The following is a 283440-nucleotide window of genomic DNA, read 5'->3' on the forward strand; positions in this document are numbered from 1 at the left end:
ACAGGTTCTGAACTTAGGTGGCCTGTGTTGGGATCCTGTTCTATCATTTACTGGCAATGTGACCTTATATGGTGAACTTAAAGTCCCAGGATCACAGTTTTCTCTCCTGAAAATAGGGAGAGCAAGTATGCTTGTTTCAGAGAGTTGTTAAGAAAATTCAACAATAAAAAACAAGAATCATTGAAAAATAACACCGTTCAGGGGTGCCTGGGTGGCTCAGTCGGTTAAGCGTCCGACTTCAGCTCAGGTCACGATCTCACGGTCCATGAGTTCGAGCCCCACGTGGGGCTCTGGGCTGATGGCTCAGAGTCTGGAGCCTGCTTCGGATTCTGTGTCTCCCTTTCTCTCTGCCCCTCCCCCGTTCATGCTCTGTCTCTCTCTGTCGCAAAAATAAACAAAAAAAATAAAAAAAAATAACATCGTTCATTGAGTACCAAATCTCCAGCATCTGGCAAATATGGTAAGTGCTCCATCAATTCATTCAACTAATATTTATTAAGCATCTTCTATGTGCCAGGTATATAGTGCTAGATCTTTCGAACCTCAGTAAGTGCCAGTTATTGCTCTTGCAGTTCTAGCAACAGCCCATGAGGCAGGTACCACTGTTTTCATGCTTCTATAGGCAAGGAAATTGAGGCTCAGAGAGAGGAAATTACATCCCCAAATAAGCCGCCAGTTAAATTGAAGAGCCAGGATTGGACCCCAGTAAGGTCTGGCTCCAAAGCCCGCTGAGTTCTCAGTGAAGTCCATTAGAGATGTTTCCGAGTGTGTTTTTCTCTCTCCCTTGGGACTGCGAGCTTCCAGAGGGCCTGCCCTATGGCTTCCCCCTTGTGTCTGTCAGTCCCAGCAAAGAGCTTCGTTTACAGAGAGTGCTCAATAAATCGCCCACAAAGTAAACTGAATCTTGTCTTGAAGACTTCTTGAGTATGCTTTGTGGTTTGTGCCCTAAGACTTACCCTCATAATGGAGAATGTGCTTCTTCTCTGAATTCCTGGCTCTTCGCAAGAAAAGAGAACCCGGCTGGGATGGTGGAGGTGGTGGTGTCCAAATTGAAACTTATCTTTTGCTGCCACATGCCTGCTCCTTCTTGAGGCTCCTGTCTCAATGAATGTAGCACAGTCGGTTCACATGAGACACTGGTCATCACTCTTCCTCCCTCCTCCTTTCCTGTCCTCTAATAGTCACTCAACTGCCATGTGCTGGGGGATCCCACCTCTTAAATCTATTCCCATCAGGCACCCCTCACCATTCCTCCACCACCTTAGGCCAACCTGCCCCCAGCTTTTGCTCAAATGCCTGACACCACCTCTTCACTGCTACCTCCTTCCAGCCTGGCCCCCCATTCCATTTTATTCCCCTCTCTACAGGGCAATCAGAACTGCTTTTTCAATCACAGATATGACCCAGTCATTGCCTCAAACCCTGCAAAGGCTCAGTTTACCAAAGCTGGTCTCTGATGCGGGACATCCACAAACTGGGGACAATGGATGATCCTCCTGGCCAAGGGAAGAAGGTACAAGAACTTCCATGTCTCTTTATTTTGCACTGTATCTGTTTGGAAGCTATATTTCAAGTCTTCATAATTTAGCAATTTCTTAGTTCAATTTCCCTGGAAGCAGAACTTGCAGCAAGGATTTGGATGCATGTGACTTATTCAGGGAGTGCACTTAGGAGGAACCTATGAGAGAGTAAGGGAAGCAAGATGGAGTCAAAGGAAAACGCTACCTAAACGTGTGGTCTCAGCTCTGGAGTCTAGCTTCAGCTTGATCCAACTTGGAGCTCTAGAAGGTGAAATGCACCACAGGGCCTTGATTTCTGTATACCTCTGTCAATCACCTGACCCTACAGTGATGAACCTTGTCAACTTCAAAATGAGGCAGCTTACTTTGGCCAAGGACAATTCAGAGAAGAGAGCAGCTCTTCCGTGAATGGACATTCCTTGTGGGAAAAGGAAAGGATCAGACACCGAGAGTGTTGACTGTATGTACAGGGTGTGGTAAGAAGGTATTAGACTGTCTATTTGTGTTTATTTTCCAACTCCTCCTTTTATATTTTATGCATTTTCTCCATGTTTTATAATAGACATCTCACCACCCTATATGTACCATAGTAGTACAAGAATATGGACGCAATTTAACAATAACTAGATCAATGATTAGGATACTCATCTATTTTTTGACTCCCTAGGGTTTATAGATAAACTTGAATCTCTATATGATTCCTGAGTCACATGGGCAAAATCAAGTCATACAGAGAAGCCAGGGCTCAGATAAGCAAAAATGCACCTCAAGCAGCTGGAATGTGAACATTAGAGGGCTCCAGACTTATTGGGAATCCAGCATTTGAATGATTTGGTCTAGTCTCCTCTGGTCACTTCATCCCTCACTGGGAATACAAGAAAGGAATGATTCCACCGAGGGGAGGCCTTGCAATGGTTTTCAGAGGCTGTAATTCTGACATCAAAATTTTCACCTTTTTTTGCCTCAACCCTTAATGGACTCTCCAGATGCTGTGAAATCCACAACGTATCTCATCCTTGGCCAAGAATGGCAGCCAGAGTGGAAACTCCCATGGGAATCAACAGTGTGAAGGCAATCTGCTTTGAAACCACCGGGGTTCCTGTCCAGTGCCCACCTGGGCTCTAAATGCAAATTACTCTGATCTGAGCTTCAGGGTTGGTTCTGGGACGTCTAAATTCAGCTCCCAGCTGTAATAGAGTCCAGGGAAGAAGGAAGAACTCGGAAGTCAGATACAGTTGGGACCCAACCTCACCTTGGCCAACTAACAAGCCTTATGAGTTCTGTGGACCTGGACAGCTTACATAATCTGTCTGAAGTCAAGGGGGTTTTTTTGTTTATTTTGAGAGAGACAGAGACAGCATGAGTGGAGAAGGGGCAGAGAGAGAGAGAAAGAGAGAGAGAATCCCAAGCAGACTTTGCACTTCCAGCACAGAACCCAATGCGAAGCTTGAACTCAAGAAACCACAAGATCATGACCTGAGCTGAAACCAAGAGTCAGATGCTTACCCAACTGAGCCACCCAGGTGCCCCTGAAATCAAGGTCTTTACAACATCTATTTCAGTTTCCCAGGGCCAAACCCAGAATAGACAAACCGCAGGACTGTGCTAAAGAAGATGTGTGTATCCACATGTATATGTGCACATATAAAATGTGGGTATACACGCACACCTTTTTAATAATCCTAAAAACCCTGTTGGCTGGGCAGGTTGTCTTAATTCTATAGATGAGAGACCCGATGCTCAGAGAAGTTGAGTAACTTATTATATCTAGTACACGGTGGGGCCGGGCTTCGAACCAGGGCAGCTTACCTCTCCCCCTTCATTGTTTCACAGATCCTCCCTTTATTAAGTTATTATCACCCAAATGCAGGCTCTGAACACTTCTGACACGGTGAAGGCTTCGTTCACAGGCACTTGGAAGTCATAATTACAAAGATGACATCTTTATTAAATCGAGTGGTAGCCAGTTGGGTGTAGAAACTACACAAATCCAATGGTTTGAATGTCTTCTTTATCCCAGTTGGTGCCTACCCTAAATTAAAATGCCCTGAAGGTACTGCTGTCTTAGTTTTCTTGGTTAATGCGGTAAACATTTTCCTTGTTGTGGAGCGCTTCATGCCAATTAAAAACACAGATGATGCTGAGCAAGAGGGCAGTGTGTGCATGTCTGCTGAGAAGCGCAGCATTTTCTGGCCAGCTGTGGTCCCCACATTTCTTCTGGGGGTTCACTGAGACACAGGGCTCTGGAAGGACAGCTATTTCTACCCAGAATGCAGCCATCATCTACCCATGCAGGTTGGAGGTGGGGGGTTGGAGCCATTGAGACACGGGTGTGTGTCTGGCCCACTCCCTGTGTCAGTTTCCTCAGCAGTACCTGCCTAATGGGATGCTTCAGAACTTACCTCATGAGCAGAGGTGAGGCTTGAATGAAGAGATGTGTACACAGGTACTCAGCATGGGGTTTGGCACTCAAGAGTGGAAGCTCTTCTCCCCTCCCACTCCATCTGCTCGAGTGGATATATTTTTATACCTTACAGCCAGTGAGCATCACTATAATGTTCTTCCTTAGTTGAGGCATTTTCCCTTTAGAGTCCTGCTTACTCAAAGATAAAGTGAAAAACTCACTTGTGAGCATGTGGCTCAATCCTGGGACTCCATCTTTGAAGACTTAGATTGGTTTTGTCCTTGTAAATTTTCTATTAAAGAATAACCTGCGGGAGCACCTGTTTGGCTCAGTTGGTTGAGTGTCCAACTCTTGATTTCAGCTCAGGTCGTGATCTCACAGTTGGGTTCCTGAGATGGAGCTTCACATCAGGCTCCATACTAAGAGTACAGAGCCTGCTTAGGATTTTCTCTCTCCCTCTCTCTCTCTCTGCCCCTCCTTTGCTCATGCTCTCTCTCTCAAAATAGAGAAACCTAAAATAAAAGAATAACGTACATAAAGAAAATCACACAAAGCATAATTATGCCCCTTGTTAATTATTTACAAACTGAATAAATTCCTGTATCCACGCATAAAACAGAAAACAGAATGTTGCTAGCTCCCCTGAAGACCCTGCTGAGCTCCCTTCCCATTACTATTCCTCAGGGGTATCTGCTGTCTAGACCTCTCAAAGCACACGCTAGTTTTCCTGATTTTTGAATTTAAGATAAACGGAATTGGCAAAGTTATATATAGAAGGAAATTAATGGAGTTTCTAGTAAGGAAATTAGTGGAAATATAAATGGAATGGATGTAAATATAATAGAATGAAATTACATAAGGAATATATAAAATGTGTCTGTCTTCTTTCATTCAACACTGTGAAATTCATCCATGTTGTTGCATGTAGTTGTAATTCATTCTTATTTCAGTGTAGTACTTCGCCCTGTGACCATTCATTCAACTATTTGTTGACATTTGGATTGTTTATAGTTTTCAGCTAATAGAAGTAAGGCTTCTATGAATATGCTTGCACATGTTTGTTAGTGAACAGATCTGTGCATTTCCTTTGAGTAGAATTGCTGAGTCATAGGGTATGTGCGTGATTTGCCTTACTATAGTGCAATCAATTTATGAAGTGTTTATACCAAGTTACACCACCACCAATAATATATGAGAGTTTGCAATTGCTGAAATGCTTAGTGTTGTCTGTCTTTTTAATTCTAGCCTATTATGGTAAGAGTGAGAGATATTATATTTTTGATTTCTATATATTTCTATATATTTTTGATGTCTAAGAACTTTTACATGTATCTTTTGGCCAGTTGGATATCATTTGTGAACCTCCTGTTCATGACTTTTGCCTATTTTTCTTTTCATCTGTCTTTTCTCTTACTAAGTCATAGAAGTTAACCATTGAACAATGCAGAGATTAGAGGCACTGACTCCCTGCCAAATTGAAAATCTATATATAACTTTTGACTTTCCCAAAACTTAACTACTAATAACTACTGTTAATGGAAGCCTTACCAATGACATAGAGTCAACTAACACATATTGTAAGAATATTACAATAAATCAAGCTAGAGAAAAGAGTTATTAAGAATATCATAAGAAAGAGAAAATACATTTATAATCCTCTACTGTAGTTACTGAAAAAAAATCCACATAGAAGTGGACCCCCATGCTGTCCAACATCTTGTTCAGGGGTCAACTGGTTTTTTATATTTTGGATAAAAGTTTATTTTGAATTTGCAAATATCCATTTTCATTCTACTGGCCTTCTTTTATTCCCTTCATGGCATGTTTTGATTACTATCGAAAGATTTAGTTGTAGTCCAATTTGCTGGTATTTCCCTCAGTTAATTCTGACATGAATTGTTTAAGAAATCTTTGCCTACCCTAAGGTCATAAAGACATTCTCTTGTTTTTCCCTAAATGTTTCACTGTTTTACTTTTCACATTTAGCTGTATAATCCATCTCGAATTAATTTTTGTGTATGGTGTGAGGTAAGATTCAAGAAGAAATTTTCTTTTCTATATCCAGTATTTAAAAACAGAATCTGTTCCCCTTCTTCTTCCAGTGAACCCTTGTTATAGATCAGGTGGTTATATACCTATGAATCTATTTCTGGACTCTCTTTTGTTTCATTGGTCTATAAAGCTAGGGTTTCAGAAACTTTCATATGGAAGAGAGATTTGCAAAGAAAGAGATATCCCAAGGAATCTATTATTGGTAATGGTTGTGGGAGGCAGAAGAAATCCAACCAGTTTCTGGAGGCAGCTATAACAGGGTCCTGAAGCCTCCTTGGTAGTATGAATTACAGTGTCTGGGGCCTCAGTGGCTGTAGAGTCTCCCCTGGAGAAGTCCAGGGGTATGAAATGGGCATCGACCTTGGCCATGTAGACTTGAATCTTAAACCTCTGTTCCTTCCATGAAGTTGGATGCAAAAATTTTGAATCCTCTTGTGCTTGCCTTCCCCTGAAACCAATTTGCCCCTGTGTGCTCCTTCCCCAGTAAGCTGTGAAATACAAGGTCTCCTTGTAATACTTTTATACACTGCTTGCTGCAGTTTAATATATGAGACACTGCATCATAGTCTGGTGGTTCAAAATTACCTCAAAGTAATCATTTCCTAAAGGACTGGTAGTAAACATTCTGTCATACAGGTATAGATTGTCATCTGTAGCCATCAGCCTCCAGGGAGATATTAGGGGAAATGGTATGGGAATGAATTGAGAACTGGTTCATGTGGCTGCCAGGTCTCTGCAGAAGGAAACAGGCTTGGTGGTCCATGGCAGGCTGGCTCTGTGGGGGGTAGGCTGTGTCTGCACTGCAATCTGAAGTTGTGATTTGAGCCCTGGGTGGCCTGTTGGCATAACTCAGCGCCAAGGTCATGGGGTCCTTCAGCCTAATCCTGACCTTGGCATTCTGTTATCTTCTCTACATGCTTCAGAACAAGCCATAATCTGTGTTTGCAAAATAATAAAAATGACCATGAATTCTCACTCTGCACTAAGAAGTCAACTAATCCTTTTCATGCACCATTTGGTTAATCTTCAGAGTGATCCCAGGATGGAATTACATTGGACCCATTTCACAGTCAAAGAGACTGAGGCTCAGAAATGTTGGGAAACCTGCAAAGTCATGCAGCAGGTCAGTGGCAGAGGCAGGATTTGAACCTGGGAGTTCTGCCTCTAGAGGCCAAGTGTTCAATCACTGCATAATGCCTCTGTTAAACATCCAACCCTACACAGAGCTATTGGCTTGTATTCTCACCACCTTTGTATGCACACTGTTCTTGTGTCCATTGTACAGATGAAGAAATCAAGGTTTTCAGAAGTGCAGCCTCATCCGAGGTCAGCATGTAGATAACATGCTCCACTCCAGGGTTCTCTGGCCACACAGCTATAACTTCCTCCTTGGGAAGGCAGGTAGAATGCAGGTTGAAACATCACTTTGTGGAACACATGTAGGTTCATCTGGTGAACCTAATGTCTTGGTGAACTTTAGCCTAACAGGGTCATATCAGAACTTGGAGACTGAAGCTTATACACTTTAGATGAGTTATTTTAAAACCCACAAAATTACTAATATATCTGAGGTATAAAAGTACATATTTATCTGGCAGGTCCATTCGGGTGAGGGGTCCTGAAACTTACATCTCATGAACATCACGGCCAATCTACTTTGGTCCCGATCAGAGATCTAACAATTTTTTGCCCCAGTTGTTTCTGGGTCATCTCAGATCATCTGATCATCTGAGTCAGAATCTCTAAGATGGGGCCAAGAGATTAGATGTTTAAAAGTTTCCCAGGTGCTTGTGAGGCATGTTTGATTTATTGGTAAGCCATGGCTGCAATAATGCTGTGAAACAAATAACTCCCACATCTCAATGACTTAGAATAATTAATATGTATTTTTCTCACTTCTGTGTCTGCAGATATGCCAAAGTTCAGTCAATTTCAGTTGGATGTAACTCTCGGCTGTGTGTCTGCTCTGTGTGTCTCATTCTGGGACCAGCAGCTTTCTGGGGACATGCCCCTATTATAATGGTGATGTCAGGAAGGCAAGAGGTTGTGACACTTCCTGAAGCTTGCTTTAGAACTATCACTACCTCTAGTGGTAACACTATCACTCTCTCTTGCATCTCATTGGCCAACACAAGTCACAAGACCAAAAAACAGTGGGGCAAAGAAGTAGATTCCACCTACAAGTAACATGGGCAAAGAGCATGGATGTACAATTCTGTCAAGGAGGGATGCAGAGGTGGAAACAGAAAATCAATTTATCACAGCTGAGAGCCACAGATACTAGGAAAAACATCACGCCTGGTTAGAGTAGTTGCTAAGTAAACATTGTGTATTCTTCTAGAAAGCACATTCCCACAGCTTCCTCTGAGGCTATTGCATGGGAGCCATTCTTCCTCCATGATGGGTTCCAAGGATGAGTTAACTTCCCATCCTGGCATACAGTTCATCTCCAGGGAGAGAGGGCTGTGCTATAATGCACCAAATTCCTTGAGTTCCTAGGAAGAAAGATCCCAATTGGAGGCTGCAAGAACTGCTTAAGTATCCATTTGCCCATCCACCACTCACAAAGTGTTCTATTTATTTGCACTCTCTGTAATATAGCAGCAGAGGGAGAATTCATTAAGGCCAATTGGGAGGGTAGCTTTCCAAAAAGAATTCATCTCTCTGTTTTATGCACTGCATTGTTCCCTATTTAATGAGGACTCTGCAAGTCCATTTTCCTTAAGGGTTTAATAAAAGTATAATTTAAAAAATCAACATGGGGAAAGTCCCAAGGGAAGCTATTTCTCCCATTAACACACAAAGTAGACCTTCTAGATACTGCGACATCAGTGGGGAGAGGCAAGACCCTAGAAGCTATCAGTTCTTTAAGCTCACATAAAATCCTGGCCTGAGTTTTTGTGGCTTAAGTATTCCTGCCAAACAGATACGTTGACAAATGGGACTCTTACTAGCTGGCAGTTTAATTAATGCTGATATAGGAGCTTTGCTTTTAGAATTTGAACTGCAGAACGCTGGAAAGGAGACATTTACATTGTCGCGACTTGCTCAATAGTCTTGGTTACTTTTAGTGGGGAGAGAAGGATGGAACATTTGAGGGAGACAGAATCTCAGGGTGTTGGTGGCCAGTGTGTGATGCTCAGCTCCCTACGTGTGGTATATTGGGGACAAATTGTTCACTGCAGTTTGGTTTCCTTCCACCCTTGCTGCTGCCACTGGCTTCTTGAAGCAAGGTAGAGCTTGCGATATAATCATTTAATTATATAATAATAAACAACAACAACAATATAATCACATTCATATAATTAAAGAAGCTAAGAATTAGTATGGCTCGCATTTTGAATGCTTTTTTTTTTCTGGTTCATCTTCACTGGGAAGCTGGTGCTGTTATCGTCATCCCTATTTTACAGATCAGGAAGCCAAGCCTCAGTCAGATGTGCCAGTCAGACAGAAAATTCTGTGCTGGGACTTGAACCCCAGATTCATGTCTTAAACCCCATGCTACCATTTTCTATGTGACCCTTGGATCACTGAGGCTCAGAGAAGTGTGGTAAAACCCCAATGGCTGAACAGCAAGTAAATACAGAGTGAGAACTAGGTTTCTCAGCCAGCAACTTTCCCCACTATATCTCTCACATTTAATACAGGGATTCTGACACACACTTTTTTTTTTTTACGTTTATTTATTTTTGAGACAGAGACAGAGCATGAACGGGGGAGGGGCAGAGAGAGAGGGACACACTTTAATATTAATCTGCACAGCACACTCATTAAGAAATAGAAATGGGGTGTCTGGGTGGCTCAGTCGGTTAAGCGTCCGACTTTGGCTCAGGTCATGATCTCGCAGTCTGTGAGTTCAAGCCCTGCATCGGGCTCTGTGCTGACAGCTCAGAGCCTGGAGCCTGTTTCAGATTCTGTGTCCCCCTCTCTCTGACCCTCCCCCATTCATGCTCTGTCTCTCTCTGTCTCAAAAATAAATAAACGTTAAAAAAATTTTTTTAATAAAAATAAATAAAAAAGAAATAGAAATAGAAATATACTCTCTTTCCTCATCTTGAAAACAAGCGCACTCATAGGTACGGGGGGCTCACCAGGTTGCAGGCACTCTGCTGAGTGCTGCATATTTCATTTAATCCATACATGCCAGGGGGAAGGTATGCAACTATCTTTACTGTCAAGGCAAGGAATCTGAGGCTGGGAGAGGGCAAAGGATTTGCCCAAGGTCACGCAGTAGGAAGAGATCCAAACAAGTTTCAGACCAAGTCTGTCAGAAATTCCCAAGCCTTTGCACTGAACCCCAAGGCTAAATAGGAATGATTGCTGGCTTTCCCCCTTCTTCACTTTGCCCGTGTTCCTAGATGCTTCTGTCTGTGGTAATTGAGAGTGGTTGATACAATGCAGCCTGTCACACCTGGGAGTTATTTTTATCAAGTTCCTGTATAAATCCTTCTTCTCTGAAGGTAGAAGGGAGTGTGCTTTCCTTGGTGCATTCCCTGGTTAGTGTACCTTTTTATGGTCTCCTCAGTGCACGATGTTGTAAATCAGGAAACCCTTGCTGAGATGGACAGGTCCCTGAGCCAGCAGTTTGAGGAACGCTCTCTCTTCTCTGCCTTTCTTGGGCTGCCATTCATCAAGTGATCCTCGAGAGAACCAGATTCCTTTTCAACCAAGAAAATACCTTTGGTTTCCTTCTATGTTCAATTCAAAAGTACTAGAAAAGTCTGTTTCTTTACCATGTTGTCAAAGACGTTGGAATCAAAGGAGAAAGGTCAAGAACAAGATAGAGAATGAAAAGGATCATTCAAGTTCACAATGTTGTAAATTCATGTTCACCCCATGAAATTTGGTAGTTGGGGGCACCTGGGTGGCTCAGTTAAGTGTCCAACTTCAGCTCAGGTCATGATCTCGTGGTTTGTGGCTTCGAACCCTGCATCGGGCTCTAAGCTGATAGTGTGGAGCTTGCTTGGGATTCTCTCCCTATCACTGCCCCTCCCCCACTCACACTTTTTTCTCTCTCTCTCTCAAAATAAATAATTTAAAAAGTTGGTAAGTGGCTTCGTCTTGCTTTCTGCCTTGAACAAAGAAAATAAGTGGACAGGTCTTCATTTTTCAAAAACACCTGGATTTCCCATTTAGGACCAACAAAAGTTACTTTTGCATCACACAGACCTCTTCTGTCCATGACTTCATCCATTCCACACATCACTAATCATGGCACTATGGCCCGTTCACGCCAACTTCTATCTTACAATCCTTCCCAGGAGTGTGTGCCAGGAAGCCTCTGCCACCTGGTCCCAATTGGATTAAAGGTGAAATCAATGCAACTTTGTGACTTTAGGCATCCATCTTTTCCTACAAGACTGCCTCAGATCCAGGCCCAACTGGATTGAGTTCAGATGCTAACCAAGCTATCTGATAGAAAAGAAAGGCTCCTCCAGTTCTTAAATAATGAAAAATACAGGTGTGGAGGGGAGATTTGTCAAAGATCACATGGCCAGTGAGTGGGAGGGGGTTAGCAGATTCAAGAGTCAGCTAAGACCCAGGTTCATGTCCTGGCCGTATGACTTCCTCATTAGTAATGACAAACCCCTGAGCCTGCAACTGTCCTCATCTGTAAAACGGGAACAGAATGCTACCTACATCACTGAGCTACAGTGAGGATTACAATAAGCTACTGCACAAAAATACCTACCTATGACTGGGCTTGGGAGGTCGAAGAAGTGTCGAGTAAATGTTAGCCATTATTTGTCTGGTTTTCTTAAAAATATTTTATGCCCTGGGGTGCCTGGGTGGCTCAGCCGGTCAAGCATCTAACTCGATTTTGGCTCAGGTCATGATCCCGCAGTTCATGAGATCGAACCCCAAGTTGGGCTCTGCACTGACAGTTTGGAGCCTGCTTAGAATCCTCCCTCTTCCTCTCTCTCTGCCCCTCCTCCACTTATCCCCTCTCTCTTTCTCTCTCAAAATAAACTCAAAAAAAGTCTATGCCCTAAACAACTTGTTATGAAATTAGACAACTCTGTGAAGTGGGTGTCACTATTCCTATTTACAGATCATGAAACAGAGACTTGAGAAATAAGAAGGCTTTCCCAACATCATACAGAAAGGAAATAGAAAAACCAGATATGGCAGAGAAAAAGGCCTACTTCCATAAAGTCACATTGGACATCCCTATGTCAATGCCAGGTATCATCACCATCATTGTAGAATCCCAGCCTCTCCCTACATGTCTGGGATCATTCATCTCTCCAGAGCACTTTTTACCTTCAACACACTATCTTGCTATATAATTTACTTATTTATTATACATATATTTTATTGTCTGCTCACTCCTACTTGACTCTAAGCGAGGGAATTGTATTTATTTTGTTAGCTGCTGTATTCACTGGTCTGAGCACAGTGCCTGACACACAGTAAGTGCTCAGTAAACATTTTCTGAATAAATACATGAGGTCCGCCTGGCTCAAAAGCTTCCTTTACATATCACACTGCTAATCCCAAACAATTTATAATCAGAGCTATCATTTAATGAATGCCTCCCATGTTCTAGGCATCTTTTTTTTAATTTCAGAGCATAAACAGGGGACGGGCAGTGAGAGGGGGGTAGAGAGGATCTGAAATGGTCTGCACTGACAGAAGCAAGTCCAATGCAGGGCTCTAACTCACAAACCATGAAATCATGACCTGAGCCAAAGTCAGATGCTCAACAGTCTGAGCCACCCAGGCGCCCCTACATTCTAAGCATCTTGAAGGCATCATAAATATATTATTGCTAATTTTTATGTAATATTTCATGGAAGGGATGATTATCCAGGCTTTGCAACTGAGGAGACTGACAAGTTTACTTGGACTTGCCCCATCAGGGGCAGATGGGGAGTCGGATGTAGGTCAGATGGACACCAGGAACTGTTCTCCTTCCCCAGCCAATGCACTGCAGGAGGCATGCTTCATTCACAGAAAAAAGGATTGTAGCCCAATATGTGTAAATGTATCTGTGTACAGTATGTACATACTTAGTATGTACTAAGTATGGATGTACCACTACTACTGTCATATGGACTGTATCCATTTTCTAGGCCTGCCATCACAGAGTATCACAAAAGGGGTGGCTTAAATAGAAATTTATTGTACTTTTCAGGAGGCTAGAAGTCTGGGATCAAGGTATCAGAAAGATGGTTCCCTCTGAAGAAAATCCGTTCCGAGCCTCTCTCCGTGGCTCAGATGGCAGTCTTCCCCTGATATCTCTCCACACTGTCTCCTCTTTATGTGCATTTGTCTTTAAATTTCCTTTCTGTAGACACCAGTTAAAATGGATGTGGGGCCCACCCTACTCCAGTATGCCATCATCTTAACTAATTATATCTGCAATGACTCTATTGCCAAATAAGATCATGTTCTGAGATCTTGGGGACTAGGACTTTAACATATGAATTTGGGGGGAGAGCACAGTTTAACCCATAATATGAAAATTATGAAACATATATGAACATATATAAATTTGAAAATTTAAAGGTATAAGATAAATAGAAATATGTATTCTAATGTTTTCTTCCTAAACCCACAATGTATTGTTTTTTTAAAAAAAACAGCCCTATTGGGACACCTGGGTGGATCAGTCAGTAGACGGGCTCAAGTCATGATCTCACGGTTTATCGGTTCGAGCCCCGCATCAGGCTCTGTGCTGACAGCTTGCTCAAAGCCTGCAGCCTGCTTCAGATTCTGTCTCCTTCTCTCTCTGCCCCTCCCCCACACATGCTCTGTCTCTATCTCTCAAAAATAAATGTTAAAAAATTTTTAAATAAAAAACAGCCTTATTGAGATATAATTCATACACCATACAATTCCCCCATTTAAAACGTACAACTCAGGGGTGCCTGGGTGGCTAAGTCAGTTGAGCATCTGACTCTCGATCTCAGCTCAGGTCTTGATCTCAGAGTCATGAGTTCAAGCCCCACATTGGGCTTTGCACTGGGCATAGAGCCTACTTAAAAAATAAAAACTAGGGGCACCTGGGGGTCTCAGTTGGTTAAGCGGCTGACTTTGGCTCAAGTCATTATCTCACAGTTTGTGATTTAAGCCCCATGTCTGGCTCTGTAATGACAGCTCAGAACCTGGAGCCTGCTTTGGATTCTGTGTCTCCCTCTCTCTCTGACTCTCCCTGACTTACACTCTGTGTGTGTGTGTGTGTGTGTGTGTGTCCCTCTCAAAACTAAATAAACATTAAAATCTTTTAATTAAAAAAATATAAATTAACAAAAAAGTAAGTGTAAAATGCACAGTTCAATAGTTTTTAGTACATTCACAGGGTGGTACAATTAGCATCACCATCAATTTTAGAGTGTCTCCATTACTCCCAAAGGAAACCCCATACCATTAGTAGTGGCTCATTTTCCCTCAATTCCCCCCCCCCAGGCAATCATTATTCTACTTTTAGTGATTATATTTACCTATTCTGTGTATTTTATATAAATGGAATCATATAGTATGTGGTCTTTTGTGACTGGCTTCTTCCAACTTACATCATGCTTTCAAGGTCCATCCACACCATAGCATCTACCAATACTTTGTTCCTTTTTATTGCTAAATAAAATATCATTGCATGAATAGACCACGTTTAGTTATGCTTATCTATTGGTGGGCATTTGAGTTGTTTCCACTTAAGGTTATTACAAATAGTGTTGCTATGAACAGCAGTTCCCAAGTTTTTGTGTGAGCATATTTTTTAAATTCCTCTTGGCCAGGTAACTAAAAGTGGAAGTGCTGAGTCATATAAGTCTACTTATAACCTTTTGAGGAACTGGCCAACTATTTTCCAAAGTGGCTGCCCCATTTTATATTGCCATCAATAAGGTACAAGTGTTCTGACATATTCCCATCCTCTCCAGCTCTTATTATTTTGTGTTTTTAAATTTTAGCCATTCTAGGGTGTGAAGTGGTATCTCACTATGGTTTTGACTTGCATTTCCTTAATGACTAATGATGTTGAGCATCGTTCTGTGTGCTTGTCGGCCATTTGCCTATCTTCTTTGGAAGAATGTCTATTTAGATCCTTTGCCCAATTTCAATTGGCTTGTCTATTCACTGTCGAATCATAAGAGTTCTTCACATATTCTGGATACTAGTCTCTTATCAGATGTATCATTATAAATCTTTTTCTCCCATTCTGTGAGCTGTCTTCTCATCTTCTTGATGGTGTCCTTTGAAGAAAATAGTTTTTAATTTTGATAAAGTCTAATTTATCTACCTTTTTCTTTTGTCACTTCTCCTTTTGGTATAAGATCTAAGAAGGCTTTGCCTAATCCAGTGTCCTGAAGATTTATTCCTATGGTTTCTTCTAAAAATATCATAATTTTAGCCCTTAGATCTAGTCTATTATACTTTTGGAGTACATTTTTGTGTGTGGAATGAGGAAGGGACCCAACTTCATTCTTTTGTTTGTGAAAATCCAGGTATGTCAGCAGTATACTAAATACTAACTGGTATTTGTTGAGAAAGTTTTTTTCCCATTAAATGATCTTGGCACGCTTGTCAAAAATCAGTTGACCAAAAATGTAAGGGCTTATTTCTGGACTCAGTTTTGTTGCATTGGTTTCTATGTCTAGCCTCTGCTACTATCACTCTGTCTTGATTACTTCAGCTTTGTAGTAAGTTTTGAAATAAAAAAGTGAAGGTCCTCCAACTTTGTTCTTTTTAAAGAATGTTTTGGCTATTCTGTGTTCCTCACATTTCCATATTAAATTTAGTATCAGATTGTCAGTTTCTGTAAGGAAAAAAAATCCAGCTGGGATTTTGAGGTATTGCATTGAGTTTATAAATCAATTTGAGGAGGATTTCCATCTTAAAAATCTTAAATCAACATGAAACATCTTTTTATTTATTGAGGTCCTCTTTAATTTCTTTCTACAACATTTGCATTTTATGCATTGTCTTTTGCATCCTGGGTTAGAGGCTCCCCATTCTGGTGATCTCTGGTTCAGAGACTTGGGCACATTTATGAGGCCAATCATCTGGTTATTTGCTGCAGGATATTTTCTTTGGCTTCTTCCTACCAGATAGCAACTAAGATCATTGTGACTCTTGTCAGTAGGAGGGTGAGCTGGGCCCTCTGCTAACTGTGCTATATTATTTATCTGTCACTAGTGATAATAATGAAGAGGAAGAGGAGTGCGAGCTAAGAGTCTTCTTTCTACTACCTTATTTTATCTTCAAAACATCCCTCTAAGGTTAAGAATTATCACTTCTGTTTTGTAGACAGAAATGTTGAGGCCCAGAGAGGCACACATGTAACAAGAGACAAAGCACATATTTAAACCCAAGTATCTCTGACACCAAACACTGACCACTTCCCAGCCCACTCCACCCATGTCATCTCTCAGGTGGGCTCAGAATTTTGCCAATAAGTTGTTCTCACGTTGCCATTCACATTGGCTGCCAATCTTATAGTTCACGAGTAGAGTAGTTACTTATAAGTGGACCCTGATCTGCTAGAGTCTCCTCATCAAATTATGGGAACTGGCTTCATTCTCAGCAGCCACTTATGATTATCATCCTTGGACCAAAATTTTTATTTGAGAAACAGCAAACAAAAAAACAACAACAAAAACCTCATCAGACTTTTGAGAGGACTCTATTGCTCTATTGTATATACATTCCAGGGTTGGAGCCCACTGAAACATACTGCAACATGTCCCAGGGTTAGAGGAGTTGTTGGAGCTCAGGAATGATTTTTAATAAGAACCTAGATTATTTGTATGATTAGGCTAATCTGGGGAATACTGGAGAATAGAGTAATGGAATCCATCAAACCATTCATCCATCCATCCATCCATCCTCCATCCATTTCCTCATCTATAAAATGGGGATAATATCAGCACCCACTTTATACAATTGTAGTAAGGATTAAATGAGTATGTAAGTAGGAAGTTCTTAAAACAGCACCTGCCACGTGACAAAAGCTGATTAAGACTTGTACCTGGGCACCCCCTCTTTTCCGGTTTTCAGGAATAAACTGATAACCTGGGAATAAACTGATAACCTATTGCTGACCATCTAGTTGGAATGAACACAAATTTCAGCATCAAACAAAACTGGATTCAATGTCTGCCTTTGCCACACACAGTTGTGGGCATGAACAAACTACTGAACTTGTCTGCATCCATTTGCTCAAATCTGAAGTAGGGATAATAAATTATTATTAAATAAGAAAAAGTGGAGCACCTGGGTGGTTCAACTGGTTGAGTGTCCAACTCTCGATTTCAACTCAGGTCATGATCTCATGGTTCATGAGCTTGAGCTCTGTGTCAGGCTCTATACTGACAGCATCGAGACTGCTTGGGATTCTCTCTCTCCGTCTCTCTCTGCCCCACCTCTGCATTCTGTCTCTCTCTCTCTCTCTCACTCTCTCTCCCTCAAAATAAATGCATAAACTTAAAAAAAATAAATAACAAAAAATTTATAGCTTTTTGTTATTTTTATCAAATAGGGGAGATTCAGCATCAGGCAGGCAATGCAACTTGCCTAAGGTCACAGAGCTAGTAAGTGGTAGAACTGGGACTTGAACCCATGTCTGTTGGATTTAATGTCTATCTGCTACGTTCTGCAGAGAGAGATAGCTATAAAACTTACAGGGAATTAGTAGGAAGGATGATGAACCCAGGGAAGTCTTCACCCAACTGGTGAACACATACACACAGAAGCACATTATGCTGAGGCCATATGGAAACTCCCCGTAACAAAAAGGTGGCCTGACATCTCTGGTTCCCACCAGCTTCATGCAGAGTCAGCTTTCTCAAGTCTCTGGGCAACACGGGAATTTGGAAAGCCCTTGGAGAGATTCCATTTCTCTAATCTTGCCAGACACAAGGAGAATTTTGGAGACATGAAAGGTAGCGGTTATTTATTTCATAAATAGATAACAGCAAGCCATTTAAAGGGAACAGTGGCAGGAAGATGAAAATGCTATTAATACAGTTGGAAGCTCATTTCTTTCAGAGCAGCCAGCAGTGACCAGGGAGGACAAAAATGAGAAATTGCGGTGGGTGCTCCTGACAACACAAATTATTCAGGAGATATTAAAGTGCATTGTTCACTATCATAAACTTTTTTCTTACATTTATGAGATCTGTTCAAAGGCATCTTGATAGATGAAACCGAATAGCATTTTACATGTGTGTGCACACATGCACACACTCACATGTCTTTTGTTCTCGAATCCTTTGTAAATCATTTCTTTGAGCTGATGTACTCAACAGTGGCTAGGTCCAGCCTACATAATGCATTGTGAAGCCCATGCCCTTGTTCCCTGGGGAACTGTAATGTTCTTGATGTCTGCTGTGCTGCAGATGGGGTTCTGGGAAGCTGGGAGCTGATGTGAGGCAGAACAACGGGGGCCAAGGAAGCACTTCAGTTCTGGGAGGAGAGCAATCAAGAGGGGCACAGGGAGAAAGGAGAAGTATGTAGCAGGGTTTCCCAGTGCATGTTGGGAACTGTCTATTCCTACCCAAAGAGGGGGCCAAGGGAACAGGATTTGGACAATCCTTGCACTTCTGACTGCCATGGGAGGTTCACGGTGTATGGGATCCTGTTCAAGGCTGTTGATTCTTTTTATTTTTTTATTTAAAATTTTTTTAGGTTTATTTATTATAGAAAGAGAGAGCATGAGCTGGGGAGGGGGCAGAGAGAGAGAGAGTGGGAGACACAGAATCCAATGCAGGCTCCAGGTTCTGAGCTGTCAGCACAAAACCCAACACAGGGCTCAAACACATGAACCATGAGATCATGACTTTTTTTTTTTTTTTTAATTTTTTTTTTTCAACGTTTATTTATTTTTGGGACAGAGAGAGACAGAGCATGAACGGGGGAGGGGCAGAGAGAGAAGGAGACACAGAATCGGAAACAGGCTCCAGGCTCTGAGCCATCAGCCCAGAGCCTGACGCGGGGCTCGAACTCCCGGACCGCGAGATCGTGACCTGGCTGAAGTCGGACGCTTAACCGACTGCGCCACCCAGGCGCCCCGAGATCATGACCTTTTAACCCATGAACTGTGAGGTCATGACCTGAGCCAAAGTTGGACATCAACTTACTGAGGCACCCAGGTGCCCCATGGCTGCGTTGATTCTTGAGGTAAAGCAACACCCTCAACATGGCTTACTTCCAGTAACTTCCTAGTTTCTGACCATAGTGGGGCACCTGCAAATCTCCAGTGTCTCAGAGAATACTTTCAGAAATACAACTTGTAAGTGATAAAAATGAGTAAAGCTATTAATCACTGTAACTAAGCCACATATCACCTATATGCATGATTGTTAGCTCAATTATTTTTAATTTTTTTATTACGTTTCTTTATTTTTGAAAGGCAGAGAGACAGAGCATGAGTGGGGGAGGGGCAGTGAGAGGGAGACACAGAATTCGAAGCAGGCTCCAGGCTCTGAGCCGTCAGGACAGAGCTGGATGCGGGGCTCAAACTCATGAACTGTGAGATCGTGACCTGAGACAAAGCCAAACACTCAACTGACTGAGCCACCCAGGCGCCCCATGTTAGCTCAATTATTTTAAAAGAAATCACTTGTCCATTTAGTTAATAACTAATCAATTTAGACAACCTACTGGTCTGATAAAAACTTCCTACTTGAATTATTATTTGATTTAAGACTCGTGGACACAACCAATTTAATTCTAAGGGACAAATTCAGTTTGAATCCATGACCCACTTTTGTAGACTGCTGAAGAACACTAGCTTGGGAGTCAAACACACCAGAGTTCAATCCTGGCACCTCCACTTTCTAGAGACATGACTTTAGGAAAGTTACTGAACCTCTCTATTTAAGTTTCCATTTCCAAAAAAAAAAAAAGTTTCCATTTCCATGTGTATAGTATAGAAGGGGAACAATATTACTTGGACCTATTGTATTGGCTTGTGCTGATTAGTTGATGCACTGCAGAAAAAAGGTTAGCACAGGGCTGGTACATACTGAGTTGTTGTTTTTTGTTTTTTTTTTTTTTTATGCTTCCTATAAGAGACACCTTTTATTTTTTTAATTTTTTTTTTGGTTGGGTTAGTACATTTTATTTTTTTTCAATATATGAAATTTATTGTCAAATTGGTTTCCATACAACCCATGGGGGAGGGGAAGAAAAAAAAAGTTAGAGTGGGAGAGAAAAAGCATAAGAGATTCTTAAAAACTGAGAATAGTGAGTTCTTAATAAGTGTTGTTTACCAGCATTGTCATCATCACCATCACCATCACCATCACCATCACCATCACCATCATCAGAAGGAAGAGGAGTTAACAGGTGAACTGTAAATCTTCCAGCCTCAGGGATTCTTGAAGGAAGCTGGACTCTTAGATGTGATATCAACTGAAGGAATGTATCCACTAGAGATAAATGATCGTCTTGATGGGGTGGCTACCTGCTGATCACTGACCCAACAATGTACCCAAGCACACTGTACTTGGTTGTTGGGTTTATCACATGACCTGTGGTTTATGGAGTGCAACAGCTGGAGGGTGACAGTGTGGCATGCTCCCTTCCAGGCACCGTGTCACTAACAAGGTTCAAACTGAAGGATACAAGTCCCTCAAGCTTCCCTATCCTGATGTGACCCACAGTGCTCATCCTTGGGACCAAAATGGTGATTGGGAAGTTGGACCTTGGCTCTGGGTGTCCAAGGCCTTTATGGTGCTGTTAGCTTAACATGTTGCTCTGCTTCTTATTCTGTATCCCTTCTTTTTTTTAAAGTTTTTTTTTCAACGTTTTTTATTTATTTTTGGGACAGAGAGAGACAGAGCATGAACGGGGGAGGGGCAGAGAGAGAGGGAGACACAGAATCGGAAACAGGCTCCAGGCTCCGAGCCATCAGCCCAGAGCCTGACACGGGGCTCGAACTCACGGACAGCAAGATCGTGACCTGGCTGAAGTCGGATGCTTAACCGACTGCGCCACCCAGGCGCCCCTCCCTTCTTAAGGCAAACTAAACCTTGTGCCTGGTGAGCCTACCATGTGTCTTATGAATTTCAGTGACAACCTGAATCTGAAAGCCACTCCAGTGGTTAAAAATATCTGAACTTGGTTTGGCATCACGACATCTATTCACTGGGTAGCTTCAGGCAAGTTACTGAACCTCATTGAGCCTTGGGTTCCTCTTCTGCAGAATGGGGACAAAATCACACACTTCACAGAGTTGCGACTCTGTGATATATATTAAATTAAAATGAGATATATTATAAATATATTATGTGTATATATATTTATATATTGTATATATTTATTATTTATATATACAGATATATATTAAATTAAATGAGATATTATATGCCAAATGCCTACAACAGTGCCTGGCCCCAAACTGAATGATGATTATGTTAAATGCCCAGTATAATACCCTATACTGGGTTTAGGCAAGGGGATTTTCCACAAACTTCTCTTCTGTCCATCAGGGCATATCCCCACCAGAGCATACTCTGAGGTCAAGAACTAAACCCCCAGTTAGCTGTAAAGTTGCCCTGTATTTAGCTCTCTCTAGACTCTCACTAGGGTGTCTCAATCTGAAGATAGAGCATGTCATAAGGCTAGAGACTGTCTAATTCATGTCTAATTCCCTTCCCAGTCTGCCAGCGTCAGGAGGAGAGGGCCCCCCATATTATGATAGGGAAAGATAGAGTTAAATAGGTAGAGAGGGAAAAGTTGGGACTTGAGGTCTCTGATTGTAAAAAAAAAAAAACAAAAAACAAAAAAAAACAACACATATTTTAAAACAGTGCTGGGTGTGGAGTTTGGTGAGTTCTTTATAGATTTTGGATACTAGCCTTTTATCCGATATGTCATTTGCAAATATCTTTTCCCATTCTGTCGGTTGCCTTTTAGTTTTGCTGGTTGTTTCCTTTGCAGTGCAGAAGCTTTTTATCTTCATGAGGTCCCAATAGTTCATTTTTGCTTTTAAATTCCCTTGCCTTTGGAGATGTGTCGAGTAAGAAATTGCTGCGGCTGAGGTCAGAGAGGTTTTTTCCTACTTTCTCCTCTAGGGTTTTTATAGTTTCCTGTCTCACATTCAGGTGCTTCATCCATTTTGAGTTTATTTTTGTGAATGAAATAGGCATTGGGGAGGACACCCGCTGGGATGAGCACTGGGTGTTGTATGGAAACCAATTGGACAATAAATTATATTAAATAAATAAATACATAAATAAATAAATAAATAAATAAATAAATAAAAACAGTGCTGGGAACGTCTGACCATGAGAGAAACTCCCTCAGACGTAAAGTTTGTCTTAAGAATGTAACAAGCACTACCTACTCCCCCCTCATGTTTCCCACAGGACTGAACAACTCAGCACCAAGAGTTATCAGGCCAATAAAAGGAAAATAAAAGGGGAAATGGACCAAAACCCCATAAAATAAAGTTGCTTTCTCATAGGGGTATTCACTTTCAGATGCCCCCTCTCTGCAAAGAGAGCTTTTGTGCTATTCTTATCTTTGCTATTCTAGCTTTAAAAAAAAATGTTTAAATATTTATTTTTGAGAGAGAGAGAGAGTGGGCAGAGAGACAGAGAGAGAGGGGACACAGAATCCAAAGCAGGCTCCAGGTTCTGAGCTGTTTTCACAGAGCCTGACATGGGGCTCAAACTCATGAACCGTGATATCATGACCTGAGCTGAAGTCGGACACTTAACCTGATGAGTCACCCAGGCACCACGTATTCTAGCTTTTTTATAAACTTTTGCCTGTTGTTCATTTTATTTTGTGTCTACCTCTTCATTCTTCGAAGTGGTGAGACAATAAACCCTAGGTATTGAGGTAAATAATCCTACAAAGTTTCTTTGGGAGCTTATCGGGATCTCAACATCCTCCAACTGTAGGTAAATAGCAGCTAATGCCCTCATTTCTATCCTATATTGATGGGGTTTTGGGGTGATGGTGGGGTTCAGAGCTGACAGCCAACAAAGAATTCTTGACATGTCTTTGGTGCAAAAAGGTGATTTTATTAAAGCATGGGGACAGGGCCTGTGGGCAGAAAAAGCTGCACTGAGGTTGTGAAGAGTGACTGATTATATACCTTCATGTTGGGAGCAAATTAGGGACAGCATAAGTCTCTAAGGAATTTTTGAAGCAAGGTTCCCAGGACTTTGAGGGGCTAGCTGTTGTCAGGAAAATGTCATTTATTACTATTTAGTAAAACCTCAATCACGAGATCCTTCAGATGTATATCAGGGGCCATATGCTTGGAGTATAATTACCAACATATACTTGGGGGTTAAAGATAAAGGAGGTTTGCAAAGGAATTTTTAAGTGTATAAGGAGACTCACAGGATCCTGGGCAGAGGGTGGGGGGGGGGTGGGGGGTGGGGGTCAGGATGTTAAGCCAAGATTCCCTTTTGCCCCTAGCAAAGTGTCATCATCGAAGCAGCTGAGCTCTTAGAAGAAGGTCACTCTGCCTGTTTCAAGGATTTGTCAATGGGCTGTAGGCAGTAAGGGAATTTAATTTTTCATTTGCCTTTTTCCCACATCCCCATGGCAAGCACTGAGCCACCCAGGCGCCCCAGCTTGCCTCCATTTCTGACACTCTGGCACAGTTCACCTCCCAGCTCCCCATTTTTTTACCTTTTATTTTCAAATGTCTCTTGTGGGGCAGGGAGCAGGACTTACTTCAACACCTTCTGGGCTTACTACCCTCTTCCTGCTGCTGATGCCCACAGGGGCATGGGGAGAGAAGACATTTGGCAGGCTCCCACAAGATGAAAATGATAATCAGAGCCAAATGTCTCTGGTTAGTTTACCTCGGGACAGGATGTGGACTTTAAGGAATATTTCCAAGCAGCTGTCAAAACTTTTGTTTCAAAGAAGTTCCCTCTCTGGAGACTCCCCATTTCCACTTGTTGGTGGAAAAAAATCTGCATCCACTCATCTGTCCAAGCTGACAAGTTTTAGGACTGGGAGCCCTCTTTCTCTGACCTCTGGGCTTTTATCTGCCACCAGGCTTCTTGGCAACACCTCACCTCTTCTGCCTTTCCCTCCCCCTCCTCCTGCTTCTCCACCACCTTGGGAGCAGCCTGCACAGCTGTCTCCTACACCATCTTCCATGCCTCTGACACCATGGGCCCCTCCTGTTCCCCTCGTGGTCAAGGAGTGAAGAACACCCCCTTAGACTTATACTGCCCACTTCAGATTTCCTCACTGGTGCCCAGGTAAAAATTGACAATGGTGAACAAATTGATTGACTTTTAAATGGACACAGGTGGAACATATTCGGTGTTTAAGCTAATTTAAGTTTATTGCTTTAATTAAGATAAACATGGCTTTAGAGTTATCAGCATTAAATATAAAACTTTCTATCTAGGTTTACTGAAGGTCAAACAAGCTCATGTTATCTCTCTTGCAATTTGTCAGCAAAAAGGTGACTTAAATGTTGGTTAATTTTGCTGTCTCAAAGTTTTTTTTATAAGTTTATTTATTTATTTTGAGAGAGAGAACAAGTGCATGGGAAGGGCAGAAAGAGAGGGAAATAGAGAACCCCATGTAGGCACTGCACTGACTGCACTGTTAGTGCAGAGCCCCACATGGGGCTCAAACCCACAAACTATGAGATCATGACCTGAGCTGAAATCAAAAGTCTGACGCTTAGCCAACTGAGTCATCCAGGCGCCTCTGTCTCAAAATTTTCATGGGTAATTGGTAAAATAGCTTTGAGGGTCTTTGGTAACCTGAAACTTTAGAGTTTCGCTTGGATGATAAACTGAATTAAATTCATTGGACATTTATTCCTTTTCCAAATCCAATGGAATGCTAGGGCATTGCTTACTAAACATAAGTTTATGCTTTTGGCTTCTTATTTCAGAAAAACTAAACATATTTAAATCTTTTAAAAAACATGCTTTGTACTTAACTGATTGATAAATTTGCCATCTAAAAAAATTCTGATGTAACAGTTCACAATCAGTTACTATTTAGTTTTCACTGGACACTAAAGTTTCTAAGAGTTAAAATTCTACTAAATGTGCTTAAGACAATGGAAATAAGGAAAGCAACTCTGTATATAGAAAAGCAGAAGATAGATAAGAAAGATCTAAAAAAAATGGGAATATATTTTTGTTGAAGGTAAAAGAAAGTAATTTTGTCCTAAATGAGACTGATTGTTTGGAGAAAAAGGGCTTAGGTCAAAACCTAAAAGCAAAAGAAAGTTGTCAAAGGTTTTTAAAGGAAAAGCTCTATGAAAAATTTAATGTGGGGGCACCTGGGTGGCTCACTCAGTTAAGCTTCTGACTTCAGTTCAGGTCATGATCTCACAGTATGTGAGTTCGAGCCCCGCGCGGGCTCTGTGCTAACAGCTCAGATCCTGGAGCCTGCTTCGGATTCTGTGTCTCCCTCTCTCTCTGCCCCTCCCCCACTCAAGCTCTGTCTCTCCAAAAATAAATAACCATTAAAAATTTTTTTCATTAAAAAAATAAATAAATAAATAATTTAATGTGTAGTCAAAACTAAGTTTAAAATAAATTAATTTTATTTATTTATTTTAAAAAGTTTATTTATTTAATTTGAGACAGACAGAGACAGTATGAGTGGGGAAGGTGCAGAGAGAAGGGGAGAGAGAGAATTACAAGCAAGCTCTGTGCTACCAGCACAGCAGAGTCAGATGAGGAGCTCAAACTGATGAACCAAGAGATCAAGATCTCAGCCAAAACCAAGAGTCAGACACTTAACCACCCAAGTGCCTCCAAAATAAATTAATTTTAAAAGTACACTGGTATAAGATTAAAATTCTGCTTTACTCTCTGTAAAAATCAAAAGTTTACTTGGATTGTTGGTTTACTCTTGATAAACAAAATGTAAACAAAGTTGTTGTTTTTTTCTCTTTTGTCTGCCCAGAAAATGGAAAGGACTGTGATTTTAACCAAAAGGGCATGATAGCACACACCCTTTTGAGTTGTTTCGCTCAAGCTCTGATTGAATTGCCCCTCCTTTGATCCAAAGGCTGGGAAAACAGTGTCGATGCCCTTGCTGCCTGCCTCCAAACAACCCACACGAATGTTGTTCCTGTTTAGCAAAGGAATGGGTGCCTATGCCTTATGAGGGATGGTGACCTTGGTATATGATGGGCTTTTTTTTAATGTTTATTTATTTTTGAGGAGGGGTGGCAACATATGGCTGCAACATATCTATATGCACATTACTGAAAAAGGCAGGGGAATAGACCTCGATTTTGGCCCTTTTAACCCCTGCACCAGTGGCCAATTTTATCCTTAAAAGAATGGTTTTCACCAGCCTTTTAAAATATATTTGTAAAGAGGAGTGATTTTATTATTATCTTTATGCTGATGACTGTTAGGCCAAAATAAAATTAGTGATCCTTCTACAACCAGGGGAGTCTTGTTTGGCCACAGTCGATCCCCCCAAAGTCCTGCAGGCAGGAAATTGAGGGGTAGAAGAAATCAGGGAAAACAAGGTCAGCTCTCAGCGGTAGAGCCAAGCCTGGGTAAGAGTGACTACTCCCAGCATCTTAAGAGATCAACAGGGCTTTTGGCTGCCAGTCACATATTCAGCCAAAACACCTGGCCAGGAGATGAAGCTTCTGGCCAACTCTTGGGGCCAGGAAATGAGGCTTCTCCTGGCCAGCTGTAGGAAGTCAAGATAAGGGACACCTTTTCCTCTTTTTCCTATAGATGGATAATTCCCCAGTCAAAGTCAGTGCTCCTTTGGGATGCATTCTGAAAAATTGGGAGGATTTTTAATTTTATTTTTTTTTAGTCCATTTATTTTGAGAAAGAGTATGTAAGCATGAGCGGGAGAAGGGCAGAGAGAGAGGGAGAGGGTGAGAGAGAATCCCAAGCAGGATCTGCACTGTCAGCACAGAGCCCAATGTGGGGCTCAGTCCCATGAACCCCGAGATCATGACCTGAGCCAAAACCGAGAGTCTGACGCTTAACCTACTGAGCCAACCAGATGCCTCAGAAGTTGGGAGGAGTTTGATCTGCAAACCCTGAAGAAAAAACCAATTCATTTTCTTTTCCACCAAGGCTGGGCCCCAATACAAATTGGAGAAGTAAACCTGGAAGCCAGAGGAAAGTGCCAATTGCAATACTACCTTACAATTGGACTTACTCTGTAAATGTGAAGGAAAGTGAGGTGAGGTCCCCTATGTGCAATGTTTCTGGGCCTTAAGAGGAAATCGGCATATGTGTATGCAATGCAAGGTTGACCCTGGCTTATTGGCAGCCCTTTCCAAGGTCCAGCTGCTTGGAATCAGTCAGGAGGGGAAATAATTCAAGGCCCCTTGCCTGTACCCAAAGCAGACCTAGAGAACGAGGAAGGAAAGCCTTCCACCTCAACCCCCTCCTCCTCAGGTTCTCGATCTATATATCCAGACTTAAACACGTGCACTTCTGCTCCCTACTGCCTACCTTATCCAGGCCCTCCTGGAGACATGACAAGCATGTGTCCCCTACAGGAAGCTTGAGCACCAGGAAGGGGAGCACAAAGAGGCATCGCTATGGTGAGAATGCAAATGCCCTTTTCATTGCAAGAGTTAAGACAAATAAAAGGATGTCTAGGTAAATTTTCTCATGATCCAGATAAATATATAGAGACTTTTCAAAATAGTACCTGCGTTTTTGAATTGACCTGGAAAGACTTAATGCTTTTGTTGAATCAGACTCTTAATGAAACAGAAAAATGTAGAGTTCTGGCAGCAGCCGAGAGACATGGGGACAAGCAACTTATTATCATGAGACTGGCGGTCCCCTACTGGGACCCAGGGAGTTCCACCCCAAGATCCTAATTGGGGTATGACCACCCCATTGGGGAGTAGTATGGCTCCATTTGCAAGCCTGTATTTTAGAAGGATTAAAAAGGAAGTCCAAAGTTAAGCCTTTAAATTATACTAAATTAGCCACCATTTTACAAACTCAGAATGAGAGCCTGGTGGCCTTTCCCAGAGAGGTTGAGGGAGGATCTCATTAAATATATGGCTATCTCCCCTGAAACCCCTGAGGCTGAGACGATTTTAAAGGACAAATTGGCCCCAGATATTCAGAGGAAGCTGCAGAAATTGGCTGTTGACCAGGAAGGGACACTGGAGGAGCTCTTACAAGCTGCCAATTGGGTGTATTACAACCGAGATCAAGGGGAGAATAAGAAACAGGAAAGGAAGCTATTTTTTATTTTAAATTAAAAAAAAATTTTAATGTTTATTCATTTTTGAGAAGGAGGGGAGGAGCAGAGAGAGAGAGAAACACAGAATCCGAAGCAGGCTCCAGGACCTGAGCTATCAGCACAGAGCCCAATAAGGGGTTTGAACTCACAAACTGTGAGATCATGACCTGAGCCGAAGTCGGACACTTGACCGACTGAGCCACCCAGGTGCCCCAGGAAGGTAACAATTTTAATAAGGTTTATTTGTACAGAATTCTCTTGGTCTCAATTTATCCATGATAAGAATGTTACTTCCTTCTAACTTAGGGAAGGTATCTTCTGCATGGAATTTCATCTCCTGCTTTTGATAGAGTTAGACAAGAACTGGAGGAAATAAGGCTTCTGATAAATAGGTGACACATTAGACACCTGGAGACTGACAGACCAAGAGCCACTGGTGCAGAATATGAGCCCTCTTCTTCAACTTCTGCCCCAGGGTAACCTATGGCTTCACTATAATATATTTACATTGTGGTTTTGACATCCACCCCCCAATATGGGAGTAATAGTTCCATGACAGTTCCAGCAAGAAACTTGTAGGGCCCAAAACTCCCCCTTCTGACTGGTAGGAAGAGTCCCTTCAATGATTAGAAACAACTTCAGCGGGAGATCACCCTAACTATGACTCATAACTTACACAAACATAAAAAGAAAAGGCAGCCCTAACCCCGGTGCACTGCCATCTCTGGGACTGACCACTCTTCCCTCTTGAGAATGCACTGTCCTTAATAAACTGCTTTCTGCTTGCTACTTTCCTTCTGGCTGTCTTTATCTGAATGCAGATCCTCGTGTAAATCTTTCTGTAAATCTTTTGTGGGGAATCCAAGAACCCAGACTCCATTCACGCAATGCAGACACTCCCCACTGGTAACTTTTTTTTTTTTTTTTGAGAGAGAGAGAGAGAGTGCACAAGAGCAGGGGGTTGGGGAGAGGAGAAAGGGAGAGAGAGGGAGAGAGAGAATCCCTAGCAGGCCCCACACTGTCAGTACAGAGCCAGATGCAGATCTCTCACGTGAGATCATGACCTGACATCAAGAGTAGGAAGCTCACCAACTTAACGACACAGATGCCCCCCTCCAGTAACTTCTAAGAAAAAGGAAAGAGTGGTTTCTGATGAGAAAAAAGGCAAAAGATATGTAGATAAAATTAAATTTCCTTACAGTTTGCAGCCCATCAATAAATATGTGAGACCATGAGACCTGCAAAGTGTGATATTCCTCTAGGAACTCAAAACTGACTTAATGTTAATGCTTTGCTAGAGGCAAAAAGCAACCCCTAGCTTGACAATAGCCAGACCTCTGGGATCCTGCCAAGTTTTAATATATGAATATCTTTTTGGAAACTTCCACTATCTCTACTCACCCCGTCCAACTTAAAAATATCTAATCAATCGCTCCTTACTTTCCCAGTGCATCTCTTTCCGCCCATGGGCCCTGTCAGCTGTGCTTTAATTAAAACACTTTTTTGCACTGAAACCTCTCAAGAATTCTTTCTTGACCATTCCCTCCCCGCCCACATCACATCAACTTTTTTGCGTTTAAATTTTTTGAGTGTCTAATTCAAACTAGTCAACATGTCAGAGTGGCATATTCTGGGGTGGCATGATCTGAACTCCTTCTAGTAAACACATACACAACTATAAATCACCAGATTCCGCAGCATGGTTTCCTCCTTAGAGGCTGAAATGTAAGGGCTGGTGGCGGAGGGGGGCGGGGGGGGAGTTCATTTCAGCCTGACCCAAGCGGGGGCACCCAGCCACCAGCACTTGCACATTATTCTTTATAACATGATGCTAACAAAAAGGTCATTGCAAAGGTAAAAATAAAGCCAGATAAACTTCCTCTTGGATGCATGCCTCATGCCTGGCCCTCGGCGGAGCATTCTATTCCCCCCACCACGTTTGCCCACTGGACGTGGGTTCAGCGGGAACACCCCGCCCGCGGGTCTGATGGGCAAGCGGACGACGCCGGTCCCGTTCGAGCCCCGCCCCCGCGCGGCGCACTCTGGGAGCTACCTGGGCTTGCTCAGTAAACCGGCTGTCGCGGTTCTGGTATGCTGCTTGGTGAGCGGAGCATGCTGGGAGCTTGGGGCGGTAGTGGGTGGGTTGCCTTGGCAACCGGCACCAGAGGCTACAGGCTGCGGGGCGCGCGCATGGTCAGTTATGCCCCGGTGATCGGAGCCACCATTGTTTTCAGGGCCTTCTGAGGGCACCGAGTGGCTCCGTTATTGCCAGGCGGCCACTGAGACTGAAGGGAAAGGGCGGGCAAACCAGCCGGGAGTGAGGAGCTTGCAAAGTGCCGGGGGGTTTCCGAGGCAGGAAGGGAAGGCGGCCCCAGATTGTTTCAGATCCTGGGCAGAAGACAGGGGTAGATGACCCCCGATGTGCCCACTGGGCGAGGGAAGAGAGCCCCTCCAGCCCTTCAGCTGGGAGTCCAGAGTTTCAGATCGAGGGTCTAGTGGAAGGAACTGTGCAGGGTCCAGGAGGGAAGGAAGGAGAAGGGAGGACAGGAAGGCTTGAGGAGAGGGGTACTCAATGAAAAGGTGGAGGGGGAAAGGGAGCGACGGAAGAGACAGAGCTGGGGCAGTCCCCTGGCAAAGATGAGTGTATGGCATCATTCCCTAGCCTTATAAACCCGATCATTGAACAAACCATAATAGACTCCGACTAATTTTTCGAGGGTCCATATTTTTATGTACAAGTTGGGTAGGGAAAGAACGGTCAGGGAAAGGAGGGAGGGGCATATGGGAGAAAATTTTTAAAACCTCTTTTGACCTGAATCAAGAGCCGAGTTCTGGAACAGGAAGAGACCTCATAGGTTGCTTTTACATGTAGTTGAAAGTTGGACCACAGCTCTTTCTGGTGCCTAAAGCTCCCTCTTAACCACCCCAAGACTTACCTTTACCTTTGGGAGACTTCCCTTCCCTTAAGAGAGGAAAGAGGAAGGGTCAGATGAACAGTGGCAAGGTAAGGAAGGGATGTCAGTGGGAGATGAGGGAGAAAACACCATGTGGACCCAGCCTGGTGAGAACTAGACACTGATTTTAAGAGAAATCTGTGTCATGAACACGCCTTCCCATTTCATGGATTCTGAGTGTGGTGGATCAAGTGGACCAAGACTAGGGGGTCAGGAGAAGACCTCTCTTGGTAACTCTTGTCAATAAGACTTCACAGGAGACCCACTTCTTGGGCTTGACCTCCCCCTGTGCCCGTCATTTGTTCATGCTTTGTTCATCCTTTGCCAGGGTGCCTTGGGGCCTCAGCCCACCTCCCTCAGGGAGCATGATGGCAGGTGTTTCCCTATGGAATCAGCTATGATATTAGGTGAATGGCCCCTGTGCCTGTAGGTCACATTACTTCTGAGTACACCAGGGAATATCCTGATGGGGAGGTTATTGAGCTCCCAAAGTTTTCTGAGGCTGCTTTGTCATCTGTAAAATAATCTCAGCTCTGCCCCCTCCTGAGGTTGTTATAGAGACCTAGTGAGATACTGAAAGTGCTTTTAATGGGTCAGGGGGGTCATCAAATGCAAGGGTGTGGTACCAGAAACCTCCATCTACTTGGCTTGGGGAGCCACTGGGAAAAGAAGGGGCTGGAGCCAACCTGCTCAGGCTGTGACCTGCTCCTGCTGTTCTCCTCACTGCCCCCACTTGCTGGGAGCGCCAGGCCAGCTTGATTGACTGCCAGTCTGTTTGCCCTCACTGTTCCTGGCCCTGCTGAGTCCAGAGACCTGGATTTGAAACCTGGATCTGTCACTTACTGGCTGAGTGATCTTGGGCAAGTCATTTCAGCTTTCCTGCTTAAATAGAGCTAAGATGGCCTGTGAATGAAACCACATAAACTAAAGCGTTTCTGGCTCCTGAAGGAGGCCCCTGCTGTGGGGGAGGAGCCCTGGCTAGGAATCTGTTACAGACAGTTATTTTGTCACCAACTGGAATGGCCTTGGGACAAAGCGCTGCAACTCTCTTGACTTCACCACCTGCCAGGACCTCATCCTTCATGTTATTGCTGTCACTTTTTAACACTGTCACCTCCTTCAGCCTTAGCATTGGCCTGGGCCTCAGTTTCCTCATGTGTGACTTGGGGATGATGATCTGTAGGAATCTGTAAGCTTAGGAGAAGGAAGCTATCCTGTCACATTATGGTTTAAATGCATTAAGTGGGATGTTCAGTTCTAGAGAGCAGCAGATGGCATGGCATGAGAACAGAGCCATGGAGAAAGTTTGGGGCCCCATTACTTGCTGATAAAAGAGTAACGAATAAGTACTGGGGGACAGTGAGTCCTAAGTGAAGAGGTGGTTGGAAAAGGAGGCTGAACAGAAAACCGATTGGCAACACACTCAAAATGATAAGCAATTCTTTTTTATATAAAACAATTATTTAGATCGAGAAAAGAAATTACAAATTTTAAAAACAAATGCCACAAACACCACAAAGTCAAGAAAAATACCCTGACATTTTTATTAACTGCTAGACACTCCTTCACCTTTAAAATGTTCCTTACTCCCATACTTTTTGACGGCAGATTACCTTTTTATGCGACAATGATTTTCTAATATTTCCTACAGAGTGAATAGAAAGATAATTCCATCTTTCTTTTGGCAGTTAAGTGCCTCTGGAAGCCATTTATGCATTAAAATAGCTATAATTAAGTAGACCCACAAGTGACTTCAAAGCACATAAATAATCCCACTCACCCCATACATTAGGGACTCCCCCCAATTTTACCTTCCCCCTTAGCCACATCCAAAATATCCACAGGATATGGGTGACAGAATTTGCAGTGGAAACACTGAGTGCTCCTCAACCAACTTGTAAAAATAACTTCTGCAAATTTCCCAACACACAACTGTGGAAGTACTGCTAGGGCCCCTCCCAGCGCAAACAGAGGTCCGGACTGTTGACTACCTCTGCCCTAAATAACTGCAGCATGGCTCAAGGTTAGCCCACGGGAAGCTAGCAAAAGACTCTGAACAATCCCGGTTTAGTCTCAACTTTGACTAATTTTGTTGACATGCAAGCTACCCCTCCCCCACAGGGGCCTCACACACACACCAGGGAGGCTCCTGGGATTTGACCTCCTCCCTCCCCCAACCCCCCCCCTCCAAAGTATCCTCCTCTGGACAGGAAGAGGGTTCTTTGCTCTGAGCAGGGTTCTCCCTGCTGAGCCCATTCTGCCCTGTCTTGCACATGAGGAAATGGTCAAGCTGACCTTTGAACTACAGGTGCTCTTCCTGAAAGGGAAAAGGGTAGGGGCCAGAAAAGCCAATTAGGGTCCCAGACAGTCCTTTCAGAACCCCATGCCAGCTCCTGTCTTCCCTGCCTGTCCTAAAACAGGACTGTTGAATAGAACCATATAAAACCCATGCATAAGACATCCACAAGTATGAAAAATACCAGTAGGGGAGGAGAAACGAGAGAGAAAAAGCATAGAAGAAGAATTGGGAAAAAAAAGGGGGGGGGGATGGGGAAAGGCTTTCGGTGGCTTGCAAGGGAGGGCCGTGGGAGGAGGGTGCAGAGCTGCCGAGGGGAGGGAGGGCTCTCCCTGCTGTTGCTGTGCTGGAGGCCCATATTGCCCACTAACTTGCTGTGTGACACTGAGGGAAGCCTCCTACTTGACCTCTCTGGGCCCCCGTTTCCCCTTTAAAGTAGAGCTGCTAATACCTACCTCACAGGGTTGTTGTGAGGATAACACGAGGTAATGTCTGGGGAAATTGCTTGGGAAATTGGGAAAGGGTACTCACATAGGATCCTCTCGTAATCCTTTGGGCCAAAGGTGGAAAGTAGACTCAGAGGCTCTGGACCCAGGCGTGGGCCTTGCCTCTTTGGGAAAATTGCCCTAGCCTTTACTCAAAGCTGACCCTGCCTTAGGCAGAGTGGCCCTGCTTGACAATTTTCCACACTCTGGTGCAGGTGGGTGCCACCAGAGAGAGCACTGGCTGAGGAGTCAGAAACTCTGAGCTTAGTATGTGGGTGCTCCAGGGCCTGAGCCCCGACTGGCCAAGACCCATTGTTGAAGAAGCCTGGAAAACTGAGGAGTTGCTGTTTTTCTCTAGCCAGACCCCAGCTGCTGGGGGTAGCCCAAATTGCTTCTCCAAGGGGCCGCAGGGAAAGGGACCAGGGGAGGCAGGGGACCAGGATAACAAACCCTCCACCCAAAAAGTGCATGCAGGAGAACTGTCGTCAGCAGAGGCAGTGACAGGGAGGGCCTAGGCAGGGCTGGGCCAGGCATCAAGGAGCCAAGGGGACCAATTCAGCAGAGGACTGCAAAGCTGGAGCTTCACTTCAGGCTCCAAGCCCAGGCCCACAGATTCAGGTGTTGCCACTGCCCAAGGACCCAGCTGCAGGGTGGTTCCAAAGCAGCCTAGGCCCGTGCAGCATTTCCGTGGTTGATTTTCCTCCGGATGATACCTGGGGCTAGCTCTTCTTGTCCCCCTTCCACGTCCCCACTGCCTCCATTATCTGAACATATTCTGCCTCTTCCAGTGTGTTCAGAGTGAGCCCTTTAAAAAAAACAAAAAAGCTTACCTGAAATGATAGTTTGGGATTCATTTCCAGCCAAGAAAATGGGTATTGGGTTCTGGGGATTGGGCTGATAGAGTTTGGGGGAGCAAAGCAGATGCTGACTGCAGCATTGAGGATGAGGAGGAAGCCAGACAGGGAGTGTGGGGATGTATCCAGTCAAGTGGGGGAGCCGCTGCTCAGCAGCCTATTGGGGTTCTGGGGTGATGGAGAGGAACCTTCACAAGCTGGCAGTTTGCTCTGCTTCATCCCCAGTCATAGAGTGGGCACTGCCAGGCACCCACATGGCAAGGCAGGCCAGAACCCAAGAGAGGACCCAAAGAACTTGTCCACTTTCTTTTCCTAAACTCATGGGTCTGTGATATTGCTGCTACTTGCTGAGCAGAGTGGAGGGTGAGGCTAGGCAGGGAGTGAAAAGGTCCCCCAGGGAGGGGGAGGCCATGACCCATTCAGCCAACTCTCAGTTTGGGGGTTTAGATTCACCATCCTAGGCCTTGGGATGGGTGAGAAACCAGTGTTATTGAACTCCCAAGGGCACATTGGACCCCAAACTAAGAATTCTCTCCCTACTCTTTCCCATCCTAAATTAGGTCCAATGTCAAAGTCCAAATTTGGCTCAGAGATTCTGCAAGAAGATAAAATGACAAAGATAGGTCAACATAGAAATGCCCTCTCTCGGGGGCGCCTGGGTGGCTCAGTCAGTTAAGCGTCCAACTTCAGCTCAGGTCATGATCTCACGGTTCACAAGTTCGAACCCCATGACAGGATCTGTGCTGACAGCCTGGAGCCTGCTTCAGATTCTGTGTCTCCCTCTCTCTGCCCCTCCCCTGCTCATCCTCTCTCTCTCAGAAATAAACATTAAAAAAAAAAGAAAGCTGCCCTCTCTCATTATGAATTTCCTAGGGTGAAATTCATTCAAATAAAAACACTAAATTCCCTTGCCCTTTTCAGTTCAAGTTCAAAGAAATAAAAACTGGGGGCACCTGGGTGGCTCAGTCAGTTAAGCGTCCGACTTTGACTCAGGTCATGATCTCGCTGTTCATGAGTTTGAGCCCCCAGTTGGTCTCCGTCCTGACAGCTCAGAGCCTGGAGTCTGCTTTGGATTGTGTCTCTGGCTCTCTCTGCCCCTCCCCCACTCATGCTCTGGCTCTCTCTTTCTCAAAAATAAACATTTAAAAAAATTAAAGGGCACCTGGGTGGCTAAGTCGGTTAAGCAGCAGACTTTGACTCAGGTCATGGGTTCAAGCTCCACCTCGGGCTTTGTGCTGACAACTCAGAGCCTGGAGCCTGCTTCAGATTCTGTGTCTTCCTCTCTCTCTCTCTCTCTCTGCCCCTCTCCTGCTTACACTCTCTCAAAACTTATACTGCTTACACTGCTCTCTCTCTCAAAAATAAATATTAAAAAATATTTTTAAATAATTTAAAGAAAGAAAGAAAGAAAGAAAGAAAGAAAGAAAGAAAGAAAGAAAAACTGAAAGTCTTAATAAGGTAAAAGGATTAAAGCCTGAAGCATTCACTATGAGCCTAGCTGTCGTCAAAGCCCAGTGGTGTTAATTGGCCAAGGCTCCTTGTCCATCCACTCACCCACCCAGCAGGCAAAGGAGGGCTGGGTGGCTCCAGAAGTAGGGTCCTTCTCCACACCTCAGCATTTTAATTAGCCTCTCATGTGCTTTGCTTTTTAAAACTCCTGAGTTAACCAGGATGAAGCAGGAGGTGACATCCTCATAGCCCTGCCTGCCACAGGGAAATCCCTAGGGCAGTCTGCAGGCCACTGGCTGCCCCCAGAATCCAGTGCTCAGCCCTGTGTAGGCACCTCTTCCCACTACCTCAAGATCCTGGTAAAAATGCCCTGGCAGCTAATGGAAAGTGGATAGGAAATAGAGTGATAGCCCAGATGCCATGCCCTGGGAGTTTGACCCATGGAGAGTTAGCTTTAGCCCAGTCAACCATGTTGGGTGGGGCAGGGAACAACTTCCACTCTCCTTCTCTCTGAGCCATCTGTGCCACTCCACTGGGTCTTATTTATATCTTCTTTCTTCCAGAATGCTTGAAACCTTGTCATTTCCATTTTCCTCTGTGGGCCCAGTGCTGGGCTCTGCCTAGTGACATGGTGTCCAAGTCCGGGCTCTGCCCAGTGTTCAGCTCCCAGCCTATGTCAGCAGGTCCTGCCTGGAGCAGGTTCCAGAACTGAGGGCCAGGGAGCAGCCACTCTGTCCCATTGGTTCTCAGGACACAAGCTGTCCTCCATTTGGTATGCTCCTGGCCTTAAGCAGCATTTTTTCTGCCACACAGTGTCCAGTGGGCCAACATCTGTTTCCACTGTGTTGCTTCCTCACACTGTTTCTGGCCGGTGACTCTAGGATGGCTCAGCTGAACCCCTAGCAATTGTGCTGTGTTGGCTCCTGACACTGGTTTAAAATCCCTTTTCTTCACACAGAGGGCTACCTGTTTTTGTTGGCTTCCAGTACCTTCCCTCCTTTTGCTTTTTGCTCTCTGACCCAAAATTTTACTTTTCTGACACATTCCTCTAGATTTTGTCTCTTGGGGTCTCCCATGGCAATAGAAAGAAAAACAAGTCAATCTCAAGTTTGTCACAAGAATCTACTATTGAAACAATCCTATGGCTCTACCTGGGGAATGCTGGCCGGTGGCCACTCTGCCAGCAGGTCGCCTCAGATGCCTGGGTCAGCCTTCCTCTGGTAGGGAGGGTTCGGCAGAGCCTTCCTTGAGCCTACTCCATACATTCTAGAACATTCTCCCTAAGGGAATGGGGGTTGCCCACCCAAAATGGATGCCAAATCTCAGTATTTGATGCTGGTCTTTGGTTCTTGAATTTGCTCAGATCCTCTATGGCCTCTTCAGAGCTGCCAGGCTCATGGGATGGCTTCTGGATCTTCCAGAGTCCTGTCCGTGGTGTGGCCAACCCCTCAAGAGTGTTCTGGGTCACCTGGTTCCCAGGCAGGGTGTGTGTGTGGGGGGGTGTCTTGTGTCTTCCCCAAACCTCTGCCCTCCCTTTCCAGCAGGGAGCTTGCCTATCTCCTGACACCTCATACTCTAAAGACATTCATTCCTCTTCACAGCTGGTCTCTCTCTCTCATTTTCCACTGCTTCTGTTCTGAAAGTAAGATTGTGGCATGGTCTCTGAAAGGCCCTGATTCCTTTGCATGCTATTGTCCGTTAACAAACTACCACCCTTCTGTGGGTGCATCGGGCTTCATTCTCCTCTAATTCCAAGGGACTAAACCTCGAGAGCCTCAGATGTATCTGGAGGGTGCAGGAGCGACTCTCCACAGCCCCTGTCTAGCAGGAACTCATCGGTTATCGCCTCCCTTTGGGTGGCCCAAGATTCCCACCCAGTTGCACTGCAGCCCATTGTGCTTTTGCAGCTGAAAATGCCTACACATGACCTACCCCCACCTCCCCCTCCCTCAGCAAGCCCACTGGAGCCGCCTCTGCCCCACTGTTCGTAATAGGCCAAAGTTCTCTTGAGGCCTACCTCTGCTCACCAATCCCCAACAGCTGAGGCTTGCTAAGGCCTCACTCATTAAAAAGCATAGCTGTGAACCTGTGACTCCCTCACCCCACCCCCCCACAAAGCACTGCCCTGGGCTGCTGAGGCCAAACCCTGACAGATACTGCTTGTGCAGCAGAGACTCTCACCAGGAGTTAAAAGCCACTCCCTGGACTGCTTACAGCACCAAAACACTGTGGGGAACAACCAAGGCCAGAAGCCAGTGTGGTCCTCATGAAGCCCCCACGAACATACCAGGCAACCTCAAAGCCTTCACTGGTGTGGACTCAAAGCTCAAAGCCAGTGAATAAGATGTCAGGTTTGAGGGGACTTAAACGGAACAACACCTTCTTCCAAGTCTGATTTCAAGGCCTCTGCCATGGTTGTGGGGGTTGTGGTATGTGCCGGAGGGCAGGCAGCAACACACTGCAGAGCAGGCCCAGGAGGGTCAAGCCAAGCAGTTCAGGGATGCAGGGGGGGGTCCTGGAGGGTTTCTACAAGAGTATAAACCTCACAGGTAAATGTGAGGAGATGAGGGGGGAAGGGCCTCCCAACCCTAGCAGGAACACCAGTAGTAGGACATTCAGGGAGGCTGGGGGTGGGGCGGGGAGAGGGCAGCGAAGTGGGGACAGCCCTCAGCAAGGCCCTTGGTGAGGGCAAGGTCCCAGAGCGATACGGTTCTTGGGCAGCACCACTGTATGGTCTTCCCTTTGTTCTGCTATGTACATGCAATCATTGAAGTACAACATACACACAGAAAAATGCATAACAGTTTAACAAATATAACACAGACACTTGTGAGAACAGGGAGCAAAAAAATACCACTGCAGGACCCCATCACTTCCCATGAACCTACCTCAGTCTCTGCCCTCCCCCATCACCAGGGAGCCCACTGTCCAGAGTGTGAGGGGAACAGTCTCCCGACCTCCATCACAGTTTTACCAGCTAGGCACAGACCTCTAACAATTCAGTTCGGCATTCTCTGTTTTTGAACTTTAAATAAATGAATATTTATCATCTGTGTATTGCACTTTGTGCTCAACATTCTATGCTGGTGAGATTCATCAATGGAGTATCTACAGCTTTTTCATTTCACTGCTGCATAGTAATCTGCACCATAAATATACCACAATTTATTTATCCATTCTATTCTTGGTGGACATCCAGGTTGTTTTCCAGATAGAAGTTTCTTTAGAGTATAGATACCTAGGAGCGGGATTGTGGTTGTGTTAATTATAGCCAACGTGATGGGTGGTTCGTGGTATCTTGGGGTGGCTTTAATCGCATGTCCCTGTTTTCTACTAAGGTTGAGCACCTTTTGCATTTGAGTCTGCTTTGTGAAGTGACTTCTAAAGTCCTATGGTAATTTTTATTGGGTTGTCTATTGTAGGGGTTTAAAAAATATGTTCTGGATACGAGCCCTTTGTCAAGCATATGAGTTGCAAAAGCTGGTGTGGGTTTCCATTCTGTCTATGGTGTTTTACTAATATAAGGTCAAATGTGTCCATATTTTCCTTAGTCATATGTGCTTTGTGCATCTCATTTAAGAAATCATTAAGATGAAGAGCACCTGAGTGGCTCAGCCAGTTAAGTATCTAACTTTTGCTCAGGTCATGATCTCACAGTTCGTGGGTTCGAGCCCTGTGTTGGGCTCTGTGCTGACAGCTCAGAGCCTGGAGCCTGCTTTGGATTCTGTGTTTCTCTCTCTGCCCCTTCCCTGTTCATGATCTCTCTCTCTCTCTCTCTCTCTCTCTCTCTCTCTCTCTCTCTCTCAAATACATAAACATTAAAAAAAAAGCATTAAGATGATATTCTCTTTTAAGAGCTTTATGGAGAACTGATTTTTGTGTGGATGTGAAATGGGGGCCCAGTTTGATATTTCTGCCCATGTGGTATGGTAGTCATTATGGCCCAGCACCTGTAACTGAACAGTGCTCCCTTTCACATAGATTTCTTTTTTTTTTTAATTTTAATGTTTATTCATTTTTTATATATATATATGAAATTTATTGACAAATTGGTTTCCATACAACACCCAGTGCTCATCCCAAAAGGTGCCCTCCTCAATACCCATCACCCACCCTCCCCTCCCTCCCACCCCCCATCAACCCTCAGTTTGTTCTCAGTTTTTAACAGTCTCTTATGCTTTGGCTCTCTCCCACTCTAACCTCTTTTTTTTTTTTTTCCTTCCCCTCCCCCATGGGTTCCTGTTAAGTTTCTCAGGATCCACATAAGAGTGAAACCATATGGTATCTGTCTTTCTCTGTATGGCTTATTTCACTTAGCATTACACTCTCCAGTTCCATCCATGTTGCTACAAAAGGCCATATTTCATTTTTTCTCATTGCCACATAGTATTCCATTGTGTATATATACCACAATTTCTTTATCCATTCATCAGTTGATGGACATTTAGGCTCTTTCCATAATTTGGCTATTGTTGAGAGTGCTGCTATGAACATTGGGGTACAAGTGCCCCTATGCATCAGCACTCCTGTATCCCTTGGATAAATTCCTAGCAGTGCTATTGCTGGGTCATAGGGTAGGTCTATTTTTAATTTTCTGAGGAACCTCCACACTGCTTTCCAGAGCGGCTGCACCAATTTGCATTCCCACCAACAGTGCAAGAGGGTTCCCGTTTCTCCACATCCTCTCCAGCATCTATAGTCTCCTGATTTGTTCATTTTGGCCACTCTGACTGGCGTGAGGTGATACCTGAGTGTGGTTTTGATTTTATTTCCCTGATAAGGAGCGACGCTGAACATCTTTTCATGTGCCTGTTGGCCATCTGGATGTCTTCTTTAGAGAAGTGTCTATTCATGTTTTCTGCCCATTTCTTCACTGGGTTATTTGTTTTTCGGGTGTGGAGTTTGGTGAGCTCTTTATAGATTTTAGATACTAGCCCTTTGTCCGATATGTCATTTGCAAATATCTTTTCCCATTCCGTTGGTTGCCTTTTAGTTTTGTTGGTTGTTTCCTTTGCTGTGCAGAAGCTTTTTATCTTCATAAGGTCCCAGTCATTCACTTTTGCTTTTAATTCCCTTGCCTTTTTGGGGATGTGTCGAGTAAGAGATTGCTACGGCTGAGGTCAGAGAGGTCTTTTCCTGCTTTCTCCTCTAATATTTTGATGGTTTCCTGTCTCACATTTAGGTCCTTTATCCATTTTGAGTTTATTTTTGTAAGTGGTGTGAGAAAGTGGTCTAGTTTCAACCTTCTGCATGTTGCTGTCCAGTTCTCCCAGCACCATTTGTTAAAGAGGCTGTCTTTTTTCCATTGGATGTTCTTTCCTGCTTTGTCAAAGATGAGTCGGCCATACGTTTGTGGGTCTAGTTCTGGGGTTTCTATTCTATTCCATTGGTCTGTGTGTCTGTTTTTGTGCCAATACCATGCTGTCTTGATGATGACAGCTTTGTAGTAGAGGCTAAAGTCTGGGATTGTGATGCCTCCTGCTTTGGTCTTCTTCTTCAAAATTCCTTTGGCTATTCGGGGCCTTTTGTGGTTCCATATGAATTTTAGGATTGCTTGTTCTAGTTTCGAGAAGAATGCTGGTGCAATTTTGATTGGGATTGCATTGAATGTGTAGATAGCTTTGGGTAGTATTGACATTTTGACAATATTTATTTTTCCAATCCATGAGCAGGGAATGTCTTTCCATTTCTTTAAATCTTCTTCAATTACCTTCATAAGCTTTCTATAGTTTTCAGCATACAGATCCTTTACATCTTTGGTTAGATTTATTCCTAGGTATTTTATGCTTCTTGGTGCAATTGTGAATGGGATCAGTTTCTTTGTCTTTCTGTTGCTTCATTGTTAGTGTATAAGAATGCAACTGATTTCTGTACATTGATTTTGTATCCTGCAACTTTGCTGAATTCATGTATCAGTTCTAGCAGACTTTTGGTGGAGTCTATCGGATTTTCCATGTATAATATCATGTCATCTGCAAAAAGCGAAAGCTTGACTTCATCTTTGCCAATTTTGATGCCTTTGATTTCCTTTTGTTGTCTGGTTGCTGATGCTAGAACTTCCAACACTATGTTAAACAACAGCGGTGAGAGTGGGCATCCCTGTCGTGTTCCTGATCTCAGGGAAAAAGCTCTCAGTTTTTCCCCGTTGAGGATGATGTTAGCTGTGGGCTTTTCATAAATGGCTTTTATGATCTTTAACTATGTTCCTTCTATCCCGACTTTCTCAAGGGTTTTTATTAAGAAAGGGTGCTTCTTTTGGGATGAGCACTGGGTGTTGTATGGAAACCAATTTGTCAATAAATTTCATATATAAAAAAAAAAAGAAAGGGTGCTGGATTTTGTCAAAGGCCTTTTCTGCATCGATTGACAGGATCATATGGTTCTTCTCTTTTTTTCTGTTAATGTGATGTATCACGTTGATTGATTTGCGAATGTTGAACCAGCCCTGCATCCCAGGAATGAATCCCACTTGATCATGGTGAATAATTCTTTTTATATGCTGTTGAATTCGATTTGCTAGTATCTTATTGAGAATTTTTGCATCCATATTCATCAGGGATATTGGCCTGTAGTTCTCTTTTTTTACTGGGTCTCTGTCTGGTTTAGGAATCAAAGTAATACTGGCTTCATAGAATGATTCTGGAAGTTTTCCTTCCCTTTCTATTTCTTGGAATAGCTTGAGAAGGATAGGTATTATCTCTGCTTTAAACGTCTGGTAGAACTCCCCTGGGAAGCCATCTGGTCCTGGACTTATTTGTTGGGAGATTTTTGATAACCGATTCAATTTCTTCGCTGGCAATGGGTCTGTTCAAGCTTTCTATTTCCTCCTGATTGAGTTTTGGAAGAGTGTGGGTGTTCAGGAATTTGTCCATTTCTTCCAGGTTGTCCAATTTGTTGGCATATAATTTTTCATAGTATTCCCTGATAATTGTTTGTATCTCTGAGGGATTGGTTGTAATAATTCCATTTTCATTCATGATTTTATCTATTTGGGTCATCTCCCTTTTCTTTTTGAGAAGCCTGGCTAGAGGTTTGTCAATTTTGTTTATTTTTTCAAAAAACCAACTCTTGGTTTCGTTGATCTGCTCTACAGTTTTTTTAGATTCTATATTGTTTATTTCTGCTCTGATCTTTATTATTTCTCTTCTTCTGCTGGGTTTAGGCTGCCTTTGCTGTTCTGCTTCTATTTCCTTTAGGAAATAGGCGCTGTTAGATTTTGTATTTGGGATTTTTCTTGTTTCTTGAGATAGGCCTGGATTGCAATGTATTTTCCTCTCAGGACTGCCTTTGCTGCGTCCCAAAGCGTTTGGATTGTTGTATTTTCATTTTCGTTTGTTTCCATATATTTTTTGATTTCTTCTCTAATTGCCTGGTTGACCCACTCATTCGTTAGTAGGGTGTTCTTTAACCTCCATGCTTTTGGAGGTTTTCCAGACTTTTTCCTGTGGTTGATTTCAAGCTTCATAGCATTGTGGTCTGAAAGTATGCATGGTATAATTTCAATTCTTGTAAACTTATGAAGGGCTGTTTTGTGACCCAGTATATGATCTATCTTGGAGAATGTTCCATGTGCACTCGAGAAGAAAGTATATTCTGTTGCTTTGGGATGCAGAGTTCTAAATATATCTGTCAAGTCCATCTGATCCAGTGTCTCATTCAGGGCCCTTGTTTCTTTATTGACCGTGTGTCTAGATGATCTATCCATTTCTGTAAGTGGGGTGTTAAAGTCCCCAGCAATTACCACATTCTTATCAATAAGGTTGCTTATGTTTATGAGTAATTGTTTTATATATTTGGGGGCTCCGGTATTCGGCGCATAGACATTTATAATTGTTAGCTCTTCCTGATGGATAGACCCTGTAACTATTATATAATGTCCTTCTTCATCTCTTGTTACAGCCTTTAATTTAAAGTCTAGTTTGTCTGATGTAAGTATGGCTACTCCAGCTTTCTTTTGGCTTCCAGTAGCATGATAAATAGTTCTCCATCCCCTCACTCTGAATCTAAAGGTGTCCTCAGGTCTAAAATGAGTCTCTTGTAGACAGCAAATAGATGGGTCTTGTTTTTTTATCCATTCTGATACCCTATGTCTTTTGGTTGGCGCATTTAATCCATTTACATTCAGTGTTATTATAGAAAGATACGGGTTTAGAGTCATTGTGATGTCTGTATGTTTTATGCTTGTAGGGATGTCTCTGGTACTTTGTCTCACAGGGTCCCCCTTAGGATCTCCTGTAGGGCTGGTTTAGTGGTGACAAATTCCTTCAGTTTTTGTTTGTTTGGGAAGACCTTTATCTCTCCTTCTATTCTAAATGACAGACTTGCTGGATAAAGGATTCTCGGCTGCATATTTTTTCTGTCTAGCACACTGAAAATCTCGTGCCAATTCTTTCTGGCCTGCCAAGTTTCAAAAGAGAGATCAGTCACGAGTCTTATAGGTCTCCCTTTATATGTGAGGGCACGTTTACCCCTTGCTGCTTTCAGAATTTTCTCTTTATCCTTGTATTTTGCCAGTTTCACTATGATATGTCGTGCAGAAGATCGATTCAAGTTACATCTGAAGGGAGTTGTCTGTGCCTCTTGGATTTCAATGCCTTTTTCCTTCCCCAGTTCAGGGAAGTTCTCAGCTATAATTTCTTCAAGTACCCCTTCAGCACCTTTCCCTCTCTCTTCCTCCTCTGGGATACCAATTATGCGTATATTATTTCTTTTTAGTGTATCACTTAGTTCTCTAATTTTCCCCTCATATTCCTGGATTTTTTTATCTCTCTTTTTCTCAGCTTCCTCTTTTTCCATAACTTTATCTTCTAGTTCACCTATTCTCTCCTCTGCCTCTTCCATCTGAGCTGTGGTGGTTTGCATTTTGTTTTGCATTTCATTTAAAGCGTTTTTCAGCTCCTCGTGACTGTTCCTTAGTCCCTTGATCTCTGTAGCAAGAGATTCTCTGCTGTCCTGTATACTGTTTTCCAGCCCAGCGATTAATTTTATGACTATTATTCTAAATTCACTTTCTGTTATATTATTTAAATCCTTTTTGATCAGCTCATTAGCTGTTGTTATTTCCTGGAGATTCTTCTGAGGAGAATTCTTCCGCTTGGTCATTTTGGATAGTCCCTGGTGTGGTGAGGACCTGCAGGGCACTTCCCCTGTGCTGTGGTGTATAACTGGAGTTGGTGGGCGGGGCCGCAGTCAGTCCTGATGTCTGCCCCCAGCCCACCGCTAGGGCCACAGTCAGACTGGTGTGTGCCCTCTCTTCCCCTCTCCTAGGGGCGGGATTCACTGTGGGGTGGCGTGGCCTGTCTGGGCTACTTGCACACTGCCAGGCTTGTGATGCTGGGGATCTGGCGTATTAGCTGGGGTGGGAAGGCAAGGTGCACGGCGGCAGGGGGGGCAGGCTTAGCTCGCTTCTCCTTAGGTGATCCACTTCAGGAGGGGCCCTGTGGCAGCCAGAGGGAGTCAGATCCGCTGCTGGAGGTTTGGCTCCGCAGAAGCACAGAGTTGGGTGTTTGCGAGGAGCGAGCAATTTCCCTGGCCGGAACCGGTTCCCTTTGGGATTTTGGCTGGGGGATGGGCGGGGGAGATGGCGCTGGCGAGCGCCTTTGTTCCCCGCCAAACTGAGCTCTGTCGTCCGGGGGCTCCGCAGCTCACCCTCCCTTTGTCCTCCAGCCTTCCCGCTTTCGGAGCAGAGCTGTTAACTTATGACCTCCCAGACGCTAAGTCACGCTTGCTGTCGGAACACAGTCCGTCAGGCCCCTCCGCTTTTGAAAGCCGGACTCGGGGGCTCTGCTTGGCCGGCGAGCTGCCCCTCCACCCCGGCTCCCTCCCGCCAGTCCGTGGAGCGCGCACAGCCTCGCCGCCCTTCCTACCCTCTTCCGTGGGCCTCTCGTCTGCGCTTGGGTCTGGTGACTCCGTTCTGCTAATCCTCTGGCGGTTTTCTGGGTTATTTAGGCAGGTGTAGGTGGAATCTAAGTGATCAGCAGGACGCGCGGTGAGCCCAGCGTCCTCCTACGCCACCATCTTCCCAATATATCCTTTCACATAGATTTCAATGCTGCCTGGATCACATACCATGTCCGTATGTGTGTGGAGAGCTGTTTCTGGGATTTCTCTTCTTTCCATCCTTCTGTTGTCTACCCCATGCTGCTTTCATTTTGCCTTGATTATGGAACTTAATAACAAATCCTGACATGGGGAAAGCAAGCCCTCCCACCCTGTTTTCTTTAAGAAAATGTTTTGGCTTCTGTTGGTCCTTTGGATTCTCATGTGAGTGGTAGAATTGGGTTCTCAAATTCCATTAAAATGTTGGAATTTCTATTGGGATGGTGTTGAATCATAACCCGGACTGGGGAGAAGTTGCATCATTACAATAAATGGTCTGTCCATTTATTTAGTTCTTTAGTGCCTCCCCTGGCCCCATGTGTTACTTTTCTAGAATTCTGCACATCTTGGATCTATTCCTAGGTACAGGGCAACTTATCTGCTAATTGGTTGCATGTTTCCTTTACCCTGCCCCCAAACCATCTTCTCTTCTTTGTATGTATGAAGTCATATTCTATATGGATGTAAAGTCATATCTTATTCTGAAAAATGTCTGTTTCTGCATTCATACTCAGTGCGTGCATTCTAAATATTCCTTGTCTTGAGATTTGGTAAGTACACTATTACAGCGACTCCCCATGGGCTCAAATGTTAAACTTGTATAAATTCACACCCTTCATGTCCTTCTTTGGCTTTTCATCTAATCATGAGTACCAGCATCCTTAATGTCCACACACAGGTGGTCCTTCTCTACACTTTGAAATGGCAATAGGGAGACTGTAATAACGACTGAACTCTTCTCTGCCTTGTAGCCGTGTTTTGTTTTGACTGGCAGCAACTAAGGAATCACCCCATCACTGAAGGATTCATTCCTTTCCAAGGATCAGGGCTCCTTTCCAGAACCTTTCCTAGCACACAGCCCTCATCCATACTTTGCTGTGAGAGGAGGAGCCCTGTGGATGGATGGGGTTCAAAGGCTCAGAGCCACTCACCTTTTGCTATAAAGCATTATCACCCTGTTTGTGTGTTGTCGGAGAAGGCTAGAGGTTGTCTGTTACAGTCTGAATGGAGAAGGTCGAGGGGAAGATTCTTCTACCTCTTATCTCACTGCTTCGTCTTGTTGTTTTCTCTTCAGTCTGGCTCCCCAAACAGCTCGCTCAGGAGCAATGTCACCTGAGCATCATCAGCCCCACCTTCTGGCTGTGGGATTCATTCACATCCTTCTCCAAAGCTGTGCGGTCACTGGAAGGGGTCTGGCTCCTGGTTCCTTTTCCCTCCAGACCCACTGTTAAAGTCTGGGTATTCACCAGAATTTTAAAAAGAGTCTAAAGGAATTAAACCCAAAGGGTCTTTTCATTTCTCTCTGAACAAAAAGGAAATGGCCTTATTTTATAAACAAGAATATTATCCTCTGAATTATCAGAGAGCAAAAGAGGACACTCACCACCTGAAAAGTCAAGTGTTGTCCTAAAGAAAAACTGGAAGGTTCTGACAGAGTTCCACCCAATTTTATTCTGTGTGGAGGCCCTGATGTCACATTGGTTTTTTTTCGCCCTTTCTTCAAGTTGGTCCAGCATTCCTTGAAATTCATACCATCTTTGAGGATCACATTGTTACAGTTGCAGATGGACATTGCCTCCCCTGCTGGCAGAAGGGAGGAGAAACCTAGCACCAGCAAGAGTTCCTCATTCATAAGCCAAGTTGAAAACTTTGGAATTTGTTGCAGCTTCTTTGTGTATTGCTGACAGCATCAATGTGGTGTGAGAACACTTCGTCCACATGGTCTCTTGACATCTGAGGTCCTGGCACTCTTGCAGGCTGTCTAGTGGACACGATGGACAAAGTCCCGCCAGGACAGCAAGACCAGAAAGGTGGACATTTGGCAGGTGGGAAGGCAGGCTGTGGGGGAAACTGAGGGCAGTAGGGAGCAGCTGGAGGAGGGAGGGCCCTGATAGGGTCAGGACAAGTTTCCCCTTTGTTTGCAGACTGCCCCCAAGTGCCCCCAAGCTCTTGTCTGTTATAAATGAAATCCAGCAGACCCATCAGGGGGACAGAATCGAGAGTTTTTGTACCCAAGTACAAAGGGGATTTCACTGGGAATAAATTGGCATTTATCAGTGGGGTCAGTTGGATAATTTAACAGATGATGATGGGACAGACAGCTGGGTGGTGTCCACAATAAAAATGGATTAGGGGTGCCTGGCTGGCTCAGGGCATGTAACTCTCAATGTCAGGGTCATGAGTTCAAGCCCCACACTGGGCATGGAGCCTACTTTAAAAAAAAATGGATTAAAAAATAGATGGAAACATACCTCAGACCTGACACAGGGGAGATTCCAGAAGAAGCAAAAATGTAAATGTCAAAACAAAATTACATGACATCTCTGAAAGAAACTGGGGGAAACAGTTTGATAATCATGGAGTGGGGAAAACCTAAGAATGACGCAAATCCCACGACGAGGTTGATAAGAAGTGTGTGTCCTGAGTCTATCTACAAAGTCAAAATCCAGATGACAAACTGGGAAAAATATTTGCAACTCATAACAATGGGTTAATTTCTCTAATATATATAAAGAGCTTTAAAACAAGAAAAACATCCAGTGGGAAAATGGGCTTGAGGACTTGACTTAGTTCCCAGGAAAGGAAAAGGGAATGGCCATTGACCCTGTGAAAAGATGCTCAACTTCATAGTAAGAGGCAAATTAAAACCGTTTGGCTGGAGAGAAAAGCATTTTCCCCATCAGACAGCCAAAAATCAAAACTTGGATTGGGAGGGCCTCCCTTGTCCAGCTGGGTAGTGCCATAAACCCCACCTCTAAGCTGGACATCAGACCATATTAAAACATATTAAACCTTTGACCAAATGATTCTACTTCCAGATACCTATCCTACAGATAGATATACTTACACATGTGTGGAATTTAATATAGCAGAGCTAAGAATGGAAGTCTGGAAACAGCCTAAACGTTCAGGACAGGAACTGGTTGAATGGAATTATGGCTGGTCCTAACAAGGGAATACTAGAGATTGTTCAAGTAGTAAGACCAACTTTTAAATGGGGGGAAAAAAAAGGCATAGTGCCAAACTTGTATAGAATATGCTATCATTCGGAGGGATATTATGCATATTTGCTTGTATATGCATAAATTATCTCTGGGGGGATTTGAGAGGATAATCCTGTGGAGGGAGGTGGTGGGAAGGAGCCTTCTCTCTGGGGATCCTTGGAATGCTCTGAATTGGAGCCGTGTGAATATATCACCGATTAAAATGAGAATCAAATCAGGTACACAAGAAACCATGTTGCAGGGGGATGCAGTCATGGGGGGACAAGGGGTATGAGACTTCTCACCTGTAGCTTGGGGATTTGGAGCCCTGTCTGGATGTTTTCAGGGCAGACTTATGGGAATGTGGAGTCCAGATCCCACTGTTCTCAGATGGGAACTGAGGCTCCAGGAGAGAGGGAACAGAGCCAATTTCAAAAAACTGACAACTTTTGTCTCTCTTATGTGGGCTTCAAACACAGCAGAGATGTGCTCACTTAATAAGGAGGAAAAATCTGGGCCAGTGGCTGGTGGGTTTGCATTGTGCCCCCCTCAACTCCCCCTACACCCTAGTTCTGGAATTCTCACTGGAAGGCAGGAGGGCTGGAACCCAGTTTGGCAAATGCTCAGCTGAGAAGGGGAGCTGGGCTGGCAAGATAAAGCTTCACAGAAACAGTTTTGGGGGGCCAACATAGTTGCCTAGTGGGGCAAGGAGTCAAGGAAGATAGTGGCCCAGAAACTTTGGAAACCTCCTCATCTCTGGGGGTCAGATGACCTCCCCCGGAAAATTGCACTATTTCTATCTACTGCTTTAAAGCAGTGGGGTAGCCCTGTGGCACGAGCTCCAGTGGTCGGTGGGCCCTGAGGTGTGGGCCGGGGTCCACAGTGAATGTTTCAGCTGTATTCCTGTAGGGGATGTGTGCCCAGCTTCAGGCCCTCCTCCCTCGTTCACCGCCAGCACCGCCAGGCTCTGGGTGGAGAACTTGCCCACACCCCCTAGTCTTTTCTTTGCCCACCCAGGGAAGGGGCTTCATAATTTTTATCAAGACCAAAGTACAGGCATAGGCTACCTGCTCAGTCCTTCCCCTCCCTTGGCAACGTGATCCACATTAATCATGCCCAAGTCTATGCACTGAGATGCTCCAAGGTTGAAGGAATATGTAGGGACATCAGGTGACTCATTTCACAGATGGGGATGAGGCCTGGAGGGGAGCAGGGAAGGCGCTTGACTGTAACAACCTCTGTGTGATTGTGTGATCGGGCTCCCAGAAGCAGCGGAGGATTGAGGGGAGGCAGGGAGAGGAAGGCCCTGAGGCAGGGGTCTCAGCTGAGGCTGAAGGAGCATTGGGTCCCTGCATGTGAGGGGTGACAAGGTGGGAGGCCTGGGGAAAAGCCTGCGCCACTGGCCTCTCCAGAATAGACCAGCTGTGAGGCTCCTGCATGCAGCCCTGGGCTCAAAGGCCACGGAGCTGGGTGCAGCCACCTCTCAATGCTCACAGGTTGGGAAGAGAAACCCCAGCTCACAAGGCCTGGACCAAAGCAGAGAGGCCTTGGCATAGTCCTACACTGGGTAGCCTCATGGAAGGTTTCCCAGAAGGGCATAGTGTGGGGCTCAAAGTGGGCAGATGGGAGATAAGCATTCCCTGCAGAAGGAACAGCACCCATGAGGTGAGCTGTGAGGACAGTCAGGTCTTTATTGGCAGATGACATGGTAGCACTGGAGGATGATGGAGAGTAGGTGGAAGTCTATGTCCCCTCCCCCATCTGTTTCACACCTCACTTGGAGGCATTATTTGGAAATGAGTTTCTGCAGCTCTTTTCAAGGCTCCCTGGGGCAGCCACTAGGGTTTGTAGGGTTTGAGGAAGGGACAGGCTGCTCAATGGGCAGTAAAGCCCTTGTTTTGGGCTAAATGGGGCTGACCACGGCAGCATTTGGGCGGGGGGGGGGAGACAGGATGCGGCTTGAGTGAGATACAGCAGCAGGCCTCCTTGGTGTACAGGGCATTACACGTTCCAGGGGACTTGGGAGTGGGTCCCTGACTCACAGACACTCCCCTTTCCCAAGGAGCCACCACCTTGATCCCCCAGCTGGCCTCAGAGCCTGACACTTCCAGGTTTCTTGTTGGGGGGGGGGGGGGGGGGGGAAGGGGGCCGGGCGGTGCAGGCCGTACTCTGTTCTCCTGTGGGGCCTCCAGCTTCCCTAGACACAGCAGGAGCCCAGCCTATCTTGTCTCCCTCTCTGGTCTTGGGAGACCCCCATTGTCATGTGAAGCCACAAGGTAAGCCCTAACTGGGAGTGAATGTGTGGCTGACTCCTGGGAGATGGCTGGCCCAGCACTGGCACACCCAAGGAAGCTAGGGTCTGTCCTCATCTGTGAAATGAGGGAGATGGACTAGATGCTCGTGGAGACCTGTGCCCTTGCCCTCTCCTGACCATGTATGGTGTGGGATCTGAAAGCTAGACTCTAAGAGCAGATCTGAGCACACCCAGAAGCAGAAGAGATATTCTGTGCTGGGAACTCAGGGACGGGGGTCACACAGGAGCTGAGGGGTCGTGACAAAGGCCAGGGCCGGGGTGGGAGCAGTAGTTGCTCAGATCCATGAGGGAGGCCCCAGCTCATAAGGGAGGCAGATGAGACCTTCTGGCTTTAGCTGGAGCCACACCACCATCCCCACCCCCAGGACAGACACAGATGTGGGGTTCCACGCCCTTTCATTGAGGGAGCTGGAGCAAGACACTCAAGAGATTTTTGTGGAAGAGGAGCATCTCACTCCCACCAAGATGGGCAACACCCTTCCAGCTTCCCTTTGAGCTGAATACTTCCTCTTTCAAAATGTGACCCCAACCATCATTCCTGTACTTCTGGAAGTAAATCCTTGCTGCCTAGGGCTGAAGGGAACAGTACCCGCCCCTACCCCAGGACCTAGACTAAGATGCAAAGCAGTCCTCAGGTATCTTGATTAGCAAGATGGCAAGCAAGGGTGGGCTGCCCCAGAGGACAAGAGGCCAACCATTCTGTGATGGGAGAGGAAGGGAGGATGCAGATCCATGTGGAAAGTGCCAGCTGCCTGCACTCCATAGCCTTGGGGCCTGGGTTGTTCTGCATTTGCCACAATCAGAGGGCACATGGGACTTGTCCTCGGCTTTAAGCCCGGGCTGGGAACCAGGAGTTTCCTGCCCCTGCCTGCCAGATGTTCACGGTGACACCACAGAGGTACCACATTGGCTGGACCACTGACAGCCATCTCAGGGAAGGAGCTCATGGACACAGCAGACCCCCTCTGTACACACACAGCCCTGTGGCTCAAAGGCAGGATTGTTCCTCACTCCTTCCAAAGGCTTGGTCCAGGTGACAATGCTGTTCCCTATAGCCCCTCAGCTTTCAAAAGCAAATTCACTTAAATTACATGTTTAAAGAAACAAAAAATCTTCCATCTAAGATGATCTTGCCTAGAGAGACTGAACAAGAGCAAGGGGGTCTCAAAGGCACAGAGCCATTAGGCATCCAGTGGAGTCCCCTCCCTGTGCAAGCAGGTAAAATGCACTTGACTTCTCCCACAGGTCAGGCAGTACGGGCTGGCCCTTTGCTTTAGTCAACACACAAGTGCTGGCCCTGGCTGACTAGGGCCAGTTCCAGGCATAGGAATTCCTAATGCTAGTGGCTGGGTCTCACTTAGGTGGAGATGCTGTAGGGGCTATGGAGCCTCTCACACCGTGGGCTAGAAAGGCATTCTAGCCCAAAGGCACCTGCTCTGAGCAAGCAACATAGCAGCTGAGGCCCCTATGGCCCAATATGGGTGCAGAAATTGCCCACTGTCTTATCATCTCCACAAGGGAGCCCCTGCACTTGACGAGAGGGGCCTTGGATCAGTTAGACTCCAGCACACTGGGCCTTGATACTGATTTTATTGTTGACAGTGCCCCGAGGGCCAGGACCTTCAGTGTCCCTGCAGGGTGCACTAAACACCTGAAGGCTTTCCAGAGGCACTATTCCATAAAACATGAATGGCTTCAAAACTACAGGCCCTGTGTTGTGTCCAGAAACTGTTGTGGTGGAGACCTGGGTGCCTAAGGAGAGCAGAGGCTAGACACAGATTTGAGGGACGTCAGGGCAATATAACCAAAAACTCTGCCTCTTGTGTACCTCCCCACTCCCACCTGAAAGCTGTCCAAAAGTTCCAGAACAACAGGACTTTCCAGGTCAAGAAACTAGGGAACTAGGGCAGGGTTTGATCCTGGGGAACAGGGAAGTGAAGGCTTCCTTTTCCCAGGGTACCCTTTGCCCATCTGGTAGATGGAGGAAGGTGGGGCTGGGAGAAAAGCCCAGACCCAGCTGACTCTCCAACCTCTAAAGCAAATCAGATTTTGATCCCGATCTCTCCCTCCCCTTCTCCCCCTGACCCGACCCCAGCCAGCCTGAGCCCAGCCAGCCTTAGCCTACGTGGTGGCCCCGCCCCCGCAGGTGGGAATGGATTCAACTCTGGGTTCCCGCCAAGGGCACAATCGTGAACCTGCCCTGGGAGGGCCAAGCTGCAAACGGCAAACGTTGAATGGGAGGCTCCGATTTGAGTCTGATTCCTGGGTCTGTGGCCCCAGGCAGGATGCCAATCAAGGCTGAGGCTTCTGCTGGGGCACAGGACAGACAAGGCTAGGCAAAAGGACTCTAAGAGTAGGTTCTGGGAGGGCACCCCTCCCGCCCTCGGTTCCCCAGTCACTGTCCCGGCCCTGCACCCACTCCTCCGCAAGCCAAGGAAGCCCGAAGCAGCAGCAGCCTCCAAACCGTTTATTTCTCCGGACCTGGAGGTGGGGGTCGCTGGGGGCGAAGCGGGCACAATACTGCGGGCAGCAGGGCCTTGGTGCAGGCGGGTAGGGCCAGCGCGGCCCTCAAGCGAAGGTGGAGTTGTTCCAGCCCACGTTGGCCGCGTTCATGTCGTAGTAGTTGATGTAGATCCTGCGGGGCGTGGAAGCCAGATTCAGCGGGCTGCGTTGTCACGGGCCTTGGGCTGCGCCCCTCGGCGCCCCCACCGCCCCTCGGCGCCTCCACAGCCCAACGCACCTATCAGGGCTGACGCGCAGGCGCTCGGCCAGCAGGCCACACAGCAGCTTGCTGTAGGAACGGTTCTGCGCGCCGCCGATCTTGCCGATGCTGTGCAGGCTGCAGAGCGCGCACGGCTCGCTGGAGCCGCCGAAGACCATGAGCTGGTCAGGGACCACGTGCACCGCGATATACTATGGGGAGACGGGGTGCGGTCAGCCGGCCCGCGAGCCCTCGCCTGGGCCCGGGCGGCCACCCATTCCATCCCTTCCCTGCCCAGAGCCTCGGCCTGGAGTCGCCCCCTCCTCGCCCCCAAGCCCGGGACCACCTCGTCCGGCCCGCACCCCTTCTCCCTGTTCTCTCCTGGCAAACCTGGGCCGGCTTGCCGGTGGCCTGCGCCAGCTGCTGAGTGAGCTCGGAAAGGAGCCCGTCCGGCACGGAAGCGCGGGGGACATTGGTGTTCACCACGAACATCGGCATGCTGGCGAAAGAACGGCGGGGACGGGTGCACAGAAACCCACGAACGCGCGAAAGGCTGCAGCACGGAGTAACCTGAGCTACGTGACCGCCGCCTGGTGCCGCCCAACAGGAAGCTGAGGCCCCGCCTCCTGTGACGCCACAGCCGGCGGACGCCCCGCCTCCGGACGCCCCGCCTACGTGCGGCTGTGGGGCCCTCCCGGCTGGTGGGGCCCTTCAGTCTTCGGAAGCGGAGGCCCCGCCCCTGTGCGGCCACAGCTCTCTCCTGACTGGTGAAGTCCAGGCTGGCGGAGACCCTGTCTTGGCGGAACTTGGGTTGCTGGCTTCCTGGTCCCACTCACCCTCTCAAAGCCGTTCTTCACGCGGCGGCCAGAAATATTCCTATCCTTCGTTTCTTCGCTAGTCCTTTACTTTAGTCACTGACGTTTATTCAGCGACGTGTGTGTGCCAGGAGTTCGAGATGCAGCAGTTAACTGAGCACGTGGCCCCTTGCCACCCGCCAGGAGCTCACAGCCAGCAAAGTAGATGAAGTCCCAGCCCATTCCACCACATGCACCGAACCTTTGTGTGCCCTGAGTTTCCAGGGCTACATGTTCCCCAAGGCTGTAGTCCTGGGCCTGTGTGTGTGTGTGTGTGTCTGTGTGAGAGTGATGGGGAAAGGTAGGCATTGCTGCAGGTAGAAGGGGGCAGCCAGAGTAGAGTCAGGGGCAGCATCCAGGTGCCTTCCCTGCACCCTTGCTCTTTAACGTAAGTGAGCATGCTGGGAGGTGCCAGGGGGAGGGGCAGGGAATAAGAGATGAGGCTCAGGCAGGGCTCCATAGGTCAAGCAGTTAACAGCTCTGTCTCGGAGCCCCTCCTCCCCTGTGCAACTTCTCTGCAGGTCTGGGAACTTTAGCTCCTGGGGGAAGCCCCACCATAGTTAGGTCCTCTAGGAATGCCCTCCCTGAGAGTCTTGGTGAATTCTTTCCATCCCTTCCACCAATGGTAAGCTCAGGGGGCATCTAGTGGGTAGCAAGCATACAAGAGACACAGACTGAATACTGGTTGAATGAACGAATGGGTGAATGAAGACAGTCATGACACGGCAGGAAGAGGATAGGGCAGTGGCTGGATTGGGACCCTGGCCAGGCCTGCAGGCCTTGCCATCCCTGGGAAGAAGGGCTTGTGGCTACGTGGCCACCCCACTTCCACTCTGAAGAGCCCCCTCTGGTCAGGGTGCTGTGCTGGGGAACAGATCTCTCTCAGGTGCTCTAAGGGGCACACTGTGCTTGGCCAAGTCCTCAGAGCTCTCTAGGAAGGTCCTGTCTTTGGCATCTGGCAGGTGCTATCCAGTTAAGGTGGCACAGCACACACTGGCCTTGATATGCTACAGCAAGGACACTTGTGCCTGTGGGACCAGCCAGTATCCATTCAAGTAGGTCCCATGGCCCAGTTGTGCAATACCCTGCAAGTGTTTGTTCCTCCACCTAGGCCCCAGGCTGCTTCCTCACTCTCACACCCTATGCCCAGGCCTCCTTACCACTGATGGACTGATGCACTCCACACCATGTCAACAGCTACCCCCCCTTCCGAGCTCAGTAGCCAATTCAGCACCTTCTGCTTCCTGTGTCCAAATCCAAGTGCATGACTATTCCTCCCACACCTGTTGGCCTGCCAGTGAAATGTACTTCCCTCCACTGTCACCCTTATCCTTCCCTGTCTCCACCCAGCCCATCACCACCACCACCACCTTAGTTTAAACTAGCTGGCTTCACCTTTGGCCTAGCATGGACCCTGTGATAACGCCATGGTGGACTGTTCTTCCTGGGAGAGGAGTCTATTTCCCTGCCCCCTGCCAGCGGACCTGGCCATATGATTTACCTTGCCCAATGAAATGCAAACAGAAGTTACGTAAGTGACTCCAGGAAGAATATTCAAGAGCCTGCACCTGCACCCGGTTCTCTGAGATGGTGGAAGTGTGACAAGATGGATCCACACCAGCAAACACCAGCAATGCCCCTGTAGGTGAGCCACTGCGATTTTGAGGTTTACTGTAGTATAGGGCAGTCTTCCCTAATCAGGACAGCCTATTTACTAATTACCCTTCCCTTTCCCAGTAGCAGTCAGTGCCATCTTTCTGGAAGGGCATCTGGGGAGGTGATATCATTCACAGGCCCACCCCTTACTAGCTTGGACACTTGACTCACCCCCTCTCTGAGATTCAGTTTGTTCCCCCACCTGTAATTTGAAGATAGTAGTGTCCACCTTACAGAGGAGTGTTCTGAGGACCAAGCAGCCTAAATACTGGCGATAGTCCCTGCTGATATTAGAGATAGTACTATCACAATGCCCTGGCATGTCACAATGCCCTGCCCCACAGTTTGCACCCCTCCCCCTTGGTCCCTGAGTCTGTGCACTGTCCTTAGGGACAATGCTCCTGACTCTTGGCTCTGGCATTGGTCCTGAAATGTGGTTTGCATGCACTTTACCTCATCTACCTCAGTTCCTTGAGAAAGCCCCAGAAACCCTGGCTTTAATGTGGTCCTGTAACATGCCCAGCACCTCTCCTTCCTTTGAGGTCATAACCTTATTCCTATTTGTGCGTTAATGTTTCCTTGCTAGGTGGTAAGCTCCATGAGAGAGGGGACTGGACTGTCTCTTTTTGGCCATCGCTGTTTGCCCACCTCCTTGACCCATTATTACCTCAGTGGTAGGCAGAGGGCCTCCAAAGATGTCCATGATCTAACCCCTGGAATCTGTGAATGTTATGTTACACGGCAGAAGGCACCACACAGATGTGATTAGAATTGCGGACCTTCAAATTGGGGGGTCATTATGGATTATCTGGGTTGGCCCAATGTAATCACACGAGCCCTTAAAAGCAGATAATTTTTTCCAGCTAGACTCAGTGAGATGCGGCAGAAGGGGAAGTCAGACTCAAAAGCAGGAGAAGGACTTGATGCGCCATTACTGGCTCTGAAGATGAAGGAGGCTAGGAGCCTCAGTCATACAACCACAAGGAACTGGATTCTGCTAACAACCTGAATGGACTTGGGAGAAGTGGGTTCTTCTCTAGTTGACCTAGGGACACCTTGACTTTGGCCGTACAAGACCCTAAGCAAAAGACCCAGTCACTTGATGCTGGACTTCTGACCCACAGAAAGTGTGAGATAATAAATCTATGTTGTTTTAAGCTGACAAATGTGTGTTGATTTGTCCTAGGAGCAATAGAAAGGTAATACATTTGGCATTGATAGGGGCTTGATAATTATTTGCTGAACAGCAGGGACACATGCACTGGGAGGTGTCGGCAGGCTGCTGAGCTGCCTGGGATCATCTCCCCTTTCCTCCTCACTGACCGAATCTCAGTTCTGTTTGATTAGAACACTCGCTGCCCCAGAGCCCCTGACAACCAGGCATGGCCACATGAAGCTCATGCCATGTGTGGGGTTTATGGGGAAGCAGGTGATTTGCTAACAGAGGTGCCACCCTTCCCTTTTCCTCCTGCCCACTCCCCAAACTTGGACATGACCCCCAGATATGCAGCAACTGTTAGGCAACCATGAGCTGGAAAAACACAGGCCAAAGAGCCAGGAGTGGCAGCCCAGAGGAGCCTGGGGCTCTGAAAAATAAACCCCTCTCTGCTCAAAGCACTGCTTATCAGGGTTTGTGTCATTTGCAGCCCCAGTGCAAGTCCTGGCTCCTGCAGAGGACTTCTTGAGTGCCATGTCCAGGCATTCTTACTGCAAGTGTTTTTGCTGCAGGCATTTTCATGGCAAACGTTTTTGCCACATCACTGACCGGTCACAAGGCAGTGTTGCCATAAAAGATAAAATCAAGAAAAATAAAAGAGGGACATTCATTAAAAAGGACATAATTAAAAACTGAATAATAAAACTACTTGGCTGAGAAATACAAAATTTTTGGATACATTTATTTTTTTTTAATGTTTACTCATTTTTGAGAGACAGAGATAGAGTATGCACGTGCAGGAGGGGCAAAGATGGGGACAGAGGATCTGAAGTGGGCTCTGAGCGGACAGCAAAGAGCCCTATAAGGGGCTTGAACTCACAAACTGTGAGATCATGACCTGTGCTGGAGTTGGACGTGCAACCAACTGAGCCACCCAGGTGCCCCTAATATATTTGAATACATTTAAAACGTGTGTAGATTCTATGCAAATAACTGATTTTATTTTGTGGATTGTATCTATGTATGCTTTCAAGATCTTTCATTCACAGTATTGCACATTTTTTTTTTATTCACTCATCAGGCATCACAGTTTTTCTTTTTTCACTAAACTTTCGTCCTTCATTAAGAGAGATATCTGTTTCTAAACACTAGGGTGCATTTTGTTTGTTCGTTTTTATTTTGTTTTTACTTTTTTTTTAAATTTTTAATGTTTATTTATTTCTGAGAGAGAGACAGAGAATGAGCTGGGGAGAGGCAGAAGAAAGAGAGATGCAGAATCTGAAACAGGCTCCAGGCTCCAAGCTATCAGCACAGACCTGGATGAGGGGCTCAAACCCACGAACTGGGAGATCATGATCTGAGCCAAAGTCAGATATGCAACTGACTGAGCCACCCAGGCGCCCCTGTTTGTTTGCTTTTACAGGTGTATTTTTGAGAGACAAGGAGAGAGCATGAGTGGGGAGGGGTGGAGAGAGAGGGAGACAGGATCAGTGGCAGGTTCTGTGCTGACAGCAGAGAGCCCTATGCAGGGCTTGAAGAACCATGAGATCGTATATACATATACATAGGGTGTATATCACATCTTTATCCATTATCCATTAATCAATCGATGGACACTGAGGCTGCTTCCATAATTTGGTATTGTAGATAATGCTGCTATAAACATAGGGGTGTATGTGTCCCTTTGAATGAATGTTTTTGTATTTGGGGGGTAAGTATCCAATAGTGTGACTACTGGATAGTTCTATTTTTATTTTAGTTCAGTTTTAGTGGGTTTTTTTCTTTGTGAAAACTTCTACATTGTTATTTGTTCTTGGTATTTTGTCACATATCCATTCATAGACCTTCCATAGTTCTATGGGAAATGCAGTCAATACTCTGCACCCCTGTATAGACCATTATGAAGGCTAAGATTCATATAATATACAAATGGGAACACTGTGTCAATGGAGAAACGAAACCAAACCGTCAACCAGTTGATGAAACCAAAGAGCCCAACCAGTTTTTGGTTTTGTTTTGTTTTTTTTTTTTTGTATCTTTTACAGCAAAATTGTTTCACAGCCAATTAGTTATGTGGTGAATTGCTTACGGCGAAGATGCTTACAGGAAAACGACCTAGAACCGTCTGGTGGGTAAGGACTGCCAGGCACGAAGCAGCAGGGAAGAAAACCTCCCAATGTAGGGACACGCCAGCTGGGTAAGGGGGAATATGGCCCACGCAAGCACTCAGCAGACTCTAAAAGCAGGGAGCATTTCTGTGGGCAGGATCTGAGTTACCTGAGCTGGAAAGAGGGCATAGGGAGGACAGAGGCCTACTGGCACCCCACTGTGGGGCTACCTGCTCTTCCCCTTGCTGCCTCTCCCCTGCCAGCAGCCCATGTCCCGGGGCAGTCCACCCTTCCACAGCCTCCCACGAGCCTCATTTCCCTCAGCATCTCTCTCCTGGTCACGCAAGGCTCATCACCCCTACAGCAAAAACCCAGCCAGCCCTGAGCCCTCGACAGTCCCTGAACTCATCAGTCCCCTGCCCTTCCTAGTTCACTGAACACATTGTGGTTCACATGTGGTGAACACATTCAGTGAACAAAGACAAGCGAAGATGATTCCTCCCCACCTCATTCCTGCTTCTGGTCACAGTGGAAAGAGACATGGGGGTCAGCTGTACCTGAAGGTATGGGATTGCAGGGGGGGGTGTCTGCCAGGAGACTACCACATGGCAAAGAAAGGGTCTAGGTGTGGTGGGGAGCCAGCAGTCACAACCAGTTCTCCCCACAGTACCCTGAGACACGGTCCAGAGAAGGTGATCTGGGTGAAGTCACTTCAACTCTCTGAGCCTCAGTGTCAGAATGGAGGGTGAGGTGGTGACTCCTTTCCCATAGGCTTGTGTGAAGATTAAAGGGGCTAAAAGGACAAAGTGCAAAGTCCCTGGCTTATAGTAGGTGCTCAGTGAATGCCTGAACTTACCATATTGTACCCAAGTGTCCTGGAGCAGGAAATGAGCTAATAGACCTCAACCCCAATGGTGGACATGCAAGCCAAGAGGGTGACTGTGCTCTCCTTCCCTGGTGTCCAAGTCCTGTCCCAACCCACCCCTGTCCTCACAGGATCCTTCAAAGCCAAGGCCAGGCTGCTCAGAAGGCCCCTAGGCACTGTTCTGCTCCTGCTGCTGCATAGTCCCGCTCAGACTCACATCCACGAGAGCTCACAGCAGCCTGTCCCAAAGGTAGTGTCCTGGACTTCTTGGAAATCCTTATTTCCCAGAGGACACATAAGCATGCACCCTGGTGGCAGGGCACCTTAGAGAGTATGAGGTCACTGGTCATTGGAGTGTCATGGGAAGAGACCATGGGAAGGTCTCGCTCCCTATAATTACAGGATAAATTCCCCACCTGGCCTTCAGGCCCCCCCCACTTCACCTTAGAGCTCTTCTGCCCCATGAATGCTGGGCTTCCCCACCCACACATCCGCTCTGTCCCAGGGCTTTCCCATCTCCATTCAGTAGCATCTATGGCCCTCATGAAGTCTTCCTGACACCTCTAGCTGGAAACCTACCCATCCCTAGGCCTCATCACCCTGGGACACCATGGACACATTTCCATGGTCTGCCTCCAAAGAAAGCCGAGTATGTGTGTGTGTGCGCACACATGCACAAAAAGTTGGCATCCACCCCTGGAATGTGGCTCCACTGCTAGAGCCACAGGGATGAGACCTGGGCTCCCCCTCAGCATCCTTGTCCTTCTTTGAGTGTCTGGTTCTCCCTAACCTTTGATTTCCTGCTGCCTGTAGAATGGAGCCAGGGAACCAGCAGCACAGGGACTCTGACCTCCTGCAGGGTCTGTAGGAAGGGCCAAACTGTGGACTCTCTTCCCTCCTGCCTCTGCAGAGCCTTAGCTGTGGCCCTTTGGCCTTGGCCTCCATGCCCTTCCACCAGCCCTGGATCTACCCTCAGCACTGGCTCAAGCCCCAGGTCCACCACTAACCCATAGTGTCACCGTGGACCCTTCAGATGGCCTTTGGACCTCCCCCAGAGAATGGGATCAGATAGCAGAAGAGCCAGGGCCTGGAGGCAGTGTACTGCAGTGGTCATGACCACCCAGGTTCAGTCCTCGCCTACCACCTGGTGGTGTGACCTTGCTCCTTGGATAAGCCACTGCCTTCATGTGCCTCTCCTGCTCCTGTGTAAAACAGGGATAATAAAAGCACTTATTTCTGGGGGCATTTGCTCAGGTTAGAGGTGCCAATGCTTGTGAAGCACTCAAAATAGTCTCAATAAGTGGAAAAGCCTCCAAAGATGTTGGCTCAGAATGGTGTTGTTGATGCTGTGGTTGTGAGACTGTTTGACTTTCTTCAAGGTGAAGGTCACCGCTTCCTCCCAACCCTGGTGCAGCCTGAGGACAGGGACAGTGGTGGACACCTCGGGATAAAACAGGCCCTAAGAGAATAAACTGGATAAACTGAAGGAATCAATGTAATCAATGGATGATTCAGCTGAGGCATGGAGAGGACAACCTGTATCCCAATAAGAGGGAACCAGAGTGTCAGGGTCCAGAGAGGAGTGGATGAGGACGAAGGCAGGAGAATCAACTGCAGCCCTTTGGAAGCCATGCGGCCCTGACCCTTGAGAGCAGGGCATGAAAACTGGTAGCCAGGTTTGCTGGCCCAGCAGGGAGAGGCTGGGCCCCGGAAGCTGAGACTCAAAGCCCGGGTAACTAGCAAGCCAGGGAGAAGGTGTGTGAGTCAGGAGAGGGAGCTAAGCTGGTGCTCTGGAAGATGGGAGAAGCCACACTGTCTGGGGTCTGGGCAGGTGAGTCAGAGCTGGGGGGCCTTTGTCTATGGAGGAGAGCATTTCAGGGGGGTTGGGGGACTGATAGATATCAGTAGACAGGGATGGGAAGGGGCTGGCTGGTGGGACCCCTCCATCAAGGGTGGTCTGAGGGCCCAAGGTCAGGGACTCACCCACCAGGCAGGCCTCCCCGTCTCTGCAGTCAGGGAGGAGGTAGCACAGGCTCTCAGGGAACAGGGACAGGGAGACAAGCTGGAGCAGCCCAGGCACCAGGCAGCTGGCAGGCAGCAAGGCCCAGGCCTGCGTGGGTTTCCCAGGAGCTCCCTGGGGAGGCAGAGGAGAGTCCAGGTCAGATGCATCCTTGCTAGAACCCTTCCCTTACCCCTTGTTCTCTTGCCTGCAGGCCTACAGAGGGTCCGCATTGTCCTGTGCTTCTTCCTAACCAGCTCTGGATCAGGATGTCAGCCCAGAAGAGGAGCAGGAAGTTTCTCCTGTCTCATAATGCCCTCACTGTTTCCCCAGGGGCCTAGGCCCTGCCCCTCCCTGTCTTGAGAAAAACAAGGCTCTGAGGCTGACACCCTCCCACAATCCCTCCATCACCATCACCCCCTACTCTGTGCAGCCTTCGCTCTGCCCCCTGCCCTACGGAGTCTCACCAGGCAGTTCACACTCAAATGGGAAGGCTAATAATAGCCTTGGCCCAAACTGGCAGATTTCAGGCCACGGGATTTGAAAAATCATTTGAGGACAGAAAGACTTACTGGTGTCCCCAAACCCTCCATGCAGGTTGGCATCCAAGTTGTCCAAGTCTGACCCGTCCCATCAGGATCCCCAGGGTTGGGAAGATGGCTGAGGCCACAGATTCAACCCTTATCTCATACCATAAACAAAAATTAACTCAAAATTGATCATCAATGGGGCGCCTAGGTGGCTCAGTTGCTTGAGTGTCCAACTTTGGCTCAGGTCATGATCTCATGGTTCAGTTAGTGGGTTCCAGCCCAGCGTGGGGCTTTGCACTGACAGCATGGATCCTGCTTTGGGATTCCCTGTTTCCCCCCTCTCTCTGCCCCTCCCTACTCCCTCAAAAATAGATAAACATTAAAAAAATTTTTTTAACTGTTAAAAAAAAAGATCAACATAAATATAAAAGTAAAAGTTAAAACTACCAAACATTTAGAGGAAAATCTTTGCAATGATAGACAAAGACGTCTTAGGACACAAACTGCGTTAATCATATGAGATAAAACTGATAAATTGGACTTTATAAAAATAAAAATTTCTGCTCCTAGGCACTATTAAGAAATTAAAAATGTGGGGTGCCTGGGTGGCTCAGCCGGTTGGGCGTCTAACTCGTGGTTTCAGCGTGGGTTCTGATCTGGCGGTTCATGAGTTCTCGCTATCAGTGCGGCCTATCTGTGCTATCAGGGCAGAGCCTGATTGGGATTTCTCTCTCCCTCTCTCTCTCTGCTCCTCCCGGCGCTCTCTCTCTCTCTCTCTCTCTCTCTCTCTGAAAAAAAAAAATAAACATAAACATTTTATTAAAAATATCATTGAAAAGGTAAGTTACAGACTGCAAGAAAATATTGGCAATACATATATCTGATAAAGTAATTGCATCTAGAATGTATGAAGAATGTCCTCAACTCAAAACTAATGCAAATAACCCAATAAAAAATGGTGAACACTAGGGGAAAATCTAGATGATCAACCATGGGTTTGGTGATGCCTCTTCAGATATGACACCAAAGGCACGATCCATGGAAGAAAGAACTGATAAGCTGGACTTCCTTAAAAGTAAAAATTTCTGGGGCGCCTGGGTGGCGCAGTCGGTTAAGCGTCCGACTTCAGCCAGGTCACGATCTCGCGGTCCGTGAGTTCGAGCCCCGCGTCGGGCTCTGGGCTGATGGCTCGGAGCCTGGAGCCTGTTTCCGGTTCTGTGTCTCCCTCTCTCTCTGCCCCTCCCCCATTCATGCTCTGTCTCTCTCTGTCCCAAAAATAAATAAACGTTGAAAAAAAAATTTTTTTTTAAATAAAAAAAATAAAAAAAAAAAAGTAAAAATTTCTGCTCTGAGAAAGACACTGTCAAGAGAATGAAAAAACAAACCACAGACTGGGAGGAAATATTTGCAAAAGACATATTTGATAAAGGGCTGTTAACCAAAATATACACAGAACTCTTAAAACTCAGTAATAAGAAAATGAACAACTTGATTTTTAAAATGGGCCAAAGACCTTAACAGACACCTCACCAGAAGATCTACACATGTCAAATAAGCATATGAAGAGATGCTCCACATCATATGTCATCCGAGAAATGCAAATTAAAACAACAATGACATATTGGGAGCCTGGGTGGCTCAGTCAGTTGAACATCCGACTTCGGCTCAGGTCATGATCTCACAGTTTGTGGGTTTGAGCCCTGAGTCAGGCTCTGTGCTGGCAGCTCAGGGCCTGGAACCTGCTTCAGATTCCATGTCTCCCTCTCCCTCTGCCCCTCTCCTGCTCGCGCTCTGTCTCTCTCTGTCTCTCAAAAATAAATGAACATTAAAAAATAAAATAAAATAAAACAACAATGAGATATCACTAGCAGTTGCCAACATCCAAAACACTGACAACACCAAATGCTGGAGAGGATGTAGAGCAATAGAAACACTCATTCACTGCTACTGAGAATGCAAAATGCTACAGGCAATTTGGAAGATAGTTTGGCAGTTTCTTACAAAACAAAGCATACTCTTTTTTTTTAATTTTTTTAATGTTTATTTTATTTTTGAGACAGGGAGAGACAGCATGAACAGGGGAGGGTCAGAGAGAAAGGGAGACACAGAATCTGAAACAGGCTCCGGGCTCTGAGCTGTCAGCACAGAGCCCGACGCGGGGCTTGAACTCACGGACCGCGAGATCATGACCTGAGCCGAAGTCGGATGCTTAACCGACTGAGCCACCCAGGCACCCCTAAAACAAAGCATACTCTTATCCTGTCGTTGAGCAATCATGCTTCTTGGTATTTGCCCAAAGGGGTTGAAAATGTATTTTGACACAAAAACCTGCACGTGGATGTGTATACTAGCTTTATTCATAATTACCAAAACTTAGAAGCCACCAAGATGTCCTTCGGGAGGTGAATGGATAAATAGACTGTGGTTCATCCAATGAAATATTATTCTGTGCTAAAAAGAAATGGGCTATAAAGCCACGCAAAGACTTGGGGGAAATTTAAATGCATATTACTAAGTGAAAGAAGCCAATCTGAAAAGGCTACATACTGTGCAATTCCAACTATAGGACGTTCTGGAAAAGGTAAAATTATGAAGACAGTAAAACCTCCCTCATTGGTTGCTAAGGATCAGCGGAAAGGGAGGGATGACTAGGTAGAGAAGAGCACTTTTAGGATGGTGAAAATACTCTGTATATACTACAGTGATGGGTGCGTGTCACTATACATTTGTCCAAACCTATAAAATGTAGCACACAACGTGGCTGCTGGGTGCTAATGATGTGTCCACGTAGGTTCATGGATTATAACACATGTACCACTCTGGTGGGGGATGTTGATAATAAATGAGGCTATGCATATGTGGGGGTAGGGGGTATTTGGGAAGTGTCTATATTTTTCTCTAAATTTCGCTGTGAAATGAAAACTTCTCTAAGAAAAATAAACTATTTTTTAAAATCTTTTTAAAGATGTTTTAAGTTTATTTATTGTTGAGAGAGAGGTGCCTCTAGTATTTTTTAATATTTAAAAAAAAAAAGTAAGGGGCGCCTGGGTGGCTCAGTCAGTTGAGTGTCTGACTTCAGCTCAGGTCATGATCTCGCAGTTTGTGAGTTCGAGCCCCGCGTTGGGCTCTGTGCTGCCACCTCAAAGCCTGGAACCTGCTTCAGATTCTGTGTCTCCTTCTCTCTGCCCCTCCCCTGCTCATGTTCTCTCTCTCTCTCTCTCTCTCTCTCTCTCTCTCTCTCTCTCTCGGTCTCTCAATAATAAATAAACGCTAAAAAAATTAAAAAAAAAAAAGTAAGTAATTTCCATACCCAGTGTGGGGCTCAAACCCACAGCCCCAAGATTAAGAGTTGCATGCTCTACTGACTGTGCCACCCAGGCACCCCCTAAAAACAATAAAGTCTTTGGGGCACCTGGGTGGCTCAGTCCAGTAAGCATCTGACTTGGGCTCAGGTCATGATTTCATGGTTGGTGAGTTCAAGCCCCCCATCAAGCCCCGCATGGGGCCCCTCATGGAGCTCCATACTGTCAGTGTGGGATTCTGTGTCTCCCTCTCTCTCTGCTCCCCCCTACTTGCATTCTCTCCCTCCCTCTCTCAAAATAAATAAACTTTAAAAAATAATAAAATAAAACCTTTATTAAAAAATCAGTGGACAGGCTTTCCCTCTGCTCTGGGAACATGGTGGCAGCCTCAGGGAGAGCTCTGCTGTGAAGGGGCAGTGGGGAGCAACCGCCAGCAGGAGTGTGACTTCAGCCTCTGTCACAGAACACCGTCATCATGGAGTGCTGGTGGAAGGTGCCACGGGAGGGAGAGGGCCAGAAGCTGTGCCTGCACTGGTGACACTGCATCTATGAGCTGGTAGAGAGAACACCCTGGAGCTAATCCTCACACAGTCAGTGGGAGGACTTGGAGTACTAGTGACCTGGACTTGGTGAAGAAATCTTTGGGCGGGAATTGACTACTGTCTCCAGGTCTGGCGGTAAATGCATCCCCTGAGACCAAGAAATTGGCCGAGGAGGAGAAATTGCTGAGACAAGAAGGAAAGTTAGAGAAGATCCAGAGCAGGGCAGGTGAGATGACAATGACATTTCTAAGAAGCTGTCACCTAGAGGCAGGAATGAAGAATATCCTCAAATGGGAACTAAACCCTGAAATAGTTGCCCACAATTTCTTTCTTTTTTTTAATTAATATTTTTAATGTTTATTTATTTTTGAGAGAGAGCGTGAGCAGGGGAGTGGTGGAGAGAAGGGAACAGAGGATCTGAAGCAGACTCTGCTGACAGCAGAGAGCCCGATGTGGGGTTGGAACTCACGAACCATGAGACCATGACCTGAGCCGAAGTTGAACACTTAACCCACTGAGCCACCCAACTGCCCCTGCCCTCCATATCTTAAAGAATCCTGGTTGCTGTGGGCTCACATGTATTAAAGTTACCAGAGGACTCATCACTAGGTGGGGTGGACACTGGTGTGAGGGGTTGGTAAATGGGCTTGATGCTGTGAGGTTACCTATGTCTGTGGTGAACTCTGAAAGGCCCAAGACCGAAAGGTACAAGTACTGGATGATCCGAACCTACTCTCCTTCAACAGCATCAGAGCAAAATCAGAGGAGCGGTGGAGCAAAGATGGGTCATCACCCTGAAACCACTCCCCCCTCTGACCAAGTAATGGAATTTTATTGTTTTATTATTTTATTTTATTTTATTTATTTATTTTGGGAGAGAGAGCATGAGCAGGGGGGAGGGGCAGAAAGGGATAGAAAATCCCAAGCAGCCTCTGCACTGATAGCGCAGTCAGACATGGGATTCGAACTCACAAACTGTGAGATCATGACCTGAGCCGAAACCCAGACTCGGTGGTTTAATCAACTGAGCCACCCAGATGCCCCTATTTTTTATATATATTTTTAAAAGTTTATTTATTTTGAGAGAGAGAGAGAGAGGGTGAGCAAGAGGAGGGGCAGAGAGAGAGAGAGAATCCCAAACAGTCTCCATGCTCTCGGTGCAGAGCCTGACATGGGCGTGAACTCACAAACCGTGAGATCATGACCTGAGCAGAAACCAAGAGTTGGATGTTTAACCAACTGAGCCACCCAGGTGCCTTCAAATAGTGGAATTTTAAAGAGCATATGGGGACATTGGCCTAAACTGCATGTACACGTTGAATCCTCCATATTTCCCACCTCCGTCTTTGACTGTTACACATCCAGCCTTATTGGGGCAGTCCTGCTCAAGGAGTACTAGGCTGTAGATTTGATAAGCTGAATACTAACAGATGGAAACAGTCTAGATCCTATTTAGCCTCCTCCTCCCTTGGAATTTAGTGGAACAAATAGGAGAGCTAAACACCATCTCCAGTACTGGGCTCATCTTCATACACACTGGACATTTGTATCTCAAGAGGAGATAAAGAGGTTGTGCTCTTTTTATTTTTTAGGTTTTTTTCATTACAGTGATACAGTTAATGTTATGCAGTTATGATTTAATACTGCACCTTTATGTTTATTTACATATCTCTCTACTGCAAATGGCACCATGTATGGTCTTTAAGTGTTTGCATGCATAAGTTTTGATAAATTTTAACTTTTTTTTTTTAGAGAGAGAGAAAGAGCACGAGTGGATGAGGGGTAGAGACGGGGTGGGGGGGGAGGAGAGAGAGAATTCTAAGCACACTCCACGCTCAGCAAAGAGCCTGACTCAGGGCTGTATCCCACCACCCTGGGATCACGAGTCAGATGCTCAACCGACTGAGCCATCCAGATGCCCCTAACTTTGTTTTGTTGTTGTTATTGTTGTTAATAGTGGACAAAAGATTTGAACAGATTCTTCACAAGGGAAGATACATGAATGGCTATATTGAGTACATGAAAAGGTACTCAACATTATTATGATGAGCATTATAATCATTAGTCATCAGGGAAATGCCACCATTAAACCACAAGGAGACACCATTGTACCACCTGCAGCATGCCTAAATTAAGAAGACAGACAATACCAAGTGTTGGTGAGGGTCTGGAGCATCCACAACTCTTCTACATCACTAGTGAGGATGTAAAACAATACAATCACTTTGGACAATTTCTTCTATAGTTTTTGTTTTGTTTTGTTTGTTTTCCTCCCATAGTTAAACATACATTTACTATGGTTTTTTTTTTTTAAAAAAATTTTTTTTTTAACGTTTATTTATTTTTGAGACAGAGAGAGACACAGCATGAACGGGGGAGGGGCAGGGAGAGAGGGAGACACAGAATCGGAAGCAGGCTCCAGGCTCTGAGCCATCAGCCCAGAGCCCGACGCGGGGCTCGAACTCGCGGACCGCGAGATCGCGACCTGAGCTGAAGTCGGACGCTTAACCGACTGAGCCACCCAGGCGCCCCGGTTTTTTTTTTTTAAGTAACCTCTACACCCAATATGGGGCTCAAACTCACAACCCTGAGATCATGCTGTAACGACTGAGCCAGCCAGGGGCCCCTAAACATACATTTGCTACTAAACTCAGTAATTCACTTACCCAAAAGAAATGAAACATTTGTCTACACAACTTGTGCAGGAATGTTAATAGAAGTTTTATTCATGAATGGCCAAGAATCAAAAACAACCCAAAATGTCCATCGACAGGTAAATGGTAAACAAATTATGATACATCCATACAGTAGAATATTGCTCAGCAACACAAAAGAATATGTACTAATGATGTGACAACATGTGTGAATCCCCAAAACTTTATTTGGAGCAAAACCGGACACAAATGCATACATATGGTGTGGAATTATATCAAACTCCAAAAAAGGCAATGTGACCTATCATGGCCTGGGCCTGCAGGTGGGATGGCTTACTGGTTGCAAAGGGGCATGAGGGAGACTTTGGGATGATGTAAATGTTCTACTTTGATTGTGGTGGTGGTTTCTTGGGCACATACATCTGCCAAAACTCATTAAGTGTATACTCAATATAGATTCATTTTACTGCATGTAAATTACACCTTAAGGTTGATTTTTTTTTAACATGTATTCATTTTTGAGAGACAGAGACAAAGCATGAGTGGGGGAAGGGCAGAGAGACTGGGAGACACAGAATCCGAAGCAGGCTCCAGGCTCTGAGCTGTCAGCACAGAGCCCAACACAGGGCTCAAACCCACAAAATGTGAGATCATGACCTGAGCCGAAGTCGGACGCTTAACTGACGGAGCCACCCAGGTGCCCCGTCAACGTTGATTTTTTTTTAAAAATCAGTTCCTCAGAAAAAAAAATTTTTTTTTTTAGATTTTATTTTTAAGTAATCTCTACACCTGACATGGGGCTCAAACTTCCAACCCCAAGATTAAGAATTGCATGCTCTACTGACCAAGTCAGCCAAGTACCCCCAGAAAATTCTTTTCTGACCACCCTCCTCAGATAGGCCAGGCTCCCTAGTATGCACTCACTTCATAATCTGTATTTTCTCCTACTGCATTTCTCCAAGTTTGCAATAATGTTTTGATTGGTTGCCTGTTAGTTAACTGCCTCTAGATGGGGAGCACCAGTAGGTCCTGATCCCATCTCTCTGGCTCACCACGGATTGCTAAGCACCTAGCACCAAGCCTGCATGCAGTAGGTGCTACATGGGCACTCATTAAACAAATGAATGCAGGAAGGAGGGAACGCAGAGGGCTGGGACCCTGGGCAGGAAGCAAAGAAGAGAGCTGCCGCTGGATCTGGGGCCCACCACACCTACAGAACTACAGCTCTGTGGCCTGGATGACTTCCGGGCCCAGCCACTCAGGGCCCTGGCTCTGCCTAGGGAAGTTGAGTCTGTGAAGTTCCTCAGAGATCTCCAGGAAGGTCTTGCCTTTGGTCTTGGGAAGGAAGAAGCCAGTACAGATGGTCCCACAGACACAAACACCCAGGAAAGGCACATAAAGAAAGTGGGACAAGCCCTCCTGTGAGTGAAAAGAGTCTCTGAGACCTGGTGTGTGCCCTGTTCAGGACCAGACATAAGGCCACATGACAGGTCATGATGAGGGATTTGTCCCTCTTTTTGAGTCCCATCCCCTCCAGCCTCAGGCTCCCAGGATGGAGACTTCCCACTGGGGCTCTTCTGCAGACACAGGGGAAAACCTAAGGCAAGGGAAGGGTGGGGAGGGTGCCTACCATGATGAAGGGAAACCCCAGCCCGACCAGGAAGAGCATGGTCCACATGAGCACCCGGCAGACCATAGAGGCAGCAGGCTGGGCCTTCTGGTCAAAGAGCTCCATGGCCAGAATCCCTGTCACTCCGGCTAGAAGGAAGAGCAGGGACAGGGGCTGCCAGCCAGGGCTGACACCTTGTCCCCAACATAGGAGTGGGGGCCCCTTGTCCTCTTCTCCAGCCACTCCCTCCCAGAAGCCCCAGTACAGGGGGGCTGGGTGGCAGGGCATGCGGGTGACATTGCATTTATAGCCACTTGTCATTCGTGAAGACATTCGTGTTCCTTTGGCAAAGCCCAAAGTGCAGAGCTCCTTGGGCCCACTCACCAGGGCCAAGGCCAAAGCTGAGGATGAGGGCAAAGACGCAGAACATGGTCAGGTAGGGCATCCAGGGGAGGGGGCTCTGCAGCAAAGGGGCAGAGGGGGTGGAGTGAGGTGGAGACCAGGCTGCCCCAAGCCACAACCCTCATGCCCAGCCCCACTATCTGCAGGCACAGGGCCACTGTAAAGATACTTCCACAGCAGGACCTGTGCGCTGGAAGCATGCTTCCTTTGGTTTAAAGGCCAGCAGTGGGCAGCTCCAGGTGTGTGTGAGGGAGCAATTAGGAGCAGTTGATTGCTTCAGGAGATTAAGACATTATTAGGGGGGGCCTGAGTGGGTTAAGCACCCACTCTTGGTTTCGGCTCAGGTCATGATCTCAAGGTTTGCAGGTTCCAGCCCCACATTGAGCTCTGTGCTGACAGCTCTGTGATGCTTGGGATTCTCTCTCACCCTCTCTCTCTCCTCTCTCTCTCTGCCCCTCCCTTATTCGTGCTCTCTCTCTCTCTCAAAATAAATAAATAAATAAATAAATAAATAAATAAATAAATAAATAAATAAACTTCAAATGCTGCTGACTCGCCCCATTTGAGCATAGTGAACTGGAGTGGAAAAGGGCCCAAGGTAGAGGACTTGATAGAAGACACTCCTCCAGGTGTCAGCACCCGATGCACCCCCACCCCCACAGGGCTGGTGGAGGGTCAACCCCTGAGCCCACGACAAACTCAGATAAACTCACACTGACGCAGGCCACGAGCAGCTCGCAGCTCCCAGTCCCCACGATAGCATACTGGACTTTCCCCTCGGGGATCCCGGCCTGCCGGAACACGGAGGAGGCGTAGGCGTACACCTGGACAGGGGGGCAGAGGGGTGGGCTGCCAGCTGCCTGTGGTCTGCAGCCCTCCCACCCCCAACCAGTTGAAGGACGCAGCGGGGAGCCTCACCGAGTTGGTTCCGCAAAGCTCCAAGGCACTGCCCAGGACCATGAGGCTTGTCACCTGTCTCCGCAGCCCGCGATCCTGGAACAACTCCCATGGGCGCAGGGCGCGCCGGCCCTGGCAGAAGATACGCTCCTCTTCCAGCTCAGCCAACTCCTCCGCCACCTCCGTGGTGCCCCGCAGCCGCTGCAGCGCTAGAGCAGGATGCAAGGGCAGAGGGCGCTGGGCCTCATTTCCCCCAACCTCTGCTTGGTGCCCTGCAGTGAGCTCCCACCCCAGCTCCGTTCACTCTCTCTCTGGGTCCCCCTGATCAGATGGGGATGATCTTCCTGTCCCTGTCATTTCAGGGCATCAAGAACCAGAAAAGGCTTTAGGAGCTGGGGGTTCTGTGGATACATCAGAGGGGACACAATTGTGGCAGATGACAATTATGCAATGTCCCCAGTTCTCCACCCTTCCCTGTATCTATGCTCTCTGCTAGGTGATTTTTGTAGCTGCCCCCACAAAAGGGGCAAGTATGCATCCTGCTCCTTGGCACTGCGCTGTGCCATGTGACTCACTCTGGCCAATAGAATGAGGTTGTAAGGAGGATATGCAAATTTCTGCCCAAGCCTTAAGAGACCTTGCTCATTTCTACTTGCTTTTCTCCCATCACCATAAAGACATGAGATGGGGCTAGCCCACTGGTCCCAGGAGGAGCAGAAATGGCCCAGCTGAGACTGTCCTAACTTTGCCAGTGCCCAGCTGACCTGAATGAGTGACGAAGACCAGCAGAGCCACCAGCTAGGCACAGCCTATATCAGCCAACCCCAGAGAACTCACAGACACTTGAGCTAAGTAATTGCTTCTTTGGTTTGCCATGAGATGTGATTATTAGGCAGCAATACAAAACTAATGAATTAACTGGTACCAGGAGTAGGTGCTACCATACTAGACCTGTGATCTATGGCATTGATTCCAAGACCAGGCAGAAGATGGTGAGGAGGCTGGAAAAATGGAAGCCTAGGTATTCAGGGCAGTAGTGTGGAAGAAAATAAAGAAACACAAACAAACAGACCTAATGAACTGGACTCCAGAGGACTGGAGTGAAGAAACCTCTATATGTTGAAAACATGAACTGGTTGCTATTAGCTGAGTATTCCAAGCTTACTATATTGAAACATGAGCTCAAAAAACCTTCAGAGGGAAAAAGATTTAGTTCCAGAACTCACTAGGTTGGTTTAATAAAAAAACAAACAAACAAACAAAATAAACCTGTTGCTTATCTCCAGCCTCTCCAGTTAGCAAAAAGAGGCTCACATTAAGTGACAGCCTGAAAGCAAAGATCAAATCCAGAGCACTGCCAGTGAGTCATGGACGCAGGGCAACAATCAAATTAAGGGTGTGGCTTAATGCAGTGACTCAATGCAATGGAAAAAGAGGCATTTAGAAGGCTTAAGGATGTTGGTCCCCAGCCTGCCGACATGCCCCAAATTCCAGTAAGTGAGTCTCAAGAGAGAAGCATGCCTCAGAAAGACTTGTGGGTATGGCTTTTTGGCACACCAATCAAATACATAGAAAAATCACATCGGTTTCAAGAAAATTATATTTACAAACGCTCTGCCAGCCTGGAGAGAAAGGGACCAAGACAAATTGAATGTGTCCAACTTTCTGTGGGTACATTTGCAATGCCCTCTTCAGAAGGTGACTAGGAAGTATATCTCAGAGGGAAGAAGCAAGAACCTGGGGAAACCATAACCTGGGGAGCCCCTCCTAGGGGCCAGAGCCAGGACTTGATCATGAAACATTCCCTACCCCCAAGGCAGGGAGATCTGGCAGCGTTTTCTTAAGAGCGCATTGGCATTAAGGATTGGTGACTGCATCCTGCTTCCTTGACTTCTTGTCTTTGGAATGAGGGTTAGTTCTGGTTACACTGTCCTACTTTCACATTGTGTGCTGAGTTCAGAGGGGCAGACTTGTGTTTTTAGTGCCTAGGTGTCTGGATCAAGAGAAGGCACGTATAGATTTGATGTGATCTTAAGATCCTGGACTTCAAGACTGACACCATGATTGGATGAGACTGTGGGGTCCTGGATGACATTGAGCATGTTTTGCACAGGGTAGGGATATCAATAATAGCTGTGGCCACAATGGCAAGCTGAGAGGGTGCCTGAGTGGGCCCTGGTCTTCACCCTTCTCCAAATCTATACCCCTTGCCATGGGAGAGGATATGCCATTGATTTTCTCATCCCTTGACTTTGGGTTCAGGGACAGGACTCTCTTTGGCCAACGGGATGTTAATGCGCATGGGGGTGGGGTGGACCATGGGTTTGAAAAGTGTTTGTGCAATTGGATCTGCTTTCTTGTGCCTCTGCTGTCGCTGTAATAAGAACATTCCTGGGCTAGCTTGTTGGTACTAAGAGTGAGAGGAAAGTCATGTGCAGCAGAGCTAAACTACTCCAGCCCAGACCAGCCTGGACTGGCTGACCTCCAGCTGATTCCCAGACACCATGAGCTGGCCCAGCTGAGATCAGCAGTAATGCAGCCAGCCCAGCAAGTAAGTGGGTGGAGGATGCAGTAAATGATTATTGTTTTAAGCCAGAGATTTGGTATTGTTCCTTGGGCATCACTATCATGGCCATAGCTAATGAATAAGCCCATCAGCACCCAGTTGGCCTTGGGTCTGTGAGGTCTTAACATGTTTCACCTTACATATATGGCGGGGGGGGGGGCTCTTTATTGGCACCATCCTACAGTTCCTGGATGGCAGGGTTCAGGTCTGCTCTATCCCACTGCCTTGGCACTCAGGACAACCCCTTGGTAAATAGTTTTGAAGAGATGAATGGTTGTCAAAAAAGGAGGGACAGCTTTTTCCTGATAAATGAAACCCAAGAAATGGGGACTCACATGCTCTGGACAGATGTGCCCATTTGTCAAGGGTGGTCTGGGAACACAAGGACTCACCTGCCAGGCAGGCCTCCATGTCTCCACGGTCAATGAGGAGGTAGCGCGGGCTCTCAGGGAGCAGAGGGAGGAAGGCAAGCTGGAGCACCCCAGGCACCAGGCAGCTGGCCAGCAGCAGGTGCCAGGCCTGTGGGTCCCCCAGGAGTTCCCTGGGGAGGCAAAAGAGAGGCTGGGCCAGGTACTTTCTTGCCAGAGCCCTGCCCACTTGCCCCCTACTCCCCTGACCCACCCACCTGGCCCCTGCCTGCCCTCCTGAAGGCAGAGGATCTGCATTGCTCTCTGTTTCCTCAAACCAGTTCTGGGTCTGGACACCAAGATCCCTCCCTCCAGGTGTTGGCTCCACCTTATCTGTAGCAACTCCTCTTCCCAGGGCTCTGGGATCTGCCCTCTCCCCTCTTTTCTGGGATGACCAGGACACGTTCCCCTTTAAAAGCCCAAATCTTCACCCTCTCCCTTTTTAAGATCTGTTCTTTGCTCCCTGATCTGGAGAGGATGCAAAATGGTGATTTACACTGAAGTGTGGTTGACTAACACCTGTTTTATGTATTGGCCAGATAGGTGTAGACAGGATTTCAATACAAAGATTTCTTAATACAAAGAAGCAATGCCTTAATACTTAATGGATAGAGGAGAAAGTTAGGCGAAGGGCTTTTACTGGCACCCCTCAGACCACTCAGTGCACATAGAGGCAGGTTGCTTACCTGAGTCCAACCACCTGGCCTATCACAATCCCTAGGGCAGTGAAGATGACTGAGGTCATGGCCACAGCTCCTCGGAGCTCCTTGGGGGCGCTTTCCCCTAGGTACATGGGCTGGACATTCATGCTCACACCTAGATGTGTGCACAACCAGTAAGTTTCAGAGTATTTTCTTTCATAGGAATAGATAACTAATATAGACATAGACACCTGGCCATATAAACAGTATTGAGTCAAGAGGGGATTTGTTGATGGGTATCCCTAAACACCCAGGTGGATGTGCTCAAAACTCTGCTTCCTCACATGACAAACCCCAGAAACTGAGGAGTCCCTAACACCCTACTCTGCCTCTGTAATGAAAACCCAAGAATGCATCCTTTGTACCTTGGCTGCCAGGAAGCTCATGGCTTAGAGTATGGCTCAAATATGGGAACTCTGTCAGCATAGGTTTGGGTATGTTTGTACTCACACCCTGTGTGAGTTTTAGAAACTTTTTCATGTTTCTATATCCACTTTAAGTGTCTACTTATATGAGCCTTTTTAAGAGAAACCATATTTAATCATTTTGCAAAAGAAGAGGTGGGCATGAATGAAAAATGTGAATGGGGAGCCTGGGTGGCTCAGTCAGTTAAGCATCTAACTTCGACTCAGGTCATGATCTCATAGCTCGTGAGTTTGAGCCCCACATTGGGCTCTGTACTGACAGCTCAGAGCCTGGAGCCTGCTTCGGATTCGGTGTCTCCCTCTCTCTCTGCTCCTCCCCTGCTTGCGCTCTGTCTCTCTGTTTCTCTCTCTCTCAAAAATAAATAAACATTTAAAAAAATGTGAAGAAAGAGAATACATGAATGGATGAAAGAAATAAAGAGAACAGATGAATGAATAAATGGAATACACGAATGAGCAGGAAGAGAGAGGCAGGATGGGCTGCCCTCCCCCCATACCTGCACTGACTCCCAAGAGCAGCCTTCCCAGCATGACCATCTCAAAGGAGCCTGGTCTGTGGCTGAAGCCAAACAGGGTCACTGTGGCCACCACAAAGATATTATTCAACAGGAGGGACTTCTTCCTGGGGGGAAAGTAGAATACAGGTAAGAGAGGCTCATGTGCAGTCTAGCAGAACTCTCCCTGGGGATCCCTCTTTGCAGCCCCAGCCAGCCCTGATCAGACTTGTGTGTGAACATGTGTGAGCCATGTCAAGGAGTCTAAGCTACATGAAGGGAAATGTCCATTAGCCATTGTGCCTACAGACTACTTGGGGCATATTGTCACACCCATCTCCCAAGATACCTGAAGTCCCTCTCCTTTCTGCCTGCACCACAGTGTGCAAAATTTGCATCTTACGACTTTATCTCTTCAGATTAAGCATTGCTTTCTTCCTACTCCTTTGTAAAATGAGGGGCCTAACATCTGATTTCTTAGACACAATTAAACCATAGAGAAGAAGAGCAGGGACTTTCAGAGTAAGGGAAGGGATGCATGGAAAGCCAAGTACAGTCCCCTCACATTTTCTTCCATGTATTATAGAGTCACTTCTCAGAACTTTTAGGATGGCTTGATGGCCCAGGCCTCACTCAGTGGGACAGACTGCAAACCAGAGAGCAGGCAATAGAAATGTCAGTGAGGAGGCATCGGCTCTGAGATTCCTGATATTGAACATGGAAGTGCTGTCACACAGTGACTTGAGCTCACTGTAGATCATACAGCTTACTATACCGACAGGGAAACTGGAACCTAGTGGAGGCCAGTATTCTGCCCAAAGTCAACAGCACACTGGTGACAGAATGTGAATGTTAAAGCATAGATCTGCTGAGTCAAGAGAATGGAGAATGACATCCATTATAACAAACCTGATCCAGCAGTAACTCCAGTTGAAAACCATATATGAAAAAAAAGAAAAGAAAAGAAAACCATATATGGTGGCTTCTTCGGTGGTGTGAATTAATAAAGTACTTCAACTGTGGGGTACTTACTTGGTAAATGCATTTTGCTCCATTTCAATACACAGACAGCACCAGAAACATGGGGTTTGATTCCCCTACCATGAGATCATGACCTGAGCCAATATCAAGAGTCAAACACTCCACTGACTGAGTCACCCAGGTGCCCCTCTTGTCTTCAGTTTGAAACAAAGAAAACAAAGCTTAACCCTGGTTTGTAGATGGCTCTGCGCATTAGTTCTAGCCAGAAATGTAGGGCTATGGCATTAAAGCACTCTCAGATGTGGCCCTAAAAGATACTGGAAAAGTGAAGCCCTTCCTGTAGACAGAATCTTGAGCACGGAATTTTGTCCCCTTTTCCAAAGCATTTGGTCAGATAGTCAAAGTCTTAGATGAAGCAGGATTTGAGGACTGGTTTCAAGAAGGTGTTGGAAGGTTAAACAGATGGATCTCTCAGAATTAGCCCAAAACTTGAACCTATACATGTCCCTGTTTCCACTCACCAGAATCTCCCTTCCACTGAAGAAAAGGCTCTTAAAAACCAAGCAGACAGAATGAACCCCTCTGGGATAGCATGCAGCAGCCTTCCTCAGCCCACCCAGTGGTCACTCCATTGCCTCATAAATCAGGTAGAGTCACAAGGATAGAAAATGCACATGGTGGACACCTAGGTGGCTGAGTTGGTTAAGCATCCAACTCTCGATTTCGGCTCAGGTTATGATCTCACGTTTCATGGATTCAAGCCCCGTGTCAGGCTCTGCACAGAGAGCATGAAGCCTGCTTGGGATTCTCTCTCTCCCCCTTTCTCTCTCTCTGCCCCTCCATGCTCATTCTCTCTCTCTCTTTCTCTCTCTCTCTCTCTCTCTCTCTCTCTCTCAAAATAAATGAATAAACTTTAAAAAAAAAAGGAAATGCATATGGACTCAAGGATAGGTGTCTCCTATCTCCAGACTAACCACCTTGCCACCCTACACACCCAACCCTGACTCCCAGAAATGGCAACACATGTCAGGACTTCAGTCTGCCACTGGGTGGAAGATGAACTGCACTGGATCCTTGCCCTGGGGATAGGACAGCAAGTTGTTATAAATGAAACAGGTACGTGTGCTGAATTTGAATTTTTAATTCCTTCCCTTCAAGCTTCTGCCAGTGCCATCACATAAGGACACTGTACCAAGTATCATTAGATATTTGGGCAACAATGATCAGATAATAGCTAATTTCTTCTATTTTGCAGGAAGAGCCTAAATTTGTTTGGGAATGTGCCCCTACCCTTTAAGGTTCAGGTGTGAACCCAACAATCTAACCTAGCCTTGGTGATCTTGTTCTCGGTGCTAGTGGCCTGGTACTGGGCAATGAGACATGGCACCTTTTTTGAAAAGTTTTTTCTGGGGCACCTGGGTGACTCAGTCAGTTAAGCATCCAACTTTGGCTCAGGTCATGATCTCATGGCTCGTGGGCTCAAGCCCCATGTCAGGCTCTGTGCTGCCAGCTTGGGGCCTGGAACCTGCTTTGGATTCTGTGTCTCCCTCTCTCTCTGTCCTTCCCCTGCTCGTGCTCGCTCTCTCTCTCTCTCTCTCTCCCTCTCTCTCTCTCTCAAAAATAAAAACACTTAAAATTTTTTTTAAAAAAAAGAAAAGCTTTTTCTCTTCTGGATTTAAAACATCAGCTAGACAGGGGCGCCTGGGTGGCTCAGTCGGTTAAGCGGCCGACTTCAGCTCAGGTCATGATCTCGCGGTCCGTGAGTTCAAGCCCTGCGTCGGGCTCTGTGCTGACAGCTCAGAGCCTGGAGCCTGTTTCAGATTCTGTGTCCCCCTCTCTCTGACCCTCCCCTGTTCATGCTCTGTCTCTCTCTGTCTCAAAAATAAAATAAATGTTAAAAAAAAATTAAAAAAAAAACCCTTCAGCTAGGCAGAAATCCCCTTTCTGCTAGATAATGTTGCCTCTGAGTGAGGCACTTGTAGTTTTCTAGCTGTAAGCCCGAGGACAAAGCCAACACACAGTGGAGCCGGCAGACAAAGTGCTCTCAGAGGAGCACATCCAGGGCACTGAGGTAGTTTTGAAGTCACCCACCTACACACTTCTTGTGTGAGACAAAGGACCTCCTATTGTTTCAGCCAACTAAGTCCTGATTTTCTGTTACTTGCAGTTGAAGGCATCCTAACAGATACACCTGTTAAATACACAAACATGGATGTAATCTGCATCCAAGAAAGGTAGTTACATCAATGAAAGAAGAAGGGCTGGTGCCATGGAACTCATTACTGCATTGTGAGTCCCACCATCCAGAAGCAGATGACCTCTTAGGGTAATAACCTGCTGGACATTCCACGCTGTTAGGACCACCAAGCCCACTCAAGAATAAAGATTTGGGTCACCCTGACAGGCAAAGAGCCTCAACCAGTGGATGTACTGGCTCAAGACAAGAGTAGAAAACTGGAGGATGAAGTCACCAATGCAAGCAAAGCCTGGAACCAGTTCCAAAACCACAGAGTAGAACTCTACCTGCACTACCAGGCTTTCTGCATCATGTGCTTCAAAATAAATTCACCCACTACTTTTTTGTTCCTTAATAAGTGTTTCCCCTACTCTTTATCCTTTCCTCCTTCTGTGGGATATCTTGATGACAGGTTAATTTGCCATGAATTGTGTAGATTGCAGAACATTGAGAAGTAATGGCAGGGCTGGCAGAATGGTCATTACGTGGAAATCCTGGACTCAGAAAGAATGCTTTCCTGATACTGGCCCTTGTGGTGTGACAAGACAAGGCTCTAAGTGGTCTCACTCAGGGAGAGGTGAATACATTTGCTGGTGTACATGATGAGATGGGTGAGGAACATTAGGAGGGCACGCATGGAGCTGAATACAGGGGACAAAGGGGTCTACACATGCGGGGCGGCCAGCAAACTGGTGGACTCTGGTAGCCATTTGTTTTTTTCTGCCCCACAATGCTTCTCTCCCACTGCTTCACTGGTGTAGATATGTGACCCACGGTGGGTCAATAATAATCTGTCTTTCTGGATTTGAATCTTGAATGAAGACAGTGGAGACAGAATGTGTATGTCGTTGGAGCTAACGCACTGAAGGCATCTTTCCCAGAAGGATGGTCCAATGCTCTGGCTGTTGAGATCCTCAGCACCATCTCAGGTCCTGTTCTTCTTAAGACCTGGCTTCTGAGTGTTTCCTTTCATTCTATGAGCTACTCCAGTATCTTTCCAGTTATTACAATTTTTCATCAAGTCAGTCCAAGCCTGTCTCTCTCTCTCTCTCAAGTAGACTTCTAAAAATTTTCATTTATTTTTATTTTATTTAAATCCAAGTTAGTTAATATATAGTTATATAGTTAATATATATAGTTATATATATAGTTATATACATATAGTTAATATATATATTATATATACAGTTACTATATATATAATAGTTAATAACTATATATATATAGTTAATATATACAGTTATATATGTAGTTAATATATAGTTATATAGTGTAAATAATGGTTTCAGGAGAGGCTCGTGGTGGCTCAATCGGTTAAGCATCTGACTTTAGCTCAGGTCATGATCTCGCTGTTTGTGAGTTCAAGCCCCACACCCGGCTTTGTGCCGACAGCTCAGAGCCTGGAGCCTGCTTCGGATTCTATGTCTCCCTCTCCCTCTGCCCCTTCCCTGCTCATGTTCTCTCTCTCTCTCCCTCTAAAATGAATAAACATTTAAAAAAGATTAATAAAATAAAATAAAAATAATGGTTTCAGGAGTAGAATTTAGTGATTCATCACTTATGTATAACACCCAGTGCTCATCCCAACAAGTGTCCTCCTTAATGCCCATCACCCATTTAGCCCATCCCCCTACCCTACCCTCCAGCAATGCTCAGTTTGTTCTTTGTATTTGAGAGTCTCTTATGGTTTGTCTCCCTCTAAAAATTTTTTTATTCAAGGGGCACCTGGCTGGCTCAGTCAGAAAAGCGTGTAACTCTTGATCTCAGGGTCGTGAGTTCAAGCCCCACACTGGGTATAAAGATTGCTTAAATAAATAAAAACTTAAAAAAAATTTTTTTAATGTTTATTTATTTTTGAGTGAGAGGGAGAGAATGAGAGAGAAAGTGCAAGCAGGGGAGGGGCAGAGAGAGGGAGACAGAGGATCCAAAGTGGGCTCTGCACTGATGGCAGAGAAGCCTGATGTAGGGCTCAAACTCACAAACCGTGAGATCATGACCTGAGCTGAAGTCAGACTCTTGACTGACTGAGCCACCCAGGGAGCCCTAAACAAATTTTTTTAAGTAGGCTCCACACCCAATGTGGGGCTCAAACTCACAACCCTGAGATCAAGAGTCGCATACTCTACCAACTGAGTCAGCCAGGCACCTCTTTTTTTTCTTTCTTTCTTTCTTTCTTTCTTTCTTTCTTTCTTTCTTTCTTCCATTAATTTATTCATTCATTATGAGCCCATCTTGTTTGCACCCCAAGACTGCATCAGTTGGATACAGAGAGGGGAATGAGGCCTGAAGAGGAAATACTTGTTTACAGTCCAATATCACTTGCTGGAGAAATGGAACTGGAAACAAGGAGTCCTCCCTCCCTCAGGACACAGGGCTCTTCCCTCTACCAAATCCACTTGGAAATGTGACTCTTGTGGTGAAACTACAGGTAGGGTAGGAGGCTGGGGAGCTGACCTAGGCCTGGGCCTACAGGGCATCTTCCTTCTCCCACATTCCTCAGCTTACAGACTGGGGTACCAATCATCAAAGGGCATTTGGGGTGTACCCAGAAAGCCCTTACCTTCCCAATATGATGGCCAGGGGCCCAGCAAGCAGTGCTCCAAAGAGGCCCCCCAGGGGGTACAGAGACACGATGAGGGACCACACAAGCAGAACTAGGTGGTCGGGCAGTGGCTGGCCAGTACGCACCTGCCATGTCTCATTGATGAATTCCTGGATGGGCTGTGGACAGAGATACCGGTCAACTTCCCAGGGACAGGCTGGATACAATAGGCCTTCCCCTCCACAGGCCTCTGCCTCTGCAGAGCAGGCACCAAGTCCTGAGCAATACTGCTCCCCAGCCAGGGGGCAGGAACAGTCTCTGTTTGCCCTTCAGAGTCCACTTCACCCCTTGTCCTCCTGCTTTTGGTCCAAGAATCCACCTGTATCAGTGGGCTCCTTGCTGACTGGCTTTCTGTTGGACTTGGACTTGGCCAATGGTGAGCACCAGCAGGGCATCAGAGAGAGGCAGAAGGGGTGTTTGTTCCCAGGTTACCCCAGGCTGGCTGTGACACTCAACCAAAGGTCACTGCTCCTCTCAAGGGGTCCTACTCCATATGGCTCTTTCTTTCCAGTTTCCAGACTCCTTCCACGAGTCCCTTTGGGGGTAGGAGTAGTAATGACTCTGGCATTACTGGGCTCTCGCTGGTCTTGTGTGTTGTCTCTGCCCCACTCAACCTTTGTAAATCATCCCTTGTGGTATCTAAACCTGCTTGGTTTATCTGGAGTGTGCCACTCATTTCCTTGGGACCCCAATTTTCACAGCCCTTAGAAGTACTCTGTTAGATACACATTACTGTGTTCACTGTTTAGACTGGCACTAGGCCTGGGGAAGTGGAAGGACTTGCCCACGGCCTCAGCCACAGGTCAGGGCTGAAGCCAGGTAGTTAGGACACCCCAGGGCCCCACCCCCAGAGCTGCAGTTTCAGGGAAGTGAATGGAGGCCAAATGGTTAGGAAGGATTGCACTTGGGCAAGACCCGGGCATACTTCACTTGCTTAGAGATGAAATGTCAGTGTCTGGCTGATCTCAGGCCTCCCAACAGGATGTGAGGGAGGACCTGAGGAGGACAGTGAGTTTAAGAGTCGGGCCAGCTCTCCTCTGCTGAGGCCAGCTCAGGGTAATGGCTGTCAAGCCTAGCACCCGCCAGCTCCCTCTGGGGGAAAGACTGTCCAGGGGAGCTAGGACCAGGGCAAGCCTCCCTGTCCCTTGGCGGAAACTCCTCAAGAATGACCATCCAGGGGATTAGGAGGAGCCTCTGAGGCCAAGAAAGTCCTATTTTAGGAGGCTGGGGATGGCCCATGGGAGATAAAGCCCAAGAGTGCCTGTGGCAGGTGGATCCTTCTCCAGCCTGTAAGTGTACTGTGAAGTGGGCACTCACATATGTGTTGAATGAACAAATAAACAAGCAAATACAGCTAGCTCAGACCTCCCTTTCTAAGCCCTGCATTTCATCCTTTCTTTAAGGCATTGGGCTGCTATCACTGTTTCTGCCCAGAATGTGGTCCCACCCTGGCTTCTGCTAGGCTATCCTCTCTTCCTTTGGGGACTTCTCTCCCATCCCCAGTTACAGCCTGTCCTGTCCAAAGGTGGTCACCTGACTCAGACTGGCCAATGGGAGGGCTCCACCTCTTGATCACATGATTGGCTGGCCTGAATATGATCCAAATCAGCCAATCGGACTCTTCCCAGACCTTTCAGCTGGAACTACTAGGGAGGACTTTCCTTTGGGGGTTTCCAACTGGCAGGAAGTCAGTCTGGTACAGTTGCCCTCTTGTCACTGAATGAGGAGGGTAGAGGGAACAGGACAGGCAGGGAGAAGACAGCTGCACTTCTGTCCTGGGACCTGCTTCCTGCAGCTCTTTCCCCTGCACCTACAGTGTGCAGCCCCAGAACCTTCCCAGCTATGGGACAGGACACTCACCCTTCTGATTTAAGTTACAGGCCAGTTTTTATCAATGGGCTGGAAGATTCACCTTTTCCATGGGCACCACTGAACATCAACATGGGTCAGGTCAGCATCAGGTGCTGGGGGCACAAAGATGATTCAGACACTCAGAGCAAACCAGCAGGAGGTTGCAAACAGCCGACATGCAACCTGAGTGGTGACAGTCAGCACAAAGGGCTGGGGATGGAGGGGTGACTTCCAGCCAGAGAATATTGAAGGAAGGCAGGATGTTTGGATGGTTCTTGTGGGGCTTCTGCAGATGCAGTGGAGAGGGCTTCCCAAACAAAGGAGGCTTAAAGAGAGGGCTGTGTGCATTTGAGGAACTGCATTTAGCCTGCTTTGCTAGTGGGGTTCAGGGAATAAAGGTGGAAGACAGGCGGGCAGGTTCTGATCAAGGAGGCCTTGAACTTCAGGTGGATGAGTCTGTCCTGATTCCTATAGGCACAGAATGTTTCTGGGCAGGGAAGTGGCTTGATCAAACTTGAGAGGCTGAAGGCAGAGATGCCAATGAGGAGGCTAAGCCAGCAATCCAGGCAGGAAAGATGGGATCTGAACTGGAGTCATGGCAGAGACACGGGGAGAAATGGCTAGCTAGAGGTAATGAGCAAGGACTCAGTGTTTGAGGGGGAGGGGGCCAGAGTCAAGGCTGACCCCCAGTCACTGGGCAGACAGTAGAGTTATCTGCTGACATCAGGGACCCAGGAGGACGTGCAGGCTCAAGAGAGGATGTAGAGGTGGGTTTGAATTTGAATCCACAGGGCCAATGGGACATCCCAGTGAAAGTGGACACATGGGAGAAAGTGCCACCAAGTGGATGCTGGCCCGAAGCCCCACAGTGGGCAGCTGTTAGCCCTCACCCAGCACCCACTGGGACGGTGACGGTGAGCACAGAGGATACATACCAACATCGGGGCACTGATGATGGAGAGGTTGTAGCCAAATTGAAAAGTCCCACCAATGCCAGCCGCACAGATGGTCAGGAGCAGGACACTGCCCTGAATCTGAGGAGAGAGGGGAGGACACAGAGTGACCTTTGGCAGCCTCCATCTCCTCCCAGGACTGGAACCTACCAATCACAGCATTGCAATCTATTTGAACCAGGCAGCAATGCTTCCACTTTACAGATGAGGCAACTGAGGCACAGAGGAGGAGAGGAGTTACCTAGGTCACATTGCTGGCAGGCAGCACAGGAAGCCCAGCCTTCTGTTCTGAGTCCAGGTCTTTGCTGGCACCTCACCCTCCACCCTCTCCCCCATGAGCATTTTCCCCAAATGGACAACATTTCTCTGGTCCTCCCTGCCAGGCTGTCCCTGGGCAGGCCTGCTGTGGTTCAGGAGCACAGTGCCCTGAGCTGGGGCCTCAGGACAGTGAAGCTCTGCACCAAACAGGACTGGAGCCCCTGAGCCCCAGCAAAACTCCAACAGAGTGGCTGGGCCTTCTTCTCTTACCTGCCAGCCAGTTCCACAATAAAGCTAACAGAAGGGGTCACATGGACCTACACATGTGGGGACTTGGGAGGCACAGGAAGAAGCAGAGAGTGGCTGCAGCCAGTGACAGTGCTTGGGTCCCAATGCCAGTTCTGCCCTTACTCCCTTGTCCTGAGTCACTTCTTTGCTGGACCTGGAGATGATAATGCCTACCTCCAGGTTGGGGGACAGCCAGGGTATATGTGCGCCACACATACTTGGTACAATAAAGAACAGTTTTCATCCCTGTGCAATACCCTTAGAGATGGAGAGAGAACTCTCCAAAGTACCCAGCCACAAGAACTCAGTGCCCTGAGGTCCCATCACATTAGGTCAGTATATTTTTTAGGGACTCATAATCTTAATATTTTCCCTGTTATAATTTTTAATTACAAAATAACATGCTTGTTAAATTTTTTGAAAATTCAGTATATGCTGAATGTTCTCCACTGACCCAAAGGCAGAGCATTGAATTGCTCCTCTCAGATACTTCCCTGGGTGTTCACGAAGTAGCTGACTACACAAAAATCAAAGTGTTGGTCTTTTCTCAGTAACTATCATACTGCCTTTCTTGTTCTAGCAAATCATCCTGCAAATCTGAAGTCCTATGAGTCAAATTTATGGTTTTTAAAATACTTACACACAAGTTCATAGTGGAAGGATGTTTGGCTGAAGATTTTATGAAGAATTTCCTGAACCTGAAGACTATTTATTCATTTTGTCAAATACCAAGTGCCTGTCCCAGCTAGAAATTATGCTGGGGGGGCAGATACAGCTGGGCAAAAGACTGATGTGCATTCTCCATTTGGTGAGATATTGTGCTGGCACTGGGCAGGCTGAGAAAGAGGCTCTGGGGGGCAGGATCCTGCCAAGGATCTCGCCACAGTTCTGCAGACAGGTCCATCACAGGACCTGCCAAAAGTTCCTATAATAAGTCCTAAGTAACTTCCTTCCAAGCTGAAAGCCACAGGAGGAAACCAGGTAAGGACCCAGGACTCTGGTATCATTGGAGTCACATTAAAGCTCCATGTGGGCTGCATGGAGGTGAGCGTTCCACTGAGACAGAAGATCTGCAGAAAGCAGCAAGAGACCCAGAGCCTGGAGCCCCTGGCTGGCTCAGTCAGAAGAGTATGTGACTCTTGATCTTGGGGTCATGGGTTTGATCCCCTTGTTGAGTGCAGAGATTACTTAAAAAAAAAAAAAAAAGAGGTTGGGCGGGGGCACCTGGGTGGCTCAATTGGTTGAGCATGCAACTCTTGATTTCAGCTCAGGTTGTGATCCCAGGACTGTGGGATCAAGCCCTGCACCAGGTTCTGTGCTGGGTGTGGAGCCTACTTGGGATTTTCTCTCTCTCTCTCTCTCTCTCTCTCTCTCTTTTTCCCTCTGCCCCTCTCCCTGGCTCACACTCTCTCTCTAAAATTAAATAAACAAACAAACAAATAAATAAATGAGACACAGAGCCTGATAACAATTGAGTCCATGTGGCAGGCAGGATATGCTGGCAAGTCTCCAAGATAGCAGGAAATTATTTAATTCACTAAGATCATGCATGGAGATTGCGTAGTCCTGTGCCTGATCATGAAAAACATTCAGACATTAGCTATGGTGGTGATTATCAATTCAGTGAACAAACATCTCTTGCCTCCCTACTGTGGGCAATAAATCAACTCTTCTAGTTGCTATGGATATAACCAGCAGAACAGGAGACAAAAATCTGTGACCTCACAGAGCTGTCCTTGCAGCTGGGGAAGATGGGCAATAACCAAATGAACAAGGAAAATACATAGTCTGTCAGCTGGTGTGATGGAGACATGAAGCAAGGAAGGGTGAGAGGGAGTGTTTGGAGAGGGTGGTCAGGAAATAGGCCCTGAGAAGGTGACATCTGCACAAAGACTTGAAAGAGACAGGGGAATGTGCCATGCAGATATCTGAAGGAAATCAGCGCAGGCTGGCAGAGGGATTGGGGGAAGGGGAAGAGGCACTCAGAGATGGGAGGTTGAATGGTATAGTCATTCTCTTCTGGCTGCTCCCATTTCTCTGTGAAGGACATCAGGACAGGGTTTAGAGGGAGCATGGAGGATGTGAAGGCTGGGGAATGAGGCGAGAATGGTAAACAGTCGCAGAAGCCGGCAAAGCGGCCAGGGCTGCAATACTCAAGAGCTGACCCGCCCAAAGACTCCAGAACAGCACGGGCATGGGGAGGGCTGCTAGGGTAGGATCCTGCGGGGCCACAGGTCCTGTAGACACATGACCCCATGCAACCTTGCACTGACCCCCAGGCCATCCCTGCGAGCGACCTCCTGTTCGTCTGAGCCCAGCACCTAACTCCACTGACAAATAAGCACCAGCTATTTTTGTACACTGACACCTCCGTTAAGCCTTCCAGAGTGGCTGCGTCTGTGCATTCACGCAGGTCTGCAATCCCTGGTCTGAAATACCTGGGCCGGGCGTGTTTCGGAATTCAGATCTTTCCCAATCTCAGGCGGGCATCAAGCACGTACACATCTCTCCAGCATTCGCAGCAACAGGGGCCTGAGCTAGCCAGCTTCTCGGCTCAGGACGGCCGCTGCCACAGGCGAGCGGAGTGGAAGCGCACGCCCGCCGAGAGGAGGGCGGTGCAGTCATTTCAGCAGGCTCTCAGGAGAGCACAAAGCCATGGCGCATGCGCCGTAGGCGTTGAAGCTGCGTGTGCTACCTTCGAGGCAGAAGCGGATGCGCAAGCGCAGTGGGCGTTGAGGGCGCCCTGGTAAGCGTAAGGCTGGCGCAAAGTGTACCTCTGTCCGAGGCGCGCGCCCGAGACACCTGCGTAGGCGCACAGGGAGGTTAAGGAGTGTGAGGTGTTTCCTGCGGGTCACCTGGCTCTGAGGCCGTAAGCGCCGCTCCGGTTCATACTCCCTCCCTCCCTTTCCGTAGCTTTGAGGCGGAAAAGCCACACACTCCTTGGTCCGCCAAGCCTGGGGCTCATCTCCACAAACCAGAAGGGAGCTCTGGTCCGAGGTCACCGGAGCGCTCCAGATTCTCTCGCGATCCTGGCCCTGGCCTCTCGTCCTCTCGCCCGCGGCCTCCCGCGGAGTGAATCTCTGCCGGTTCCTGCCTCGTTCCCCCTCCGACCTTCGCCGCTGGCCCGCTTGGCCCCTCTGTCACGCTTCCTTTTACCCCTTTCAGGCCCCCCTGCCCACCCACCGGGGCCCTCCTTCCTTTTGCCCCTTTCGGGCCCCCCTGCCCACCACCGTGGCCGGGGAGCCCCCAGTCCCGGGGAGGCCCGTGTCACCACTCACAACCTTTGATTCCACACCGACGTCCCCACTCTTTCCCTAGAGGAGGGGCAGAATTAGGAGGGACCGAAGGGCAGACCCAACCAGTCTCTGGAGCGATCTCATCTGTCAATCTTGGCAGAGTCAGTGATTCGGGGTGAGAAGAGAACCGGTCTCCGGTTGATTGCGTGAGAGGCTGGCCCTTTTGGAGGTGGAGAACCACAGGGTCCACCGGGCCTGATTAATTTTTTATTTCTCAGGGCTTCTCAGGCCCTGCATGGAATCCAGGAGTTGGATAAAGGCCAAACCGAAACCCGACTTGCCAAAGATGCTATTTGTGGTCATAGAAACACATACCTGAAAGTGGCCTTAGGAAGCCATCAGAGCAAAGGCTGTGATAGGACTTACACCGGAATGGAGACTGCAGTATCTCTCCTGCTCCTGCCTGGTTTTTGTTTGGTTTTGGCGGCCCTGAACTTTTAAAAAATTTCTAAAAACACCATGCGTTTTTTAAGGAAAAACACAATAAACAAAATACTAGCCGTTGCATGCTTTTTCTGTGTCTATTGAGATCATAAGGGTTTTCTGCTTTGCTCTGTTTATGAGCTCAGTTACATCAATAAAGTTTCTAAAGGTAATTCATCCTTGATTTCTTGGGATAAACACAACTTGCTCGTAGTGTTGTAATTGTTATTAACATGTTGTTGGTTTCAGTTGCTAATATTTTATTTAGATTTATTTTTTTCAAAAAAAAAAAAAAAAAAAACTATTCTTCCCCTCAATCAGTGGGGAAACAATGGGCTAATAGTCCTGGAACAGTTGATTATATGGGGAAAAATGAAATTGGACCTCTAACCCTATACATAACAAATCATTCTGGGTGCTTACAAACCTAATTTGAAAGCAAACTTTAACCATTTTAGAAGAAAGTGAATATTTTTGTAATTGTGCAGTGACCCAATCGGGTGGAGGCCAGGGGCCCAGGTGGTGAAAGAATTCACCCAAGGCAGAACAAAGGAATAGAAGTTTACCTAATATGCTGCAAGGGACCACAGGACTTTAGCAAAGGAGAGGCTGTCTGCCAAGAGGTGGGGTACACAGGGTAGGGCTGTAGTTAAGGGCGCAGGGGTTGGGGGGGGAGGTATGGAAACTATGGAATTCTCAATTTTTGGTACCTATGCCTGGGTTTAAGTAACCCATTGTTCAGCTAGGACTTACGGATATTTTGATGTGGGTCACTTAATGGGCCTGTTTGTATTCAGCAGCGGGTAGGAGGTCACTGTGGAACCTTCTACCTTACTCAGGTTTCCTTCCCCTGCTCAAGTTGGTTGCCTAAAAGTGGCCTCTACAATAACCTTAGGATAAATAAGGATAAAACATACAGGTTTCTTAGGAGGATTTAACATCATTAAAAATAAAAAATCTAGGGGCCCCTGGGTGGCGCAGTCGGGTTGGGCGTCCGACTTCAGCCAGTCACGATCTCGCTCTCCGCGAGTTCGAGCCCCGCGTCAGGCTCTGGGCTGATGGCTCAGAGCCTGGAGCCTGCTTCCGATTCTGTGTTTCCCTCTCTCTCTGCCCCTCCCCCGTTCATGCTCTGTCTCTCTCTGTCCCAAAAATAAATAAACGTTGAAAAAAAAATTTTTTAAAAAATAAAAAAAATAAATAAAAAATCTAGTGGCACCTGGAGGGCTCAGTGTCAGAGCATGCGACTCTTGATTTCATGAGTTCAAGCCTCCCATTGGGCATGGAGCCTACTTTAAAAAAATAAATAAATAAATAATGAAATTCTAAGAGTAAAAATCTATGTTAAAAGATACCATAAAAAGGTGAGACTAAAAGCTACCAAGTTGGAGAAGGGGTCCACAAGAATATGACCAAAAAAGTAATAGTATTCAGAATATCTAAAGAAGTCCTATATATCAATAAAAGCAAGAAAATGGCAACGTCTATGAACAGGGAATTTATAGAATAGGAAACTGAAGTGGCAAAAAAAAAAAAACAAACAAACATGAAAAGATGCTGGCCTGTGTCAGCAATCAGGAAACGCAAGCTGGATCCACAAAAGAGTATTGTTTCACACAACAGACTGGCACTAAATTCTGACAATACCAAAGTGGCAAGAATCTGCTGGACCGCTCACTGCTGATGGAAATGTAAATGAGGAGAACAATTTGGGCATATCCAAATGGGAGTTGCAAATACCCAGCAACACAGCAATTCCTGCAGTTCTACTCCTGGGCTTGCCTCAGAGGAACCCTTAATCCCATGCTCAAGAACTTCTGGGGGGCACCTGGGTGGCTCAGTCAGTTAAGGTCCAACTTCAGCTCAGGTCATGGTCACACAGTTGTGAGTTTGAGCACTGCATCAGGCTCGCACTGACAGCTCAGAACCTGGATCCTGCTTTGGTTTCTCTGTCTCTCTCTCTCTGCCCCTCCCCACTCACACTCTCTCTCTCTCTCTCTCTCTCTCAAAAATGAATAAACACTAAAAAAAAAAAAAAAAGAACATCTGTTCACAAATACAGCATTGTTTTTAATAATGGAAAACTTAACAACCCAATGTCATCATCAGGAAAACAGAGAATAAATTGTGGTTTACACCAGAATGCCTTCATCAGTGGAAAGTGACAAACTAGAGGAACAGCATTAACATAAAGTCGGTGAGTGGCTAACACCGCCTGAATAAAGTTGCAGAAAATTGCATAGACTATAAAGCCTTTCTTTCTTTCTTCCTTCTTCCTTTTTCTTTCTTTTTTTCCTTTCTCTTTCTTTCTTTTTCTTTCTTCCTCTGTTTTTTCTTTCTTTTCCTTCCTTCCTTCCTTCCTTCCTTCCTTCCTTCCTTCCTCCCTTTCTTTCTTATAGTTTTTATTTCAGAGAGAGAGTCCATCAGCAAGGGACAGGGGGAGAGAAAGAGAGAAAGAATCCCAAGCAGGCTCCACACTCAGCACTGAGCCCATCACGGGGCTCGAGTTCCACGACCCTGTAATCATGACCTGAGCCAAACTCAATAGTCCTGATGCTCAACCAACTGAGCCAGGCACCCCTAGACTATATAAAGCCTTTATTTTAAGTTTGGGAATAAACAAAAACATACCTTATGTCTTACATAGGGATGCATGCTTATGTAGTAAAAGCTCAAGGGTGTGCAGGGGCTAAATACCAAATTCAGACTAGGGTTTATCATTCTGTGTCCAGGGCCACTGCTGTGATCACACTCGGGTGCCCCTCCTCCTCCCTGAAATGACACCTGGACACTTCACTTCACTCAGCCCCCAGGTGCCTGGGTTCCCCAGCCATTAATTATTGTCCTCAAGCCAGGAAGCTTGAAGTTTCTCCTCAGCAAACATTACCTGGGAGTTTAACCTTGAGTATCAAGGTTGGTGGGCCCCGTGCTAATTACTAATCCTCTCAGCAACCCATTGTGAGTGTTTCAGCCTTCCTTACAGAGTAGTCCCTGAGAGTCCACAAGGTCAAGCATGGGACTGCAACAACCCCGTGGGAAGTAAAGTTGGAGCTGGTCTTCCTCAGATCTCCTGACAGATGCGCCCCCCCTCATACCGCCCTGCCCCAGCCCAACCCCCGTAGCGCCCCCAACTCAGATGAGTTGAGGGGAGTGTGGAAAGAACACCCCTGGACTCTTCCAGCCCTTGGCTTCCTGCATTTGATTCTCACCTAGTCTGTTTCCCGAGAAGGTAGAAGTGAGGGACAGGGAAGGAGGGGTGTGACCTGCCCACAGCGACCAGCTGCAGGAGAACACAGCAGCCAGTGACTAGTAGTGACTAGTAGCCGGTGACTCTTCCTCCCCCGTGGTGCGAGTCCACACCCCCACGGCCCCTCCTACAAGCTAGGGCCTTTCACGCTGCAGATAGGGAAACTGAGGCCCAGAGCGGGAGGGGATCTGCCCCTGGTACTCAGCAGGAAGCATGGAGGAGTGCTGCTCACACTAAAAGTAATCAATACAGAAAAGCCAGCTGGCGACGACTCCCATGGGGGTCCGCGCCCCCAACCCAAGCCAGCTGGCTCTGCTGCTCTTTACCCCTGCAGGAGCGGCACAGCCGCCCTCCGACCCGGGCCGCCCCAGAAAAATGCCTCTGCCTGTTATCCGGACCTGGGGTCCCAGCAATGGAGCGAGGGGCATCCCAGGGATTCAGCCTCCATACCCTCCGGGGACCCATTCAGTCTACCCGGGTCCCGCTGGGCTTCCGAGATTTCCCCGACGACGACGCCGAGACCCGCTCCGGCCACGAGAGGGCGACAAAGCCCAGGCTGTGCAGGAGCCTGCACTGCGGAGCTCGGCCATCGCGGAGCATTCCCATGTGGCTGGGAACAAAGAGGCCTGTGTCAGTGCTCTCCCTGGTGCGGTGGCACTTCAGGGGAGGCAGCTGCCCCGACAAACCCTGGCCCTCCCAGGCCAGACGCCTCCCTCCTCCACCCACCCCAGGGTGATTTCACTGCCTCTGTCCTGCTCACCCAGACTCAGACTGTGGCACACCAGGTGGGCCAGGGGGAAACTCTTGCCTGGTGGTGAGCCTCCCCTCCCTGCTCCATGAGGGGCAGGACAGTGGTCTCAGCTAGTGCCTTTCCCCCGGGGACCAGGGCTCAAGCTGGACCCCAGGTCTCCTGGGCCTCTCCTCCAGGGCTCAGGCCAGAAGGCCAGTCCATCACTGGGGGTGTGTGTTGTGGTGGACACTCCATCAGGCTGAGGTACCTAGCACCTGACTTAGGGCTGACCCTCTCTGGGCCTGCCTCTTAGCCTCTCTGAGCCTCCATTTCTCCTTGTCAGGTTTCTAGGAAGTGCTGCCGAGTGGGAGCAGCCTGTAGGCCCCCTTGGTTCAGGCCACTCAAAGGTCCCTCCTCCTTACAGTCTTCCCTCCGGTTCTTCCCACTGGACTGACATCTCTGCCCCACACCCAGAAGCCTCCCAAGCAGCAGAGGTCAGGAGGCCTCTTGACCTTGGACACCAGGCTGCTAGGGTGACAGTGAGCCACCACCAAGCACAGCATGCTGCTATGAGCCTCTGTTTGCTTACCTAAAAAATGGGGACATCATAACAACTGACCTGCCCAACCTCATAGGCATTGTATCCTCAGGCCCTCATGTGTGTATGTTGACCCTCCCTGCACTGGGCATCCTAAGGGCCCTCTCTTGATCTCTACACTTGTCCCAGACAGACCTACACTTGGGTGTTTGAACACAGGGGGCTGCAGCCTCCTCGGGCATCCCCAGCAGGGGCAAGGTTCTGGGGTAGCTCCTGCAGGCCCTACCCCAAATCCTACTTCACCCTCCTCCTCAGAGCTGGAATTCCCTCCAGTTCTGGGTCTTATTTCTCATTAATGGTTCAAAAAAAGTAAGGAAGGAAGGAAAGAGGGAAGGGAGGGAGGGAAGGAGAGAGAGAGAAAAGAAAGAATGAAAGGAAGAAGAAAAGAAGAAAGAGAAAAGAAAAGAAGAAAGAGAGAAGAAAAGAGAAGAAAGAAAGAAAGAAGAAAGAAAGAAGAAAGAGAGAAGAAAAGAAAGAAGAGAAGAAAGAGAGAAGAAAAGAAAGAAAAGAAAGAAAGAAAAGAAAGAAGAAGAGAGAAAGAAAAGAGAAAAAGAATGGAAGGAAGGAAGGAAGGAAGGAAGGAAGGAAGGAAGGAAGGAAGGAAGAAAAGGAAAGAAAGAAAAGAAAGAGAAAGAAGGAAGGAAGGAAGGAAGGAAGGGAAGAAAGGAAGGAAGGAAGGAAGGAAGGAAGGAAGGAAGGAAGGAACAAACGAGCGAACTTAGGAAGGAAATAAGGAAGGAAAGGCTACAGCCAGCTGTCTCTCATGGCCACCCTTTGATATTTGAGGACTGAACAATGAGACTGATTGCGGCTAGGAAATCTGAACCCATCTTAGTTAGAAGGAAAGAATGTCCTCGTGGCTGGCTGTTCTAAAAATATAGCTGTGCCCACATCTGGAGGGGAGGGATGGGAGGTGGGGGGTTGCGGGTGGGGGTGGTGGTCAGGCTAGAGTCTGAAGAACCCATGCCTGAATTTCTTGGTGAAGAGATGACCCCTCCCATTAGGGTCCATGGAAGAGGGAGAGGGGAGGCCGCCAAAGTGCTCCAATCCCCTGTGGCCTGGCCACCTGCACAGTGTGGGGATGTGGGAACTGAACAGGCAGCTCATCCCTTCCCTGGGTCCACCCTTACCCCTTCACCTGAGCCCTCCCCCAACCTCAGCTGCGCAGAGGGGACATGCAGGGGCCTGGCTAATGCTTCTTTTACCCACCCCTGCCGGACCTGGGCCCAACACATCACCTAGCCACAGGCTTCCGACCAGGGGCAGGGAGGGGAGGATTTTCTGTCTGGAGTTCATGATGTGGGTGGTATTTGTCAGTTTTATGAATTTATTGTTTGAGTTCTCTTTCTAAGTAAATGTGCCCTTTTGTACTGAATCTTGCAATTTTAGCTTTGCATTTGTTTTGTTAAAGCCCCCCCCCACCCCCACCACCCACAAAGCTCTTGTAAGCAAAGGGCAAGGAGGCAGGGAGTTCTGGTGGTGTAGACAGGGGGGGACAGACACGTGGCTCTTGTCCCTGCCTGCTGTTATGAGCATTCCCTCACCTGAGGCTGGGTCAGCACCTGTCATGGGGAGCACCTGCCCTGGAATGTGTGTGAGCAGGGATGTTTGGCAAGGGATGTCGGTGGGGGCAAGCCAGGTGGGACGTGGCCAAACCGTTAGCCCTTCGAGCCTCTACTTCCACCTGCCCAGAGCTCTGAGCCACTGGTCCTGGGCAGGGGCTCCCACAGTGGCTGTAGAGTCGGGGTGTTTTTTTTTGTTTTTGTTTTTGTTTTTTACCATGTCTTGAGGTTCTCCTGTCTCTGTGACCTGGCATCCCTGGCCCTGCCATTGGCTGACTCTGCCAAGCAGATAATCTGCTTCCCCCAAAACACTGCCCGCAGCGCTGAGCCTGAAAATAGCTGAGGCCGGGGGAAAGGGAGCCTGCTCTGGGACTCTGAATGGCTGCCGGAGGTAGCTTTGGACATTCCTGTAGTGGCCACAGAAGGAAGTGGGAATTAAGGGCAATTGCTGAGGATCAAGACAGCTGGGCACAAGCTCAGGCTGGCCTGGCAGCTGAGGCTGGGAAGGGCCCAGCTCATTCAGCCATTGAGGGTCAGAGACAGTGAAACTGAGGCCCAGGCAAAGAGCCAGGCACCCAAGCTGCCTGGGGGGGCATCACTGAAGGAGGAGAGTCTCATTATGGAGACACTTCCAGAAGCCCAGAGGCAGCAAAGAGCTTTTGCCTCCCAAACTATGGCTGGAGAAGTGTCTGAGGCTGCACGACACTGGCTGGTTGGTGGCCCCGCCACAGGCACCTGCAGGTGATGCCCCTCACGTCCTTGTAGTGACAGCCCCCGTGCCCCAACAATAGGCTGGGGGCAGCTCACCGCTTCCCCAACAGCCCCTTCCATCACCCTTCCTGGTGGCCAGGCCAGCACCAGTACCTTAGTGTCTTGGTACCTCTCTAGCTGAGTGCCCTCACGTAGGTTACTCAATCTCTCTGAGCATCTCTGAGTGAGTTACTTTCACTCTGTAATAGTAATCTAGTTTGCAAGTGGAGGTGCAATATGTGTGATTTTTTAATCTAATCTCCTTTGATTTTTTTTAAAAGTTTATCTTGGGGACGCCTGGGTGGCACAGTCGGTTGAGCGTCCGACTTCAGCCAGGTCACGATCTCGGCGGTCCTGAGTTCGGCCCGCGTCAGGCTCTGGGCTGATGGTCAGAGCCTGGAGCCTGTTTCCGATTCTGTGTCTCCTTTCTCTCTCTGCCCCTCCCCGTTCATGCTTTGTCTCTCTCTGTCCCAAAAATAAATAAACGTTGAAAAAAAATTAAAAAAAAAAGTTTAATCTATTTTGAGAGAGAGAGGGAGAGAGAATAAGCAGGGGAGGAGCAGAGAGGCGGGGGGTGGGACAGAGGATCCGAAGCAGGCTTTCTGCTGACAGCAGAGAGCCCCATGCAGGACTCAGAACTCACGAACCGTGAGATCATGACCTGAGCCAAAGTCAGACACTTAACTGACTGAGCCACCCTGGTGCCCCAATATTTTTTAATGTTTATTATTTATTGAGAGAGACAGACAGAGAGAGAAACAGAGATAGCATGAGCAGGGGAGGGTTAGAAAGAGAGATAAAGGGAGAGAGAGAATCCCAAGCAGGGCTTTGTGCAGAGCCCGATGCAGGGCTCCATCTCACGATAGTGAGATCAGGACCTGAGCCTAATCAAGAGTTGAATGCTTAACCAGCTGAGCCACCCAGACACCTGTGATATTGTGGTTTATAAGAAATAGATTTGGTTATTCAGATGACCAAAATATATTTCTCAGGTATGGGAGACAGCCCATTTCCACAGACAGGGATTGCAGAGGCCCAGGGTGGGGGCCCGGGCAGGGTCAGGTCTCAGTGCCAGCCCCAAGGCTGCAGATCCAGCCCTGGAGAGAAGATTTCCACCTTCTTGAGGCTCAAAGATCACCAAGGACTTCTGGTGACTGGTGCCAGAGCAGACACCAGGGACAGAGAGTGTGGTGCAGCATGTCTGTGGGCATGAGGAGCACCATAGGTGGCAAAGTGCTGGGAGCACCAAGTTGGGTGGCCAGGGCAGGGCTTCCCTGAGGCGGTCATGGCTCACAGCACCCCAAATTCAACCTGTCCCAAACCAGCGGGCAGTCTCCCTCAGAAACCTGGCTCTCCCCTGCATCTCACCCTTCTCCCAATCGCTAAGGCTTGTGGCTTCTACCTCCTTGACCCACTCACTCCGTCACATCCCCGCCACTGCCATCCTCCTCCACTCAGATGACTGCTTCTATTCCTGTCTCCTTCCTCCAGAGAGCTGTCATCCGATTGTAACCTCACCACCATGCTGAAAACTCTCTGAGGGCTCCTCATTGCCTTGGGACAAAGACCACAGCCTACACAGCCCTGCTAAGCCTCCAACTGCACACAGCTCCTCCTTGCCATGCTTTCTGCTTCTCTCTGCACCCCACCATGGCACCTCAGGACCTTTGTACAGGCTGTTTCCCCTTGGGGCATGGCTAATGCTACTCATCCTCTGTCCCAGACCTCCTTGTCCTTCCCTATCCCCCTCCCCACCCCAGAGACCTGCTAATTCCTGGAGAGCCTGGAATCTGCTATCAAGCTCAGAGGACCAGGCCCAAGCCTGACACAGCCCACCTGGACAGTCTGTCATTCTTGCACTCCAGCCATGAGCAGCTGCTGCCAAATAGGTTCTAGACTCAGTGCTAAAAATACTCCATGACCCAGACAGGAAGGGCCATCGGGGACACAGCTGTTCCTGGGAAGGGCTGGCTGGGGCTGTGGTAGAGGCCTTCCCACTGCAGTTTGGGGTCCATGTTCTGGAAGTGGGTGGGAACTGAGCTCACAGACCCCGAGCAAAAGCCCCCAACAAAGGAGGCTCAGGGTCACTATGGGGTGGCCTTGTATTGTCAAAGGGAAAACACAGCTGCCTCCAACATGTACACAAACACCTTGTTTCTCATTCTTTGGGTTTGTTACCACAGGCAAGTGTTGGCTTTGGAATAAACTACATTTAAAAATTAGGTATATGGGGCCTTAGGTGAGCCTAGGTAGGTGAGCTCTGGTCCCCTCAGGGAGGGCTTCCTGGAGTAGGGAGCATTTCTACCACTTTCTGGTAGGGAGGAAAATGAATGAATGGATGAACCAGAGATCTGAGGCAGTCCTTGGAAGAGAGAAGCCAAAGCGCAAATAAGAGGTGGCAGCAGCAGTGGTGGTGAGGTGTGTTGCAGAGATGAAAAGGGACTGGATGGGATGTCTGGGTGGCTCAATCCGTTGAGTGTCCAACCAGCTCAGGTCACAATCTCATGGTTTGTCAGTTCAAGCCCCACATCACGCTTGCTGCTATCAGCACAGAGTCTGCTTCAGATCCTCTGTCCCACCCTCTTTGTCCCCTCTCCAGAAATAAACATTAAAAAAAGGCGGGGGGACTGGAGAATTCCATGGGAGCCTCAAGTTCCAAGTGGGCTGGGGAAGGTGGGGCTTGGATGACCCCAGGTTTCTGGATTGTCACTGGGGCTGATGATGGGGCCTCCTAGCATGTGAGGCCTGTAAGGAGGAAGGCAGGCTTGGTGGGCATGAAGGGGGTGACATGTCCTGTTTGTGGGCACTAAGAGCCTAGACAGGAGATTCTGGGTCCTCTGGGTGCCCCCAGATCTGGGGATGCTGGAGTTCCTTGCTCTGCAGCAGGCAGGGTTGCAAGGCCAGAGAGACAACTTGTAGGAGCAGCGTTCACTGTCACCTGCCCAGGGACCACAGGCCCTCCTTCAGCTACATCCTTTGCCCAGAAGAGAGGGTGGGCCCAGCTGGCCCTACTGCTTGGGACAGGAAGCTAAATAGATTTTGGCATCCAGCACACAGCCTGCCTACACTTAGGCCCCTGGGACCATGTGATGCCCAGGACTTCTCTCCAAAAATAACTGTCTGCAGGTACCTGAGTCAGAGGAGAAATGGGCTGCCCTGGACCTGAGACTGGACAGGAAAAGCCTGGACTGGTGATGGAGGTCTGCCCCAGGCCCTGCTGTGCCTCCTACTAGGCCTCAGTTTCCCCAGGGTTCTGAGGAGGGAGCATCTGCAGTAAAGTCCAGCCACTGTTCCTGTGACTGTCCCTCCAGCTGGCAACCCCCCACCTACCCTGGGCTCCCAGCCTCCCGGGAATGTGCTTCTGGTCCCCAAACCAGGCGCCCTGCCTTATCAGCCCCAATCAGAGGGAGACAGACACCCCTCCCCTCCTCCACCCTCCGCTCCACAATTGATATCCCCTCCTACTAGCCTCAGCCTGACCCTGAGTGGAGGGCCCCTGCTAAGTGCCTGGAGGCAGGAACACCTCCCCTTCCCCATGCAGACAAGAAACCTGACCTCCCTGGATGGCTCTTTTGTGCCTGGCAGGCACCAGCCCTGGCATTTGAGGTCCTGCATTCCCACCAGCTGCCACACCTCCCCCCTAACCCTCCACCAGGATGGAATCTACTCTGCTGGGCCCACCGCAGACGTGACCTTAGCCTGTTTTGCTGGAAAATGGAGGCTGCCCAAGGGGGACTATCCCCACCACCAACCTCTCAGCACCTTGGTCCCAATTCCTGCTGTATCAGGCCAGACCTATTCTCACCCCTAAGCCAAATGCACATCCCCCTTCGGTGCTCCCAGCCTCTCCCTCCCCTCCCAGCAGCTCCCATGAGCTACTCACTAGGGAATCCCTCTGAGCGCCCTCATTTTTCTTGGGATCCACCTGAAATAACTTTATCAACTGGTTATCCCCCTTTCCAGTCTCCTCTGGGGGACCTCAGGGCCCTGTCCAGGGCATTCCTCATCTTCCACACTTACGTCCACACCTGAGCTCCCATATTGGTAAGGGCACATCTGTCTGGGCACCTTCCTCTCCCTCCTACCTTCTATTATCCTGATTACAGAGACACTGGCAGGGCTGCAACCCTCTGTTCCCAGGCCATGTCTCTGTGAGCTTCTGTCTTGCTCCTGATGCCCTTTCCTGGCTCAACTCCTGGAAGACCCCTTCCAGCCTCCCCTGGCCTCCCTGACCAGGTCTGCCTTCTCTGATTGTTGAAGGCTGAGCTGCCCAGGCCTCACCTCTTCTCTTCTCCATTTAGCCTTGCCCCTTGGACGCTTCACGCAGGCCCAAAGCTACAAATGCCACAGGTCTACGGTTGACTGACATCCACAATTGGACTGCCTGCCCAACCTCTCCCTGAACACCATACTTGGATTTCTCCAGGCAGATTATCACACAAATACCCTAAACTCAACAGGCCAGAACAGTACTCCATCTGCCCCGCCTTTTCCCCAAGTGTTCTTCATATCTGTAAAGGCCACCACCATCCATCTTCCCGGTGGCACAGAACTCTAAATCACGTTGATTCCTCCCTCACAGCTCTGTCCATCCGTGGACAAAACCACCTCTCACCCCAGCCTCACACTCCAGGCTCCATGCTGCCCAAGTCACTACTGTGCCTTGCAGCTCCCCCTACTCACAGATTCCTCTGACAGTCTGTTGTGCTTGCAGAAGCCACAGGGACCTTTTTTAAGTGACAATCAAGTGTCACTTCCTCACAGAGACTTCCCCGGCTTACTGCCTGACCCTCTACTCTTGGCGTTATTTGCGTCATTTCCTGGTCCTGTGAACACTAGCTCTCATATTCGCACAGGTCTATGCCTGCCTGTCTTCTCGGCTACACCATAAGGGATAGCATCCTTTATTGACTGCTGTATCTCCTGAATTCAGAAAAGCACCTGGCACATAGTCCGTGTTCAGTAAACAGTTGACTTAATGAGTGCATAAATGGAGTTCCTCTTTTCCATCAAAATGATGAGGCCCTCTCCAGCTTGTCCACTCGTTCTGGCCCGTGTGGGCACCCTGGCGTCCCTGGGGGAGACCTCCCACAGGGAGTCGGCGTGGGGTCCAATGGACTGAGGCGGGGTCGGAGAGTGGACTTGGTGCTGAGCACCTCCTTTGTTGTAGGCTAGGTGGCACTGTCTCTGGCTCTCAATGGGGGAGATAGACAGGACCGAGTCTCCCCCAGCCCTAGGTGTACTCACAGCAGCCCGGGGACCAGACACGTATTAATCCCGGCTTGCCCACGCTCCAACGTGACCCCGCCCCTTCGGTCTCGCTGTTCCTCGGTCCTGTCTTTTTTCCACTCGCGGAGTAATTTCAGTCCCCGCCCCCAATACGTCCTTGCTATTGGTTCTCCTTAGATTGACGCCAAGCGACCAGTTCCTCATTGGCTACACGTTCTCCCGCGCCGCCACTACAGCCACCACAACAACCGCCACGTGCTCAACCGTGGGGCCTGCTCATTGGTCTCGAGTTCCGACCCGCCCACTCTCCTGTCCCGCCCTCGTCTTCCAGCTTCCTCCTCCTATTGGTTACTGGGCCCAGAGACCCGCCCCCTACTCTGGGCGCACTGCGTCCCCCGACATGGATTGGCCCGAAAGTCGGGGAGTGAGGCGGGATGGGAGGGCGGGTTAAAGAGCGCGCAGCAGGTTGGGCCACGAGTGTCAAAGAAGGTTCAATGGCGTGGCAGGGACTGGCGGCCGAGTTCATGCAGGTGCCAGCGGTGACGCGGACCTACAACCGCGGCCTGTGTCCTTACCACCGCAGCTGTGGTAAGCTGGCCGGGCGGGTGGGATCGGTTCCCTGGCTGCAGCCCGGGAGTGGGTGTAGCCATGGTTACCGCTAGATTCCCCGGGGGTCGCACCTGACGCGCCCCTGGTTCCGCAGCAACTGGAGCTCCTCAGCCCCTTCCAGCTCTATTTCAACCCGCACCTCGTGTTCCGGAAGTTTCAGGTGAGGCCACCCGCCCCTTGCACCTGACAGCCGGGCCCTGCCTGCCCCGCGCCTGACCGCCCACCTACCCCCTATCCCCGTAGGTCTGGAGGCTCGTCACCAACTTCCTCTTTCTTTGGGCCCCGGGGATTCAGCTTCTTCTTCAACATGCTCTTCGTGTATCCTGCGCCGAGCGGACGTAGGCGTAGGGTGGTGGGCGGCCCAGCGGGGCTGGGGGAGGCCCGGAATGGCTAGGAGCAGGGAAACCAAGGCTCCTCCCGGTGGCATTTCCTTTACGGACGCTGCAGGTTTCGCTACTGCCGCATGCTGGAGGAGGGCTCCTTCCGTGGGCCGCACGGCCGACTTCGTCTTCATGTTTCTCTTCGGGGGCGTCCTCATGACCGTATCCTTCCCAGGCTCTGAAACCTTAGGCGCTGCGCCTCGGGTCCAGCCTCTGTAGGCCCTGGGGCCCGACATGAGCGCCTGGGCCCGAGGGGGACAGAGTCGTTCACTCCAGTTTAGGGTGAATCTAGCATACGTCATCTGCTCAGCCCCGGGCTACTAGCTCTTCAGTGCTGTACGCAAAGTATCACAGGGTGATGTGGAGAGTCAGGTAGGGTGCTTGCAGGCTGAGCCCCGAATGCCAGTAGCCAGAAGAAACTGGGGCAATGAAGGGCAGTGTTTGGAGGCTGGGGCCAGGTGGGAGAGCAGAGCAGATCACGTTGGCCTGGAAGGCCACAGTGTGGCTTTGATTGAAGGGTCCATCACTAGAAGTGAGGAGGGAAGGAAAACTGGGGAGGAGTCCAGGGTTTAGGCAGTCAGAGGGGTCCTGGCTAGGGGCTCTGAGGCCTGCACAAGGAGAAGTCCTCCCAGCACCTTGACTCTGGCTCAGCTGCTGGGGCTCCTGGGCAGCCTGTTCTTCTTGGGCCAGGCCCTCACTGTCATGCTGGTGTATGTCTGGAGTCGCCGCAACCCCCGAGTGAGGGTCAACTTCTTTGGCCTCCTCACCTTCCAGGCACCATTCCTGCCCTGGGCACTCATGGGTTTCTCACTGCTGCTGGGCAACTCAATCCTTGTCGACCTGCTGGGTAAGCCTGCCTGCGCATCCAGCCCCGACCCCCCAGAAACAGGCTGTCTGGTACCTGATGACCTTTGGGAGGGCTCCCAGGCTGGTTGCTGTGCCAGAGCACAGCACCCACCTGGAATGGACCTCTCACCTGTCTTCCCACCCCCACTTCCTGCCCTGCCAGCTCCTCTGTTCTTCTGGCCCCTTGAATAAGCCAGCCAGATACCTGCTTCACATCTTTAGGGCCTGATGTACTGATGCTTGTGGGGGTCCTGACCAGGGTGGGGTTGGGTAAGTCAAGATTCCAACCTTCGCTCCTGTTCCTCCCATGTTCTCAGCCCATCCCCTCTCCAAGTCCTGCCCACTTCTGGGCCAGGTAAGCCAATCCTTCAGGGTCAAACCCTGGCCCCACCCTGGGCTGGCAGTCTGTGCAAGATGTTGTGTACTCTGGGGCCTCAGGTTACTTGGCCTGGCTGGCCTCCAGAGCTGTGCGTGGAGTCAGGGGCAGGTTGTGCTGGCTCCAGACTCGGGACTGTGGAGGGTGCCTCAGCAGGTCCTTTCTCTCCTACAGGGATTGCTGTGGGCCACATTTACTACTTCCTAGAGGATGTTTTCCCCAACCAGCCTGGAGGCAAGAGGTTGCTGCTGACCCCAGTTTCCTGTAAGTGCTAGAGATGACAGTTATCACCCTACACTCCTCAAGATGGCTCCTGACCCCACTGGGGACCCTGCTGGCCTCAGCTCAGTGTGGGCCCCTCCCTACAGGAAGCTGCTACTGGATGCCCGAGAGGAGGACCCCAATACCTGCCCCTCCCGGAGGAGCGCCAGGACCCCTGCAGCAATGACCCTACCCAGGGCCAGGGCCAGCCAAGAAGCCTGTTTTCCTGGTCTCTGACAGACCTCCCTCCCACCCCTAACTCCCGCTTTCAGGAGAGCAACCTGTCCTGCAGACTGGGCCTGTGCCAGGGCCCACCCAAATAAACAGGATGACCTGCACCTCCTTCGTCCACAGCACTGGCTCCCTGCCTGAGCTGGCCACACCTTTCCATGCTGCTGGCCCTGACGTAGAGCCACTAAGCCTGGGCCTGCCCTCTCAGACCAGAAGGGAGGCCCAGAGTGGGTCAAGAACCTGCCCATAGTTGCCTAGCAGGAGTGAACTAGCAGATGGCACACTCCGGGTTTTCACTCTAGCTTTTGCCAGTGCCTTGCTGGAGCCTTAGGCAAATCCCACCTGCACCAGATCTCTGCTCCTGCCATGCAGCAAGGGAGCTAGCTGGTCAGATCTCACTGGCTAGGGCCAGGACTGGGATGTCCCCTGTTGTGCCAAGCCCAGTCTGTAGGGGCTCCTGCCCATGGTGCCCTCAGGCTGATGCCTCACTGTCCCTCATCAGCAACCAAGTGGACCTTTGCCCACTTTCCAGCTGAGCAGTTAATGGACTTGGCCAAGGCTCCATGAGGTCAGGTGCAGAGGAGGGCCAGGACTGGGTCCTCTACCCTTTCTGCAACCCCAAAGCTTTGAGAAATTTTCACCATAGCAGAGCCTTGCAAAGTTCTCTCCCTGATGTTTTTAGCTAAGGACCATGGAAACCTATCTGATCGCACAGCTCACTTTTCTCTTTGGTAAAGCAGCCATCAGGCAACCTGGCCAACTTTCCTCATCACCCTAGACCAGTCCAAATTACAATTTATTCCTGGATGATTGGCAGCAATAGGGGCTCCTCCAGCCATAGGTCGTCATGTTTCATGGGTGGACACAAGTATTCACCATGGGAGTCTAACCTTAATTAGTAATGAAATCTTGCGGAGTAGCAGTGTAGCAGCGTGGGCTGGCAATGCTCAGAGTGAGGGCTCAGCCCCTGGGCTGCCCTCTAGTTGTAGGGCCTCATGGACCAAGCAAACCACTTTTAGCAATGGAGCCCACTTATTTCCCAAGGCCAAGTGGAGCCTGGGCCTGGAATCCTGCTCTTTGTTCAAGGCCTTCCAGTGAAGCCCAGGTGTTCCCCTTGCTGTGGGGGCTCCAGCAAGTTCCACTCTGGATGAAGGGCAGGGGGCTTGAGTACAAACTCCCGGGAGCCAGGAGCCGTCACATCCCAGGACATGATCACAGGACCCCAAGCCCAGAGGGCTAGGCGCGTCTGCCCCTACCTCCTGGCAGTCAAGACCTCAATTCCTAGTCAGAGCTCTGCCCTTGCCCAGGGTGGGGTTCAAGTTGGGAGCCAGGTGCCATTACACTCCTGCCATGCTGCTGGAGGGCAGAGTAACCCTGACCATGGCAGGGAAGACCTGCCAGCAAGTGAAGCGATGGCAGCCCAGTGCTTAGATCTGGGTCCATTACCTCATTAAGAATGTAGCTGTGCGCCCAAGTCATCAAGCAGCACTCACTCAGTGAGGAGACCCACATATGCCCACCCTCATGGAGCCCACGTCCCTTCTGTAGAGTGAGGACACTTCCACATTAGACAAGAATGCAGAGGGGACACACAGCTCACTGGAGGCGGATCTGAGAAGAGGCCCAGAGCTTGCCTCCTTTCTCAACACATAGCACCCACGGCCAGCACTGGGCAGGCATGCTGCTCCGTGTGCCTTACTTCTCATAACCGACCTGGGAGAGAGGAGCTGGCCTGGGTGGATGTCACCAGCTGGGGGCAGAGCTGGGCCCCAACCACCTGTTGCACATGCACCGCTGCAAGGTGTGGCAAGAGCGGTGCATGCCCCGCTGGAGCCTGAACAGCCAGGCATGGGCCCTTGGGCACCCAAGCTGGTAATGCCCCTGCAGCAACCACAAAGGACGAGGCTATGCTTAAGGGACTCCAGAGAAGCATGCTCCTGCCAGGGGTGGCACAATAGCCCAGACGTGCAGAGCCCAAGGATGGCAGGAAAGCCTGTAGCTCCTTCACAAGGCCAAGCAAAGGGGGTGGGGTGGGGCCGTCACTGAAAGGTAAGTGGGCCCCCCTACCCTGAGCCTCATGACCTCACTTGTCATGTCCATCAGCTGGAGGGCCTGAGGAAAAGCAAGACTGTGCTATGGTTGGCCTTGGATAGAAACTTAGCCCCAACCTGCCCACCTGGGACTCTGAGGCAGAGAAGGCTGAGAGGCCTGGCATGCCAGCCTTGGTCCCACACCACCCCAGCCAAGTCCTTCTCCTCGTCCCCTTTCTTATTTTTATGCTACCACTTTAAAAAATGGAACATGACCTGTTGTCTTTTATTTAAAAAGTGTTGCTAGCCCTGCCTGGGGCTCCTATACAAAAACAAAACATAACCCAAAACGAGGCCTCTTTCTGACCAGAGACTTGGATGGGACTGGGCCTCAACAAATGGAATGTGCCCAGGGAGGGTGACCAGAAGCCCTCCCCACACCCCATGTTCCTCAGGATGGCCCCGGCCTGCCCCTTTGCCTCCCTCCTTGCCAGAAGATGAAGGAGAGGCGGTCGATCTTCTCAATGCTCCGTGGGAGCCATGCGCAGACGGGCTGGTTACCAAGCTGGGGCAGTGTTGCAAGACGCCTCATACGCCTGCAGGAGGAGAGGAGGTGATGACCCGGAGCCAGCTTCCAGCCCTGGGTGGCTGCCCTCCCCTAGGGATCTCTAGCACAGCCAAGGGAGCAGGGATGGAAACAGGATACAAAAGGTGGGATCCCCCAGCCCCTCCCTCGGCCAGAGCCTGTCCCCTGCTTGACGCCCTGACAATGCCCTCTCTCCTGCCTGCTCATGTCTTGCCTATGTCTCAGGGTTCTAGACACATAGGTCTGGGCTGTGGTCAGATCCAACCTGAGGGCTTAACTTTTGTTCCCTGAAGGAAAACCCACCTGAGGTCTAGATTGGGACTCATCACCCAGGGCCTGCCTCGGCCATGCAGGTACCTTCCCAGAACCAGGGTCCCTCCCCTGCCTGCAAGACAGTGGCTGTGTGCAGAGCAAGCTGCAAGGGGCCTGAAGGGGGAGGGGTACCTTGTGTTCCTGTCCTGGTCTCGGATTCTTCTTTTCCATCTCAGCGGTCTGTCAGAGTCTCCAGCAGTGGGCACCATTGGTCAGCATCGCCTGTGTTCCGGATGGCAAATCTCCACCGTGGGTAGGGGTTCTCACTGTGGGCCGGGGGTGAGGAATGGGGTTGTAACTGTTAGTTCACAGAGCAGCAACCAGAAAGGCCCCCAGAGACCAGTGTCACCCCCCCTGCCAGAACACCAGAGCCAGGGCATAGCAAGGAAGGCCCAAGCCTTTCCTGCTTCCTCTTCTGTCTCCTCCCTGCTGGGCCATTTCCATGCCCAGCTCCTCAGAACAAGAGTGGTGTGGTCAACACCCACCATCCGAACCTCAAGGCAGAATCACTGGAGACGCCAGGTCCCCCATAACAATAGCTTCTCTTCAAAGCATGCTCAAACAGGCCCTTTGCTGTCGCCTAGGTGTCTCTGGTCTGTAAAGGAGTGGGGGTTCCCTGCAGAGGTGGTTCTGCATGACAGTATTGCTGGGAAGGTAGGGGAGGGCAGTCTGCCCCGCTCAGTGCCTGGGGCTTGGATCCAACCGGCCTTGATGCCTCATCAATGAAGGCCACTGGGCCAGCCTGCTACTGAATATTCCATACATTTGCCCCTCAGTGCACTTTACTGACCCAACTAAATCCAGATAGCTGGGCCTGGAACCCTTGTCCCCTGACCACTACACTCCATGGCCCCTCAGTGACCACCCCAAAGGCCATCTATGCACCTATGCACCCTCTTGCCAAGGACACACAGCAGTAGGGGTGAGGGAGACACACGCAGAAAGCACAAGAGAAGGGAGGACACAGCTGAGGTGCTGCCCTCTCTGGGCCTTGATTTCCAAGCCTGTGTGACAGGAGGCTGAAGAGGCAAGGATACTTCAGAGCTGACTGCTCAAACTCCTGGCCCAGGAGATAAGTCTCAGACTGTGGCCCTAACAGTGAATCTCTTCCACCCCCTTTCCCTTTCTTCACCAGGCTGCACCTGTCTCTCGAGGCCCAGCACCCCCAGAAGGCTGACCCTGCTCCACTGCAGCCCTATCAAGTGTCTGCCCACCTCAGCCTGGAGCCCTGCACAGCACAGTTCCCTCTGAGAAGAGTGAAGGCAGGCAGGGCCCAGGGGGAGGCATGGGAGGACACTGACAGAATAAAAGAGGATGGACCCCTGATCTGTGGCCCTTGCTTCTGGTACCTCATTTGGAAAATAGGAACAATTACAGGGCTGTGAGGGCTCTTCAGAGGATTACTATATTTAAAACAGCCAACATATGTCCACTGAGGGGGCTCCCTAGGTGCCAGGAGCCTTGTCACGCAGTCTCCCTGGAACTTGTGCCCAAGGTTGTGTGAGTGGCCAGCTAGAGAGGGATGTCCACCCAGGCATGACAGGAGGCTGTGCCCCCTCACACTGCCAGCTGGCACACAGCAGCTGAGGGCCTGTTCTGGCTTCCCTGTGTGCTAGTGTTCTCATCCTGATTCTCAAGGACCGGGAGCAGACAGGGCCCAGCCTGGTGCATGCACTAAGGCTGTCACCACAACCCAGAACTGCCCCTGGCTCCCCTGCAGAAGCAGGGCTCACTTCTTCCTGCTGAGCTAGGTCCCCCAACCCCAAGCTTGTGCTGGTGACTCAGAGGCTAGTGACAAGAGCAGCACCAGCCCCCACACGTGGTACCCTGGGGCCAACCCTCCTCAGCCGCTCCTGAGAGCTCTTCTCCAGCCAGTGTGGTGTTTGGCAATCCTGAAACCACCCAGCCACAGACCCAAACATCATTCCTCACCTCAAGGGCTCCCAGCCACCTTCCTTGGGAGGGCAGACATGAAAGGCGCCAAGCCACGCTGAGGGAAGCAAAACATGTTTTCCTCTTAATTTAAACAAGGGCTTGTGAGTAGGTCCTGGAGGCCCCTTTGTTTACCTTCCCTTGGCTCTGGGAAGATTCCACTCCAGTGGGTTTGTTCTAAAATAAGAACTGCTCAATCCAACCATGTAAGAAATGGGCCGAGAGCCAGCCAGGGCTCTCGGGTTTGGGACAAACACACAGGCAGGGGTCGCCTTGCCTCCCCCCTCCTTTGAGGGGATTCTGCATCATGGACTTCAAGGCTCCCTGTGATCCCAGATGTTCCTACCACCCTGCAGAGTCCAGGTGGGGACACAGAGCCCAGAATGGGAGGGCTGTGGCGGAGATGTCAGGGGGCCCAGGGCCGTAGCTTTTAGGGGTATCTCAGTATGGGCTCACTTTTATGCCCTCACATGATACAAATGCCAGCCAAGAACCACTGCTCTACTCACTTTACAAATGAGAAGGACAGAGCCTTCAAGGGAAATGACCTACCTGCCCATGGCCACTCCACTGGGAGGGAGGGAGAGAGAGAACTCAACAGCACCCTCCTCTTTATGGCCAACTGGCTTTTGACAAGGGTACCCAAAGTCCATACAATGGGGAAAGACCAGTCTTTCCAACAAATGAGCACTGGGACAAGATGACCTTGGATTAGGCAGAGGTTCTGTAGGTATCATATTAAAAAGCACAGGCAGGGGGTGCCTGGCTGGCTCAGTCGGGACAGCATAGGACTCTTGATGTCAGGGTTGTTGAGTTCGAGCCCTACCCTGGGTGTAGAGATGACTTAAAATCTTAAAAAAAAAAATTTTTTTTAAAGCACAGGCAACCAAAGAAAAAATAAAGTGGACTACAACCAAAATTTAAAGCTTCTGTGCTTCAAGGGACACTGTCATGAAAGTGAAAAGACAAGCTACAACGTGGTAGAAAGTATTTGTAAACCGTACCTCTGATAGGAACTTATACCTACAATATGTAAAGAACACTTACAACTCAATAATAAAAATACAAATAGCCCAATTAAAAACTGAGGGACCTGAGCAGCTATTTTTCTAAAGATGATATACAAATGCCCAAAGGCACCTGAGAAGATGCTCCATCATCATTTGTCAGTGGGGAAATGCAAATCACGACCCCAACGAGATGCCACTCCCTCCCCCTCCCCCACTAGGATGGCGAGAATCAAAAAGTCAGGTTAACAGGGGTGCCTGTGTGGTTCAGTCGGTTAAGCGTCCAACTTCAGCTCAGGTCATGATCTCATGCTTCATGGGTTTTGAGCCCCACGTCAGGCTCTGTGCTGACAGCTCTGCTTGGATTCTGTGTCTCCCTCTCTCTCTGCCCCTCCCCTGCTTGAGCACGCACGCGCTCTCTCTCTCTCCCTCTCTCTCTCCCCCAAAAGTAAGTAAACATTTAAAAAAAAAAAAAAAAAAAAGGTAACAAATGTTGGCGAGGATGTGGAGAAAACGAGAAAGAAGCCCTGATTCTACTGGTTGCAAAAGTACAATGGTGAGCTGCTTTGGAAAGCAGTCTGGCAGGAACTCAAAATGCTACACACAGCTACCACGTGATCCAGCAATTCCTCTCCTACGATCTACCTAAGAAACTGAAAATGGATGTTTAACAAACACTTGGACATGAATGCTCACAGCCAGTGCCACTCTCCACAGCCCAGAAGTGTCAACCACCCGACTGTCCGTCAACCCATGACTGGGTAAACACAATATGGCACATGTGTATGACGGCACTGTACTCCGCCATAAAACAGGAATGAAGCTCCCATACAGGCTGCCACACAGAAATAATGATACTAAGAAATGAGCCACAAAAGAGCATGTATTACATGATTTGATTTATACAGAGTATCCACAACAGGCAAGTTGATAGCAAGTAGATTAGTAGTTGCCCAGGGCTGGGAGACTGGAGGGGCACAGCAGCAGCTGCTAAAGGGTGTGAGGCTTCCTTTGGGTGATGGAAATGTTGTAAATTGTCATGGTGTGATGGCACCACTCTGTGGATGCTGAAAACCAAGGAACGGCACACTCTAGATGGGTGAACTGTACAGTATTTGCATTATAGCTCAATGCAGCTGTTATAAAAAGACAAGCAAGAAAGCAAACCCTGCTGCCGTCAAGAGGGCAGAGTTCCAGGAGTAACCTCTGTGGCTCATGGTCAACCAGTCCAAAATGACCCTGGTGTCTCCCGACCCTGATATGTGCCAGTGACACTGTCTCCCTGTCCCCCACCTATCCCAGCCACCAGGCTCTCTGACCCTCTGCCCATCTCCAGCTTCATCCCAGTCTAGCACCCTGCCCGGCCACCTCACCCAGGTTCTATGCCGCCTACCCGTGGCTCCCCTCCTCGCGCCTGCAGCCTCCAGTGCACTTGCTAGACAAAGTACTGTTTCTTCTCTGTGTCCCCAGCCTCAGGCACAGGGCTGGCCTGCAGGAGGTGCCAGTAAGTCTACTGATGCAACTTTCCAAACCAGGTAGCAGCTCACAGGTTTGGGTCAATGTCTGACACTCCCACATATTTTGCTCAGCCCCAGGCCCTTCCACTGGCAGAGCTCTGTCCCCCTCCTGTCACTCACTGTCACTCTGGGTCAGCTCTGTCCTCTAGAAGCTTGGGGCCCCCAATCTGTTTGTCACATGCGTGTCCCCCCCAGGCTTGCCCACATCAGGCCTGCCTGTCCCACTGCTGAAAGGAAGCAGCCTGCCTTCACTCCCCTGACTAGTTTGTGGGACATTCTGCCCCCACCCCCACCCCCCACAAATGTCCTGTGACCAGCAGCACGCCCTGCTCCACCATGGACACAACACCACCATCACCAAGCACTGCAGTCAGGACACTGGGCTAGGTCTGGTGAGGGGGAGACAGACAGGACTGGCCTGCAGGGATCAGAGCATCTACAACATGGGATGACAGAGGCCCAAAATTTAAAGTCCCTTTTAAGGAGTCATGTGACTCAGCAGGTGTCAAGTCTTGTGTGCAGTAGAGATCAGGTGGGGGCTCCTGGTCTGGCTCTCCATGGACCAAGTGGCCCCTGGCCGTGGGGACCATGGCAGCCCACTCTACCTCCCCAGGCAGTAACCCAGAGAGAAGGGCTGACACTGGTCTCCCCAGGAGAGTTAAGAGAGCTCCCAAGGGATGGTGTGGTGCTGTGGTAAGAATGTGGGTCAGGGTCAGGAGACATAAGTTCCAATCCCCTCCCTGCTTGCCTTAGAAGGCCATAGTTCTGTCCACAGAACTGGATGATGGAGTCCACAATAAGCCAGCCTCTGACCCTAACCTCCCCTTCGGTCTTGCAAGCTCTATCCACAGCATCCAGCTGCCCAGACCACACCACAGCACACACAATGGGCCAGGACCTAGCCTGAGGAGCTCGAGGCCTGGTCAGCTGGGAAAACACAAACAGCTGTCCCGATGCAAAAGAGGCACTGGGCTGCCTCCCAGATCCCAGGCAGGCTGTGCCCCTCCAACCTGGCTGGCCTGGGCTGCTGTGGAGGGGATGTGTGCTCACCCTGGTCCCCAGTAAGCCACCCTGCCTTCAATCCCAAGGACGTGAAACCTGCACACTCAGCACTACAGACTGCAGCAGGATAGAGGTCTGTGATGCTCCCTGTCCACCAAATGGAATTCATTAACTGGCTCCTGAGATGGGGTGGGGGGGATCTGCTGTAAGTCCTGATCTACCACCACCAGAGTTCCCAGGGGGTACTACTCTGGAGCTATCCGGCACACTGCTGACAGCCTGAAGCTTGACAAGAGTTTTAGGAGGACACTCGGGTCACCCAGGGGTCAGAGCAGGAGGGATGCTGCCACATGTGCCAACACCCTCAGGGTCCTGCAGCAGGAATACTCCCTACTCCACACACACCATCTGCTAGTCAGAACATGGATTCAGGCTCAACCAGCATCTGAGGGCTCAGGTACCTGGGGTACTCACTCTCATGACCTGTAACATTACCACTTCCCACCTCCAGGAGCATTCCAGGGAGCGGGGCCACCCCAGGCAGGTCTTCAGGCCTGTCGGCCTTGGCTCAAACACAACATGAACGGACGTGCACGGCCACACCTCCAGCAGGGCTCTCAAGGACCCAGACACTACATCACGTCTCACTGACACCTCCTCCCAGGGCCTGGGCTCTGTCTGTGAAGCAGGACTACCTAGTTGGTAGGGCCACTGGGAGGTTCCGGGAAGGTGACATATGTGACATCTCAGACCAGATGCCTGGAGCATGGGCGGTGCTTGGATCCCCACAGAACCCAGTGGTTTCCCAGGGCCGGGACCTCAAGCCCTGAGGGTGTACGGTCATTCCTTCTCTCTTGCTCAGATTTACAGGAAGCAGCAAGGAAAGCAGTCTCCTGGGATTTCTGGGAAAACCAGCTGAGACACAAACATACGCACGAGCTCATTAACTGTCCTATCTTTGCAAAAAGACCTTCGTACTTGCTCCTCATGTGCCATTTTAAGCTGCGGTCCTTGAGTAATGATCGCCAAATGTAGACGATGACAGTTTGATGAGCAGAATAAATCCTAACATCCTGTTTTTGATGCAGGGATACTCAGCGCCACCCCCAGACTGTACTTTCCCAAGAGGAAAAGGAGCACAGGGAACAGGGCCAGTTATGGTGGAACAGTCCTGAGGCAGGCAAGCTCTACTATCAGTTCACGTCCACCGCCCCCACCTCCTACTAGGCCCACACTTTGCACTGTGGGGCCACCACCAATAGGAAGGCCATGTCTGCCTCTCTGGGAGCCCCTGTCCCCTGGTCCACCCACAGGATACCAGTCTGGAAGGTTCTGTTTATACTCCACCTTCACAGGCAAGCCTGGATGTGGCTCTTTATCTTCCACGGCACCCTATATAGGGGTCCAGTCCAAATGGGTGCTCACCAACAAGTCTCTGACTGGCAAGATGCAACAGTAAAAAAGAAAACTGCTGGAGGTCTCCTGACTCTTACAAGCTGGGGGGGAGGGCTGTTTGGAGCAGCTCTTGTTTGAGACAGAAGGCAAGTCCATCAGATGACAAACCTGGGGTGGGTGACCCAACCCTGAGAGAGGGAAAGTCTGGGAGAATACAGAGGTGGCGGCAGGGTGGAGGTGTAGAGGGGCTTTCGGCAACAGAGGATTGTCCCAGGCAGGGGGTGGGGGTGCTGGAGGATGGAGGGGGCAGATAAACCAACCTCCTCAGAGTCACCCCCACCATGATAAGGGTGGGGAGCCCTACCACTGAGACACAGGAGGCGGGAGGAACAAGCCAACAAGTTGCCGCTGAGCTGGCTGCGGCTGCCCATGGCCAGACCGTTTTTCTGGGCTCCGACAGACCCGAAGGCTGTCATGTCCCACACACAGGGGAGACGTCTTTTCCCCAGAACAGGTTTACAAAGGAGGGTGGGGCTTGTCTGGGATCCTACCTGAAGGCATAGGTCTTCTGATGCCAGCTCAGCTGTCCCCGAATGCTGTATGCGATGGTGGTGACAAACTCCCCGCCCAGCCCCAGCTCTGAGCACAGCTTCAGGGCAAATTTCTCTGGTGAGTTCTCCTTCTCTGACATGTCCCACTCAAACTGGTCCACCAGCGAAATGTTTCCCACGTGGATATTCAGCTGGGACAAGAACCAAAGAACACAAGTTAAAGGAGTCAGAACCGTACCCTACCTGGAGAGGCCTCAAGGAGATGAGACAGCCCACTAGGGAGCCACCAGGCCGGGCTGGACCCTGCCCACAACTTACTAGCTGAGAACTGGGGCTGGCCCTTGTCCTTCTGGCCGCAGGTCCCCATCCAGAAATTGGAGATGACACCACGCACCTCCTGGGGCTGCCACAAGGGGCTCTGGCTCAAGGCCTGGCACAGCTACCCATCTCACATTAGATGCACACCCCACCTGAATAGCCCACAAGGTGCAGGCAAAGCCTGGGTGGGCAGCAGAGGCCCACAGCCAACTCTGCCCACCACGCACCCAGCAGATATCCTATTGACATGTAAACTACAGCCAGAAGAGGGTCCAGGCCCCGCCTGTGCAGCACCCAGACCAAGACAGAACCTAGCCTGTGACCCAGGGCTCCCCACTTACACCTGCACTCAGAATCACCATCTTTACTCCTCACCCCACAGATGAGCAGGCCTGCTCTGAAACAGGGCATCACTGAGACACACAGGAAAGACTCTTGAGGGTCTGGCTGTGTCCTGGGGCACTGTATCCACGAGACTCCTCCTACTGGGACCACCCCTCACTGCTCTCCAGGTGAGCAGTACTGCTCATTCTACTGCTCAGTAGTACTCCAGGCCACAGTACTGCTCATTCACCCTACTGTCCCTGAGTGCTCAGCTCTTCAAGACAAAGATCAGGGTGGCCACTGCTCAGGGCCCACAGCCACTGGGGCCTTTCCACTGCCTTCAAAGAAGCATGGGACCCCACTCCCTGTCCCCATTCATGAAGCTCTGCACCTCTGGGCCCTGTATACCACCTTCCACTCACTGCCAATGAGCCTGGGTCCTTTCCCATTTCTGTGTTCTGCTCATGCTGGGCAATGAATGATGGTTTACAGAATGGAGCTGGAAGAGCTGTCCCTTCCCCTCACAGGAAACGAATGCCCACTGAGCCCCAAGGGCACGCTAGGACCAGAAAGACATGATGCAGCAGTCAGCCCACAGAAAAACGTCAAAAAGAAACAAACAGGACCAACAGGTGTAGCCATCCACACCCAGGCCCGGCAAGCCCTGCCCCAGGTGCCATACCTGGCATGCCTGGTGCCATATCTTAGCCACCGTGTGGACTGGGTTGCCTGTCCCCTGCCAACTGGTCATTAATGCTTGCGTCTATTAAAAAAATACAGATTGTGTGCTTATCACAGAGAGGCACAGGGAATGCAATGGTGGGTATGACAGACAAAAAAACCATCTTCGTGGAGGATGTTCCAGCTGGGGAGAGACACCTAAGCAAGTTAAATATGTGAATGCATGGTATATGTCACACATCACCAAGTCCTAAGAAGAAAATGAAGGGAGGAACAGAAAGTACAGAGGTGGCCACATTAGCCAGGAGGCCCAAGAAGGCCTCCTGGGGGAGGCAGCATTTTAAGAAGAACTGCATGGGCAGAGAGAGGCAGGCCATGTGGCTCCTCGGAGAGAAGGGTCCCTGAGCAAAGTTGGGCCTGAGGCCGTCCTAAGGCCTCCAGCTTCTAAGACGGATCTGGAAGCCCTGTTTGGAGCACAGAAGAGACACTGGCTGCCACTGAGACCCTTACTGGAGGTAGCCATCTAGCTGTAGGATGGTGGGGTGGTGAGGACAGGAGCGGCTGGACCCTGAAAAGGTGCAGAGATGAGACAGGGCCAGGACTCCTGATTAGGCATGCAGCACAGGGGCCAGGCTCCCCAGCCGCAACCCGTATCACCACACACACCTTCACAGAAGTCTGCCAGCCCCATAGAGCCTGACAGCTAGACTTAGGAGAAGCACTGAGTACCCCCCAAACCCTTGAAGCTGAAGAGAGCCAACCTGGGCCAGGTGCCCCCATAAAGGCAACCAGGTCTGAGCTATAGTCCCAGAGACCCCAAGAACATCTATTAAGTGGCCACTCCATGCTAAGGCACAGCTCTGTGAAGAGAGACACTCCTCAGATGCCATCATGGCAAAGATTCCTGTCCTCCACCATGTCCCAGGAGCCATACAAGGAAGAATATCCTCAAAGAAGTACCCAGCTCTCCTTGAGTCCTCTTGACCAAACCTTGGGTGTGACCTTCAGTTTCCTCACTTACAAGATGGGTGCTGTCCCCTAGGTCACAATGCCCATGAGGGCTCTGACCTGATAAACACAGCACTGTCCCACGGCAGCAAAGCTTCCCTGGGACAGCCGTGTCAGACTTTGGTGCCAGCGAGACCTCACGCCAGAACCAGGCAGGGAACCCAACCTGGGGGTGGTCTCCCAAAGCCTACCTACCAGCTGACACCGTCCCACGGTGGGGATTACAGGTGGGATGGAGGGCTTAAAGGGGCCAACAGCTGACAAGTGTCTAGTCACCAAGAAAGCCTCTGGTCAGGAGAGATGGTGGCAACTCCAGACAGGTTTTCAACTGCCTGACCACTTTCTGTATGGCTGCTCAGAAGCCCTGTCAGAATTAAAAAAAAAGAAGAAAGAAAAGAAAGAAAAGAAAGAAAGAAAGAAAGAAAGAAAGAAAGAAAGAAAGAAAGAAAGAAAGAAAAAAGAAAGAAAAGGAAGGAAAGGAAAGGAAAGGAAAGGAAAGGAAAGAAAAGAAAAGAAAAGAAAAGAAAAGAAAAGAAAAGAAGAAAAGAAAAGAAAAGAAAAGAAAAAGAAAAATTCTGAGAAAAATGTCAGGGATGCTAACTGGTCAGCCTCATGAGGACCCTGCCTGTGGCCAACCCCATCCATTTGGAAGCATGTTGGTGGGTGTGGCTAACCCCATAAGGCCACATCCCCACCACACTTAACAGGACAAAGACACAGCACAGAGCAGAATTCTCAGGGCCATCCTTTAGAGGGGACAGGCTACGCATGAGAAAGCAGGTAAGGCTCCCATTGCCCTCCACTTGTCTCCTATGAAGTTCCCCTTCTTTCTCAATTATGCCTTTTATCTTTTTTTGTTTTTTAATGTTTATTTTTGAGAGAGAGAGAGAGAGCATAGGCATGCAAGCAGGGAAGGGGCAGAGCGCAGGGGGCGGGTGAACTGAGGATCTGAAATGGGCTCCAAGCTGACAGCATCGAGCCCTATGCAGGGCTCGAACTCACAAACACCAAGATCATGACCGGAGCTGAAGTCAGAAATTCAGCTGACTGAGCCACCCAGATGCCCCATGCCCTTTTCCTGTTAGTTGGCCATAATATGAAACTAAAATGGGTTAAGAAAAACAGATTTGTATTTCTCTCAAATTAACTAGTGGGGCACCTGGCTGGCTCAGTCAGTACAGCATGAGACTCTTGATCTTCAGGTCACAAGTTCAAGCTCCACAGAACAAAGGAAGGAAGGAAGGAAAAGGAAGGGAGGAAGGCAGGAAGGGAGGGAGGAAGGAAGGAAGGAAGGAAAAGGAAGGAAGGGAAAGGAAGGAAGGAAGAGAGAAGAAGGAAGGAAGGAAGGAAGGAAGGAAGGAAGGAAGGAAGGAAGGAACGAAATTAACTAGTAAGGAGACTGAATGAATAAACAAAATCTTCCCCACAAAGAAAAGTCCTGGACCTGATGGCTTCACTGGTGAATTCTACCAAGCACCGAGAGAAGAACTAACACCAATCCTTTTCGAACTCTGCCAAAAAACTGAAGAGGAGGGAACACTTCATAATTCACCGCCCTGGTATCAAAGCCAAATACTACAAAAAAAGGAAAACTATAGACCAATATTCCTTATGAACACTGATCTAAAAATCTGCAAAACACTAGCAAACTGAATTCAGTGGCATATTAAAAGAATTATATACCATGACCAAGTGGGATTTATTTTAGCAATGCAAAAATAGTTCAATACAAAAATTTATCAATGTAATAAACCATATTAACAGATTGAAAAACAAAAATCACATCATCATCTCAATGCAGAAAAAGCATTTGGCAAAATTCAACATCCTTTTGTGATAAAAACAGTCAACAATGACAAAAAGAAAGAAACTACTTCAACCTAATAAATCCATATATAAAAAACCGACAGTGAACATTATACTCAATAGTGAAAGCTGAAACATTTTCCTCTAAAATCAGGAACTAGCCAAGGATGCCTGCTCTTGCCACTTCTATTCAACACAGTACTGGAATTTCTAGCCAGAGAAATTAGGTAAGAAAAAGAAATAAAAGGTATCCAAATTGGAAAAGAAGAAGTAAAGTTATCTCTACTCACAGATGATATAACCTTATACATAGAAAACCCTGAAGATTACACAAAAAAACTGTTAGAACGAGTAAGTTCAGCAAAGCAGCAAGATACAAAGTCAACACACAATCAGCTGCGTTTCTATACACTAACAATAAAAAATGTGAAAAAAAAATTTAAGAAAACAATTTCATTTCGGGCGCCTGGGTGGTACAGTCGGTTAAGCGTCCGGCCCTTGATCTTGGCTTAGGTCATGATCTCATGGTTCCTGAGTTCAAGCCCCAAATCGGGCTCTGCACTGACAGTGCAGAGCCTGCTTGGGATTGTGTCTCTCCTTCTCCCTGCCCCTCCTGGGCTTGTGCATGTGTGCACATGCTCTCTCTCTCTCTCAAAATAAACCAAGATAAATAAACAAAATAATTTTTAAGGGATGCCTGGGTGGCTCAGTCGGTTCAGTGTCTGACTTCAGCTCAGGTCATGATATCACGGTTCATGAGTTCAAGCCCTGCATCGGGCTCTGTGCTGACAGCTCAGGGCCTGGAGCCTGCTTTGGATGCTGTGTCTCCCTCTCTCTCTGCTCCTCCCCTGCTCACACTCTGTCTCTCTCTCAAAAATAAATAAAGATTAAAAAAATATATTTTTTAATTTTTTAAAAATTTATAATAGCATTAAAAAGAATAAAATACTTACAAATTAACCAAAGAGGTGAAAAATTTGTACAATGAAAACTATAAAACACTGCTCAAAGAAATTAAAGAAATACTACAAAATATTACTATTATATTGTATTATTATTATTATGTAGTATTACCTTTTTAAGTTTATTTATTTTGAGAGAAGAGAGAGAGCGAGAGCACGGGGGAGGGGCAGAGAGAGAGGGAAAGAGAGAGAGGGAAAGAGAGAGAGAATCCCAAGCAGGCTCTGTCTACACTGTTAGCATGAAGCCCAAGATGTGGCTCAAACTCACCAACTATGAGATCATGACTGAGCCGAAATCAAGAGTCAGACACTTAACTGACTGAGCCACCCAGGTGCCCCAAGACTAAGTATTATTTAGATGCCAAGACTATCCAAAAAAATTTACAAATTGATTGTAATCCTTATCAAAATCTCAACAATGTTTCTTGCAGAAATAGAATAAAAATCTATCCTAAACTTAAATAGAATCTGAACAGTCAAAACAATCTTGAAAGGGGTGCCTGGGTGGCTCAGTCAGTTAAGTGTCTGACTTGACTCGTGGTTCGTGGGTTCGAACCATTTCAGAACTTTTTGCAAAGCTACAGTAATCAACACAGTGTGGTACTGACATAAAAAGACATACAGACCAACAGAATAGAAAGCTCAGAAATAAACTCTCAAAAATACAGGCATATAATTTTCGACAAGGGTGCTAAGACCATTCAATGTAGAAAGGATAGTCATTTCCACAGATGGTGCTAGAAAACAGGCTATCCACACACACAGAAGAATGAAGTTGGACCCTTGCCTAACTCAAAATGGATGAAAGACCCAAGTATATGAGATAAAACTATAAAACTATTAAAACAGGAAAAAAGCTTCATGCCATTGGATTTGGCAATGAGTTATTACATAGGAGACCAAGGACACAAACAAAAAGACAAAGCAGACTTTATCAAAATGAAAACTTTTATGCAGCAAAGGACACTATCAAATGAGTAAAAACGCAAAGAATAGGAGAAAATATTTGCAAATCACCTGTATAATAAGGGATTGATAACTAGAATATACAAAGAACTCATAAAACTCAACAACAAAAGAACAAAAAATCTGATTGAAAAAAGGCAAAGAACTTGAACACACATTTCTCCAAAGATCTACAACTGACCAACAGGCACCTGAAAGATACTAATCAACATCACTAATCAACAGGGAAATGCAAATCAAACCCACAATGATATACCACTTCACACCAAGCAGGCTCTGAGGCAGGCAGGCCTGGGCCCAAATCTCAGCACTCACTTCTCAGCTGGGCAGTCTGGGGCACGTGACCTCACCTCTCCATGTGGCAACCTCTTCACCTGTAACACAACAGGCAAGGCAGCATCTCCCCCCAGCCCTGAGGCAGGTTACTACATGGTATGAGGTGTGCTTGGCCCAGCCAGTCCACAGGAAGAGTGTGGCACCACTGTTCCTCTCACTATGGGCTTCCCTGCTCTGCCTGGTAGCTGGCATAATCTCCTCTGGAGCACCACCTGGGCTCTGCTCAATGCCTGGTGGTGCCCTGAAGACATGCAGAATATGAGACCTTCCTCCAAGAAATCAGCCCATACTTTTCCTGGGGTAAAGAGCCACGAGCTACCCAAAAGATGGTTTTCCAGAAGTCTGATCCCACAGCATGGACCCCAAAGACAGGCTTTGACTAAGGCCTCAGTGTACTCTCAGCACCCTATGGCCCACCCAGGAGCTGCCTACCTTGATGATGACACGCTGGTCTGACTGGTCCTCCAAGATGCTGTCTGTGGGGTAGGACTCTATCTGCTGCCTGATGGCAGAGGCGATGGCTGGCACAAATGTCAGAGGGTTCAAATCCAGGTCATCACAGAGGATTTCTGAAAACATCTCAGGAGTCATCAGCTTCTCTGAAATCAGGAGAAAGGACAGGAATTGCTAACTGATTGCAGGACCTGACCTCACCATGTTTGGCCCCAACCTCCCATCCCCTTCCTCCTCTGCTAGATCTCCCTGACAAAGTTGAGGATGAAGAGAATGACAACTGAGGGTGGCCCTTCCCAACATGGGGTTGCGGGAGGAAGCACAGGATGAGCACCACCCCCTCCTGGCCCTCATCCACAAACACATCCTCTGACACCTTGATCTGGGACTTCTAGACACCAGAACTAAGAGGAAATGGATTTCTGTTGTTTAAGCCACCCAGTCTGGTACTTTGTTATGGAAGCCCGAGAAAAATAACAGCTTCCTTCCAGATAAATCACTTTAAAGTCAGTGTCCCACGGGCACACAACCATCTGCCACTTCCTCACCAATAAAAAAATCCCTCAGAGATATTAGGCTGCTCTGTGGCTTTTCACAGACCCTTCCTCTGTTTCTGACTCTCCAGGCAACACACACATAACAGACATGCAGGTGTGTAATGGACCCTGCCTCCTGGAAATGTAGCCACACCAGGTGTGAACTTGTAGGGACCATCTGCAACTGGCCAGATTACAAGAAGGGCCCATGTGGTCAAATGTTTTCTCTCTGTTCTGCCCTGTCGTTGTAACCCAAACTCTAATGACCATGCACCACTTCTGGGATGAGCCAGACAAGGCAGTGGCCAAGGATGAACCACTTCATTAGCACATAGCATGATTCTGTCATCAAGAACCAGGTCTGCTCAACAACTGACCCCGTATTTCCTCACTGGCCCAGAAGGGCTAGAGACCAGCCATCCTAACAATACCATCAGGACAGACCCAGAACACTCAACCAGCCTATGATCAATAACTCATACAGCAAGCCAAGTATAATTTTGGAGAGCGCAGCATGAAGCTGAAGTGTCCTATGAACCACCCTACAAGTACACTGTGCAAAGCATTTTCTTATATTAAACTTTTTATTTTGAGAGAACTGTGGATTAATATGCAGCCTTGATTACTGTAGCTATATATGAAGACAAGATTGGGGAGGGTGATTCCTCCTTTGTCCTTCTTTTTCAAAATTGCTTTAGTTATTCTAGTTCCTTTGCCTTTCTGTATAAATGTTATTTTTTAAAATATTTTTTAAGTTTATTTTGAGAGCGAGAGCACAAGTAGGGGAGGGGCAGGGAAGGAGAGAGAATCCCAAGCAGGCTCTGCACTGTCCATGCAGAACCTGATGCGGAGTTGAATGCACCAACTGTGAGATCAGGACCTGAGCCAAAATCAAGAGTCTGATGCTTAACTGACTAAGGCACCCAGGTGCCCCTCCATATAAATTTTAGGTAATTTTGTCTATATGTACAAAAAGCCTTGCTGAAATATTCACAGGAATTGCATTAAACTTGTATATCAATTGACATCTTGAGTATTCTAATCCATGAACATGGTATTGAGATCTTTAATTACTTTTATTGGTATTTTGTAGTTTTGGACATATAAGTCCTGAACATGTTTGTCAGATTTACACCAAAGTATTCCTTTTCTTATTGAGTGATTGTAAATGGTAATGTATTTCTGAATGTCCATGTGTTCACCAACAGTACATAGAAATACAATTGATTTTTGCATGTTTATCTTGTATCCTGTGACCCTGCTGAACTCTTAGTGCTAGCAGGGTTTTTTGTAGATCTCTTGAGATTTTCTATGCAGACAGTCATGTCATCTACAAATAGGGACAGTTTAATTTCTTTCTGATCTGTACGTTTTTTATTTAATTTTCTTGCCCTACTGCTCTGGCTAATATTTCCAACACTAAGCTGAACAAGAGTGATAACAGCAGGTATCTTTGCCTTATCATAGGCAGAAAACATTCAGTCTCTCACCATTAAATAAATGTTAGACATAGGATATTTTGCAGCTGCTCTTTATTAAGTTGAAGCAGTTTCCCTCTATTCCCATTTTTCTTAAGAGTTTTTAACCAAGAATAAATGTTTTAAGTGCTTTTTTTTTTTTTTTTAATTAGGTAGGCTCTCTACCCAATGCGGCACTTGAACTCACAACCCTGACATCAAGAGTTGTATTCTCTAGGGGCACCTGGGTGGCTAAGTCAGTTAAGCGTCCAACTTCAGCTCAGGTCATGATCTCACGGTTCGTGAGTTCGAGCCCCACATCGGGCTTTGTGCGGACAGCTCAGAGCCTGGAGCCTGCTTCAGATTCTGTGTCTCCCTGTCTCTCTGTTCCTCCCCTGCTCACACTCTCTCAAAAGCAAATAAAGATTAAAAAAAAAATTAAAAAACAAACAAACAAAAAAGAGTTGTATGCTCTAATGACTGAGCCAGCCAGGTGCCTCTGTTAAATGCTTTTTCTGCATCAACTGATATCTGGCTTGTCTTCTTTAGTCTGTTAATATAGTGGATTACATTGATCAATCTTCAAATATTGAACTAGATATCCATCCCTGGAACAACAAACCCCACTTGGGTCGTGGTGTATAATTCTTTTTATATCTAGTTCTGTTTGCTAATGTTTTATTAAGGATTTTTGTGTCTATAATCATTTGGGATATTGGTCTATAGTTTACTTTTTCTGTACTGTCTTTAGTTTTGAGATCAAGGTAATTCTAGCTTTGTAAAATGTTACTGGGAAGTGTTCCCTCTTTTATTTGCTGGAGAAGACTGCAAGAGAATTTATATTAATTCTTCTTTAAATGTTTGGTAAAATTCTCCAGAGACACCATCTGTGCCTGGAGATTTCCTTTTGGGGAGGTTTTAAACTATGAATCCTATTTCTTAGTAGTGATAGGACAACTCAAACTATCTATTTGATATTGAGTGAATTGTGGTAGCTTGTTTTTTACAAGAAATTGATCCACCTTGTCTAAATTCTCAAATTTATGTGGGTAGAGCTTTTGTAATACTCCCTTTCAATATCTGCAGGGTCTGTACTGATAGCCCATTTCGTTGCTGAATTTGATGATTTTTGTTTCTGTCTTTTGTTGTCAATCTTGGTAGGTTTATCAATTTTACTGATCTTTCTTTTTTACTTTTAAGTAATCTCTACACCCAAAATGGAGCTCAAATCCACAACCCTCATATCAAGAGTCACATGCTCCACCAACTGAGCCAGCCAGGCACCCCCTTACTGATCTTTTCAAAGTATCAGCTGTGTTTTCATTAATTTTCTCCATCATTTTCTAGTTTCAATTTCACTGACTTCTGCTCTATTATGTCCTGCCTTCTGCTTGGCTTCATTTTGCTTTTTTTCTCAATTCTTGAGGTGGGAGCTTAGATTACAGACTTGAGACTTTTCTACTTTTCTAATATAAACACTGATGCTACAAATTACCCTACTTTACAAATTGATACTACAAACTACACTACTTTAACTATATCTTAAAATTTTTGGTATGTGATACTTTCATTCAGGTCCATGTATATATTTTCACCAATTCAAGTTAAGTACAGAAAGCTTACTGCTCAAACAAAGATATTTCCTCTGCATACATTTAAAACCACATCAGACAGCATTATCAGGTTTGCTTCAACTGCTGAGCATAATTTAGAAAACTTAAGAGGAGAAAGAAAGCTTATTGTATTTACCCATATAGTTTTGTTTATCATATTCTTTCTTCCTGATGTTCCAAAGTTTCTTCTTTTATCATCTCCCTTCTTTTAGGTTAGGTCTACAGGTGACAGTATTCCATCATCTGAGGATTTCCCCTTCATTTCTGAAGGATATTTTTACTGGGTGTAAGATTCAAGATTGGCAGTTCTTTTTTTTCAGTGCTTGAAAAACCATGTGCCATGTCCTCCAGCCTCCATGGTTTCGGATGAGAAATCAGCAGTTATTCCAGGTTTTTCTCTAGAAGTCAGGTGTTATTTTTCTCAGCTCTCAAGATCTTTTGTGTTAGTTTTTGGAAGTTTAACTAGGATGCATCTTGGCATGGACTTCTTTGGGTTTATACTGCTGAGATCTACTCAGCTTGTTGAATCTGTCATTTGGGGTTTTTAAGCATCCAAAGTGAACATGTGGATATATATCTCTAGAACCTGCTTCCTGTAGCCATGCCCTGTAGTGTTAACCAGCAGGGCCCTGATCACCCTTGGCCTGTGTGCAGGAGCAGATTCCACCCCTTTTCCTGATGCAGTTCCTGGCCCTGCTCTAGGATTCCCTTGCCCCCAGTGGGGCCAAGCTGGCATCGATGTGTCCTTGTTCAGCAGCTCGTTCTTCCTGGAGAATTTTAACACACCCCAAGGAGGCTAGCTATTGAGACAAATGATGCTATAACTCACCAGCAATTCAGATAAACTCTCTTTCATGTCCTTCTAAGAGACGATAACCTTGAACTCACTGTTAACTGATACCTACCAAAAGCTGGTTGGAGACAAATCTTGGTTATGAAGAATGTCCTGGTTCTGAAGGACATGTAGTTCGTTCATGCTGCTCAACATTTTTAGGACCCTTTGTGATAAAGAGTCTCACACTCACCTTTAAGGTTACTTGAAATTTCAAAGTAAATTAGGTAGGACTATGAAAATCACCAGCAATTTTGAACATGTGCTTTTAACTACCATGCCAGGGGTGTGGCTTCCTAACCACCAGTTAAGAATCACAGCCCGTAAAGTTTATTTATTTTGAGAGAAAGAGAGAGAGAGAAAGAGAGCACGCACAAGCATGGGAGGGACAGAGAGAGAGGGAGAGAGAGAATCTCAAGCTGGCTCCACACTGTCAGCGTGGAGCCCAATGTGGGGCTCAAATGCATGAACCCATGAGATCATGACCTGAGCCAAAATCAAGAGCTGGACGCTTAGCCAACTGAGCCACCCAGGCACCCCAAGAATCACATAAATACCAGTAAGGAAGAGTTCACAGAACAAAATTATTTTGGTTCTCCAAGTGTCTGGACCAAATTACACTTACTGGGATATGGAATGTTATGTAAGGGCTCCTCTGGGGAACAGCTTGGAGAAGCTCATGGCAGAGTTCCTGGACAGATGCAGGTCTTCACTGAATTATACTGTGTCCACTTCTTGAGGGTCAGGGGAAAAGCTTCTCTCTAATTCAAATGCTATGTGTGATTCTGCTGCTTCTGAGCCACCAGCGGCTGCTCACCTTGACCACGCTGAGAACTGCAGAACTGATCATCCTGTCTCTGCCTGGTTCTAAAGGTCCGAGCATCATGCCCTCCCCTAGCAACGTATGCCCACTGAACTGTGAGTATGAACCAGAGCACTCACTTCATTTTGTATCTTCTTATTCCATTTTCCCCTTCACCCAATTGTTCCTAACCACACCTTTTGCATTTGCTTTATTCTTTTGTACTAAGAGTTCTCATGTAAGATGCCTTACTCCTTCTGGAATAGGGTGGAAGTTTAAATAAATAGTTGGGGCTTTTTATGTGTTATTGAAAGGAAAGTAACAAGGTAATACACATACTGAGTCAATCTGAACAACTAAATTCCTATGTTATGATCTATGGCCAGGTTCTTGCCAAATGCTGTAAGAAACGCAGCAATAAAAAACAAGATCCCTGACCTAAGGGGTTGAAATGGAGAGAGACAGAGAGAGAGAGAGAGAGAGAGAGAGAGAGAGAGAGAGAGAGAGATAAATTAACTATAACACAGGCCTGCTGAGATTAAGCACAGAGTGGTATAATAGGGGATGTACAGCACTGGCCATGGCCTGGCACTCATGAGCTGTCCTGTGCCCGAGTTGGGAGTATCACCACCACACCTGCCCTATCTACACTCAATACAACCTCCTGGAAACCCCTCACCACATCTCCCTTTGGCCACATCCTCTCTCGCCAGCTAACCTGTCAACCCTGGAGGACAGACACTCGGCTCTCAGGCCCTGTTCCCAGGGCTCGGCAGAGGCCCTTGGACTCAGGCCTGGCACACCAAGTGCCAGGAGATGACCAAAGGAAGTAGCCTAATCCTTCCAGAAAGCTTAAGGCAACCACGTATCAACAACCACACACGTTCCTCCCTGAGGAAATCCCCTGTGGGAGAAACAAGCTGTAAGTCGTTATGTTTTCTGCCATGGAAACATCTAATAGCAGAAGGAGTTCTAGTAAACTAAGGCACCACAACTCAACAGAAAATTGTGCACCAATTATGAAGACCAAGGAAAACAGGAAGACACTTACAAGTGAAGAAAAATTGTATTTGCACTACAATTACAACTCTGTTAAATACATCTGCATGTGGAAGTGACTGGCAAAAAAACTATTAGGAGCAGTGAGGTTCTGGGAATTCTAAACTTTTTTTCACTTAAAAATGATACTCTTTGGGGTGTTGTTATTTGGTTTCGGTCTTAATATAAGTAATGTGTTGTAAAAAGCCTGAAAGATTCAAGAAAACAATAAAGAAACAATAAACACTCATACAGTCCTCTTTCCTAGATGGGATAAGGACTAAGTGTTATGGTGAACGTCTCCTGTGCTTTCTCTGGTTCATTTGCAGAGTCACGCTTGGACTCTGGGAACCAGGGAAGAGCAACCATCTGACCTGGGACTTACAGAGCGAGGACAAAAAGAGGAAGAACAGAGAGTGAGGGCAGACCTCATGGGGATGACAGAGGGACAAGCCTGCACACACGGTACCGTGAGAGGCCAGAGGGGTGGGCAGGGCTGAAGGGTGGTGTGCAGGCGGTCAGGCAGCAGAACCGGTCTGAGCAGCATCAAGGTCATTATAGAGCTCTGTGGACCGACAGCCCACATCATGGCTGACCCCTGACACCCCAATCTCACTGGGGGAGGGAGGAACCTGAGGTTCACGGGCTCAGCCCATAGGAAACGGTGGCAGAAGCAGGATTTGAACCCAGAGTCCAGGATCCAGCACAGTAGGCAACAGGCAAGAAAAAGGTCTGTTCACACAGCAGCCGGGCCTGGGCCATGCAGAGCCCAGCTTCCCACGTACCATTCATGTTCCAAGTAAAGGCATCTCGCAGCTTCTGCCCGTCGATCTCCATGTCCAGCCGGATAGGGACCAGCACTTCAGGCTGGGAGGCATTCTCATGGATCACAGCTGGGTCGTGGTCATCAAAGCTGGAAGTGAAGAGGAAGCACAGTCAGCCAGGAGTGCCATGGGTCTCCATGCTCAGGGCTTCCCTCCCTGCACCGCCTGTCACTGCAAACCTGGCCGGAGGGGAAAAGCCCACTTCTTATGGGGACTTGTCAGCTAAGGGCTGAGCCAGCAGAGATGAGGCAAGCAGGGGTCCTGGGGTCACAGAGGCAGTGCTCCATACTTCAAGGACACACAGGGAAGGGAGAGGGAGTTGCAGCCTTAGGCAGTGGGATATGACCTAGACATACCCTAAGAGGGAGATTTAAGCCCCAAAGCAGGCAGAACTTTCACTGGTAACTAGGAAAGAAAAGGTATCTCCAGAAGAGGAAATACTTGAGCAAAAGCCAAGGGGTGCAGGAGAGGTGAGGAACTATTGAGGAAGCACAGCAAGAGCACAGAAGATGGGGTGCAGACTGCGGGGGCGGGGAGTAGCATGGGTGTCCCAGTGCCCACGCTTCTCCATCTTGGGCTACGGGATCCAGCCTCTCCCATGAGGGAGCCCCAGGAGAACCCAGGGCAAGGCAGTCCCGTGGTCATATCTGTATTTTAGGAAGACAAAGAGGGAAGACGCCGGGGAAGAGATGGAGGGAACGCTGGAAAGCAAGGGGACCCTAAAGGTGTCAGTGGAATAAAGCAGGCTGAGAATTACTCTTGGGAGGGACACAGATGACAAACAAGGAAAGCACACTGCATGCCAGACACCAATGCTCTAGGAAACATGGACAGGGAAAGGGACAGGAGTGCCAGAGACAGGAGCAGCCATTCTACCAAAGGGGAGGCAGCTCTGAGAAGTGACAGTCAGCCAGTGATGGGAAGGAAGGGAAGGAAGGGAAGAAAGGGAGGGAAGAGCGAAAAGGGGAGGGTCATGCAGATGTTGGTAAGAAGTGAGCTCTCGGCAGAGGGAACTATAAAGGCAGAAGCTTCTGGGTGTTCTGGGCGGCTCTGAAAGCAGTGAAGAGGTTCACATGACTGATGCAGAGTGACAGTGGCAGGGGATGAGGCCAGAGAGGAGGGGCCACTACACGGACTCCAGCCCTGGTGGGCATGTGACGGGGTATCTGGAAGACCTGCGTCCAGGAGAGGAGCCATCTGCCCTGGGTGAGGGGGCCCACATCTTAGGAGGAGCTGGCCAAGGGTGGTCCAACTCTGGACACGTGGAAGGCTGAGAAGGCAGGAATTTGCTGAGACTAGTTCTGTGGTTGGAGAAGGAGGAAGAGTCGTGGGGTTTTGGCCTGAGTGCAGGAAGGGTGGGATTACTATGTCCCAGGATGGAGGAATCTGTAAGCAGTGTGTGAGATACCTGAGGACAGCGTGTAGGGGTGAGGCTAGGCTGCAGAGATGATAGTGGGGTGGGAACTTGAAAAATGCCCCCCAAAAGATATCTAATCCTAATCCCTGGAGCCTGTGACCATTATATGGCAAAAGGGAGGGAGGGAACTTTGCAGATATAATTAGGGATCTTAGGAGGAGATTATGCAAGTAGCCCTAAACCACAACACAAACGTCCTTTAAGAGAAGGGCAGTTTCACACACACAGGAGGAGCCCGTGTGGCCACTGAGGCACATGCTGGTAATGCAGCCACAAGCCACGGAATGCCAGCAGCCACCAGAAGCCAGAAGAGGTGGGAACAGCTTGTCCCGCTGCCCCACCAGGAGAACCTCCAGAGGGAGTGGGGTCTGGCCAACACCTTGATTTTGCTGCATGGAAACTCCTGGTCCCAGAACGGTGAGAAATAGATTTGTGTGGTTTTAAGCCCCCCATTTGTGGTGATCTGCTCCAGCAGCCACAGGGAACTAATGGTGGGGTCTCAGTGGGATGGCGTTTGAAACCACAAGATAAGATCCAAGGGCTGTGCTTTCCAGGAGCACTGGAGACACTGGGAAACAGGAGACAGCAGGGACACTAAAGCAGGCAGAGCTCAGAACTGAAGCAAGCCAGAAACCAGCTGTCCTAGAAGCCAAGGGGGAATAGTTTCAAGAAGGCAGCGTGTTTTAGGAAACACAAGGTCAAGGCAGAGGAGAGGAAGAGGCTAAAACATGTTTGAGGACTGAGGCAGAATCAGTGGAGGGTGAGGCGTGCTCACCACAGAGGGAAGGTTCTCTTCTTGTCCCGGCCCATGCGGTTCCTGTTGATGGTCGTGGAGCAGGGCACAGCATCCAGATGGTGGGAGCTATTGGGCAGGGTGGGCACCCATTGGCTGTTCCTCTTGGCTTTCTGTTCCCTGGAGAGACGTGAGAAATGCCCCTGCTCAGTCTAGGAGCCCGATACTGGCCATCAGGCTCTAAGTCATGGTCAATGGATGCCCACTGCACCCCCGCCGGTGGTGAGCACTACGCACCCTAGACTCTGTACGTGTCTACTCCTCAGGCGCCCACTGGCACCCATTCACAGACCCAGGCTAGGGGAAGGGTACAGATGGGACCCCAACACAGCAGAGCAGCCCCCAGCCCAGTGCACAAGTCACAGTGTAACATGCTATGTGCCAGGCATGACTCCATGAAAGCACTCTCCCTTCTTGCGGAGAATGTGCACAAGGAAGCAGCTTCCCAGAGGAGCAGACCCTGGAGTAGAGCCTTAAGCATGGAGTTGGGGCTCACTAGGGATGGGGGTAGGGGAACAACCGGAATAGGGAGGGCGTTTCAGGAAGTGCATGGCCGGCAGAAGAGAGGAAGCACGGATAGATTGTTGCCTCAACTAGGGCTGGAGAGGCAGACATGGAGAGGGTCCCGATTAGGGGCAGGTGTGCTCCATGAGAAATGACTGTACTCAGCAGGCAGCTGGGAGTCCCCGAGGACTTTGAAGAAGGGAGAGACAAGATCAGACCGTTCTTTTAGATATATGGGCCAGCCAGAGTATAACACTTCAATAATGCTTCTGCCTTTCAAGGGTCCAGACCAGTAGGGTATGAGAAGCTGGGTTAGTAAAAACTTTCTAGAAAGTGAGGCTCAAAGTAGTTTAAGTAACCCACGTACCATCAAGGGTTCACTCTTCTGTCCAAATTACAGGTTGCTTTTACTACTAGGAAAATACCAAAAGGCTTTTTTATTTTAAAGATTTCTATTTTTGAGTAATCTCTGCACCCAATATGGGGCTCGAACTTACAAACCTGAGATCAAGAGTCACATGCTCTCCTGACCAAGCCACCCAGGCACCCCCCAAAAGGCTTTTTTAATCTGAAGCTCCAGTGCTGGCTTTGAAAGGCAAGCGCTCAGGTTCCCACTATGCTCTGCACATCATTTTATCATCCTCGGACGCTGCCTTCCCTAACAAGTCTGAGCATTGTAAGGGCAGCAGCTGTGTGTCATTCACTTTTACATCCCCAACACCTGTACCACATCTTCCATAACTGTTTGCTACAGTTTAAAGGATGTGACGGCAACCACTCAATTTCCCTTCCCTCACTGTCCTCACAGGAGGGATGAGGAGATGTGGCTTGCAGTCATTCTCTCCATGTGGTGGTGAGGACCAGAAGCAGTGGCCATGACCTGCCCAGGCCCCAGGCTCTTTGACTCTTCTCTTCTAAAGCTGGAACCACTGGAGTGCCTGGGTGGCTGTCAGTTGAGTGTCCAACTTCGGCTCAGGTCATGATCTCGCAGTCCATGAGTTCAAGCCCTGTGTCTGTACTGACAGCTCAGAGCCTGGAGCCTGCTTCAGATTCTGTGTCTCCTTCTCTCTTTGCCCTCTCCCACTCACTCGCTCTCTAAGATAAATAAACATTAAAAGAAAAATTAAAGCTGTGACCACTTGCACCTCAGATGCTGTGGTCCCAGAGCACCCCTTGACTGAGGGTGGGGGCAGGGAGAGATTTACAGTACCAAACTCTGCTGGGACTCAATCAAGTCTCCTGTACCCAAGTCTTGCTCAGATCTTATGACCAGCCTTACCAATACCAGAGGCCTGGAAAAAGGAGGAACTTGGAACTAATCTGGGCAGGGCTTAGAGCTACTGGGCCAGTGGTTTTGAATCCTGGCTGCAGACTCCCTCAGAGTGCGAAATTTCAAGTAGGAAAGCTCTGAGCTCCACCTAGACCAAGGGACTCCTGTCTCTAGAGAGGACCCAGGAATATGGGTTCTTTATAACTTCCATGTGTGATACCAATGTAGCTGGGCCCGTATTTGGGAACCTCAGGTCTAGACCACCACCTCTTTTCTGAGCCCAGGAATATGGGTTCTTTACAACTTCCATGTGTGATGCCAATGTAGCTGGGCCCGTATCTGGGAACCTAAGGTCTAGACTGCCACCTCTTTTCTGAGCCTCCTAAAGCTGGCACTGAGGCTCCCCCTCCACCCTAAAAACTCCTGCCCTATCTCTGTAGTGATCTAGTTCATAACCAGGCCTGGGCTATTCTGCCAAACCTCTGTCAGGTAACTATCTAAAGTAGAGTGCAAGTTCTGTCAGACACAGTGAGTACATCATACACCAAATCCGAGAATCTGGGTCACATAATTCAACCTTTCTTCTGCTACAAGTAGGTCTGCCCAAAGGAGGGGGACATCCAGCCTCTGCCTAGCCTGTCCAGTGATGAGGAGGGGAGGTGCTGGTCCTCCTGTGGGGCTGACTGGGCAGTGGGAAGGCGCTTCCTGAGCACAGAGCCCATGAAAGCAGCTTCTCGCGAACCTCAATGCCCAACCGTCTCTGTAGTTTTGACCTCTGGGGTAACAGTACTCTCCTCCGTCAGCTGTTCCTCATATGACACGATCATCAAGAAGTGTTTATTGCCCCATAAAAGGTTCCTGGCTGACATGTGCAGACTTGAAAGCCCCAGCCATATGTACATCACTTCCTTCTGCCACTTCCCTAGGAAAGTCTAGCCATCCTTATGTTCTTACCGCATCCCTTGGGGAAAGAGGAATCTGCAGAGCACACATCTATAACACTGGCCAAGTTGGATGTGGGCCACCTTTACATGGGGGTTGTGGGGAGGATTATGAAAACAATTCAATAGTAAAGTTGAAAGAAAATCTGGAAAGAAATGATTTTTCCATAACCACATCACTCGAAACAATAACCCTCCTCTCCCTCCTCCTCAGTGCCCCCCGGGGTTTTGTGCACGTAAATGCACTCATTCTAGATATTCTGCACATCACTCAGGCAAACCACATTTCTGGCTGCCGCAGGGTCTACTTACTTAGTTATGACATAAACAGTTACCTATCTATCCAGTCTACCTGCTTCCAAGATCTAGTCTATCCTGGTCTATATCCTAGTCTGTAATACCTTAGTCTATTCAGCTGGCTGTATCTTCACTCAGTCAGCCTCTCCCTAAGGCTGAACACTCAAGTGGCTCCATTATTACTGGGCAGTGGTACTCACTGCCATTATTACTCACAATGCTACCTCCTTCCATATAATAGTTTCTGTTGGTGGCGGTGTTCTTTGAAGTTATTTGTCTGGGACAGATTCTTAGGGGTGAAATTAATGGGTCAGACAATGAAAACAGGTTTGATGTCATGACCATGCCCGTGTACCAAAGCCTGTGCAGGGTGCTTGCGTGTGCCAGCTCTATTGTATCTTCCCCAACTCTTTATGTCAATAGTTGCTTATCTGTTTTACTTTGAATTCTTAATGTTACACGAGGACAAACATCATCTCCTTATTTGTTTACTCCTTATGCTTCCAGGATGGCCCACCCTTTACCTATTTAGCTATTGGGGTACCCAGGTTTTTCTTATAAATATGAATGAATCAAAACCAAAGAAAAATACCTATGAAAATGAAGAAAAGGGGCACATGGGTGACTCAGTCAGTTGAGCGTCTGACTCTTGGGTTTCAGCTCAGGTCATGATCTCACAGTTCATAGGTTCGAGTCCCACATCAGGCTCCGTGCTGACAGTGCAGCGCCTGCTTGAGATTCTTTCTCTCTTCCTCTTTCTGCCCCTCCCCTGCTCAAATGTGTGCCCTCGCTCTCTCTCAGAATAAATAAACTTTAAAAAAATGAAAAAAAATTAAAAAATAAATATGAATGAACAGACTCTACAACATAATCACCTCTCAATTACTTGTCTAATTATTACTGTAAATACTCTTTTTTAAAGGTTCTAAGCTCACACACTAAGATCTATTGCTCATTTCTTTTGGGAGTTTATCTGGGCCACTCATTTTTCTGATAGATTAGTCCCACTTTCAAACCACTTCTAATGACTTTCCAGAACCCAAGACTTGGCTTTCATGTCTTAGAAATTCCACAGACACACAAGAAACTTGGCAATCTGGCTAAGACAATTTGTAAGCACAGCAGGTGAAGTGTTTAAAGGTATTTTGGTTCAATTTAACCCCAACCAGTTCTAGGGTATGAGAAAAATATCTGTGGGTGTTATCCTGAGAGCACGTCCTGGCTGGGAGTACATTACCTGAGGTAGGTGGGGGGTTCCGTGCTGATGGAGACGGCCTTGTACTTCTCATCATTGCCGTCCAGAATCTCTTCCACCTCTGAAGCTTTTAACAGCGTCACGCTGGTGGCCAGGGTTGTGTATCCATGATCTGTAACCAGAGACACCACTGCGGTCACCCTGCTGGTGGGGCAGCAAGAAGCAGCAGCCAGCAGATGCAGCACATCGAGGTCCTCACATGCAGGAGGGAAAAGCGAGTGTCAACCTTACTACTGCTGAATGCTGGCCTCTTCCAAAAGGGCAATCTGGACCGAGTGCTTTAGAGGTCCTACTGAGAAAACGCTCCCATGGGATTTACTTGCACTAATTTGTCCCAGGAGCACTGGCTCTGGGCACAGGGCAGCAGCAGCTACAGTGCAGCATGGCCAATGGGGAAAAGGTGGGGGGGGGGGGGCTCCAGAGTGATACCACCAGTGGGAAGAGGTCTGACACCAACTGCAATCCATGACATGAAGCAAAGTGGAGAGATGGAATGAAAGATGAAAAATACTTTTCTTTTAAAACAAGAGCCCAGAGAGTTACAAAGAGCTGCCTCACACCCAACATGAATTCCCGGCACCGTGCAGTCAACACGTGCTATCTGGGAAGCAGGACAGATTCTAGGCAACTCGACCCACAGCTCTTCTAGGGAACCTCGGTCAAGAGCTGCTACCTGTCTGCAGGTCCAGACTGGCTTCTCCTGGAGAAACAAACCGGTTATGGGGAAGGTATCTCCAAAGCACAAGGCAGAAGAGTCACTGAGACTTCACCTGAGGCTTGCGGAGGGGAAAGCAAAGCTAGGAACTCACTGCGTTAGTGACTGGTGCTCCACTGGGGGGCAGAGGGAGGATAAAAAGGAGACTTTTTAAAGCGAGTGAGTGGCAATGTCATAGCAGCAGATAAAAAAAGAAGCCCCGGCTCCTGCATTAAAAGAACCACTACTTTGCCCACAGTGGACAAGACCACAGCAATACCTACAGACACAACCAAACAGGACAGACTGTGAAGTGTACGTACACACACACACATACACACACACACATACACACACACACACACACACACACACACACACACGGCTTCAGGCAGAGTCTTCACCCAGGCCCAGGGCAGCTCTCTGTAAGGGGCCACAGCCGAGTCAAAGCAGTTTCGCCACCTGCCAAACATCACATAGCATCCGAACCAAAACGTACAGTGAGACTCCCCTGATGGAGCCCTCAGAGCATCTGAAGAGCATCTTCTGAAGAGCCAAAGCACACTTGGCTCTCTAGCATCAGGCAGCTCACCCGCCAAGCCCCAGGCACACACCTCAGGCACACCACGCAGGGACATGCACATGAGCTCTAGCACACTGGCTGCCAGAACGAAGTGCTACGGGATGGAGGTGCTCTGGGAAGCAAAGCGGTGAAAGCCCCAGAGGGGAGTGGGAGCTGGGGCCACCACCCGCCACTCGGGCTGCATGGAGGGTGACTATGGCAACACGCCCACGGCAGATGGCAGAGCATCACAGCATTCCTAAAACGTTTTGAGACCAACATGTCTTCACAGCACCCATTACTGTCCCAGACTTGCCCCCCCCCCGCCCCCCCCCCCCCCCACTGGCCCTGCTGAAAATACCTGACAAAGGACCCCTGGCTACCTGAAGCTGCTTTGTCGCCTGAGTTGCATAGCGTGCTCTGCAGTGACTCTGCCCCTCACGTGCTCCTGCCACGCTAAGGTCAGGGCTGCAGTGAAGACACTCTGGAGTGAAAACGTTTTAACTTCATGACATAAGCGAGTGGTTTTGAAACAGGTTTACAAACCCTCGTGAAGACGCACCCTTAGTGTTAGGTTTTGTTTTTTTACCATGTGACGATGCAACTATTTTCTTCCTCTCTTCCACAGTAGCTAGTCGCCTCCAGAGTGAGGGGTATCTCTTGTACAGAGAACCTCGGAACATACGGAGGTAGTTTCCCACCTATGGGTAAAGCAAGAAGGCTCATTATGAGGGTCACATCTTGATGCAGAAAGGGAGGGTCCTGGTGCAGAGGCTCTACCGACCGAGTAACAGAGCACAAGCTGGCCTCCAGGCACCAGGCTTTCTGCAGCCATAAAAACACATTCTGCTGACATCAAGGGTTCAATAGCAGTGCACATCTGGCCCACATCTGCCTCTCTAGGTGGGGGCAGTACCATCTGCGTCCTAACGACAGGGCTAAGTTCCAAAAGGCCTGACCAGGCGCTTCTGGGGCAGACCCCCAGAGCTCACTGAGACGCTCGAAGTGATTCTGACTTTAAACTAAGGATCCCGAACACTTTCCAGAAATGTAAGGCCCCTTTGACTTTCTTTTATCTTAAGAACAAGACTTTGATATTTTTATGATGCCATAAACACCAAAAAGGTCTTTTAATTTTGGACAGATGTAGGATAATTTCCCCCATGGCCCCTGTTGCTTTGTTTAGTAACAAACTCAAATCAGGAACACCAAAAGAATTTTCCGAGAGTTTAAAAAACACTTACTGGCAATCACCAGATTGCTATATAAATCACTATTGCCTCAAACAATAGCTTCAGTTTATCTGTAACAGATACTCAAAGTATAACTTCTTTAATGAAAAGAAACCGAGTCTCAAAGTTTTTATAAAGAAACTCAATTATTTCACTGACATTGCAGAAATGACCACTCGAGTCAAAATGACCACATGGCAAAGGACAGCCAGTGGACTGGGTGCCACGTGCTGGTTCCACCTGTGACTGGGAATCACCTCCCTTTTCTGGGTCTCCTTACTCACCTGTCAAATGCTGAGCAATTCTGAACTTTGCCCCACGAAGCACCATTTCTATTATTTTTCCCATTTACCTACCCAGCACAGTATGTTTATTAAATGTGTTTCTCCATTTTTCATGAATCAAAGATTTTTATGATCGACAACCAGAGCTGCTGAACAGCCTAACAGAAGAATGGCCACAGGGGCGCCTGGGTGGCTCAGTGGGTTAACTGTCCAACTATTGATTTTGGCTCAGGTCACGATCTCAGGCTTTGCTGAGTTCGAGCCCACATCAGGCTTGGGATTCTCTCTCTCCTTCTCTCTCTCTCTGCCCCTCCCCTGCTCACACACACTCTGTCTCTCAAATAAATAAACTTATCGCAGGTCCTATAGTGCTCCAGGACGCCTAGATCCTTCCCAAGACCCCTGAACTTTGGAGACTGGAGCTTGCCTTCCTGGGTTTCCCCCAAACCAGCCTGTGCCCTCTCTGGACCTGTTTCCCAGATGTAAAATGAAGGTGTGAACCTGGGGATTTCTTAGGGTCCCCTCAGCTCTGTGACTCTGGCTTAGTGAACACAGCTGCCTGCAGATGGGGGGAGAAGAGTGACACACGCACTTGGCTGCAATCACACATGCCTTCCCAAAGCTGCTCCACAGATGTGGCATGGGGGCACTGGATGTGTTGCTATGGCCGACCCACCTCTCTGAATATGGTGCCTGTTTTCCAAGGGGAAGGGACCTGCAGGCCATCCACCACCCAACGCTGTCACAGAAGCTTCTGGTTATCAAGAGTCAGCCTCCTGATCTTGAACCCTTCTCAGACCTCCAGATGTTCAGCCTGGCCCAAGAGAGTAGATGTCTCTCCCCTCTCCCATGTGGGACTCTATAGACTGGGTCTCAGGACAATTGTTCTTACTCAACAGGGCTGAAAGAGAAGACTGCAGTTAGCCTTCTAGAAACGAAGGCATGTTACAGGGAAGATCTTGAGGCCATCAAGTCTAAGCATCTCCCACACATGAAAAAAGTTACCAGGAAACAGACAGCCCTTCTTCCCATCTGGCTACATGCTCCCTCTCAATATACTCCACCTAATAAATGAAAGCTTCCTTCTCAAAAGTAGCACCCACTGAAAGTCAAAGCCAAACTGACTGCTTTTCCTGTCCATTACATCGGTTAAAGGCTTCTTTAAACAATCTGCCCAGTATCATTTGGGAACTCCTCAAGTGCCTTCTATCCTACATTTAGGCAGCTTCCTACTGGTCAATAAAGACGATTCCGAGCTGTGGCACATGGATAGCCACTGACTCCACTTCCCCAGTAATATCTGAAGAGCAGCATTTATGTCATAACATGAAAAACGTATTGCACCCTGCCCTTTTTGTTTTACAAAACTTGGTGAAAAATGGAAACACTAAAGTCCTGATACTACTGACAACAGTGGTATCCTAACCTGATCCAACTAAAACAAGTCAGGAACCACAGGGGGTCATTCATTCATGCTATGTTCAGTTGTGAAGGGGAGAAAAAAAAACTATTAAAAAAAAAAAAGAATGAAACGTTGGCATAGGATACTGAACACCACTACAAGGAAAGACAACCCTGGGCATTCTGAAACTGCTTTAGCTCTCCAGGATTGGCACTTACCTCATTATACAGGAAAGACTCTACAGCTTGGTATTTGCACATCTGAACTGCATATACCACAATTAAAAAAAAAAAAGGAATATACACTAGCTGGGGATTGCTTTTGGATCAAAAAGGGGTAGTTTGAAGCAACCTGGAAAAACAGTAGACTTAATACAAACTCCCCATTGAAGGACGAGGTGTAGGGTTTTCCTAAAATCAGCTGTTCAGCTGACTCATAAAAATGCTGTCACTTCTGGTCAAGAATCAAAGATATTTAGAATCCTTTCCTCATAATTCTGAGTTAAATTCAAGACAGCCAAAGCGTCAACTGGTTCTGAACTGATCTAGCTCAGGGACTGGGGCCTTATCCACCCAACACAGGATATCCATCCTCCTCCCTATTTCCTCATTGGTAAGTAACAACAACCAACACTTTGCGAGATGAGACATCAGTAAACCCCATGTTTTCAATCTGAGATTTCACGATCCCAAACGCAGCAATGGAGGAGGGATACAAGTGAAGCTTCCGAAATCTCTCCTCCAGGCGCCCCAGGGGCTAACCGAAACATCCCGTTTCTTTGCGGCTGGCTGGAGCTGTACCAACTCAGGATGGAACCAGTGGCTCCTCGGAGTGCCCTAAACCCTGGCAGCAGTGGGCGACGCCCATCAAGACGAAATAAGTAAGAAATCCCAGACAGCCGACGTGCGCGGGGCGGAGCCAGACAGGCCCCACCCCGCCCTGACGCAACGCGCGCACGCGCCCGCCCGCCGCGATGAATGGAGACGCGCGCTCCCGGCAAGCAGACCCGCCCCGAGGCTTCCGCGGGGCCGAGGCTGGGGAGGGTGAGGACGCGCGGCGGGCTACCTCAGAGCCGATCATGTAGAATTCTCCGTCGTCTTCTAGCTGGAACTTGACGGGCTTCTGCCCGAAGGTCTTGCTCAGCGCCATCATCATCATTTCGGCGGCGGAGGCGGGCGGCCGAGGCCGAGCTGCAAGGGATCGGGAGGACTGAGGAGGAGCCGAGCCTTGCCGAGCCGAGAACAGCCGAGACCGGGCGGCGAAGGGCGGACAGATCAGGTGCTAGAGCCGCCTCCGGGCTCTTCAGCCGCCGCCGCAAAGGACCAGGCCGCCCTCAGTGCGCAAGCGCGGGCGTTGACGCTGACGCGCGCGCCACCGCCTCCCTAACAAAAGGCTGGAGAGCGCCCCTTCGGGCCGCTTAAAGGAACCGCGACCCGTTTCTTCCAGACTGCTTCCCAAGTGGAGGTACTCCGAAGAATTTCTCACGGACAGAAATAGCAACAGAGGCCCTGACTCAAGCGGTGATTTTCCCAGCCTCACAGCTGGGACTAGAGCTCAGCCCAGTGGAGGAGGAGCAAAACGAGGCCTGAGGCCAAGAGGAGGCCAGAGCTACCTGTGCCTCAGTTTCACCACCCGAAACACGCAGTGTAGTTGAGTAGATAAGAGGGATCCTAGGAACATATACCCCAGTTCCAGGCCCACAGGTGTTCCTGCGGCTGTGGAGATGGGCAGAAAGGCAACACTGGGTGAGGGGTTGGCATGGGCAAAGGCTCCCCAGGCTTGGCAGGATTCCAAGGCCCAGGTGGTATTTGGTTTGGCTGGGGCATCGGTGAGCTAGAGGGGAGGGAAACTTCTCCATTTCTCTGCACTCTTCCTTAACTCTGCACTCTGTGTCTACAGCAAGTGCAGCCGTGGGGTGCTGAGCGAAACTAGGTAGCCCTGCCCTGCAGAGCTTACAGCCAGGACTGGGGCTAACAATAATGAAAGCATCAAAGCATCCGTGTTTGGTTGCACAATGCAACAGATCAAAAACGGCCCGCTGCTGACAGTTTCATATGGTTCAGTCTAATAAAATTGCAGCTGTGATAGGTGCTACTATCAAGAAGATACACATGGGGCTGGGGGGCAGGGCAGGGAGACCCTTGAGGGTTAGGTGGGGTCAGCTGTGGTGACCATGAGTTTTGTTCCTGTCCTGACAGCAGTGAGAAACAAAGTATTTTAGGATCAAAACTGCGGTGTGGCATGACCAGATAAAGTGGCCACCACTTGGTGGAGGATGTTGAGGGGCCAGTGGGGAAGCAGGGAATCAATTACAAAGCCACTCCAGTCCCACCAGGCTAGATGGAGGAATGGAGCAAGAGGAGCCATGGCACTGCATCCAGCCCCAAGGACCAGAAGCTTGGGTGGGTGGGAGTAGGCTTGACCAGGACACAGCAGGTGCTGAGTTGGCTCCCAGGTCCCCAGCTCTTCCCCCCTTCAGGCCTCATAGTTACAGAAAGAACCCAGGCAGGCAAGTAGAAAATAACCATATTTAATGACAGTACTCAGTAGAAAAAAAAAAAAAAAGGCTTTGTACACACTGTACACACATTTACATGATTTTGGAGGATCCCAGTGCTGGGATGAGGGCTGGGAAGGATCTAGCCCAAGACAGGATTGAGGTATGTTGAGGCTTCAAGGGCCCGGGTCTCCAGCAGGAAGCACTCCCATCCCCAGCTGACTCTGGACCTTTTGGCCTGGATCCTGGGGAACATATCCCTAGGATCACCAACTAGAAAGCAGCCAGATCCAAGCACCTGCCCAGAGCTGACCTCTCAAGAAAAGGTAGAAGGCAGTGGTGCCCCTGGCCCCCCTATGCCAGCACCCTGCAGGAACCTCACAGCAGGGAGGGAATGAAGGCTTCAGCTCCCCCAATCCTGCTGAGATGCTACCCTGAGGGATAAGTATAGAAACTGAGGGCAGGAGGCTTTGACTGTGACCTGCACAGGTTGGGTAGGGCTGGCCTGAGACCACCCTCACCCTCAAGTAATGCCAGAGTCTCCTCGCCTAGTCCAAAGCAGTCGCTGGCAGGTGACCACGACCTGCGTGGCCCTCCCTGCAGTTGTCAAGGTGACAGCAGCCCCTCCCCACCCTCCTGAGGAAACACAGGCTCCATCCTGTGCCTGGTACCCACAGCCACAAGGATGGACACTGGTCTCTATCCAATATCAGTGGCCTGGCAGGAGTCAGGAGCGCTGTGGGCATCCAAGTCAGTTAGCGGAAAGTGTTGGCAGGCTCGGTACAGCCGAAGAAGTCAGGGCCCACGAGGCGGGGAAAGCCCTCCAGGGCCTTCACCTTCACAGGGTCGAACTTCCAATAGAGGCGACCTCGCAGAAAGTAGGCATAGCCTGCGGAGAGAGGAGTGTCAGACCTGGGTGAGTGGACAATGGGCCCTGCACCTACCAGTCAGGATGTGCCCAGGGACAGGCACAGGAGGAAGTCAGATTCTCAGGGCTTGACCACTGTTGTGTTTCTTGAAACCTGCAGGCCCCAGGGTGGCCTTTCTGGAACCTTCAATCCCTTGGAGTAGTACTACCAGTCCTAAGATCTGATCTGGGCTATCATTCCAGCTTGACAGATGCCTGGAGCCTCGGAAACTCAACTCCTACCTCTCAGGAAAGCAAGTCTCCCTCCCCTCACCCCACCCCATCCTACCCCCATGTCAGTTCTATTCCTGTACCTGCCAGCCAGACTATAGACCGGCATCCTGAGGCAAGGTGGGCCATGCAAGTGACCCAGAGCCCCAGAGCTACCACAGGACTGCTCTCCCAGTAGGTCCTGATGGGGGAGAACACAGAAGCAAGCTTCAGAGTATGGGGGAAAAAGTACTGGACTGCAAGTCCCACTCTAGTCCTTTAAGATAGTAGGCCAGTTCAGTGGTTAGGAGCAGGGACTGCCTGGGTGGGAGGTCTAGCTCCCCACTGTCCATCTAAGTGGCCCAGTTAGGGACCTCATTACGTGAACTTCTGTTTGCCCCTCTGGAAACTGGGTTCACAGCAAGTGTTATGTCAGAGGGCTGTTCTGAGAACTGCATGAGACATAAGGAGCTTAGCACTGTGCCTAGAACATCATCGGTCCTCAGTGTGCAGCAGCTATTATTTTACCAGCTATACTGAGAGACCTGGGCAAGTCCTGGCACCTCTCTACCCCTCAGTCTTCCCATCTGCAGTATGGGGGCATGGCATTGCCCTGGGACAAGGAAGAGGGTGGACAAAGGACCCGTGATGAGGAGCTAATGCCCAGCTACCACCAGGTAGGAGATGTGGCTCTTACACCACTTGTACCAGCCACTCCTCTCCCCACCTCAACGCACCATCAGCATCCTGGAAGGCGGCGTCAATCTCAGAGGGCACTCCTCGCCAGTCAGTCACCCGGCGGGGCACGGGGTTGTCCACACGGCGGGTGCTAAGGTGGAAGCGCCAGTAGTCTCCATCTCGGAAGAAGTAGATCTTGTTCTTCTCAGGGCCCCAGGCCAAGGCAGCCTGGATGGGGGGCCCCAGCAGCCCCAGCTCAGAGAGGGGTGAAGGGCCCAGGACTGGCTTCTCACCATTGTATACCCAGTACTGAGTGCCTGCCAGAGAGGGAAGGCTGCAATGGAGCTGCCCAACTGGGGTGACTGGGCCGGTGGTACCCGGCCACCATGGACCTACCTGGCCAACACCACCGCCAGACTTTCCTGTTGTCAGTTTCCTTGTCCATAAAACACTCAGGCCAGAAATCCCACTCAGCACCCTTATCCCCAGAGGGAAGTTAGCGCCAGTGAGGACAAGTTTGGGTGATACATGCTCTGGGAGCTACTGCATGTGGAAGGTTATTCTAAACAGGAAGGAAACCTCCTGAGCTCTTGATTCTTCCCCTGGCATTTGGTTCCTTGTGACAAGTGCTTCAGACCATTCCCTGGGCCCCATCCTTGCCATAGCAGGCTTGGGCCTCTGTTGATGAAGTCCCTGCCACCTAGAATGCTTCAGGCTCTTGTCTCTCCCCGTTGAAAGTTAACAGCACGGGCTCTGGGGTTGCCAGAATGAGATCATATCCCTGCTCTACCTTTTCCAAACTGTGCCGTTAATGAGTCACTGTACCACCTGTACTTCCCAGAGATCTCATCTCTAGAACAGGCGTACTGATCACACATACCCCCTAGGATGGCTTTGAGGGTTGAATGAATGGATGCACAGTCCACTGTGCAATGCCTTCTATCCTGCTCCCATCTTGAGAGCCACCTCCTCTGGGAGCCTCCCAGCTGTGCCCAGAGAAGTGAGTCATACTCTCCCTTGGCACTGCCCATCATGTCTGCCTGGCTGTCCCTACCCTGGGCCATGATATTCCTGGCTCCTGAAGTCTCCTGGGCATGAACCCCAGTCCCCCTCACCTTGGAAGAACCAGATGTGGCCCTGGGCATCTTCAAAGGCTGCATCCACAGGGCTGGGCAGTCCCTGCCAGTGACGAGAAGCCAGTGCAGGGTAGCCAGGCTGCAGCCGGCCCCCACGCAGCCGCCACACAAAGCCCACTTTGAAGAAGAAGAGCTCACCACGGATGGTGGAGACTGCATCAAAGGTGATCTCGCAGGCATCTGGTGGCACTTCCGGCTGGTGTGGGAGAGAAAGGCTGAGCAAGAGCCCACATTGGAGCCACAGAGGCCAAAGAGTGAAGGGAGCTGGGAGCAGGGCCTCACCTCCAGCGGGGCAATCTCGTTGTCGTCCACCCCAGCCTGAGGGCCCACAGCCGGGGGCCTAGAGGTGGGGGCTGGCTGGGGTTGGCCGTAGAGGTGCTGGATGCCCCTGCGGTCATCCGGGCTAAGACTCAATGGGTAGCGGAATGTGTAGAAAGGGGACATAAGTGCCTTAGCAGCCGTCGTGTGCTGCAGCCCCAGCACATGGCCAAATTCATGGGCTGCCACCTGCAGAAGGTCTGTGCCTGAAAAAGGGAGATAGCCCAGCAATCCCCAAACCTCCCACCAGAAAACACTCAAAATCCAGAGCCCAGGTCAAGGACTTATCCCCATTCTCTACTAACTGTAGTTGCCCCATCTGGAAAATGGGTCCCCAGCCCATACCCTGGTTGTTCCCGATAGTCCAGGTCTCGTCATAGTCAAAGTGGACATCTCCTTCTCGGTGAGTCTTGGGGAAAAAGGCATGAGCCAGGATGCCCCCAGGTCCATCAAATGGCAGGTTGTCTCCATGCCAGTACCTATGGGTGGGTGGGCAGAGTCAGTGGCTACTGACAGGTGGGGCTAGTTCCCGGAGGGGTCTTAGGTAACTGGTTCACCTGGTAAAATCAATCATGATGTCAGCATGGCCCTCATGGACCTCGGTGAAGGTAAGTGGCGTCACCTCGCTCCACACTTGTAGGGCCTCTGCCACCGTCTGCCGCACCTGCTCCCGTACCAGCTGCCAGGGGAACCGGAGGATCCTGGGGGGAGGAGGAGGGGTCTGGGCCTCACTTGGGACAGCCCCCTGATGGCTGTTGGACCCGGAGTTGCCCCTGGATGCTCAGTGGGGATGCATGCATATGGAACACGTGCCAAGTGTGCTCTGGGCCTCAGCTATGGTCCCTCGTCCACATGGGACCATCTCTGTGTGGGTTTGTATGGCCTTTGGTGCACACAGGTGTCTGCATTTGGTGGAAAGAATGCAGGACCAGGAGCCCCAAGACCCACCTTCTAGACCTGATGGTGCCACTCACTGTGGGGAGACCTTGCCCTTTCACCCCAGTCTTGGTTTTCAGTTCCCCACCCAGGATATTTCTGAGCTCCAAACTGTGTGACACCATACCATCTGTCACATGCCATCCGTCCCAGGCCAGCTCTCCACCTGCAGGACAAGTCTGACCTTCCACATCACTCCCATTATTACTTGTTCACTCACCACTATTCCCATCGGCATGGACCCCAAGCTATGATGGTAGGTCTGAACAATGATGTGGTTAATGCCAAGAGGACCGGCCATGTTTCCCTCGTTTACCACAGAGGCCCAGGGCAGGCCTGGTGCTTACTATGTCCCCAGTAGGGGCTGCCTGGGTGACTGAAGGCCCCCTGCCCCACATGTCAAGGGAGCCACCAGGTGTGTGCTGAGACTTTTTGTGTGTTGACAGAGCTACTGCCCCTCTGATGTGGGAAGGCATAGCTATGGTGGGGTGTTGTCTGTGTGTGCATCTAAGTTGGGGTTTAGTGAGTTGGTCCATGGATGGCTCAGGGGTCGGTGGACACACAGGTCTATTAACCACAGAGATCTGGCTCTAGCACGTGTCTCAAGAAGCAAGTGTGAGGGTGGCAGTTCACACACAGACACACAGGTAGGTCTAGAGCCTGCTCCCACAGCCACTGGCCCCTACCTGTAGGTGAGGTCTGTTTTCTCCCAGCGCCCGCCTGACAGCACAAACCGCTTTCGTCGGTTGCGGGCACTCAACCCATCGGGTGGGTCAGGCACACCGCAGCGGGGAGGTCTGGGGCTGCTTGCTGGCTGGAGAGTCTCCTGGGCGGTAGAGGCAGGTGCCAGGCTGCTGGGAGCAGCTTCATGCCAGGACTGTGGCCCCCTCCTCACATGGCGGCGGGGTGCATCCTGGGCAGGAGAGAGGATGTGAAGGCCTGATCAGGCCTTGGGACCTCATGGCCCATCAGCATACTCATGCTCAACCTGGCCCACCTTGCAGATGGGCAAACTGAGGGCAAGAGAAGGGGTGTGCCAGCCATCACACAACAGGGCCCTTTGTCATGGACTGGCTCAGATTTCCTGTGTCTTCCTGGAGGGCCTGGGCTGTCTGTCCAGCCACTTGGGCCAGTAAGGTCTGGGTGGGGATGCAGCCCCTGACTCCACACACACCCAGGAATGGATCCCACAAAGCTTTCAAGGAAAGGCCAAGCAAGCTCCTCCTGCTCCCCCTACTGGTCCCCACCCCTCCCACCCCAGCAAAGCTTTTTTGCCTCCTTTTCTTCCTTCCTCCACCCCACCCCCCAACTCTACCCTCTCCAATTTCCTAAGCAGGCTCCTGCCCAGGGCCCCCAACACTGCCACACCCCAGTGTGGGTCTGCAGCCCTGTGGCACAGCCTTGGTTTGCTCACCTGACAAATGGGGATGATACCTCCCCACTGTTGGGCCATGCTTGCGCAGGGGGAGACAGACAATTCCCAGATGCCCAGCCCCACCCAGCCCTGCCAGACTGGAGCCCCAGCACTGCAGATGGGGATTCTAACACAGAGCTCCCACCCCCTGCAACATCCAGGGCAGAGGTCACAGTTTTCACACTTGAAAAAAGCACAAGCTCAGAGAGGTAGGGAGACCCTTCAAGATCACGCAGCAAAGGCATGGCAGAGCCAGGTGAGGAATCTGGTGTCCAGGCAGGAATCAGAAGGTAGTTTCGGGATACTTTGCAAAGCTGGAGAGGCATGGAGCTGTACCATTGGCTAGAGACTAAGTGCCTGCCTGGTCTGGGGCTGACTTGTCTGGGCGGTTGGGGCCTCCCCCAGAGCCATGTTTGGGGTGGGAGCCAGGTCACCCAGGCCCCACCCTCGCCCTTAGCCTCTGGCAGCTCTCCCAGGCGGTAGGCGTCCCAGGGCTCTGATCCTTGTCCCAGTGCCCCTAGTCTCTCAATTCCAGGGCCACTAATAACTCAACCTCTCAGAGTCACCCAGACTCAACCCTAAAAACACCCCACTAGAAAGGGGTCTTCTGAACACCCAGGGGCACAGCTACCTGAGATATGAGAAAAAACCTGGACCAGCTTTCTGATTTCAGAACTTGCTTATTGAATGGTTAGTTACCTGGCAGAGCCCAGCCTCACTGGGTTGTGGGTTCCTGTTGATCTTGGACTTACTGCTAGTTAAGTACTTTTCACTCTTGCAGTTCACCTGTATCCAGGACCCTACCAACAGTTCCACAGACATGCTCTTAGCCCCTGATGGGACCTCTCACTAACTCTACTGTCATTATCCCCCATTTATCAGATGAGAAAACAGAACCCAGAGAAGTTAAGCAACTAGCCCAGGTAACAGCTGGCTGGTGGTAGGCTGTCTGTGCTCACAACCCACTCCCTACCTGCTACCTCTGCTGTGCTCTTCAGGCTGGAGCCACCCTTCCCCTGGAGGAGGGATCCAGGCTGCCCTCACTTTGATGACAGAAGAGAAGGAATTGGAAATTATTAAGCACCTGCTACTTTCCTGGGCACTCTGTCAGCTCTTTGAACTTCCACCCCCACACCCCCAATAAGGTGGGGATGATATATATGTGAGGTCTCCCATTGAGGATATGGACCCCAGGTCTGTGTGCCTAGCCATGAGAGCCTGCCCTTTCTCCTCCCTACACTGCCCCCTTGACTTCCTAGATAAACAGATTCCTTCCCCCAATCCTGGAAAGGGTAAGACTGGGTTGTCCCCTGGGAGCCCCAAGTAGCCCAGAGCCCAGCTGATCAGCTCTATTTACGCCTGTAAGCAGAAATCCCTTATCTCCTCTGCCCTGCAGTGAGGCCTGGACCAGCCAGCCATGGAGGGAGAGTAGGTAATGGACACACACACCATACCTTCCTCTCCTGCCCCCATGAGGCATGACAGGTCCTTGCCCAGACCGCTGGATCATGGCACTCTCAGTCCAACAACAAGAGTCACAGTCTGAGATTCAGAAGGGCCAGTTCTAGGCCATGCTCACCCTGGGTAGAGTGACCCTGGCCAAGTCCCTGCCCTCTTTTAGCTTTGACTTCTCTGTCAAAGGGGGAAGGTACTACAGCAGAGGGCTGAATAACCTCCCTCTCTGGTGCCCACTGCAGCATCTGGCACAGAGAAGAGCCCCTTGCCTGGCCCACCCCCTTGCCCCTGTGGGCCCTCCCCTCCCACACCTGGAAATCTGCTCTCACCACACATGCTACAGCTCCCACCACCCACCTGGTGTCGTGCTCCCCCAAAGTTCCCAGACTACATCATAAACAGGAATTGCAGCTAGCAAAGGTAGCTTGCAGGCCCAGAGAAGACTGACTTGTACAGGGTCTCTCAGAAAGCCAGAGGCTCATGCTCACTGTCCATGTCACATTCACTGGTCTTGGAGAGTGAGTGAGCAGGAGGCCCTAGAATCAAGGTCTCCAGCCAGTGGTACTTTCCAGTATTTGTTTTCTGGAGCCATCATTTAACGGCTCTTGGCCTCAGTTTCCCCATTACTGCTCCCTGCCCTGCTGATATCCTACACTTCATCTTTATGAGCCTTTTCTGGCCTGGGGTCAGACACCCTAACTGAAAGTCCTGGCCCAGAGCCCCTTTCAGATCCCTAAGACCAGTGTGCTTGGTTCTCCCAAGGCTGCTGGGATTCTGTGAGGTGGGGTGGTGGGCACAAGACCATGCCTGGTCTCATCTATGGGAGGGTTGGGTAGCAGACACCACCACATTTCTCAGAGGAAGAAAGAGAGCCCAGAGAGGTCAAGGACTTTGCCCAGGGTCACACAGTAAGTCAGAAGAGAGCTGGACCTAGACCTGGGGCCCATGCTTCTTCCACCCACAAGGCCCCCCTCCCCCTACCTCCTCAGCTCTTGGCCTGTCTCCAAAACCCACGTTCCTGAGAAGTGTTTCTTTTTTCGATGCCTTCTCTCCTCCTCCTCCTCCTAGGCCAGGAGCCTTCCTTGGCCTGCCCTGTGGTGGGCACTGAGCTCACTCACCCTGCCTTCCTCTTGCGGGGCACCAAATCACAGCCTCAAACGTACAAGGAACTTCTCAGCTGACTCAGTCTCCTGGCTGAGCTAGAGGCTTGGGGTCAGTGCCTGGGTCAACTTCCAATCCAGAAAACGGGAGGCACCCCGTAGAGGGGAGATAAAAGACCCCAAGCCAGGAAACTGCTGGGTAAGGCCGGGTTAGTTTTGCCCCTCTCTGAGCCTCAGTTTGCTATTGGTCCAACGGGGATAATTAATAAAGACGGCTCTGCCTTCCTCTGTTGGTAAGAGGCGACCCTGATGGGAGGGCACTTTGTTAGGCTGTGAGAAAGAATGGGGAGCATCACTACACCATTCTATGCAGCACCATGCCCCTCTGAGGCTCAGAGAAGTCAAGCAACCTGCCCAAGTTGTGCAGCCAGGCAATAGGTGCACCAACTGCCCCACATTGAACCTAATCTTCTCCCCACCCTGGTCCCTGCTGGCTCCAGGAACAAATGCAGCCTCTGTCCTACAGGACTGCAGGGCTTTCATCAACCCTGAAAGCTGTGAACTGGGATGGATAAATATTTACAGAGCTTTCCTGGCCACTGTGATGGCAGCCTGGGGATAAACACATTGAAGGCGACCCCAAATGCTCCCTGCATATCTGCAGAGTGACGGACAACAGCCCAGCTCAAACCCAGCCCCAACTGACGCTGCACAAGCGTCAAAGTGGCAGTCAGAGGTGACATTGTGTCTCCAGAGTGACTGGTTGTGCCCTCTCCTCCCATTACCTCATTTAATCCTCAGTGCCCTGTTATCCCCCACCCACCCGCCAAGACTGAGGGGTGGGATCCTAAGACACAAGAGGGCTCACCTAGGGCACCAGGTTTAAGCCCAGATCTCTCTAATTCCTGAACCAGTGAGGTCAACTGGCTACCCAGGGTGATTTCTGACTCTCCCAAGTTCAAAGGGAGTGAGAAGAGTTGGGGAAGAGGCAGAGCCTTGGGACTGAGGTACCTCCTTTCCCTAACCTACCTACCCATCCTGTCCTCTTTTGCTCCCATAGCCAGGATGGGGCAAGCTGGCCAGGGTAGAGCTGGTGTGACTGGAGAGAGGGGCCCAGGCTGGTCAGATCTCCCTCCTCCAGATGGTCTCACGACTCCTGCCTGGCACACCTCCTAATGCTCCCATCCCTACCTGGGTGGTCTGTATGCTTCAGCTGAGATCCAGGGGGCTTGTGGGCTTGTAGCTGCCCAGGTTCTGCCTGGCCACCCTTGTGATTGGTCCCTCAAGGCCCCAGCTGGAGGGGAGGGTACTGGGCACACACAGGCTGTCACACAACACCCCACGATTGTCCTTCCTCTACTCACTCTGCTGCCTTCTCACATGGACCGTCTTCTCTCTTCCCTTTCTCTTCCCAGCCCCTTCCTTTTCTGAGGGTCTCAGCCGCCCACTTTCGGTTCTTTCTTTCTCTGTCATAAACACACGCGTGTGTGTGTGTGCGCGCACACACACACACACACACACACACACACACACACACCACAGCTCTCACACTCGTGCTGTCCTGGCTTCACACCTCCCAAACTTGCCACTTGTAGGTGCCCAGTTGGAGCCACCTCTTCTGGGCTCAGACCCCATTTGCCCCAGGGCAGTGCTGTCCTCCCAGCTCTTCTTTAATCCTCCAGCTCACTGCACCCCTGGAGGTGTGCTCACCGAGGCCACACACCAGGAGGCTGACACCAGCCTGAGGCTTTGTCCGCGCGAAGAATAGGAGGCCCTGTAACCACTCCCTCTGCTACCTGGTCCAGGAAACAACCCAGCTTCTGCAGCTGGGGAGCCGAGGAGCAGGTCCCCACGCTGGGAGGGGGCGTGCGTCTAGCGCAGAGTCCCGCCTCACCAGCCTGAGCAATCCCGGCGCAGGCTCCACTTGCACACCTCCAGGGACGGGAAGTTCACTATCTTTCACTTCCATAGGGACCCAGAAAGCGTTTCGGGTAACGTGCCGCTCCAGGCCACCCGGGCGCCCCCGTGGGTCCGGGTCCAGCTCGGTCACTGGGCCCAGCCCGCGTGCCCGGCACCCCCTCGGCGAGGAGCGGCCGACCAGCTCCAGGCACTCACCAGGGGCCGCGGGGCCCGGGCCAGCAGCTGCGGCGGCGGGAGCAACAACAGCAGCAGCGGGAGCAGGAGAGCGCGCGGGGCCGCGCCGCGGAGCCGGGCGGCCCGAGCCATCCGCCCCGGGGCTGCTGAGCCTGCTGGGCCGCGCCGGGCCACCGCCCCTTATAGCCTTCGCCCCGCCCCGGCCCCGCCCCACACGCCTTTTGTTCTAAACTCTCCCCGCGGAGGCCGCGGCCAAGGTGGGGGAGGTGGAGGGGAAGGGCTGGTCCCGCTAGGGCTGGAGGCTCAGAGACCCAGTCCTTCCTAGGATCGGGAGAGCCTGAGGTCTAAGAGGCCTGGTGTTGGGCGCCCAGGCCAGCTGGTGCTACTCCAGGCCTCACTTTCCCTGCTGTGCTGTGAGGTGTCTGACAGGAGCCGAATTTGACTCCTCCTGGTCCCTACCCCACCTTTGGAAGGGCTTTCCTAGCTGATCTCCCTCGTGGCCTAACCTCTGACCTACTGCTAGCCTATGACAGGTGGTTGTTCCCAGGGCAAGTTCTCCTTAGAGCCTTAGCTGATAGGTCTGGAAGATGGCATAGCAGCCCCTGTGAAACAAGGGATGTGTCTCAGGGGAAATTGAGGCATAAGGAGGTGGCTAGCCAGTCCCCAGCTTAGAACATGTAGACAATTTATAAATGGGAAAACTGAGGGCCCAAGATCAGGCTTTCCCATACCAGCAGGCAAGTGGAGGGGTCAGGAAGGAGGATGCTATCGGTAGACTGAGGCAGGCAGGGAGCCAGTCTCTGAGTGGGGACACTTGTGGCTCAAGAGACTAACACACTCCACAAGGGCCCTAGGGGCCAGGTTTCTGAGACCTGAGAGAGAGGAGGTGAAAATCAAAGGAGAGGGTGATGTCCATATGCTGGAAGGGATCCTCCACTCGTGACCAGGTGCCTCACCACTTCACGAAGGCAATCTGCTCCATCGTGGGCAACCCCGCAGAGCCAAAACCCAAGCAGTGGCTCCCATCCTATCAGGCAGGGTCCTGAGAGGCTGCAAAGTGAGGCTGTGGGCACCCAGCCAGGGCGTAAGAAGGGAAGGAGGCCAACAGGGAGAAGAGGGCGATCAGGCTGACTCAACCCCTCCCTCCAGGTTCGGGTCCAGGGAGCCCTCTCTGCCTCTCCAGGAAGGCTCCACAGAGACTCCTAGAGGGCCAGGAGAGGAGAAACAAGGCATCAGCTATCTTTACTACCTGGAGTGTGAGCAATCTGTTCCTTTAAAGTGACTCACTTTAACTTGGGATGATTTCATCTTCCCTACAATCCCGGTGCTACAGGGCCCCCCACTGGCACACGGGACAGTGATAGGGGAGGGTAAAGAAATTAGAGCTCCTTCCCGCCCAAGGGTCATATGTGATTACTGCAAAATCACTCAGAAAAAAAACCTATAAACCTCAAGCTCCTGAAGGGCTGGGAAGCGTCCTAAATCCGCGCCTCGGCCCTTCCCTTGTCCTGAAACCAAGGTGGTAGAATCGCGAGGCCACAGTATTCAAACCCGCGGCCAACGCCTCTGGGCACCCAGAGGGCCTTTGGAATGGGCATGCTGCTAGTATGTCGCTAAACACTGTCAGTGTCCGGCGCTGCATCCGTGATGCAGGGTAGGGTGTCAGGCAGGGTGCTTGGCCGCATGGGGGGTTTCATCCCACCCCAAGATGGTGCTGCCCAAGACTGGCCAGGGTTGTGGCTCATTTAGGGCAGGATGGAGTCGAAGAAGGGCTCCGGACGCCCCCTGGCGGAGGTTCTGGGGATGGGTCGCGCTGGGCTTTCCTTCGGGAATTTCTTCCCCGCGACCCTGACATCAAGTCGTAGTCAGTAAACCCAGTCCGTGGGAGGGGGACCAGAGCCTGGCCTGGCGCCCCGTGCCCCCCACCTTGCTGGTTTCAACCGGTCGCCCCCCTGTCAAGTTCTCCCCTGGCGCTCGGACACGAACCAACTCCACTCCCAGCGCTCCGCGATAGTTTCTGACGGGACTTTGCCCGTCGCCCCGGCGTAAGCCCTCGTCACTTTGCAGCGTTGGTTCGTGTCCCCAGGGCCCACACAGCTCGGGCCAGGCGCAAGGAGGAAGCAGGGTAACATTTCCAGCTAAGAAGGACGCTGAAACGAGGTGATGCTTGAAGGGACAGGTCTCGGAGACCCGCGCGAAGGTGAGAGCGGCCCCAGGCCCGGCTACTCCCTTTGGGGGCGTGTCCCCTAGGCCCCGCCCCCTGGCGCCAGCTGAGTTTAGCGGCGCCACATTCGTCCCGAGACAGAACCGCTGCCACTGTCGTCTCTGACTGCGCTTGGCCGAGTCCCACCGTCATCACCATGCCCCGGGGAAGCCGCAGCGCGGCCGCCCGGCCAGCCAGGTGTGAGCAGGACAGGGGCCGGGTGGGGAGAGGGCTAGGAAAGCGGGGGCACTCCCCCACCAGGGCGTAATAGTGTGACCTTGGCGACTGCTACGCCATCTTGGTGGGGGGAGGGGCGGGGTGCTGCAACCACGTGTCTAAGACTGTGGTCGCCCACCCTCTAGGGGGAGGAGGGGAGGGTTCGTGCCCGGGAGTCGAAGGCCCTTGGGGTCCCAGTTCCGGGGTCCGGCTGGGATTGACTCTACGTCTCCCCCCACACGCAGCCGCACCGCCGCGCCCTCAGTTCACCCGCCAGCGCACCCGCCGCCGTCTGCTGCTGCACCGGCCCCCACCCCGTCAGGCCAGCCCGGCCTGATGGCGCAGATGGCGTCCACTGCCGCTGGCGTGGCTGTGGGCTCGGCTGTGGGACACGTCGTGGGTAGCGCCCTGACCGGAGCCTTCAGCGGAGGGAGCTCAGAGCCTGCCCAGCCTGCCACTCAGCAGGTGAGCTGCGGGCTCAGGAGAAACTGAGGCCCGCTTCTCTCAAGGCCACATAGTAAGGAGCTGCTGGAATGTCTATGAAGGAGTGCTGTGGCGTGTTCAGAGCTGCCTCAGGCCCAGGACTTTTCCCAAGAAGGGTCTTATTCCTCTGCTGTTGGCCTCCTGTCACTCACAGGCAGGCTCTCCTAGTCCCTTCCCTGAGGCCAAGGTCCCTAGACTCCCAGGGATACACCAGCACTTTAAAAATGGAAAAGCCAAAGTCCTTAGCGGTTCAGAGACTGGCCCAAGGTAACCCAACCTAGTGGAGGGGGGGGATGTTGAAGTTCTGAGTCCCTGCTCTCCCTGTTCCCAGGTTCTGCCCTGTAGACCTTGCATCCCAAGGGCAAGGGGTAGCCAGCGACTCTGGGCCTGTTTCCTATTGGCTTATCCCCTACTGGGTGCCCCACCAGTCCTGAGCCACATGCAGCTTAGTGGCAGGGTCAGGGGTCATGAAGATCAGTATGGCTGAGGCTGGAAGCTACTGGTACTTGTGCAGGTGGGGCTTATACTCCAAGAGTACAAGCACAACGCCATGCTTTTCCAGAGCCTTCTCCCACCTCTCAGGCCCTACATGCCCAGTGAGCCCATTATGAGGCAATTGGGAAATGCCGTCTATACCAGCACTAGCATCGGCTGAGTGGGTTTGACAGGGCTGTGGGCTCCTTCTGTTTCACAGAGGGAACAGCTGAGTGTAGACAGGGTAGGCTGCCAGGGATCCCAGGGGCACCTGGGCTGGGGGTGTGGGGAGGGGCAGGCAGCCCCCAGCTTTGGAACCCACTTCTGGGTGGCAACCTGGAGCTGACATTGCTGCCTCCTGTGCCATACCCTAGGCCCCCATCCGCACTGACCCCCAGCCCCTGCAGATGGGGCCCTGCGCCTACGAGATCAAGCAGTTCCTGGACTGCTCCACCACTCAGAGTGACCTGTCCCTGTGTGAGGGCTTCAGTGAGGCCCTGAAGCAGTGCAAGTACAACCACGGTGAGCAGCTCCTGACTGGGGCAGGAGTGGGAGGGGCAGTCCCTCTTCCTGAACCTGCAGGCTGACCCTGAGCCTGTGCCACCCCTCCCTCCACAGGTCTGAGCTCGCTGCCCTGAAGAGACTGGTGTAGACCGGTGCAGATCCATGAGCCAACCCTGCACCCACCTTCACCCCTTCACCAACAGCCAGACCACTATGTCAGATTGTACCCATGTAGCTGGGGTTGGAAGTGAGGAGGGGGTTTCTCACCCCACAGATGACCGGAGACGCAAATGTGCAATTAAAAGAGTTTATTTTAGACCATAGCCTGCTGTGTGCCCTCTCATTTAGTTTATCTGCTGGGGTGGGGTCAGGGGGCATGGATGGATGTCCAACGGAGGGGTGGAATGTTTCACTTTATGCCAGCATCCTGGGTGTGGGAGGGGGAGGAGCCCTGTTGTAATTTGATGACCTTGACAATCCAAATAGGGATGAGTCGTTAGCAGGGACCCCAAGGGCACCTGACTCTAGGTGCTGGAATCCCTGGATAAACCTGTTGTCTCCCCCTGTCAGGGTTGCTTGCCCCCACACCTTTGGATCCCCTTCTCTGCACCCATGTCTTAGGGGCCCCCCCTTGGTGGCCTCACGTCCGGTCTGTGACCTTGCCCCTCTTGCTGATGGCAGCTTCTCAGTAATTCCAGATTCTGCAAGAAGAATGCCACTGGGCTGCTATCTGTTTGGGCCTGATCACACATGGCAGAGGTCATGGCCAACCCCCTTGGATCTGAGTCCAGCTCAGCCACTTGGCTGTGATGTGCCAGGTCACAGGGCCTGCTGAAACAGAGAAGCAGGCCCTTCGATCCCAGGGCAGACCTCACTATCATGTGCTCTGTGCTACTGCCTTCCTTGAGTTCACCAGCTCTGTGTTGAGCACCTACTGTGTGCCAGGCCCTATTCGATATCTCTGGGGGCACTGAGGATGTTCCTGCCCTTGGGCGTTTATATCCCAGTGGAGTGGTGGGAATGTCTCTTGGTGCACTGTGTTCTAGCTTGTATGTACTTCTGCGTATGGGGTTTTCTGGGGGAGGAGGGTTTGGGGTCTACCTCTCAGCACACATAAGTCTGTTCCCTGGGACTTCTGGGTGTGAGCATTCCTCCAGGTGTCTATGTCTCCTCCTTACCTGGCTCCTGGCCCCAGCTAACGGGTCCTGGATGGCAGGGAGCCCTTCCTTCGTGGCTTTGAAAGGGGGCCTTGCTCCTGGTGGTCACGCCGAGTGCTCGTGCGCCTCCTCCGGCCATCACTTGTGGGTTGTAGGCCTGACAGGCAGCGAAGCTCCTCTGGAAGGCCCAAGAAGCCCTACCTATGGGAGCTGGGGAGAAGGCGCACCCTCCCCCTGGGGCTGTAGCGTGAGACTCACCTGCGAGCTCTGGACACTGGTCATCCAGGTTCTCCAGTAGGGACTCGTAGCGGGTGGGCGCCCCATCCTCCCCCTCTGTGGAGGGAGTAAGACCGATTCCTGACTGGCCTGGTGGTTCCCACCTTCACCTCTCACTCGACCTATTTGCTGGCCCTGGCTGGGGTCAACAAGGCATTGGATGGGAAGGGTCAAGGCTAGGTCCTGGCCAAAGTGGGGGGCTGGCCCGGGCCTTGGGTGGTCTCAGACTGCTGTCCCCCTCTCACATCCCAACATAACTCCAAGGGGAAATCTTGGGCCCCACTTACTGATGATCTGCACAAGGACATAGGTCCCACGCTCCTGCAGCAGGGGGCTGCCCATGGAAGGGGCCTGGGAAGCCCCCTCATCCAGGCTCACCAGGTGCCCATCCTCAGCCAGGAGGGCAATGGTCGCTGGGAGGGCAGGGAGGAAGGCAAGGCAGGGGCTGGTACCTCTGCCTGGGGACCCTTGGCCCCTCCTCCCCAGCACCCCTCCATGCCCCCTCACCATCTGGGGGCACCTGCCCCCTCTGCCTCAAGTGGGCAGTGAGTGTCACCAGGCTGCACCAAGTGTTCACCAGCTCCCAGCAGCCAGCTGTAGGGACAGGGCAGAGGTGAGTGAATGGGACCCTCTGCTTCTCCCAGTCTGGGACCATCTGTCTCGCTTTCATCTCTTCTGTAACCCGAGGAGGGAACAGGTCTCCAAGATTAAGACTGTACCCTCCTCCACCCATCTTCTGAGATGTCAGTGACCAGGGCACATAGCTCATGCCTCCTGCATTGGGTTCCTCCCTCCCACTCCAGCGCCGCCTCTACACAGGACTTCTCTCCAGCACCAGACCCCCCCATTCTCCTACCCCAGCCCCACCTGCCACCAGAAGTCCGGAAATCTTTAAGTGTGGCTAGAGCTTTAGGTGCCTAATGTGCCCTGAAGCTTGAAGACAACTGACTGAATTAGAGACTGTGTAATTTAACAACATGCCCTGTGGTGTTGTGGTGGGTGTTCTCCTAGAGGAGCCCACTGGAATTTCCCACAACCCAGCCACCAGCGTTTCCCCTCAAGGGACTCCAAGCATTTGCTCTGTCTTCTCATAGAGCTGTTTCCCTAAACCCCCCATCCCCTTACCCAAGTGCACCCCCCTTCCTCACACTGCCTCCCCACCCTCCCCTAGGGCGGAGGAAAGCAAGCCTCTGAATGTACTCTCCCCCTACCTGTCTCAGGACAGGGGATCCCGCTTACCTCCAAACATCACTGTGATAAACATGCCTCTGCAGGGGACAGTAGACAGATGTGTGGGCTTCAATCCCCTAACCTCCAACTTCCTGACTAAGGAAGGATCTGGGGCTGAGATCTATTCTGGGTGGGGCCCTGCCAGGAAACGTGCATACGTGTTTGGGAATGGGTGGGTGGATCCAGGCTTAGGTTCTTGCTTGGCCACCGTTGGAGCTGGACTCCACCAGCCTAGAGGGGTCCCTGCAGCTAGTTCAGGACGCCTGGCCTCCTCTTCCTCCTGCTTGCTGGGTCAGAGCAGCTTTCTGGGTCAGAGCAGCCGGAAAGCAGACTGAGGCCCTCCCAGCTTCCAATCTGGTCTCCATGGCAGTGGGAGCTGCCAAGTCGTCTAGGCAGCAAATGCCTTCCCCACAGTATCCTGGTAACAGGATCTGGGGCTGGAGTATGGGCACTCCCTAAGGCAGGGCTAGAGTGTGGGCTCAAGCCTTGTAGTCCACGGATGGCCCAAGACCACATCTCCCCACCAGTACAGACAGAGCTCGCAGGCTGAAAGTGGGAGAGGACCCTGTCCCTGGGAAAACTCCCAACTATGAGCTGCGGCCATGGCCAAAGCCTGGCATCCTCACCAACCTTGCTCTCGCCTACCTTCTCAAGGCCCTCTTCCCTGTGCTGTCTTTGCTCTCCTTTCCCTCTCTGCTTTCCTCCACACCTTCAGCCTCCTCTCTCTTTCCTTCTCTCCTTGTTCCATCAAGTTTATTGAGATATGATTTACAGTAAAATTCACTTAAAGTGACAAAAATCTGACAAATTGCATAGAGCCACCACCACACTGGGGAGGCAGATCATTTCCCTCACCCCCAAAATTCCTTTATGCCCCGTTGTAGTCAATGCCGGCCCCTGGCAGCCACTGCTCTGTGTTCCGCCCCTGCCTTTTCCAGAATTGTATACAACAAATCATAGAGCATGGAGCCTTTTGAGTCTGGCTTCTTTCACTTAGCATGAGATTCACTCAGGTTGTTGTGTGTATCAATGGCTCATTCCTTCTTATTGCTGAGAAAGGTCCCATTGTCTAGATGTGCCACAGTTTGTTGATCCACTCACCTATTGTTTGGATTGTTTCCAGTTTTTTGCCATTAGGCTTAAAGCCAGTACAGACATTTTTGTGCAGATAGGTTTTTGTGTTTCTGCGCCAATCCGTGCCCATCCTTTAACTTTTTCTCTCATTTTCTCTATCATCTTCTTTCCTTCTTCCCCCTAGAGCCTTTCCCTCTGTCTCTACCTCTTCGTTTCTGTCTCCTGCCCCTTCTCCATGAGCCTCTACCAGACCCCTTCAGCCAGGATGCCAGGTAGGTGTCTGGAGCAGGCTCCCATCCTGTGCCAGCTCCCTTTTCCCCAAGGTTTTAGAAATGCCTTCTCCCCCCTTCCCCCACAGTGATTAGGCTGTTTGTCCTGCCCTCTGGGCCATTGAGGCAAGAGGAGGACTGGATCCTCCATGCGGCTCCCCCAGCACCACACTCTGCCTCTGTTTCAGCACTCAGCTCAGTGCTTCCACCTGTAGAAAGGGGGTTAAGAACATGACTCAGCAAAGTCCTTGTGAGGATTAAATGTGGTAACACTTTGTTTATTTAGTAGGCTCCACGCCCAATGCAGGGCTTGAAGTCACAACCCTGAGGTCAAGAGTTGCATGTTCTACCAACTGAGCCAGCCAGGCACCCTTTAAAACATATTACCTTGAGGGGCGCCTGGGTGGCTCAGTCGGTTAGGCGGCCAACTTCGGCTCAGGTCATGATCTCGCGGTCCGTGAGTTCGAGACCCGCGTCGGGCTCTGTGCTGACAGCTCAGAGCCTGGAGCCTGTTTCAGATTCTGTGTCTCCCTCTCTCTGACCCTCCCTGTTCATGCTCTGTCTCTGCCTGTCTCAAAAATAAATAAAAACGTTAAAAAAAAATTAAAACAAAAAAAACAAAAAAACATTACCTTGGTCTCAGCATGCAGAAAGTACACATTCAGTACTGTAGAAACAGGTAGTGTTTCCCCCGAAACTATTTAAACACAGGACACTTTCTTCTCGGGACAGCACTATCTCTGGGACTTGTGTCCTGCAGAACATAGCTCAGGAGTGGCTGCAACCAGATTCCAGAAGAATGGCCACTCCGAGCCCGGGAGCCTCAATTCCAACAACCATCATGGTTGTCCCAAGAGTTCATCTTCAGTGCGACCAAGGAGGAATCAGATGTTGAGTGTCTTAGAGATGCCCTGAGGAGTTGTTAGGAATGGGATGGGGCCCATTGGAGGTAAAGTTCCCCCAAGGGAACTCTCTAGTCTTTGAGTTAATAAGAGTGCACTGTTCTAATTACTTTTATTATTTAGGTATGGCAAGGCCAGCAGACCAGGAGGTTGCCATTGAGAAGATAGTTTGTTCCCTGCAGATCTCTAAAGGAGGGGGCATGCCGCACCAGAGGGGAACACATGGGGAAACACCCAGTAAGTCAGCAGGCAGAGGGAGAGGGGGAGTCTTTACTGGTGGTTTCTGAGGCTAAGAACAGAGGAGGAAGGGTAAGCAGGCTCCAGATTGGCTAGTTTGAATAATTTCAGGGCTCTGGGGCATAGGGACTTTCCCTGGATGTCAGGTACCTGGCCCTGGGTGACTAAGGCAGGATGATATTGCCCCACGGTATGAGAGCCATAGAGGAGGTGGTTGCGGGTGTGGGCTCTGGATTGGTTTGCATCTGATAAGTGCCTGCATTATTTCAGGAACTGGCTAGCTCTGAGAGGGTCAGTGAGTCCCTCCAAGGTCAGCAAGGCCCCAAATGTCAAAGCATCAGAACACAGAAAATGCAAGGCATGATTAATAGACACACCGTCCCCGGCACTGAGCAAATAAATCCCGTCTGCTTCTTCCCAACCTTTGGGCTTGCACTATACTCATCTTCATTTTCCTAATGAGGAAACTGAGCCACAGAGAGGGCAAGGAACTTGCCTGAATTCATGAAGACGAGGAGGTTCTGAGATTCAAGTTTGAATACCAATTTGGGAAGTCAGCTCCCCTCTGTCTGGCAAATTAAAGGGACTGACCATGTCAAGTGCTGGCAAGGATGTCCCTGGAACTCTCCTACCTGCTGGTGGCAGTGCAGATTGGTACAACCATGTTGGGAACACTTATGTAATCTACTAAAGTGAAATGTACATGTTCCCTATCACCAGGCAACTCCAGCCCCAGGTGTCTACCAGAAGAAATGAGAGCACAGGTGCACCAAACACATTGACAGGGATGTTCACAGCGGTTTTAGTTGTAATAGCTAAAGACTGGAAAGCACCCAAATGTCTAATAACAGGAGAATGGTATAGTCATCAAGCCATACACTTAAAATCTGTGAACTTTACCTCATGTGAGTTACACCTCAATAAAAAAGGATCTACCTGCTATAACACACATACGGGCATATGTGTAGATTTCCAGGCTCCTCGGAAGTCCCTGTGGGCCAGGACCCCAAAGACATCTGGGAAGATAGGGCCAGCTGTTGGGCTCCAGCTACTATACCCCCAAGTCCCCACCCCCAGTTAATGGGCTGATTTGCATGCCTTGTCATGGTCCAGGGGCTTCCCCTGCCTGTGCTCTGAAGCACCTGGAACACTCCCAACAGAACAACTCCTGTCTGCCTCCTTGCCTCTGGCCATGGCCTGCTGGCATCTGGCCCTTCTTCTGACTGGGGCCCTCCTGTCAGGTGAGCTCTCCCTAGGCCTGGCTCACCTGGGGTGGGGTGGGGTGGAACTGGCTCCAGAAGGCCCCTGCAAGGAAACAAGTCAATGTGGGCAGTGGGAGGGTTCTAGAAAAGGCATTAAGGTGGAGGGGAGAACTGGCTATAGATGGCTCTGCCCTAGACCTGGGGCAAGTCACATATCTGTATGGGCCTCAGTTTCCCCATTTGTGAATGACGAGATTGTTAGGATCCCTTTGGATTCGGATTCTTTGGGGTCTTTTTAGTTTTTCACAGGGGAAGCTACCCTACAGGGCCTCAGGGACAACCTATCCTTGAGAAGATTCCCAGCAGCCAGTTGTCTGAGGTTGAGTCGATGGGTGGGACAGCCCAGGAGGCTTCCTGGTGGTGGTTAATCCATAGCCAGGGTTTGGAAGAGCCAGTGTGACTGAGGGGTAGGGGTCTGCAGGGCAAGGAATGGGGGTGGGCAGCAGAAGGACCCAGAGGCCACCAGTCCCACCCTCTGAACTCTAGGCGCTCAACTGAACACAGATCCTTGGGAACATACCACCAATGAGGATTTAACAGTCACCAACTCTGTGCCCCATCCAACCTCGAATCCATGGCACTGGGCTATGGGCCTTTTGGGAGTCAGTCTCCGTGGAGCCTTCACAAGGTTGGGGCAGGAAAAAAAGGAGCCCATGTCAGGCCTGGGCCCATAGGTGTCTCTCTCTCTCTCTGTCTTTCAACCAGGCTTGGCCCAGCCGGATGCACTGCTTGTCTTCCCAGGTCAAGTGGCCCAACTCTCCTGCATTCTCAGCCCCCGCCATGCCATCATTGGGGAGTACGGCGTGTCTTGGTATCAGCAACGGGCAGGCAGTGCCCCCCGACACCTCCTCTACTACCGCTCAGAGGAGGACTACCACCGGCCCCCTGACATCCCTGACCGCTTCTCAGCAGCCACGGACGCCGCCCACAACGCCTGCATTCTGACCATCAGCCCTGTGCAGCCTGAGGATGATGCAGATTATTACTGCTCTGTGGGTTACATATCCTAGGAGTGGACTGTGGGATGAGCGCCTCTTGACTGCCTCTCACATCTGCACCCTGACCTTGGGCCCCTAACTTTCTCTGAATCTTGATTTTCCTCCTCTGTAAGATGGGTTAGTAATATTAAACGTGAACAATTAACTATTCTGAGAACCATGAGATCCCTGCTGAAAGAATGACTGGGAGTGTGGGGGTAGGGATACAGGGGATTGTTACAGAAGAGGAAGCACCTGAGACTCTTGAGGCGGGCCCAGCCTCTCCACTGGCCCCCAGGGGACTCAGACTGGTGGCCTGGGCTTCCTGTTACCTGAGGAACTGGAGAAAGAGAAAAAGGAACCAGCCCTTGCTGCTCCTAGTTCCGCATGGCAGGTTGTGGTCCAACGCTCAAGGGGTGACTGGACTGGGTTCTCATGGAGCCCAGGCTGTTAGCTTGGAGGGCGGAGGGGAGCTCCTGCCTACTCCCTGACCGGGCAGGGAGGCAGGGGTGTGTGTGTGGGGAGGGTACTCAGAGGCACCTGTGGACCAGGTCAGACGGTACTGAACACAGGTGGGCAGCATCTCTCCTGTCAGGAACATGTGTTCCACTGGTCTCCAGTGATAGGGGCTATGCCCCTCTCCCCACTCCAGGCTCTCCCACAGGCAGGGAAGGCCTTACCTGAGCAACTGAGCCCAACAGGGAGCACTGGGTAGAGGGGCAATTCTTATCAGAAGCGGAGCTGAGCGTCTGGGTATGGGTTGGGCGGGTGGGGTTCAGGCACATACTCCTCTTCCATCCTGGTTCCCCCAACAGGCGCCTTATGTCCGGAGGTCATTCATCCCTCAGATGTACTGGAGTTGGGGGTCTCCAGGGAACAGAGAGAGTCCCGCCCACACTCCCAGCCTCCTGGGTCCTCACTGGGTCACTTCTCCATATCTCAGTCTCTATTGATACCGGCTGGGCAATCAAGACCAAGGCTACTTAGGGAGGGTGAATCAAACAGGCCCCCTGGGCCTGTGCGGGGTGACGGGCTCCACAGCTTTGGGAACACCTTCCCTTCTCCAGAAAACCCTAGCCGCCCCAGTGTCCTCTGGCTTGCCCCCACCCCCAGGGCAAGTGCAGCCGGAACTCGACCCTCGGCCTGTGGCTTTAGGCCGGCCTGCCCCTCCCGGTCTCAGTTTCCTCTTCTTCACTCCCGCCAACGCCTGCCCAGCTGTTTCCCCCACGACCAGGAAGCGCTTTGAGAACGGACCCGGGACCATTCCCAGACCTTGTGCCCCGAGCCAGAGCGGCTAAGCGGAGGACTACAGGCGCGGCGGGACCACCGAGACGCGAGGACCTCCGCGTGGCCTAGAGCGGTCCCGGAAGTGCCCGCGGGCGGGGGCGGGGCTCCGGGCGCTCGGGCCGCCGCGGGCTCAGCGTCAGCAGCCGCCACGGAGTGAGGCCGGGTCGGCCGCGGGTTGGAGCAGCTCAGGTACGGCCCCGCCCCGCCCGCCCGCGGCCCCGCCCCGGCCCAGGTGAGCGGCCCCGCCCCGACCCAGGTGAGTGGCTCCGCGTCAGCCAGTGTGACCACCTGCCCCTCCGGTGGCCCCGGGTGTGGGCGTCCCCCATCGGCGGGAAGCATGTAGGGGCTCCAGCGTCGCCGCTCGCGTGGCGTGTGCGTGTCCGCGGCCGCTCGAGGGCCTCCAACCAGGAAACCCTGACCGGTCCGAGGGTATCCCCAGTGCCCAGGCCCTGGGGGCTCCCTGAAGCATAGGGTGACAGATGAAGAGGAGCCGAAGAAGACCCTGAGAGAGGTGGGAAGATGGGGTCCCAGACCTTTGGATCTTTGGCCCAAAAATATTTAAAACATTGTTGAGGACAGTTAAAGGATTGCCAACTTTCTAAACAGAGTGGGAACGTCAGCGTATAGGTGGTCCGTAATGGGAATGGAAAACCCCTAAGGAGGGAACTTTAGAAACACCAGGATTTAACAAGTGGGTGGAGGAAGAGTTGCAATCACAGATACCCAAGAAAAAAATAACCAGAAAGCATTAAAACTAGGGGGAAAACTTTCAGAAACGAAGGGAATAAAGCAGGGGGTGGGAGTGGGGTGGGTGGTTCAAAACCTTGAGGTGTTCAGGTAGTAGGCAAGGTGGGTTTAATGAAGGGGTGGACCTGTATTATCACATCTCCCAGGTTTTCAAGAGAAAGCCTGAAACTTACTGAGTTTTCAGTATTGGCAGCTAAGTCAAACAAAAAGGAAAAGTTCAACTCTTTGCGAGCCAAGCAAAACGCGTCTGTGGCAGGATCCCCAGGCTGCCAATTTGCAACTTCTGAAATGAAGGGTTTTGAGAAAGGAGCTATTGGTGAGCATTGCCAAAAGGGGTGGGAAAGTGAAGTCTGAGAAGAGAGGGATTGGCCATAAGGAGGTCATTGGATGTGACAGCTGAAGACCCTGCTGAAACTGGAAACTTGAAATCTGTCTCAGTGCAGTACACAGTCGTATGATTTTCTTTGGCAACATTTAACATCTTAGGAGGAATTGATGGAGGAGGTTGGTAGTTGGCAGCTGGTTACAGCAGGGCAAAGAGGTGAGGAACGTGATGCTGGTCAGAGTCCATAGTTGTTAGATCCACGATAGAGTCTAAGCTAGACAGGGAAGGGTGGACTAAAAGAGGAGAACCTGGGTGAAATTGTTGGGTTGTTTGACCTGATGAGGTGGATTTAGAGAGCCTGAAGGACTGGAGATTATGGTTCCTGAAGAGGAGGGGGAGGGGAGTTAAGTGGTCAAAGAATTTTTGAGAATCCTTCAGTTCTGTGCTTCTTTTTACACCGGGCTTTTTTACCCCCTGGAAATTCATTTAAAACAAAACAAAAGTTTCCAAATAGAAATGAGTTCCATCGTGACTATGCTGATTAATTTAGCATGGCATGTCTTTTGAGCAGCTCATTCTCCACACTTCAGTGTACCGTTAATGATACCTGGGTATAGAGTTGATGAGGGTTAAATGCAAATGTGCCTGTAGAAGATCTAGTGGTGCCTAGCACATAGTAGATGCTCAGTAAACATGAGCTGTTATCATTATCCTGGTACCTGGGGAGTTTCCCTTTAGCTTGCACAGCAATTTCGGAAGGGGATCCTGAGGGGCTCCCTCAGAGGCCACCATAGTGGGATGGGGGGTGCCAAATGGGCAGTCCCTATGGAAACAACCCCTGTTGATCGGAATCATTGTTTTTCTTTCTTTATTGGTATCTCCCATACAATTTATTTAAATAAAGAATTCTTGGGGCGCCTGGGTGGCGCAGTCGGTTAAGCGTCCGACTTCAGCCAGGTCACGATCTCGCGGTCCGGGAGTTCGAGCCCCGCGTCGGGCTCTGGGCTGATGGCTCAGAGCCTGGAGCCTGTTTCCGATTCTGTGTCTCCCTCTCTCTCTGCCCCTCCCCCGTTCATGCTCTGTCTCTCTCTGTCCCAAAAATAAATAAAACGTTGAAAAAAAAATTAAAAAAAAAAAAAAAAGAATTCTTTGCTCCCTCCCCCCCAAAAAGTGTGACCATCAGTTCTAGCACAAAAACAGATGGCTTTCCCTCCATTCAGTCATGTATTTATTCAACAAATGTGTGTGGAGCTTGTCCTGTTGTGCTGGGGGCGCTGGCGATTCCAAAATGAAAGAGCACAGTACCTTGCCCTCAGGGAGCTCTCAGGCAGTGGTGGCGAGAGTCCTGATGGCAGATGTTTGCCATCCACGGCCATGGGTGTTGTGAGAGACATGTGCACTGAGCTCCATGGGCCACTCAGGGGATGTGCTGAGATTGTGAGAGTTGTAGGGTGAGTAAAGACATTTGGACTGAGTCTGGGAAGATGAGCCAGTGGCAGTGTGAGAAGGGAGCAGGATCAGTGAGGAGGAGGAAGCAGCAGGAGCCTGGGTGGCTCAGTCAGTTAAGTGTCTGACTTCGGCTCAGGTCATGTTCTTGCGGCTCATGAGTTCGAGCCCCGCATCAGGCTCTGTGCTGACAGCTCAGAGCCTGGAGCCTGTTTCAGATTCTGTGTCTCCCTCTCTCTCTGTTCCTCCTCGCTCATGCTCTGTTTCTCTCTCTGTGTCTCTCAAAGATAAATAAACATTTAAAAAAAAAAGAAGAGGAGGAGGAGAAAACAGCAACTAAGAGTATGTGGAAGGAGAGGCTACAGATGGTGCTGGAAGGGCCAGGTGTGAAGGGCTTTGTGAAGGATTTGAGCTGCTATAAGATCCCGAGACAGACGATCAGGCCTGTGTTTGGGGATTTGACACTGGTGTCGGTGTAGAGAACTACCAGAGAGAGGGAGTAGAAGCTGGAGGTAGGTGGTCAGTAATGAAATACTCCTGGGGAGTTGCACTGAGGCCTGAGCTGTGACCTGACAGACAGGCAGAGACCTCTTAATAAAGCTTCAGGAAATGGACAGACTAGACATATGGGGTGAGAGAGAAGTCTAGGCTGACTCCCAGTGTTGTGGCTTAGGCTCCTAGCTGGAGGGGGTGCAGCCAACCTAGTGTAGGAGGGAAGTCTGTGCCCTTCCTCAGAACCCCCTACCCCCAACATCCTCCAGTAGCTAGAATCTTGCCCCTTTTCCACAATGGCTCTACTTCCTATTCTAGTCCGCCTTTCAGAACAACCTCAGCCTTTCGATTCCAGACACTACAATGTGGCACTTGATTCTGTCTTTTTTGTAGTTTTTTTTTAATTTTGTATTTTTTTTTTGAGAGAGAGAGAGAGAGAGAGAGATAGATTGTGAGTGGGGGAGGGGCAGAGAGAGAGAGAGACAGGGACAGAGGATCCAAAGTGGGCTCTATACTGACAGCAGCAAGCCCGATGCGGGGCTCTAACTCACAAACTGTGAGATCATGATCTGAGCCGAAGTTGGACGCTCAACAACTGAGCCACTCAGGCACCCCTGTAGTTGTTTCTGATAAATCAAACTGTTTGCTAATTCAGTGGGGATCATCTCAAGGACAAACTTGTATCTTCTACTTATTTTGTTATGTCCACGATAGAATATGACACAGGAAGGAGGCACTTACTAGGTACTTGATTTTCAGACTTGACAATGTCCCTTGGTTTCTTTTCAGATTTGCAGACTTGACAGTGTCCCTTGGTTTCTTCCCAGGTGACGAGAACAGTAAGCGTGTCCTTAAGAAGACCATCTTTTAAGAAATACAGTCATTGGGGGTGATACTAGATTCACAATGGAGGTTCCCCCAGCAGCCAAGCTTGGTGAGACCTTTGTGTTTGAGGACGGATTAGAGATGCAGCAAGAACTTTTCCCAGAGGAGGACCTGGGGGACCCTTTTCTTCAGGAAAGAGGCTTAGAGCAAATGGCTGTTATTTATAAGGAGATCCCTCTTGGGGAGCAGGACGAGGAACATGACGATTATGAGGGCAATTTTAGTCTGTGCTCAAGCCCTGTTCAGCATCAGAGTACCCCCCTGGTACACAGACCCCAGGACAATGACCTTTTCGGCCAAACCTTCCTCCAGAAATCAGACCTTAGTATGTGTCAGATAATCCACAGTGGAGAAGAACCCAGTAGACGTGACTGTGAACAGGTGAGCAGGGTGCACGCAGGACCTAACGAACCTCACAGAACTGCGCCGCCAGCAAAACCCTACGCGTGTCGGGAATGTGGGAAGGCCTTCAGCCAGAGCTCCCACCTTCTCCGGCACCTGGTGATTCACACCGGGGAGAAGCCCTACGAGTGTTGTGAGTGCGGGAAGGCCTTCAGCCAGAGCTCGCACCTTCTCAGACATCAGATAATCCACACGGGGGAGAAGCCCTACGAATGCCGGGAATGCGGAAAAGCCTTTCGCCAGAGTTCAGCCCTCACGCAACACCAGAAAACCCACACTGGGAAGAGACCATACGAGTGTAGGGAATGTGGGAAAGATTTCAGCCGGAGCTCAAGTCTCCGAAAACACGAACGCATTCACACGGGTGAGAAACCTTATCAGTGTAAGGAATGCGGGAAATCCTTCAACCAGAGTTCCGGCCTGAGCCAGCACCGCAAAATCCACACCCTGAAGAAGCCTCACGAGTGTGAGCTCTGCGGGAAAGCCTTCTGTCATAGGTCCCACCTGATTCGGCACCAGCGGATTCACACGGGGAAGAAACCTTACAAATGTGAAGAGTGCGGGAAGGCCTTCAGCCAGAGCTCCAACCTCATTGAGCATCGGAAGACGCACACTGGCGAGAAACCCTACAAATGCCATAAGTGTGGTAAGGCCTTCAGCCAGAGCTCATCCCTCATTGAGCACCAGCGCATCCACACTGGGGAGAAGCCCTATGAGTGCGGCCAGTGTGGGAAGGCCTTCTGCCACAGCTCGGCACTGATTCAGCACCAGAGAATCCACACAGGGAAGAAACCCTACACGTGCAACGAGTGCGGCAAGGCCTTCCGGCACAGGTCAGCCCTGATCGAGCACTATAAAACCCACACCAGAGAGAAGCCCTATGAGTGTAACAAATGCGGCAAGTCCTTCAGGGGAAGCTCACACCTTATTCGGCACCAGAAAATCCATGCTGGGGAGAAGCTCTAGAAAGAAGAGCTCACACCAAAGCTCGAAACCCTTTCCCAGATGGAGCCCACACCCCATAGCTTTGTCTCTGAGACCCCACCCACCCCCCTGATCCCAGGGCCAAAAAGAAATGTGTCAACCTAGGTGCTCCTGGCCATCCACACTAGCAGCAAGGCCCCCTCTTGGCCAGCTGGGTGCCCCACACTCAGCAGGTTTACGGAGTGGAAGGGAGGGTAAACTAATAGGAAAGCTGCTAAAATGGAGGCCTGCCCAAAAAAGAGAGCTGGCCTTCGATTGTTCATGTTTGACTCCCAAGCCCAGGAGACTGAATTTTGCCGTCTCTTCACCTTTGCCAAAATTCAGAAGAATGAACGCCAGAGGGAGAAAGTTGAGTTAAACACACAAGAATGTCAGGTGAACTCTTTTAACATCAGGTTGCAGTTTGGCACTTTTAGAAGACAGAACTCTGCTCATAGTCCAAATCAGCTGAAGGAAGATGAATCCAAAAGTAGATACATTAGCAGCAAAATGGAATCTTTCACCTGGCTTGGGCATTGGTGGGGACAACCGAAACAGGCTACAGAAGAAAGGGAGGGTCTGGAAGCATTCGTTCTGGGGTTGAGGGAGAGGGTGGCAAGTCCCTGGTGTGGTGTTTTAATCTCTGTTCTGGATTAGAGTGAGGTTGGTCTTTGGCAGGTGGCTCTTTCACAAGAGGGTTGAGGTTTCATTCCATGGGCCAGAGGATGTTTGACACTGCCTTGGACTCAGCCTGGCACAAGGAATTAGTGCCCTCCAGTGATAACCCCTCTATAAGACCCAGGGCCCCCAAGACCATGGTATGCCTTGGTTGTCAGCAGGGCCCGTGTCTGGTCTGGCTTCCAGTGCTGGGGGACATAGGAAGCAGGGTGATTCAGTCAGAGGTCCCAGTTCTGCCCCTCCTATTCCAGTGGCCTTGAGGAGGCTCCAAGGCTCGGTTTCCCTATCTGTGAGATGCGGATGGTGGGACCTGGCCACGTACCTCTGAGGCTCCAAGGCTCCTGTTCGCCATGAAACCACCCATGAAAGTGCTTTGGCGACTGGCAGTTGAAGGTGGGTGGAGACCCAGTGTGACCCTTGTCCCACTCAGAGATCTCAAAGGCAACCCTGTCTGTTTTCCAGGTGGCCGGGCTCACAGCAGGCCCTCCCATTAAACCAGAGCTTAGGCTTTCCTTCACTCCCTCCAGCCTGCACCCTGGGCCTTGTCCCAGACAGGGACCCTTCCCAGATGCCATCCTGAACCTCCCCCTAGCAGCAGCATGGTCTGTGTGGCCTGTGTCCCATGCTTCGGGCTGTCCTCTCCCTGGGTATTGTTCCAGAAGTACCATCGCCTGTGTCCTGCCAAGACCAACTCAGTCGGCATCCCCAGAGGGGGCTCAGACAGGGGTGTGTTTTTAAAGCTCCCCAGGTGATTAGGACATTCCGGCCAGGGTGTGAGCCCTCTGCTGGGCATCCGTGCAACGCTAGCATCACCCAAGTGTCAGGCCTGCTTGCCATGAGCAGAGCTTGAAGGTGGCAGTTCTGTCTCAGTCCCCATGCCTCCCATCCCCCAGGAATGGGCTCAGGCAGTGCTGTGTCTGGCTAGTTGGTAAGTGTCCCAGGTGCTCAGGCCTTCATTTGGCCACTGGGATCTCTTTGGTGCTACTTTCCCCCAGGCTCCTCAGAGGCAGTCTGAGCTATTTTGAAGTTTTCCAAAAGTTGATGGCTGGAATCCCATAACCCCATCATGGTAATGCTGGCTATTTCAGCTAATCAAGGGGTTGGCTTGGCAGTTATGTATAGTTTTGATGAATAAAAATGAGCAAGTCATAGTTGTTAGTAAGTGGGACTTGGCAGGCTAGGAATTTTCAGAGGACTGGTCTCCAGCTGGGGGATCACAGTGGGAGTCCCAGCCTGGAGAACAGCAGTTGCTCCTGTCCAGCTCTTCTCCTTGAAGGAGTGTGTGAAACATAGCACCGCCAGTTGGTCAGGTCCCCTAGAACCTGCTGTACCACTAGCTAGACTGGCCTGACTGGGTGGCCCCTGGCTGTCTCCTGCAGGTGGCCTGTGCTGAGGGTCTTCAGTCATTTACCATGAGTGCAGAGAGAATCAAGACGCCTGTTCAGCGTGGGTGGGACAGCAGACCCCTCCCCTAGATCTACCTCCTCGGCCATCCCCTATTTGGCCTTACCTGGGCCTGGCCTCGGCCTCTCCTTATTGGGCAGTCATCTGGGTCCTACCTTTGCTGTCTCTTTCCGTGTGCCTCTGCACACCCCAGCCAAATCGATTTTCTTAAAGCATCTCTTTGCACATGTCACCACTCTCCTTAAAACCAACCTGCAGGGGCTTTTCTGCACATAAGCCCCCATTTCAGCCAACCTGGTTTGCCCCTTCTGAACAAACCACAGGGAGTTCCTGGCCACCCGCCCAGACGCTCTCTCCACTCCCAGCTTCTCTCCACTGTTTTATGCGGTTCTTGCATTTTGGAATATGCACTTTGTCCTCCTCCTCCCCCCACCCTCTCCTCCCTCCTTTCAACAATTTATGGAACGTGGGGAATGAGACCCCCTTTCTGAATAGTTGACGGGTCCTCACAGAACTATGGTAAGACCAGGTACTTTTCAAAGCGTGAGCAGAACCTAGTCCTTTCTTTTCACATTTCTTCACTGTTTTATGTGTTTTCAAATCCTTCATTTTATTTAGGTTCTTGAACAGTGTAATAGAACATCCTGGTAATATTTTAATCGCCCTTGAATTTACTTGTCATTTTTGTTTGGTTGTCTTACTTTTTTTCTTCTTATGACAGACGTTGAGTCTTGTAAAGCTCCAACTCTTGGTTTTGTTTACTAATTGAATTGTTTTGTCCAACTGTATGTATTCCATCTCTCTCTCTTTTTTTTTGACTTAATACTTTACATTTCTAAGATTAATTATTTAGATACAGTTAATTGTATTTTTAATGTTTCTAGTAAAAGTAGTTACTTTGGTCTACGACTTTTTTCTCAGAGCTTTTTCTGTCCTCTGTCACTTTGACATGTGCTATTTTTTGTTACTAGGAATCTCCTTTTGGCCCAAGTGTTATTTTTTATATTTCCACGTAATGAATGCATAGGTCATTGCTGTCATCTTACTGTACTGTGGTGTCAACATTTCTAAGTGTCCATAGAACTTCTCTGGGCCTGAATATATGATCCATTTTTATAAAGCATTTGTGTACTCTCAAGAAATGTATTTTTACTCTATCACTTCTATTTGTGAACTCAGTTTTTAAATTACTGTATTCAAATTCACACCTTCTCTGTTGCTTACTTTACAAGTTCTTAACCTGGGGTCTGCAGATTGCCTAGGAGTCCATGAGCATGCAGATCTATTTTGGAGGTTGTGTAGAGGGATCAAACAAAGCTGTGTGGTTATGTACATGAATGAATTGCTTGGGGCTGGGCGTGGGGTGGGGTATCTGTAGCATTCACGACATTTTGGAAAGGCTCTGTGACCCCAAAATAGTTAAGAACACTCATTGGCCTGGTCAAATCATGGTCTGATGTGTTTCTTACCCTACCTATTTCTGTTTCACTTTGTTTCTATTTTATGTATGTCCTTGTAATATTAGATGTACAGTTCTCTCCAATCCTTTTTGAGAAGTAGGCAGGGTATCACTAAGTACCATGATATTTGGAACATATATATTGAACAGTAATATATTGAAAAATTGTGCCTTTTAGTACCCTCCTTGCCTTTCTTAAGGCTTCTAGCTGAAATTTCTCTTTTTCAGATATCATAATTGAAGACCCTGGCTTTTTTCACTTTGCATTTGCATGAGTTTATTTAGTTCAGCATTTTATTTTTAAAATTTGTGTATGTGCTTTGCTGTATAGCTTATAAACAGCAAAGTGTTGGATTTTGTTTTCTGATTCTTTCTATAATTCTTTTTCTTTTTATGTAAGAAGTTCTCATATCATTATCATTTAGAGTAAGGTATAAATTATCTTCATATTTATATTTTAACATATATTAACATATTTAACCCAGAAAGGCCATGTCTTTTAATCTCTTATCTCTAGGAGTTATTAACCATGTGTGGAGTATCATCTCTGGGTAGGCTAGAGGCTCCACCATTGGGCACACCTGCTCCTCCCTGTCTTCGTCAGTGCCAGGCTCTGTCCTGAACCCACTCTAACTACCTCTGGCTTCAGTGTTTTTGGCTGTAACACGGAGGAATGAGGCCACCTCACAGCCTTGTGGAGCTCAGAGGAGTAAGAAATACAAACCTTCATGGCAAACTGGGGGTGTAGAAGATTCTTATACTATTAGTGTTTTGAAAGATTTCTTTAATTTTCTGTTCTTACTCCCAGCGTTCTTTCAACATAACCTAGGTGCTTTGCTTTTTAGAAAATATTGCCAGATATAGCGAGAATTAGACATCACAGATCCGTCCCATGCTCCCTGAGTGAACCTGTATGGCAATTTGATCTCATAACCTCCATCCCCATCACCCGTCTGTCCCAGGTGGGTTCCCTGTCAGCCTTCCCTTTCCCCCTCTCCATGGTGGGAGAAAAGCACTGTCATAATTGCAAAGGATCAAGAATATGGTCACTCTGGCCACTCCTCTTGGCAGATGGGGAAACTGATGCCAATGACTTACCAAAGGTGTGGCGAATTAGTGTTAGATCTACCTGGCAGCCAGGTTACTTGTTGCCAGGACTTCTCCAAGGTGAAGAGTGGTTTAGTCACCACCAGCCGAAGTGAAAACCATATACTCTCAGTGTGCTGAGTTGCTCAGCCTTTGAGGGGCAAGTTGCTGAGTTGCTTAGCCCTTGAGGGGCAAGTTGACATTTGCCAACATTACACAAGGTGAATATATATATTTGCCAGAATGTTGATGCACAGATTTACTGGGGGTAGGAAAAGAGAAGCCCTTTTTGGATGGAGAACCCCATCTTCAGTATCTAATAGCCCAGGAAACTGCATCAGAAGGTTGCCTGGTGAGTGTGGAATTGGGGTGTCAGGACATGGACCATCCCTCCTGTAGTACAGGCCATACAATTGCACAGTCCTCTGAATGCTGGTGGGGGGCACATGCTGAAGACCTCCAGTGTCTGTGGCCTCCCCCCTGGGGGGTGTCCTCCCTCTGAGGTCCAGAGCACCTGGTGACAACCTGCAAACCTGTGAAAGGCTCTTACAAGAGCTCCCCAAGTGAAGTGTCTTCCTTTTGCCACCACCCTTAGCCAGGCTAACTCTTCTCTTCCCCAGAGATAACTGGATGCACTACTCTTTCTGCTCCCTGCACCTCACTTAGGTCTTCCAGGTCCACACCAGAAATGAGAGAAGGAGTCACAAGCAGCCAAGTAACAATGTGCTCCTTATATAGCCTTCATGTTGCCTCATCTTCAAGAAAAAGGAAGTGGCACCTTGTGTGGTTCTGGATAGGTCTCCCAGAACCACAGGCACCCCCAAAAGTGAAGAGCTATCCTGGGTTCATGGTGGGAGTGAAAAGGGGGTAGAGTTAGTTGCCTTCTTGGAGGCTAGTGAGGTTTTATCTGGTCTTATAAATAAAGCCCAAGGTCTTTCCTTTCTGATAGCCCATCCTGGAGGTCTCCAACAGGGGCCTCTCTGCCCATCTTCCTTTCTATCTGACAGCCCTGTAGGGGAGGAACCTGCCACTGGGTCCCACACTGCGCTGTGGAGCAAGTGCTATGTGCACAAGAGACTTACTCCTGCCTGTTCTGCATGTCAAGAATGCTTTTCAACCCTCTCTCTATCACCTGTTCTTTTCTCCAGACTGATTTCAAGCCAAGAGCTAGAAACCACTTCCTGCTGTGCCTTCTCATTCACTGATTTCCACCCCCCCCCCCCAAGTCTTGCCCTTAGTATCTCTTGATGCCACCTCTTCCTGTCATTTGCTCCCACCTTGGGCTGCTTCCATCCACTGCTGGCCTGCTGCACCACCCCCTCCCTGGCCTCCTACCACTGGCCAGACTTCCCCTCCTGGCTTTCTCCCCTTGGCAGTCAGAGTAAGCATTCTACTCTCTGATGGGGTCACTACCTTCCTCAAACACCCCTGTTGGTTTCTGTCAGCCTAAGTTTTGAGGCCAGCCTGTAGGCCCTTCCTGATGTGACACCCTCCTCCTCACCCAGGCCCTCCATGCTCCAGCCACACTGAACCCCTATGTTCTGGAACATGCCTTCCTCTGGAGGAAGGGTGTCCCTAAGGGTACACCCATCTCCCACCCATGGAAAGAGCATGGGCTGAAGATGGGGCATCCTTCTCCAGGATTAGCTATTCTGAGAAGGCCAGGCTCCCCTCCCCCACACAACCTTCCCCAGCCCTGTGCTGTATTCTAGGTGTCAGGTGCAGCTGGACCAGGGAGGAAGACCAAGTTTAGGGTCAGGGCCAGCACTCTGGTTAGTGGAGAATGAGAAGATAGAGTAGGTCCAAGATAGGGTGACTATTCTCCTTTATGTCACACTATGACACTTTCACATCATCTCAACACCTGGCATATTTACAGTCCTCCTAAAAATGACTTTGCAAGCACCCTAACTATGGTTTTGACTGAGCCCTCACCCTCCACAGCCTAGCCCCTGACCAGGACAACCAAATCTCAGATTCTCACAGTGACTGAATCTCACCTGGTCCTTGGTTTCTTCCCACTATGATGGAGCCGGGGCACAGCCGGAATTTCAAGGGAAGGCTAGTTCATAGAAGAGTGAAGCAGGGAGAGCCTGGAATCAGTTCCAAGATGACAACAGAAGTCCTTGGCATTTTGTGTTCTCAGGCACTGAAGGGGAGAATGCTGGCAGGAGCCTGTTTCCCCATAGTACCTGCAGCAGGAGAGTGACAGGGAGGGAGACAAAGAGACAAGCCAATCCATAGAGACAGAGGAGAACTGTCCAGGGCAGCAGCGGACAAGGTCTCCTTGTCTGAGACCTCAGTGCATTCCAGGGCTAAGTATCTGACATGAAGCAAGAGGTCACCAGGGGGTGCTGGGAGTCTGCCTGGCAGAGATCAGAGAAACAGGACCCCACCTACCTGTGGGGTGCACACCAGCCTATGGGATGCCCAGCAGCTGCCTCCCCTCTGGCCTCTCCACAGGAGCAGATCCAGCATCTCCTTCTCACCTTTGCTTTAGCCATTCTGCGGGTCTGAAGCCAGAGGGGAGGCAGCTGCTGGGCATCCAACCTCCATCTCCACAGGAAACCAAGCTTGGGGACTCCTACCGGATGCATGGGTGCTACCAGACTTTTACACATCCCTGCCAGGAACTAACAGAACAAGTGTGCTGTGAATGGAAAAGGCTAGAGAAGACTTGAACAAGACAGTTAACCTCCTAGTCATCCATGGAGCAGCACATGCTGAGTGCAGAACACACATTCTTTCCAAGGCACACAAAAAGGGCATACATGCTGGGCTATAAAGAACAGAATCGGCAGATGTCAAAGGGCTGAAGTATAAATTATGTTCTTGGAATACAACACAATGATGCTAGTAACCAGAAACGTGTAACCAGAAAACCAGTTTGAGGTGCCGCTTACCCACCCCCCTCACCAAGGTTCACCAGCTTGGGACACCACCAGCAAGAATGTCAGCCCAACTTTGGGCTCTACTAGTTTAGAAGTTTTCGTTCCCAAGAGAAGCAGGCTTCTTCCAAGCACACAAGAGGCCACCCCTTTGGCCACTGTGGGCATCTCATACCAGTGAACAATTGGGCACGAGTGATTGGTCTGACTGTCAGGTATTGGGGGCTGGAAGGAATGTGTCTGGAACTCTGAGGACCTCAGGGTACCTTCATCCCATGATGATAGTTAATGCCAACTACTCCCGACTCCTTCAAGCAGGAGTGCTCATGTCCTAGACCCTCAAGAATGGAGATTTGGGTTACCCCACTGGACAAGTAACCCTGACCAGCTGAGGTGCTTGCTGAGGGCAAAGGGAATACAGAATGGGCAGTGGGAACAATAAACACCAGCTCTAACCAAGTAAGTAGGTTAGTACTTACTGGCATGTCTTTCTTGTTTCTATGTGAATATCTATTTTAAGATTAAAAACAATTTTTTTAATATTTAATTTGAAATTAAGAGAGCACGAGCAAGGGAGGGGCAGAGAGAGAGGGAGTGAAAGAATCCCAAGCAGGCTTCACACTGTTAGCACAGAACCCAACACGGGTGCAAGTGGGGATGGGGACGAAGGAGAGGGAGAGAGATAATCTTAAACAGACTCCTTGTTCAGTGCAGAACCCAACTCAGGGCTCAATCTCCCAACTGTGAGATCATGACCTGAGCCGAAATCAAGACACTTAATCAACTGAGCCACCCAGATACCCCTAGAATTTTATTTTTAAGTTCTCTCTACACCCAATATGGGGCTTAAACCCATAACCCTGAGATCAGGAGTCACATGCTCCACCAACTGAGCCAGACAGGCACCCCTACATCTACATGCATTTATAATAACAGCCCCCCCATTTCCATACAATCTAACACTAGATGTATTAATAGTGGGTAATCTTCTATTTCAGTATCTAAGTTACAGGATATCAAATGGGTGTGTGAATCTTGACAAAGACTCTTTGCTGGATGGAACTGCAGTCAGGCTCCTGAACCTTCTCCTAGGCTCATCTGTGCACTTCCTTCTATTATCTGATTTTAGCAAGAACTCTCTGAAGTCCATCTAACCAGAATCCCCCCACACTCAATTCTGATTGGGTTCCTCTTCCTCTGCCATCCCCCAGGTAAGGTCTGATCACCCTGGCCTGTCTTCAGTAAAGAATCCTGTTAGGTCGGGTTAGCCAGAATCCGCCTTACCATGGTGTCCCCTCTTAGTAATCTTCTATCCACTGCCCCCTTGCCTTTTGCCTTGGCAACAAATCCCCACCTGCCCATGCTGTATTTGAAATGAGCCTGGTTCTATACTGAGGTCTCTTTCCTCCTATCCCAATAGTCCCTGAATAAAACCTGTTTTTACTACTTTAATTTGTTGACCTTAAAAATAGGCAGCCACCGTTATTTTACCAGCAAAAGATAGGATTACTCATAGCAGGGAATTGCAATCTGTGACAAGTAAGCTACGGCAAAAATCGTTGGCTGGTCCAGCAAACAAAGCAGAGGAACATTATATTATTGAAAAGAAAGAGAGGAAGTTGGGAGGGACTATTTTAAATGAAAGTCCATTGGAGGGACACCTGGTGACTCTGTCAGTTGAGTGTCTGACTCTTGACTTTGGCTCAGGTCATGATCTCACGGTTCATGAGTTCGAGCCCCGTGTTGGGCTCTGTGCTGATGGTGCAGAGCCTGCTTGGGATTCTCTCTCTCCTTATCTCTCTGACCCTCCCCGGTCTCTCCCTCTCAAAATAAATAAACTTTTAAAGAAATAGAACTTCTATTAAAAAAAGATAAATGAAAGTCCATTGGAGAAAGGCAAGAGTTCTGGGTGATGGCCATTTCTCACTGCCTGAGTTGCTGGGGTAGTCAATTTTTTGTAGGAGATGCAATGTTCCTCTTTTCCTGTGAGCCTGTAATTGATTCCTTCCTATTGAGGATTCTTCTTTTGTAGAAGAATTACTCAAAAGTAATCGATAACTTTTGAGTCTTGGTATGGCATGAGAGCTTCCCTCTTCTGGCTTCCCGACTCCAACTCAGTGAGGTTTGCCCTTTATTAATTTTCACATTTTGTCTTTTTGATGAAGATCTTTCTCTGAAAGCATTGCTGATCAAGAGCCATGTCTTCTTTTAATTTTTAAAAAATGTTTATTTTTGATAGAGCATGAGCAGGGAAGGGGCAGAGAGAGATGGAGACAGAGAATCTGAAGCAGTCTACATGCCATCAGAGCAAAGCCCAACATGGGGCTCGAACCCAAGAGCCCTGAGATAGTGACCTGAGCTGAAGTCAGATGCTCAACTGACTGAGCCACCCAGGTGCCCTGAGAGTCAGGTTTTCAGTGGTCTTTTGTTCCTCAGTGCCAGGACCTTTCCTGGGTGTCATGTGTCACAATGTAGAGAAGTTGTACAAATTGGAAATCTACTGAGGTCATGTTCAAGTAACAAGGAGGTGGAGCAGGAAAACTCTCAGGCACTTCCCAACTATAGTCCGTATTTATCAAGATCGTAAACACTGGAGATCATCTCCTTCTTGGACACATCCTTTTTATAAAGGTTGGACAGCCAACAAGTACAAAATGAAACATCATATGATAATTCCAAATTGCATGATGATCCTAGGGTTTCAGAACCCTAGGTATGAAGACAGCGAACTGAAAATATTTCTTGGCACTTATTCTAACTTAGGGGAGAAAAGTTTTCCTTGTGGAGGCAAACCTGGAGTCATGTATGCCTCCTGGAATTCCCCACTTTTTTTTTTAATTTTTTTTCAACGTTTTTTATTTATTTTTGGGACAGAGAGAGACAGAGCATGAACGGGGGAGGGGCAGAGAGAGAGGGAGACACAGAATCGGAAACAGGCTCCAGGCTCCGAGCCATCAGCCCAGAGCCTGACGCGGGGCTCGAACTCACGGACCGCGAGATCGTGACCTGGCTGAAGTCGGACGCTTAACCGACTGCGCCACCCAGGCGCCCCTGGAATTCCCCACTTTAAAGCAGTCATGAAAACAGAATAATGAATACTGCAAAAGCACACTTACAGAATTAACCAAGTGCATTGGGGACACTAATGCACTAATGCACTTCAGGTCTAAACATGAAGCAATAGCTGATGAACTTTTTGCAAAACAGCAAAACCTTAAAGACATTTTAAAACAGCACTGTTATCTCAAAATGGAACTGAATGTATTATCCATGATACAGTCTAATAAATTCAGAAACCATGAACTTGGGTAAGAATCCAGAGTTATTCAATGGTCCAGATGAAAAGCACAATCTTCTGTTAATCTTGAGCCTTCTAACAGGCCTTGTCTGGACATCTTGGGAAAGGGAAAGTGTCAGATGTCGTCTGCTTCAGTTCCAGGTCACCAGATGGGGTACAGGTCCAGTGAGATTTTGGTACTTTCTTTACACGTGTTACGTGAATCCAAGAGTCTGTTCCCTGGAGTTTGGCAGCACAAGGGTTGGTTAGCAGCCCCTTTTAAGGACCTTTCCAGCAAGGTTGAAGGGAGTCTTTCTGAAGGTATCTTTTCCAATAGACAATATCTCCAGATTGCAAGGCGTGATGCTTAAGGTCTTAATCTCCTGGGAGTACACGGTGAAAAGACTGCTCTACTGAAGCATGGTTATTTTTAATAGAAGCAACTAAACCTTTACGATATTGAAATATATCTCCTTCAATTGTGGGTCAAAGGAGGGAGGGGCCAAGTGCATTTGAGGTCTTGTGACCCTCTCAAAGGGTGAGAGTCTCCAAATTCCAAAGAGGATAGATCTGAGATGTAGAAGGACTGATTGCAATGCTTTCAGCCATATATTTGTAGGGTCTCTACAACTTTTGCCAGTCGTGTCTTTTTTTTTTTTTTTTTTTTTTCAACGTTTATTTATTTTTGGGACAGAGAGAGACAGAGCATGAACGGGGGAGGGGCAGAGAGAGAAGGAGACACAGAATCGGAAACAGGCTCCAGGCTCTGAGCCATCAGCCCAGAGCCTGACGCGGGGCTGGAACTCACGGACCGCGAGATCGTGACCTGGGCGAAGTCGGACGCTTAACCGACTGCGCCACCCAGGCGCCCCTTGCCAGTCGTGTCTTAATAGTGCCATTAGTATGTTCAACTATCCTGAGGATTGAGGTTGATATGTACAATGGAAGTGTTGTATAATTGGCCAAATACACTTGCTGAAGCAAATCAATCAGCAAAATGGGTTCCCTGATTATTATGAAATTCTAAAGGGGTTCCACAGGTAGGGATAATATTTTCTAACAGAATTTTAGCTGTAGAAGCAGCAATGGTCTGTCTACAATGGGAAACTTTGGCCTGGTGAGAAATCCTACAAACCATGACTAAAACACATTTATATCCATGAGACCAGAGAAGCTGTATGAAATCTATCTGCCAAACTTCAAATGATCCAGTGGGCAGTTTAAAGTGTCTGGGAACAGTTTAAACAAGGTTCCCTGGACTGTACTTTGGACAGTTGGGACAAGTGAGGTAGACATTTTTTGCAGCCTTATTAATATTTCCCCACCAATATTGGTTCACGAATGCCATAATTTTGTCAGTGCACCAATGTTTTAATGCATGTGCAGTGGTAGGTAGTGGGAAATCTAGAATTTCTGAACAGGCCAAATTGTTATTTATCATCCTGATAAATCAGAGTTCTCTCTTTTTATCAAACCAACAACAATTAATTAATTAATTAATTATTTTAGAGAGAGGGAGAGAATACATGAGTGGGGTAGAGGGGCAAAGGGAGAGAATCTTTTTTTTTTAATGTTTATATATTTTTGAGAGAGAGAGACCGTGCATGTGCATGCAGGAGGGGCAGAGAGAGTGGGAGACAGAAGATCTGAGGCAGGCTCTATGCTGCTAGCAGAGACCCTGATGTGGGGCTCAAACTCCTGAACCATGAGATCATGACCTGAGCCAAAGTCAGACGCTTAACTGACTGAGCCACCCAGGGGCCCAGAGAGAGAGAATCTTAAGTAACCTCCATGCTCAGCGTGGAGCCTGATGCAGGGCTCAGTCCCACTACCCTGTAACATGACCTGAGCCAAAATCAAGAGCTGGACACTTAACCAATTGAGCCACCCAGGCCCCCCAAACCAACAACTATTAGATTTCCAATATTGGTTTTCCTTTTCTGGGGCCAATTGTTGGGTGTCAATTTTTCCAAATGATCATTTGGGAGAACATCTCTTTGGACCATGAGAAAGGTTTAGTCATTGTTTTTTTAACAGCATCATTTTTGCCAGAAATATCAGCAAGGTGATTTCCTTTGGCTTCCAGGGAGTCCAGTCTGGAATGCCCAGGTACGTTAACAATAACGAGAACTACCAGCCATGTGTATGGCATCTAATAAATTTTTGACACAGGAGCCACTTTAGATTTTATCCCCATTAGAGGTAAGACATAACGTTGCTATTTACATAACGTTGCTGTTTCCATAACATTCCAAAGTCATGAGTGACCCAAAAGGCATACGAAATATGGGTATAAACATTTGCAGTTCACCATTGGTAAGATACAAGCTTGAGTAAGGGGGTAAATCTCAGCCTGTTGAGGAAGTAGCTAAAGGTAAAGGTGTGGTCTCAAGTTCAGAAGGAGTTGCAATAGCATACCCAGCACAATATTTACTATTTTCATACTTTATTTTATTTATTTATATTAATTAATTAATTAATTAATACTTTCATACTTCTGTGAAACCCATCGGTAAACCCTGGAAAATATGCAGTGGTTAAAGGAATTGCTAACAGGGGCGCCTGGGTGGCTCAGTCGGTTGGGCGTCCGACTTCGGCTCAGGTCATGATCTCACAGTCCGTGAGTTCGAGCCCCACATCGGGCTCTGTGCTGACAGCTCAGAGCCTGGAGCCTGTTTCGGATTCTGTGTCTCCCTCTCTCTGACCCTCCCCTATTCATGGTATGTCTCTCTCTGTCTCAAAAATAAATAAAAACTTAAACACAAATTTAAAGGAATTGCTAACAAACTGTCATGGGGAGTCAAAAGGTGATCTGTCAGTGTTAAGCTGTTACAAGGGGTCTTGTCCATGAAGGAGGAACAATAGCCAGGTTAAGGTTACTGCAGCAAGAAGGAGTTCTAGGGGGAGCAGGCTGCAAGAGGATCCCCTAGGAAGTGAGGCAGCTGGCTGAAGAGTATTGACTGACGAGAATTTAGGAGGGCTTCTACTGCATGGGGCACAGGGATGATTAAAGGGGACCTCACAATTACCTCTTCAGTAGTCTTAGCCGAAAGGGCAGTGGCAGGAATGGCTCTGGGGCAATGGGGGATATCCCCATGCCACAGGGTCCAGTTGTTGGCTAGGGTAGCTTATGGGCTAATGATTGTCTCCATGTTTTTAGGCAAGTACTCCAAAGGTATTCCCTTCCCTCTCACATAAAAGGAAAAAAAAGGAAGGCAATAATTAGGGTGCCCAAGAATGGGGGTTTTTGTCTCCCAAACTATGTTGTCCCAATTTTTCTAAATAAGAAGGCCAGGTTTGTCAATTCTTAGTAAAGCATTTAGAGGTTGAGCCAGAAAAGAGAAGTTTCGAGTCCAATTTCAACAGTAGACACGCAGTCCAAGAAAACCTCATAACTGGCACTTAGTGTTAGGTTTGGGGAATTTCAGATTTCAGGCTGCCACAAAGCCTACCTAGATCCAAATGTAGTCCTTGTTCCAAGATCAGGTGCTCTAGGTATCAAATCTCAGTTGGAGTGAACTGCAATTTTTCTTTGAGGACTTTATGGCCCTCTAGGGCCAAAAGTTTTAACAGGTAGATATTGTTTTCCTGTGAAGAGGTTTGGGAAAGGGAGCAGAGAAGCAAATCATTTGTGTGTTACAACAAAGTAGAGCCTGCAGAAAACATTCTGTCATCCAAATCAGCTTTTGAGATTTGTGAAAAGTAAGGATTCTCTGTGAAACCCTGGGGCATCACTGTCTGGGTGTATTACCGTTCTTCCCAAGTGAAAGCAAAAAGATATTGGCTATTTCTATCAACTGGATTACTGAAAACACACTGCACAGATCAATTACAGTGAAAAAATTGGCTTTCGGGGCGAACAGATGCCAGTTAGCAGGTGGGGGTTAGGAAGACAGGGTGCTAAGGGATAACAATGTTATTCATTGCTCAGATGCCCTGGACAAACCTCTGTCTCCACCAATGGGCTTCCTCACAGGTAAAATAAGTGTATTTCAGGGACTAGAACAGGGGATAATGAGGTCCTGAGCCTTACAATCTTCTGTTATGGGCTTGATGCCTTGAAGGGTTCTTTATTTATAGGGTATTGACTAATTTGGGGGAGAGGTTTCAGGGATCTATTTGAATGTTGAAAGAAGTTCACTGTGGAGATTTTGCCCTTAAAGGGGATGGTAAGTGATTCAATAGGGACACATTTTCAGTGTCCCCAGACTCTGCTATCATCCCATCCAAGATAGAGAAAATGAAGGATGTCAAAGTGTCATTTAATTGACCTGGTTGGCTTTTTTTATTACCATTGTCAAATTCTAGAACTAGTTCTCCCCTTTGATATTTCCTAATAAATCTTGTCCCCCCCCATTCCCTAAAAAAGAAATCTCAGCCCCCAAAATGATTACGAGCAGAGGAACTAAGAAGAAAAGAGTGGGTATCTCTCAAAGCACCTTAGCAAAAGGGGATAGATTTTGAGACAGGAACCTTTAGAGATTTATTAGAGCCCCCTAGTATTTGAGCTGCTTTAGTACTCTGAGGAAGAGGCTGCTTTACAGCAGTGGGGTTGAGTACCAAGAGTGTAGCTCCAGGGTCAACAATGACAGAGAGGGGCACTTGGGTGGCCCAGTCGGTTAAGCGTCCAACTCTTGGTTTTGGCTCAGGTCATGACCTTATGGTTCATGAGATCGAGCCCTGCATCGGGCTCTGTGCTGACAGTGCGGAGCATGCTTGGGATCCTCTCTCTCTGCCCCTCTCTGCCTCTCTCTCTCAAAATAAATAACCTTAAATTAAAATAACAACAGAGAGATTTATTGCCAATCTGGAGCATTGTTTCTCTGAGACAATTAAGAAGGAGGATTGGGCAGAGCCCTATCCTTGGGAATTAGGACATTGGAGAAGCTGACTAGAGGGCTGAAGGCATCTGGAACACTTCACTTTGTAACAATCTTTTCCCCCATGTCCTGGGTCTCTGCAGTAACAGCACAGACCATGAGGCCTTTGGTTTTGTCCGGGGGCCTCCACTGGTGAGAGGTGAAAATTAAGAATTTTAGAAGTGTTTCTTCTAGGTGTCTCATCTGGGGTGTGAAAGCTGGTTTGTCAAACTGATTATATCTGGAGGGGACATAGTCCCCCATTGCATCCTGGTTGTTTTAACTAAAAGAGAAAGATCCCAGTTCAGCCCCTTAATAAACATGGCATTAAGGTGACCCGAGTGTTTTCAACATCTAAAGGAAGACCAGAATATTCTTTGAAAACAAACAAATGTTGATTACAATAGTCACAAACAGATCCATCAAATTTTTGTGAGCAAGCCTGAATTTCATTCCAATCAACAAGCTTACGCAAAGCTATTGTACAAGCTCAGTGGAGGTTTTCAGCTAGTGTTCTAACATTTTTGTCAAAAGTTAGGTTTTGTTTTTCTCTTTCAGGATGTTCCCATTGGGCAAGTTTCATCCCCCAATGTTTGGCCTGCCCCTCACCAACAAACACTGGATTAACTGGTCCAAATCTGAGAGATGAGGTTGGTAAGTTTTAACAACTCTATTAAAACCCTCAGCAAACTTATGGGGATCCTCAGTCACTTTAGGAAACACTTTGATTATGGCTCCAAATTCGGCCTTAGTCCCGGGAATGGAAGATATTTGGCATTAATTTGGATCCTCAGAAGGTTTGACTTTAAAGGGACAGGTTCTGGGGTGCCTGGGTAGCTCAGTAGGTTAAGCGTCCGACTTCAGCTCAGATCATGATCTCACGGTTCGTGAGTTCAAGCCCCACATTGGGCTCTGTGCTGACGGCTTGGAGCCTGGAGCCTGCTTCTGATTCTGTGTCTCCCTCTCTCTCTGCCCATCTCCAGCTTGTGCTTGGCCTCTCTCTCTTTCTTTCTCTCAAAAGTAAGTAAAACACTAAAAAAATAAAATAAAGGGGCAGGTTCTGATAGGTTCAAAGTAGGATGGAGCAAGGAGAGGTTCAGGACATTTGGGCAGGATAATTGGATGGGGAAACTGAGGAAATAGAGGAGATGGAGGTGGTGCAGAGGGGAAGAAGATAGCACCCGAAGTGGGGCCTGATGAAATGGCTGCTGTGTATTTGGAGACAAAGAAAACAGGGAGGGGAAAACAGGCCTCAGATGCCTTTTTGTCTTTGTCTCAGCCTAGAAACTGTATTTTGCAGAGATAATTTTAGATTCCTGATAATATTTGAAAGCTTCAAAACCAATCCAAATAGAACTGAATACCATCCCATTCAGTTTTGACAATTTTAGAAGCATGGCTGCCCAATTCACTTTTGAGAAAAGGACGTATGGAGAGACTGAAAAATCCCCATGATGGCCAGAGTGGCCTCAAATTCTCCATAATGGCCATGGGTGTTCTTAAATTACTTTTGATCAAGTCAGTCCATTTAGTTAGAAATGTGCAGGGGCGCCTGGGTGGCGCAGTCGGTTAAGCGTCCGACTTCAGCCAGGTCACGATCTCGCGGTCCGTGAGTTTGAGCCCCGCGTCGGGCTCTGGGCTGATGGCTCAGAGCCTGGAGCCTGTTTCCGATTCTGTGTCTCCCTCTCTCTCTGCCCCTCCCCCGTTCATGCTCTGTCTCTCTCTGTCCCAAAAAAAAAGATAAAACTGGCCAGGGTCCCAGAAGGGGAGGGCCCTCTTAAAGCATTTTGAGGGCTGGGACCCCATTTCTTAGAGGTTTTTATCTAGAGCAGAAAAATTCATAAAGAACACAGTTTTAATAGGCACAGTCTGGTTCCAAAAGAAATCAGACCAAGGGCTAGGACAGTTTCAGTAGAAATAGCTGGTTCTAAAAAGGAGCTGGACAGGGGCACCTGGGTGGCTAAGGCAGTTGAGCCTACAACTCTTGATTTTGGCTCAAGTTGTGATCCCAGGGCCTTGGGATTCAGCCCCACATCAGGCTCCGCACTGAGGGTGTAGTCTGCTTAAGATTCTCTTTTCCTCCTTCTTTCTCCCCCACCCCCCTCTCAGGGCACCTGGTGACTTAGTTAAGTATCCAACTCTTGATTTCAGTTCAGGTCATTATCTTACCGTTGGTGAGTTCAAGCCCCAGAGCCTGCTTAGGATATTCTTTCTCTTCTCTCTCTGCCCCTCCCCCTGGTTGTGTACACATGCGCACTCTCTCTTTCCCAAAATAAATTTAAAATTTAAAAAAAAAGGATTTTCTCTCTTTCTGCCCTTCTCCCTCACTTGCCCTCTCTCTCTAAAATAAATAAATAGGGGCACCTGGGTGGCTGGGTCGGTTAAGCGTCCGACTTCGGCTCAGGTCATGATCTCACAGTCCGTGAGTTCGAGCCCCGCGTCAGGCTCTGTGCTGACAGCTCAGAGCCTGGAGCCTGTTTCAGATTCTGTGTCTCCCTCTCTCTCTGCCCCTCCCCTGTTCATGCTCTGTCTCTCTCTGTCTCAAAAATAAATAAACGTTTAAAATAATAATAATAAAATAATATAAATAGGAAATTGGACCAAAGTCCAAATGAGTACTCTCAGAAAGAACAAAGAAAGCTCTAAAATCAATCCCAAATGAATCCTAGAAAGCTCAAAATGCAGAAAGTGGAGCTCCAAATCCAGGAGAGACTTATCCTCAAACTCAACAAGAAAGCAGTGAGCTCTGCGGGTACCATCACCTGTTTGCTCATCAGCCTCGGAATTGTTGGGGGGGGGGGTCTTCTCTGGATCCTACTTCTGATCTCCAAGTAATGTTGACCTTAAAAAAGCATTTCATGTTCCCAGCAAAAATGGGTTTATTAGGGAATACCAGAATACTGCAATTCAAGCTGGGGAAACAACCATAGGCTAGTCCAACAAAGGAGAGAAACATTATCATATGGAGAAGGAGGAAGTTGGGAGGGGTTGTTTTGAAGGAGATCATTGGAGAAAGACAAGCGTTCAGGGTGATGAAGGCTTCTCATTGGCGGAGTAGCTGGGTGGTCAGTTTCTTGTAGGAGATACAATGCTCAGCTTTCTCTGTTGAGGCCTATAATTGATGATTCTTTCCTGTTGATGCTTCTGTTGAGGATCAGTAACTGACAACCCTTGAGTCTAGTGGTAAGTCTTGAGAGCTGCTGCCACTCCATTTCAGGAAAGTTTCCCTTTATTAATTTTCACAAACTTCTCTGTGGCTCTGGTTTTTCTTTGAGGGGAAGAGAAAGAGGTATCTGTGAATCAGCTGGGAGAGGAATGAACATCACCTACATACATTCACACTTGCTTACACCCAGACGCCTACCAACACTCACCCCACACACAATCCCTCAGACAAGCACTTTCTTGACTCCTCACCCTCCTGTCCAAGCCTCACACTGTTTCACTCTCATTCACTGGTCCTCTGGAGCCAAGGGAGGACCCTTACTATACACGGAAGAACCTCGGGCTAAGAAAGAGAACCCCAGGCAGGATGGGAACCTGGTGGGAGAGTGGGCGGGGCCGGCGACGGTCTGCAGCTTGAGAGGAAGAGGTGTTCCTTGGGCTCCAGGACCCTCCTGCCTTCAACCCCAGAAGCCGGGCTGCCCTGCCCACACTGGGGGGCGATCCGGAGAGGGCCCCCCTCTGAGCACACCGCTAGCCCAGCTTCTGTCCACAGCGTGAGTCCCAGGGAGGTGGTCCGGGGTTCTCTGTGCTCTCCGAGGGTCGCCCCACACCATCCCTCTCTAGCCCCCGGCAGCCCCACCCGGGCTCCTGGACCCACCTTACCCTTTTCGGTCGCCAGGGGTCTCTGTCCCCTCGCTAGATGCTCAGGTGGGGACTCCAGGGCGCGGACACGAAGGAGCGGAGACCAGGACCGCGGGGAGGGCTCAGGGAATTCCGAGTGAGGCCACGGGAAACTGAAGTTCCAGAATCCAGGGTCATATTAGGCAGGGTAGAATGAGGACAAGGACGGCGGGACTTAGTGACTGCCGATTGACGCCAGTGGGCTTTACCCGGGTTCCCAGTGCTGCGGCGGGGCCCGAGGAGGGGGAGGGGGTGATGCACACCGCGGGGGCAGCAACCTGGGAACGTCAAAAATCCAAGGAAGCGCACGAACGTGGAGAGTGGAGCCATGACCTGTCTCCAGGCAGTAAATTGTCCGGCTGCTCCTAAGAGCTGGCTGCAGCTCATAGCAAAAGTGAACATAGACATCCCATGTCCCCGCGGTTGCAGGAATAGAGACTCCCTGTGTCCCTGCAGTTCTAGGTCTGCTGTGTGCACCAGAGATGCGCAGGGGTTCCCTGGGCCAGTGTTTGTGAAGGAGGAATGGGACCTGCCTAAATGTTCATCCATCTACCCGGATGGCCAGTACCATGCTGTCTATTCACACATGGAGCCATGAGCTCAGTGGTTAGAGCCTGGTTGATTATACGTAGAAAGTTAGAAGGAACAAGATATGTCGACATGATGTTCGGGTACATTTGAAAACTTGGAACAAAATTCAAGATGCTCTGCACAAATTGCAAGGCCCCAAGGACACTCTGGCTCCCTCTGCCGCCTCCCAGCCTTCCTTGTAATCAGGCCACACTGGCCTCCTTGCTGTTCCTGCAATTTGTCAGGCACATGCCTCCCCAGGACCTTTGCACCTGCTGTTCCTTCTGCAAGGGAGCACTCTTCCCCAAGCACCTTCCCTGGCTGATCCTCTCACTTCCTTCAGGAGTAGCCTCTCCTGACCGTCCATCTAAGCTAACAGTTGCCACACTCTTCCCTTAACCTCTCCCTTTTCCTAAAGAACTCATCACACCACATACTACAACATAACATGTCTTTGTTCTGACCTCTGCCACCCACTGGAACTTTGCTTCAGGACTTGGTCTCAGCACAGTCATGTCCCCAGGGCCTAAAGCAATGCCAGGCTTCAGAGCAGATCAGTAGCTACGTGTGTAATGAATGACGCTGGGTTTCTTTCCAAGAATAGGGAGTACATAGAACTAGGAGACAAGGGCGGAACAAGGGAGTCCAGCTTGGCCAGCTGTTTTTCTTCTCTTACGGAAAGCTGGGAGCTGGTTGACCACAGGTTAGGATTTGTTGCTTATGTGTGGTGAGTGTGCCACAACCATGTCAGTGTTCTTGGTATTTTTGTGTTTCCCCCGCATCTAGCATGGAGGAGACCCCTCTCAGGGACCCTCTGGTCTGGAAATTCCTTTTCCCCATGATGCTTTCTTCCCTCATGGGGGGGGGGCAGTCTGTGCACCCTGTGTTGGGGGGACCTGGAGGTTCAAGACCCTAAGCTCCTCTGTCCCACCCCTCCCCTGGGAGAAGGCCCAGCATTGGGGCTCTGGGAGGATCCTGGGAACCCGAATGTGTGTGTGTGTGTGTGTGTGTGTGTGTGTGAGAGAGAGAGAGAGAGAGAGACAGAGAGAGACAGAGACAGAGAGAGACAGAGCATTGTACAGGGATGTCTTGGCCAGGAATGTAGCCAGGACACCATGTGGCCCATGGAGGACAGCTGGGTAAGATGGTGACATCCTTGTGTGGGTGATACCTCTGCACCATGCATGGTGACTTCCTGGCTGGGCTCCTGACCACTTGGCCATCAGCTCCTGACAGACCCAAGCTCCTCTCCTCAGGCGTGGACCTGAGGTGTTTGGGCTAGGGCAGTGCTAGGAGGGTGGGCCTGGCCCATCAGAAGGAACCTGGAATGTGGGTGTGGGGTAGTGGGCTCACTCGGCTCCCCCAGGCCTTGAAGGAGAGGTGGCTGGAGGGGAGGGTGAGGATAGTTTCTCATTGGCTGAGTTGCAGACGGGGTGGGTTTATTACAGAAGTTTCAAGGTACGTCTTGTCCCTTTGGGCCTGTAATTGTGGTCATTCTTTTCTGTTGATGATTCTTCATTTGAGGTCTGTAACTGATTGTTCTCCCTATAATTGACATTGAGTGGTACAGCTCTCTTTTCTGGCCTCGCCTTCTATCCTCCAGGGTCCACTTTAGTGAGGTTTCCCTTTACTGATTTGCACAGTGACAAGTGCCAACTGAGCCAGGATGTGCTTGAATGTGCTTCAGCTCCACAGCCCGGAAGCGATGCTGTGTCTCAGGGTGCAGGTTACAGGGCTGAGGCCCAGCAGAGAGGGGGCCCCTCAGGGCCAAGGACATGTGAGTGCCATGTGATGGAGAGCACTGGGCCTAGAAGCTGGTAGCCAGGCTCACAGTGTAACCTAGGCAAGTCCTTTGCCCCCTGTGGACCTCAGTTTCTGCTGTGAAAGCTGAGTGGGTGGAGCCCAGTCTCTAAGGTCCCAGTGACCCCACCCCCTTCAAGCTCCCCTCTGTCTCCTGGGGCAACTGGGGCCCCTGCTGGGCCTGACAGCCAAGGCTTTCAGACCCATTCCCAGAGTGGGAGCCCCAGGCCCTGCTGCTGGAGGTGCTGGGGCTGGAGCTCCTCCCTCCAACCTCCACATCAAGGGCAGGTGCCCCAGGAAGGCCAGACTTGGGCCTCTGGCCTCAGAAACTGAGCAGCCATGTGTTATCTCGGGCAGAGGGGACCAAATACCTCCTGGGGCCCTGACTGTGGGGACCAGCAGCAGGCCTCTTGCACCTTCCCACAGCCCAACATGTGCAGACCCCACAGACCCTGGTCCACAGCCCCCCACTTGCAGCCCTCACACCCTCCCAGCACCCCCCAGAGCTCACAGTCCCAAGCCTTCTCCTTCCACCTGGGGCTCGGTGCTGCCAAGGAAACACCATTGGGGAGAGGCAACCACTGGGGAGAGATTGCCTCCTCTGAGACCTCCTGAGGAGGGACCACTCTGTGGTGGATGCCCCCAGGAACTGGGAAGAAACCTCAGAGCCCCTCTCTGCCTCCTGCCTCAGAGCAGAGCAAGAGTCAGGGTGGGACAGATAGAAGGGCAATGTCCTTGGGTGCCTGTCTATCCATGTCCGTGCTGTCCCTTCCTTAGGTTCCAGGGGGGCCTTCTGGGCTCTGAGGAGTGGGGTGCTGCCTTTCTGTAAGTCAGTCTGTAACATGCTTCCAGAGCCTTAGACAGGCATGACCTTTGATCAGTGTGGCAATGGTCAACTCAAAGTCAGTGGTGGGACAAGTGCATAGGGATGGAGGCTAGGGGTGTTGGCTGCATCTTGTATGGAATGGTGGCGCCTAGTGGGACCCAGAACAGGCTGCCTGAGTGTTGTTAGAACCTCAGGTTCACAAGTGTGATGCATGCCCAGGTTTACCTGCCCCTGGGTGGGTGTGCTGTTCAGTGACAAAAGAAAGCTCTCTATCTATCTATCGTCTATCTATCTACCTATCATCTATCATCTATTTGTTGTCTATGTGAAATGCAAGGTCAAGTCTGGAAGGACATACACCAGATACAACCAGCACAGTCTCCAGGCTGTGCTAGCAATTTCTTTATACTTTTCTTCTGTTTTATTTTAAAAGAATCTTTGTATTCCTCTTTGTAACAGGAAAAAAACTAAGCTGTCTCCATTTTTAAAGACAAAACAAATCAAAACAATGGGTTGCATGATGATAGAGCCCCGAAGAAACCCTCACTTGGGGCTCCAGAGGTGGTGGCGGGCCAGCTCCTCAGGCAGACCTGCCTAGTGTCACCGAGGACTGGGCACACAGCCGGGTGGTGGCTCCTCCACCAGCAGTGAAAAGGAGCCTCATCATGGATGGATATGAAAGACACAGTCTTGAGAGAGAGAAAACACATGCAGTCTCACTGAATCTATATGAAGTTCAAAAACAGATGAAGCTGAAAAACAGTTGTTTCAATGGCACCCAGAGGACATAAAACTATGGGAAAAAGTATAGAGATGGTTAACGCAAGGGCTCCTGAGGTCCTGGTCACGTTCAGATTCTAAGGTGGTACATGACCTATTTTATTATTGCTTTTTAAACTTTACAAATACATTTTATGTATACTTTTTATGGTTGTTCTAGTTTACGGTTAAAGTAGAGGAAGTACATCAAAATATCAGCAGTGGCTCTTCTGGGCAAAGTATGAGGGGGGGATTTTCTCTCCTGTTTGCGTTTCTGTACTTTCTACATTATTTGGAGTGAGCCATTGTTATTTTTAAACTAAAGACCAAGATGAACGAATTGTATTTTAACAAGAACTCAGAATACAAATAAGGCGATTTTCCCTTATGTTGAGCTGAGCTCGTCCACACTCTATTGCTTCCACCTGAGCCTGAAGTTTAGGGGCCCCAGAGACTACTTTCCATCAGGATGGTCCCAAGATAGGAGAGAAATATCTCCCAGGCCTGGATCTTTCCTCCCAAGATTAGCCCCTCCAGGTCCTTTGGCTGACTCCAAACCTTTGAAGGCACAATACCAAAAGTGAACCATAATGTAAACTCTAGGCTTTGGACAATAATGACTGGTCAATGTAGGTCCGTCAGTTGTGACACAAGCACCCTCTGGAGGGGGAGACTGATAATAGGGAGGCTGTGCATGTGTGGCGGCAGGCAGTAAACAGAAAATTCCCGCACCTTCCTCTTAATTTTGCTGTGAGCTTAAAACTTCTCTAAAAAAATTGTTTAAAAAAATCAGTTGGCTCAGGTGTATAGTTTCGTTTCTGGACTCTCAATTCCATTGCATCGATCCTTATTCTTATGCCAGGACTGCATTTTGGTTACTGTCGCTTTTACTAAGCATTGAGATTGGAAAGTGTGAGTTCTCCAACTTTGTTCTTCATTTTCAAGATACTTTTTAAAATTTTATTTGAGAAGGAGAGAGAGAGAGCGAGAGAGAGAGAGAGCGTGAGTGGGGAAGAGAGGCAGAGGGAGAGAGAGAATCCCACGCAGGCCCCATGGGTTCAGCATGGAGCCCAACATGGGGCTCTATCCCATGACCCTGGGAGCATGACCTGACCCGAAATTAAGAGTTGGACATTCAACTGACTGAGCCATGCAGGTGCCCCTCAAGATATTTTTGGCTCTTCAGGGTGCTTGCATTTCCATCTTTCAGTGCACAAACCTCACACCAGCTTGGTTAAATGTGTTCCTAGGAACTGTATTCTTTCTGATGTTATTGTCAGTGGGATTGTCTTAATTTCCTTTTTGGGATTGCTCATTGCTAGTGCATTCAGGTGGTGATGGCCCCAAGGTCACACTCAAGTCAGCATCAGCATCAGAACCCAAGTGTCGGGTTCAGTCACTTTGCACAGAACTGCCAGGCACCAAGTTTCTGTGTTTCTCATGGTTAGGATCTATCCACCCACCCAACTATCTATCCACCCATTTACCCATCTAATTACTAACCTACCCATGAACTCATCAATACATTTACTCATCACCTATCCATCAATCATCCATCCATCTATCTACACATCCACCCATCTACCCACACATCTATCAATCATCCACCTATCTCTGTTCATGCACCCACCTACCCACCCAACTACCCATCCATCCATCCATCCACCCACACATCCATCAATCATTCACCCATGCACATATCTATCTATTCACCCCTTCCTTCCTTCCTTCCTTCCTTCCTTCCTTCCTTCCTTCCCTTCCTTCCTTCCTTCAAACTTTCTTGGTAGCCTTGCAGTTACCAGGTACTGAGTGGAAGATGAGATAAAGAGTCTGCAGTCCTAGGAAGAGACTGCACTCAGTGAAGGTCCTGGAAGAAGGAGGTGAGAGACCCAGAGGTATGCCCTCTAGGATTCCAGGATTCTGAGCAGAGCTCAGGGAGGCAGCCAGGGGCCAGCACCAGGCCCAGGCTGGGGTGGGGAGAGGGCTGAGTGTAGGGTGAGGACTCTGCTACCCTCTCTTGTGAGCTACACAAACCTCCAGCTATAGCCTTGAATCTGCTTGTCCCTTTCCTGGGCCACACCTGGCTCTGTTTGTCACCTGTCCCACGCCCCACTGACCATAGGGTCAGTTTCTCTTCCCCTTATTTCTCCCCTTTTATCATCCTGAGTTCTGGTTTAGATCAAAGTTAAGATTAACTTTAGCTTGGGGGTTCCCATGGGTGGCCAGCAAGGCCACTAGAATTGGGGGAGGCAACTTACTCTAACCCCCTTTAGCTTTATGCCTCACTGCCCCTGCAGGCCCAGGGCCTCCATGCCAAATTCCTTTATGTAGTTATCCTCCTATTTCCTGGCAGGCTGGCCCTTGAAGCCTCTCACCCAGCAGTCCTTGGGCAGAGGGAAACGTTGGAGCCCAGAAAGGGGAAGCAACTTGCTCACAGTCACATAGCATGTCAGAGGCATCCCCTGGGCAAGAGCCCAGGAGATGACAGCAATAGCTAGGGGGGGTTAGTGAGGGTCATTGTGGATCAGGTACATCACAGACATTGTCTTGAACCCCCACACTTACCCTGTGGGGGAGAGACTAGTTATCTCCCCCTTGTACAGCTGAGGAAACTGAGGCCCACAGAGGGTTTGCATGTCACCCAAGGTCAAGGGCTGAGAAAGGCTGCATGTGGGTGAGGATCCCAGCCTGCCCAAATCTGGGGTATGGGCTCCTACCACAGAGTTTCCCCCAGGACCTTTGCCTGCTGGCCTTCCCTCTAGTCACCCATGGGTAGAGGGACCGTCACTGGGGTCTGCAGCCCCGGCTCAGCCTGCCATCCACTCTTGGGCTTCCTTTCTGCGCTTCTGAAAGGGAGTTGGGGCCACAGAATGACAGAGGAAGGTCACCCCACGTGAGCATGCCTGGTGCTTGGCAGAGGGCAGCTCTCCATACAGGAGCAGTTCTATGTGAGCTCAGGTAGGCCCCATCCTCTGCTGGACTCAGTTTCCCTGTCTATCAGATGGGAGGCCCCAGACTAGGAGTTGGGACATGTAGGAGTTGAGTCTGTCTTGTTAATAATTTTGGGCCTCAGTTTTCCTACCTGTGAAATGGGGCCATAATCCTGGCTGTCAACCTCACAGAATCCTTGAATGGCTCAGCTGAATAACATGTGTCCCCATGTTTTATAAATAGTATGGGCACAATAAGGCCACTCTATAATATCTTAGGGTACAGTTGCCTTTTGGAACCACAGATCTGGTCAGGGCCAAGGCCTTCAGGAGTTCTACCCCTGGGCTTGCTTCCTCTGAGCCCCATCCCTGTCCCTCTCCTGGGCTCTGGACATTCCAGTCAACTAGCAGGGCTCAGCATGTGCGTTCATGCCCTTGTCCTGCCTATCCCCTGCCTGTGGCACTGAGCACTCCTCCACCCTTGAGAACTCTTGCCCCTGGGACCCTGCCCTGGCCTGCCTCCCAGCATCCTCAGCACGTCCCTTCTCTGCATGGTGGCATCAGTGGGGGCATTCAAGGAAGGAAAGTGGACATCTCAGGAGGGGGTCTAATAGCAGACAGTGAGGCCCCAGGTCCAGGGAGGAGCTCAGACATTATCCAGGAGTCCATGGGCTTCAGTACTGCTGGTGACTGATGTGGTCCATGCAAGAAAAGCAAGCATACAGACATGGTGGAGGATAGTCTATCTTGGTTCGATTTGTATCTCCTATTCTGGAATATTCTCTGGCAATTCTGGATGAGAGTAAAACTACCCCTCAAAAAACATGAGGATGCCTTCTGCCAACTCCTTTCCCACAGGATGAAAAGAATGGTGTTCATGTTTGAAGATGGTTGAGTTTAGGGCACAAAGTGATGAACCCCAATGAGAACACGATTTCTGATTGAATGAAGGACTTTTTATTGAGCATTGATTGGGTGCAGGGAGAAGGGCTGGGATGATCCTGGTGGGAGGAGAGACCTTCCTGGAGGTCCATTGGCTGCACATCCTCTTGGGTGAGTGGGGGTCTCAGGTACCTAAGAGCACTCTGAGGGCACCACCCTCTTCTCCACGGTGCTCCCCTCGTGTGTGACCTGGCAGGTAAAATTGCTATAAGATTTCCACTTGTCAGGTGACAGACTCAGGTAGCTGCTGGCCACATACTTGTTGTTGCTCTGTTTGAAAGGCTTGGTGGTCTCCACGCCCTGGGTGACAGGGGTCCCGTCTGCCTTCCAGGTCACCGTCAAGTTGCCAGGGTAGAAGTCACTGATGAGGCACACCAGGATGGCCTTGTTGGCTCTGAGCTCCTCAGAGAAGGGCAGGAAGAGCATGACCAAGGGTGCGGACTTGGGCTGACCTGTGTGGACAGAGGAGAGGGGGGAGAAACACAGGGAGAGTCCAGGCTTTGGGCAGCCCTTTCCCCATCTATAGCCTCTGTGACTTTTCCCATGGTGGCCATGCTGGTTCACCCAGGGGATCCTCCTTTCCACTTCAGCCCTGGACAGCAGGCAGTTCCCCGTGCTCCCAATAGCCCTTCTGTGTCACCTCTCCCAGGTAGATGAAAGGTGCATCTGCAGCCTCGGTTTCCCCCTCAGCCCAGCGTCTGGCCCCCATATCACTTCATTCTTCTGGATCCGGGTACTTCCCCTGTGAACTACAGTCTACCACCTAGCCTGCCAACACAATCCTGATGACTGCTGACTTTAAGGGGCAGCTGTGTAGCTCTGAGCCTCCACTCACTCTCCACTTGGTCACTCTCACCTTAGACAGGTGAGACACCTGGGGCCCTGGGATTATGGGGCTCCAGGGACAGAAAAAAACTCTTCCCATGGGACCTGCTCCTTTCTTTTCCTTTTTAAAAAAGTGTTTACTTATTTTTGAGAGAGAGAGAGAATGGGGGAGGGACAGAGGGAGAGGGAGACACAGAATCTGAAGCAGGCTCCAGGCTCTGAGTTGTCCGCACAGAGCCCAACATGGGGCTAGAACCCACTAACTGTGAGATCATGACCTGAGCCAAAGTTGGACGCGTAACCGACTGAGCCACCCAGGTGCCCCAGGACCCACTCCTTTCTGATCAATGTCCTGGGAGGGCCGTGCTTCTGGTCACCTTGTCCTGCATCACTCATGTCTCTGTGTCCCTGCATCCTCATAGCCTCATAGAGGCCCCGAGCGCTTCAGCCTGGACCAAACCAGACTGCTCTGTCCTCCTCCCATGGACCTCCTCTCGGGTTGCTCCTCTATGTTCCTGAAGGCTGAGGTCACAGCCCCAGCCATGTCCCCAACCTCGTGGATGGGCTTCAAGCCCTTAGCCAAGACCCCAAACGACTCTCTCCAAGGCTGCCCCAGTGCCCCTAGTCAGAACCAGTCTCTGGACCCCACACAGGTGTCTGCTCTGGAAGAAGGGAAGGAGTCCCCAGTTTTGGACCAACGCCCCTAACCCAGGCCCTAGGACCTGACCACATTCAATTGTCAGACTCTAAAGGTAAATGCTTGTACCATTGAAGTTCTTCCTTCTGGTTTCCCTGAGACCAACCCACCTCCCCCAGATCCCACAGATTTGCTAAGGGCAAATCTTCCCTTAAGGCTGGGAAGCAGATAGGAAACGGCCTCCAGAGAAAAGTAACTTTCCTCAGACAACAGAGGGGTGGGACATGTTGGGAAATATGGTGAAAGCCACTTACCTAGGACGGTGAGCTGGGTTCCTTCACTGAAAACAAGCCAGGGTGATTGAGTTTCGGACCAAAACCCACCGGGCCAGCACCTGGGGCCTGCCCCGTGGGGGCCAGGCCAGAACAGGAACCTGTGATGGGCACAGGGCTGTAGCAGGTGGGGCTGGGCAGCCAGCCTCCCAGAAGCTGTGGCACACCTGGATGAGCCCACAGCCCTGAGGTGTCCCTGTGCCTAGCCCTCTGTTTGAGGCCAACTCCACCCATGGTCTTGTGTATTACCCCTTTCCAAGGCTGTCCTGGTCATCTCCTGATCCTCAGTGCTGACAGTGACACTGCATACAGTAGGTGTTCAATAAATCCTTGAGTGCCTCGTTCTTTCACATGGTGTGGCAGAGTGAGTCCTAAACTGGCTCAGACCTGTCTGACCTCTCTGGCCTCATTTAGGGCTTCTGAGGGTTCGTCTCCTACAATTTCTCATGGTCTAGCCAGGTGGCTTCCTCCCTGAGCCTACTGGTCTGGGACTGGGTCATTCCTGACTCATGGTGCTCCCATGTGAAGACCCACACACACACTTTTTCTCTACACGTCAAAGACACAATTCAATTCCACCTCTTTTATGAAGCTTTCTCTGATCTCTCAGACCACTGTCTTTCTGAGACACCTGTCTGTCCATCTATCCATGTGTCCATCCATCCACCCATCATCCACATATCCATCCATTCATCCATCCACCCACCCATCCATCCAACAGTAGCTCCAGGCACTGTTTCACATGCTTGGACATGGCAGGCTCCCCTGGCTTTCATCTCCATCTCTCCCTGAAAGCTCTCAGGTCAGAACCAACAATGTCCTCTTCCTGGTCAATTCCCTAGTTCCTGTTGTACATTATGGCTCTACAGGATTCAACACAGAGTCAGCCTCTCTTTTCAGTGACTCTCTTCTTGTTGGCACCTGAGATCCCACATTCTTCTCCCCTGACTTCTCTTTCACCCCAGTCAATGCATGGCAGCTGACTCCCAGACTGGCACCCTGGGTCCTCCTCCTTCTTTGCCATCTTCCTACATTGTGGATTCCCACTACTGCCCATTTTGTAATGCTCGAGTCTATTCCAGCCCCAAACCCTCTCCTTGGCTCTCCCTAAATTACCTACTGACCATCTCCAGCTGGATGTCCAATAAGAATCTCAAACTCTCCGTGTCCAAATGAGACTGACCACCCTTTCCCCCTAACCCAGCCCTTTGTCTGTCTTCACCTTGTCACACGTGACCACGAGTGCTCTCACTACCCAACTCTCAGGCCCAAAACCTGTCTTCTTAGATCGTGCATCTAAATATTCCCTTTTAAAGTTAAAACAAGGGGCGCCTGGGTGGCTCAGTTGGTTGAGCGTCCGACTTCAGCTCAGGTCATGATCTCATGGTCTGTGAGTTCGAGCCCCGTGTCGGGCTCTGTGCTGACAGCTTGGAGCCTGAAGCCTGCTTCAGATTCTGTGTCTCCCTCTCTCTCTGACCCTCCCCCATTCATGCTCTGTCTCTGTCTCAAAAATAAATAATAAAACATTTTTAAAAAAAATTTTTAATGAAAAAATAAATAAATAAATAAAATTAAAACAAGACTCAGAATAATTGAGAAGCAATAGAATCACCCTGATACTCCAAAACCACAAGAAGCCCCAGGTTTTGCCTTTGCTGATGTTAACTCCTAACTGATACAAGGATGTGACATTAAGTTGGGGCTTATTGCATGCAAACATCTCCGCCAGAGGATTGGACCAGTGCATTTCCACCTTAGAAGCTGGTCCAGTCAGATGTTGTTGGTTTTGTGCTGCAATATGATTTTTGTTTTAAAATTATAATAATATTACATATATAACACAATTAAGCAATAAAATACATTTAAATACCTTTTTAAAGTGTAATATTTATCTCTCCATCTGTCCTGTTGTGTGTAGTGCCATTTTCCTCTTTTTTTCTTTTTCTTTCTTTCTTTCTTTCTTTCTTTCTGTGTATGTGTGGTAAAACATACATAGCATAAAATTTTACCAATCTCAGTCATTCTATGAGGCTAGCATTACCCTAATACCAACACCAGACAATGACATTATAAGAAAAGAAAACTACAGAACAATATCTCTTATTAATATAGATGCAAAAATCTTCAACAAAATATTTGCCAATTGAATACAAGAATGTATTAAAAGAATTATACACCACAACCAAGTGGGATTTATCCCAGGCATACAAGGCTGGTTCAGTATTTAAAAGTCAGTTAAGGGGCGCCTGGGTGGCGCAGTCGGTTAAGCGTCCGACTTCAGCCAGGTCACGATCTCGCGGTCCATGAGTTCGAGCCCCGCGTCAGGCTCTGGGATGGCTCAGAGCCTGGAGCCTGTTTCCGATTCTGTGTCTCCCTCTCTCTCTGCCCCTCCCCCGTTCATGCTCTGTCTCTCTCTGTCCCCAAAATAAATAAACGTTAAAAAAAGTTGTTAAAAGTCAGTTAATGTAATCTATCATGTCAACAAGCTAAAGAAGAACAAACTCACATGATCATATCAATAGATGCAGAAAAAGCATCTGACAAAACCCAACACCATTTATGACAAAAAAAAAACAACTCAGTAAACTAGGGCTAGAAGGGAATTTCCTCAAGTTGCTAAAAAATATCCACAAAAACCCCTACAGCTAACATCATATTTAATGACATCATATTTAATGGTGAAAAACTTGAAGCTTTCCTAATAAGGTCAGAACATGGTAAGGATGTCCCTTCTCACCACCACTTTTCAATATCATATTGGAAGTCCTAGCTAATGCAATAAGACAAGAAAAGGAAACAAAAGGTATACAGATTGGGAGAGAAGAAATAAAACTGTCTCTGTAAGTATGTGATTATGAAGAAAATCAAAAGAATTGACCAAAAAACTTCTGGAACTAGTAAGCAATTATAACAAGGTTACAGATACAAGATTAATATACAAGTCAATTACTTTTCTATATACTGACAATGACAAGTAGAATTTGAAATTAAAAACAGTACCATTTACATTATCATCCCCTTCAAAAGGAACTACTTAGGTATAAATCTAACAGAATATATACAAAATCTATATGAGGAGAACTACAAATTCTAATGAAAGAAATCAAAGAAAACCTAAGTAAATGGAAGAATATTCCATGTTCATGGATAGAAAGACTCCATATTATCAAGATGTCAGTTATTTTCAACTTGATCTATAGATTAAATGCAATCCCCAATCAAATTCACAGCAATATTGCTTTCCCAGAAATATTTTGTGGATATTGGCAAACTGATTCTAAGGTTTATATAGAGGGGCAAAGGACTCAGAATAGCTAATACAATAGTGAAGGGAAAGAACAAACTTGGAAGGATGGCAGACATTATAAGGTTTTGAGAATCACTATAAAACTACAGTAATCAAGACAGTGTAGTATTGACATAAATACAGACCAGTGGAATAGAACAGAGAGCCCAGAAATAAACTCTCACACATACAACCAAATGATTTTTGACAAGGATGTCAAGGCCATTCAATGGGGAAAGGGCAGTCTTTTCAACAAATGGTGCTGGGAAACATGGATATTCACAGGCAGAAGAATGAAGTTGGACTCTTACCTAACACCATATACAAAATTAACTCAAAATGGATGAAAGGAATAAATATAAGAGCTAAAACAATAAAACTCTTAGGAAAAAAGCTAGAGGACAAAAGCTTTATAACATCAGATTGACAATGATTTCTTAGATATGACCCTGAAATCACAGACAACAAAAGAAAAACTAGACAACTTTGACTTTTGAAATGAAAATTTCAAATTTTTGTACAACAGAAGACACTATCCACAGGGTAAAAAGGCAACCCACAGAATGGGAGAAAATATTTTCAAATCATATATGTAATAGAAGATTAATATCATAATATATAGGGAACTCCTAAAACTCAAGGGAAAAAACCAAACAACCCATTCAAAAATGGGCAACAGACTTGAACAGACATTTCTCCAAAGAAGATACACAAATGGCCAATAAACACATGAGAGATGCTCAATATTACCAATAATTAGTAAATGCAAATTAAGACTACAATGAGATACAACCTCACACTCATTGGGATGGCTACTGTTAAAATTACAAACTAGAAAACAAGTGTTGGTAAGGATGTAGAGAAATTGGAACATTTCTGCACTGTTAGTGCTCAAATACTGCATGATTCCACTTATGTGAGGTATTCAGAGTAGTCAAGATCATAAAAGCAGGAAGTAGAATGATGGTTTCCAGGGGGTTAAAAGATATAGAGTTTAAAAGGTATAGAGTTTCAGGGCACCTGAGTGGCTCAGTCAGTTAAGTGTCTGACTCTTGATTTCGGCTTAGGTCATGATCTCATGGTTCATGGGTTTGAGCCCCTCATCAGGCTCTGCACTGAGAGTGCAGAGTCTGCTTGGGATTCTCTCTCTTCTTCTATCCCTGCCCTTCCCCCATTCTCTCTCTCAAAATAAATAAGTTTTTTAAAAAGTATAGAGTTTCAGATTCACAAGATGCAAAGAGTTCTGGCAATGCGCAGTGGTGATGGCTGCACACCAAAGTGAATGTATTTAATACCACCAAACTCTACACTTAAAAGTAATTAGGCTGATATACTTTATGTTATGTGTGTTTTAACACGATAAAAAAATTATATTTAAAGACAAAATAAGGGATACCTGGGTGGCTCAGTCGGTTGGGTGTCCGACTTCAGCTCAAGTCATGAGCTCACGGCTCGTGAGTTCAAGCCCCGCATCAGGCTCTGTGCTGACAGCTCAGAGCCTGGAGCCTGCTTCAGATTCTGTTTTCATCCTTCTGCCCCTCCCTTGCTCATGCTCTGTCTCTGTCTCTGTCTCTCTCTAATATAAAATAAAACAAAAAAATAATAAAGACAAAATAAGACACACATGATCTTAAGGAAATATTGGGAAATAAAGAAAATCAAAGAAGAAACTTAAAGTTAAAATTATTTGTAAGTCCACTATGGATAAACATTATTAATAGTTTTAGTATATTTTCTTCTAGGCTTTTAAAAAAGTATATTATTGGGGGACCTGGCTGGCTCAGTTGGTAGAACATGGAACTCTTGATCTTGGGGTTGTGAGTTTGAGTCCCACATTGAGGGTAGGGTTTACTTAAAATAAATAAGTGTATTATTCATATTTTAAAACAAAATTTATGTGATACTTTTCTTCTTTTCTTTAGTCTCCAAATATTGTTATCTTTCCACATTTTTTCTTGTGGTTGATTTCAAGTTTCATAGCGTTGTGGTCTGAAAATATGCACAGTCTGATCTCAATCTTTTTGTGCTTATTGGGGGTTGATTTGTGTCCCAGTGTGTGATCTATTCTGGAGAATGTTCCATGTACACTGGAGGAGAATGTGTATTCTGCTGCTTCAGGATGAAATGTTCTGAATATATCTGATAAGTCCATCCGGTCCAGTGTGTCATTCAAAGCCATTGTTTCCTTGTTGATTTTCTGTTTAGATGATCTGTCCATTGTTATAAGTGGGGCGTTGAAGTCCCCTACTATTATGGTATTATTATCAATGAGTTTCTTTATGCTTGTGATTAATTAATTTACATATTTGAGTGCTCCCCCTTATTTTCTTATATAACCTTTCCCCTCTAAGCACTGCTTCATCTATGTCCCATAAATATTGATATTTTGTATTTTCTTTTTCATCCACTTCAGTTCTCTAAACTTACACCCTTAAGAATTTAGAAAAATAAGATAAAAACAGAGAGGGAGACAAAACATAAGAGACTCTTAAATACAGAGAACAAATTGAGGGTTGCTGGAGGGGAGGTGGGTAGGAGGATGGGCTAAATGGGTGATGGGCATTAAGGGGGCACTTGTTGAGATGAGCACCAGGTGTTATATGTAAGTGATGAATCACTAAATTCTACTCCTGAAACCTATAATACACTGTTTGTTAACTTTGTTTAAAAATTTGGGGGGCTAAAAAAAAGAACATTTTAAAATAGAAATTAAGGGGAATTCACCATATGTATGATCAGATTGCTTCTTAACATACAAGGCAGATGCTGCCTAAAACAATCATCTACACACTCTGATTCTCTCCCAAGCAAGATAAAGCAGGTCATCTGGATCCACTGAGTTTGTATCTTGTTAATTCAACTCTTTCTATCAGGCTGGCAGTTTCTGGGGAGTATGATCTTAATACGGCTGTAAGTAGAGCCTGTGGTTGTGAATCTACTTCCATACTTTGTCACTGTAAAGTTGCTTTCCTGGTTAAAGATTCTATTGTGATATATAGTTTCAATAAATCTTAAGTCCTTACATAAAAAAAAAATTTAGAAAATCAAGAAAATCAACCCCAAGTAGAAGAAACAGTGAAGAGCAGAAATCAATGAAACTGAAACAGAGAAACATAGAGAAAACTAATAAGATAAAAATCTGATTTTTGAAAAATCAATACAATTGATAAATCTCTAACCATACTGAGCAAGTAAATGAGATAAGACAAATTGTCCATATCAGAAATAAAAGAGGGGTATTACTACAGATCCTGTAGTCACTAAAGTGCTAGGAAGGGAATACTAGAAAAAACCTTATGCTAATAAATCTCACCACTTAAATGAAATGGACCAATTCCTTAAAAGACACAAACATTTAAATTTTTTTTTTCAACGTTTATTTATTTTTGGGACAGAGAGAGACAGAGCATGAACGGGGGAGGGGCAGAGAGAGAGGGAGACACAGAATCGGAAACAGGCTCCAGGCTCTGAGCCATCAGCCCAGAGCCTGACGCGGGGCTCGAACTCACGGACCGCGAGATCGTGACCTGGCTGAAGTCGGACGCTTAACCGACTGCGCCACCCAGGCGCCCCAAAAGACACAAACATTTAAAGCTCACCTATATCTATTTTATTTTTTAAGCTTATGTACTTATTTTGAGAGACAGAGACCATGAGCAGGAAAGAGAGAGAGAGAGAGAGAGAGAGAATCTCAAGCAAGCTCCCCACAGCATGGAGCCCAACATGAGGCTCTGCCCTGACAGCACAGATCCTGCTTGGGATTCTCTCTCTCTTTCTCTCTCTCTGTCTCTCTCTTTCTCTCTCTCTCAAAATAAGTAAACATTTTTTAAAAAAGAAGTAATATTTCAAACCAATAACTTAACTTTACCTTAAGGAAATAGAAAAAGAAGAGCAAGTTAATTCCAAAGCTGACAGAAGGGAGGAAATAATAATGAGTAGAGTAGAATAAATGAATTAGAGAATATAAAACAATAGGGAGAATCAGTAAAACCAAAAGCTGCTTCTTCAAAGTTTAACAGCTTTGAGAAACATTTACTAGACTGACAAATACAAAAGAGAGAAGGTTCCATTATCAAAGTCAGAACTGAAAGTTGGGACATCACTACACACCATGAAAAAGTGAAAAGGATTATAAGGAAATAATATGAACAACTGAATACCAACAAATCAGATAACCTAGACGAAATGAACAAATTCCTAGAAAGACACAAACTTCCAAAACTGACTCAAGAAGAAATAGAAAACCTGAACAGGCCTATAACAACTGAAGAGATTAAAATGGTAATCAAAATAACATTCCCACAAAGAAAAGCCCAGGACCAGATGGTTTTACCAGAAAGTCCTACTTTATTTAAAATTTATTTTAATTTTTAATTTTTGTTTGTGTACAAATATTTAAAGAAGGTGACACCAATCCTTCACAAACTCTTCTGAAAAATAAAAAAGAAACGAAAACTTCCTAACTCATTCTATGAGGCCAGAATTACCCTGATACCAAAGCTGAATGAAGACATCACAAAAAACCTGCAAACTAATATCTCTGATGAATACAATGCAAAAATGCTCAACAAAGTACTAGAAAAGTGAATCCAATAGCATATTAAAAAGAATCATACAGCAACTGGGGTTTATCCCAGGAATGCAAGAGTGGTTCAGCTTAAGAAAATCAATCAATAGAACATATCATAATGATGGAATTAAGGATGATAGCCACATGATCATCTCAATTGATGCAGAAAAATATTTGACAAATTCAACAAAATTTCATGCAAAAACACTTTAAAAACTTGGAATGGAAAGGAACTTCCTCAACTTTATAAAGACCATCTATGAAAAATCCACATTGAACATCATATTCACTGGTGCTAGACTGAATGCTTTCCCCTCAAGTTTAGGAACCAAAGATGCTTATTTTTGCTCCTTTCATTCATCACTGTACTGGTGAATGGCCAAACAAAATGTAATACACTTAAAGTGGAATCCTTCTCAGCAATAGAAAGGAACAGGCTATTGATAAATGGGATAACCTGAGTCAACGGCAAAGGCACTATACTGAATTAAAGAAGCCAGACTCAAAAGGTTCTGTATTTGGAATATTATTATTCAGTTATGAAAAGCATCGAACTATGATCCACCCCAAAATCTGAATGGACATCCAGAAAATTATGCTGGGTGAAAAAGCTAATCGCCAAATGTTACACAGTATATGATTCCATTTATACAACAGTCTTGAAATGACAAAATTGGAAATGAAGGCCAAATTAGTAGTTTCCAGGAGGAAAGGAAGGAGCTTGGAAGGGAGGGAAGTGGGAGTGGCAATAGAAGAGCAAGATGAGGAATCCGTGGAGAGGGAAATGTTCTGTACCTTAACTGTATCGATGTCAATATCCTGGTTGTATTTTACTATGGTTTTACAAGACATTACCACTAGGGGAAACTGGGTGAAAGGAACATGGGACCCCTCTGTATTGTTTCTTATAACTGTATGTGAATCTAAAATGATCTTGAAATTAAAAGTTTAATTTACAAAAAGGTTACATACTCCAAAATTCCATTTGTAAGATATTCTGGAAAAGGCAAAACTATAGGATCACAGAGAGATCAGTGGTTGCCATGGTTGGGTGGAGAAAGAGACTGACGACAGAAAGGACACAGGGAAGTTTGGGTGAGGGTGGAAATGTTCTCTATCTTGATTGTGTTGATAGTTACATGATTCTATGATTTTATTAAAATTTATATAATTACTATATGAAAGAGAGGGAATTTTACTCTGTGTAAGTTAAAATAAAATAGAAATAGAAAGATTGATATGGAACAGATTGTAACCTGTTTTAAAAAATCCTGGTTATGTGGGGTGCCTGGGTGGCTCAGTTGGTGAAGCGTCTGACTTCAGCTCAGGTCATGGTCTCACGGTTCATGGGTTTGAGCCCTGTGTCGGGCTTTGCGCTGACAGCTTGGAGCCTGGAGCCTGCTTGGGATTCTGTGTCTCCCTCTCTCTCTCTCTCCCTCCCCTACTTGTGCTATCTCTCTCTGTCTCTCAAAAGTAAATAAGTAAATATTTTTTAAAATTTTTAGATCCTGATTATGTTATTGCAGTCACCTAATATATATGCATACATATATACATACATATATGTATGCATATATACACATGTATGTATATGTATGTACATGTACATGTATACATGTATGTATATACATGTATGTATATATGTATGTGTATGTATGTAATGAGTTTCTTATTCCCTTCCATGGATATACCATAGTCTATCATTGGACATTGAGGTTGTTTCCACCTTTTCCCCACTTATAATATTTAGCAGAAGCTCTGATTATTTCTTCAAGATAAATTTCTAGAGATGGAATTACTTGATTAAAAGAAATGCAGATTTTTTTTGAATCTTGGCAACTGATGTTATTTGTTCCAAGAATTTTATCTCCCACTGACCATCCATGAGAGCACTCATTCCTCCCCTGTCGACCCTCTGGTACCATCATTTTAAAAGTTTTTTTTTTTTTTTAAGTTGATTTACTTTGAGAGAGAGAGACAGACAGAATACACCCCCAAGTGAAAGCAGGGTAGGAGCAGAGAGAGGAAGAGAGACAGAATCCCAAACAGGCTCCATACTGTCAGCACAGAGCCCCATGCCAGGCTCCAACTACTAACTGTGAGACCATGACCTGAGCAAAATCCAGAATCTGGCACTTAACTGAGCCACCCAGCCGCCCCTGGTACCATCACTTTAAATTCACTTGTGAATTTCACAGGTGATCTTGGTCGTTGTGTAGACAGCCCCCTCGCTGCTCCTCTAATTTGGCATGGAAAAATCCAGAGCCATTTTTCCAAGACACAAGTCTGACTGTGAGTATCCGTTACTTACGTCCCTCAAGGTCTTCAAGAAAAAGTGCAAATACATAAAACCCCCTGCGGTCTGCTGCCACTCTCCTTTTCCCCTCCTGCAGCTCCCTGATGAACCTCACCCTCCCTTTGCCTGGAGAGACCCCATCACTGGCCAACAGCCTTCCATCTGTAAAACCAGCTTGGGCATCCTCCCCCCTCCCACTTTACTGCTCCAAAAATGGTCTAAGAGGTCTATCCTCAAGTGTGCACATGACCCCCTTGGTTCAGGCCCATCCTGTCTGCATCCACTGGCCCTGAGTGGCCCAAAAATGAATGGACCTTCTTGGGAGAGACCAATACCTTGCAAGACTTCTCCTTCTCTTGGACCATTTTGTTAAAAAATAGGACACACTGGTGCAGTCACAGCATTCTGTTAGATATCTAGCAAAAAATCTGGGGTTGGGCACTCTGGATCTTCCCTTTCCTGTTCCCCCTCTTCCTGAATCTCCAATTGTCTGTCCACTCCTCCTGGGACACTGCCCCCACCCCCCAGAAAAGTCACTCTACATCTGGATTCCCACCCTCACCCACCCAAGTCTGGTCATGTCCTTTCCTTGCAAAAGTTCCCTGGAATCCCCCAGATGAAGTCTGTCCTCTAGGGATCGGTCCTCTAGGTTGGAGACTGGTCACCTGTTCAGCCTTCTCTCAGACCATCTTGGCCCCAGTACCCACTCACTGCAGCCCTGCAGATGGCTGAGAGCTTCCTGAGCGTTTTGTGCCTCTACTACCTTGTCATTGTCTTTGTGTGTGGCTGCTGCTTCATCTGGCCCCCTCTCCTACTGAACCTTGAGTTGGGACCAAACCTTGCTCCCCTAGAATCCCAGCCCCAGCACAGGGCTTGACCCCAGTGGGGGCTCCATCTTTCCTTATGTTTTCCTGGGCCCTGACGGACACCAAGATGCCAGTCCTCACCCAACACCCATAGGTGTTGACCCCCTCCCTGGCTGGACTGCTGGTACCAAACAAAATCAGCTCATCCTGTTCTAACCTTTCACCGAGGCAGCCCCAGCATCTCTGGAGTGGGTGTCAGGTTACAAGGCCCTCACTCAGTTAAAACCCCTTGCCTTGCAGAGTAGGCAACTGAGATGGGGAGAGGCAGACTTGTCAGTCCCACCAGTTAGGAGATGGGAGTGGGGACAGCTGGAAACCATCGGGTTTGAGTGTTGGAGTCTGCACCAGCTGGGTGACAATGAGCAGGTCATTTCATCTCTCTGGACCTCTATCCTTATCTGTAACATGGGGGTAACAGCAGCCTCTGCTTTATGGGGTTGCTGAAGGCGGTTCTGCCCCTAAAATGATTAGTGCCCACAATGAACGTGCTGTTGTGTCATTCATTATCATAGATGGACCCAAATTCTCGGCACTTTGTCCAGGGACTTCCTACCACACACAGAGAGGAGGGCCTGGGGTCACTCAGCAAAGGGGATTATACCTTGGGTGGGCTCAGGGTCTTAGGGGTCAGTCACAGGAGGTGGCCCTGGCTGAAGGTCCTTGGCTAAGGGTCTGGTGACCTGGGGACAGCAGGGAAGGCCCACTCCCAAGTCAAAAGTATCAGCTGGAGCCTGCGCCCTACTGCTCCAGGGAGTGGCCTCTGGCCAGCAGGGAAAGGGCAAGGAGGTAGTCCTCATCAGTTGAGAGGAGGAGGCCTGGGAACCCTGGGATGACAACACCCACCACCCATGTGGATGTCCTGCCACTGCCTCCTTGTTTCTTCCCTACCCAGAATACCAGGGTGAGGTGAATGAGGCACTAGTCTTGGGCACAAAATTTAAGGGATGCTAAAAACTCAGTAATTCAGATAAATCATATTTTAATACAATACAAAAAAATAAAAATTAATGCAAACACACTCTGGAAAACTGTCAACACTTTAAATAAAGCTAGCGTCTGTCCAGGCTGCCCCTCTTCTCACTGATTCTTCCTTGTCCCCTTTACTGCCGTTCTGTGTCCCATTCCCAATTCTGGCTGCAAAGACCCTCTCCTCCCTCACCCACATGACTCACTCAGCCCCTTACCTGTCCCATAGGCTCCGAGGGCTGCTTCCTGCTGGGGCTCCAGGGCCTGGGACCCTGCTTGGTGGTGCTGCTGTCGTTGGGGGCAGCTGGCAATGGGCGCCCGTGGCCAAGCCCAGCAACAGCAGGGGCCAGAGCTGCTTGGGGCCAGGGCTCTGCCCCCTGGGGGTCTCATAGCCCACCTGGCCTGTCTTAGGCCTCATCCACCCTCAGAATCAAAGGACCTGCAGGCTTGAGCTCCCTGGAGGAGAGTCAGCAGACACCCCTGGTCCTTCTTGCTCGCAGTGGCTGTCCCAGTGTTTTCTGGCCCAAGTGGCCCCATCTTCTGCCTGGACCTTCTCTCCAAGGACCATGGCTGTTACTCCTGGGGGTCTCTCCCAGTGGGCCATCGGCCAACTGCCCTGCTGTGGTCACATCCATAGCTCAACACCCACCACCACAACTGCCAGCCTGGTCTCGCCCCTGAGACCCTGGGTGGAGCACACCTGCTCCTGCCTTCCTTCCCAGAGGGCGCCTGGGTCTGTGGAGCATCTCCCCTGGGACTGGAGGGGCATGGAGGGCAGCCAAGTGCCAGTAGATCAAGAGTCACCTGAGTTCAGTGGGCTGGGACTGAGGCTGCTGTTCTGACCAGCCTGGGGGCAGGGGTGGTGACAGGGGAGGAAACAGGTGTAGTTTAGCAAGAAGCCAATGTTCAAGTTCAGGAATCATGATATAATTATAAATATGGTGTTTAATGCACCATGTTCAACACCTCATGGATGTCATCTCTCTCTCTCTCTCTCTCTCTCTGACACCCACACGCACATGCACACACGCACACACTCACACCCTCATAGATTTTATCCAGAGGTCACCATCATGAGCACAGCATCTGCACACTGCACGCAGTAGTGGCTTCTGCAAGGCCCCTTTGCCGTCTCCCCCAAATCCCTGTGAACTGTTGGTCCAGGAACTCCATGCTTTGGTGTGAGGTGGGCAGCGGCAACAAGGAGGGACCGAGCACCTGCGTGGGGTGGCGAGGGTCTGGTTCTGCTCTGGCACTGCCAGGAGGGATGCTCCACTCACTTCCCAGGTCTCCAGTCTTCTTTGTGAAGTGAGGCTGGCCACACTGCTAGCTCTGCTCACTTTTGGGTCCGTGGTGAGGTCCAAGTTGGCAGACAATGGCTATGAAAGTCCTTTTTTTCCCATTAGTTTTAAAAACATTGTCGTAAAAGATGCATGAAATGAAACTTGCCATCTAGGCCATTTTTAAGTGCACAATCCAGTGGCATCAAGCACAATTATGTTTTGTGCAACCCTCACCACCATCCATCCATCTCCAGAACTTGTTCATCTTCCCAAACAGAAACTCTGTTCCCCTTTAAATACTAACTCCCCATTCTTCCTCCCCCCACCCCAGCCCCTGGCAACCATCATTCTACTTTCTGTCTCAGTGAGTTGGACTACTCCAGGGACCTCAGATACGTGGAATCATAGAGTATTTGTCCTTTGAAAGTGCTTTCTAAACTGAGAAGTACCACAAGCATAACACATATGGCTGGCTGTTATGATTATTTTTATTATTGTCACCACCAACTGGCTGTTACGATTATTTTTATTATTGTCACCACCAGCTGGTCCATCTGCTGTGGCTGAGGAAAAATCATAGGCCATCAAAAAATAGTGAATTCCTAATTATATTTCAACTGTCACTTTTCAAAGTTTGTGTTGTAACTCAGAGGGCTGTGACATCGTCCAGTCAGTTGCAATCAGCATTTTGCAAAAGTGAAGCAGCCTAGAGCAGACAGGAGAATGGAGAACATCCCATGCAAGGGGAGGGATGGTGATAGTTCGTGGGATTTTGCTTCAATTATAGAAATACATAGATGTGTTCTGGATAATGATGGGAAATGCATTTCTTTTCTTTTTAATTGTTTTAAAAGTTTATTTATTTATTTATTTATTTTGACAGAGACAGAGACAACATGAGTAGGGGAGGGGCAGAGAGAGAGGGTGAGAAAATCCCAAACAGGCTCCACACCATCAGTGCACAGCGCAGTGTGTGGCTCGAACGCACAAAATCGCGAGATCATGACCTGAGCCAAAACCACTTAACCGACTGAGCCACCCAGGTGCCCCGATTTTATTTTTTAATTTATTTTATTTTTATTTTTGGGAGAGAGAAAGCACATGAGTTGGGGAGAGGGACAGAGGGAGAGAGAGAAAGAATCCGAAGCAGGTTCCACATCAATGCAGAGCCCGTCGCAGGGTTCTGTCCCACGACCCTGGGATCATGATCGGAGCTGAAATCAACTGTTGGACCATCTGAGCCACCCAGGCGACGCAGGGAAATGCACTTCTTACTGGGAGTTTTGATGCAAAAACTTATGGAAAACACTGTCCTGTGAAACGCTGGTTCAGCTCTGCATATGAGACACAGCTAGTTGTTAAATTTACCCTTGTACCTCACCGTTGGCTGACCTGGTGTTCATGTTTGAAAATACCCTTTGTTTTAGGTCTTCTGTGTCCCAGTGTGTCCTGGAGCAGTGTGGTCCTGGTGGTTCATCCATGTTTATGAGGCTCCCCCTAGGGTCCCCCAGAGTGAATTTCATGGATGCCGTACGCCCTAGGGGAGCCAGGCCATCCCTGGCATCCCCTTGGCATCTGTCCAGCAGTGGTCCTGGGATGCTGTAACATGTCTGGGTCTGTCTGTTCCATGTCTGTAACAGACAGACATAAGGACATCTGGGTATCACATGCAGCTCATGAGGGCCACAATGAGGTCAGACTCCATGGAGGATTGTGACTCTTCTTGGATTCCTGTGTCCCCCACATAGTGACTGAGCATCCCTGAGGGCCAGGTATTGCATCCTGGGGACCTCAGGGTCTGCAGGAAGATGGACACGGCACTGAACAGTAATGGGTAGACACCCTAACAGACGTCATGTAGGGGACAGGGACAGCCCCTGGAAGTCCTCTGATTCAGTCTAGCTTCTCCTGATGCTTGGCCCATTCCTGCCTCTGACTTCGGGCTTCTTGCACCTTTGGAGCTGGGGCAAGGCCTGCCCAGGGGTTCAAGTTGAAACCGCTCCCCCATCAGCTCACCCGTGTGGGTGTGACACTCACCCACTGCCCAGGGTTCAAAAGTGGTGGTTCCACCTGGGACAGCCCCAAGTCTCAGGGAGAAGGGGCTGTCCCTAAGCTTAGTGACCCTAGCTGCCCTCCCACAGCCACTGGGCACAGACCACATCCTCCTATGGTGGCTGAGATTGAAAATCCAGGTCTGGCCAGATCCTGGGGACCCCTGAGGGATGGGATGGGCCTTCCCAGACAGTGCAGCTGCAGCAGCAACTCTGATGCAAAAACCCAGTCCTTTCCCACCCCCTCCCTGGACTGGATTCAGGCCTGTCCTGAAGGCCCTTTGCATTTCAGGTATATCTTTAATATTTATTTTTGAGGGGGGGCGCAGGCAGAGCGTGAGCGGGGGAGGAACAGAGAGAGAGAGGGAGACACAGAATCTGAAGCAGGCTCCATGTTCTGAGCTGTCAGCACAGAGCCTGACACAGGGCTTGAATTCACCAACTGTGAGATCATGACCTGAGCCAAAGTCGGACGCTTAACTGACTGAGCCACCCAGGCACCCCTAGGTATTTCTTAAGCCTTGGTTGAAACAAACAGGAAATAAAGCCAATCCTATTCACCCACCTATTCTAAAACTGCTTGTCTTGGAAGTTTTAATGGAGGAAGAGTGGCCACCAGCAATGTCAAATGCTTGTCTGTTTCCCTTGCAGCAAAACTCAGAGGGGTATTCATGGGATTGAGGAAATCAAGGGAGGGCAGCAACAGCCTCAGCCAGGGGTACAGGCCTCCAGGTCCTGCTGGGTGAGGGCTGAGAAAGTAGAGGGTGCAGGGGTGGTAGGGTGGGGGTAACCACCCCCACCCGGGTGGAAAACACTACTACCAGGGGAAACTGGATGCAGGAGGAGGGAGCTGGCTCCCAGATGCAGGAGGGGCAGTGGCAATCAAAGAAGCAGGGCTGAGAAGCTACAGTTGGAGGGTTGCTCAAGATGCCAAAATAGCCCAGACTAAGTAGGAGGGAGGGGTTTGCAGTTTTAGAACCCAGTGGAGTCAGAGACCAATGGGAAGTCATGTTCTCTGCTTGCCCAAATTTGTGGTTTCAGTGAAAGTGTCTCAATAGGTGAGGTTGAACCAGATAATGAGGGCCAAGGAAGTGCTTCTCAGACTTGCTTCTCAGTGCTTCTCAGATGTGCATGGAACGCCAGGGATCTTGTGAACACGTGGATTCAGATTCAGCAGGTCTGGGATGAACCGGACAACGTGTCTTTTAATTTTTTTTTTTATTTTTTACTATTTATTTCCTTTTTTTTTTTTTTAAACAAGTTCCCAGGTGGTGGGGTTGCAGTCAGACTATGGACCACACTTTGAGCCTCAAGGTGCAAAGGCAACTCTGTACTGCCCCCTGGCTGCCCTGATGAATGGTGTTTGCACTTGTCCAACAGGTAATGGAAGTCAGTGGTGGTCACCTGGGTCCAGAGGGGCGATCCCCGAAGACAGATCTGATGTCTGCTGAACTGAAGCCGAGATTGAACTGGATTGTCAGAGGGTTGAACTTTCAGAAGGCCATGCCTCTTCGTGTGCATGTGCATACTATTGAGACTCAGGAAACGAGAAGAGAGTGCAGATTTGAGGGACTTTTCCATACTTCCCAGTTAGAAGGTACTCCCTGGAGGTGGAGGGAAGGGTGTGGATGGCCTGTAATGACGATAACACTTTCAGCTCCTTCTCCCTCAGCTGCATTCCAGATAATCCTGTGTAAAATTCCTGCTCACACCATCTTTTGGCCCCTGCACCGTTATGCCTTAGCTCTGGGCTGACAATTAAAGCCTCAGGGGGAGAGAGCAAGAGGCTTGCAGAGGATGGAAGTGTTTTCCTTAGACTTTAAGTCTTTTTTCATATTTTTCACTTTGAGGGAGTGATGTAAGGTCAAGTCATGTTATCCTGCACTTATGCTCAATTTTTTTTTCTTCTGTGAGGGTGAACTAAAACATCTTGTACCCTCCTCCCACCCCTTGATCTGATCCCAAGTATCAGAAACCATATTCAGGATTTGTTCAAACAAGCTCCTTCATTCAGTAATAGTGGTTGGAGATTCTGATCTTTCTTCCTTCCTTCCTTCCTTCCTTCCTTCCTTCCTTCCTTCCTTTCTCCTTTCTCTTTCTTTCTTTTTTCCTTATCTGACTGTTCATTGAAACTTTTTGTTCTGGATTCCTTATGGATCTTTTTGTGTTGTTGTTTTAATTTTATGAAGTTTTTAAATTTTAGTTCCAGTATACAACATACAGTGTTATATTAGTTTTGGGTTCCTAGACTCCACTTTAGATAATACATAGAACAACTAAACAGAAGATCAAGAAGGCAATACAGGGTTTGAACAATGTTGAAAGCCAACAAAAGCTAACAGACATCTCTAGAACAGTCCATTCACTCAACAATAGCAGTGTACACATTCTTCTCAAGTGCACATGGAACATTCCCCAGGATAGACCCTGTGGTAGATGACAAAATAATTCTTACTAAATTTAAAAGGATGGAAATAATACACAGTATATTCTCCAACCACAAAGTACCGAAATAAAAAAGCAATCACAGAAGCAAATTTGGGGAATTCACAAATATGTGGAAATTGGACAACATGTTCCTAAACAGTTAATGGGTCAAAAGAATAAATCACAAAAGAAATTAGAAAATATTTATGATGAATGGAAATGAAAACACAACATACCAAAACTTATGGGCAATGATGTCTGGGATATTGCACCAAAGGCACAGGCAACTAAAGAAAAATAGACAAGTCAAACCACATCAATTAAAAAACTTATATGGGTCAAAGGACACAGTCAAGAATGAAAATACCATACACAGAATGGGAGAAAATATTTGCAAATCATTTATGTGATAAAGGATTGATATCCAGAGTGTATAAAGAACTCCTACAACTCAAAACAAAAAACCCAAACCCAGTTAAAAAATGAGCAAAGGATGGGGCGCCTGGGTGGCTCAGTCGGTGAAGCATCTGACTTCAACTCTGGTCATGATCTCACGGTTTGTGAGTTCAAGACCCACATCGGGCTCTGTGCTGACAGCTCAGAGCCTGGAGCCTGCTTCAGATTCTGTGTCTCCTTCTCTCTCTGCCCATCCCCCGCTTGTGCTCTGTCTCTCTCTATCTCTCAAAAATAAATAAATAAGTGTAAAAAAAAATTTAATGAGTGAAGGACTTGAACAGACATTTCTCCAAAGAAGATATACAAATGTCCAACTAGTACATGAAAAAATGTCCAACATCACTCATCATTAAGGAAATGAAAATCAAAACCACAATGAGACTCCATTTTACATCCTCTGCGATGCCTACTATCAAAAGAACAGAAAATTACCAAATGTTGGTGAGGATATGGAGAAATTAGAACCTTTGTCCACTTGTGGGCATTTAAAATGGTGCAGCTGCCCTGGAATACAACATAGAGGATCCTCAAAAAATTAAAAATAGAATTACCATACAATCAAGTCATTCCACTTCTGAGTATATACCCAAAAGAATTGAAAACAGGATCTCAAAGACGTATTTGTACACCCAGGTCATAGAGGTATCATTCACAATAGTTAAAAGGTAGAAACAACCTAAATGTCCATCAACATATGAATAAATAGAATATAGTCTATCCATACAGTGGAACATTATTCAAACATAAAAAGGAATGAAACTCTGACACCTGCTACAACATAGATGCACCTTGAGAACATTATGCTAATGAAATAAGCCAGACACAAAAAGGATAAATGTGACTCCACTTCTATGAGGTCCCTAGAATAGGCAAATTCATAGAGACAGGAAGTAGAATTGAAGTTACCAGAGGCTGGTTGAGGGGGAAATTAAAATTGTTGTTTAATGGGGGCAGAGCTTCAGTCTGGGAAGATAAAAAAAGTTCTGGATATGGAGGGTGGTGATGGCTGCACACTATTGTGAAAACAATACTACTGAATTATTCACTTAAAACAATGGTTAAAATGGTACATTTTATTCCACATGTATTCTACCACAGTAAAAAAAAAGTTAAGAATTCTTAAATTATATCTGACTGGATTAGAGCATTTACCTTCCACTGTGTCCTACATTCATCGCCTGCATGAGTGTGGGGACCCAAAGATTGCTGCTGGATGCTTCCATTCATATAAGAGAAACAGCAAAGGTTTGATGGTTCATTTTATGCATCAACTGCCATGATATGTCCAGATATCAGGTTAAACATTATTTCTGGGTGTGTCTATGAAAGTGCCTCTGGAAGAGATTCAAGAGATGAGCATTTGAATTGGTCGGCTGAGTAAAGCAGAAGGCCAGCGTCCACACCCATGTCCCAACGTGGATAGGCATCATCCAATCTGTCGATAGGCCTGAATAGAACAAAAAGAGAGGAAGGGTGGAACTGCTCTCTCCGTCTGCCTGTCAGCTTGAGCTGGTATATTGATCTAACTTAGACTAGAATCTACACCACTGGCCCCTCAGTTCTCAGGCCTTTGAACTAGACCACTAGCCTGCTGGGCTTCCAGCTTGCAAGTAGCGGATGATAGGACTTCTCAGCCTCCATAATCACATGAGCCAATACCATATAATAAATCTCTAGATATTGCTGTATCTATTTATCTATCTATCCATCCATCTATATCTTCTATTGGTTTTTTTCCCCCTCTGGAGAATCTTGACTAATATAGAAGCTGAAAATGGACACCTGGGTGGATCAGTTGGGTAAATGGCCAACTCTTGATTTTGGCTCAAGTCATAATCTCATGGTCATGAAATTGAGCCCCACACGGAGCCTACTTGGGATTCTCTCTCTCTCTCTCTCTCTGCTGCTTTCCCCTGCTCATACTCTCTCTCTCTCTCCCTCCCTCAAAAAAAAAAAAAAAGAAGGTAAAAGTCAAGAAGAGTATAGGGTTCAAGAATGGGGTAAAATTTTGTCTGAGTACAATTTTCCATTAAGAATTTTAAGTATAATTTCGCTGTTTAAATTTTCCACCTGTACATATGATAATCCACCATAAACAAAGTTTTTGGCTGAGTTAAGGTACATGGGGAATATAATTTAACCAAGAGGGCAGGGAGAGGGATCTGGGGGTATTTGCAAAAGATAGGAAGAAAGTAGGACTCTGGGCATCAGGCTGAGCAGGTGTTAGGATGAAAGTGAAGTGGAAGACATGAAGGGGAGAGAGGCAGGGGAGTGGCCCAGATGGCCCCTGGAGGTTGAGCCATGATTGCTCCGTGGGCTCCTGTGTGGTCCAGTCAGAAGGTCAACCAGTGGAGAAGTGGAGCTGGTGGTTTCAGATGAGTGACACAGTTTGAAGTGGTGGTCACTTATTCATTCAAAATACCCTAGTGCTTAAAATGCCAGGCATTGTTTCCAGACAATGCCCTGCCCCTCTTCCCTGCCATATCTGGCACCAGTGGGAAGATGAGATCCCAGCTCATTGCCCATCTGTAGGCCCTTGGCAGAGGTTGACTGCCTCTAAACCTTGGTCTGACTTGCAAATAGCCAAAAACACAATACCCAAGGGAGAGCCTTTGAAAAAGACATCTGTGTTACATGCAGTAAATGAGATTCTCCAAGGTATAGAGGGTGAGAAAAGCTCTTAAAAATATTTATATCAGAAACCACTAGGACACACACAAGCCTGACACAGGCATGCAGGTGGGGGGAGGTGTCTCAGATTGTGCAGACCCCTCTGTCTGATGCCTGCCCTTTCTTGATTCTCCCCTGGGTTTGACCACCTGGTTCATGTAGGTAGTGCCCTCAACTGAAGCAGTCTCAATTTTGAAAAGAAATAGAATTTGAGTATTAAAAGCAAAATGAACCAAATAAAATATAAGAAATAACTTGAAAGTGTTTTATTTATCTTAGCCAATAGGAGATGCACATTAGATTCAGCATTAATAATATGATTGCTTGTTCTCTGAACAAATAATAGCAAAAAAGACTCATTAATGCCTTAGAGGGTGAAGCACAATATAAACACATATTTAAGTCTTTTGTTATCAAGCCTCACAAAAACTTGCCACATTAAAAAAAATGCAACTATCTCCTCTGTATGCAAAAATATATTTCAGATATATTGAATAACTAAAGTCAAAGCCAAATAAACAATAAAAAAGGGTATTATTAAACCTTGAGTTAGGAAGGTTTATGTAACAAGATGCAGGAGCGAAGAAAGAAAAGATGGAAACATTCGGCTGCCTAGAAATCCATGTTGGCCATCCCATCTCTCAGAGCAGCATTGGCATCTCCAGGACTTGAATCAATATCTGTCTGGTGTGGGGTCTTGGATCTAAGAAACCCCTCAGGGAAAGACTGAAATTTGACCTGTGACCAGCAGGGTCGCTGTGGCCTCATCCCAGAGTGTCCACACGCCAGCTACTCACAATAGCCTCCAGGTCCTGGGGACTGGGCTCCATGCTCACTGATGGAGACTCAGTGGCAGAGTCCGCTGCACCTGGACTTGGGTGCTGCCCCAGCAGCTGCTTCCTGCCTGGCCCTGTCATGGGGAAAACAAGTCCCAGCCAGCCCAGTGTTCCAGATCACTACTGATTTTGAAGGGTGCTCCTCTGCCTCACCCTCTCCCCAGCCAATAGCTGCTGCTTGACTTTCCTCTACTCTCCATGATCTTACAAACTATGAGCCAAAATAAATGCATTATCAGATTTCCCTACAGCACCTTTCTCCTCCTCAAACACTTTGTGGTGACTTTGTACTGTTTCCACTGAGCTCAGCTAAACCACATTAACAGAATTCTCTTCTATGCATGGCTTAGCTAGGGTGAGGTATAAGAGAACATCTATGTAAGATCTGGAAGTTGAATGCAAAGCTGTAATCATTATTTCTGTGCCAGCTTCTTCTGCAGGTCACCACCAGCACCAAGGTTAAGGTGAGAGAGTTGCTGATGTTCTGGTCCACATCTTGCTTTCCTTCCCAACTGTGGATCTGGATGACCTAGAGCGAGCACAGGATCAACACTAGAAGAGAGACAGTATCCCTCAAAGATTGCTACTCCTCAGTATGAGGTCCATCCTCATGATAATCCCTTGTTCTGTATCCCTCACAGTGATTCTGCTTCTCTAATCAACCCCAGCTGACACTCACCTAGAACCAGGACCTTTGATCTATATATATACACATCAGGACTCTCCATTTCCCTCCAACACCTTCCATATTAACATACTCCTCTTGGTCTCCACTGCTAGTACCTTCATTCAACCTCTGGATATTGTAGTAGATGCTGTCAGGAACCTGCCCATATTCCCTCAACACTTGCATTTCTGTTTGACTTTTAGTTGCTACCACCTGAGCATCTCTGGCTATGCGCGCCATCTGTGCCTGTGTGCCGGTGGGGGGGACTGGGATGCAAGAAGCAGCTCTCAACCAATGACCAATGAGAGTTGATGCAGTCTCCCCCATGACTGAGACACCTACAGTTGGTCCTAATGGGATAGTGCTTAAAACTTGGATAAATGGTACCCTAGTGTCAAAAAGATAAATGCTGGAATGCTGGAATTTCCTTGACCTTGAGGAATACGGTCAAAATGAGCAGAGAGAGGTGTTCATGCTACAATGGATTTATTATAAAGGACCAGAGAAACAGCAGTGAACCATTTTCCAGAGGGCTCAGATGACATTCCCTTCATGAAGTGAAGCTGATAGGAGGCACTGCCACTCTGGAGAAGCTCAGTGGTGCTGTCCACCACAGGCTGGGGCTCATGGTGGGGATACTGCCATGGAAGTGGACTAGTCTTTTTCAATGAGTATAGCAGGATGTTTCAGTGGCAGCACTAAACCACAGAGACCAGATGGAAGTACTTACCATGAAGGCAGTGTGGTGGCCTTATGCAAGTGCCCTACCCAGATTTCCTTTCAGAGCACCTGTTGGAAGGGGGTGGGGCAGGAAGGCTGGGAGAAGACATGTAGAATGACAGCCCTCATCTGCTTCATTCAGGCTGTTCCCATCATTTTACTGGCTGGGTTACAAATGATGGCCCATTCCTGCCCACATGGACATCCTTAATGGGCAACTTTTGATTGGGGACTCCCCATCAGTCTGGATAAGATTTTTCTAGAACTGCAGTCTGAGATTCGTCCTCACCAATCCTTCTTTCCCTTTCTCCTTTCCCAGGTCTCAGACCTGGTCTGGTCTGGAGTAGTATGGTCTGGAGATTATCCCTACCGATTCTTGCTCCTTTCCCTATGAATCCTTACAGCTATTTGTCCTGAAAACCCTCACGTATATCTAATCCCATCTTGGTGTCTAATTCTCAGAGGATTCAAACTGACACAGGCAGAAAGGTTGACTCTGGCCCACAGGGAAAAGTGCAAATGATTAATAGACCATGGTGCACCTAGGTATTGGATGTAGAGGCAGTCACATATTGCTTGACTGATGACCACAAATGGGTGAGCCACACCAATGATTCAGCCACACCAATGGAGAGTCACAAACTCTTCCCAGTTTGCAGACATAAGCTATTTCCAGATCCAGAACACATCAGTAGGAAAGCCAGGTCCACTTGAGGGAGGAACTTGCAATATTTCAGAAATCTTTTTCCAAGGGGATCCTCCCATTATTTTCCCAAATAAGTGCCCCAGGACATGGGAATATCCAGATATTTTGAAGGCTGTTGACACAGCTTCTGAGGTGACACAGAAGGCAGGATGACAAAAATGCCATCCTGTTAGTTTGCAGGTAACTACAATACAGAGGACTGGTGATGACTGGATTCCTCCCCATGTCAGTTTCACACTGTGTCCAGTGGGTCTATCTGCAAAACTGGTTGGTGATCATTTTCTGTTTCTGGATGTATAAGTGGTACGAACATACTTAGCTGGTAGAATCCTCATATTCATTCATGACCTGTGGAGCAGGAATCATTATGACAAAAAAGGCCAAATGCAAGCTCCTGAAATCATGCTCCACCCTCACAAAGCCAATATAGGTGATCAAAAAACCAATATGGCACATTTAGGTGGAATGGCAGAAAGTATTCCTACCCCCAAAACTTTAAACAAGGTGTGGTGATCCTCATCTTATTACCTTTTAAATCACTCATCTGGTCCTTGATATTTCTAGTTCGATCAGGGCTAAGAATGGTGACAAACTTAATGGCAGTAAACTTAATCAAGTGGCAACCATAACTGTTCCAGATGTGGTATCATTACCAGAATACCATAGCACTAACTGTATGGAAAAAATTTTTTTACCTCAGGTATATTAAGACACAATTTACGTATTAAAATGCACCCTCTTTAGTGTATAGTTTTGAGTCTGAACAAATGCATCCAGTCTCACAGCCACCACTGCAATCAAAATATAGAAATTTCCATTACCCTAAAAATCCATCATACCCCTTTGTCATCACTCCCTCCCTCCACCTCCAACCCCTAGCAACAAACTGGTCTCTTTTTTTGTCCCTAGAGTTTTGCATTTTTAGAATGTCATGTAAATGGAATCACACAGTATGCAGCCTTTTGAAACTGAATCTTTTACATAGTCAACCACACTTGAGACATTCCATGCCTTGCATATATCAGCAGTCACTCATTCATTTGTGTGGCTGAGTTATTATTCCATCGGATGAATGTTCCAGTCATCCATTCACCAAAGAACATTTCTGTTAGCAATTTTTGGTGATTATGAGTAAAGCCACTATAAACATTTTTGTTAAAATATGTTTTCATTTCCCTTGGGTAAATACCTAGGCATATTGTTGAATTGTAAGTAAATGTACATTTAACTTTATACAAAACTGCCAAACTGCTTTCCAAAATAGCTATATCATAATACAATGCCTTTAGTAACAGTTATAGCTGTTCCACATCCTTTTAACAAGCTATTCTAACTAGGTGTGTAGTGTTACCTTGTTGTGGTTTTAATTCCTAATGATTGATGGTGTTGAGCATCTTTTCATGTACTTACTGGCCTTCTATATACTTCTTTACTGAAGTATCTGTTCAAAACTTTTCCCTTATTAAAATTGAATACATTGTTTTCTTATTGTTGAGTTTTGAGAGTTCTTTATATATTCTAGATAGAAGCCCTTTATCAGCTATGTATTTTGCAAATATTTCTCCCAGCCTGTGGCTTGTATTTTAATTTTCTTAACAGTGTGTCTGAAGAAGAGACATTTTTCATTTTTATAAAGTTATCAACTTGTTATTTTATGGATTGATAGTACTTTTGTTTGTTACATCTATGAAATCTTTGCCTAACACAAGGTCACAAAGATTTTCTCCCAGAAGTTTTATAGTTTAAGGATTTCTATTTATGACTATGGGATATTTTGAAATATTTTTGGATGTGATGCTACCCAAATGTTTGTCAATGAGAGAGTGGTTATACAAATGTGGTAATCCATCCCATGAAATATTATGCAGCCATAAAAAAGAATGAATTACTGATACATGCAACAAATTGGATGAACTTCAAGGGAATTCTGCTGAATGAAAAAAGTCAGTCTCAAAAGACTACCTACTATATGATTATGTTTCTATGACATTCTCAAAAGGACAAAATTAAAGACATAGAGAATAGATGAGTGCTTGCAGGGGCTGGGGATAGAAGGGATGAGGAGTGTGGCTATAAAGGGGTAGCATGGAGGAGCCTTGTGGTGACGGTAGAGCTAAATATCTGGTCGGTGGTGATTGTGCAAAGATACATGTGATAACATTAAATGAGCACAGGTAGAATTAGAGAAACCGAAATAAGCTCTGGATTATACCAATGTCAACTTCCTGGTATTGATGCCGTACTATAATTATGGAAGATGTTAACAAGCTGGGGAAAAGGTGCATGGAACCTCCCTGTACATTATTTTGCCATTTCATGTATATGTATAATTATTTCAAAATTAAAAGTTTGGAAAAATTCAGTTGCAGATGTTTTGACACTTTCTCCTAAAAAACCACAATACCGGGGTGCCTGGGTGGCTCAGTCGGTTGAGCGTCCGACTTCGGCTCGGGTCACGATCTCGCGGTTCGTGAGTTCGAGCCCCGCGTCGGGCTCTGGGCTGATGGCTCGGAGCCTGGAGCCTGATTCCGATTCTGTGTCTCCCTCTCTCTCTGCCCCTCCCCCGTTCATGCTCTGTCTCTCTCTGTCCCAAAAATAAATAAACGTTGAAAAAAAATGTTTAAAAAATAAATAAATAAATAAATAAGAATATATACACCTTTTCTTTCTTGATAGTCACTTTTCTGAGAGTCCAAGCCAATTTTCTTTTCCAGTGTTCCACAGTCTGGGTTTGTCTGGCTGTTTTCCTGGGGCCCCTGTATTTCCTGAGAACTGGGAGTAAAAGCTAGAAGCTTGACTATCTTCAGGTACAATGTTTTCAACTCCACTGGCATAGAGTCCTTCCCATTATTCCCTCCAGAAGGGACCCATGTTGCATCATCCCATTAAGACAGAAGCCAGGATGGAGTGCCTGGGCGATTCATTTGGTTGTCTGACTTCGGCTCAGGTAATGGTCTGGAGGCTTGTGGGTTCGAGTCCTGTGTCGAGCTTTCTGTGTCAGCACAGAGCCTCATTCAGATCCTCTGTCCCGCCCCCTCTCTCTGCTCCTCCCCCGCTTCTCTCTCTCTTAAATATAAATGAACATTTTTTAAAAGAGAGAGAAGCTAGGGTTGAGCCCTGCATGGGAGGTGACTCTGCATTGAAGGTGACAGCCAAATTTCTCCCATGGAAATGTCCACGTTCCTTTTGTGAGTAGACTTGTGGGATGACATGACTGCACCAAGCACATGCTCTGTACCCTGCTAACCAAGAATCCAAGAGTTTTGGCACAAATCTATGGTTCTTGCCTTAATCATTACTATGATCACATTAAGCATTGCAAAAGACTGATTTTCCCATTCCGGGGGTCTCTTTCCTTGTGTAAAACCCATTTCTCCATTCAGTGTGTTCTAAATCATCATCCCTTTGAGAAGTAGCCGGAATGAAAATTGACCCACATTTGTGTAAATACTGAAAACAAAATTAAACGTACTGTTTTTGACATATCCACCTGTTCCTGATTACAGACCAATTTGAATGGGCTTCTACTGGTCAAAAACAGAACTTCCAATAATTGCAATGGATTTAAACACCTCAGATATGCTTATATCCATAGACTTAGCATGACACTAACAAATCAAAGTTGGATGAAGCTGGCACACAGCCTTGTTACTTTGATAGTTGGTAAAAAAAAAAAAAAAAGGAAAAAAGATCAAACATTTTTCCTGCCTTTGCCATACACATAGTTTCTCAGGTGACTAAATCCCTGATGAGGGGAAGTTTCCTTACCAAAGGAAGAAGGAGGAAGGCAGGAATGAGGACATCTCCAGCTTGCACCCAGTAATGAACGAATGGCTTTGGGCATTGTGCTCCCATCACAAATACACAATTTAGAATGAAACACAACAGGCTTCCATGTCCTAAAGGGCCTCTGAAGGCTAATTCCACCCTCCCCTGTTGTGGGGACCACTTCCCCGAGCTCGTCTTGCCAAACTGTGTCACAACCACACTGTCTATATGCTCTGGGAACCCCTTGCATCTTCACTCTGTCTGCTTGGCATGCTCCAGCCCTCAAGACCCTTGGTTCTTCCTCAGATTTCAAGGGTCTCAGGGTCTAACTCAGGTCAGAATGGTGGGTTCCCTCTTCAGTACCACTGGTGCCATACCAAGCCCATCGGGTTCTGTGTTTCTGTCTTAAATTTGTGAGCCATGTCAAGCATTTCTGTCACAGACCACAGCTCTGAGCACCACACACCTTTGTTCTGTGTCACACCTGGGAGCCCTGTAGAGAGAGGCTTAGGGGTGATGGGGGTGGGGGAGCTCTTTACAGTATCAGGGACCAGATCCCCCCTCCTCTCCAACATCTCACTCCTCTGTTACTGATTCAGAAAGTTCTCCCTGCATTGGCCGATTTTGACCTATTCCTTCCCACACCATTCCCAGTTGCTGTACGCCATCACCAGCTTCATATGTAAGGCATCAGAGGTGTGTGTGTGTGTGTGTGTGTGTGTGTGCATATGTGAGAGAAAGACTCTGACAGAAAGACAAACAGATGGACAGAATGTGGCCACTCACTGATGTGACATGATTTCCCTTTTTAGGGAATCCCAATGACCCCAGCCATCTCAGGGGATCCTAGAATGAATGAATGGCAGGGTCTTTGCAACTCAAGAATTCATTCAGTTATGTGATCAATTACTCATTCACCTATTTGCTCAACTCTGTTATCACCTCATGTTTACCAGACACATCAAATGAGTAGAAGAGATCCTGCCCACCAAGAATGTGCAGATTAGTGAAGGAGAGAGACCTGCAGGGTAAATTTAGATCTGTCTGGTAGGTGCTAAACATAGGAAAACACAATAGCTGCACACGACAGGAAGCTAGTAACTGCCTAAAGAGGTCAGGGAAATCTTGGCCAAGGAGTGAGATTTGAGATCACTGTGGAGCTCAGAGTTGGGGAAGTCAGCTGGAGGACACTGTAAAGGGACAGGGAGTTCTGTCTGCAAATGAATGGCTTAGGAAAAGCCTCCGAAGCAACCACAAGGATGAGGTGTTGGATCAATTGCAGATGAATTAATGTGGCAGAAACACTGAGGGCGGGTGGATAAGACCTTGGACTTGGGACCAGATCTGGACCAGCTTCCAAAGGCTTGTCATGAGAAGGAGTCTGAATTCAATCCTTTCAATCTGTACGGTCCTGCCCAAGCCACAGACGGCTGTTGGTCACTCGGAAAGTAGCTGGTCCAAACAGAGAGGAGCCACGAGTGCAAACTACACACTGGGTTTTGAAGATTTTGCATGACAACAAAAGAGTTTAAACCATCTCATAGCTAATTTTTAGATTGCATGCCAAAATGATAATACTTGGGATGGATGGAGTTAAATAAAATGTACTATTAAAAATCATTGTGGGGGCGCCTGGTGGCTCAGTTGGTTGAGCGGCCGACTTTGGCTCAGGTCATGATCTCGTGGTCTGTGAGTTCGAGCCCCGCGTCGGGCTCTGTGCTGACAGCTCGGAGCCTGGAGCCTGTTTTGGATTCTGTGTCTCCGTCTCTCTGACCCTCCCCCGTTCATGCTCTGTCTCTCTCTGTCTCAAAAATAAATAAAACGTTAAAAAAATTTTTTTTAAATCATTGTGGGGCACCCAGTGGCTCAGTTGGTTAATCGTCCAACTCTTGATTTCAGCTCAGTTCATGATCTCACGGGTCGTGGGGGCAAGACAAGGAGTTGGGCTCTTTGCTGACAGTGAGGAGCCTGCTTGGGATTGTCTTTCTTCCTCTCTATCTGTCCCGCCTCCACTTGCACACACATGCTCGCTTGCTCTCTCTCTCTCAAAATGAATAAACTCACAAAAATCATTTCACCTGTTTCTTATTTCCTTTCTCAAAAAATGTAGCCAACAAAAAATTGAAAATTGCAAATGTGGCTTGCATATGTGCCTTCAAAGGTGAGAGACAAAGGTTGGAGAGGAGTGCAGGCAGGGCCAGACCTGGGAGTGAAAATGAGGAGGAGCTGCAGCAGGGGACAGGCAGGAGGCCAGCCAATGGTGGAGGTGAGAAATGACTCAGGCTAAAGGAATGGACTCAGACTTGACAAGGAGGAAGGCCAGGCCTGGTCACTGATGAGGAAATATTAACACTACTCTTTTGTGGAGGAGCCATTACAGTTAAGTGCTTTATAGAAATGAGTCAGTGCTATTATGATCTTCTTTACATACAACAAAGGGGATGTTGGCCTAGAATTCCAATGGCCCTTCTGGGGCTGACCAGAGCTAAGATTCACACTCTGGCTGGCCTGAGGCCCGAGTCCAGGGTCTCACCCTGCATGGATCTGGTGGGGCAGAGTGTTAGGATAATGGAGGAGCCCAACCTGACTCTCTCCTCTCTGGGTTTCTTGTCAAGGCATGGAATCCCAGAATCACAAAGGATGAAAGAAGAAAGCAGGTTAAGTGGCCACCTGGCTGGCCTTTAGGAACATGGGCCTGGGAGCCACTGTCTGGGGGCAAAGGTCTGATGCAGGAAGAGTGCAGTGCATTTGAGGAAGTAGAAGCTCAGAGGGTACCTGGAGCGTGGCATGAGCTGAGACCATTGTTTTGCACATGTGGAAGGGCCAGTATTGACACATGCCCACTCTCAGGGGGACCCCTTGATAAAGGGACGCTCTCAGCCAAGGTTGGGATCACAGGGGAGATGGTTTGCCTGCCACCTCTCTGAGTATGAGGCATGTCCACTCTATGTACCTATGTACATGGTCTCTCTCTGCAGGGCACATCCCGACCCACCACCCAGAGGCTCAGGATGCTGTGCTATGGGTCAGGCCTCCAGGAATGCACCTATACCCTCTTCACCCAAGAAGCCTATCAGTGAGTCCACGCCCCCTACCTGCAGGTTTCTCCAGGGGTCCAGAGGTTTCCATGGAGTTATCAGACAGGAAGAAGTGAGGTTTGCCTTGATTATCCCACCAAGCATGGCTAGATTGAAACCCAGTGGCAGTAGTGTTCTGCCGGAGCAGGGGCTGGCAAGCTCTGGTGCCATATCTGGCCCAGCCCTATGTTTCTGTAAATAAAATTAAGTAGGAGCACAGCCATGCCCATATGTTTACATAGTATTGCCTGTGGCCGCTCTCACATTATAAGGACAGAACGGAGTAGTTGGGACAAAGATCATATGGCTTGGAAAGCCCAAGTGATTTACTATCTGGCCCTTCATAGAAAATATCTGCCAGCCCCTGCCACTCTCTTGGGCCAAAGAATATGCCCATTTCTCTCACCGAGATCAAGGGTGTTTAATCAAGGTGATTTTGCCACCTGGAGGGCATTTGGCAATGCCTGGAGACATTTCTCGGTGTCATCATTAGGGGCAGGAGGGCACAGGTGCCGGCATTTGGTGGGTAGAGGCCAGGGATGTTGCTGGACATCCTACAGTGCACAAGACAGCCTCACAACAGAGAAGTGACTGTCCCAATGTCAGAATACCAACGTGGAGGACCCGCTCCAGACCTATCACTCAGGACCCACTGTCCTCCCCAGAGGCCCAATAGAGGCATTTTCTAAGTTGTTGACCCTGTAACTCCTGCACAATAGAGCAGACTGTCCTCAACAGAAGCGTCCCCAGGGTGCAGCTCCTGCCCCTCAGAACCCACAAGAGCAGGGGCTAGCATTTTGCCTAGCCAGTCTCCTGGGCTATCACCCTAGGCTGGTTCTAGGATGCATCCCACTCATTCTCACCTTTCCCAGAACATCTGGGGCCTCCTCAGAACAATTCGGCACACCAGGCATACAAACTCAGCAAGACAACTTCTCAAGACACAAGCAACTTTAATCCCCAAATCCCACATTCAGGGGGTCTAAGCAAGTTTCTGGACAGGAAGAAGCTGAGCAGCTTTCTCCTTTGCTCTGTGAAGCCCATAGCCCACCCTCCTTGCCCATACTCGCCTCTTTCTGAGGAAGTGTGCCCTTTGGTCTCTAGTTCAACGTAAGTGTGTCTGGGGGTGCTGGGGACCCCAAAACAGCAGGCTCCTTTTCTTCCCTTCTCTCTCCCCTCATCTCCCTTTCTTTATCCAAGACCTGGAATCCCAGAGAACAGTAATACATAGCCTCATCCTCAGGCTGCAGCCCGGAGATGCTCAAATAGCCCGTGTTCTTGGCCACATCTTTGGATCCAGAGAAGCGAGGGGGAATCTTGAAGCCCTGGCTGTGGTCTGAGTGGGAGAAATATCTCAGCAAGAATCTTGGAGGGTGGCCGGGCCTCTGCTGGTACCAGTAGATGTTATAAATCCTGACATCGTAGTCTCTGCTCAAGGTGCAGGCCAGACGGATTGTTGTTCCAAGGGGCGAGGACACAAATGGCGGCTGGTTCAGCATGGGCTGAGAGACACAGCCTGGGGACAGAGAAGCACCTGAGCATCTAGGCAGAGGAGGGCAGGGGATGGGGCCAGGGGTTGTTAGCTCTGGGGTGTTCTCACCTGCCCAGTGGGTGAAGAGTGCCAGCAGGACAGGAATCCACGACATGGTGCTGAACTCTGTCTTCTTTGTGCTGCCAGGGCTCCTGGGACCATCTCGGGGCTGGGCCAGCATCCGCCTGCGCCCTCCCAGGGGCGGGGTCATTGCACGCCTGGTTCTCAGCCACCACTTTCCTGAACTTTCTTGAGTTTGCAGTGTCAGTTGGGGAATGGCCACATGGCAGCCTTTGTGGCTCTTTCTTTGGCCCCATGGGAGCGCCCAGGGAGGAAGCACCTGCCTGAGGCTCACGGACCACTGCCCAGGAGGCCAGCCTGCAAAGTTGGATCCCTGAGGTAGAGTAACCTCACCATCCTCCTGAGGAAGCTGAACCCCACAGAAATCTGGTTCTTGTCCAAATTGACATGCCTGGTGAAGCAGTAGAGAGGACACGTCCTCACGGGGGTGAAAACACTTGCTTTGTACAGCAGAAATTCTGGGGTTCTGGGGTGAGTGGGATACTCTGTCCCCTTCCACACTCCTGCCATTCCCTCCCACCAAACCCAGCCCCCTTTCCCTCCTAGAATGTAGCAGCAGGGACCCACAGCTTCTGAGAAGGAAGCACCAGGAGGGCCTTGGGGGCCCCCACCTGGGGCTCAAGGCAGGTGGGGGCAGAGGTAGAGCAGCCTTTTCCCCCATCAGCATCCTGCAGAGGCCCGGCCCCAGCTCTCCTGACACTCTGCTCTTCACAAGTCTCCCCAGGGAGTGGGTAAGGCAGAATCCCCTGGACCTCAGCCCACTCCTTGGCCAGACCCTGCACCTAGACGATCTATTGGTCCCATCCCTGTTCCACCTGAGTTTGACCCCGTCACCAAGCATTTCCCAAGGCCTGAGGCCTGCTCTCTGCTTAGCACTACCCACAAAGCTGTGCGGGTTGTGTAGCTGGAGGCTGTTGGGATGCTCAGATGAAGACTCATGTACCTCAGTTAATCAGGGTTCTCCAGAGAAACAGAACCAATAGGATATATACATAGGAAGAGATTTATTATGAGGAATTGCCTCTCCCAATTATGGAGATTGCCATGATCTGCCACGATCTGCCACGTGCAGGTTGTAGACCCAGGAAAGCCAGTGGTGCACCTCAGTCTGAGTCCAAAAGCCTGAGAACCAGGGGAGCCGATAAAGCCCAGTCCAAGGGCAGGAGAAGACCAATTTCACAGCTCAGCAGGCAGACAAGAAGCGGAAAGGGGTGAATTCCACCTTTCTCCCCCTTTCTGTTCTGTTCAGGCCCTCCATGGACTGGAAGATGCTCACCTGTGTGGGGAGGGCCACCTGCTTTCATGAGTACACTGGTTTAAATGCTAATGTCATTCAGAGACACCTTCACAGACACACCTAGAAATAATGTTGAATCTGGGCATCCCTTGGACCACATGAAATCAACCACCTCCATTGTCCCTTCTCTTCTCATCTCAGTCTAGAACTTTCTCAGCAAGGCACAGCCACAGAGGGAAGCCCAGGGAGTAAAGGGGGCTCTCAGCTCTTCCTCTGGTGGAGGCAAAAGAAAGAAGAGAAAAACAAAATGAGTCACTCCAAGGTGTGGATGATCTGAGTTGCTATTTAAGAGCCATAAGCAGAACCAGACACTGGGATGAGAACACGTTGTGTTTTTTTTAAGTTTATTTAATTGTTTTTGGAAGAGAGAGTGTGCACCTGAGTGGGAGAGGGGCAGAGAGAGAGAGGGAGAGAGAAAATCCCAAGCAGGCTCTGGGCTCACAGCTTGGGGCTCAATCCCAGGAATGTCAGATCATGACCTGAGGCAAATCAAGAGTCTGACTCTTAACCATCTGAGCCACCCAGGTGCCCCAAGAACTCATTTTTAATTCTAGAAAGGGCTGCAAGATGATCCACATCTGCAACAATTTTGAGAGCAGAGTGCAGAAAAACACCCAGCTGTGACTTTGTCTCCCCTTGGTGCTGGCAGTCTGCCAATCAGCTCCTTCTGGTGTCTGTGCTGAAGGTCTTTGAGGTCATCCTGACAGTAGGTACCCAAAGAGCTCCCAGCCCATGTGAAAGAAATCCACTTCCAGGGAAGGAAAGGAAGCAGAAGGGGTTGCCCACTGGCTACACGCCTATGCACACCCCACTATTACAGGTGTGCTTGTCTGGGGCTTATTATGAAGAGCAAAAACTCTTCTGTAGTTCTAATCACTTAAGAAACTCCAAGAGTTTCAGGAGCTCTCTGCCAGGAACTGGAAGATCAAATATTTATATCTTGTCATAAATCACAATATCACAGGCTGGTGCTCCTAAGTGGGGAAGCCACATTTACTGACATTTTAGGAGAAATTGGGATCTGGATTTTTATATGACCTCTTCTTTCACTCAGGCTGTTCTTTGAGACTCTTTGGTTAAGAGCAGCCACTATGAATATCCATGGTCCCTGTCCCCATGGAAGTTAGAGTCTAGTGGGGAATCCTAAGTACAGTTGACCCTTGAACAACTCTGGTTTCAACTGTGTGGGTCCACTGATATGTGGATATAGGACAATATAAAAGTTTTCTCTCTTCCTTGTGATTTTCTTAATAACATTTTCTTTTCTCTAGCTTCCTTGATTGTCTGAATACAGTGTATAATACATATAACATACAAAATATATGTTAATTGACTGTTCATGTTATCACTAAGGCTTCTGTTCAACAGTGACTATTAGTAGTTAACTTTTGGAGGACTCAAAAGTTATATGCAGATTTTCAGGGTGCCTGGGTGGCTCAGTTGGTTGAGTGTCCAACTTCAGCCCAGGTCATTATCTCGCAGTCTGTGAGTTCAAGCCCTGCTTCGGGTTCTGTGCTGACAGCTCAGAAGCTAGAACCTGCTTCAATTCTGTATCTCCCTCTCTCTCTTCCCCTCCCCCACTCACGCTCTGCCTCTCTCTTAAAAAGAAATAAACATTAAAAACATTTTCAAGTTATAAGCAGATTTTCAACTGTGTGGGGTGTGGGCGCTCATGTTGCTTAGGGGTCTGGTATAATTACATCTACGTGTCTTAGTAAGTGTCCAGGAGAGACTCCCCAGGAGATTATTATGGCATAGGGGTCATCAAAGGCCCCCTGAGAAGGGGAAAATGGGGTGATACCTGAAGGGTAGAAATAGCCAGCTCCACAATGTGTGGGGCATATGTACCAGGCAGAGACGTGAGCGTGTGGGAAAGCCCTGCTTCAGGAGACTGTGGTGTGTGTTTGGAAATAGAGGAAGCCAGCGTGTCTGGGACCTAGAGAACCAACACAGCTAAGCACTGCATACACACAGAAGCAGAAGCCATGGTGCCCTGGTGTCTGCCCCACAGCCCAGCCTCCTCGGCCACCCCCAGGTAGCTGTGATGCCTGACAGGCTGTGGAGCCCCAGGACAAAGAAGAAAAGATGGTCTCTAGCTGCCAGGAGCAAATCTCACATTGGCAAAGAACAGAGAGTGTGCATGGCATCATTCAAGAACAACTCCTGACTTTGTCCAAGAAGCTGTCTTTTGAGGTCTTGGTGCCCAAGAGATTGGGCCTCTTGCCTTTGTTCCAGGAAGGCATGTTGATACCAACAAATTGGCTGTCCTCCTTGGGGACAACTGGTTTTGTCAGTGCTCTGCAAAACAAACAGTGGGTCTCATAGAGCATGGGAAGGAGTGTATAAGGAGAGCCCTGGATGACGTTGAAAAGGTGATGAAAAACTTTAAATCTAAAGTTGGATTCCTGGTGGATTTGCAGGACAGGGTGGGTGTTGGGGAAGGTGATCTTTTAAAAAAAAATTTTATTAAGGATCTGGTGATCTTTTTGACGTAAGAGAACACATTTAAAACAACCTTGGGGTGCCTGGGTGTCTCAGGCAATTGGGTCCGACTTCACCTCAGGTCATGATTTCACGATCCATGAGTTCAAGCCTCGCATCGGGCTCTGTGCTAACAGCTCAGAGTCTGGAGCCTGCTTTGGATTCTGTGTCTCCTTCTCTCTCTGCCTGTCCCCTGCTCCCACTCTGTCTCTTTCTCTCAGAAATAAACATTTTAAAAATTATAAAAAATAAAAAATAAAATAAAACCACTTTGTATTGAAAAGAAAAGCCTAAGGCTGCCTAGATGTCTCAGTTGGACCTAGCATCTGACTTGATTTCAGCCCAGGTCATGATCCCAGGGTCGTGGTATTGATCCCCGCCACAGGATCTGCACTGAGCATGGAGACTGCTTAAGATTCATTCTCAATCTCTCTCTGTCTCTCTATATTAAAAAGAAAGAAAACCCCAAACTGCACACAAACCTAATTCAAAACCCAAAACTTGACATTTTGAAAATGACACAAAGTCCAAGGATGTTTTGCTTATGGATGAAAAACTGTGGGCCTGGCTGGAAGAGCAGGAGAGATAAGAAAACCTGCTGAGTGAACTTGACAGTAAGCTGGAGTCAGGGGTCACATATAGAGAGGGAAAAGATCATATCTAAGATGAGACTGTGGGCTCCCTTGCTCAGGAATGTTTTTGTAAGGAGATATCACAGTGAAAATTGGTGCAAGGTCAAAGGCAAGGTCAAGAGAAAGATTCTGAGCATCATCCAAACCCAGACCATGGTGATGATGACAATTCAGGAAATGAAGGTGAATCTTCATCAACAATCTATTTTTCCTACAGCACTGAACCCAAGAAGGTCCACATAAATACATAGAAAAAAAACACAAAGTTATTTTTTAGTGAATGGAAAGAAGAAATCAGACACATTCCTAGAGACCACCAGTTTGCCCTGGAATGCCCAGGGATCAGAGCACCAGAAGATATTTATATAATATTGTCGATGCTGTGAATGGAGAGCACAGCTCTCAGAAGTCTATCTGGAAGCTGAGATGCACAAAGACGCTTCAACGTGGTGGTGCTGGACAAAGTCAACTGCTTGGCATTATGACCCAAGGTTTTTAAGGAATCCTGGCCATGAAGAAGCCATTTGCAGAGAAGCTGACAAGGTCTCTTTGGAGAAGGAAGAAGAACAAGGAGATCCTCGGCAAGAGCTCTCATCCTCACCAGGAACAGTAGAAGCTTTTCCTGGCATTATGGTAGAAAAAAGAATTTTGAACCCCCTCCTTGACACCACGCCCAGCTGCTGCCACTCAGGTATCACCTGTCTGTCCACAGGTAAAAGACCCTATCTCAAAAGGGCTGGGGGAAACTCTAAAGAGGGCTTACAAGTTCAAAGCTGCCAGACTGAATCTGAGACACCAGCTCTTGCTGTGGAATGCAACTGAGTCCTTGAAGCCGAGGGTGTTTGTTCAGAACAAGTAATTTGAGTTGATTCTAATGATGCCTGCAAGGAGGCATCCCAATGAACTAATAACAAACTCTATTTGCTTTTCACTAGCCTGTGAAAACAGCAAAAATACATTTTATAATATTAATATATTTATGTTCTCCTCATATGAAATTACAATGTTCATAGTTATTTTTCAAAGAATTTATCATACTCATCATTCTTGCATTTTAACCCAAATGAAAGATTTTTAAAGCTTTTTAAAATTGTATCTATTATTCTTTTTAAATTTTTATTTACTTATTTTAATCTCTAAACCCAATATGGGGCTTGAACTCACAACCCCAAGATCAAGAGTCTCATGCTCTTCTGACTGAGCCAGCCAGGTGCCTCAAGGCTTTTTTTTTTAAAAACAATAGTTACTTTGACATTCTTTATTGAGTATTGATCATTTTAGGGAATACCTTAAAGCCAAAGTTTTATAAATGTTGCGCAATTACAGTTCATTATCTGGCAACATTTTAAAAATGTTTCTAATATACTGTTATAAACTTTGCAACTTAAAACTTCAAGTAATCACTTCAAACAGTGATGAATTCTAAGAAAGCTGATACAGCATGGTGACTATAGTTGATGATATTATATATTTGCAAGTTTCTAAGAGAGTAGATCTTAGAAATCTTCATCATAAGAAAAAATTTTGTAACTAGGCGTGGTGATGGATATTAACCAGACTTATGGTGATCGCCTCACGTTATATGCAAGCATTGAACCAGTATGTTGCATACCTGAAACTAATATGATATGTCAATTATATCAAAAAAAGCATTTTGAGGGAGGGTGCCTGGGTGGCTCAGTCAGTTAAGTGTTTGACTTCAGCTCAGGTCATGATCTCACAGTTCGTGGGTTCGAGCCCCACGTTGGGCTTTGTCCTGACAGCTCAGAGCCTGGAGCCTGCTTCAGATTCTGTGTCTCCCTCTCTCTCTGCCCCTCCCCATTCGCACTCTGTATCTCTCTGTCTCTAAATAAACATTAAAAACCATTTTTTTTAATTTTTTTTAAGCTGGGTCTCTGAAGAACTGCTCTTGTTTAGAAGTAAGGATACACACAAAACTTAAGATACCAATAAAGCTTGCACTGAATTTAAGCTAAGAAATAGAAAAATAAGAATCTGGAGAATTATCAAGGCATAGGTCTCTTACCAAAACTCCCCACAAAACTGATTATAAAATAAAAGAGAACATTTAAATTAAAAAGGCAATATTACTGAAGTACAGAGTACATTAATAAGCATTTTTGTCAGAGTATTAATGTTCCCATAAAACTAGAGTGATAACTTTTTACTAATTTAGTTGCTCATCTAACTTTGTCTAATAGAGAGGTCTAAATATATTTAATAAATTCAAGCAATGTATCATTTAACCAAGGAATTGGAATTTTAAAATATTTGTGTGGCAATATACCACATGAACATGAGTAAGTTTACATATTGCCAGAAGATTTGGATGTTGAATTTTCTGGTTATCTGGTTTACCAAATGTCAACGTTTTAGAACTTTGAGATATATAAGGACATTAAAACCATAATGAGTATAATCTCACTTCTTGGATTCAGAAAGTACTTTGGTATCTTTCAGAGCTTCATTGTTATTATGAGCAATTATCGCTTTTAAATATATATATATATATGTTTCATTTGAGAGAGAGAGAGAGAGAGAGCACACATGTGAGTGGGGGAGAGGGGAAGAGAGGGAGAGAGGGAGAGAGAGTATCTTAAGCAGTCTCACGTTCAGTGCGAACCCCAGTGGGAAGTTAGATCCCGCAATCCTGGGATCATGACCTGAGCCTAAATCAAGAGTCAGACGCTCAACCAACAGCCACCCAGGTGCCCCAAGTAATTCTCATTTTTAAATTTTTTTTTCAACGTTTTTTTATTTATTTTTGGGACAGAGAGAGACAGAGCATGAACGGGGGAGGGGCAGAGAGAGAGGGAGACACAGAATCGGAAACAGGCTCCAGGCTCCGAGCCATCAGCCCAGAGCCTGACGCGGGGCTCGAACTCACGGACCGCGAGATCGTGACCTGGCTGAAGTCGGACGCTTAACCGACTGCGCCACCCAGGCGCCCCAATTTTTTAAATGGAGTACTTTAGACATACTAGGGCCGTCTGTGACATTCACTTGCTGTTGCTTTCTAGAAAATAAATTACCCATGTCAGGTTGGAAGGAAAAAAAAAAAAGCTGGGTCTTCCAGAAGATTTTTTTTTTTCAAATAACTGGAACAATATATGTCTTTTGTGGAATGCACTGGTAAGATCTGGTGAGGAAAAGGAGCGCCTGGGTGGCGCAGTCGGTTAAGCGTCCGACTTCAGCCAGGTCACGATCTTGCGGTCCGTGAGTTCGAGCCCAGCGTCAGGCTCTGGGCTGATGGCTCAGAGCCTGGAGCCTGTTTCCGATTCTGTGTCTCTCTCTCTCTCTGCCCCTCCCCCATTCATGCTCTGTCTCTCTCTGTCCCAAAAAATAAACGTTGAAAAAAAAAAATTTTTTTAAAAAAAGGTCTGGTGAGGAATGGATTGTTAAGTAAGAAAGAGGATTCAAGATCTCAGGTCCTCAGATGGGCAGCTGAAGTGCTAGATAAAAAAGGAGAGGGGAAAACTGGAGAAGAATAAATATTTAAGGAAATAGTAGAGATAAATGTACCAAAATTAAAAAAACAAAACAAAACATGAGGGGCACCTGGATGGCTGAGTCGGTTAAGCGTCCGACTTCGGCTCAGGTCATGATCTCACAGTTTGTGAGTTCGAGCCCCGAGTCAGGCTCTGTGCTGACAGATCGGAGCCTGGAGCCTACTTCGGATTCTGTCTCCCTCTCTCTCTGCCCCTCCCCTGCTCACACTCTGTCTCTTAACAATAAATAAACGTTTAAAAATTTTTAAAATAGGGGTGGTTTGCTTTTATTGTTATTGGAATTCTTTGTGTACTCTAGACATAGACTCTTACCAGATTTGCAAATATTTTCTCCCATTCTGTGAATTTTATTTTCACTTTCTTGATAGTATCCTGTGATGCACAGAGTCTTTAGTCTTCATGAACCTAATTTGTCTGTTTTGTTGCTCTTGGCTTGTGGTTTGGGTGTCATGTTTAAGAAACATATTTAAGGCCATAAAGATTTGCTCCTATGTTTCCAAGAGTTTACAGCTTTAGCTCTTACATTTAGGCCTTGATCCATCCGAGTTCCATTTTCTACATGTTGTGGATGACTCTTCCATGCCCAATACTGTGCCAAATTCTGTGTCAAACTCTGATTTTACTAAGGAGATAGTGACCATGTATCTAGAACCTCCCCCCTATCACCGACACTGGTTAGGTCATCACTGCGTCCAGGACCCTGGAGGGAAGGAGACACAGAGAACAGTCACCCTGAGCTGACAGCCACACTGAATGCAGGAGAAGGCAGGAGAGAAGCCCAGGTGCTGTTTCCGAAGACCCTATCAGCAGGTCACCTGGGCAAAAAGTGAGAAATGTGAGGAAGATGGATGGATCAGGTCATGGTGGAGGTACCACAGAATTCTGATCTTCAGCCCACAGCAGAGGCTGGTGTCCCAGGTCCTAATGCCTGCTAACACCTCCATGGGAGCAGAGATGCAGAAAGAAGCTGCTTCCTGATTGGCCAGCCCAGGGCCTGGTCTATGTGGGGTGGGGGACTGCATGGGGTGGGGGAAGGACTGGCTTCCTGGAACCATCTCAGTGTGGGGTGGGGAGGGGGTAGGGAGAGAGTTGTGGAGGAAGGGACACCTGGTCTCAATAGGATCCCGTTGATCCTGGCAGGGCACAGCTGCCGTCAGTCACACCAGTAAAGATCCTGTTGGTTCAACTCCTTTAGAGTCCCCTGGGGGGAGGTGTGCACAGGTGTTCTCTTCAAGACAGCTGCACAGCGCCCCCTGCTGGTCTCAGATACGTGAGCACCAGCACAGGGCTTTCACAGGGGCTTGGAGTGGAATTTTGTGGTTTGTGAACCTGGGTGGAATCAAATTTACACCTTTATTACAACTAACCCGTAACTAAAATTTAGCAGTTCCTTCAGTGGTGAATATAAGTATCAAACCACCGCAGTATTGGCGATACCTATTTGTCACCAATAGAAATCGCAGCTCTATTCAGATCACATCATAGTTATTGACCAACTTCTAAATATGGTTCATACTTATCACTACATTTAAATCCTCATAGTTATTAGATTCAACCTGATGCTACAATCTCATAGATTTGTTAATTCTAATATCATGATAACCGTGCTTCAATACAATTAGATTTATTTGTAATCCTGTGCACCCGTCAACACTCTCCAAAGACCTCCAGGACACACCTGTAGGCAAACAGGGTTGGATTTATGGACTCGTTTCAATGTTAGATACTGGATATCCTGAGAGGTGGTTGAATGGCTCACTAACAAGGTGTTAGGAAAGAATTGTAGAATTTGGGTTTGCACTAGGGAATTTTGGACAGCATTCAAGGGAGCAGGGCTTTTCTGAGTGGTTGGATGCTGTCTGGAAGCCAGGGTGATTTTATCAGTGAATAGTGTCCTAATTCTAACCTAGGAGTAGGAGCCTAGATCATGTCTAAAGCTGTAGCTGGTGGAGAAGAAGCAGGCCCTCCTATGAGCCAACCAAGGTGGGGGGCATTGGTCATTTTGTGGTTTGTCTGTGTGCAGATGGGACCGCGGAGTAGTCTTGTTTTGTCTTGATCCATCACTGGCCTTGTCTGAGGCTGGCGTTCTGTGGAATTGTTTATGTTTTCAGGAGCTGGGGAACCAAGCCAACTCCCAGCATCTCAAGACTTGCCTGATAGGACCAGGCAGGCTCCCAGCTGTCAGGAGCTACCTTTCTCTTGCTCACATATATATCTTAAGAAAATGATAGTGGTTTTATGAGTATTTTAAATATGCATCCGTGTTCTTGTTCTGCAGTGCCCAGCCTATTTCTCATTCTTTTTTTTCCCTCTACAGTATGTGTGGAGATCTCTCTAGATGCTTATGGCTGCATAGTACTCTGTTAACGGGATGCCTGCATCTCACCCATAACTATTAAACCTGGGGGTTGGAGCCAGGCATTAATTCCAAGATGCCACAAAGCTTGGAAACCCCTGCCCTATGTGACACTTCTGGAAATCTTACCGCCTGTTAGAATCACCTGGGGAAGGGTTCTTTTAAAAATCTGTTGCCTAAGAAATGGAGCAATGGTTATGTTCTATTTCTTTATCTGGTGTTAGTCACACAGGAGGGTTCACTTGGTGTGAGCTCATCAAGCTGTACACTTGTGGTTTGTGCGCTTGTCTGTATGTTAAACTTCAGGAAAGCATTTCAGCCTGTAGCCTGAACCTTTCCCAAACCAAATGAAAAAGAACCATTGAGGGCGGGCTCAGACTGTCATAGTGTCTAAAGCTCCTAAGTGATTCTGCTGTGATTCTTGCTGCCCTGGAGACTGACCAACTCTGTGGTCACATATACCGCACATGTCCCCCCACAGAACAGGGGGGAGGGGCAGAGAACATACCCAACAGAGCTCCACATGAGAGAGGAGCTGCCAGGTAGAAGGAATGGAGGGACATCTTGTTTCACTCACACTGACGGGTTGTGACCAGTACGTTGCACATTATTACATCCCTACCCACATATAAGGGCTTCCTAAAGCCTCACGCTTTCATAGATTTTTTTTTCTCTTTCTAATTTGCAGCATTTTTATTACCATGAAAGAGTGGTCTTTACCTCTTAGGCTTCTGTGAATTGCCCAGTGTATATGTCTCTGTATGTTTCCATGAGACCTCCTTTCCTTCTCTTGATTAGTGTTTTTCTCATTTCCCAGACCTTAATCACCTGCCTTGTAAATATCTTTTCCCACTTTGTAATCCAGCATTTATAGTTGCCTCTTTAATCTCTTTGAATAGAAATTTGAAGTTTGATATTCACTGATTTGTTTCACCTCTATATAGTGCCATGCTTAAGCAGGACCTTCAGGTTACAAAAAAAGGGGGGTGGCGCCTGGGCAGCTCAGTTGGTTAAGCGTCCGACTTTGGCTCAGGTCCTGATCTCACTTCGGCTCAGGTCCTGATCTCCCTGTTTGTGAGTTTGAGCCCTGCATTGGAGTCTGTGCTGACAGCTCAGAGCCTAGAGCCTGGTTCGGATTCTGCGTCTCCCTCTCTCTCTGCCCCTCTGCTGCTCTCTCTCTCTCTCTCTCTGGAAAATAAATAAACATCTAAGAAAGAAGGTGCTTCTGCATTTTACTCATTATCTTTATGGTTTTATTTTAATTGCATTTCGGTTTCTTTTTAATGATGTGACGTACAGAGTCCACCTTAATTTTTCTCCCTACAGAGAACCAATTTTAACAATAGCATCAGTGATTGACTTTTCCCCCACTGGTTTTCAGACTACTGCCTTATGTACCAAGTGTCTACTTGAAGCCTCTTTTCTATCAGGAGCTCCCTGACCTTGATCCTGTGCCAACTTAATGCCACAATTAGTGCCCGAAACCCTGAGGCACCTGGATTAGGAAAAGAGTACCTGAAATTTGGTGAGTCCAGGGGAAGTCAAGGACTTAGTTCCCCCCGTCCTACACATCCTGCTGGGCAGAGACCCATAGACTTTGGGTTAAAAACCCAGCGGGAGGAAAAGCTACATTGGAACTTAGGATAAAGTCCTGAGAGAATCAGTGTGACAGGTAAAATATGTGCTACTTACAATACCCCTCCCCCCCGGTCCCTGAGGATCCTGAAGGTGCTGAACAGGGAGATACTTTGGGGTTTCTATTGAGAGAAGCTAGAGGTATGAATGGCTCCTGCTAATAAAGGAGCATGCCCAGGTAGAGAGGCTGAGGGAGGGAAGGGGAGATTGGCTCATAGCAAGTGGGAGGAGGTTTCACTGCCATTACCCTGGGAACCTCTCCTCTGTCCCCTGTGAAGACAATACAAATTACACCTGCAGACTTTTGAATTTGCACTTATTTTGATAAAGGAAAGGGGGTTGGAGTTCTGGGCAAGAGCCATGGTCAAGGGAGGGTGCTGAGCCTCAACTGCTGGAAATTATTTTAGTTGAGGTTGTGTGGCTATAAGAGGTCACCATGAGGCTGCTCTCTGGAAGGTTACCATGAGGATGCCCATGGAAGGAACATCTGTTCTGCAGAGAGCAGGACAGGTACTGAAGAAGGATCATTCTGCAACTTCACCGAAGATGTTTCTTACCACCTAATGTTTAAACATTTTCTTATTCTATGGCCTGAAATGCCATGGTTGGGGCTCGGGTGAGTTCAGTGGGAAAGGGGATGTTCACTTTGAAACACAGTAATTCAGAACCTCTAAGGCCAGCAAGAAACCAAGATAAAACCCACAGGTGATGGTTCTAACATAGACACTCAGACCCACAAAAGAGAGGGGTCCCTGCCACAGCAGGGCAGGAAGGAGTGCCCTGGTCCCGATCCCTGATCCCATGAGAAGAGGAGCCTGTGCAGCCAAATTCTAGACCCTGAGAAGAAGGAAAAACATTTCTGAGACCGTGCTTCCACTGCCTTTTCTCCGCCAACTGGGGATGGGGGAGTGGCTTTCATGGTAATCTGCTCTCTGATCCCTGACTACAATCCTGCCCCATGCCCAAGTCCTTCCTTGTGCTGCCAATGCCACAGCTGAAGGGGAGGAGAAAAAGAAAGCATCTTCTCCTTCAGAAATGAATGAATGAATGAATGAATGAGTGATTAGTATTTGTCTATCCTGTTGACCACACTATCAAGGATACCCAGAAGAGCATGTGATGCACTCATGATTCTCAATAAATCACCATAGGCGTACCCCTGTTATTTCCAAGTCCCTGTTCTATTTTGAAGCCACCTTTCTCCCCACCTTCACTTCACTGCAGTGACCTGTGCTACACGACAGAGTCCATCTTCAGCCACGCTGTCCCCTAGGTCCAGGATGTGCTTGTTGGAAGAGGGGAATGGGGCTGGCTCCCAGAACAATGGCTGGCCTGAGGTCCCACATACAGGAGATTGCAGTGTGGCTGCTACCTAGAGAGGGTCTAAGAGATCCCTCTATGAAGCCAGGAAAGGAGCAGAGGGTGTGAGAAGAGACATGGGGGGTGGAGGGAGTGGCTCTGAGAAATGTCAAGAGGAAGGAGCTCTTCAGGATTGAAGGAAATTCCAGGGTAGAGGAACACAAAATGAAGGAATTACCCCTGAGGCCCTATAGGCCTTAAGCCTGATGTTGCGGAAGCTGCCAGGCAAGGGTAGGCCCAGATGACCCAGAACCAGTGAGGCCATCAGAGGACTCTAAGGGACATCATTCAGGTTCCCAGGACTCCCTGGAAGCATCCCAGGCAGGCTTCCTACCCTCCAGGTCACACTTCCATAAGCGCTGAGTGCCCCCAGGCTGGTACTTCCAGGAGAACCTCAGCACCAAGTCCCATCAATTACCAGCATCTAGCACCCCAGGAGGCCCTGCAGCATGACCCCTTCCCATCCCTGCCTCAATGGGACTGGTCTAGTCACCTCAGTGGCCACCATCTGCACCCCACCAGGACACCTTGGAGTCCCCTATTTCCTCTCCTTGAAGTCATCTATTTAAAAGTGTCCCTGTGATTTCCCACTTCTTCCTTCTGGCCTTTCTTCCACCAGAAACAAGAAAGGGCACTTCTCACTCCCCTCTTCGTTTGATTAAACTACATTTCCTCCAGAGGGTTGGAGGAGTATCACTTCTAGGGCACAGGGTGCTATGGGGAAATAAACCCAAGCAGATTACCAGACAGGAAAGGGAGATTGAGGGGGGGTCTCTTAGAAGAGGAGACAGCACACAGAGCAGCACACAGGCCCCAGCACAGGTTTCTGGGCACAAGATTCAGGGAGCAGGAAACCAACTGGTGTCCTGCATGGGGGCCTGCAGGGCTTGCTGAGGACCAACAAGGGGCAGCTGGTGGCTGCAGTAGGATGAGGTCCTTCATTCACTCTGCAAATTTTTAATCAAAGAACAAACAATACAAAGGTCTCTGCCCTCGAGGAGTTTACATTCTAGCAGGGGAGACAAGCATAGATAATAAAGAGAATAAGTAAAATATATGAAATATTAGACGGTGATATGCACATAAAAAAATAGAATGGATCTAGAAACTCAGGACTAAGTGGGTCACAGTTGCAACACCAGGTGTCACCACAGTCATTAGGTCCTCTTTGCTCTGCCCTTTCCTTGTACAGTGGGTGGGAGAGCCACATCTGCTGCAGGCTGCACCCTGCACTTCAAGGGAGTCCAAGGTCTGTGTCAAGTTTTGTCAGAGGACTCTGTTCTTGGAATCGCAGCCTGGACCCTGGGGCCTCGCAACGGTGGCAGGCAGGTTCTGTCATCCAATGGTTGCTGGGTGTCAGGGACAGCTGTGTGGTCAGGGTACACCCATCAAGCACAGTCCCCTTTGTGGTGCCAGACCTTGGCCTCATCAGGAGCCTCCGCCCACCATACCTCAGCTGATTGGTCAAGGAAGAACACATAATCACGCTGGACCAATCGGATTTCTCCTCTGGCCACTTGGTAACCCAGAAGGAAAGACTCACCTGGCTTCATTCCAGGCCACTTGGCAGTGAGGAACATGCTACTTTGGGCTCCATCAGCTTACCTGCTAGTTAGTCCCCTCACCATCCACCTCTGGGCTAGAGAAGAGTTGGAGGACACCCCGCATGGGTTCCCTGCTTCTGCTATGCTGACCTCTCCTTTTCAGTTAACCCCACTTAAAACATTGTCACTCCATTATTCTTTATTTTATTTTATTTTATGTTACTTTAAGTAGGCTCCATGCCCAATGTGGGGCTTGAACTCATGACCCTGAGATCAAGAGTCAAGTGCTTTACCAACTGAACCAGACAGGCACCCCCTATTATTCTTTAAACATAGTAAGCTGACTGTGCTGTTAATACACTCTGTGTTTCCTGACCCATGGTGGGTTTTTTCCCCTAATTTTTAAAAACAATTACAATTAGTCTAATAATAACAAAAAACTTTAAAAAAACAAAAAAAAGTCTAACTCATAAACTAATTAGTGAAGATTTGCTCTTAGCAGAATCTTCCCTAGCCATCCTAGAGCACAGCACAAATTTCCTTCCCTTTTATTCAGAGTTCCCCTACATTTAATCACTGAGCTTTATCATAATTATTTTATGGGGCCAGAGGCAGATGCATGGTTTCTAATGTTCATATACATTTTATTATACCCTACTGAATAAAAGGTTATTGCTGCTACATACCATACTTGCACTTGCAGCACTAATTATTATTACTAATTATTTTTCATTCAGTTTGTAGATTCCTAGGTCCCTTATTTTCCATACCTAATAGTCCTTTGTCCCTTCTTGGCTAAGATGGACCTTCTTCTCTCATGTTTAATGCATTGACCAGAATCTTTAGAATAAGGTTTTAAATATTAGTGGTGTAAAAGACACTGTAACTGTGGCTGGACATGGATGTGGACATGATGTGGAATTTAAACAGCAGTTGAACCCAAAGGAATGATGAAGGCAACTAGTTGGAGCCCAAGTATGTGTAGACGGTTCTGTCTGCTTGGAGCCTGGTTCCCAAAAAAGGTTACAATGAAAGTTGAGGGCATGTACTCTTGCATGCGGGGGTTGATAGACCAATGGAATACTTACTCTCATCAAATGACCCTTGGAGTTTATTTCAACATGTAGATATGGTGGGATCCTCTGATGAGTTGGTTTTGTGCAAGCAGTGAGTGCCTCCATCACATTCTGGTTCCTCTACTTCACAAAGTAACTGCTTTCTCAGGAAAAGCAAATAAATTTAGGGGTCAATTTGAAGTGTCTCACTTATCACCCCCCCCCCCCACTGATATTACCAGCTTAATGCTGCAGCTCCAACAATACAGCAACATACACTAGAGAAACATACAATAGAGCAACATACACTAGAAGCCAGAATGTAGAGACTGTGAAAAACCCTCCTGCCTGGGACCTTAGAGGAAGGAAAGTTGGGTATGTAACTCTCCTTCCCAAAACCAAACTCTAAATGGCATACAGAGGCCTGTGAGAGGCCCATGGAGCTCTTGCCCTCCACTCTCTTTTCCTGGCCAGACCCTGTCTCTCCAACCCAATTGTAGTCCTCTGTTCCTGTCCACCCTGTGTGTTCTCTTGAGGGCACCTGACTTATCCAGGAAGCCCTTCTTGGGCTTTTTGTGTGTGTAGTGGGTAGGAAGAGGGTGTGCCACTGTGAGCCCAGAGCTGCCACAGCCTTGAAAAGGTAGAAAAACCCAGGCTCCAGCCCCTGCAGGCCTCATGGCACTCCAGAGCCTGGGCTTCTGCTTCATTTTGTGAGCTGCCTACAACCTGCCTATAAATCCTCTCTCCCTAGCCTGAGCTCATTTGATTTCTGTTTCTTTCACTTACAACCAGAAGTGCCTCAGCTAACCCAAGCCAATGGGCTTTCTTGGGAATGGCCTGGTATCAGACAGTGGATACAGAGCAAGGTGCTGATGATGGAGACAGGATTCCTACAGGGTAACTTTGGGACACTAATGGAAACTCCAGAGAGATTAATCATATTCACTGTCTCAGAGGGAAACAGATTGGGCCAATACACTTGTGAGTCATAATTGTCATGGTGGATGAGGTCAAGGATTTTACCTCCCTGGGGCCTGTAACTTTCCTGGCTTCCTAATTGCCTAGAATTGCTTAGGAGAAACCACCCATAATTAAAAAGAAAAACAAAAGAAAACCCTAATGTGCACTATACCGGTGACGTCTATTATTTGTCAGCAGTCCCCGCTTCAGATCCCTGGAGCTTAGCTCTTTGTTTCATGTACAGTCATCCACTATCTGCTGTGAGATAAATCTTGCTCCTTGCACCGTCTAATTTTGTGCAGAACCATCATAGAGTCCACCACAGAGGCACCACCGACAAATGTTATTATTCTAGGAAATGTACACGAATAGTCTACATTCAGGGTCTTGAAATGAACAACATATATAATGATAGCCTTTTTTTTTCCAATATATGAAATTTATTGTCAAATTGGTTTCCATATAACACGCAGTGCTCATCCCAAATGGTGCCCTCCTCAATACCCATCACCCACCCTCCCCTCCCTCCCACCCCCCATCAACCCTCAGTTTGTTCTCAGTTTTTAACAGTCTCTTATGCTTTGGCTCTCTCCCACTCTAACCTCTTTTTTTTTTTTTTTTTTGCTTCCCCTCCTCCATGGGTTTCTGTTAAGTTTCTCAGGATCCACATAAGAGTGAAACCATATGGTATCTATCTTTCTCTGTATGGCTTATTTCACTTAGCATCACACTCTCCAGTTCCATCCACGTTGCTACAAAAGGCCATATTTCATTCTTTCTCATTGCCACGTAGTATTCCATTGTGTATATAAACCACAATTTCTTTATCCATTCATCAGCTGATGGACATTTAAGCTCTTTCCATAATTTGGCTATTGTTGAGAGTGCTGCTATGAACATTGGGGTACAAGTGCCCCTATGCATCAGTACTCCTGTATCTCTTGGGTAAATTCCTAGCAGTGCTATTGCTGGGTCATAGGGTAGGTCTATTTTTAATTTTCTGAGGAACCTCCACACTGCTTTCCAGAGCGGCTGCACCAATTTGCATTCCCACCAACAGTGCAAGAGGGTTCCCGTTTCTCCACATCCTCTCCAGCATCTATAGTCTCCTGATTTGTTCATTTTGGCCACTCTGACTGGCGTGAGCTGATATCTGAGTGTGGTTTTGATTTGTATTTCCCTGATAAGGAGCGACGCTGAGCATCTTTTCATGTGCCTGTTGGCCATCCGGATGTCTTCTTTAGAGAAGTGTCTATTCATGTTTTCTGCCCATTTCTTCACTGGGTTATTTGTTTTTCGGGTGTGGAGTTTGGTGAGGTCTTTATAGATTTTAGATACTAGCCCTTTGTCCAATATGTCATTTGCAAATATCCTTTCCCATTCCGTTGGTTGCCTTTTAGTTTTGTTGGTTGTTTCCTTTGCTGTGCAGAAGCTTTTTATCTTCATAAGGTCCCAGTCATTCATTTTGCTTTTAATTCCCTTGCCTTTGGGGATGTGTCAAGTAAGAGATTGCTACGGCTGAGGTCAGAGAGGTCTTTTCCTGCTTTCTCCTCTAGGGTTTGGATGGTTTCCTGTCTCACATTCAGGTCCTTTACCCATTTTGAGTTTATTTTTGTGAATGGTGTGAGAAAGTGGTCTAGTTTCAACCTTCTGCATGTTGCTGTCCAGTTCTCCCAGCACCATTTGTTAAAGACACTGTCTTTTTTCCATTGGATGTTCTTTCCTGCTTTGTCAAAGATGAGTTGGCCATACGTTTGTGGGTCTAGTTCTGGGGTTTCTATTCTATTCCATTGGTCTATGTGTCTGTTTTTGTGCCAATACCATGCTGTCTTGATGATGACAGCTTTGTAGTAGAGGCTAAAGTCTGGGATTGTGATGCCTCCTGCTTTGGTCTTCTTCAAAATTACTTTGGCTATTCGGGGCCTTTTGTGGTTCCATATGAATTTTAGGATTGCTTGTTCTAGTTTCGAGAAGAATGCTGGTGCAATTTTGATTGGGATTGCATTGAATGTGTAGATTGCTTTGGGTAGTATTGACATTTTGACAATATTTATTCTTCCAATCCATGAACAGGGAATGTCTTTCCATTTCTTTATATCTTCTTCAATTAGCTTCATAAGCTTTCTATAGTTTTCAGCATACAGATCTTTTACATCTTTGGTTAGATTTATTCCTAGGTATTTTATGCTTCTTGGTGCAATTGTGAATGGGATCAGTTTCTTTATTTGTCTTTCTGTTGCTTCATTGTTAGTGTATAAGAATGCAACTGATTTCTGTACATTGATTTTGTATCCTGCTACTTTGCTGAATTCATGTATCAGTTCTAGCAGACTTTTGGTGGAGTCTATCAGATTTTCCATGTATAGTATCATGTCATCTGCAAAAAGCGAAAGCTTGACTTTATCTTTGCCAATTTTGATGCCTTTGATTTCCTTTTGTTGTCTGATTGCTGATGCTAGAACTTCCAACACTATGTTAAACAACAGCGGTGAGAGTCGGCATCCCTGTCGTGTTCCTGATCTCAGGGAAAAAGCTCTCAGTTTTTCCCCATTGAGGATGATGTTAGCTGTGGGCTTTTCATAAATGGCTTTTATGATGTGTAAGTATGTTCCTTCTATCCCGACTTTCTCAAGGGTTTTTATTAAGAAAGGGTGCTGGATTTTGTCAAAGGCCTTTTCTGCATTGATTGACAGGATCATATGGTTCTTCTCTTTTTTTTTTATTAATGTGATGTATCACGTTGATTGATTTGCGAATGTTGAACCAGCCCTGCATCCCAGGAATGAATTGCGCTTGATCATGGTGAACAATTCTTTTTATATGCTGTTGAATTCGATTTGCTAGTATCTTATTAAGAATTTTTGCATCCATATTCATCAGGGATATTGGCCTGTAGTTCTCTTTTTTTACTGGGTCTCTGTCTGGTTTAGGAATCAAAGTAATACTGGCTTCATAGAATGAGTCTGGAAGTTTTCCTTCCCTTTCTGTTTCTTGGAATAGCTTGAGAAGGATAGGTATTATCTCTGCTTTAAACATCTGGTAGAACTCCCCTAGGAAGCCATCTGGTCCTGGACTTATTTGTTGGGAGATTTTTGATAACCGATTCAATTTCTTCGCTGGCAATGGGTCTGTTCAAGCTTTCTATTTCCTCCTAATTGAGTTTTGGAAGAGTGTCGGTGTTGAGGAATTTGTCCTTTTCTTCCAGGTTGTCCAATTTGTTGGCATATAATTATTCATAGTATTCCCTGATAATTGTTTGTATCTCTGAGGGATTGGTTGTAATAATTCCATTTTCATTCATGATTTTATCTATTTGGGTCATCTCCCTTTTCTTTTTGAGAAGCCTGGCTAGAGGTTTGTCAATTTTGTTTATTTTTTCAAAAAACCAACTCTTGGTTTCGTTGATCTGCTCTACCGTTTTTTTAGATTCTATATTGTTTATTTCTGCTCTGATCTTTATTATTTCTCTTCTTCTGCTGGGTTTAGGCTGCCTTTGCTGTTCTGCTTCTATTTTCTTTAGGTGTGCTGTTAGATTTTGTATTTGGGATTTTTCTTGTTTCTTGAGATAGGCCTGGATTGCGATGTATTTTCCTCTCAGGACTGCCTTTGCTGCATCCCAAAGCGTCTGGATTGTTGTATTTTCATTTTTGTTTGTTTCCATATATTTTTTAATTTCTTCTAAATTGCCTGGTTGACCCACTCATTCGTTAGTAGGGTGTTCTTTAACCTCCATGCTTTTGGAGGTTTTCCAGACTTTTTCCTGTGGTTGATTTCAAGCTTCATAGCATTGTGGTCTGAAAGTATGCATGGTATAATTTCAATTCTTGTAAACTTATGAAGGGCTGTTTTGTGACCCAGTATATGATCTATCTTGGAGAATGTTCCATGTGCACTCGAGAAGAAAGTATATTCTGTTGCTTTGGGATGCAGAGTGCTAAATATATCTGTCAAGTCCATCTGATCCAATGTATCATTCAGGGCCCTTGTTTCTTTATTGACCATGTGTCTAGATGATCTATCCATTTCTGTAAGTGGAGTGTTAAAGTCCCCTGCAATTACCACATTCTTATCAATAAGGTTGCTTATGTTTATGAGTAATTGTTTTATATATTTGGGGGCTCCGGTATTCGGCGCATAGACATTTATAATTGTTAGCTCTTCCTGATGGATAGACCCTGTAATTATTATATAATGCCCTTCTTCATCTCTTGTTACAGCCTTTAATTTAAAGTCTAGTTTGTCTGATATAAGCATGGCTACTCCAGCTTTCTTTTGGCTTCCAGTAGCATGATAAATAGTTCTCCATCCCCTCACTCTCAATCTAAAGGTGTCCTCAGGTCTAAAATGAGTCTCTTGTAGACAGCAAATAGATGGGTCTTGTTTTTTTATCCATTCTGATACCCTATGTCTTTTGGTTGGCACATTTAATCCATTTACGTTCAGTGTTATTATAGAAAGATACGGGTTTAGAGTCATTGTGATGTCTGTATGTTTTATGCTTGTAGTGATGTCTCTGGTACTTTGTCTCACAGGATCCCCCTTAGGATCTCTTGTAGGGCTGGTTTAGTGGTGACAAATTCCTTCAGTTTTTGTTTGTTTGGGAAGACCTTTATCTCTCCTTCTATTCTAAATGACAGACTTGCTGGATAAAGGATTCTCAGCTGCATATTTTTTCTGTTTAGCACACTGAAGATCTCGTGCCAATCCTTTCTGGCCTGCCAAGTTTCAAAAGAGAGATCAGTCACGAGTCTTATAGGTCTCCCTTTATATGTTAGGGCACGTTTACCCCTTGCTGCTTTCAGAATTTTCTCTTTATCCTTGTATTTTGCCAGTTTGACTATGATATGTCGTGCAGAAGATCGATTCAAGTTACGTCTGAAGGGAGTTCTCTGTGCCTCTTGGATTTCAATGCCTTTTTCCTTCCCCAGTTCAGGGAAGTTCTCAGCTATTATTTCTTCAAGTACCCCTTCAGCACCTTTCCCTCTCTCTTCCTCCTCTGGGATACCAATTATGCATATATTATTTCTTTTTAGTGTATCACTTAGTTCTCTAAATTTCCCCCTCATACTCCTAGATTTTTTTTCTCTCTCTTTCTCTCAGCTTCCTCTTTTTCCATAACTTTATCTTCTAGTTCACCTATTCTCTCCTCTGCCTCTTCAATCCGAGCCGTCGTCGTTTCCATTTTATTTTGCATTTCGTTTAAAGCGTTTTTCAGCTCCTCGTGACTGTTCCTTAGTCCCTTGATCTCTGTAGCAAGAGATTCTCTGCTGTCCTCTATACTGTTTTCAAGCCCAGTGATTAATTTTATGACTATTATTCTAAATTCACTTTCTGTTATATTATTTAAATCCTTTTTGATCAGTTCATTAGCTGTTGTTATTTCCTGGAGATTCTTCTGAGGGCAATTCTTCCGTTTGGTCATTTTGGATAGTCCCTGGAGTGGTGAGGACCTGCAGAGCACTTCCCCTGTGCTGTGGTGTATAACTGGAGTTGGTGGGCGGGGCTGCAGTCAGTCCTGATGTCTGTCCCCAGCCCACCGCTGAGGCCACAGTCAGACTGGTGTGTGCCTTCTCTTCCCCTCTCCTAGGGGCAGGATTCACTGTGGGGTGGCATGGCCCATCTGGGCTACTTGCACACTGCCAGGCTTGTGGTGCTGGGGATCTGGCGTATTAGCTGGGGTGGGTAGGCAAGGTGCACGGGGGCAGGAGGGGCAGGCTTAGCTCACTTCTCCTTAGGTGGTCCACTTCAGAAGGGGCCCTGTGGCAGAGGGAGAGAGTCAGATCCGCTGCCGGAGGTTTGGCTCCGCAGAAGCACAGCGTTGGGTGTTTGCACGGAGCGAGCAAGTTGCCTGGCAGGAACTGGTTCCTCTTATGCCCAGAATTCGTGATCCCCAAAGACCACCAGGGAGCCGAGTCCGATGCAAAAGCAAAAGAGCCTTTATTCAAGCTAGCTCGAGCTCAATCCCCTACCTGTACTGACACAGCGGTGGGATACCGGGGAGAGAGAGCGAGTTTCAAAAGGACAAAGGTTTTGTTGGGGCCTAGGGGCAGTTGGTGAGGTAATGGCTATGGCCTCAGCTGATTGGCTGGGGAATGGTCCGAGTCCTCTTAGGCAGGTGAGGGGGGGAGTTACTCAAGGGGAGGAGGTGTGGTCAAGGTGAAGGACACAGAACAAGATGGAGTCAGCCAGCGTAGGCCTGCCCTTTCACTCCCCCCTTGTCATGTAGCTTAGGGACCCAATCATGGGACCGGCTGCATTTATGGTGACAAGGGGAACAGAGTTTGGAGGTTTACACAAAGTTCTGGGAAGCAAGTGTCCCTGGGGTGGCTCTGGGAGGTCTGATTAAGTATTGTCCCCGAGCTGGTGTCTATGATCTGCCAGGTGATGTTTTGGGGGGCGTGGGGACTCCCGGCAGCATGAGCAATGACAAGCAGAGTTAACAGAGTTACCAATATTAGGTGGGTTGAATGCGCTGTAGCTTGAGCTTGAGCGGGTTGTGTTGGTCCCAACTGATGGCCCATTGCGTGACGAAGTCCTTCTGTATCGAGGAGGGGTCCACTGGCCGAACGTGGGTGTGATGGACCCAGGTCGCGATGCCGTCTACTTTGAGAGCGGTGGGGGTTGTCAACACCACGATGTAGGGTCCCTCCCAGCGCGGCTCGAGGGTCTCTCGGTGGTGCCTCTTGATCTAGACCCAGTCTCCCAGCCTGTACTGATGAGGTGTCGGGGTCGGGCCAGCCTCATAGATGGCACGGAGGCGCAGCCAAATGTCCTCATGCACCCTCTGGAGCCCGCTCAAGGAAAGAAAAAGTTCTTGATCTTTAAACTCAGCAATAAGTTCAGCTCGAAGGCTGGGAATAACAGGGGGTGGCCTGCCAAACATGATCTCGTAGGGAGTAAAACCCAAAGTGTAAGGAGTGTTTCTAACCCGGTAAAGGGCGTACGGTAGGAGAGTCACCCAGTCCCCGCCAGTCTCCATGGTTAATTTGGTAAGTGTCTCTTTTAGGGTTCTATTCATTCTTTCTACCTGTCCTGAGCTCTGGGGCCTATAAGCACAATGTAATTTCCAGTTTGCCCCCACCGCCTTGGCTACTGCCTGTGTTACCTGCGAGATAAAAGCTGGTCCATTGTCTGATCCTACCATGGCAGGAAAACCATACCTGGGTAAGATGTCTTCTAGTAGCTTCTTAACCACCATCTGAGCCGTTTCATGCTTGATTGGGTATGCCTCCACCCAGCCAGAGAAGGTGTCTGTAAATACTAAAAGATATTTAAAACCATACTTTCCTGGTTTGACTTCAGTGAAGTCGACTTCCCATTGGGCTCCTGGTCTGGTGCCTCTGAGCCTGGTTCCTTTTTTATTTGATGTGGCTCTTGCATTGATGAGTTGGCAGGTCTTGCAGGCAGATACAACTTGCTCTATTTTGGTGTCCTGTTGGTGAATCTTGATTCCGGCATGTCGGATTGAGTCTTTTAATTTTCGGGCCCCCATGTGAGTAGACCGATGCATGTGCTCTAATACTGAGACTCCGAGCTGGTCTGGCAGCACGAGCTCCTTGTTAGGTGTATACCACCATCCCTTTATCTCCTGGGCCATGGGGAGTTTCTTGATCCACTGTAACTCCTCCTGGGAGTATTTGGGCTGGTCTGGTAAAACTGGGTCTCCCGGGTCCAGTAGTTGTATGGTCATGGTGGGGACTGAAGTAAGGGCTACTGCCATGGCTGCCTGGTCAGCCTTTTGATTACCTCTAGCTACTGGGTTATCAGCTTTTTGGTGCCCTTGGCAGTGGATAATGGCTAGCTTGGCAGGAAGCCATAAGGCCATAAGCAGGTTAAGTATCTCCTGCTTATTTTTTATTGTCCATCCTTCTGCCGTCAGTAGCCCCCTCTCCTGATAAATTGCCCCATGAATATGAGCTGTGGCAAACGCATAACAGCTGTCTGTGTAGATGTTAAGCCATTTTCCAGCTCCCAGCATCAGCGCCTTGGTGAGGGCTATGAGCTCTGCTCGCTGGGCTGACATTCCGGAGGGTAGAGCCTCCACCCATACGGTGTCCTTTTCAGTGACCACCGCTGCACCTGCATACCTGTGTCCATCTCGCACAAAGCTACTGCCATCAGTGAACCAAGTAGCCTCGGCATCGGGGAGGGGCTGGTCAGTCAGGTCCGTCTGGAATCCATGTACTTGTTCCAGGATTCCTGCACAGTCATGTAGTGGAGCACCTAGGTCAGGGTCAGGCAGCAGGGTTGCAGGATTGAGGGCTGCACTGGGGTGGAACTGGACTCATGGAGGGTTGAGTAGGAAGCTCTGGTAATGAGTCATACGTGTATTGCTCATCCATCTATCCGGAAGCTGTTTCAGGACCCCTTCAATGGCGTGTGGGGTCGTGATCCAGATCTCCTGTCCTAGGGTCAGTTTGTCTGCATCCTTGACTAGGAGTGCTGTCGCTGCAATAATTCTTAAGCATGGCGGCCAGCCGGCAGCCACTGGGTCTAGTTTCTTAGACAGGTAAGCCACTGGGCGGTTCCAGGGGCCTAAGGCTTGAGTTAGAACCCCTGTTGCTATTCCCTTATGTTTGTCTACAAAGAGGTGGAAGGGCTTCATAATGTCTGGTAGGCCCAGGGCTGGGGCACTTAGGAGGGCCTTTTTTAACTGATTAAAGGCAGTTTCTTCTTTTTCAGCCCATTTAAATGTTTTCCCCTCTTTGGTAGCTTCATATAGGGGCCTGGCGATCTCAGCAAAACCTGGAACCCAGAGGCGGCAGTAGCCGGCTGATCTAGGAATTCCCTCACTTCTCCTCGGGAGGTGGGAGTAGGGATCTTTAGGACAGTTTCTTTTCTGGCATCTGATAACCGCCGCTGTCTGCCCTCCAGGATATATCCCAGGTAACTTACCCTCTCCCTGCATATCTGAGCCTTCTTCGCGGATGCCCGGTACCCTAAGGCCCCCAGGGTAGCCAGCAGGTCCTGGGTCCCTCGCTCACAGTCTTTGGCCATGTCGGCCGCAATCAGGATGTCATCTACGTACTGTAGAAGGGTGAGGCCAGGGTGCTCCCTTCTGTACTCACCCAGGTCCTCGTGTAGTGCCTCATCGAAGATGGTGGGTGAATTTTTGAATCCCTGAGGTAGCCGTGTCCAGGTGAGTTGCCCACTGTAGCCCTCCTCTGGATCATGCCACTCAAAGGCAAACAAGGGCTGGCTCTGGGGTGCCAGCGGCAGACTGAAGAATGCGTCCTTTAAATCTAGTACAGTATACCAGACCCTGGAGGGCGCCAAGGAGCTCAAGAGAGTATATGGGTTGGGAACAGTTGGGTGTATGTCCGCGACCCTCTTATTTACTTCCCGGAGGTCTTGTACCGGTCGGTAGTCATTTGTGTGAGGCTTTTTGACCAGCAGTAAGGGGGTGTTCCAGGCAGACTGGCAAGGAACTAGTACCCCTAGGCTTCGTAGTCTCCAGATGTGTGGCTGGATCCCCTTCCGGGCCTCCTGAGACATGGGGTATTGTTTGATCCTTACCAGACTCTCTCCTGGCTTGAGCTCTACCAGGACTGGGGTCCTATGAGCGGCTAGTCCCATCCCCCCCCCCCCGTCTCTGCCCAAACTGAGGGGAATTCTTGTAGCCATCTGTCTATATTATCCTCTCTCGGGAGCGCCTCCTGGTGGAGGAGGTATTCATCCTCCAGTTTCGTGGTCAGGACCTGGATGGGGTGGCCCTTGCCATCGGTGACCTGAGGCCCCCCTTGTCTGAAAGTTATCTGAGCTCCAATCTTGGTCAGTAAGTCCCATCCTAACAGCGGGTAGGGGCATTCTGGTATTACTATAAAGGAGTGGGATACCCGGCCCATTCCCAAATCTACTGTTCTTCAGGTAGTCCATGAATACTGGCTCATACCAGTTGCCCCTTGTACCCAGGACTTCTTGCTAGCTAGTTTTCCTTGTGGGGTGTGGAGGACCAAATGTTATGCTCCGGTGTCAACAAGGAAGTCAATAGGGGTCCCCTCCACTTTAAGAGTTACTCTGGGTTTGGGGAGAGGGTCCGAACCCCAACTCCCCTAATCACTTAGTTCATCTAGCTCTAGGACTTTTACTCGATCAGTCTTGCTTCCCTTCCCACTGGCCCTTTTTGGACAATCTCGGGCCCAATGCCCTATCTCCTTGCAGTATGCACTCTGATCCTTCTGCAGCCTCTGCTTCCCCCCCTTGGTGGTTCTTTTACCTTTTCTTGCATTGTCTGCCAGCTGCCAGAGACGGCGGTCTCGTTCCTCAGGGAAGTCAGCAGTGGTAGCTAGTAGTATTCTGGCCAGGTCTCGAGTCTGCTTACTGCTGGCAGCCGCCATGGCACAAGCCTGCTTGTCCTCAGGAGGCTCCCAGTTATTATATACCTTTTCGGCTACCACCAGTAAGTCCTGCAGACTTTTTTCTCCTAGTCTATCTATTTTCTGTAATTTTCTCCTAATGTCTATGGCCAATTGGTTTACAAAGGCCATGATAACAGTTGCCTTGCTTTCCGGAGCCTCTGGATCCATGGGGGTATAGGTACGGAATGCCTCCATGATCCGTTCTAAAAAGGCAGCCGGAGATTCATCTTTTCGCTGTTGTACATTTCCTACCTTGGCCAAATTGGTTGGCTTTCTAGCAGCCATTCAGAGACCCCCCATTAGAGTCTGGCGGTAGACCCGGAGCCTCTCCTTACCATCTGCCGTGTTGAAATCCCACTGGGGCCGAGTTAGGGGAAGGAGGCATCTATCTGAGCCTGGTTGGTGGTGGGATTCCTGTCTGCGCCCGGAACTAGTTTTCGGGCCCCATTGAGGATTCTTTCTCTTTCTTCAGTCGTGAACAGGACCTGCAAAAGCTGCTGGCAATCGTCCAACGTGGGCTGATGGGTAAAAAGAACAGAGTCTAATAAATCAATAAGCCCTGCCAGTTTCTCAGAAAACTTAGGATTCTGAGCTTTCCAATTGTAGAGGTCACTAGTGGTGAAAGGCCAATAGTGATGGGGCTGATTCCCCTCCGCGTCTGGGGGTCCGGTGGCTTGCAGGGGCAGAATAGTGGAGTCGGCAGTGGAGGCGGATTGCTCCCTCTGAGCCCTTTGTCTGGTAAAGGGCGGGCTTCCCACTGGAGTGTTTCTGCCTCCCGCTCTCGGAACAGCGTCTGCCTCCCCCGGAGGGGGAGGATGGTGTTCTTCCGGCATCCTAGAGAGGTTATACGGGGGAGGAAAAATTAATTCTTCTTCAGTACCCCCCTGTAGGACAGGGTAGAGGGGTGCTGAAGGCTGGGTAAGACTTTTCTTCTTCTTTGTCCCCTGCAAAGCAAGAATGGGTTTTGGCTCCGGAGGGAGCGGGGCTAGGAAGGGCTTAAGCCAAGAGGGTGGGTCTTCTACAAGGTCCTGCCAAGTGATAATGTAAGGGAGCTGATCAAGATGGCCCATCTTAGGCCGAGAGATGATACTCCTGACTCGGTGGATGGTAGGGAGGTCGAAGGTCCCCTCTGGTGGCCATCCGACATTGAAAGTTGGCCACTCGCTAGAACAAAAAAACTGCCACCGACCCTTTCGGACTTCCACACTGAGGTTGTTAGCTCTTCCCCTCACATCCTTAAAGTGATCAATCATAATACTTAGAGGAGTAGTCTGAGTCTGTCCCATAACGTCCGTCCAGTAAGTCCACAGAATAAAACAGAGAAACACAAAAACAGACAGAGGGCCCCTAGAAAGTCTTCCAACTCCATGGAAGTAAAACTGAAAGCTAGCTTAGACATTTGAGGGGATTCCATGTCCCTCCAAAACCGATGAGGGGATTCCACGTCCCTCCAAATACGACGGCCTCACACCGACCAGCGGGAGCGACCCGCCTCGTCTCAGACCTTTGAGGGGATTCCACGTCCCTCCAGAAGGGAGGATCGGAACGTCTTCCAAAACTCCTGGCCCATGGTCCTCCAGTGCGTCCACTTAGACCGCGTTGGGCACTACCAGAATTCCAGAAATGAGCTCACACAGAAAAGACAGAACAAACAGACAGTTAGGCCAGTCAGGCTCTCCGGGTCGGGGGTCCCTTGGGGGTCTTGGGGATCCCGGACGAGCCCCCAAATGTTATGCCCAGAATTCATGATCCCCAAAGACCACCAGGGAGCTGAGTCCGATGCAAAAGCAAAAGAGCCTTTATTCGAGCTAGCTCGAGCTCAATCCCCTACCTGCACGACACAGCGGTGGGATACCAGGGAGAGAGAGCGAGTTTCAAAAGGACAAAGGTTTTATTGGGGCCTAGGGGCAGTTGGTGAGGTAATGGCTATGGCCTCAGCCAATTGGCTGGGGAAGGGTCCGAGTCCTGTTAGGCAGGTGAGGGGAGGGGGGTTACTCAAGGAGAGGAGGTGTGGTCAAGGTGAAGGACACAGAACAAGATGGAGTCAGCCGGTGTAGGCCCGCCCTTTCAGTTCCCTTTGGGATTTTGGCTGGGGGATGGGCGAGGGAGATGGCACTGGTGAGTGCCTTTGTTCCCCGCCAAACTGAGCTCTGTCATCCCGGGGCTCAGCAACTCTCCCTCCCTTTGTCCTCCAGCCTTCCCGCTTTCCGAGCAGAGCTGTTAACTTATGACCTCCCAGATGCTAAGTCCCTCTTGCTGTGGGAACACACTCCGTCCGGCCCCTCCGCTTTTGCCAGCCAGACTCGGGGGCTCTGCTTGGCCGGCAGGCTGCCCCTCCGCCCCGGCTCCCTCCCGTCAGTCCGTGGAGCACGCACCGCCTCGCTGCCCTTCCAACCCTCTTCCGTGGGCCTCTCATCTGCGCTTGGCTCCGGAGACTCCATTCTGCTAATCCTCTGGTGGTTTTCTGGGTTATTTAGGCAGGTGTAGGTGGAATCTAAGTGATCAGCAGGACGCGCGGTGAGCCCAGCGTCCTCCTACGCTGCCATCTTCTCATGCTCTCCAATGATAGCCTTAATGAAGGTAATAAAGTTGAGAAGAGTGTTCCAGTAAGAGAAAACGATATGGATCAGACATGAGGAGAAAACGAAAGGTGTCCACAGAACCCCACAGCAGGATTCTTGGGAGGAAATAAGGTATACAAAGCCCTGGCCAGGACGCCTGCCACAGGGCAAGCGTCCATTAGGAGATAGTTACTTCTGTGAGCTTTCTGATGGCCTTAGGGGAGAAGGTTGAGAGCCTGCTCTCTCTACAAAATCTGATTCAGAGCAAGCCAGTTGCAGACCTCTGGGACCCCTTTCCAACACCAGAAGGGATCTTCAAACTGATGCTAGGGGCAGGGCTGCCTTCCAGACCTAATCCTCAGGCCCAGTGCCGGGACTTCAGCGAACAAAGACCCTTTTCTCAGGTGCTGAGGCTCTTTCTCCCAGTTCCCAGAGGACCTTCCCAGGGTCCAGGTGCCCCCCGGGGGTCCTCCATGCCCCCTCCTCAGTCCTTCCAACAGGTCTTGGCTGGCTGGAGGCCAGCACCAGGTCTTGGGCTGCCCAACCTGCAGACCAGAACTTACTCAGCCCCCCCATGTTTCCAAGCCCACACTAGTGACACAACCCGCAGACGGCAGTCCAAGGGTGCTTCTCAGTCCTTCCCAGCCAACTCACCACCCATGAGACTGGTATGAGGCGCGCAGGCCCCAGCCACTTCCCACGTGATACCAGGTGAGAAAAATGAGGTCCTGTGCACATGACCAACGTGAGGCAACCAGGCCCCGCCCACGCACCCAAGATCCCTTGAGGAGAACAGGCCCACCCCACCTCACTTCCCATGCTTTCCTTGGTAAGAGGCAGCCCCCCTCCCCCACCCACGTGACCCATAGAGAGTTGGGGGAGGAGGTAAACTTGTCCAGCCCCCACTTCCCACCTGACCCAAAGTGAGGGGGAGCAGGCCCTGCCCTCGTGACCAATGTAAAAGGCGGCAGGCCCTTCACTCCTCCCACGTTTGACCCAGGAAGAGGCCGCAGTCTTAGGAGTCTCTGCAGCGCTGCAGTCAGGCTCTGAGTCTTCCGTGTTGGGCTCTTTGCGACGGCTCTCATTCTCCGAGGGTGCCATTCTCAGCTGCCCCCTGGACTGTGGGGTCGCCAGGGGCCTTAAAGTGTGGAACAGGAGCCCAGGGCTTGCACACCGAGGCCTCAGGACACCAGATTGGAAGCTGCCTGGGCCCTTGGCTTCCTGCTTTCTCGTGCAGTTCAGGTGGCCCGTTCCGGATGCAGGACCCTCCCCAAGAAAATTGATGGGGGATCCAGAGAGGTTCCCAAAGGAAAGTCACACGAACCAGTGGCATGGAGAAATAGGCGGATTCCCAGGTGGGTACAGACTCCATTATTACAGGGCTAGGATAGATGGTCTTTCCTTGCTGTAGCCACCTGCGCTGCTTGTTACCCTTGACCAAAGACCGCAGGTGGTGCCCTTACGGACCTCGTTTGGAGGCTGTGGCCAACACAATGGGACAGAGGGCACGTGACAAACCCGGTTCCTAGCGTTGCCCACACGGCGGACCTACAAGGATGGGCTGAGGCTCACACCTCACCCTGTCCTGCTTTGGGATACCGCGCACCGCCTGCTGGCATTGAGAAGCCATCCCTGGTGGAAGGCGTAGTGGAGCTCAGGTAGCCCAGGCACAAGATGGTGGCCCCATAGTTAAAGCTTCCACTGGTGTTGAATTGGGATGGTATGCCCATGGAAGGGAATGCAGTAGCCAGTGCTGTAGATTAGGCGCTTTGGAAAGCATAAGGAACTATGCTAGTGTTAGGCTGGGTTGACACCATAATAAAGGATAAAGGCAGGGAGCCAACTAGCAATTGAAAGCCATCCTGAGGATCTCCTTGGTAGCATATAAAGAGGCCTTCATCTAACCCCGGGGGTGGGATGGGGTGAGGGTTGGGGGTCGGCAGCAGAGAAAGCTAAGGATCCGGCCAGGACTTAATCTTCAGAGAAGTAGAGTTCTGAAGAAGGTTAAACTCACAACCACCATAGGTCTGCTATGCCAAAGTCATCCCTGTTGGGAAGGAATAGCACCCTGGCATAGTGATGGAGTTATTTGCATTGAGGTCTCTGTCATCTCAAATTCACTAATTCTCCTTGACCCTCTGAACCTGCAGAAGTTAGTGGGCCAACCCACCCTATTAAAAACTAAATTTTTTATTTGAATACATTGCAGAAACATCTTTCAGGAAGACAAAACATCTGTTTCTTGCTGTCTTCCCCAGTTTCCCTCCTGGCCTGTAATAGGGTTATGTCTCAGCATAACACAAGAGATGTGCTCAGGCTGAGAAGGGAGAAAAGGTACCACACCCTAAAGAAGCCGGAAGATCTAACCAGCATGTACCAGCTTGGGGACTATGTTTGGGGCTGGATTGTGGGTGCTTGATAAGGTTGGGAGGGGGGAGAGTTAAGATTGGGTAAGGTGAATTTATTGATTTGGGAGCCTTCTTCTGAGATACAAGATTTAATATCTTGCCAGGGATTCCAGAAGTTTGTGTGGACTTGCTACTATGATGGCTTCTAGAAGCATGACAGAAAACAATGGCCCATGCTAAGTGAGGTTGGAATTCCTGGATTGCTGACAGGTTGCAGCTCAGGGCTAATACACTGGGGGAAGTTGTCAAGCTGTGTAAGGTTGTATAATACACTTACTGTGTAAGGTTAGAAAACCCAACCAAATGGGTATATCCCACAGGAAGCCCTGTCAAACACACAATTTACCAGCATTCTTAGGAATATGCTGATGAGAGAGGCAACAGTGACATTGAACAGTCCAGTGGCAGTGTACCTGTGTAGGCCAGTGCTGACAGTAAGAGTGTTACAGTAAGAGTGTAAACAGAAGAGTGTAAAACAGTAAGAGTGTTACAGAATTAGACTAATAGAAACAGAGATGATAGGACCCTTAAGCAATTGAAGTCAGGCAGTAGCATTTAACCATCAGAAGGCAGGTTTACACACTTTACTATGAGCCATAAAGGTTGGAGTGGCAGCGAAGGCACCTGACCCACAAAGAGTTATAGAAATGGTTTAAAAAACACAGCATCATGGGGCACGCAGGTGGCTCAGTGGGTTAAGCATCCAACTTCAGCTCAGATAGTGATCTCATGGTTCGTGACTTCAAGCCCCGTGTGTTGGGCTCTGTGCTGACAGCTCAGAGCCTGGAGCCTGCTTCAGATTCTGTGTCTCCCTCTCTCTCTCTCTGCCCCTCTCCCACTCTGTATCTCAAAAAATAAATAAATATTTAAAAATTTGTTTAAAAGATAGTAAAGAGAAAATATCACATACTAGGAGGAGTGACAGATAATTTTGTCATTCTTAAGGCTGTAAAGGACTTGAGCGGTGGTCCTTGTCATATTTCCATTTAGTTCACCAGTCTACCCCTGCAGAAACTAAATTTATCCTGGAGGTTGGCTGAGACTTCTTAAAACTCACCCAAACAGTAGCCCCAACTGAAACTGCTATGCCAGATGTGCTGTCTTTACTAGAACTGGATTAATGAAGTTTCAGGTATATTATATACAAATGTTAACTGGAAAATGTGTTCCTTTCTGTCCCTAGCAGATACCATTTGTGTTCACATGGAACAGACAACAGTATACATTTAATTTTGCTCCAGGATTATACCCTTCCATCCTCTGTCACAGTTCACAGAGATCTGGACCATCTACCACCTGAGCATCTACAGAACATCAAATTGACTCACTACTTCTATAGCATGTTAATCAAGTTACATTAGTAAGAAATGGCTGGCATATTGGAGGCCTTAATAAGAAACATGCACCGCATTGTTGGAGAGAATGTATATGAAGATTCAAGGATCTGCCACATGAGAACGATTTTGAGTGTCCCAGTGGTCGAGGACATGCCAGGACATATCATCCAGAGTAAAAGGTGATTTGTAACTTTCACCTTCTATGGCAAAGAAGCACAGTGACTGATAGGACTCTTCAGGTTTTGGAGACGGCATATTCCATATCTTGGAACACTTCTCTGGCATGTATACTGGGTGACCCAAAAGACTGCTGCTTTTGAGTAGATCCCAGAATAGGAAAGTTCTCTGCAGAGCAGCAAAATTTAGCCTGTAGTGAAAGCAGCCCTGTTGCTTGGGCCATAAGACTTGGCAGATTTTAGAGGTTGGGAGGTATCAGTGGCAGGCAAGGGTGCCATGGAGAATCACAACCCTGACTTCTAGGGACCTGGAGCAAGGTTGTGAAGTCTGCAGTAGAGACCCACATATGTTTTATTTGTTTGTTCATTCGTTCATTTGTTTATTTTGGGAGAGGGAGAGTGCATGTGTGTGCATGCAAGCAGGGGAAGGGCAAAGAGAGAGGGAGAGAGAATCCCAAGCAGGCTCTGTGCCATCAATGCACAGCCAGACACAGGGCTCAATCCTATGAACTGTGAGATCATGACCTGAGCCTAAATCAAGAGTCAGAAGCTTAACTGACTGAGCCACCCAGGCACTCCTCAGATATGTTTTATAGAGCAGCTCCTATAGTGCTGCCAAACCCTGGCAGAAGACCATTGGACACAACAGGACTGCATGTCCAGGACTGCTTGTCATGAGGTAAGTTGTGGCAGACCCGCCGACTCATAAAGTTGGTTAGGCTCAGCAACCATCCATTGTTAAACAGAAGAGTCCCATTGAGTTATAAGCTATGGCTGCCACCTGAACACTTTGTCATCTTTGTGTCCAGCACCCGGTTGGCAAGAAAAGGAGCCCCATCTTGGTGGGGGTAAGTGACCCAGATAAGGAGAAGGTAGGGCTCCTTTTAAACCAGAGGATAGAGAGGAATAAGTTTGACTCCCAGGGGATCCATTTAGCTATCTCTTTGCCTTGCCCCATTGTGGCAGTAAAAACACAGGCACTACAGCCCTCACTGGAGAAGGTGGAGTGAGCAGAGGCTTAGACCCTTTAGAGACAAGGCATGAGTCAGGCCACCTGGTAAGCTACCAAGGACAGCAGAGATGGTAGGTGATCTTGAGGGGAATCTACAATGAATAATGCAAGGAGGATAAGATGGCCATTGTAGCCCAAGACCAGATGCAGTGGCCAAGACTATAATTGACCTTATCAGCCTTCCTCTTTTAAGTTTCCCCTAAGATTAGAGGCCGCTGGAATCCAAGAGGAGCCCCTTCCCAAACAGATGAAGTGCATTCAGGTGGTGCAAATGTGGTGGTGCAAAGCTAGCAATAGACCTTGGGTTTTGTGGACAAGGAAGATAGTGGCTGATTGTTGACTGCTCACAGGAACCAGAGGCCTCAGCTCATCATATCCTGCTGGGCAGAGACCCATTCAGAGGAAAAGATGCATTGGGACCTAAGAGAAGGCCCTGAGAAAATCAGTGGGACAAGTAAAATATATGCTTATGTTATAGAGGGAGGTTGGTGAGGATCCTTCGGGTGCTGGGTGGGGAAATGCTTAGGGGCTTCAGTTGGGAGAAGCTGGAGGTGGGAATGGCTCTTCCTAAGAAAGGCATTTGGCGGGAAGGCTGACAGGCTGAGGGAGGAACAGGGAGGTTCGCTCAGTGTGCTGAGTTCTCACTGCCGAGTTTTGTGGAACCTCTTCTCTCTGTCCTGTGCAGACGTCGGTAGGATATACATCCCTCATGAAGAGTTTGGTATTTGGACTTAATTTTTGCTGAGTGAGAGGGGCATGAGAGGCAAGGACAGAGGCACCCCTGAGGGTCCCAGGTATGTGGCTTCCCTTGGGCTGTTCCTCCTGAGAAATGGGACATTTCAGAAGCACAGAGGAGGGCTCAAACTTGTCACAGTCTCTGCAGCAAGGGCTCTGTCAGCTCCAGAGGAGCTCTGCCTTCAGAACAATTGGTGGATTGTGACAGGGACCTGGTGCTCACTCTTCTGCCCTGCCTGCTCCATAGGCTGCCTACGAGGCCTGATCTCTCAGCAGGTGCTTCTTCTCACTCATACAAAAGCGGAAAATGCTGCAGTAGAGAAGATTCATTCGGGTCATAGTCCAATGTTACATTTGTTAAAATGATCATTTACCAAACCTGCCCTAGTGCAACCTGCTTGTCCCTGACGATCAGGTAGCCTGCTGTAGGATGAGGGCTGAGAGCTGCTCCAGGAAGCAGCAGAGCAGAGTCAGGGCGGGAACCAGAGAAAGGTTGGGCCCAGGTGTGGATTGCTGGCTATGTGCTGGTGGTGGAGGTAAATGCATGTGTTTGTAGAGACTCCACCACAAGTACCACAGTGCTGGCTGTGGTCTCTGGCTCTTGCCCAGGGCCATACTTGTGAGAACCACTCCTGAGGCCTTTGCAGGTTCTGCAATTGATTTTTTTAAAGTTTATTTCTTTATTTTGAGAGAGAGAGAGAGTGCATGCACACGCAGGGGGGAGAGGGTCAGAGGGAGAGCGAGAATCTCAAGCAGGCTCCCCACTGTCAGCACAGAGCCCAACACGTGGCTCCATCTCACGAATCATGAGATAATGACCTGAGCTGAAAATTAAGAGTCAGATATTGAACCAACTGAGCCACCCTGAAGCCTCTGCAGTTGATTTCTTTCTTTGCCACCCACGTGGGCTTAGGTTTTGGCTTCCGTAGTGTGCACAATGGTTCCCTTAACCCACCCTTTTCCAGATTCCAAAGCGTGCCTTTTTCTTGAAGAGCAGGGATGTCTAATTCACTCTCTTTTGACTTTCTGGTTTTAGATCTTCTTTACTTCATTTGGGTTTTCAGGTGGCAGCTCAGAGCACTCATGTTTCGTTATCCAAGTGTAATCAGAAGTTCACTGAGGGATTCTCTTATGTGTTCTCCTTTTGTTCCTGGAAGAAATGCTTTGTGATTCTACTCCTTTATAAGACTCGGCTTAGTTCTACTTCATAACATTTTATTCAGGACCTTTGTATCTATTTATACATGAAATGGTGCTTTAATTTTCCTTTTTCTTGTTTTTTTTCTGACATTCTGTGTCAAAATTTTACTAGCTCCATAAGAGGAGCTTTATATCTTTTTTATTTCTTGGAATAAGTTTTTGGTCTCTGAATTGCATTGAAGCCTGGTGGGATGTGAGTAGGAATGCACTCCATAAAGCAGGAAGGATGACAGATCTGAACATGTGCAAAGTTGCCATTACTGTTTCAGAAGCCCTGTTTGCTGGAGAAGGCAGACAAAACCATGGGATTAGTGTAAGAGATAGGTTGTTCAGTCCTGCTCCTTAAAATCACCTTGAAGATGGTGACAGTCTTGGGGAAAGCTCAAGAAATTAAGTTTGGGACAATTTATACTCTCTGAAGCCCAATAAGGAACAAAGGTAAAACCCCAATTATTCTCATTTCATCCAGCTGGTATCAGGGTGAAGGACACCAGGTGACATCAGCAGCAAAAGAGCTGAAGATTTAGAAATAGAAGTTGTAGGACAGAAGGAAGGGTGGGGGCCATCTGGGGCTCACTTCCTGCTGAGAAGGGTGGTTGACGCTGGGTTGTCCTGGCCCAACAGAAGGAGGCTGAGCACCATGAAAATCCATTCAGGATTTTCCCTTCCCTTGCACCAGGTCAGTGGAGATAGGCAGACAAGACCCTCTCAGTCTCTTGGATCTTGCAGCACAGAGCCTGCTGAATGATGAGGACTCAACTGTACATGCCATGAAAGAGCTCCCTGTGGGCCTTTTCCCAACACTGTCCACAGCAGCCTTTAATGGGGGAACACACGAAGCCTGTGACAGCAATGGTATGGGCCTAGCACTTCCCCTGCCTCCATCTGGGATCGTTAATAGATCAATGACTCAAGACCTGTTAGAAGCTGTACTAGATCGGCTACCAACCAACGCTCCTACCAGTGTTGCTTGCCCCAGTAACTCTAGAGACAGGGTGTGGTAGGGGCACATTGAACTGAGGAAGCAGGAGCTGGATTAAGAGATGTGGGGCCCATGGATATGCCAGACTCTCCCGGCGGTACATCAATCATGGGGAGGCCTTGAGGCCACTATTCAGAGTCCCTCTGAGAAGTAAGCCCTCGTGTAGTTTAGAGTTGATCGTGCTGAGGTGGTTAAGAGTGTGGTTAGGTTCCTGGGTGATACCCCTGGACCATATAAGAGGTTGGGATGAGGAGGATCTGAGGGTGGATGAGGCTGGAGGAGAACACTTGGAAGGCATGGTAGATGGCAGTGGGCAGGGCTGGCAGGCACAGAGGCCCCTTCCCAGGGTCTGCTGCTGCTGGTCTCATACCAGCTCTGCTATACTGTCCTGAAAGTCAAAATCTCTGCTCTCCTTCTCTTTCCCTACAGGAGATCAAAGCTAAAGGTGCTGGATTTTATCCATGACTTTGAGCACTGCTCTGAGACCACTCCCGTACCCTTTGTCATCACACACATGCTAGAAGAACCAGAGGCAGACCAGCTCACACCCAGCTCCAGAGAACAGCCTTGGCATGACCAAGAACCTGTGGAAATACACACAGACCTTTTCCTAGGTTGTTTGTTTGGCTTCTTCCATCTGTGTTCCCCTTATACTTGTTGCAGAGAGTTGAGAAGAGCCATGGCTGGCTGTGCCTCCACTGTCAGACACTGGTCATTAACCAAGGGCTGTTCCACAGCCTCGTAGAGATCCTGGGAATGCTGGAGCTGGAGGCCATCCAAGAGGTGAGGCTTCATCACAGAAGTATATTCTTCTCCCAGTTGGACCTAATCCAGTTCTTCACCCAGGTAGGGCAGATGTACAACCTGGGCAACCTCATCATGAACAACATCCCCTGGGATTTCCCTGCGGGCTATTTCTCTTTGCTGAGTCTGCTGGGCCACCTCCAGAAGCTCCACCTCATCTTTGGCTGTCTCTTGGTCCAGTTCATAAGATGCTTAGGTGAATATGTGGAAGGTCCCTCTGAAGGTACAGAGGCCGAGATCCCTGAACACGTCTATGAGCATTGCTCTGTCGGAGCAGAGACAAGCCTGGACTTCCCCCTTCTGTGAGTTTATGGAGTCACTGATAGACACAGACTCCAAGGCTGGGGTCCTGGGCCAGCCAGTGGCTGTTGGCTGCTATAGAAGAGAAAGATTTATGTCTGAAATTGGCATCTCATCCACTCATTTATTTGCTCATTCATTCATGCACTTAGTCCGTGCCAAGCAAACAGCTAAGAATGGATATGAAACCCTGAAAAAAATCAGGGTCTCATATTCATGGAGCTTAGAGAAGGGTAAATAAGGATGTTAAGTTTTGCGGGTGGTATTTGAGGGAGGGAATTGCCCCCACAACACCTAAGTTGGTAAACTCATGGCCCTCATTTATGTCTCACAGATCTGTCTGTGGCACACCCTAGAATAGGGAGCTGTTCTCCAGGGGCCTGGTCTTTGAGCAAATAGTAGCATGGGGAACCATCTTTGTGAATCTTCCAACCAGTAAAACTTAGGCCTTACCATGTGTAAGAGCTATATCTAAAAGTCATTAATTCTTACAGCAACTTATGGAGTCTGAGTGATAACTGTGTTTATGTGACTCATTAGGCAGCTGAGACTAAGAGGTGTGCCCAACACCATACTCTAAAAAATAGAAAGGTCCTGTTAGGAATGGGAAATGTTGCACTCCAAGCTTTATGTTCTTAACCACCACAGAAGCCTGGCTCCCCCCATTTGCATCCAGACTGGGGTAGGCATAGTGCAACTTTTTCAAGCCAGATTTCTGGATCTTGCCCAAATTCATCTAGTGCTGCATTCCAGTTTCCAAGAAGTAACTGTCTGTCTCTCCGCAGTGGCCTGCAAAAACCACTGGAGACTCTGGTGATCAACGGATGTAGGCTTACTGAGAATGACATCACCTACTTGTCCCAGAGCATTCATGCCACCCGCCTGAAGGAGTTGGTCCTCCATGGCAATAATCTGTCCCAAATGGTCCCTGGGCCCCTCAAGGCTCTGTTGGGTGAAGTGTCAGGCACTCTGCAGCACCTGAACTTGAGAAGCTGCCGGCTGAAGGAAGCCCAGCTCCAAGCCCTGCTGCCTGCCCTTTGCTGCTGCTCCCACCTCCACTCTCTTGTGTTCTATGATAACATCATCTCCACATCAGGTATCATGAACGTGCTGCAGCACTTATCAGGGCTGAAGGAGCTGAAGTGTGTGTAATACCCTGTCCCTGACGAACATGTTGTATACTTGGAAAAATATGGGTGAGGGAGCTTCAACAGAGTGGAACTATCCCGAGTGCACACCAGGTTGCAGCACATGTTACAAGCACTGGGGTGGGCTGACCTGATGTTGACTAATTCTACCTCCGTGGCCTCCTTCCAATATTTGGTCTTTGACCCCATCCCTGATGCTGGGCTCTTGGAACCATTATAAATTCCTAAGTGATAAGAACACTAGGAGCATCTTTTGTTCTACCTCCGTGGCCTGAGTTAAAACGCACAGCTGAGATGGGAAAGAGAAGCAGCAATGAGTCCTGGAGCTGTGGAGGGGGATTTCCTCAATGGATGGTGTGGCTTGAAAGAAACCTACCAAAATGAGAAAAAACACGATGAACATTCTGGTGGGGACTGCAGTTTCTGGATCCAGCTGGGGCTCAATGATTTCATGAAACTGACAAGCACTGGTCAAAAATCTGCACCGTGCAAGTGTGGTTCTAATGCCGGATATAAAAAGACAGCTTCTCCAAGCACTTGTCCTTCTGGTCTGTTTCCTCAATTTCCCTTTCATTTTGCTTCAGTATTCCCACTTTGAACAACAAGCAGTTGGGTGAGTTTCTTCTCAAAACATTTGTTTATAGAGTGGGATAAAGGAAATGTTCATCAAGGGAATAGATGAAAATAAGGTGTTCACAGAGCTTTCGTTCAGCCGTGTATTCAGATATTTGTTGACTTCCTGCTTTGTTCAGAACTGAACTGCTCTCACGGAGGGAAACAGAGGTAAACATTCAACGTTTCTACTTCCAGAGGACTTAACTTTGAATGGGGTTAGAGCACCAAACAAGTGAGCAAACCAATAAGAAAGGTGGTTTCAGAGGAGCTCCATGAGAACAACAGGCCACCAGCACGATGAGGGGTTACTGGAGTTGGAGGATTATGAGATCATTGAAAATATGTATTTGTCTAGTTCCTGGCAAGGAGCTCCTGAAACACTTGTCCTTTCCTAAGTGATAAGAACATTACGCACATCTTTTGTTCCAACATTTGGTCTTTGACCCCATCCCTGATGCTGGGTTCTTGAAACTCTTATAAATTCCTAAGTGATAACACTAGGAGCATCTTTTGTTCTAATGAGGTGATTCTAGGTGGGCTCCTGGATGGCTTCCAGATGGGGCTCGTCCCCAGAAGGACCAAGCCATAATTAAGAGCTTGGAATTTTCAGCCCCACCTCTCATCTTCTAGAGAGGGGAAGAGGGGTTGGCAATGGAATGAATTGGTCATGCCTACATGAGGAAACCTCCGTAAAACCCCAATAGAAGGAGGTTTGGAGAGCTTCCACTGGGAAGCTGGGAGGGTAATGCACCCCAACTGCAGGAGGACAGAAGCTCCTGCACTTCCCCCCCCCGACACCAACTTCTGTGTCTCTCTTCATCTGCCTATTCCTCCATATTATCTATCACCCTTTCATAAAGTGATAAATGTGTTTCCCTGAGGTATGTGAGCAACTCTAGCAAAATAATTGAACCTCAGGTGGGGGACATGGGAGCCTCTGATTTGTAGCCAAATCAGACAAGTTGTAGGTAACATGGGGACCTCCTCCTTGCTATTGCTCAAGTAGGGTGGGGGTAGTCTTGTGGGACTGAGCCCATAAACTGGGATCTGCCACTATCTCCAGGGGGATGGTGTCAGAATCTCTGGTGTCAGAGATGTGGTATGACTTAATTTTTGCTGCAGGGAAAAAATCCCCACACATTTGGTGACCAAAAGTGTCAGAAGTGAAGTATTTTGTGTGAGTAGTAAAGGAGACACAGGAGAAAGACTCCCAGTAGGGAAGAGCTGGGTTTTTCCTTATGAAGGAGGTAGACAGAACTGGGGTTTTCCTTTATAGCGACTACTCTTTTTGAGGGGCTTGGGGGAGATGAGGGAATCATGTCTTCTCTGTAAACATACCAATGACTGATAGGTGAGTGTTGAGAGACATCCAGAGAGTTGGGGAGAGCCCTCCCAGGCAGAGAAATGAGAGGTACGGTGAGAAGGAATCAAGAAGATGGAGGATGAAGGATGTGTCACATCCTTTGATGGTGAAATGGAGAATTGTTTTTCATGGAGTGGCCCTTTACATAGAGTCCTCTGGAGAAAAAGCAACTGATATGGAACAAAGGTGATTACGGTGGAGGGCAGGCTAATGGAACAGAGTAATTTTAGTTATTTTTGCTTCATAAGAAATTCTGATACCTAAATGCATGTCTCTTCCCAACCTGCTCCCTATTCTGCACTACTTCCCAAGAACTACTCTTATTTTCTAGGTCCATTACACTTCCCTCTGTTATCTCTAATAATTTATACTTTTGTATTTTGTCTATCATCTGCAATAGCAGCAGTTTTATTTACTTATTTCCAATTTTATGTCTCCAATATAATTTTCATTCCTTATCACCCAGGCTAGGATCTCTAATAAACAGTGGGTATCCTTGTCTCATTCCTGATTTTGTAAGATATACCTCCAACATATGTCAGTGTAGAATGATGCTTATTCAGGAACGATGTTTCAGTATGTCTCACTTTTGCTGTTTGTTTTCTTCCTAGACACAGGTGTCCCCTGCTTTTTTGAAAATTTGCGTTATGCTACTTCATTTTTTATGAAAGACCTACGTTAGTACCTTTTTTCCCTAAGCGAAAGAAATCCGAGGAGGATTTTCACTTTTATGAAGAAAGGCAAAAAGGGAAGATAGCATTCAGCATTTGTTTTGCAGCAAGCAATGCACACCCCAAGCAGTACCCCAAGCAGCAACAGTGGTCCTGCCAAGTTTCTTCCCTGGGAACTCCACTCAGCATCTCAGCGTCAAGCCATGGTAGCTTTGGACTGTGTCTGTGAGCATCTGTGCTTTATCTTGATTTATTTTGTGCATTTGTTAGCAGGGTGTGTGCTAAGGTATCAGACAAACCTAGAAGAGGTTATTTTTTGGGTCTGGGAACACTAAAGTATTTTCCATATAAATTAATGGCAATTGCTTTGCTTTATGCCATTTCAGTTTATGAAAGCTTACATAAGAATGCTCTACTTCCAGGGGAAATCTATAGTCTCTAAAAGTCTAAAAGTTTAGTAAAATTCCAAGTGAAACTATCTAGGTGTGGTATTTCCTGCACAATAGATCCTGATAGCTTTCTCTGTTCCTTCTATGGAAATTAATCTAAGTGTATAATTTAGTGGCATGAGTTACATTCACAATGTTTTGCAACCATAACCACTATTTTCCAAAATTTCTTCACCCCAAAAAGTCTCTGTACATTTACACAATAACTTCCCATCCTCCTCTCTCCACCACCATCACAAAGTACCACAGTGTGGGTGGCTTAAAACAAATTTTTCCATCACAGTTCTGGAGGCTAGAAGTGTGAAATCAAGGTGTTGGCAGGGCCATGCTCTCTCTGAAATATCTAGCATATGATCCTTCCTCGCCTCTTAGACCTTCTGATCTAAGCCAGGAATTCCTTGTCTTGTAGCAGCATAATTACAGTCTTTTACCTTCATCTTCACCTGGCTGTCTTCCCTCTGTGTCTGTGTCCAAATTTTCCTTATAAGAACACCAGTCTTATTGGATTAGGGGCCAACCTAATCAAGTATGACCTCATATTAACGGATTGCATCTGCAAAGACTGTTTCAAAATAGTCATATTCACAAGTACCAGGAATTGGGATGTCAAGTAATCTTTTTGAGGGGATACAATTCAACCCCTAATCTAGTATTGTCATAACAGTATGAAGTCCTCCAATCCATGAACATGGGATATCTATTTCTTTAGGTCTTCTTTAATTTATTTCCATTTTATAATTTTGTAGTCTCCAGTGTGCAGATCTGTCATCTCCATGGTTCAATTTATTCCTAAATATTTTATTATTTTTGTTGCTATTTTAAATAGAGTTGTTTTCTTCATTTTTTGGATGGTTCATTGCTAGTATATGTAAATACAACTGATTTTTATTTGTTGATTTTTGTATCCTACAACTTTGCAAACATATAATTTTATTTCTTCTTTTCCGATTTAAATGCCCTTTATTTCGTTTACTTGCCTAACTGCACTATCTAGAACTTCTAGTGCTATGTTGAATAGAAGTGTTGAAAGCCGACATGCTTGTTTTCAGTCTTTCACCATTCAGTATAGCATTACCTGTGGTATTTCATTATGGGCCTTTATTACATTGAGGTGGCTTGTTTCTATTTCTGGTATATTGACTGTTTCTTTTTATCATGAAAGGATGTTGGATTTTTGTCAAATAGGCATCAGTTGAGATGATCATGGGGGCTTTTCCCCTTCGTTATACTAATTTTATAATTAATATAATTGTATAATTGTACAATTGTATAATTGTGTTGACTGATTTTTTTAAAATTTTTGTTTGTTTATTTTTGAGAGAGAGAGAGAGGCAAAGTTTGAGCAGGGGAGGGGCAGAGAGAGAGGGAGACACAGAATCTGAAGCAGGCTCCAGGCTCTGAGCTGTCAGCACAGAGCCCAACGAGGGGCTCGAGCTCACGGAGAGTGAGATCATGACCTGAGCTGAAGTCGGACGCTCAACCGACTGAGCCACCCAGGCGCCCTGATTGATTTTTGAATGTTGCTTTCTGGGAATAAAATTCACTTGGTTATGATGTATAATAATTTTTAAATGTTGTTAAATTGCACTTGGTAATATTTTGTTGAGGATTTTAGAATTTGTATTTGTGAAAGACATGTAGTTCACTTCTTGTAGTGTCTGGGTAATGCTTAGGTGTCAGGTTAATGCTTACCTCATAGCTTGAGTTAGGAAGTTTTCCTTCCTCTTCAGTTTTTTGGAAGCATTTGTGAAACAGTGGTGTTAAGTCTTTAAATGTTTGGTAGAATTTACCAATGAAACCATCTGGTCCTGGGTTTTTCTGTGCTGGAAGCTTTTTGATTGTTTCAATCTCCTTAAAAGTTGTAGATCTATACAGAAATTCAATTTCTTTGTGATTCAGTCTTAGTAGACTTTATGTGTCCAGGAATTTTTCCACTTTTTCTAGGTTATCTAATTTGTTGGCATATAGTTATTCATAGTACTTTCTCATAATAATTTTCCTAAAATAGCCTTACTAAGATATCATTGACATATAAAAATTGTATATATTTAAGTTATGCATTTGGTGTTTTGCTGTATGTATATATATTGTGGATGATCACCAGAGTCAAGCTTATTAATATACAATATTAGTTCTACATAGGTATGGGGCATGTGTGTGTGTGTGTGTGTGTGTGTAGTGAGAACATTTAAGATGTGTCCTCTCAGCAAATTACATGCATAAAATAACAGTACTGTGAATGTTTGGCACCATAAGGTACATATATTAGATCTCTAGAAATTATTCATCTTGCATACTTGAAACTGTATTCTGACCATCATCACCACATTTCCCCCTGTCCCCACCCCTGACCACCACCATTCTACTCTTTGCTTCTGTGAATTTGAATATTTTAGATTCCACATGTGAGATCATTCAGTATGTCTCTTTTCTGTGTCTTGTTTATTTTGCTTAGCATACTGTCCCCCAGCTCCATCCATGCTGTCACAAATGGCAGGATCATAAATATATATATAAATGTATAATGACAGAAGAATGAATAAAGAAAATATGATACTCTTTATCCATTCATTCATCCATTGACAGACATTTAGTTTATTTCCATATCTTAAAAATGCTGCAAAGAACATGGGAGTGCAGATATCTCTTGGCTATCCTGCTTTCAATTTCTTTGAAATATTTACCCAGAAGTAGGATTACTGGATCATTTGATAGCTCTGCTTTTAATCTTTTGAGGAATCTCCATACTTTTTTTTTTTTCACCTTTGTACTGATTTGTATTCCCACCAGGAGTGTATGAGGGTTCCCTTTTTCTGCATCTTCACCAACACTAGTTATCTTTTGTCTTTTTGATAATACCCAAATTAGCAGGTATGAGGTGATACTTTATTGTGGTTTTGATTTACATATCTCTGATGAGAGATGTTGAGAACCTTTTCATGTCCCTACTAGCCATTTGAATTTCTTCTTTTAAGAAATGCTATTTAGGGAACATCTGGGTGGCTCAGTTAGTTAAGCATCTGACTTTGGCTCAGGTCATGATCTCAGGGTTCATGAGTTTGAGCCCCATGTCAGGCTCTGTGCTGTCAGCTCAGAGCCTGGAGCCTGCTTCGGATTCTGTGTCTCCTCTGTCTGCCCCTGTCCTGCTTACACTCTGTATCTCCCTCCCTCTCTCTCAAAAATAAATACATTAAAATTTTCTTTAAATAAAAAAATGCTATTTAGGTTTTTTGCCCATTTTAAATAAGGTTATTGATACTTTTAGTATTGAGTTGTAGGAGTTCTTTCTATATTTTGGATATTTAATGCCTTATTAGGATATATGCTTTGCAAACATTTTTTCCCATTCTGTGGGTTGCCTTTTCGCTTTCTTCTTTCCTTTGATAAGCCAAATATTTTTGATTTCATATAGTCCCACATTTGTCTATTTTTGCTCTTGTTGCCTGTGCTTTTGTGTTATATCCAAGAAGTTATTGCCAAGACCAATATCAAGACTTTTCCCTATGTTTTTTTCCTAGGAGTTTTGTAGTTTCAGACCTGAGGTTTAATTCTTTAATACATTTTGAGTTGATTGTTGTGTATGGTGTGAGATAAGGGGCATAATCTCATTCTTTTGAATGTGGATATCCAGGTTCCCAAAACCATATGTGGTGTTCTTGGTACCCTTGTGGAAAATCAGTTGGCCATAAATGTGTGTGTTTATTTCTGGATTATCTCTTCTGTTCCATTGGTTTATATGTCTGTTTTTATTTGGTTTGGTTGCTGTGTAATATAATTTCAAACCAGAAAGTGTGAGGACTCCAGCTTTGTTTTTCTCAAGATTGGCTATTTGTGGTATTTTTATGGTTCCATATGAATTCTATTTCAGTTTTTCTATTTGTGTAAAAGGTGTCACTGTAAAGATTTTGATAGGGGTAGCATTGAATCTGTACATTACTTTGAGTAGTATGAACATATTAACAGTATTCTAATCCATGAACATGGGATGTTTTTCCATTTATTTGTGTCTTTGAAAGTTTCCTTCAGCACTGTTTTATAATTTTCAAAATTTAATTTTTGTACCTCTTTTGTTATTTCTAAGTATTTTATTCTTTTTGTTGCTATTGTAAATGGAATTGTTTTCTTGATTTCTTTTTTAGGTAGTTCATTGTTAGTCTTTAGAAACACCTTATATTTTCGTAGGTTGATTCTGTATCTTGCTAGCTTACTGAATTTGTTGTAGTGGTTGGTTGGTTGGTTTTTAAAATTTTTATTTTTAAATAATATCTATGCCCAACGTGGGGCTTGAACTTACAACCCTGAGATCAAGAGTCATATGCTCCACTGACTGAACCAGCCAGCTGCTCCTCTAGTAGTTTTTTATGGAGTCTTTATGGTTTTCCACATATATGATCATTCTGTCTGCAAAGAGATAATTTTACTTCTTTCTTCATGACTTCTATGTCTTGTATTTCTGTTTCTTGCCTGATTTCTCTGGCTAGAACTTCCAGGACAGTGTTGAATAGCAGTAGTGAGGGTGGGAATCCTTGCTTTGTTCTGGATCTTAGAGGAAAATCTTACAGTTTTAACTCATTGGTTACGATATTAGCTGTAGACCTTACATAGATGGTCTTTATTATGTTGAGGTTTGAGAGGTTTTATTTATCATGACTGGATGTTGAATTCTGTCAAATGATTTTCCTGCATCTACTGAGATGATAATGTAATATTTGACTTTCATTCTGTTTATTTTGTGTATCACATCATTTGATCTGCATATATTAGACCAACCTTGCATCCCAAGGATAAATCCTACTTGGTTATGGTATATGACACTTTGGCTATGCTGTTGAATTGTTTGCTAGTAAGTTGACCCTTGAATAGCATGGGGGTTAGGAGCACCAACCCCCGACATGATAAAAAAAAACTATGTATAATTTTTTAAAGAAATTCTCTTTTATTTGTTTTCTAAGTTTATTTTGTTTTGAGAGGGAGAGAAAGTGCATGCATGCGCAAGAGTGGTGAAGAGGTAGAGAGAGAGAGAGTCCCAAGAGCAGGCTCTGCAGAGCCTGGTGTAGGGCTCAAACTCAAAGAACTGCAGATCATGACCTGAGCCAAAATCAAGAATTGGATGCTTAGCTGACTGAACCACCCCCCCGTGTATATTTTTCACTCCTCCAAAACTTAACTTCTAATAGCCTATTGTTGATCAGAAACCTTACCAATAATAGCCAATTAACACATATTTTATGTTAAATGTGTTATATATTGTATCCATACAATATAGTAAGCTGTAGAAAAGAAAGCATTAAGAAAATCATGAAGAAGAGAAATACATTTACAGAACTGTATATCTAATTACTGAAAACAATTTGTATATAGGTGCACTGCGCCAGGACAGTGATGGCGGCAGTGGCAGGCCTGGCCCCACAATGGCAATGTTCCGCAGCCTGGAAGCCTTGGCTCAGCAGTGGCAATGCTGGGTGGGCCCACAGGCGGCAACAGTAACCCGGAGGTATAGTATAGCTGCCCATCTGCCTGCAGGTGTACCACCAACCATGGTCAAAAACTGCTGTTGCCAAACTTGAGTGTGCTGGCATCTAGGAGGCCGTTGGCACCAGGGCATCTCTGTAGGAAGGAGTCCGTACCCAGCCCAGGAGGAGCCCAAGGCCTGCAGTCACCTCAGCACATCCCCAAAGCCCAGTGCATGGAGGCCTTGCGGGGTGTTGGAGGCACCAAGGGTGTGCTATCCCTGCCCTCTGGGCACATTCTCCTAGACTAGCCTCCTGCCTGCCATCCCCAGGAGCTCAACCCAACCACCCCATTGGCACATGGGATTGACCTGCACCCTTCCCAGTCCTGGGTCCCCTGGGGGTATGCTGACAGCCTCATTGAGCCTTTCCAGGTACTCGGCAACAGGCATGACATCTGTGCCAGTGACTTCAGTTTGGTCCTGTGCAATTGTAAATAAATGCTTTGTGGCTTTTGCTGTCAGCTCTTCAAAAAGCCACATATAAATGGACCTATACAATTCAAACCTGTGTTGTTCAAGGACCAGCTGTATATCCTGTGCTTTTTCTTATGCAAACATACCTATGGTAAAATTTACTTTATAAATTAGGTACAATGAGAAATTAACAACAGTAGCTAATAAAACATTTTTAACAATATACCCTAATAGAAGTTATGTAAATGTGGTCTTTCTCTCTTATCGTATTGTGTCAGCTTCTTGTGATGATGTGAGATGGTAAAGTATCTATGTGATGAGATAAAGTAGGTGAATGACATAGGCATTGTGATTTGATGTTAAGCTGCTATTGACCTTCCGACGTTACCTCAGAAGGAGGAGGATCATCTGCTTCTGGATCACAGTTGATCATGGGTAATTGAAACTGTGGAAAGCAAAACTGTGGATAAAATTGACTACTGTATATTCACTGGGATGCTGGGTGCATATACATGTACAATTCTATCTTTTACTATTGAGTTAACCCTTTTATCATTACATAATGACATTCCTTGTTTCTACAGTTTTTGACTTAAAGTCTGTTTTGCCTGACATAAGCATAGCCACTCCTTCTTTTAGTTACCATTTGCATGGAATATCTTTTTCCATTCCTTCACTTTTGGTCTTGTGTATTCTTAGATGTACCATGAGTGCCTTACAGCATGTCACTGGTTCTTGTTTCACTTATCCATTCAGTCACTCTATGCCTTTTGAATAAAGAGTGTAATCCTTACATTTCAAGTAATTACTGATGGATGAGGACTTACTATTGCCATATTTTTCACTGTTTTCTATTTTGCAGTTCTGTTCTCCTCTTCCTCTCTTGCTATCTTTGTTATTTGATCATTTTTTGGGTAGTAATTTGCTTTCTCTTTATCTTTTATGTATCTATTACAAATTTTTTTCTTCATGGCTACCATGAAAATGTTCTTAATGGCACCTAGAATGGTGAATGCTTTGCAGAGGTTTTCAGTTTAGTTGCCCCATATCCATCAGAGGAATAACTATGGCAGCTATAGCTTTACAAAATATATTTCTTAAGTAATAAGACTTGAAAATCAAAATTGCTCCTTGATCCATGGGCTGCAGAACAGATGTGTTGGCAGGCATGAAAACATTAATCTCATTGTATATCCCCATCAGAGCTGTTGGGTGACCAGGTGCATTGTCAGTGAGTAGTGATATTCTGAAAATAATTTTTTTCTGAGCAATAGGTCTCAACAGTGGGTGAAAAATATTCAGTAAACTGTGTTGTAAACAGATGTGCTATCACCCAGGCTTTGTTGTTTCATTTATAGAGTAGATTTTGCATAATTCTCAAGGGCACTAGGATTTTGGGAATGGCAAATGTGCATTGGTTTCAACTTCAGGTCACCAGCTGCACTCGCCCCTAACAAGGTAGTCAGCCTGACCTTTGAAAAATAAATTTTTTTAATGTTTTTAATGTTTATTTTTGAGAGAGAGAGAGCAAGCCGGGGAGGGGCAGAGAGGAGGACAAAGGATCCTAGCAGGCTCTGTGTTGATAGCAGCAAGCCCAATGTGGGGCCTGAACTTGCAAACCATGAGATCATGACCTGAGCTGGAGTCATGATCTCAGACTCTCAACCGACTGAACCACCCAGGCATCCCGTCCTTTGAAGCTTTGGAGCCAGGTATTGACTGACTTCTCTTTGTAGCCATGAAATCCGAGATGGCATTTTCTTCCAAAATAAGTCTATTTTCTTTACATTGAAAATTTGTTGTGGGGCACCTGGATGGCTCAGTCCATTGAGCATCCGACTCTTGATTTCATCTCAGGTTATCATCCCAGGGGTGTGGGATGGAGCCCTGCGTAGGGCTCTACACTGAGTGTGGAGCCTGCTAAAGACTCTCTCTCTCTCTCCCTCTGCCCCACTCCACTCCTGCTCTCTCTCTCCCTCTCTAAAATTACAAAATAAATAATTTTTTCTCAGGGTACCTGGGAAATTTTTTCTCAGGGTACCTGGGTGGCTCAGTCAGTTAAGCATCCAACTCTTGATTTCGGCTCAGCTCATGATCTCATGGGTTGTGAGTTTGAACCCCATGTTGGGCTCTGTGCAGACAGTGGGGAGCTTCCTTGGGATTCTCTCCCTACCAATCTCTATGCCCCTCCACTGCACACCCGCTCTTTCCCTTTCAATAAATTTAAAACAATTAAATTTAATTTAAAAAATAATTTTTTCTCAGGGTACCTGACTGAGTCAGTAGAACAACCAACTATTGGTTTCGGCTCAAGGTGATCCCAGGGTCATGAGAAGGAGCCTTGTGTAGGACTCCATGCTGAGTGTGGAGTCTGCTTAAACACTCTCTCTCCTTCTGTCCCACTCCCCCGCTTGCTTGCTGTCTCTCACTAAAACTAAAAACATACATTCTTCTCAGGGCACCTGGGTGGCTCAGTCTGTTAAGCATCCAATTCTTGATTTCAGCTCAGGTCATGACCTCACATTTTGTGAGTTTGAGCCCCACATCAGGCTCTGCACTGACAGCGTGCTTG

General features: G+C 47.9%; 10 protein-coding genes, 1 pseudogene and 1 gene segment (V, D, J or C); 5 read left to right on the plus strand and 7 right to left on the minus strand.

The window, feature by feature from the left end:
• Positions 1–54004: 54004 nt before the first annotated feature.
• Positions 54005–54878, minus strand: MIF (macrophage migration inhibitory factor). Its single transcript, XM_030336585.1, has 3 exons — positions 54645–54878; positions 54294–54466; positions 54005–54188 (listed from the first exon to the last, which is right to left on the minus strand). The coding sequence occupies exons 1-3, from the start codon at positions 54750–54752 to the stop codon at positions 54122–54124; spliced, it is 348 nt and encodes a 115-aa protein (XP_030192445.1). The 5' UTR covers positions 54753–54878; the 3' UTR covers positions 54005–54121.
• A 6061-nt stretch (positions 54879–60939) lies between these two features.
• Positions 60940–68665, plus strand: LOC115528044 (annotated as a pseudogene).
• A 2049-nt stretch (positions 68666–70714) lies between these two features.
• Positions 70715–86806, minus strand: SLC2A11 (solute carrier family 2 member 11). Its single transcript, XM_032595341.1, has 11 exons — positions 86714–86806; positions 86027–86125; positions 83199–83359; positions 77425–77549; positions 76488–76617; positions 75787–75935; positions 72850–73037; positions 72569–72755; positions 71914–72051; positions 71551–71678; positions 70715–71339 (listed from the first exon to the last, which is right to left on the minus strand). Exons 1-11 carry the CDS (start codon positions 86804–86806, stop codon positions 71139–71141), a joined length of 1599 nt encoding a protein of 532 aa, XP_032451232.1. The 3' UTR covers positions 70715–71138.
• Positions 86807–102879: 16073 nt separating this feature from the next.
• Positions 102880–105232, plus strand: DERL3 (derlin 3). The gene is given in 11 exon segments (XM_030336193.1): positions 102880–102976; positions 102978–103010; positions 103126–103191; positions 103275–103301; positions 103303–103349; positions 103479–103518; positions 103520–103573; positions 104063–104258; positions 104808–104901; positions 105002–105046; positions 105048–105232. Coding segments are annotated over 11 exon segments (696 nt in total). The 5' UTR covers positions 102880–102916; the 3' UTR covers positions 105082–105232.
• A 2191-nt stretch (positions 105233–107423) lies between these two features.
• Positions 107424–141402, minus strand: SMARCB1 (SWI/SNF related, matrix associated, actin dependent regulator of chromatin, subfamily b, member 1). Of its 2 annotated transcripts, none has more exons than XM_030336191.2 (9): positions 141130–141402; positions 137709–137847; positions 135873–136002; positions 131606–131743; positions 129375–129502; positions 122291–122457; positions 115458–115648; positions 108186–108319; positions 107424–107751 (listed from the first exon to the last, which is right to left on the minus strand). In XM_030336191.2, exons 1-8 carry the CDS (start codon positions 141220–141222, stop codon positions 108226–108228), a joined length of 1080 nt encoding a protein of 359 aa, XP_030192051.1. In that variant the 5' UTR covers positions 141223–141402; the 3' UTR covers positions 107424–107751; positions 108186–108225. The 2 variants fall into 2 exon arrangements, with proteins under 2 accessions (XP_030192051.1, XP_030192052.1); XM_030336192.2 differs by having other exon boundaries at positions 137736–137847; positions 141130–141393.
• A 1176-nt stretch (positions 141403–142578) lies between these two features.
• Positions 142579–152941, minus strand: MMP11 (matrix metallopeptidase 11). Its single transcript, XM_030336190.1, has 8 exons — positions 152831–152941; positions 147433–147659; positions 146368–146511; positions 146156–146289; positions 145775–146016; positions 145472–145688; positions 144416–144673; positions 142579–143450 (listed from the first exon to the last, which is right to left on the minus strand). The coding sequence occupies exons 1-8, from the start codon at positions 152939–152941 to the stop codon at positions 143317–143319; spliced, it is 1467 nt and encodes a 488-aa protein (XP_030192050.1). The 3' UTR covers positions 142579–143316.
• A 2132-nt stretch (positions 152942–155073) lies between these two features.
• On the plus strand, positions 155074–157012 carry CHCHD10 (coiled-coil-helix-coiled-coil-helix domain containing 10). The gene is made up of 4 exons (XM_030292230.1): positions 155074–155210; positions 155474–155693; positions 156560–156707; positions 156804–157012. Exons 1-4 carry the CDS (start codon positions 155170–155172, stop codon positions 156821–156823), a joined length of 429 nt encoding a protein of 142 aa, XP_030148090.1. The 5' UTR covers positions 155074–155169; the 3' UTR covers positions 156824–157012.
• A 403-nt stretch (positions 157013–157415) lies between these two features.
• Positions 157416–159386, minus strand: CD3H22orf15 (chromosome D3 C22orf15 homolog). Its single transcript, XM_032595452.1, has 5 exons — positions 159362–159386; positions 158630–158716; positions 158401–158535; positions 158105–158185; positions 157416–157429 (listed from the first exon to the last, which is right to left on the minus strand). The coding sequence occupies exons 1-5, from the start codon at positions 159384–159386 to the stop codon at positions 157416–157418; spliced, it is 342 nt and encodes a 113-aa protein (XP_032451343.1).
• Positions 159387–160617: 1231 nt separating this feature from the next.
• VPREB3 (V-set pre-B cell surrogate light chain 3) lies at positions 160618–164244 on the plus strand. 3 transcript variants are annotated; one of them, XM_030336389.1, is made up of 2 exons: positions 160618–160698; positions 163802–164244. In XM_030336389.1, the coding sequence occupies exons 1-2, from the start codon at positions 160662–160664 to the stop codon at positions 164104–164106; spliced, it is 342 nt and encodes a 113-aa protein (XP_030192249.1). In that variant the 5' UTR covers positions 160618–160661; the 3' UTR covers positions 164107–164244. The 3 variants fall into 3 exon arrangements, with proteins under 3 accessions (XP_030192249.1, XP_030192250.1, XP_030192248.1); XM_030336390.1 differs by lacking the exon at positions 160618–160698 and adding an exon at positions 162968–163075 and having other exon boundaries at positions 163838–164244; XM_030336388.1 differs by lacking the exon at positions 160618–160698 and adding an exon at positions 162971–163075.
• A 1261-nt stretch (positions 164245–165505) lies between these two features.
• ZNF70 (zinc finger protein 70) lies at positions 165506–173907 on the plus strand. 2 transcript variants are annotated; one of them, XM_030336972.1, is made up of 2 exons: positions 165506–165616; positions 169198–173907. In XM_030336972.1, the coding sequence occupies exon 2, from the start codon at positions 169277–169279 to the stop codon at positions 170621–170623; it is 1347 nt and encodes a 448-aa protein (XP_030192832.1). In that variant the 5' UTR covers positions 165506–165616; positions 169198–169276; the 3' UTR covers positions 170624–173907. The 2 variants fall into 2 exon arrangements, with proteins under 2 accessions (XP_030192832.1, XP_030192831.1); XM_030336971.1 differs by lacking the exon at positions 165506–165616 and adding an exon at positions 165753–165871.
• A 24051-nt stretch (positions 173908–197958) lies between these two features.
• LOC115498693 lies at positions 197959–199313 on the minus strand. The segment is given in 2 exon segments: positions 197959–198396; positions 199235–199313. Coding segments are annotated over 2 exon segments (399 nt in total).
• Positions 199314–231356: 32043 nt separating this feature from the next.
• Positions 231357–232090, minus strand: LOC115498694 (immunoglobulin iota chain-like). Its single transcript, XM_030292283.2, has 2 exons — positions 231984–232090; positions 231357–231899 (listed from the first exon to the last, which is right to left on the minus strand). The coding sequence occupies exons 1-2, from the start codon at positions 232027–232029 to the stop codon at positions 231484–231486; spliced, it is 462 nt and encodes a 153-aa protein (XP_030148143.2). The 5' UTR covers positions 232030–232090; the 3' UTR covers positions 231357–231483.
• Positions 232091–283440: the final 51350 nt, after the last annotated feature.

This window comes from Lynx canadensis, chromosome D3 (genome assembly GCF_007474595.2).
Source record: "Lynx canadensis isolate LIC74 chromosome D3, mLynCan4.pri.v2, whole genome shotgun sequence".
NCBI classification, from domain to species: domain Eukaryota; kingdom Metazoa; phylum Chordata; class Mammalia; order Carnivora; family Felidae; genus Lynx; species Lynx canadensis.

What these genes read in the sequence shown, in the direction of transcription:
- MIF (XM_030336585.1), bottom strand. Translation starts at nt 54,752, where the DNA reads ATGCCGATGTTCGTGGTGAACACCAATGTCCCCCGCGCTTCCGTGCCG. An exon ending in CCACCGGCAAGCCGGCCCAG is followed by an intron (nt 54,467 to 54,644) that starts GTTTGCCAGGAG and finishes GTCTCCCCATAG; the next exon opens with TATATCGCGGTGCACGTGGT. An exon ending in CTGCGCGTCAGCCCTGATAG is followed by an intron (nt 54,189 to 54,293) that starts GTGCGTTGGGCT and finishes CACGCCCCGCAG; the next exon opens with GATCTACATCAACTACTACG.
- SLC2A11 (XM_032595341.1), bottom strand. Translation starts at nt 86,806, where the DNA reads ATGTGTGGCGCACATATACCCTGGCTGTCCCCCAACCTGGAGGTAGGC. An exon ending in GCTCTTGGGAGTCAGTGCAG is followed by an intron (nt 76,618 to 77,424) that starts GTATGGGGGGAG and finishes GCACACATCTAG; the next exon opens with GTGTGAGCATGAATGTCCAG. An exon ending in GGCCAGGTGGTTGGACTCAG is followed by an intron (nt 75,936 to 76,487) that starts GTAAGCAACCTG and finishes TTGCCTCCCCAG; the next exon opens with GGAACTCCTGGGGGACCCAC.
- SMARCB1 (XM_030336191.2), bottom strand. Translation starts at nt 141,222, where the DNA reads ATGATGATGATGGCGCTGAGCAAGACCTTCGGGCAGAAGCCCGTCAAG. An exon ending in TCTACATGATCGGCTCTGAG is followed by an intron (nt 137,848 to 141,129) that starts GTAGCCCGCCGC and finishes CTTTACCCATAG; the next exon opens with GTGGGAAACTACCTCCGTAT. An exon ending in GAACCCCCCACCTACCTCAG is followed by an intron (nt 131,744 to 135,872) that starts GTAATGTACTCC and finishes ACGTCTCTCCAG; the next exon opens with GGAACAGAAAGCCAAGAGGA.
- MMP11 (XM_030336190.1), bottom strand. Translation starts at nt 152,941, where the DNA reads ATGGCTCGGGCCGCCCGGCTCCGCGGCGCGGCCCCGCGCGCTCTCCTG. An exon ending in ACGAGATTGCCCCGCTGGAG is followed by an intron (nt 145,689 to 145,774) that starts GTGAGGCCCTGC and finishes CTCCCACACCAG; the next exon opens with CCGGAAGTGCCACCAGATGC. An exon ending in CCACATCTGGTTCTTCCAAG is followed by an intron (nt 144,674 to 145,471) that starts GTGAGGGGGACT and finishes CCTCTCTGGCAG; the next exon opens with GCACTCAGTACTGGGTATAC.
- CHCHD10 (XM_030292230.1), top strand. Translation starts at nt 155,170, where the DNA reads ATGCCCCGGGGAAGCCGCAGCGCGGCCGCCCGGCCAGCCAG. An exon ending in GCGGCCGCCCGGCCAGCCAG is followed by an intron (nt 155,211 to 155,473) that starts GTGTGAGCAGGA and finishes CCCCACACGCAG; the next exon opens with CCGCACCGCCGCGCCCTCAG. An exon ending in CCCAGCCTGCCACTCAGCAG is followed by an intron (nt 155,694 to 156,559) that starts GTGAGCTGCGGG and finishes GCCATACCCTAG; the next exon opens with GCCCCCATCCGCACTGACCC.
- CD3H22orf15 (XM_032595452.1), bottom strand. Translation starts at nt 159,386, where the DNA reads ATGTTTATCACAGTGATGTTTGGAG. An exon ending in TATCACAGTGATGTTTGGAG is followed by an intron (nt 158,717 to 159,361) that starts GTAAGCGGGATC and finishes CTGTCCCTACAG; the next exon opens with CTGGCTGCTGGGAGCTGGTG. An exon ending in GCAGATCATCAGTAAGTGGG is followed by an intron (nt 158,186 to 158,400) that starts GCCCAAGATTTC and finishes GTCTTACTCCCT; the next exon opens with CCACAGAGGGGGAGGATGGG.
- VPREB3 (XM_030336388.1), top strand. Translation starts at nt 163,027, where the DNA reads ATGGCCTGCTGGCATCTGGCCCTTCTTCTGACTGGGGCCCTCCTGTCA. An exon ending in GACTGGGGCCCTCCTGTCAG is followed by an intron (nt 163,076 to 163,801) that starts GTGAGCTCTCCC and finishes TCTTTCAACCAG; the next exon opens with GCTTGGCCCAGCCGGATGCA.
- ZNF70 (XM_030336972.1), top strand. Translation starts at nt 169,277, where the DNA reads ATGGAGGTTCCCCCAGCAGCCAAGCTTGGTGAGACCTTTGTGTTTGAG.
- LOC115498694 (XM_030292283.2), bottom strand. Translation starts at nt 232,029, where the DNA reads ATGTCGTGGATTCCTGTCCTGCTGGCACTCTTCACCCACTGGGCAG. An exon ending in ACTCTTCACCCACTGGGCAG is followed by an intron (nt 231,900 to 231,983) that starts GTGAGAACACCC and finishes CTCTGTCCCCAG; the next exon opens with GCTGTGTCTCTCAGCCCATG.